This window comes from Antennarius striatus, chromosome 24 (genome assembly GCF_040054535.1).
Source record: "Antennarius striatus isolate MH-2024 chromosome 24, ASM4005453v1, whole genome shotgun sequence".
In the NCBI taxonomy this organism is placed as follows: Eukaryota; Metazoa; Chordata; class Actinopteri; order Lophiiformes; family Antennariidae; genus Antennarius; species Antennarius striatus.
Window position 1 is genome coordinate 8,260,139 of NC_090799.1, and position 279,136 is coordinate 8,539,274.

Here is a 279,136-nt window from a genome sequence, read left to right on the forward strand (position 1 = left end):
GCTGCTGAATAGATAACAACCACAAGTAAAAGTGAAACTGTGCGGGAAAATGTTTGCTTGTTTATTTGTTGCTCTCATTTAAAACCATTTTTCCAGAATCAATCCATTTAAGAACTTTTTGAGCAACCCTGCAAACAGACAGATGACCTCACAGGTAGAGGTAATGACAAATCCCTTCAGGCAATACTAAGTTTAAGAGCAAAGAGCATTTCAAAGAGTCATTTTAAAGTTAAATGTAATCATATAAAGTAAATTAATTTGAGGAGGAGGTCATCTGATGGTAAATCTAAGGCCACACTTGTGATGCTGGTTCCTGTAATTAGATTTTCCACTCAGTGAGATGTCAGCTGAGTCACCAGGCCTGTCCAGTTCAGCTGTGACATTTCATGAAGTCATAGCTGTCATGTGTTGGGGGGCTGATCTCTGGCCTTCAGATCCAGACTTGCGTTGGAAGCATCCAGTCTTTCTCAACACATTTCTGGAATTTGACAACAACCACTGTGAACTCATTGTTTACACATTGATTGTGCTAACATGGACTTTGAGTGTTTGTTTCACTGATGTGATAAACTCACATGCCCCAAGTGAGGGAAAACGATGTGACTTTACATCATTGGTTCGATTATCTGAATTTTTGCCATCGTGTCGAGCGTTACGGACGTCTTCACAACAGATAAAGGAGCCTCTGTTTACAGTAAGTGTCTCTGCTGAATTATTTTGTACAGAAATCCAGTTATTGACCTGAAAAACATTCTCCAGTCCTCACCTTTTGGGTTCAAATGTTATTTCATGTACAATCTCCTGAAAACAATGAGAGAGAGAAAAAGAAACACAACAACTTCTTGCATTTTTCAGAAATATATTTTATAGATGATGTCAGAGATGAAATGTCCAAAGCGTAGGTCCCAAAGAAAGAATTTTCATCAATAGAGACAAACAACAAACAAAAAATAACTTTTTTTATCCATTTACATGTAAACCAAGAATTGCTCTTGAGCCACAGTGGTTTATATATCTATACAGCCGGAGGAAAAGTGATTCATCTCCCTTTGTAGGTCGGGTTTAAAGACAAATTATATCATTTATCAGAAAAATGCTTTTAATTAACACAAAAAGCTACTTTTACTGGTTCTTACAGTCCTTAAAACGATTCCAAGCCACCATATAAGAGACTTATTTCATCTACAGGGTCCCAAAGGTTTTCTGTTCAAGCCAAAACTCAAATAAAATTAAAGGTTATATTTTGCAAATAAACACAATTTACAACTGGAGTTGAATCATTTTGCTTCCCACTACATACATATATGTGTAGAACTGGCCGAGGTGGGTGTGACAATCAAAACCGTGATCCGTCAATTCTCCTCCATCCTTGTGCTCGTTCGTAGATCAACTGAAAGAGGAACATTCTTTGGAGAGTCCGGTTAAGGTGTGAATATATCAGGTTTGGCAGAGCGTTTTTCTCCTTAGCACAGTCCATACATGTCGTTAAGTGCGGAATCATGTTAAAATCACTTATTGGAAACGATACTCAATAAGAACAATATCAAACGTTTCTCAGTGGAGTCATCTGGACAAAGTCTTTTGAATTGTTTGCACACCACAGAGGAAGAAACCCATCCTGCCTGGTGGACTTTAGAGTTGCCGTGGGAGGTTGAATCTTTTTTTTTTCTTAAGTCCTCCAGTGTTCTTCTTCTATTGTGCAAATACATTGTTGATACACAGACAAGCAGGCATGCGGACTCACAAACCATGCAAAGAGATAAAGTTGGCGCGAGCAGACGCGGAAAACAAAATACAGTATGTAGTTTCTTCCAAAAAAAAAAAAAAAAAGTAAAAAATAAAACTAATATTCACTTGGAAAAAAAAAAAAAAGCCAAATTACACAAGTAACAAGTGGAATGTTTGACTAGGCATGAAAAATAGAAACTTAAGCTCAAAATTTACAAGTTAATAAAAGGATATCAACTTAAAGTGAACACGATCGTCGCTTTTAATCAGGGTGTTTAACAAAGTTGACAAATGAGGGTTAATCTAGATGCATTTTATTTGAGCCATCCGATCGGTAGCAGGAGGAGGGGAGGAGGAGGCACTGATGTTAATCAAATATGTGCAACACAGGCTCAGAAAGAGATTTTTGTTTAAGAATATCAGCTGATGAGCGCTAATTTGAACGCTTCCACGTGTCTCCGATCCCTCTTCCCACCCGGTTTAGCTCAGCTGGCTACATTAAATGGCCTCCAAACCTCTTTTTTTTTTTGGATGTGTTGTCACAGTCGTAAGGTTAAGTGCATATCGCTCATGCACGAAAGGAAAAAGCGCATCAATTAGGCAACAGAGTGATTAGACATTGGTGTTCTCAGAAAGTCAATTCAGTGCCATGTAATGATTTCACTTGAGAGCAAAACAGTGCAGTCGATGACGAGTTAAATACGCTGCTTTTTTTTTTCTCTTTTCTTTAAAAGCACATGGAGTAATATCATACACCATACTGTTTGTCGCTCACAATATCATAGCTGTCATTAGTTAGAGTACATCTATAAATTTTCCATATACAAATCTCCTATAAACAGTCAATGTTATAAATACACAATTGATGAAAATGTGGAAATGGCTGAAAGAGAGCCGTCGAAAGAAAGAAAGAAAGAAAGAAAGAAAGTCTTGCTCCATATTTTTGATAAATACGAGAAAAAAAAAGTTTAAACAATGACAAGAGTACTAAGTGTGTGAATGGCAGCCCTATAACTATCCAGAAAACGGATAAGAACACAAAACTATGCATGAAAAAAAAAAAAAGTTAGAAAAATAATCTTATACAATAAAAAATAAAAAGTGGACACGCTGACCAGAAAAACACATTTTTCCCCCCGATATCGTAAAATCGACAACTGGATGTGGAAAATCATACATGTAGATACAAACGGGCCGGCGCTCGATTTTACTCGCCTCTCAAAATATATTCAATTCAATATACACGGCTAACGTTAGCTCACGCTAGCAAAACCAAGGTAGCTGCTAACCAAACCGGCGATGCGTGGGAGGCCGATCGGCGCACGTGAAGGGTTAAATCAGTAAACATTGATCTGAGTATCGAAGGCCTTTCCAGAAAGGACTGACACAAGGAGTGTTGTCGACTAGCCAGCTAAAGTGGAGTGAAACTACTACTGTAAATGCAAACTCATGCTTTGGCTTTTCTTTCTTGGCTTTCTCTTGAATAACATTCAAAAAATCTGGCGAATAACCTCTGACCTCTCTGCTCGAACGCATGCTCCGCGTGTTTTAAAAGCCCTGGCTTCAGTTAAAGGGAAGCTACATCAACGGCTAAAACCTTAATTAGAGAGTTCAAAAGTCTGATTCCGTCTCCATGTTTGCGGTTTTGTGTTTTATTTTTTCTACTGAAGCTGGCAACTACCTTTAGAAAGCGTCGTCTTTTTACAGAAAAATAGATCCATCCAAAAGTAAAGGAACTCTTCGAGAGAGAGAGAGAGAGGCTGTGACCGACGTAAATGTTTGTCTCCGTCACGTTCCAAGTAAACATGCTGAAAGATTGTTTTCTTTATTTTTATTATTCTCGCCCTTACCACCCTCCCCACCCAAAAAAAGGACTGGAAATGCTTTCTCCCCTTCTTGCCGATTCCTCAGCGAGAAACATCTTTTGGCTTAAGGCAATCTTTTCCTGAACGATCCTAAAATCCAGCCTCACCAAAGGCACTCCTCTCGCTCGCTCGTCCAACCTTCCTCCGACGTCAGGTGGCTCCAAGCGGGGGCGACGGTCTCCTCGACAAAAGGCCGACTCAAACTTCGGCCAAGCGAAGTCCACAGTGAACGCATCTCGTGAAATAGTTTTCTGATGTTCTTGTTCTGTCCGGGGAAAAATAGTTGAGAAAAGAGAAAAGAGTTTCCCGCGCCGTTTGACGGCGGGGAGCGTCTGCTGTCCCTGGCGTCCAGAAGGCAGCTGGGTAAAGCACCGTATGTTTCTGCACCTCGAGACCTGATCTCACCCCAAACTCCAAATACACTCGCCCGTTGCCACGGTTACTCGATTAGCCGCTGCCGGCTAACGGGCTAACGTAGGGGTGCCAAGACTGACAGCAAAAAATCAGAGTCTCTGAGCGAGCGTTGCCGAGCAACGCCGGTGTGTTTTAATTAACTTTTCCAATTCAGTCCTCCGTCTCCTGATTGGCTCCCTACTGATGAGGCAGAGCCCGCCCCCTCTCCCCCCCCCCGTTTATGGCCGAGGGGCCGCCAATCAAGGTGACTGACGTGGTGAGTGGGGTCAAGGGGACTAAATGAAGGGATCGGTCGAGACTCTTCGCAGCTCAAAGAGGCCTTCTCCGGAGAGGTCAAAGGTCACACAGTCGTCATTTCCCCCCCCCCCTCCGTTACAGTGGCTCCTCCTCCTCCATAGGCTCCTCCTCCGGCCTGGTGGAGAAAAACACCCACATGCATGCATTTTTAGGGTTCTGATTTATTAAAGAACAGCCCCCCTTGATGTAAATACAAGTAAAAAGCCTCAAAAACACCGAATTGACAACTTTGAAATAAAACAATGGTCTAGAAGGACAATATTTCTCGCAATATTTCTACTAGTTTTAAGTCGTGGCGGCAGGAGACGGTAATACTGGTTCCGCACCGTCCCCATGGCTTCAGAGGCGGGGTTGGACCTTTTACCTTTGATCCATGGCGTTGGTGTTCGCCACAGATAGAGACGCCATGGCGCTGACGGCTTCGGCCTCCTCCGAGTCTCCTCTCTTGGCCTCCAGAAGGGAGAGTCCCAACCGCGGCGAGTAGCGGTGCACCGAGCGCCAGTATTTACCTGATGAAGAGGACACAGATAGGTTATTGATTTTTTTCCATTTTAACTCTTTAGGTGACGCGTCTAAATCTGGGCCGACTCACTGTGGGTTTCTAAAACCTTCTCCAGCGAGCGAACGGCGTTGGCGTTGGGCCTCTGCTCCAGGACGGCCTTCGGGAGCGGATCAAGCTGCGAACGCCACAAAAGGAAAAAAACATCAATGCAACTAAGGAAAAGGCTCCACTTCCTGTCCGTGCTCATGGGATTAGCTTTTTTTTTTTAACCTCCTGTCCCAGCAGAGCAGCCACGCAGGCCTCAGATGCATCGCAGATGGCGGTGAGGTCGTGACCCCCCTCCAGAGCCAGCACCACCCGGCCCCCAGCGAGGGTCATCAGCTGCTTGGTCAGATAGCCAAAACCTGAGGAAAAGGGGTTTAAATAAACCTGGATTTAAAGGGGAAATCTGCTGATTTTAAATTTCAAACATCAAATATTTTCTACAACACACCATCGACCGCTGAACCGCTTGTCAGAACGACCGTTGGTTTATCCTCCTGGGGCACGAGATAAGAAACACACTCCTCATAATCTCGTACTCACACTTGGACGTCAGGTTGTAGCCCCCCAGAGGCGGGGGGTGTCCCTCCACGGCGTCGAAGCCAGACGAGACCAGAACGATGTCCGGAGCGAACTCGTTGGCGATGGGCATCACCACTGACCTGGAGGTCAGAGGGCGAGAGGGCGGAGCTTAGAGATGATCCAGGGCGGCAAACTTACAGGTGATGCTGGATCATCTTTGTCTGGTACCTGAAGGCAGCCAGGTACTCCACGTCCCCAATGGGGGGGTCGAGACCCCCGGTGAGGGCGACGTTGACATTGAATCCGACTCCAGGTCCGCTTCCCACCTGGGGAGACAATCATGTGACTCCCGTTTCTACGGAAACAAATATTCTCCTTTTAACATGTTGAATTTATCAACCTCATCCGGTGCTCCGCTTCCAGGAAAGAAGTTGCCGTCGTCATAGCGATGGATCGACAGATACATGACGTTGGGGTCGTCGTAGAAAGCTTGTTGAGTCCCGTTGCCATGGTGAACATCCTGCAGTTGGAGACAAGTTAGAACCACATCGTTTCTATCTATCACTACACGCATAATTTGTTGTGGGATGCGGTTGCCCCCGGACACCGACCCAGTCCACGATGAGGATCTTGTTGATGTTGAGTCGCTGCTGCAGCAGTTTGGCCGCGATGGCCACGGAGTTGAAGTAGCAGAAACCCCTAAAAGAGCAGCAAAAAGAGAGATGGTGGGGGTTGAGTTGGCACTGTTGAACCTCCCTGTCGTCCCTATTTATGTGTTTTTTATAGTTCATTTTAAACATGCTGTCTGGAGGATAATACGGCAGTTTGGAATCAGCTGGTAGTATAATCACACTTCTGTGCAAATAAATCCACTGACTTATGCAATTTCTACTCTGAGCATCCAGTTCCAGCTCTGGGATTTGTGTTTGTGTGGTTTGAGTGTCTCAAACAGAGTGGCGACGGCTGTGGCCTTACATGGGAGTGCTTTCCTCTGCGTGGTGTCCTGGGGGGCGGACCACGGCGAAGCCGTTCTGCAGGAGCGACAGGAATGACAAATTATGACGCCTCCGGTTTGTTCCTGGAGCTTCAAACCCCAGACGAATGCGAACACACTCACCTTCAGCTCTTGAGTGGCCACTTTGAACACCAGCTCCACCACCGAGCCCACGGCCAGGCGGGCAGCGCTGGAGGAGTGGACCTCGTTCCAAATGGTGTCGCTGTCCACCTGCGACCAGAAAACAAGCGTTAAAGTTAGAAACACAAGAACGAACTAAAGAGATTCATGACAACATCACCCGAGAGCTGTTCGTGGATGAGATTTTATCTTAAATATGAGTCACTTACCCCGACGCCTCCACATGGTAGCCGAACAAACATCGGAGTGATTGAACCTGGTGACCAGGAAGTAAACTTTAACACGCGTTCGTATCATCAGGTGAGTCCAGTATTTTCTGCACTATAAGGTGTACCTTCAATGAATGGCCTATTGCAAAACGTTTTTTCGGAGGCGTTTAGGTGTGCTTTATAGTGCAGAAAATACTGTAATACTCATGCTGTGTGTGTGAGCTTACAATCAAGTTTCTGTCGGAGAGGGTTGGTTCCGTACAGCAGGACGTGGGCTTCGGAATGAACCATCTGCAGCTCCTCCAGCGTGGCCTTCCTCCCACGGATGCACTAAAAAAGCAGACGCAGACATACACACACACACACACACACACACTCTCAGATACAGTTGACGCCTCGGCGTCTGTCGCTCCGGAGCGGAACACACACCTCGCACTGCGCCCTGAGGCCCGTCTCCTGCAGCCGGGACCAGATGCTCTGGATCCGTCCGGCGTGCTCCGGGTGGCTGTTGGTGTTTCCACACATGCACTGGTGCTTCTGCATCAAGGAGTCGTACACCAGGCCTAAAGGACGCAGGGAGGAAGCATCACGAGCGCTTAAAATAATCGGCAGCTGGATGTCATCATTTTTCTTCTGTTTTTTTGTGAGACTGAGAGTTTTTTGGACAAAACAAGTCCTTGAAAAACATTTTTGGATGGAGATGCACGAATAAGGAAGGAATTCAAAGTTAAAAACCTTCCTTAGCGACTCCTAGAGGCAGACCAGAGTCAGGATAAACAGCCGATAAATACATTAGAGCAACAACAGAAGACAAACTCAAAAATGTTTGCTGAGACGACGGCGGCGCCACCGAACCTGTGGTGAAGCGAGGTTTGGCGGGAGGATCGCTGGCGGGGACGCTGATGGGGAAGGAGGAGGCTGACGCCGGGGACGACTGGGCCCTGGAGAGGGGGCGATGTCCCGGGAAGGAGATGGACAGGCCGGCCGCCTCCATGGAGGCCTGGTAGTTCCTCAGCTGATGGATCCTCTGCTGCTCCAACAGCAGGGCCTGCTGCTCGGGGAGAAAACGCAGGGAAGGATGAATCTTACCGTTGCCATGGTGACTCAACATTTCAACGTTTTTTCTACACGTGCAAGTGCAACTTATGGCCAAAAGGTGGCAGCCGGAACAAACGATCCGCCTTCAATTTGGCTTCAGACATTAATTAAAGAAGACAAAGAGCAGCATTTCCATCGTCTCACATAAATCTGAATCAGTGCTGGTTGAGTTTTCACCTCTCAAGGACTCCCCCCCCCGGTTATCCCCACCATATATTAGTGCCAAGTGAAGCCGAATCGATCCCCATTGATTCCCTCTGCCTGTGTTTTCTCGCTCTACCTGTCTGAAGAGCAGCTCCTGCTCCGCCTGCCGGTGCTGCTGCAGCGCCTCCTCCTGCAGCTCCTGCGGGTCGGGCGGCTCCTGCTTGATGGTGACCCCCAGCGGCAGGCCCCCCCCATCCTGGTGCTCCCTCAACTCCTCCTCTGTCTCCTCCGGGTGGCTCTGGTGCTGACGGCCCACGGGGGAGTCGCTGGTTTTGGCCATCATCTGAAGGAAAAAAAAAAGGTTTTTAAATTTCACAATGAAACAGCAGGACGTGACGAATCTTTCCCCCCCCCGACGTGCGAGGCGCTCGCCTCTCAATCACATCCCTGTTGGATCAGCCCGTTTTTTTTCAGGGGAGCTTAATTTGAAATGATGACTCAGCCAGAACGTCGTCTCGCTCGTTTCAAACCTCTCCGTTTTTAAGTGAATGTGAGCGGCCGGCTCCTCCGAGGCAAAACGCGAGACATTCCGCGCTCCCCGCCGTGCCGCTTTTCATCGACTCGTTGTGGGGGCCCTGCTGCTCACAGAGTAGTGACTCAGATGTTTGTTCATTCACTTTTCAATAGCAGGAACCATTCAAAAGTGTCATTCAAGGTTGCAGACGACTCGCCTCCATCGTGAGTGTCGGAGAGCAAGATGATTGCTGGAAGCTTTAGGTGTGTGTGTGTTTCCCAGGAAGTGTCTGGAGCCCCTGACACACACACACACACACACACACACACACACACACGATTGACGTCAGAGCATTCACCCGCTCACCTTCCCCTCCTCCTCTACTGTTATTGTCTTGTCCTTCATATCTATAATGAACCTCCATCCCGCTCCATTTTTTTAGCACGTCCTTAACTCCCCACTCCCTCAACACCACCCCCTGCCACATTGCTCCACTTTCCCGGAAACTTCCTCTTTATCCAGCATGAATCAGAGACGTGGTTAAAACTCACACTAACGGCAAAGTAAAAGTTCAAATTCCCAAAAAAGAAAGAAAAACAGAATTTTCAGAATATTTGCTCCAAATAATCATCTCATCAATCGATTGAAGTAATCTGAGCTTCTTCACATTTATGGCCAAAAATTCTTACATTTTTTTTGGACTTATGGTAAACTCCTTATTTAATCTGAAATTGCAAGAAAACATGACAAACGTAGAGATTTTAAATGACAAAGAAAAACCTGAAGACGTGACAACTAAAAGTCACACGTCAGACAAATCAGAGACGCGTCATAGTTCCATCCGGTATCAGTGCATCACAAGTTCTTTATCTCGTCTGAACTTCATGTCAGATTTTGTCACGAACACGATTCCCCATTTCCAAACTTTACTCTTGAGCTAACCAGCGTTGAGCCGTTGAGCGTCATTCAAAACGCGAGAGAGAGAGGCGTTCATCTAAATCATCTAAATTATAAACGCATTCTGCAAAACAACGATCTGAAACCGGAGAATGTGTTTCGGCTTTCCTTGTTAAATGCATAAATAATGAATGACGTGAATTCACACACACTCATCACGTTATAGCGGCGCGAACATGACGCAGCTCTTTGCGAACTCGCGTTCTGATTAATTCGACAAAATCAAGTCATGTTCAAAGAGGGGACTTTTTTTATTTCAATCCTGATTGCGGCTGCTTCGCCCTGCCAGAGGCGGCGTCTAAATGTTTGTGTGAAAAGCCACCGCTGGAGAGCTTTGAAACACATGGAGGGAGGAAGAGCAGCAGCAGGAGGAGGAGGAGGAGGAGGAGGAGGAGGAGAGGAAATCCCTTGTTTCATCCACCCACCTCTCCTCCACTCTGCTCCAATAGGTAAAACCGTCCAGAGCGACGGCTGCTCGCTTCCTCCGTGACCAAATAAGGCAGAAGCTTCCTCTCTGTTGCCATGGCGGCGACGGATAGTTACCCGCGCAAACTGTGTAAACTGTCTCACCACAGTGAGGGATGCAAACATTTGCACACATATGTGCTCGCATGTACGTGCTGCTGCCGCCTACTCTCAAAAGAAAATACAACAGAGAGAGAAAAGGGCAGAAAAAAAAATCAAGGACTTCACGCACACCCAGAGCTAACGTGTGATTGGCTGCGTTACCGCCTACACAAACAAACTCCACTCCCGCTCCTGTTCCGGCCCACGCAGGCTCACGGTCCTCAGTGATTATCGGTGTATTTGAATGTGAGGTCAGATCTGGGGGGGGGTCAAACCTTGTTGAGGTGGAGCTGCTGCTGCTGGAATTGCTGCTTGTGCTTCTCCAGGAACTGCTGGTGCTGCTGCTGGACCACCAGCTGCTGCAGGGCCAGGGCCTGGGCGTGGGCCTGGGCGGCGCTGCCCTGGGGCAGCGGGGCCGACTGGGTGCGCCCCAGGGGCCGGTGCTGCCGCTGCAGCTTGGCCATGGACGCCGCCGCCGACGGCATGGACAGGCCGCTGACGCCTGAAAAAGGAGAGCGGACAAATGTCAGAGCTAATGCTAACGCTAAAGACGTGATAACTGGAGGTAAAGAAGAAGGATCATTAGGCCCCGTTGCACCGATGGACCGAAAACGAACTGGTTTTTGAAGTAACTTCAAAAGAAGGTTTTGTAATAACTAACTAACTGGGTTTTAAACTAAATAGTTTCTGAACTAACTGACTAACTCACCTATTAAGTTTGAAACAAATTAGGTTCAAAACGAAGTTTTTTTATAAACTAGTTTTGAATTATTATTTAACAGAAGCATTATTTTTTGCTTTTTAAATTATTTTAATTAAAAAAAATTAAACATTGCATTTATATTTATGTTATTATTTAATTATTACTTATTTTTATTGTTTATGTTTATACTGTTTACATTTACACTGTATGTTTTACACCTATCCTGCTTTGTGTGCTTTCAATTCCCCCTTGGGGACTAATAAAGTTTTTGGAATTTGAATTTGGATTACTCATCAGATCTATTTGAGATTCAAATAAAAGCGACTGCCATACTGCGATTCCTCTATAGTGACAATGTAAGGAGAGAAAAGTGAGCGTCGCAGTCAAAAAAAAAAATACTCGCTAGCCTGATCATTGTGAAAATAGTATTATTTACACACGCATGCAGAGAGGGTTTATCGAGTTTAATCCGGTTCCATCCTTTTATTCCCCCTCTCCTCTCTTGTGGCCTGTGTGGGCGTCAAAACGTCCTTGTCTGTATGTTTGCAGTGCATGGGCATACGTGGTTATGTGCGTCACGACCCATTCAGCGCCTTGTTTCAAATTTTTAAAAAAAATGTTGGTCAATGAATGAGCGGATGGGAAAGGGGCGCACAATGCCACCGTGTCACCCTGACACATATGAAAAGAGCTCATTAGTCGGAGCAAATGAATGGACGTCTGTCTCTTCACCACATGGGGAAGTTTTTTTCTTTTTTTCAGCATCCGCAGAGGCTTTAAACGTAACAATCTGTCCAATCGGAGCCCCCGTTGCTTCTATATTGGCTCCTTATTGTTACTAAACCTCCGTTAGTGCCTCTACCTGTCACCAGGGGGCTCTGCGCCGGACTCTGCTCCATCAGCACCATGTGTTGAAGGAGAGGACTGTGGGAGCCGTGCCCGCCTGATCCGGCTCCGGCCTCGGCCAGGTAAGGGGTCAGGTGGCCGCCGGACAGGAAGGGCGGGCTGAGGGACAGCGCCGGTTGGAGGCCGCCTTCCTGTGGGGTCGATGTCACCTGGGAAAAAACAAAAAGGTAGAGAGTGAAGTAAACCGACGTGAAGCGGGTCTGGAAGCGCTTCCCTCGGTTTCCCTCCTCACGTTGGAAGCAGCGGTGGCCGTGGCGGTGGCGGGCAGCCCCAGGGTGATGTTGGGCAAGGACGGCGACGTGTAGAGAGACAGCTGGTTAACGGAGCCCCGCTCGGTGCCGCTGCACATCCTCTGGGCCAGAGACGTCTGAGGAAGGACATTTAAGTGATTTATCTGTGTTTGCATCGTAGAAAAACGCCGCACATGTGAACGCATTCGAGCCCTAATGGCGATGTGAGATTGTCGCCGCCACAAGCCTCCTCCACGCCGCCTGAGTGCCCCTAATGGCCGCCGCAAATAGCAACTCTTGCAAACGCCTCGGTCATCCTCCTCCTCTGCAGACATCTCCTTCTCATCTGAACAGCCCACACTTGTACACGCTGTAGGCTGCTAATTTTACAAGATAGCGAGCATCCTGATAAAACCAGCAAAGATAGAAAATTTAGTTCAGATTGAAACGAGATTCAACCCTGAACTGTTTGACTTTCAAACGTGATACTTCATTTCTCTCAGGTGAGTTTATCTATAACCCAACGTTGAAAAAAGCTCTAAATCCTCTCACAATTAGAGGTTACAGAAGTGAAATGTACAAAAAACCCTCTGACAGTTATGCTAACATCAAATCAAGCAGTACTTGGCTGTGTGTTGGTGTGTGTGTTACCTCCATGTTGTTGGCGACTGACACCGTGATGCCGTTCTCGTTGGGGATGTTGTTGGAACTATTATTCGGGGAGCTGGGGCCTGAACCGGGGGCGCTGCTGCACGCAGAATCTGATTCACAAACGTAAGAAATCACAGCAGCTCAGAGTCAAACGTCCCAAACACCCCCCCCCCCCGGAAGCTTCTGTACGCGTCGGCGCCTCCTTCACCTGCCATGTCGAGCGAGCGCTTCTTGGCGGTGGTGATGGGGCTGTCCCGGCGGCGCAGGAGCGGACTGCTCCTCCGCTCGCTCACCTTCTGCTTCAGCCGGGAGCGCAGCTTTAGGTTGGGCTCCGAGGCTGAGAGGAAGACAAGGAGACAGACGGAGGAAGATTCAGGAATGAATCCTGACTGGTGATCATCTCCACTAAAGCTACACTTAGCCTTACGTAACGATGCAGGGGGGTCAAACTTATTTTAACAGAGGGCCACATCAGCATCATGGCTGTCCTCAAAGGGCCAGATGTAACTAATAAATGTAACTAAAATTAACTCATTGTAATGTGATATAAGTTTAACTATTCCTTTACGTTACATAACTATGAATTGATTACTTATTCAAGTTACAAACATTACAGTTACACGGAAAAATATGTTTGTTTGTTTCTCTTGTTTAAACCCACAGAAGTCCATCAATCAAAGATCAAACTATCAATAAAGAAAGAAAAATAACATCAAACACAAGTTAGGACGTTAACTTTGTTCAAAACGTTTTTATCAAAGTTAAAATGGGCTGAATTACTGCATTGTGGGAAATGTAGTTTTGATCAAAACACACTTTTAACCTATTTATTTCAGGGCTTTGAATCGGTTCATGGAACGAAAACGAAAACCGGAAACTTTTGGTATTTTGGCAGGAACAAAAACAAAACCAAAAATTTTATATTTTTTAAAGTTCCGGAACAGAATCGGAACAGAAAATAATTGTAAACCGGTTAATACCGGGGGTTTTTTCGTTCTTGAAAAAAAAATTTGACCTCATGTTTCACTTCCTGTCTTTCACTGGACGCGGGATGAGAGCGGAGAGAAGTAGCGGTGATCAGCAGCAGTTAAGAAAAGGGAGGTCTCCCAGTCACAATTTAATCAGAACAGGTAAACACTGCAGTATGTCAATCTTGTAAAATGTAAAATGTATGATTTAGACATGAACTCATTGGCTGCAGTCATTTTCAGAGCAGTGTGTCCCCATACTGCCAGCACTTTGTAGCAATATTGAGCTATGGGAGAAGAACAATGAAGATCTGTTGTTCAGCAATAAATGACATGGTGGAAGTTATTCTTGTCTGATTTCATGTAGTGTCTAAGTAGGAGGCATAAGCCTTAACTACAGTGATACAACTGTCATAAAGCAGAGGTGTGGTGCTGTGGTACTGTTTACTGTAGGGTAGGGGCATATCTATAATTATAGTCTATAGTATATAAACTAATTGCCTTAGTTGCCAATTTAAAAGTCCTTAAGTTACCGTATTTTGCGCACCATTCGGCTCATTGTACAAAGAGGCGCAGTTTAAATAACGGACATTATTCGGTGCATGGTTGCTAACGGAAGCAAAAAAGTGATTGTGGTTGAACTGTGTTGTACTAGATAGATAGATAGATAGATAGATAGATAGATAGATAGATAGATAGATAGATAGATAGATAGATAGATAGATAGATAGATAGATAGATAGATAGATAGATAGATAGATAGATAGATAGATAGATAGATAGATAGATAGATAGATAGATAGATAGATAGATAGATAGATAGATAGATAGATAGATAGATAGATAGATACTTTAATGATCCCAAGGGAAATTCAGGTTAGATAAGACAAGGACAAACGATAAAAAAAGAAGACATACAACGGAGCACATGACAACCTGCAGCTAGCTCGCGCATGCGCAGTTCATAAGCTACGTATTTAAATTTTAAAAAAATACACGGACATTATTTTTTAACTATGTTTTTATTTCTTTATTTTTTGATAAATCTGTGCTAAATCCTTTGAAGTCCTCATCTTCGGTCTGCATTGAATATCTCGGTAATGTCACTATCGCTGACCATCACGTTTCTTGGTGTCTGTCCGGTAATGATGCGAAACATTGGACAAAAGTCGAAGCAGACACGTTAGTCCAGGCATTCGTAATTCACGCACATATTGTGGGCGTGTAACTCGGCACTGCCTCCAGTCCTGGTAAATGTGTGTTTCCCGTCACTCCCACGGTGCACTCAGCTTAACTTTAAAAGTTTACACCAATGTCCATTGATTGGAGTTCTTTCGTTAATCCTCCAGGATGATCTCAAGCTCCGAATTCAGCCGCTTGACGTGGTTTTTGACAGAAGCGGTGGTGTGGGCGTGCATGGAGTCACAGATCAAGAGAGATGGCGAAGCGTGAAAATAGCCCCCTGGTCTCTTTACGTGAACCGGAACAACCGGAACTGATAACCTGGAGTTTATATGTTGCGTCAAAAGCATGTCTCTTCGCTGACGTCATTTTCGGGGGTCTTTAGCCAAACAAATGTGGTTGACAGCATACCTGCGGTACAGTACCGGCATATACCCTACACCAGTACCTACTGGAGGTGTGCCGGATGTAGCCTCGCGTCACGTTCTCTAATTGGTCACTCGCTGCCGGCGTATGTAGTGACGTAATAGGTCCTATGTCGGTGGACAATGGCCGATCTGCCGGATTGCTGACTAAAGTCACACAAAAACATTTTTACAAATTTTGGAACTCAGTGTACACATAAGACACTTAATGTTTAAAGGCGCAGCGTTGATTTTTGAGAAATTTTAAGGCTTCTAAGATGCATAAGTGCGTCTTATGGTGCGCAAAAAACGGCACATACATATTTATATTTACAAGGAACGTTATTAACCGGTTCAGGAACTTTATTTTTTTGTTCTAACTGGTTCAGAAACGTCAGTTTATGAGTGGAACTCGAAACCGGAAATGTTATAAATCCAATTCTGTTCGGAACAAACCGATGGGCAAAAAATTCTGGTTCAAAGCCCTGATTTATTTGTAGACACTCTGACCTTTAATGCGGGCCACATAAAATGAAGTGGCGGGCCACATTTGGCCCCCCGGGCCTTGGGTTTGACACATGTGGTGTAAGGCACCGCTGCTATTGTAACCGGGGTTGTCTCCGTTTCATGTTGCAGCTTGAGCGAGGTGTGCTGCATTGTTTGTTTGTGAATCAATACCTCAGAATTCACGAGTTTGTTGTTTGGCTGATTTAACCGCGACATTTAAAATCATAAGGAAACGACTTTGTAAAGGGTTGGAAAGCTACACGAGCGACGGATCCACAACGATCTACAACAGAACACAGCTGTTATTAAACCTGTTCAGGAGAAAAACTGTAAAAATCCATCCTCCTTTTGTAAAAGCGCCAAATTCTGCTGCTAAAAACCAATTAGCTCCAATTTGGGAGACGCGTCTGATCACCTTGAGTCCTTTTCGGTCTTTTGTGTGCACTGTCACAGACTTGTGAACAGAAACAGAGACGTGAATGGCGTGCCACCTTGGCTCCTGTCACGAAGGCTAACGCTCTGTTTACTCGGCCCTGCCAATCAACCACCTCCAATCATTCCATTGTTCATTATCCAATTTTTAATCATCAAACAAGGACTGAAGCAAACCTGCTCTAGCGGCTAAAGGCTGATTATGACATAACCAGATTAATCTGTTACTTTAAACAGAGTACAGATCAGTTTTGGTTGTGGAAAAACCCCCCGGGGAGGAAACTTTCATCAAAAATATAACTCATTCCACAGGTAAAAATAAACATGTGATAAAGAGAGAAGTGTGAACTCGGAAGCGTGAAAGCACGGTTGCACAAAGTGGGAGGGAAAACTCCGTCCAGATGGAGTCCAAACAGCTGAATGTTGGCGCTACAAATCAGGACTTTTGAGATCCGTCACTCAAAAGAGCTGAGGATGGATTTATTCTGCAAGATAAAATTGCAAACTGCAAATAAAAGTACTTTTCTATAGAAAACCACGTTAGATTTGCAGTACTTAGAGGACATGTAAAAATCAAACCACTCCCTACCTCACTTACGCTAAAACTAATCCATCAATATCCTCTGATGTTTCCTGTGATTGAAGAGTTTTTTGGAGGTCCGGATCCCAGGCAGGACGGCTCCTGCCGACCCATTCGTCTTTTGAATGTGGACATTACATTACGAGCCAAGATGCTCGGCACCCAACTGGAAAAAATGATCCCAATTGATCTGATCTCTGTTGGCTCCGGTGCTCGGCCCCCACGGCATCTGGAGGTTCATTTTTCTCCAGATGCAGAGTTGAATCTGACTTTATCTTGGCTGTTCCTGGAAAGTTTGGTCTTGGTGACAATTTAATGGTTTAGGTCAAGCCAGGTCAGCCCTGGATTCTGTGCAGACCAGAGCCTTCAGATCATCCTATTTCGAAGACTGCTGCACCAATATGATTTGGTTTTTTCCTTCAGCCGTTGACAAAAGGACGCTTCAGTATCTGAAGTTTATTACATGGCTTTAAAAAAGAAGCTGCTAAACTGAATCATAATGAGGTTATGAGGTTCTATATGAGTATATGTAAACGTAAATGACCAGAATGATATTAAAAATCTGAATCTGGATCTGCAACACAAATCAATGGGTTGTTCCCCGGTCCATATCCTGAAAGATGATGCTTTGGGGAATAATGAGCCCATAGGATCACACATGACATCACTGCACAGATGGTACATTGTTGCCATTAAAAAGGGCCTCATAATAGAGGTCAGACAGCCACAGGTTTGGGTTGCATTCATGAGCAAGCTGCTCAGACTGTCGACAAATGCTGCATACTGTACGGCTGCTATTGTGTCCATGTGAAGAATGGGGCCGCCCCAGTTAGGCTCCAAAAACACATTTGTGTCATGAGTGAAAAGACAGGAAAAGCATGTCTTGGTCTGACACGATGAGCACACAGAGAGACATGGGAAACAACCCCTGGCAAACAAATCATCCTTTCGGTGCGTCTATTATTTATCAGCTGTTCACTGACCAGATAAACCACAGATTTGGGAACGATTAGGAATGCTGTTCGGAATCGGGGATGCTTTGGTTCCTCGGTTAATGAACACCTGCAGCATGTAAATTAGAAGATGGAATCCATCAGGACTGTAAGAAAATATTCTTATCTGGAAGGAAGATGAAGCTCAGACCACATCGTTGGTCCGAAGCAGACCTGAAGAGCCTCTATGTGGGAGACCTGATTGTCTTTGCAGGTTGAATCCTTTTCAGATGGCAGAATTCAGAGTAAATTTGTAAAACGCAGAGATGGGAGATGCACAAGAGAGGGCTGTTGTCTCCTTTGACCGTTGCCGGGAGCTGCGGGTGCCAGTCTTCTACTTTACGGCCAGGCGGTCATATAAAAGAGCCTCTAACCTCTCCCTCGCTGGCATTACCATAAGTAAACCCCGCAAAGCACGTCATCGCTGTGGGCAAATATCAGGGTGGCACATGTTCGCTCCTCTCTCCGAGGCCGAGTACAATCCTCAGCCTTATGGGCATCAACAGACGAGCTGACACTCCAGGGACGATCATTCGTCTTCCCGCCTTTTCCCCTTTTCTCTACCAGGCAAATTTTTGCGGTATCGTCGTGCTGTTTGTTGGATGCCAGCGTGCTCTTCGGTTCCCATCTTCTATTGCTCTGTTTTTAGAAAGAAACCCTCCCTTCCTCCAATCCCCCACCTCAGATGTTTTTCTTGACGAGAAAAAAAAAGTGTCATGAGGTCTTTTAAATGGTCACCGAAGCCGCCGGGAGCCTCCCCACACATCTTCCTCATTACTTCTGTTCTTTCTCTACATCCACCATTTCTCCTCTTCGTCTTCTTCCTCGTCTTCTTCACTCCGGGGGAGGAATGTGCCCGGGTGGGCCAGTGTCAACTGTGGTCTCTCTGCTGTCGTAGTCAGAAGCCCCAGGGCTCAGACTCAACAGGGCCGGGCTGCAGCCGCCCGCCGCTGCACTAAGTGAATAATTGCCCCTGTAAGGGGACCGCCACGCTGCCGCACACACCGCTCACGCTTTGCACACACACACACACACACACATACACACACACACACACACAGCTATGCATGCACACACACCTGACAAAAACACATAGCAAACAGCTGGATTCACTCTGCGAAGGCTTCTTCACTCAGACGGAGTATAAGCCACAAAAAACTTTTTCCAGCCTTGCATTCTGCAGGGTTTTAGCAGGAGTAAGATTGTAATCCTTTTAAAATAGAACATGCTGCCCTCTGCAGTTGTAGAGTTACTGTTCTGGTGCACACTCGTGCATGTTTTCCATTACAAGATATGCAACATAAAATGACACTAACAGCAAAAGTAAAACTAATTTAGCACAAATTTATAATGAATTCTCAAAGCTAAAGGTTGAAATGTGTGGCTGTGTTTTTACTCGTAGAGCGTCTTCGATACAAGTTTGGCTTGGATTAGGTTTCAATCCTCTTAAAACCCCAAAACAACCTAAGATTTATGGCCTCATGCTCGACCATGAAAGGTTCAAAAAGTGTTTACTGTGCTTTTTAATATCTGAAAAAGGATGATAGGATGCTGGAAATAAGTCAAATGACAAGACACAAAGATGTAAATAAAGATTGTGCGCCACCGAACAACACCAAGGCAGAAGATCATAGCTTTAAACCCAAAGGCTTTCTGAGCATTTAAGATTAGAAACATGATGGTTTGAGTGTTTTGACATGGGAGATAAATGATAGGTTTATGTGTGGGTAAAGAAAACATAAATTACTGCAATCAAAGGTACCCGACAAGTTGAAACAATAAAGGTCCAACAATAGAGCCCTGGGGAACGCCAGAATAATTGTTAGTCCAATAACGGAGATGCTCCCAATGCTGAAACAAGATCTATCAGGACCGACTATTTTTACTTTCCAATTATGACATAAATTAAATGCAGCAGAAAAGCCAAGCAACTGAAAACTAAAGCGACAAGCATCAATGTTCTGCTGTATGATCACAAATGATCTGAAACAAGATCAAATCTGAATTGAGCTACTTATATACTCCCGAATAAGAAACTACAGGGAAATTTTGAGATATGTTTCTCATTATTATCAGAGCTAATGTCAACATCACGCAAAAAAACATCACATTTGAGGCCCAGAAAACATTGAATACTAATTAGGTCCTAAAGTAAGAAAATAATAAGAAAATCGATGCTTCAACACCACAATGGTCAAATATGTTGAGATTAATGGTGTAAAGCTCATATGTTATAAATTTTGCCTGGGTTGATTTGGCATTGCAACCATTGAGTGTGTGAGCTGCTGGTGTGTGCGTTAGTGATGCTTAATCCTCACTGAAAACGATCTAGTCTGGTTTTAGCTCTGCCGCATGTCAGCGTGCGAACATGTCTGAGTTGCGTACCGGTCTTTCGCAGAGGGAAGTCGTCCCGGGGGTTGTAGACGCCCAGCACCGGTTGGTTGTAGGTGGACACGCCGGTCTGCGGAGGGGAGCTCTGGTCTAGAGAAGTGTGCTGAGTTTTGCTAGGAAACAAGAACACAACGTTAAAGACGCTGTTTAAGATGAAAATCACACCAAATGATGACAAACGGCGAATACTCGAGGTACACAAAGGGACAAAATCAACAACTTGATGGCTGTCAAAGATCCATTTTGATTAACCCATCATGCAAATCCCTTGGAAAGTCGGGCAGACATTCACCGCCATCTGTTCGCTGCGAGAGAATAAGGGGGTGTTAGTAGGCAAATTTAAGCCGAGCTGGCGTCAGACCAAATGTGTGTTCCTGACCGAAGAGGATGTACGCGCTCATCTCTTCCAAAATTGATGGGGGAGGCGATGAGTTTCAAAGTTTACAGAGAGAGAGAAATAGAAACGGAGCAACGGATCCAGGAGAAAGTTTTTCATTAGGTCACAAATATAAATATCAACGGTTTGTATTTGGTTGTGTTTGTATTTTCTAGCATTAAATTAAATAATATTTGAAGTCGGCAGCAGTGAGATGCAAGATTTCTAGATTCTAAAAGTTATTTTTTGATATAAAGTGCATAAAATTAGACGATGCTGCATGATTTTTATTGAAATAATGACAGTGCCTCCATTTCTTTTTCACAAAGCAGACACTTCCTTTTTAAATTATTTTTATTTTGGAGCAACAGGTTTAAAGTTATTATAAAATTAATATACAATTTATCATTAAATAATAATTTGAATAAATAAAATTTTTTTGTTTTATTGCATAACAACAAAGTTTTAAAATCACCTCATCATATATGGAAACATTTGTGATAATAATCCTACAATAAATATATTCAGTGTGATGGCATCTATTGGAATCTAATACTCTTTTTTTATATCATCACGTTTAAACACATATTGTGGACATTAATAACAGTAGAAGTCCTTCTTTTCTCCACAAATTTGACTGGGGTGCTCATTTGCATATTAAATTGATTTGCATAACCTCGTTTCCAGTCATGCAAAGTTTGCACAGTTACTGTCGGAGAAAAAGGAATCGTGACAGAGAGGAAACAGTGAATACACCTGCAAAGGACTCTGGAGGTGATATAATAAATATTCAAGGCCGAACCTTCATCAGGTTAGCTTATCGTCACGTGTTCTTGTGTGAAGGTGTCTGTGTGTGTTTATGTGTGTGTGTGTGTGTGTGTGTGTGTGTGTGTGTGTGTGTTCTCATCCTTGTTTTATAACAGATCCGTCACTCAGTCAGTCTCACGCCGCCTGGCAGGTGAGGAAGCTCAGTGACAGTTTAAGACACGACCCGATGCATAATTCAGCTGCTGTCACAGAGGAAATTAGGATCCGAACATATAACGATCTGCAATTACCTTCAAGTAATAGTCCACTGCACACGTTGCAATAAATCGGAATTTTAAAAATATTCAAATTGTTCCCGGCGCTCAAACTGACTGGAGGAATGGTGACGAAGGTGAGGGAGGTGAAGAGAAAAGAAACGCCATTAAGACTTTATTTTACTGCATAATAAGTTTAAAACCGAGAAGCACGTCTGGATCGACTTTTATCTCTGTTTCTGGTGCATCCAAAGAATAACGGCTCCTCACCGGTACCAGTATGGAGCGTCATTCGTGGGCCCTCCTTGGTTGAGACTCCGCTGAGCCAGCGCCTTCTTCTTGTTCAGGACGAACTCCTGGAGACGCATCTTCACCTCGGTGCTGGCGACGGCGCCTAAACACGCAGAAATGATGAAGAAATGTTTTAAAAAAGAGTTACATTTTGCAGATTTAACCGTAGCTTTGCAGTTTGATACAAATAATTACGCAAATATGACCAGAATATTCAATTTGAAGATGATTTGAAATGAATATTTCTGTCTTCCAACCTTCACACAGCAGAAAAGGAAGTGATTAAATGATGCATTGATTTATCAATTCAAAGCACAAAGTATTTATAGACTATTTTTTTCAATAAAACAGATTTTTTTTCTTTATTTTGTAAAATTGCACTGTAGTGATCAAATAATACTAAATTTTAGTAGATCATTTTGGGATGCTGGTCATCCAAACCAGAGAAGGCGGATTCCTGAAACAGGAATGGGGGGCAAAAAGAAACGAAAACAATATTGACCACAAACCCCACACACGAGAGCAAACGCACCGACCCCCCACCCCCCTTGCTCGCACTCGACTCACACTGTCTCGATCTGTAACCACTTTCCATATAGAGTGCAAACTGCTCTCAAGGACTCCTGTCCACTTTCTTTCAATGAACTGTTGAGAGACATCCAGCAGGCAGCGGTAACAACTTGGCTTCACCCCCACCAAGGCCACCGGCTAATACAGCTCGTTTACCACAGTAAATACACCGGTCCTCCAAGTAAAATGGAAACGCGCAGATGTACAAAAACACAGATTCATGCAGAGAAACGCACTCTGTGAATACTCAACGGTCCTTTCAGCCCGAGCGCACGAGGATGAAGAGTTCTTTATTGTGATCGAGTGTCAGATTATGGATGTTTATCACTTTTAGCGTGAAAATATATGCGCCGAATTCTGATTGGCTTCTTCCAAAGGTAAACAATGCATCCATTCTATCCGAGTTCATCCACCAAATGGATTTGCTGTGACAGGATTTTTTTGTTTTGAGAAAATCGGATTAAATCTCAACTGTAAATGTTAATTTGTGTTATTTTTCTACTTTAGGAAACTGGTTTGACCTGTCGCTTAGCTCCTCTTCGCTAGTGACGCTCATCCTACTCCGACTTACTCTCTTGTCCTCTCTCCTTGTTCTTCAGCAGCTGCAGCTTCTGTTCCCTCTGCTGCTTCTCCAGCTCCTGCTCCAGACGGTGGTTCTCCATCTTCCTTTGGTGCTCCAGCAGCTCCTGCTGATGCTTCAGGGCCAGAAGCTCCTGTTGCTGCTGCGGGGGGGGAGGGGGGGGACACCACCAGGATTCATGTCAACGAAATAAAAAGCACACCATCCGACGGTTTACCTCATGTTTGAGAGAGTGCGTGGAAGGTAATTGAGTGATAATAGTTGTAATTACGTGTTCCCAGCAGGGTTTACTAACACACCGAGTGATTCCCTTTTTTTTTTTTAAAGTTAGTGTTTCTACGTCGATTGAGTCTGCATAGGATGACATTCAAATTAATTAGTTCTAACAGATGTTAGAGGCAATTTAAGACAAACTCTTGGAAAATCTAAAAGAAAAAGCCTTTAAATAAAGTCAACACAAGTTGACCTACTCGCTTCCTTATCATGCCAAAAAAAGTAGGACATGTGCATTTTAAATGTCTGGAATGTGAATATTTGTCCTGCTCAGGGGTTTATACGGAAGTGTTTGAAGTTTTGTCCTGTCATCAAAAGGTCAAAACTAGACGCCAGGCTGTGCTTCCGCTCCTCTTCGTCCCTGTGAAGTGTCCTTGAACGAGACCAAGAACTCACTGTGGATAAGAGTATCAATCAAACGCCACAAACGCACGCTGAAGACAGCTTTCACCACCTTCGTTTTGCCGGTCCTTCTACCCGAGGCACCAAATCAAGTGTCCCAATTACTCTTTAATGCGTCAGTAATACGCGATGAAGAGCTGCTGTCTGTGCTCACGCTCAGCCAGCTCCATAATCACCTCTCTGTGACGTGCCAAGGAGTCAACACTCCTCTTCCCCCCTTATCGTCAAGCCCAACAGCAATATTTGATCAGTTTACTGTAACTGCAGGTAATCAAGTTCTGATGAGCTAAATCGACGCTCTGCAGCCGGGACGTGCTCTTCAGTTTACCGCCAGGGCAAATAAAAAGTCCGAGACGAGTGTTTGAATAAATTAGTGGCTAAAGGTGAGGCAAAGGTCAGAAAAGGAGCCGGCTGATTGGCCCTCGTCCAGCCCGGAGCCTCCATTCGTTTTTCTTCTAATCAACATTGGCGATAGGGATTGAGTGGGTGGGAAGGCTCAAAGTAACCTCCCCACCCACATGCACACACACCCCAAACCCTTGTGGCTCCACAGACCAGAGATGTGCACACACACTTTCCCTTATTTTTTTTTTTTTTAAACCGACAGCTCTGAGCGCCACTGTCGTCCGCCTGCAGGAACGAACGAAAGCGCCGCTGCCTCCAACGCGGATGCAAACTGGGCTTATGCGCCTGTGTGTTTGCTGACATTTGAGAGGATGTGTATGTTTTAATGTCTGTGTGTGTGTGTGTGTGTGTGTGTGTGTGTGTGTGTGTGTGTGTGTGTGTGTGTGTGTGTGTGTGTGTGTGTACTCAGGAGCCTGTGAATGGAGCTGATTGAGGCCGGGCCTCCCTGCTCAGGTTGTGCGTCACTAGGATCCACCTGAGTGGTCCTGTAGCCCCACCACAGGGGCTAGACAGAATGGAGCAGTACCACCAGAAAACACGGGGGGCAGTGTAGCCATAACTCAATCCCAACTTGAAAAATGTCTACCAACAAGACAAAGATTTCTTCTAAAAAAAAAAAAAAAATCCGGACACACACAGAGATGTATTTAACAATCTCACACACAACCGCCAAAAACGCTGCTGCCTCCGCTTTTGGCTCTTTTTCTATTCATCTTCTTTCATCAACACCATCGGGCAACTTTTGACTCTTAACTGCCCTCTTGTGGACGTTCCATTGCCAATGTCAGGAATGAATAGAAGTACGTGGGTAGCTGAGCGATTTATTTCTGCAGGCAGAGTGAGGATAAGGTGCGACCGGACCCCCTGCCGTCTCACAAATTTGCAGACATGTTCAGTTGATTTTCAAAGGGAGAAAACGACGACAATTATGGAGACAAGATGAAATCGAAGAAGATCGGATGCAGGGGAAGATGGAAAAAAGACAGGAAAAGAAGAAGAAGGAATAAAGAAAAACTGTTCAGACAGACGTGAGGAAACAAAGATGGAATAAACAGTAAAAGACAAAAAAGAGAGGAGATGAAAGAACAAAACAGGAAGAGAAGTAAAGGACAGACATGCAGGAGGAAGGAAAGACTTTCCTTCACACATTTCCTGAATCTCTTTTAATGCTTCCTGTCCCTGAAGTTGAAACTAATGAAGCCAAAGTGTCTCCTAGTTTTTTTGGCTCCGTCTTTAAACCGAATGGAGATTTAAAAATGACAGACTCGCTGTCTGTTGATGAGTTTCGCGTCTTAATGAAGAAAACTGTGGCAGACTGGATGAAGAGCTGCTTCTGCTGCTTCTATAGTTAAAAATAGGGCCTGGGTTATAACTCTGCCTGAATCTCTGTGTCTTGGGGTTATTAAACCAAAAGTTAGCCTGATTATTTCAAGCAGGTTTGATTGTACTTGTTATTTAGATAACATACCCGACATCGGTGGAGCTCTATAACCGCAGGGTGATGTGAGTGAACTGAGAAAGGAAAAAACGGTTTAAAAACAGAGTTTAAAACCAACTCTCCATCGTTCAGAAGCTGAAATGGACGCATTTTAAGCTCCTGACAAAAAAAAGATTTTGTTTCACCCGGAGTGTTTGAGGAAAGAAACACAATATGGAGAACAAAATGTTTCACAATGGTTCAACCAGTCTGGCAACTCAAATAGCAGAAAGAGACAAAGATACCTCTGAACAGGAATTGCATCAGACTCTGAGAAATAAGAATTTGAGAGGGGAACTGAGGTGAGCTCAGTTTTGAAAATCGTGGCCCATAGAGAAGCGGTTTCCGATATAAAGAGCGGTGAGTGATCTACCTTGATGTGCTCCTGCAGCTGGGCCTCATGCTGGCGGGACAGCTGCTCGTGTTGCCGCTGGAACTCTGCGATGAGGATCTGCCGCTGGATCTGCTGCTTCTGTTTCAGGGTCAGCAGCTCCTGCTGCAGCTGCTGCTCGCGCACTGAGGCCGCCACCACGCCGCCCCCGCCGGACTGGCCCGTCCCGCCCAGGGACGCCGGGCCGGTCGGCTGCCCACCGGGCGGAGAGTGCGTGGACACCTGCTGCTGCTGCTGTTGCTGGTGATGGTCCACGCGCAGGTCCATGGGGATGGCGGCCGGAGGCAGACGCAGGGGCAGCGCCGAGTTGATGTCCACTGCAGGGACGAGCAGACACAGAAACGCTCAGATGACGTTGATGACACAACGATCTCGCTCCTTGTCAGCTGATCATGGATAAAAGGTTGATGGAATCTCACCAGAACCACAAACAAGAGCAGGAAGTGGTGACTGTGTGACACGAAAGCCATTGTGATTTGGAGATTTTTAGCATAATTCTATTGTTTTTAGTGAACAGAGCGGAATCACTTGGATATTTTACAGAGAAAGAGACTTAAGCCTTCAATATCAATCAAAACTAATCCATCTGGACTCCCCATGTTAGTCAATTTTCCCATTGAGGACCACTTCAACGCGAGGAAGAGGAGGAGGAGGAGCTCACCCTGACATTTGACCTCCTTGTGATAGAAGAGATAACAGAAACTTCTCAAGAGAATCATAAAGCTTCATGCTGCAATTAGGAAAGCTGTAGCAATCAAACACACACACACACACACACACACACACACACACACACACACACACACACACACCTATGACTGATGATGCAGTTACACACCAAGCCCCGGCGACATCCGACAAAGATTGCATTGACCCGGCGAGGTGCAGACCTTGAGCCGGCGCAGCCACCCACAAATCATTGCACAGGAAGCCCTCCAATCACTCAGCTTCCTCCCATCAAATCTGAATAAATAAAGAGTTGATTAGCTGATTATTTGCCTACATGTTTGCAGACTTTGCCTGAAACATTGCGTTAATAAAGAGGCAAACACTTAATAGCACGGATTCCCGCACCACAGGAGGAAAAGCTGTGTAGACTTAGCGTTAGCTGGTGGCTAATTTACATTTGAAGCATGTATATCTAAAACCTGCAGAGATTATTCACGCTTATTGTTAGGAAGTGACAAGAAGGCTCAATCTAAACGTCAAATATCTTTAAAATGACCAACCAGCAGCCACTCAGGTACGATATGACAAATGAACACGAGGGATTGGATGCATCGCTTTAAAAAAAACCATACAGCCCTAAAGCAGTCGCAGAATATCCCTTAAATGGATCCGAGAGAGTCTGAACATCATCTTCAGTGCAGACAAACAAGCTTAACTTCACATTAAAGTCATAAAGGGACTTTACGAACTTCCTCTTTTGTGCTTTAATGCAGCAGCAGAAGCACACACACACATACACACACATACCCCTGGCTATTGTCAGCCACAGGAGAGCAGAGCAACAACACGAAACGGATCCTTAAGGACCGGTGTCACGTGAGGGGAGACAACAGCGTTCAAGTCTATTTGTTTCCAGGACATGAGGTTTGACATTTTCCAGTCAGATGATGTCAGTCAGAAGACCCCTTCTTCTCTCCTCCGCCGCCATTCAATCCCTTCCAAGAAAAGGAGCTCCAAGGAAACGGAGCTGCAAAGAAACGGAGCTTTGCGAATTTCCCAACTTTTTCAGGGAGAAGAGAAACGTGTGAATAAATAACAAGCAGCGTGACGTCAAAGTTGATTTTGCATCTTTTCTTTTTTGCACATGCACAGGCAAATAAAAAGCAAAAAAAACAGATGACCAGTCGTCACAAGTCTTCTGCAGACAGTGACGTCTGTCACTTGATTAATTCAACGCAGCGATGCTCCTGGTTTTGGCTCTTTTTTTGATTCTTGTTCTGGAATCCGAAAAACACAGAAAACTCGTTGCATCCGGATCATGGATGAGTCACTTCTCATTTTTGAGCTCCGGGTGTCCCGATGAGGAGCAGCGTAATAAACCTCCAGCTGACGTCAAAGGCAAACATGCACTGTGACCGGTGACGTCTGGGTGCTGCCAGCAACATATTCCATAAATAAATACGCCATTCTTGAGGTAGGAGTCGAGCAAATATGGTCGTCTTCTGCAGGAGTTCTCCTTCAGCCATAGATGTAATTTATTAGCTGTAAAGTCTGCGTCACATGCGCAGGAATATCTCCTGCTGATTTGAATTATTTTCAACGGCGCGGTTTGTATAGCCTGTTGAGGGATGGAGGGTTCCACTTGACGTCGCATCAGCTTAGCTTTTAGCACAGCTAATAACACAGCTAATAATCTTTAGGGCCAGTTTACTCCATCCCCTCCTTTTCTTTGGATTACTGCACATTTTTTAAGCTCACTTGACATCTTTCAATCTTGCAATCCTGACATTCTGTTGATCTCAGATTCATTTCTTAAGGCAGGAATTAGCTTTGATTTTCAAACCTTTTTGTTCATGTTGTGTCTTTTTCAAGCTCATCCCGTATCGTGATGCTACTCGCTTCTAACTTCTGCCGGTGGGCTGAGCTTCAGTTTCACCTCTCCTGCTCCGGTATGCTGTTTGTTGATGTTGATGATGCTGTTTCCATCTCTTTTACCTCATCATTACACAACTTGATCGTTAATTTTTTTGCTGATCTATCAGTTTCAGAGCCCATCAAGTCGGAAACGTTCGAAAAGGAAAGAAGCTGCATGTGTCCCGGCGCCGATCTCAACTAACGTAAATCCAAACACTCTCCCCTGGACAAAATGTTCCTATATGGATATTTATTGCACCCCCACCACCACACACACACACCCCCCACACTGGAGCCCAGCGCTCTTATTAACGGTGACGCACACAGACACACAAACACACCTCATAAGGCATCTCTTGTCACGCCAACCTGGATCATTGTCGCCGCACAGAAGATGCAGAAATAAAAGGAAGGTGTGAATCGGCAGCGTTGTTCAACGTACCCATCAGTGCTCTCCTCCTCTCCTCCTCCTCAGCAGCCTCCTCTCTCGCTCCTCTCCTCCTTATCTCTGCTCCTCCTCTTCCTCCCTTCCTCTTCCTCTCTATTAAAGGGAATGACGAGCGATCCCGGCCCAGCTCGACTGACTTCTCCTCTCGCTCGCCACCTCTGTCACTTTTTGCTCTTCGCTCATCTCCGCTCCAGTTTAACCTGATGGGCGTCTCTCCCTCCCTCTCCCTCTCTCCCCCTCCCTCTCTCTCTCTCTCCTCCCCTCGTCCTTCATTTGCCCAGTGGTGACATCACAGGGCAGTCTCAGGCATGCAGCCTGTTTATTCTGCAGCCCTCTGCTTTTCCAGGAACCAGCGTCACACACACACACACACACACACACACACACACACACACACACAGGGTACACTCTCTCACTCCTCACCGTCTCTACTCGCTCGACCCGCTTTCCTCCACGCTAAGGCCAAGGAAAACCCTCCACGCCGGTCGGAGCGCATCAAATATCTCCCACACACTCGCAGACATCCCAGTCGGCTGCATGTCGCTTTTACCCTCCCCTCCCTCCCTTCCCTTTAATTATAATACCCCCCCCATCTCTCTCTCTCTCTCTCTCTCTCTCCCCCGTGTGGTTTTTATACTATGTGCTCAAATTCCTGGTATGGAATTTGCCTGCATTTCCCAAACAAATGAAACCACAAAATGGTTTCAGGTGAAGCCAAGTAAGAACCCCCCCACCCACAGACACACACACAGACACACACAGACACACAGACACACACACACACACACACACACACACACACGGTAGATCCCGCAGCATTTAAATAATCATCAGCAGATAGTAAAATTATTGACTAGTATTAAACAGCTGTTGGATATTGATTCGCTACTGCAGCTTTTTATTCCAATATTTTTGTGTGTTTTGTGTGTGTGTGTGTGTGTCTGATTTGATTTTTTAAACATTTATAAGTCCTTCTTATAACTTCTGTCACGTCTGCCTCGTCTCTTCTGCCTTCCTTCACAACTGAAACTGATTGAAAAGACGATTTGCAGCTACTTTGATCAGAAAAAAAACAACAACTGTTGTTTGGACAAAAGATGCCCTTTTGGGCATTTAGCATTTTATCACTGGACGATGAATCGATAATGACAAATACCATCTCCTGCAGCCGAACCGATGACAGCCGAGCTCAATAAAACAAAGCATAATTCATTAAAAAAAAAACCTTAAACACTGTTAAGAAACCGGTTCTCAAATGTCAGACGTGACATGGAACGCATCGTTTACAGGAAACATCCGACTCCATCAAAGATCAGCTCCGATAAATCTTTGTGTGACGGTTCCTGACGTCAGACGCTCACCTCGGTTTACTGATGTGTGACAAGAGACGTGATGTGGGGGGGGGGGGCACTCAGAGAACAACCAAAACAAAGAGGAACATCTTGTCTCGGGGGAGCCCTGCGAGCGTTACACAACTGATAAAACCAGCTGGAACAGCAGGGGGGGGGCGGGAGGTTTGACAGGAGCAAAGACTTCAGCTCAATTCCAGTTTCCTCTTGAATCTGAAGCCTGAGGGAAAACAGGAAGACCTCACGTTTCACATCCTCCTTGTTCCTTTTGAGTCTGATGTGGAAATTATTTGAGGCATCAGAGGGAATCTCTGACATCATGACATCACAGCAGGTAACCTTACCTGTTGGGAATTTCTGCTCCATCCCTGAATCGTCTTCGCCACCTCGCCTCCGCATCCTCCTCCAGGAGCATCCCCCGCTCCTCCGTCCAGTCGCCTTCTTACCTTTCTCGCCTCAATCTCCCCCCACAAACAAATCACAATCTGTTTACAACCCCTCAGGCGCACTCCACAACTCTTCTGGCTCCAATTGCAGATCTATTTATACCAGACAAATACAGGAGGGCTGGCGTCTGTTTCGACGAGCGACGATCCCACGGTCTGCCTGCCTGAGCTCGACTCTGGTCGGGCTTAATAGACGAGTGGAGCTGTTAAATGATCTTCTTTTTTAAAATGTGCAAAGAGATGACAACTGCAGCACATCCGGGGATTCACAGCAAACCAGGCAACAAGTAGAGTATCTGTTGATGGGGGGGGAAACAGTGGTTCCACTTACTGATTGGTTTCTGGCTGGTGAGTCAGGCGACCATCAAGCCTCTGCTACTTTCTCCTAGCTCCCATGAAAGCGTGAGATCTTTTTCCTGGTCAGAAACATGCAGCGACGAACCAAAAGCAGCTCTGTGACCGCTGGAAAAACAAGAACCCAACTCTGACAGGGTGAGAAAAAAGAAACCCGGGGGAGGGCGTGACGGGAGGGATGAGTCGATGGTTGCAGCAGCAAGCCAAGTCCCGCAGAGGAGCGGAGCGAGCTCCGACTTGTCGCCGTCTCCGTGACGTCTTCCAATGGTCGGCAGCGCCACGGCTCAACAGAGATGCAACACGTGAGTCTGGAGGGACCCAACGTGTGAAGGGGAAGGTGCGCTACGTGCAGGAACGTGTCCTGCGCTCGAGACGCTGGAGCCCAGCCCAGCAGCCGAGAACTGGTTGCACCGATTCCAAACCAAAATCTTCTGCAGACAGATGAAGGATTAAGATCAAACCTCCGTCCGAGTGATTCATTTTTTTGATTTCAGGCCAAAAACATTCCCTTGTCCCAGCTTGTCATCTGTGAGGATTTGTGTCCTCACATTGTGTCGATCAGAAACTACAATTTTTGTCAAGCAAAAGAACCAATTTGAAGTATTTTTACAAATGTTTCAGGACTTTTTTTCTTCACATGCATCTGACAAGAACAGATTCATTTATTTAATCTGACGCTACCCAAAATATCTGTGCCAATAAAATGCATCCATCCAAAAGGTGACGCCATCAAGATTGTTTGGTTCGACTGACAGCTGAAAATTCAATTATTCAAGACAGAAAAGAGAAAATCTTTGCAAAAAGAGATTTATAAATTAATTAAATGCTTAAACGGACTGCTGGCTAAGAGATTAGCAAAATTTACGCCGACTGACGCTTCAGAACTCGCTGAAAAGGGGATTTTGAAATCTTTTTTCCTCACATTAAACTGACAAATCACAACAAGAGTGGACAAAGTAGAAGAAATGAAAACACTGGCACAACTCAGGTGTCCACTTTGAGTCATGATGCCCCCCCCCCCCCGTGTGTGGAGCCGCGTCGCATCCCAAAGGAAGTGACGACGCATTCTGAAGAGGCGCCGGGCGAACGGTTTCGAACCATCGCACCGATGCGAGGAAGAAGAAGAAGAAGAAGAAAAAGCTCTCTGCATCCAAGATGACAGATTTCGAGAATATCTGATGAAGTCACTCCAGTGAATTTCAATATTTTATCAGCGTGGTTGGAGGCGCCGGAAAATAACAACAACACAAGAGCAGCAGCGAGAGAGAGAGAGTAAAGAGGAAGTTGTTATTTATTGTCTCTTTCCAAAGCAACCAAAGAGTGCGCCGCTGCTCTAACGTGAAATCACAGGACACCAAATGCATGGGGAGCAAATTCTGCATTATTATTATTATTTTCATTATAATTTAAGAAGAAAATCCAAATTGTACTTCGTGGCGTGAAATGAGAGGCAAAACATTTCCAGCTTCTTCATTATGGACTTAGATAATGCATTATGCATATATTACCTCACGCTCCTCTCCGCTTCACATTACCTCATCTCCATCTGTGCCTCTCTTACTACTGTACTCGCACCTCCGTCTAAATGGCTTCACCTCTGCTACTCAGCTATTGTAAACACGGTACATAACACTTTGTGGTGTTTTTTTCTAATGTTCCAGGTGAAAAAAATGTAAATAAATAAATAAAAATAAGCTCAAACTGTTTCAAGAACTTGCAGCACAAACAAAAAATCAACTGAGATGCAGTTTTTTGTTGGAGACAATTTCACATAAGAAGACAAACACAGATTTGTTGAAGGGGGGGCTGCATTGCATTTAACCCAAACGGCATTGTGGGATAACTGCATCAGTCAAACGCAAACCCGTCCATTTCAGATGGAACGCATTCGCGAATTAAAACGTGACAGAACAGTTCAGAAATCACTTTTGCATGCAAAATAACACAGGATGTGGTTAATAGTGAAATTACGTAGATGCACACACACGCACACACACACACACATCCGCACCTGCACACACACACATGCACAAACACACACACACAGAGTGTCCAACCTGTTGGGATGTGGTTGAGCGCTGATGTCTTCAGAACCTCCAGCGGCTGATCCTTGGCCAGGATCCCCTCTGCGGGAGAGAGAGCACACTCCGCTTCAAAAATGGTCCGCAACATTGACACGAGCTCTCAGCGACAAACCTACTAATCAGGCGGTTAAGACCACAGGCTGGCGAGCGCACGCACGCCGCTGAGCGGCTCCTGCCACCTGAGCGACGGCCCGATTCATAACTGGAAAGAAAAGAAGCCGGAGCGGCAAATTTTTTTTTGCAGAGAATCTCGGCCGCCGCTCTAAAAATAAAGAAATCTGAGGGGACGGGTTTTCATCGGCTCGTGTGTGTGTTGGTGTGTGAGTTCAGTGTGCGAGAGGAGAGAGGATGTTGGGGCTCGACTGATCCCGCCTGTGCTCAGCATAGCAAATGTGGCTGGCAAGCAGCAGCAGAGAGGGATGGGGGGGTGGGTGATGGAGAGGAGGAGGGAGTGAGGTAAAAATAGCTCACCCTTTTGTGTATGACAGCACATGCAGAGCACGCACACATATGCAGACACAAAGACACCGTGCCGTTGCTCTTCTCCGGCGTCGGTGCATGTATGCATGCGTGTCCGTGGGTGTGTGCTTAAGTGTGCAGGCTGTAATTATAGTGGCAACATGAAAAGGCTTTTGTAGCTGCGGAGCCCTGGGAAGACATGGCTATAAAAAGCAGAGGGGGTGGAGGAGGAGGAGGAGCAGGAGGAGGAAGAGGAGGTGGTGGAGAGGGGGTAGACAGAGGTAAGGAGGAGAGAGAGGAGTGGGAGGCGAAAGAGGAAAAACAAAAACGGCAGAGAGAAAAGGATGGAGCTGACATCCATCGGCGCTGCACAAAAATCTGTGACTATTTCAACACTTTCTCTAAACATACGCGTATTTATAGCCGCCATAAGCACCTGATCCACATGTGTACACACACACACACACAGACACACACACGGTAAAGACATCTGAAGCGTGAAAACATGAAATTACTCCTTTTGGATGGGAGATGAAAAGCCGTGTAAAACCCCCTTTGGAGGAATAAAAGAGAGGAGCCGCTGTGCGTGATCTATTTCTGGATTTCTCTTTGGAACCGGGATCGCACGCACGCACGCACCCACACACGCACACACACACACACACACACACTTAATTAGCCGAGAAACTGGAGGATGTGTTGCGCGCTGATTACGTGTATTCGTCTCGCACCACGTTGCATGAATGGCTGCAACGTCGGATGCGCCAAAGCCAGCGAGGACTTGGGTGTGGACCGGGAGCGCCACGTTTGGTCCTGTTCAAGCATACCCCCCCCCTCCCACACACACACACACACACACACACGGATTTATTTACCTAAATCCTCTCAATGGGGAGGATGATGATGAAAAAAAACACCCCTCAAAACAGGTGCGATTCAAATTCAAATTCAAACTTTTACCAGACATGGGTCAAATCTGTGGTCTGGGGGGGGGGGTTCATTACTGCTCCAAAACAAACAGATCCACATCAATGATTGGCTGATTCCCTCTGATGAATCCATTCAAATCGCACGCACGCCGCCGGATTTTGCATTGGAAATGAGGCGCATCCGTGCGCGCCTGACACCTGTGGCTCCGAGTAACTCTACGCCTTCTTTAGCACAAAACGTGGGGGACAGTGAATGTATCAGTTTGGCCGGATGACGCTTGTGATGTTTAGATGGAGCAACCGCCACACACACACACACACACACACACACACACACGCGCCAGAGGAGAGCTGCCCTACACCTTGGCAACATGGTCCATCAATCTTGAACGTAGCCTAGTTACCCAGCAGCCCCTGCTCCCTCCTTCCCTTTCTCTCTCTCTCTTCCTGTCTTCTTCATCCCGCTGGGAAAGCGTTGGGAGACGAGGAGCTAAAAATAGCTCCGGCTCGCCCGAGGCGGAGAATCAGTCGACTCAAGCTTCTGCAGCTCCGCTCACTGAAAACACGCGTGTTATGATCTGTGCTGCGAATAGAAGTCAGCTATTGAGTCCCCCCCCCTGCCCCCCTCCCTCCATGCATGTAGTTGCATGTAAGGGCCAGCTTGACCCCGGTCTTCCTCATGCCTGTCGACAAAGGCCCTTTGTTTGGTGAGAGGAATGAGATGTCACAAAGAGAGAGCAGCGGATCCTCGGGCCTCATTACATTCAGCGCACTTCCGTTCTGGCGGCTTCATCCAGGGTGACTCCAGTGAACAAGGTGAACCCGACGGGAACAATACGATTAATCAAGCGCCGCCTCTCCTTGAAGACCCTTTCCCTCCAGGTTTTTGCAGATTTTGCTTCCCGAGGGCGCCGGTATGACGTCACCACAGCTGATTAAAAAAAAAAAAAAAAAGAAAGAACGGGTGACCCCTAAGTGAGCAGCGATTAGTTCATCCGATATTTCTGACTGGAATAGTGTGGAAAAAACACGACAGGAACTGAGCGCCAGTCGAGGAACACTGTTGTTTGTCATCAAATCGTAAAATGAGTCCAAAATATCAAAAAGATCTTTAAGTTTTGAGGTTAGTAGACCAGTAAACAGATTTAAAAAACTAGAAGTGCGTTCAGATTTATACATTTAATAAAGCTGTGCTCGTAAAAGCATGTGATTTACGTACTCATTCATAATTTAAGGAGCATCTCGCGAAGAGCCAACGTTCTAAAAGTTCAACTTCAAGCAAAACCAGGGGAAAGAATTCCTTTTCCTGTGTTTTAACATCCTGGCATCTGATGTTATCTACGCTGGTAGGGATTATGCAACATCATTCAACAATCCCACAATAACATGTAGGTGTTGCACCACCAAGGAGCCGCCATGGAGCCCCAAAGCATCGAACTTCAGCTGCACGGATGACTTTGGGGGGTTTTCTCTGCAGAAGCATCGCCTGCTGCCCTCGCAGTGACCCGGTGCAGGAACCAGAAGACGGATGCATGAATTATTGAGCCGGCCTTCGTTACAAAGCATCTCTCTTCATCTGGACTGGGTTTTTTTAGACGTGTTTAGGGATTATTTGCACACAAGACATCCGTGATGGTGTCGTGCACGTTGCTAGGCGACTTGTGATGCAACTGTAGAGCAGCTACGAATGCAAACACCTACAACGGCGTTGTTTAGTATTCACCGTAGCCCATGGCTTTGTCGTTTCAAGTCCCGACGGCGGCCATTAGTCTGATCCACTCGGGTTAAAAAAAAAAAAAAAGGAGTATCCCCTCGACGCCCCGGGTCAGACATCCGAGCGTTGCTGTGGTGTGAAATGTCAAAAGGCACAAGGATGGAGCCGAGGCAGCGGTGTAAAATGTAATTGGCGCTGACAGCTCTTTGGCAGAAAACAGCGCGTCACGTTTCTCCGGCGGGTGAAGGGGACAAAAGCGCGCCATGTTCTTTTCAGTCGCTCTTGTTTCATCTGCCATTTTCTTCCCGACGCAATTAAAAGCTTTTCTGAATCATCAAGGCCAGGATGAAGTGTTTGATTTTAGAGTTGAGGGTTGGACCGAGTCTGGCTGCTGGGGAATATCCTTTCCGTTTGCCGGGGTCAGCAGAGGAGGGAGGGGGCAAGGCATTGTGGGAGCACACTCCGCCACAATTTCATCATTTGGTTCGGACGGATAGAAATAACACGTTAGCACGAGTGCACGGCGGAGAAACGTGACAATGAGGCTCGAAAATTACCCCTGATAAGGCTCATGCTCGGATCACACTGACCGGGGCACAAAGGAGGCGGCTCTGTTTTTAGCCGACCACAAACTGCACACTCGTGAACGAGGGCATCGACACGGGGAACCAAAAATAACCATTGTTTTTTTTTTTACCATGCATGCACGTGCGCATATATGTGTGTGTGTGTGTGTGTGTGTGTGTGTGTGTGTGTGTGTGTGTGTGTGTGTGTGTGTGTGTGTGTGTGTGTGTGTGTGTGCGCATCTAAAAATAGACTCCGGGATAAGCCGGGCCCTCTTCTTTGCAGTGAAAACTTTTAACCCCTTCACCCCCACCCCAGATCCAGGCGGCGTGATGAGTGATTGCATGCATGGGGATAAGAGGATGAAAGCAGGTCACTGCATGGAGGATGAAAGGGATGTAAATTTTAATGCACGCTTCGGCTTTTGCGTGCGCGTCTCCATCGGCAACCGCATGCTGAGGGGTTTTTGTTTTTTTAAGGCTAACAAAGACAATTGATGAGGAAAGTTCCTCACAGGGGCGCCTCGGCGTATATAAAGCACCTCTCATTCACTTTTTCTAGTGTGAGGCAGAAATCATCCAGTCCCAAGGCTGTTCCTTAAATCTCTACACCATTGCTGTCCTATTAATAGTATTTGGCAGGTGTAATAGAACGCAAATCCATAATATGGACTTGCAGTCATCCAGCGATCTGTCTGATGGTAGAACTGCAGACTGGAACGAGACCAAAGGTTCGCATGACACAAAAACAGACAAAAACACATGAAATAAAAGCCAAATTTCTGCTGTTGCTGTCGTGTGCAATTAGGTGAAATACAGTTTTATTTGAGCGTGGCCTTATATTAAAGCCACTAGATTATTTTTTTGAGCACAAGAACAGCTACCTTGATCTGACTCAACACGACTTTCAGGATTTTTTTTAAAAAATCGCTTCAGCTGGGATTGGAAGGATGAACAACTCCATTTGTGAGTTTTTTCAAATTAGGAGTTGGAATAAAACACAGGCTAAAGGGGTATTTCAGCATTTTTTACGTCCAAAGAATTAGACGAGATGATTGATGCCACCATCATGTCTGCATGCTAAATAGTTTTAAAAGTCACATTTGCTACACTGAGCACGACGAGAGCTCGGAGAACAAGTTGCTGCACTTTTGAAAGCTAAAATAGCCACCAAGCATCCGGCGACGCATCCGGGGTGTACCCTCCCTGAGACAGGCTCCAGCGTCACCCGTCAGCCGCAAAGTGAATAGACGACCGAAGACGAGGAAGATTAGGATCGTCTCGTCTTCCGGGTGATGGATGGATGGAAAATGAAACAGGAAGTTGGGTGAATGTGTGTGTTTGGGTGTCATATGATCAATCTGTGGGAAAACACTGCAGCTGAAGACTTGTCAGCACAAGACATGAATCTGTATATGCAAAGCAGCAGAGCGATCGGAGCCCGAGGCCTGAAAAGATATTATCTAATCTTGGGAATCGGCCCAAACGGTGCGATCTCCTGACCCCACTCCATAGTGTTTATTTTATTTAATCTTCTTTGCCGCTTTCGCTCCGTTGCGAGGCTGTGCGAGCTGCTATGGCGCTTCGTAGCCTGGATACCGCTGAGCCGTCGAGGAAAGGAGCAGGATGTCAAGTTCACCGGTTCAGAGCCATAAAAGGCGCTCGACGCCCACGCGGATCCTGCAAAGTAAATCAGCGTAACTGTAATCTGCGCGGTTTACTTTACTGCATCCTGTACAAAAAATGTAAAGTTCAAACTTCTCATTCACAAATATTAATTTCCCGTACCTGCCGCCTATTTAACAATCACATTTTTGGTTTCTTTTTGCACACGGTGTTTCACTTCAGAGCAAGACTTCTGAGTAAGACGCGGCGCACCTGAGGACGCCGACAGCGCCTTTTTAACGCGCTTTCATTTTCGCTTACTGCTCACGCAACCCTGCACCGTTTCCAAGAGCAGAAGAAGCAGAGCGGGTTTATAGAGGTGGTAAAAGGCAGATATGAGGGATTTGTGAATCTGACCCCGATCCCGACTGGGAGACAATAAAAAAAATACGATTTAATACCATCTATTGGATGTATATGAGCCATCAATCAGTTTCAGAGTACATAAAGTTATTCTGCTGGGTTTTGTTAGATTAAGGGAAAAATACTGTTATTATTGAAGGAAACAAAAATATTTTCCTCTCATTTATTCAGTGAATTCATTTGTGGTTTCGGTCTCCTGCTTTATCAGGACAGAGACGACCCAGGATGTCAGCAGGAAGTGATAAGGGCGGTTGGAAAGTGACCACAACCACAGGGGGGCCCCAGAGAATCATGGGAAAAAGGGTCAAATTTGAAAAAAATCGAAAAAGGAATTAGTTGGAAAAAAAGACGTTGAATGTAAGGTGAAACAGCCGGGTAACGAACCGATCGTGTTCCACCCGAAAACGCCCTGTTCACCAGAACATGCTAGCTCATTGCTAAGCACAAGTGCAAAACATGTGTCGCTTGCTAGTATGCTAAAGCTCTCTGCACATGGGGTAATGACTCCTGCAGAAACACACCAGCATGTTTGCTGATTAAAAAAAAAATCGTCCTTATCAGCCTGAATATAAACCCAATGAAGGGGTTTTTTGCATTCTACTTTTCTAGGAAGAGATTTGTGTTAAATGATATTTAATCTAAAAATCCCACTGCTGCTGCTGTAATAAAGAAAATGAGCAAGTCCTGGATCAAAAAAAAACATGCGTGCTGGTAAGCTCATTTACAGATTACCCAATGGCACACAAGTGGGCAAGCACGCACACACACAAACACACACACACACACACACACACACACACACACACACACACACACACACACGTTGCTTTACTTAGCAGGCTGGTGCAGGATGGGAAATCAGTGAGACAAAGAGAAATGTCGGCCGCTTCAGATCGCTCTGCAAACACGTGAACCCGAAGGTCTCATTGTTCACCAGTGTTGTTTGATTTCACTTAAAATAAATCGATCAGTTCAACACTTTGAGGACAACCCAGAAGATTCCGTTCCCTTGGATCCTTCTCGAGGTGACAAGCGAGAAATCAAACCGACGCTTTCCTTAAAAACACTTCTGTAAATATCGCCACCATGACAAGCACCGCAAGGCTAATTTATCACATTTCATGTCTTTAAATGCTTTTTGGCTGCTTGTTCCTGTCTCGCTCTGCAGCACCAGCATCCAACAAGTGGGTCTCAGAGCTGTCATTCAAAGTGGAGAAGCAACACCTCAAAATTGACGCCCACACTTGGCAGCTCTCTGAGGACCCAGATCGTCTCCTCCGAAGGCTCTTCAGAGGAAAACAAGACAGTGAGTAACGGCGAGAGCAGGTATGAGTCGCCTCCCGCGCTCGTAAGGCTATTTCTGATTTTGGCAAACAAGAGCGTCCCATGTTCGTCTTTCCCAGGAGCAGCAAATTAAAACCAAAAAAGGAAATTAAAATCAGCTAAATCTTATTATATTTGACAGGAGCTTGTTCGCTTATCTGGTCCATCAGCTGCCGCAGCCCATCGCCAGGAAAACAGCCACGTTTCCTGTTGTGTCCAGAGCTTGGCGTCGATTCAATATCACTGTTTTTCTTCCTCCAACAGAATAGAAGCATCATTGAGGGAAGAGTTTTAGACAATAAAAGCAGTTACTCATCAGTAAAAAGACTCTTCCAGTCCATATGACTGCCCTGATTCCATTTTCGATCAAGAGAAAATGAGGATAATTAATCATTGTAGTCATTTTTAAAGCAACACTTTTACTTGTTCCGGTAAGAATTTGCTCTTTTTTACTCATCAAGAATAATTTTGGGGGTTTTCAGACAGTTTTTGACTGAAAAAAGAAGGAATTGGTCTCCAATTTGATTACAAAGCCAAAAAAAAAAACTAGCTAAAACATAAACTTTTTTTTTTTTGTAAACAGAGAACAGGGGCGATGTGCTGCTTACCAAACAGCTAATTTAGCCTTAAATGTCATTATGCTGTTACGCAACAAGCAGTCTTCCATGAAACAGTCTTTTTTTTGTAAAAATAAGAAAGTAATCTCATTAAACAATTTGCATGTCTGTTAGAAATTACGCAATTACTCCGAAATCGTGGCAAATTGACCGTCTTAATCAGCACTAATTATTTATTCCATTTTTTTCCTATGAAGTTTGTGCACAGCTTCAGCTGACGTCTTTGACCTTTCACCTTGAGCAGGAAGAGGGAAGAAACCAAGGACTGTCCGGGTTTAAAAAGAAGTGGGTTTTTTTCCTGTCACAAGACTGGAGAAAAAGAAGGATTGATGGAGCAGGACTACAGGAAGAAACGTCCACGTTGTGAGTTACTCGTACATCAGATGAGGAGGAAGAAGAATCGTTGATCTGAACTTAAACAGCAGCCAAATGTGCAGCAGACTGAGAGATTACCTCCGCGATGCGTTCACTGGTGTTGGCGATGGAGACGTTGGAAGCCTCAGGGCGGCTCATCCACATCTCTGGAGGGCCGGCGGTTACCACAGCTGTGGTATTTATAGTGCACACACTCCCAGGTGTACAAAGCAAACACAGCCGACACCAGGTACCGCACCGGGCAGGAAGCGAGCCTCCTCATCCGCCAGCTGCTCGCAGAAAATCCAAATGAAGCTACTAGACTCGGCTCGATCGGGTGTCAAAGAAAAAAAAAGTCGACCCCTAACGACTTTCTCGGCTCATTCATATTGAATAACGCCAATTAAGAGCAGCGAGACAGGATTAAAATGTTTTGCTATGTTTGAGCACTCCGAGATCTGTCTTGCGCTCAATATGTTCACGTACATCACCGCGGCAGAGAGGAGCTGGATCCTCATTAATCCACACAACACTTAAACATCTCGCTAAAGATTCCCGAAGTGTTTCGGCAGCGGTGATGGATGGGAGCGTCGTCCTCCGGCTGCTCCGCTGTCACTTTCAAAACTACAGTCCTAACAAGGAATCTGAAGGCGAACATTAACTTCAGTCTTTGGATTTTTTTCAGATTTGCACCACTTTGGGATAAAAAATCAAAAATTTAAATGTCAGCAACCGATATTCAAGGCATTTAAATGCAGCAATAATTTGAAAATGCTGCATTTAAGTAAAAGAACGCACTACCTGTTCTGTTCCAACCCCTCCCCTCAGGCAGGAGACTACGGAGCATTCGGAGCAGGACCACCAGGCTGAGGAACAGCTTCTTCCCAGAGGCTGTTAGACAGCTGAACTCCTGTGGTGCTCTGTAGTCACCCTCATGACGCCCCGAGTGTCACCACAGATACACGGGGATCTGGTGCAATATGGTGCTTCAATCAAGTGCAATAGATGGAGCACCCACATACTTAGCTGCTACACTGCTATTCAGACACTTTTCAATTTACACTTTACAATTATTTTCTCTGTTCTCCAATTTACCTTACATTTTAACTTACATCAACCGGGCTTACTGGGACCTTCAGAGACGTATTTCGTACTGTCATATGTAAACGTGTGTCAGTATGACAAATAAAGACTCTGATTCTCTGATTCTGATTCTCTGATTCTGATTCTACCTGTGGTCAAATGAGACGTGACGCGTCAGAGGTGCGTCATAGCAGCGACATAGAGCTTACCTTGATGGCTGTGTGATGATGTCATCACTGACAGGTCGGCTGGGTGTGGCTGGTGACCGCCCAAACAGACGAGCGTTTTCTTTGATTTAAAAAGCACCAATCAGGACGCTTGTTCCCTTGCCTGGATGTCTTGGAGTGTTTGTGTGTGTGTGTTTGTGTGTGACTGGGTGTGTGTTTTAAGGCTGATCAAACAATCAGGACGGTCCTCAAGAATCCCTCAAGGATGGAAACAGGAAGCAGATGTCCAGCAAGCAGCAACCAATCCCCATGAAGCTTCAGATTTGGCTGCACCAATCAGAATGGCAGCTCACTGTCTAGCACCGGCACCAACCTATCAGAGAGAAGAGGATTGTGTGACTGCTTTCCTTCAGATTAATAACATCTGCAGCTTTAAATTAGACAGTTTGTAATTGAAATCTATCAAATTTAATGATTTTAACAATCCGAGCCTGCATTAAGATTAGTCTGGACAATATTAAATTATCGATAATCATTTAGCAGTCCAAAGATATTTAGAGATTTCCATTTAAAATGTTATAACTGAGTAATGTCACATGATTTATAAATTAATCAACTAATAGAATAAAGATATTCCCATTTATTTGAATTCATTTCTTCTTTTTTAAACTGGTAAATCCAAAGAATGTTGACATTCATCCCAGGTTGTTTTAAAGGTATAGACACGCAGCTGCCAAGAACATCAAAATACTAGATTTAACCTTAAGCCCCCCCCTCCCCTTTTGAGCTTACGCTGCAAGAAACCAATCGGGTAATAAATTTCCTGTCCGAGGCGAAGACGAATTTTCCAAGATGAAGGAAAACAGTGGAAAATGATGCTGAATAAACGAGTCGGACGGGCGAGGAGTCGCCTTGGAAATAAATTCTTTGTTTTTGGGAGGCGGCCTGGAGAGATCCCGCCTGGGGCAGACGTGTCAGATGCAATCACGACTGCACCACCACAAATAGATGGGGTAATAGTGCCCGGGGTCAAGGTGGGGGTATGGGGGTACAGGGAGTGTATGTGTGCGTGTGTGTGTGTGTGTGTGTGTAGTGGGATGGATGCACGCCAGTCTGTTGCTCAAGGGTGGGGTGGGGTATCAAGACAAGAGAGGCCGACTGTGGAAGCCCCAGGACAAATTGCCCACCCCCTAAAAAAAAAGTCGGTCACTGCACAGAGTACACACACTTGTGCTTTGTGGTGGAAAAAGTAAGGCGAAGCAAAGTGGGATGGGGGGGGGGTGTCATGAGGAGTAGCTGACACTCCGGGGGGGGGGTTCGTTCAACTCCATTCTCCCGGGGGGCATCTCGTCTCGTCTGTCTTGGGAGGGGTATCCAGGCCATTGTCCCCAAAGAGAGGCAGCTTGATGTGGGGCGACAGATCTGGGCAGGCGAGCCCTAAATCCGTGAAATGGGTTCAAACCTGCACTACTTTTCAAGAACTCGCTTTAAGAAGGGGGGTGGGGGTGGGTTGACCCCCCCCCCCCATCCACCCCTCACGTATCTGAAGACGGTCTAAGGATCAACAGCTCCTGCTACAAACCGCTCGATGCTCCCAAACATCGGGCGTAACGCGCTGCTTTGGTGTCGCTTCCACCGCTCCGTGCGCCCCCCATTCACAAAAAAAAAAAGAGATTGACGCATGCAGAGAATCACCACCGCCCATCCCGTGCCATTCACTCGCACACTTACGCAGGCCTGCGCTTTCATTTTTTACGCATTTTCCCCCCACCTTCACCTCTAACTCGAGAATAAAGCCACAGAAAGCGCGTCGGGGACGCGTCCGTCGCCTCCGACGCTCGAGGTTCGGTTCGGCCGCGCACTAAAAATAGTCCGGTAACAATCGGCGGAATAAAGCTCGCCAGGTCCTTTATGATCCACACACTTCCCGCCCGCCACCGCGCGGGGAGCCGCGTGTTTCTCATGCCTTCAACCCGCCGTTTAAAGTGGAACCTTCACCGCGACGCGGAGGAAACTCCCGACAACAGCCGCGCAAAATAACCGGGAAGCCGAAGCGCGGAGTGGAAACTTCAGCCGGACATTGTTTTGATGAAGCCCGTCCGTGCATCATCATCATCATCATCATCATTATCCTCATCCTCATCATCCTCCAACATCATGCTCGGCTTTACATTGAACAAACACCCCGGCAGCTCACCTCCACGGCCCCGCTCCATGCGTCCCGCAAGATCTTTTATTTCCCTCCCATGTTTGTCTCGGCGAAGGAAAGGAGGGGGGGGGGAGGCACGAAGAAATTCATCTCCTGACAGATTCCGCCATACTGGATTTTTTTTTTTTTTTTTTTTTGTAACAGCTCTAGCGTCACATGGAGCGCCCCAACTCCGACCAGGGGCGGTCTCAGCGCGATGGGAATGTGATTATGTCAGACGGAACGCGATTTGTGCAGGAGGGAGGTGGGGGGGGGTGCTGTGATGGGGATGGAAGGTTACTACGAAGAGAAAAGTCTCAGGGCGTGTCCTACGTTATAAAAGGAATCACAACATAAAACTTTAATGAATAAATTTTTTTCCCCAGATTCTGAGAAATTCTATTCAAGTGGTTTTGACTTATGCTCCGCCACCATCACCACCCCTCATGGATGATATTAAATTAAATGAAATATTAGCAGAAATAGAAACAAGACGTTACGTTATGCTAAAAACTAAAAAAAATATGGTGGACGGGTGACTTAAACAGATTACTAGAATACTTATATAATATTTAGATATACAAAAGCATTTACGTACCATTTAAGAACGTACTTAAATTATCGCTTGGTAACTTAATCCATAATAATATATTATGTATATTAATCTCAATCCACAAAGTGACTTTGAATTATTAATCCAGACCACACAAACCGCACCGATCATTTGATGTGTGGTAGATCTCATGAAGTCGGAAGCAAATATCTTGTAATTGCCCCTTTAATTGATCCTTGGAAACGACTGTGGATCCGACGGGGGATCTGACGGGAGCCTTCATGTCTGCTATTGGCTGTAATGACTTTTAACATTCACCAGTCGTAGAAGGCAATCGATCGATACCCCCACTGCTAAACTTTCCTCCATTATTCATCCGTTTCCATAACCAGTGGTGGCAAAATTCTTGCTCGATACGACATGGAATGCCTTCCCTGCCTCCTCTGAGCCAATCCGCTCTGATTGTTTTGTCTTTTGGACCAGGGATTTATTGAGGGGGAGGTCTCACAGCGATCTCATGGAGTAGTCCAAACCTGAAACATGACCAAAGCGTGAAAATCAGCATCAGCATCATCTCTAACTTTGTCCCGTCCCAGCACTCCTGGGGTTCAACTCCCATTAATCAATGTTAATGAAGGTCGCTCCTGGTTCAGAGCACCAGGAGGCCCGTCGGGAACGCCTGATCCATGGCAACGGAGGATTATTATTTATGTGGATGAGTTATGAAGCCTCGGTTATGTAAGGTCTTAGAGGCATCCCTGATGTTGTTTGGTATGCTTGAGTAAGCTCTTTAGGCATAAACACATTACGTCTGTCTTCCTCTGCGTGCACCGGAGGTGAACACACAACTTCATGTATACACAGGAGAGACTTGTGTTTACATGTGTGTGTTGGTTACAACCTGCAAAAACTGCATAAACTCTAGATTTTATGTATATTTTAACATTTATTACATCAGAAGTAACTAAGAAGGTGAACAAACAAATGTTTGTCAGGCTGAATTTAGCAATCTCTCGCTTAAAGCTAAATGCTAATGACATGCTAACATCCTAATTTACTGATTTTCACAGAATAATGTTTGTGAAAGTCGTTTATTACTTTAGCACATTTTTGTGTGAGTCTTTCGTTGAAAATGAATGCATGTTTCCTGCACGAATTGGTCTTGCACATACACAGGTGTATTGTTTGTCTGCTAACACGCTCAGATATGTGTGTGTATGTGCCGGTGTGTGTGTGTGTGTGTGTGTGTGTGTGTGTGCGTGCGTGCGTGCGTTCGTGCGTGCGTGCGTGCGTGCGTGTGTGTGTGTGTGAGCATGTCCAGAGCAGTGATGTCAAAGGAGGGATTAGATTCGTTTATACTGCCACCAGAGCGCCGCATTCGCAATTCAAAGAACATCACAGTTGCCAAAATCGCTGATTATGTTAGTTTAACTATTTTGCATCCATCTCTTATTCGCAGCGCCTTTAAAGCATCTGTACCAAAAGCACCTTACATGGCCCTGGCTAAAAAATTCTGAGTTATGACGTTCCAAATACACACCACGTTTTGAGCCGGCGGCTGGAAAAGCAGCAAACTGGGCTAGAAAGTCAACAGGCAAGCGCAAAACTACCGCCCTGCTACCACAGCACACACATCACACACAGACTGTGGACCAGACCTCTTGCAGTACACACACAACCGGCTGTTAGTGGTTTGAGAAAGGCAGCTGTCATCTCACCCAACAGGATCCCACATGAGTCAGACGCAGCGTTCAGACAAAGCGGGCCGACCTCAGCATCATAAAGAGGCTTTTTTCTTTACCGGGGAGAAAGAAAACACTTCTAAATATCACAGCGCCTTGGACGGTGTAGCTACGGCACGGTGCAATATTAATCAGCGTTATCGCGCCATTTCAGAGGCCCGGGCTTTCAGATCAGATGTGGAAATCTTTCCAGGAAGCCATGAAAGTGGAGCGTTTACACAGGAAAAAGAGAGCAAACGAATGCCATAAAGGGTTCTAGTTAAAAAGGAAGGCGAGTCGAGGCTTCTTACAGTCGAGCCAGTTGGTCTAAAACTTTCCATCAAAGCCTCGCTGAGCTTCATGGAGTAATTACCTCTCACACAGTAACAGCTCCCAGGCCTTATTAATGATACTGTGTGTAAAGGTGCATGCAGTGCACACACACCGAGCGCGCACGCACACACACACACACACACACAAAAGAGCCGAATATGCCTCCTTGTCTCGGTCAGGCAGTGTACGAGTTTCCATATGTGTGTGTGTGTGCCTATAAAGCAGCAGCATCCCTGTTTCGCAGACATAAACCAGCTTGCCGAAGTGATAAACCGAGAAATGTTGTTATGACGGGTCGCTCTCGGTTTCTGGTGTCCTGATGGCGGCAAAGAGGAGCCCACCCAAAGTGTTGCTCCAGAGCGTCTGGGGGAAAAATAATGCACATTCGAAGGAAAACTGAAAAAGGAGAAGGAGAAAACCTCCAGTCTGCCACTGTACCTGAAGGCATCATACTTACTGTATTACCTCTAGATTTAGGTAAAAATGATGTTTTGTCATTTAAAAATGAGTAACTGAGAGGTAGCAGAAGCAAACAACACAGGAAAAGACCAATTAAATGAGTAATAGAAGTGACATAACTTCTCTTTATGCATCAACGGATGTCCTGATGGCTCAGGGGACTGAATCACATGTTTTCTAAGGTAAAAACCAGCTCATAATCCTGATGTTATGTCCCATTACTCCTAAATAGAAACTGTACAAACACTCTGAGCTCCTTGCTAGACATAAACCTGAATCAGACAGACTTCATCCACTCACATTGTCGACCTTTGATATGACCAGTCAGGATTTATTTAAATTTTTGTGGATAGTTATTTTTATGAACCACACTGCCTCAAGAAGCTGCTAAGCCCCAAAGAATTCTCTAAGTCTCGGCTTTAGTGTCTCATGATGGGCTGTCTGACTTTTTCTTGGAAAGCAGTGACTTTACTTTACCACAGTTTGGTATGAAAATAAGCTAATATTATTCTAACAAAAATTATCAGCTTTTGGACTGGTATTTGTATCAACCTTCCAAATCAATCTGCACCCACTGTAGTAAAAGTGTCCAAACACATGATTAATAATCCCAAATTAATCCGACAATGTTGTTTTAAGTCATGCGAACAGGAGCTGAATGAATCCTTTTGCCTGCTAAGCAGCCAGAAAAACTGCAGGAACAAATTAATGAAATAAAGCATTTATAACCAGCTAATGTCATCTGACTTTCCAACGTGAAACTTCGACGGCCTCTTCCATCGTTGTTCATGACTGAATGGAGAGTTTATGAATCTCTTACCGACTGCAAATTGAAAATGTCTCAGTAACATACACCGCGATGTTTCCACATCTCACCACATCATGACATGCTTGTATTTTTCCAGAGAAAGCTTGAAATGGAAGGCTTGGACAGCCAGTAAAAGTTATTTGGGCATGTACTCCCCAAACCCTGCCAGCAGCATATAGCAAGACATAAAACCCAAAAAACCTGAAGTAGACAAACTGTGTTAAGTGTTCATAAAATAAAATCTCTGGCTAGAGAATGTTTGATGGAGAGATTAAGGAAGAGAGGAGGCCTACTTTTCAAACTGAGCTTCTAGTGTTATTCCTGTGGTTTACTACAACTCACAAATAACCCTAAATAAGAGCATAATCACACTGAGAGAGAGAGGAGGAGGAAATAAATCACCAACAGACAGAAAGAGGACATATTACTGCAATCACACAACGAGGAACTCCTTGGCGATATTTTAGTAGTGAGTGACTGAGCAAGAAATTTTGCACATGCAAAGACTTGCTTTCCGGGCTAAAAACAGCAACAACAAAAAAAAAAAGTAGGACCTAAAGCACATTGCAAGATCCTGTTAGCAATTGTGAGGACAGATTTGTCTACAACAAGTACTACAACAAGTACAACTTGTTCGTCTACAACAAGTACAGTATTTTCCGCACTATAAGGCGCACTGTTGCAGGTTTTGCAGGTCAGGTTTTGAGAAAAGGATTTAAGGTGCGCCTTATATAGCACACAATGCTGTAATGGTATCTCAAAGATGTCAAAACATAGTAATACGTGTACAACTAAACAGAAATAACGTAATTGAAGTGTGACTTTGGAGAAAATCATTTGTTGACTAAATAAACGCACAGAAAAAGTAGCTAATGCTAAAAAAGGGACATATTTTAGCTAAAGTCAGGTAAATAGCATAATTTAGATTGGTTTATTATGATTGCTGTGCATAAATTGGGATATTAACTTTAGAACACAAATACAAAATAAATTTTGATAAACACAAAATTAGGTTAGTATGATTGTTAGAAAACTATAACCTCGACTGAAATGTTATTGTAGCATGAAAGTGATCAAAGGTACTACTAGTGGGCTTCAAGTCGAGTTACAGACATTTTTTTACATTAGTTAAAAACGTTTCCGTGGTAATGGTAGTTTTTAATAATGTTAATAAATAACATAACAGATAATAAAACATGTTACTAAAGCAGCTCCAGCTGCAAGAAGTGGAATTTGGAAAATACTCACGAATTCGTTTTGAACAACGCCGCCATCTTGCGGTCGCGTAAATAAACAGCATCGTTACGTCATCATCCTGCGTCTGCCTCGTCAGGCAGTGCAGCATGAGGAAAACACGGGGAGGCAGAAGGCGTCACTTTCAGCGTTTAATTTAAATATACTTAACAGTTAATTTAGAGCCAAACTGTACTTTTTAAACAACACCAGACTCAAGAAAGAGCTAAAAGTGAGTTAGCTTTACATCGGGCCAGCTAGCTTCACCCGCAGCGGTAGTTTTCGGTTGTTTTAGTAGCTTCTAGCCTGCTAACTTCATGGATAACACGGGGGAAAATGCGATCGAGCTCCATGGAGATGAGGAAATCATTGAAGTCATCGACCTAAACGATGCTGAGCCTTGTCCAGGTGGGATGGAAGTTATGTTTAACTCTTAGCTATTCCAGTGACATTTGTTTTGCCCTTGGGAATTAGACGAGCTGAACTATTTTATTTACCTTCCTCTCTGTCTCCTCGTCAGATGATTTGGCTGATGACTTGGGGGACGTCGATTTTGAAGATCCTGGAAACGCAGATGACGAAGGCTGGGAGACCGAGGACGAGATGGAGGCTGAGGCAGAGCAAGATGACAGCGAGCTCACCTTCTCCAAACACACCGGTAGAGTCCTGTCATGAACGGTCCCTCCTAACACCAGGAAGATTCAGCCTCTTTGATTTCTAAATTCCACTTCCTTGCATTTCTCCAGGCTCTGTGTTTTGTGTGAGTTTGGATCCTGTCTCTAACAGCATGGCGGTAACTGGTGGGGAGGATGACAAGGCCTATGTTTGGAGGGTGAGCGATGGAGAAGTTCTGTTCGAGTGCACAGGTGAGTATTAGTGATCGACAACAAAAAAATAGAGGCTGATGGTGCAATCATTTCTCCTTTTGTGCTGGCAGGTCACAAAGACTCTGTGACGTGTGCCGTGTTCAGCCATGACTCCTCCCTGGTGGCCACAGGCGACATGAGCGGCTTAATCAAAGCCTGGAAAGTGGAAACCAAAGAAGAGATCTGGTCCTTCGAAGTCGGAGATCTGGAGGTAAGCATTTTAACACGGAGGATGTGTGTGTTTCAAAGTTGTGCTGCGTCAGCTTGAATGTTTACGTACTGTTTGGCTTGTGTATCCATAAAGTGCTGGTGTAAAGTCTTTTATTGGGAGTGGAGGAATTTATGACAACAGAGCAGGATGACCTCTCAGGTTGAGAATTTATGGTCTTTTGGAAGAAGTAAATGATCACACATTCTCCCCCTTTCCTTAACCACGACTGCTGAGTTGATAATTATATCTGCTGTTAGAAAACCGTAATGTGTAATTGGCGGTTGTCTGCCCTTCTTCCTCCGCAGTGGTTGGAGTGGCATCCCCGCGCTCCAGTGCTGCTGGCAGGAACAGACGATGGCAACGTGTGGATGTGGAAGATCCCTTCAGGAGACTGTAAAACCTTCCAGGGTTCTGCACACCAGGCCACCAATGGCAAAATCCTCCCTGATGGTGAGCGAGGGGAAAACTCCCAGGCTTTTAATGCACAACTTAAGGTCAAGGAGTCACTTTTAAAGGGTCATAAACTACAATCTGGGTTTGATTTCTTTCTTCAGGAAAACGGGCTGTGGTGGGTTATGACGACGGAACTGTGCGTTTGTGGGATCTGAAACAGGGAAACGCCATCCACGTCATTAAAGGTCAGGACGGACACCAGGGGGCGCTCACCTGCCTGGCGTGCAACAAGGACGGCTCCCTGGTGCTGACGGGTTCGGTGGACGGTTCCGCCAAACTCATCAACACCAACACGGGCAAGGTGAGTGTGGTAGAAGACTAGAGAATATTCTTCGTCATAGTGAGGTGTTCATCTGATTCCGACGCGTCTCCAAAGGTTTTGGGGTCGTTCTCCGTGGAGGGGGGCAAAGCTAAAGGAGCAGAAGAAGAAGAATCCAACTCAGTGGAATCTGTTGGATTCTGCAACATGTGAGAGAATAGTTTTGAAATCCATCATCTAGATGCCATTGGAATTTACCCAAAAGTTTTTTTTTATTCTATACATTCCATTAACATTCGAGTGTCTCGTCTTCCATAGTCTGCCGCTCATCGCTGTGGCCTACCTGGACGGGATGCTCGCCATATACGACCTGTCTACGCAGGTCTTGAGGCACCGCTGCCGACACGAGGTGAGGAGCGGAAGGAGACGGGAACTATTTGTGAGGAATGGCATTACGAATCGCCTGGCGAGGGAAGATTTTACACCTGTAATGTCTGATTCTGTGTTCCTCCAGGCCGGCATCGTTCACCTGCAGTGGGAGGAGTCTTCTTCTGTGGTGTCCACCTGCTGCTTAGACGGAGCGCTGCGTCTGTGGGACGCCCGATCTGGCAGCATGGTGTCCGAGTACAACGGCCACACCGCAGAGATCCTGGACTTCACCCTCAACAGGTAGGAGTTTGGCTCGCGTCGCCTCGGATGGAAGCGTTGGATCCATAATTGTTTTAACCACGTCTCCTTATCCCCTTCCAGGGAAGCATCTCTGGCGGTGACTGCCTCCGGGGACAACCAGGTGAAGGTGTTCTGCCTCCAAAGACCCGATCGGTAAAATGAAGCAGGAGGAAGAGGAGGGGAAATTATTCAGGAGAAACGACAGACTTTTTAACACCAGGGGAAGACGTTCCCCTTCTCAGGATTTTAATTATCAAATGAGCTTCACATTGGATTCTTTAAAACAAGCTGTTCCTCATCAGGTTCTCCTGAGTGTGTTTTAGTCCTGGAATCTGAGTGTAAACAGAGAAATATTCAAACTTTACAGTCCCTGTGACATCACTTTTAAAAATCTGTCCAAAGCATTTTTAGCAAAGTTGCTTAAGACGGAACAGAAGTATTTCCTTTTTCTGTTTAGAGATTTTTGGTGGCCTAAAAAAAAGTGTCAGTTTGTGTGCGTGTGGTCTTCCAGCTCCCAAACAGATTGTTCACTCTTGAATTATGTTGTCAGATGTGTTCCAAACTCAAGTGTAAATACAAAATAATAAATAATATACTTTCTTCTGGGTAAACGCGACCAATAGTTTTGTGGCTAATGTCCATCCTCACCTCTTGAAACACTTCAAGCTCTGCTGCATTAGAGGAAAACATTTAGTAGAACATCTGATTTTGTTTGTAGGGCGGTTTTGATAAGATGAAGGCTTTTAGGATAAAAATTTAAAAAAAAGTCATTTATGGGTCAGTGACGTTAGAGATAAAGATGCGCCTCACTGTAAAAATTTATGACTTGAAGTTGTTTAGCCTTCATTTTGAAAGCAGCAGGAAGGCAGTTTTAAAAAATGAGATAAAAATGTTTTACGTTTAGATCTGATGGTTCTTTTGGAACTGGAATAAAATAAGAGGATAAATAACTTCCTCTAGTGGATAAGGAATAACATTCCAACACAGCAATTTGAAAACCAAAACTAGCTTCTTCTCCTTGAACCTCGTTATTGTTCTCTCCCTCGGATCCCCCCTTTCCTCCTCGGTTCGTCGCTGTGAGAAAACACCGGTATCCTGTGCACAAGTGCTTCTTCCTCGCTCCTGGATTCTCATCTCATGGAGTCATGTCTTCATTCGTTTACATGCATGTAAACTCATCCTGACAGGAAGGAGGTGCAGCGAGTCAGGAGACGGACACCAAACATAGAACACATGTATATATTGTTGCACGAAACTAATCAATCAATGTTTCGGCTGCAAAGCCTGGGTGGAAGGATATTTTCCTCGTCTGTCACAGGGGGAGTGTTTGGCCTCAAAGGTCATGCTGCGTGAAGACAAAAGCTCGGAAAGGCCTGGAGGATTATCACCTTTAGAGCCGAGGCCCGGTCCATTAAATCACAGCTCGTATTCTCTGCGATGACAACAGCAAATGGTTTGAGCAGAGGGACAGGTGCTGCTGCCAAGGTAAATACAATGATGGAAGAGGAGAAAATAAAACACACTTTGCAGCTTCAGCAGAGGGATGAATACACGTTAACGTATTTTAAACATCTTTATTCCCACAATATAGTGTGAATGCCTGTTTTCTGCTTCTTATAATTTAATACTCAGGGGTATTCAGTGGCCTTTTACTGCATAAATGTTCATGTTTTTGTTCTTCAGATTTAATGGGAACACTGGGTGTACTGTACTATTTTTAATCCACTTTTTTGGCACAGTTTATAAACCAGTGAGAGACCTGGCAATGATATCAGTCTAACTTGTCCCATTTTGTATTAAAAAAAAAAAAAATCCAGATTATATCTGGATTTTTTTCTTTTGCTTGTTTGTTTTTGTTTTTACTTTTTTTCACTTGTTTTTATTATTAGTTTATTTTTCATTAAAAAAAATAATTAAATTTTTTACATTTTTTTTTTTTTTGCTAGTTTCCAGGAAAGCCGGGATGCTCCTTCCGGGACTTGGGGGATGTTGTGGTTTCGTGTCCAGCTCGTTCTGCCCTGCGTTGTGTCTCGCAGGCGCAGGAACGTTTGTGTTTAAAGCCATTATCTGACCGGAGCTCGTCCATCTCCAGCAGCTCCGGCTCTGTCGCGCGCTATCAGCGAAGGAGTCTTCCGTGTTTGGCCACCCGCGCGCCCTTCCATCAGCCGCGCGTGACAGTTGTTATGAGCTGTGACGTCAGCGTCGGTACATGGATATGTTCAGGCCAAATAGAAAAGAACAAATACGCTTTGGAATTTGTTTTAACCTACTTAAAGGATGGTAAACCTTTACAGTATTGACGTCAGTCATTTATTATATTAATGTCTTACAGTAAAATGGTGGCAACGTCAATGTAAAAATGAGATAGAAGTTATATATTATGATTACAGTAGATTTATTATAGTGAATGTGTACATTCCTAAAGAATGTGCCTTTGCAGCTTCAATATAATACTAAAATTATCATTTTTAATTTAAAATATACAAATCTATTTATAAACCCCTTGGAGGAAAGAGGACATTTATTCCTTATAGGGTAGCTCTTTTTTACTGAATTTTAAATGTTTTTTCTCCTCATGCATTCACCTCTGACTTGTATTTATGGTGTGTTTCATAAAAGGTGTTTCTGGAGACCATCATGGAGCGTGTTGGAAATTCCACAGCATTACAGCTGATTCTGCAGCTGGAATATTATCATCTGAGAATGCAGAGATAACGGTTTTCCATCCTCTTCCATTCATAGAAGACAAATCCACAGAGGACGGAGTGCATGTGAGTGGAAATCATCCTCAGCTCGCCTCTCAGGAAAGGGCAAACATTCAATTCAGCTGCCACCTCCTCCTCCTCCTCCTCTTCCTCCTCCAGTGTACACCTCCCCCTCAGAGCGTCTGAGAGGAGCAGCCTTGCATTTGGCTTCTCTCTCGTTCTCCTGAGGATTTGAAAAGGTGGCTGCAGCCAAATTGGATCCTAACAGTTAAGATAAGGAGCTGCTTTTCATCTGGTGGACGTGCCATGCAGGTGATGGACTTTATTTATCAGGACATGTGGGATAAGTAACTATTTATTTATTTACATCTCCTATGTTACCGGGAACGGACTGTTAGTTAAAAGTTTTTATTTAGGTGATAAAATATAGCTTCCAGTATAACTGATGCTTGTTTTGATGCATGAAAAAGCTTCTATTTTCACCCATAAATCACACACAACCAGATAGAATGCATTAAATCAAGCCTGAGTGTTGAAACACCAATTACCTGTTTTTAAAGACCCTCAAAGGCAGTACTTTGTGAGACAGTAGCAGCACTTTGATCCCATTAAGTCCCCTTTATTGAGCTTGTATGCTCGCTAATTGTATATAATGTATGCAGACGACCTCAGTAATGGCGTGCAGCAATGTTTATAAGGTTGTTGTCACATATAACACTCAGTTCAACAGATTAATGATTGTTGCATGTCTGCAAATGATGCAAAAATATTAAAAATCTTACGCTAGACATCTATTATGAAGCACTTATAGAAACAATATGAAATATACAAGTGTGTTGATTGTGTTTTAAGTCTCCAGGATATGCATAACTTTTAAAAACACCACATATAAAGCGAGGTGTAACAGGTGATGAATTGTTGAATGGCAGAAGCCTCACATCCATTAACATGCGCTCTTATCTCGGCTGTGAGCTAACAAAAGGTTTGTTTCCACGGTCAAGAGGTGACAGAAAGAAACACCGCAGCTGTTCTGTCTGTTCTGTTGTTCGAGAAAATTTAGGCTGATAAAAGGTTTATTTCAAGTAAAGAATGCAATGGAGTTACAGCAGCTGATACAAAAAGACCAAATAGGCATTGAAAGCAGTTTTGTGGAATCAATTCACTAGTTTTTGCATAATTAAGGAAACAAAAAATTATCTGAAAATAAAAAATTAAGTTGTAGAAATCCCAAAAATAATGGTTTCTGTTTGTCCACATCCTTCAACCTAGTTTTAAAGTTATTTTAGGTGTTTCTTTTTTCTTTTTTTTTTGAGTGTAATTCCAACCAAACCAAAGAGCAGACACACACACACACACACACACACACACACACACACACACACACACACACACACACACACAATTCTATTTGTTAATGTGTCTCTCCTTCCCTTCAGGACAGTCGTGCCTTCATGGAAGTGAAATCCCGCCGCTCACGCTACACATGATGGAAGACAACGACTCCCAGCAAGCTTTGCTGTCTGGGGAGCAGCTCATCTACTCCATCACCATCCCTCTGTCCACCTCCATCATCCTGGCCAACCTCATCATCATCCTGGGCATCGCCTGGAATCGCCAGCTCCACAACACCCCCAACTACTTCTTCCTCAGCCTGCTGGTGGCGGACCTGTGCACGGGTGTGGCGCTGCCCTTCATCCCGCTCATGGGCCTGAACCGCGAGTTGACCTTTGACTCCTGCATGGTCGCTCACATCTTCCCCAACTTCCTCTTCCTGGCGTTCCTCTTCAATCTGGTCATGGTCCACTACGAGCGCTACATTTGCATCGTGGACCCTTTGCATTACAATAACTTATGGATGCATCGCAGCTTCCCTCTGGCGTTGCTGGCCGTGTGGGCGCCGCCACTTTTGTTCGCATCGCTTCCTGGTTTTGGTTGGAATAACTGGACGGCGTCTGATTGGAACAGCTGCTGCGCGAGTAGCCAATTGACAAACTGTTCCACAAATGAAACCTGCTGCTCGTACAGGCGAGTCTTCCCTAACGCGTTCATCTACCTGGAGGTGTACGGACTGGTTTTGCCTGCTATTCTGATCATTGCCGGCATGACGGGACGTGTTTTATGGATCACCAGAGGTCAGCTGAAGGACATCTGTCGCCTCCATCGTTCGGTAGAGCGTGGAAGTCAGGCGTCAGACCGGGAGCAGAGGTTAAATCTGCGCTACACCCGCTGCGTGGTGGCGGTGTCGCTGACCTTTCTGGCCTGCTGGGTCCCCTACCTCATCTACATGCACGTCTGCATTGCCTTCCTGCTGAGGGATGCCAGGTGGAGCTCCAACACTCACATCGTGCTGTCGTGCACCGGCATCGGAAGCATGGCTGTAGTGCCGCTGGTGCTCGGCCTGGCCAACAGGCAGTACACGGATCCTGCAAGCAAACTCCTCCGTAAACTCAGATACAGATGGAGGCAAAGGACGCAGCCGTCAGAGGAGGTGGAAGTTTAATGAGGAATCTGTAAGGAATGACGTTGCTGCTACTGATGAGACTTCATGCAGCAGAACAAATTTATCATATTTGCAGAAAAGCATAAACTGATATTGTTTTTTTCCTTTAGCAATTTGTTCTTAATTTGCCTCTTAAGGAAGCACTCGCTTCCGCAACAACAGCTTTGTAAATATCTGTATTTCGCTGTGCACCCTGGAGGATTACAATCATATTAAAATTCGCTGCTGCGTGAGGTAAGAGAATAAAATAAAAGCCCAACTGTTTTTTATTATATTGAGAAAATGTAAAAAAAAAAAAAAACAACCTTAAATAAAGAGGAAAATAAATGATCCAGAATCTCCAGCAGAAAATCTGTCAGGAAAAAACAAACATTTGCATTTCGTTGAAAGCAACTGTGACTCACCTGGAGATACTGATTCTCACGCACACACGTACACACACACACACACACACACACACACACACACAGACAGACACACACACATATACAAGCTCACAGTATTAACAATATTAACGTGGAAAAATACACTGGTGACTGAGAATGAAGTCATAGGGACAAGAAAAGGCTCAATTGATGACGTCAGCAGATTCATGTCAATTTGACCCGTTTAGGTATAATACAAACACAGCCTTAATTTATAGAAAATGTAATTTTTAAAGTATTTAATTAACTTAATTAACCTCTAAGAACCTTTAAGCCTTTATTAAGAACATTACATCTATTGGTTGTGTAGCGTTAGCTTTTAGCTACTTACTACGGCTGTAGTGATTTAACAGAGTCACAGCTCCTGGTGTTGAATCTTTATTTCATTTTTTAAAAAAAGCTAGATTGAATTTTGTTTTTCAAAATTTCATACATTCAAACGAATTAGTTCATGTTCACAACATTCATTCATTCATTCATCTGGAATCATATTCATTGTGTCATTCTACTGTTTTCTACGCCACTCGACCCCACAGCGACACAACTGGTGAGGAGGTGTAACAACAGCTGCTAACTAAGGGAAAGATTCCATTAAATGATCACTTTATAGATGTTGCTCATCCTCCAGGTCAGAAAAATGTGGTTTTAAATTTGCAGTATAGTGTGTGAGTGGGAAAGAAATAGTCAACAAAGGTGAGCCGAAGAGAAATAAAAAAGATTTTAATCAAATGAAAGAACAAACCATGTCTGAGATGCGGTGCGACCGCAGAAGAGATCAGTGCAAGGTGTGTGTGTGTGTGTGTGTGTGTGTGTGTGTGTGTGTGTTGCTTTGTTCTGGGATGTTTTCCACATCAGGACATCATGTACACATGTGTCCAGAAGACGGAGGAGAACCGGGAAAGGAGGAGGAGGAGGGAAAAATAAAGACAGGAGAAGATTGTTCGGCTCTAGCTCTTAATGACATGGAACAAGTAGGAAGCCTCTGACATGTAAACTGTCATGATTCTTGTTAATGATCAAGCTGTTGTGAAATTAAAAAAAACATCTGTCCATTCTCATGATTTTAAAGCAGACAGCGTAGCCTTTTATTTTATTCCTCGAAAACCAGAAAATATTCTTATTCTACATTTTTAGGAAGCTGTTTCTAACCCACGTCCATGTTTTTTCAGAAAGATTCAGATATACAGAGCAGGAAAAACCTCTTAATTTATGGCACAAATCATTCAGGAAACTTTGACTGTTTGATTAGTCATATTTCTCTTTTAAAAAGACAAAATCTTAGTTCACAAAAGTTTGCAAGAAAACTGAAAAATAGATTAATGGCTCCAAGATACAAAGATAGAAACACACCGCATAATGTCTACAAGCAAATCCAGAATGTTCACATCACCTAAAAAAAAGCACACAAACACCGTTTGGCAACGTTTAAATGAAATGAATTTCTTATGACCAGAGTGGAATATTTCTAATTCATATTTTGTGAAGCCGGTCAGTCCTCCACGTATTGGGAGCTTTCGGACACGACCCGGCCCGACGCCACCTCCACTCGGATCAGCACTCGTTTCTTGGAAGGGGGGTTCGCCAGCGGGGTGACGGCAGCTGTGGGAGTGATGCTGGTTGCTGTGGCGACGGCAGCTTCCTGGGCTTGCGGCCTCTCTGGTGGGTGAACGTCTGCGTGCAAGTAAGGACTGGGATTGGTTGGTTTGTTTTTTTAGAAATCTGAGCAAAAGAGAAGTTTGATTTTAGTCAGAAGCAAAACGATGCAATAAGGATTAAAAAAATGTTTACACTTTCTACACGCTCACCTGGGTGGCGCATCAGGTGGTTCATTCTTCAGATGAAGCAGAGAAAGTTGTGTCAGCATTAATGCATCACTTACAACATGCAGAATAGTGATGACCTCTGACCCCCAACGCTCACCTCTCCTCCTCGCCCTCCAACAGCTTGCGGTAGGTGGCGATCTCGATGTCCAACGCCAGTTTGAGGTTCATCAGCTCTTGGTATTCGCGGATCTGCGCTGTCAAGTCACGCCTGGTGCGCCTCAGGGCGTCCTCCAGCCGGGCGATGGCCTCCCGCGCCTCCTGCAGGTTGTTCTCACCCTCCTCTCTCGTGTCGTTGAGTTCCTTCTTCAGGGAATCTTCCTGGATGAAACATTTCAGATCAGATGCCTGTGAGATGATGGAACTAAGCCTGAACACTTTGAGAGCCGCACCTTCCTCTTGAGAGCATCCAGGTCCGAGTTCAGCCTCTGGATGTGGCGCATGTTATCAGAGATGTCCCTCTTTAAGTCACGCACTTCCTGCTCGCGCTGTCCCGCGTTGAGGACCATGGCGTCCATCTAACAGGAGGTGGAGGGCAGAAAAGGTTTGAGAATGTACACTGTTCCATTAAATCTACCTTGTTTGCTCCTCCTCTTCCTCACTTTTGTCTGGTTCCACTGCTCGGCCTCCACCCTGCTGCGGGTGGCCATGTTGGCGTATTGATTCTTAACGCTTTCGACGATCTGGTCCATGTCCAGAGAGCGCTGGCTGTCGTCACGGAGGACCACAGTCTCATTCTGGACCTGGGACTCCAGCTCCTTTATCTCCTGTAGGGGGCAGAGGAGATGTTTCTATCGGCAGCTTAGAAATAAATAAGTAAATAAAGCAGAAAATAAAGCAAATAATGAAATAAAAACATTACCTCATCATACCCGACCCGGATGAAGTCCAGTTTCCCCATGAGGTCCTCCAGCTCCAGAGCCAGATCCACAGCCTCCAGGTGACCTGCATCTACATCCTGTTGAACAGACATATTATTTTTTGTCATATTTTATTTCAAACTTGCTAAAGCGGCACTGATTGGAGCTTCTTTTACCTTTTTGAGCACAATAAACTCGTTCTCTAGTTCTGCTCTCTTTTGAAACTCATCCTCGTACCTGAAACCGAAAGAAATTCCAGGGTGAATGTTTTTGTGGCAGCTATTTTTGTGCAGCGATGTGAGAATATGTACTCACTCTTTCTTGATGTCCTCCACCTCATCCTGGTTCCTGAGCAGCTCGGCCTTCAGTTTGTCCTGATCGTAGATCAGGTTCTCGATCTGCTCCTCCATCTCCTCCCCCAGATGCTTGACGATGTCGTCGATCTTCCCTTCGTAGTTCTCCTGCGCCTTCAGGATCTTCAGCTTTGTGTCCAGCTTCTTGTTCTCGTCCTCCAGGTGTTTTACCTGTGATGACGGATGGAAACGCGTAAAAACTGTATGTAGCTACTGCAGAAAGGTGTTATTATTACATCACCCGTGTTGATAATGACAGAGATCGCAGGAGAAATATGTGTGTAGCTTGTTATTACAGGAAAAGACGGAGTGTTTTATTTATCTAGGCTCTGGATATGTCTCGTTGTTTTCGCATTATTCACTAAAAACAAGACTGTTTCAGCTTGAGAAATGACCCTGTTTGTCCACCAGGTGGCGCTATTCTTCAAGCTAAACTTAAACTTCATCAACAAGATACTAGAAACCGGTTTTTACAGCCGGGTTTAACCTTAACAGAATAACAAAAATAAAAATAAACTATTCATTTAAAAAACACGGGAACTCATTAAATTATAGATCATTAAATTATAAAATATAATAGAATATTTTACACTGTTCTTAGAAATTTCGTTTAGTTTTTTCTGTCATTTAATACATTACTTGAAATATTTCAGCTAGTAATAATATAATAATAATAAACACAATAATGAATATTAGTCCATTTATAGAAGAAGAAGAAGAAGAAGAAGAAGAAGAAGAAGAAATAAGAAAGATTCTAAATAAATACAATAATATATATTCATTCATTAATTTATTTATAATAAATGTCATTAATATAAATAAATAATAAATAAATTTCAAGTAAGGAAAAAATCATTGTTATGGCAAATTACTATTTCTATACTACAATTATCGGAACATTACTGCTATTATTATAACTAGTTATAATAATAATGACACTAACGATAATTTTCAAGTAATTTAGAAGCAAATTTAACAGTTAGCAAATACACATACTCAAAATATATTATTCCTCTTAATGTGACAACGAATAAGAACTAACAATACTAATAAAACTATAAAAGCTGAACAGAGAAGAGGACTTTTTGAATATTATTCTAATTATTTCGGACCTTTTCGATCAGCTGGACGAACTTGTCGTTCAGTCCCACCATGTCGTCCTTCTCCCGCGCTTTGCCCGACGGGTCCACGTTGGTAGGGTAGCTCTTGACGGGTCGTGTGCTGCTGGGGGAGTAGGTCTGGCTGCTGTAGGTTCGAAGAGAAGTCATGTTGACTCTGGGATGTATAAACCTGAAAGCTGGACAGGTGAGCGTTGAAGGTAGGCGCAGCCCGGTGGATCACCTGCTTTTAAGGTGGATAAGGACCACCCGTCCCCTCCCAAAAAACCTTCATGAGTCCAATCAGGTGAGAACAATAAAAAAAATCAACTTGAATTTCGACTTCGCACCAGTTTATCCAGAAATGATGAGCCAATGGCGTCGCTGGGGGCGGACTGGTGTGTGAAAGCGGGTATAAAACCTACCTGTGTGGCTCCATCTCAGCATCCCCAGCCTGAATCAGTCAGTTTCTCAGCATCTCCGCCACATCCCGCTGCAACATGCCTTCAAACACCTCTAAAAGCATGTTTGGTGGATACACAGGAAGGGGCAACAAGCTGTCCGTGTCGAGTCTCCACGGATTACGCAGCGTCCTGCGCAACGACACGGAGAGAGACTCCGCGCCCGCCGCTCCGATCAGACCCGTCGTGGCTCCGACTCAGGCCGCCGGTGTGGCTCCTGTCGCCCCCACGGACGACAAGCAGACACTCCGGGGTCTGAATGACCGACTGTCCGGCTACCTGGGGAGGGTGAAACAACTGGAGGCTGAAAACAAGGATCTGGAGAAGCAGATCGATGAGATTATGTCCGAGAGGAAATCACCTGAGGTGCGCAACTGGGCTGAGGTTGAGAAACCACTGGAGGACCAGAAGAAGAAGGTTGGTCATCAGGTTTATTTCTATTTATTTGACAGTTTTACTAGATGTGAAAATAACTTTAATATACTTCATTCTTGTCTTCAGATTAAAGAAATCACCATGGAGAACGCCAGGCTGCTGCTCCAGATCGACAACTCCAAACTGGCCAACAATGACTTCAAGAACAAGTGAGTTTTATCCCAAATGAAGTGAATTTCTGTCTGATTTAATTAAATTTGGATCAGATTGAGGTACTGATCCAATTGCTGTTTGGATGTGAAGGCTGGCAGATGAGAAAAAGGGGAGGCGCATGTTGGAGAAGGAGATCGAAGATCTGAAGAAGACCAACGAGGACTCCAGGCTGAGATGCAATCAGACGCTGAAGGAGATCGATCTGGTGAAGGAGGAGCTCGATCGGCTGAAGTATGAACACGACTACGTGAGTGCAGAGAAAAAGTCGGCGAACAATGAACGAATTGTGAGAATTCTGAGACGATCCTTTGCTTTGCCGCTCCTGCAGGAGGTCGACGTTCTGCGGGACAAGATCAAGAACTCTTCGGTGAACGTGGACATCGAGTCCCCCAACACTAACCTGGCCGAGACCCTGAACAGGATCCGAGACCAGTACGACAAACTGGCCAAGAAGAACCAAATGGATGCTGACGACTGGTACCAGACCAAGGTGCTTTAGCCTCTTGATCCTTCTGTGTGTTCTCTCTCCATTCCATTTCATTTCCATCTTTTTTTTACCTCTCCAGTTTCAAGAAATCAAGTCGGTCGAGGCCCAAAATTCTGAGGCCCTGAACTCCGGAAAATCAGAGATCCAGGATCTTAACAAGCAGAGACAAGTTCTGGAAATTAATATCCAGACTATGCACAAGATGGTAAATACACTCAAGTCTATACAAACAGGAAAACACACATTTTTAAACAGGAAGTTGGTTATTTGGAAATGTTTTAGTTTACATCCCATTGTAACTTTTGGAAAAACACAATCAGTTCGTGATGACGAAATTCTTTCTGAGGATTATAGAGCAAAATATTGACCAATTTATTTGTTTTATTGTGTCAGAGATAATTAAAAAAGAAAAACGCCCATCATGGGAGTGTTGGCTGTTATGACGCCGTTCCTCCACGGGTTTAGCAATCAGAGTGAAGACAGACTTTGTGGTTCCGTTTGGAGGTAGGAGAGTCGAAGGCCGTAACAGTGTGTTGTGTTTTTACAAGAATTCCTGGGTACCCTATCAGTACACGGTAGAGACTTTAAGCCTTCATCAGGAACATGAAGATGTACAAATTGCCTGAGCAGAATCTTTTGTCTTATTTAAACACAGAACTGATTCGCAATCCAAATACAAAATCTGAGTTCAAAGATACGATGGGTTTCTATCCTCCTTTCAGATCAACAATCTGGAAGAAAACCTGATGAACGCCCAATTGGAGAACGGTCAACGCCTGGCGCCGCTCAACCAGATTATCCGGGAGCTGGAGGCCGAGCTGAAGGAGACCAGGTCCAAGCTGGAGCGCCAGGCGGACGTCAACAACGACCTGGTGTGCGTCAAGATGAAGCTGGAGGCCGAGATCGCCAACTACCAACGCCTGATCCACGGGACGGTTCCCGACGGAGACAGGTGAAGATGATGTCACGTGATGTCACAGTAGCCCAACGTTCCTTGAACCTGATTGGTTACAGATAGGACCAATTACCAAATTTCCCGCCATCCTGAACGCTAACTGCTAACCATATGTTCTCATCCGATTCCGATTCGTTAGCCAATTCTTTAAAAAAAATGTCAAACTGATTTTTAGCAGGTGTGAATTGAATGACAACACAGCAAACTTGTTTACTTGTTGTTGGTAAAAAAGCAAACGTTTCCTCTTTTCCTGACAGCTTCGAGTTTTCTATAGATGATGCGCTGGACAGCGGTAAGCTAAAAAAAGAAACCTTTATGACTCCAGCATGTTTGAGTCGTGACCTGCTTTTAAAGGTTTATCTCTACTGTCAACCAATCAAATCAGTTGGTGATCGATTGATTTTAAGGTGGTATTGTTATCCAGAAGATTTTATTTAGACCTTGATGGTTGGATTGACGATACTACAGAATATTCTGAAAAAGCTTCTTTCTTCTTCCTCTCACCTAAATCTTTTTATTTCAATCACTTTGTGCAAATTTTCAAATTTTGCTCATCTTTTTACACTGAAAATGACAGAAATACGATTTAAACCTGAAATCCGTCTCGTTTGCAGGCGGGCGACAGCAGAACTTTAAGGTCCCAAACCACCAGGAGGTTCTGGAAGAAGCCCTGCTGATGCAAGAAAGTGCCCTCCCCATCTCCGCCACCCCCAACGACCCTGAAACGCTGCAGGGAGACCCCGGAAAGGCCGAGGAGAACAGCGCCCCGACAAAGAAAAAGAAACCCAAAACCAAAACTAAGGATTCCTCCTCTTCCTCCACCTCTTCATCATCTTCCTCCTCCTCCTCCTCCTCCTCTGAGGATGAAGATAAAAAGCCCAAGATTGACGTTGAGTTCGCCATCGCCTGATTGTCTGTCGATGCTTCTATTTCTGCCACTATTAAATCAAATTAATGCTAAACCTCTAACACTAAAATAATCTGAAGGCGATTGATTTCTGCCAATAAATACATTTAAATCTTAAATAAAGTTTCTCAGTTGTTTTGTTTATATTGAAACTTTGTCTTATATTGAGTTCATATACTGCCTGTGTCAGTAAAATAAGTGGAAATAAGTGGGATTCTAAATCTTTGGACACGAGTGGATAAAATCACAATAACAACAAAAATATAATAAAAATTGAAAATAACCCGGCTTGAACAAAGTCAGACTTTCTGCATCTATGAACACTATGATCCAAATTATAATCTGGATCAAGGGGTGTGTTAGATTTATACACAACATAACCACCACAGAGAAGATTAGTCTTTTTCTGTAAGAGTGATTTATTTTTTTAAATGATGGAACAGACAAACATGACAGCACAGGGAGGAGGACGGGGCATCCAACTCATCCAACATGTGGGAGCCTCACGGGCAAGCAAGAGTACCAAATGGAGTAAAAGATATCGTATCAAAAATTTCCATTTTTTCATATATATATTTATATAGGACTAATAATTCTCTTTAACTACGCAAAGCAAGGAATCCTCTCGTTCCATTTATTTTGAGCCTCGGCTCTCCATAAGTAGAGGCGCCGTTGTTTTTCCATTTAAAAGAAGAAAAAAAAAAGGACACGTTTCTGGGGTTGGTCTGTGGGAGGGGCTTTCATCTGCATCCTTGAGTTCTTGTCCAATCAGGTGTTGAGTCTCAGCGTGGTGCATTTTGGTGTTTCCAGACGGGTTGGAATCTCTGGTGGCGGCGGGGGGGCCCTCAGCGTTGGAAAGTCTTTCCACTGGAAAAACAAAATAAAGTCAAATTTTTTTCCAACAGAGATTAAAAAGCAGCTGTGTCGTTGTCTGAAGCATTTATTTAATTTGATCGTATGCACATAAATACAAGTGTGAAACCTCCTACAAAGGCTGAACAAACAAAATCAAAGAACAACAACAAAGCACTCTCAGGGCCCGTCCACATGATACTGGAACTTTTTGAAAACGCAACTTTTTTGTTGCCTTCCGTCCACACGACAACGCAGATATCCAGAACGAAAACGCTACTTTTTGAAAACGCTGGCCAAGGTGGATTTTTTTGAAAACGCTGGGTCTGTGTTGTCGTGTAGACACTGTATCCGCAACTTTTTTTATCCTGGGGCCTGTCCCTGCGAGGAAAACCGCTGTGATGTCATGCATGTGACCGGTGTCTACATGTACAAACGGAGCTTTTCTGACGTATAACAGCTCCACGTTGAAGATGCATTGATAAACATGCTTTGCACTTACATATTTGTTCGTCTGTTTCTTTATTTATGTGTCATAAAGTTTATATATTTATTCATTCATTCATTCACATTTCTAGCCAAAAAAGCCAACGCCAGTTCTGTGTCAGACCGGGATGCGCTGTCTGCTGGTGGGAGTACTCTGATGGAGGTCGTCCTCCAGGAGGAACGGCGTGAATTTCCGCACATCCCGGTCCTCTCTCCTGTCGTTCTTGGAGTTGTTCTGCTTATACACGTGTTGATCAACGCACTGATGCATTTACGTGTGGACGGAGATTTTTTCAAATACACTGCCGTGTGGACGCGTATCGTTTTTGATGCCGGGTAAAAAAAGTTGCGTTTTCTAAAAGTTCTGGTATTGTGTGGACGGGGCCACAGACTGCAACATCCCGCGACACCCATGAATTCACAATTTTACCCTGACCTACTTTCTTTGATCAAAGATCAAAGCTAGTGCTCTGACCTACTTTCATAGATCAAAGCACTAGCTTTGATTAAAGCACTAGCTTTGATCTATTGTCTTACTCACACTGGCCTTCTCCCATGTCTTTCTATCTTTATCCGGATCCTTCTTCTTCTTCTTTTCCTTTCGGCTTTTCCCTTCAGGGGTCGCCACAGCGAATCAATTTCCTCCATCTAGCCCTGTCCTTTGAATCCTCTTCTCTCACACCAACTACCTTCATGTCTTCCCTCATTACATCCATAAACCTCCTCTTTGGTCTTCCTCTAGGCCTCCTGCCTGGCAGTTCAAAACTCAGCATCCTTCTACCAATATATTCACTATCTCTCCTCTGGACATGTCCAAACCATCTCAGTCTGGCCTCTCTGACTTTATCTCCAAAACCTCTAACATGTGCTGTCCCTCTGATGTACTCATTCCTGATCCTATCCTTCCTGGTCACTCACAGAGAGAACCTCAGCATCTTCATCTCTGCTACCTCCAGCTCTGTCTCCTGTCTTTTCCTCAGTGACACTGTCTCTAGACCAAACAACATCGCTGGTCTCACCACAGTTTTGTACACCTTTCCTTTCATTTTAGCTGAAACTCTTCTATCACACATCACACCTGACACTTTCCTCCACCCGTTCCATTCTGCCTGTACACGCTTCTTCACCACACTCCACACTCTCCATTGCTCTGGACTGTTGACCCTAAGTACTTAAAATCCTCCACCTTCTTGATCTCTTCTCCCTGTAACCTCACTCTTCCACGTGGGTCCCTCTCATTCACACACATGTACTCTGTCTTACTGCGGCTAACCTTCATTCCTCTCCTTTCCAGGACAAACCTCCACCTCTCTAGCTTCTCCTCCACCTGTTCCCTGCTCTCACTACAGATCACAATGTCATCTGCAAACATCATAGTCCATGGAGATTCCTGTCTAACCTCGTCTGTCAGCCTGTCCATCACCATAGCGAACAAGAAGGGGCTCAGAGCTGATCCCTGATGCAGTCCCACCTCCACCTTGAACTCCTCTGTCACACCTACAGCACACCTCACCACTGTCTTACAGTCCTCATACATGTCCTGCACCGCTCTAACATACTTCTCTGCCACTCCAGACTTCCTCATACAATACCACAGTTCCTCTCTGGGCACCCTGTCATAAGCTTTCTCCAGATCTACAAAAACACAATGCAACTCCCTCTGGCCTTCTCTGTACTTCTCTATCAACATCCTCAAAGCAAATACTGCATCTGTAGTACTCTTTTTTGGCATGAAACCATACTGCTGCTCACAAATGTTCACTTCTGCTCTTAGTCTAGCTTCCACTACTCTCTCCCATAACTTCATTGTATGGCTCATCAGCTTTATTCCTCTGTAGTTGCCACAACTCTGCATATCTCCCTTGTTCTTAAAAATGGGCACCAGCACACTTCTCCTCCATTCCTCAGGCATCTTCTCATTATCTAAGATCCTATCTTTATCCGGATTCTGAGTGTACAAAAGTTGAAATTTGACCTACTTTTCTCAAGGTCAAGGTCATCATCTCATTTTCATCCCCTTTGCCGCCTGAGTAATGTGCTTTTTGGTTCATCTTTCTAACTGCAACGGTTGCGAAGATATTTAGTGGACTAACAGACAAACGGACTAACAGACGAACACACAAACGCTGACAATTCCATCACCGCTTTGAAGCGGGATGTAACTATTGAGCTCATTTCTCACAGAGCGTTAGCGTGCTAGTCGTTTGAGTTTACTCCTTAGAAAAGGTGATTGTATTCGCTTTGCGAGTGACGAGTTTCGACTGTAAAATTCCCTCATGTGTAGACATACTTGTCAAATTAAGTCACTCGTGACACAGATAAGGAGCGAGATACATGTGCTGTGTTTTAATCCTCTTCATCACGTTGTAAAACACATGAAACAATACGTGACTGGCGCGTCTGTTTCTGAGGTCATCGCAGCCCAACCTAGGATTCATGTCAGGTGCTTAAGACTCACAAAAGATAACGGCGATGGAGGTTCCCTTCATTATACCGGTTACACAATAACCGCAGAACAAAGGCACTTTGTGCGCCACCGGAATAAGTTTTCCAGTTTTTCCGGACATATATATGTGTGCAGCTGCTTGGAGGTTTCGGCAGAGAGGAGATCTGTAAAAATTCCTTTCTGACTCAAGTCAAACACACACACACACAAAAAAAAACCAACAGCGGGGTCAAATATGGTCACACGCCTCAAAAACACACAAAGATAGGAGGCTGTCAATTCAAAGAGGATGAAAAGAACTTGAGAGCAGGATCATTCACTCTCACATCATCACATAGGATCAAACTGATCCGCTGGATCTGATTGGTGGAGCAGAAACAAGAACGGGCGAGCGCTACTACTTACGACATAGTCTTCATCTCTTTCTTCTCGGCGTCCGGGCGAGCGCGGTTCAGGACCTTAAGAAATTCCGACGTCTTAGCCCTCATGCGTGTGTGGATGTAGGCCTGTGGGCAGGAAAAATGCAGGATTAATAACAAGAAATAGAAAAATTCATGCAACCTAATTTCTACCTATTGATAATCGGAGATCACGTGACGCCGCTGGACCGTTTATAGCTCATCACAGCCGCCGCAGCTGGAACTGGGGAGGGTGTGGCGACCGCCGACTCGAACAAGCTGTGTTTACATTTCTGTATGAATCCTCAGATTGCTCCTCTGAGTCACAATTTTTCTCCGACTGTCTCGTCTGCATGTCACCCGCCGAGTTGTGTGGAGCCCTGAAGCCCCACCTCCTTTGCTACGCCATGTACCGCTCACGCTGTTGTTTACGGTTTGTGCAGAATCCTGGGTTTCACGCTTAAATCACAATGGAAGTTCTTTTAAGGATACTTTGAGTGTTTTTAGCCGTTACTTGAGAGTTGAAAGCTGCAGGCTGGGATCGAATCAGTGCTTTAGGTCACACATGGGGGCGTGAGCTAACGGCGCCAAAAGATAAGACATTTTATGTGCAGCGGAGACAGGGACAATCAGGAAATGCCTGTTTTAATGTTGTTCATACAGTTCTGCCGTCTATGATGATATATGATCCTCTACCTTCCCACAAGTCAATCAACAGCAGCGTCGCCCACGCCGACTCTCCACTGTGTGACACAGAAATATCCAACATACAGATCCATTACCTGCCGTCTGAACCCAGACGATTACGACATAACAAAGTGTGACGCATCCCTCTGAAATGTGTGCCACCCGCCAGGCTCTTTGAGTTGTGTTTACGGTCTAGATGAGGCTATAGAGGAGCTAATGGATGCATGTGTCATTCAATAAAATGTACAAACAAACGCCCAAATGTCACTCTAAAAAGATTGCCATCAACTGTTTTTTATGAACTAGGAGGTATCATAAGGTTACAAGACAGAGGATTCTTTGTTTACGGTGATTAAAGGGGTCTCGTGTTTGTTGAGATGGCGACAGAGAAAAGCCTCATTTATCACTCTTATAAGAAGCTGCTGCAGCGTTTTATAAACTTTACTAGATGAATTATATCAGAGGTCTAATCTGACTCATCTGAAATAATTCCTGCTGTTGTTGATCTCTATTTGTGCTCCAGAATCAGACATCAACAGAATTCCTTTAGACTTGTGACTAATACCAAGAAGACTTTGAGGAATTGCGCTTGAACAGACCTTGGAGCACTTTATGTGGTAGTGCAGGTAGTCCCTGAAGGTGTGGATGAGGTTGATGGTGTTGTCTCTGGCCCTGCCATTGGTGTGACGCGGGTCCAGAACTGAGAACACACAAAAACAGCGGCGTTAAATCAGTTTAATAAGTTTTAGTTGTAGATGGAGGCGTCCTGAAGTGTTCTATGGCTACCGACCAAAGGTGATGTAACCAATGTTGTCCCCAACAGCGGCGTCCGTAGCCTCCAGCTCCTTGGGGGGCTCTCTGTGGCTGAACAGGACCTGGGGGGCCGTGTGGCTGGCCCGCCGACCCTCTTTGAACTCCTGCAAACAGCATTGTACGGTTTGAATCATTTTCAGACGTTACGCTCACATTTCCCCCACTTCTGAAAACATGAGTAAGCGTTTTCCAAACCAGCTGACCTGCATGAAGACTTTGCCGATGATGACATCATCGTCATCTTTGAACACTGTGCTGAAGACCACAGTCACTCTGTCTTTCTTGGCCTCCACATACCTGCAAAAACAAATCGTGTCAGACATTTAGGCGCTCAGGATGACTTTGGATAATCCAGTCAGATTATAACCACACACATGGACTCGTCATCTCTGTAGTGGATCACGGCCCTCTCCTCGCCGTCTTTGCCCGCTTCCTGGAAACTGAAATACTTCTCAAACACCGAAGCGAAGCAGTTCCTCTTGAGCATCCCTGCCTGGTGGATGACCTCGTTTTTATCGTGTGGAAGATTATCCAGGTCGTACAGAAGGGACAAGTTGTACCCTGGGAGAAAACCAACCAGATGTGAAGCAAAAAGAATTTGAGAAAGTACACAATCTATTGCCGGTGGTGGCGCATTGTGACAACAGACAAAGCAAAAAATAAATAAAAGGCTCTGTAAATTTTTGAGAACTCACCAGGCTCTACTGAAGTCAGGAACTCTCCATAGATCTTTTTGAGCAACTGAAATAAAAAGAAAAGGTATTTATCTGACTTACTGTTGTACAGTTTCTCAAGAAAAGTACAATAAGACAAAACATAGAAAAAAAACCCTTAACGCTAAAATACAAACAGATAAGGAAACAAACTAGAGGGAGGTGTGCTTCTGGAGGTTAGGATCATGTCATGTGAGCCCCCTCTAATGAATACCTGCCACTGTGGAATGAGGTGAGTGGCAAAAAATACAGGTACGGCAATAATCGTACATATTCTAATTCTAATCTAAGCCACAGCGAGAATAAACAGAGCTATCAGCATAACACCCCCTGTCTGAATATCTGAAAGCCTTAATTCTTTCATCCCTCTGCTCTTTAATTTCAGGAAACATGGAGTGAAGTTGCTGGACAGCAGCCAAGACGTCCATGGCAGCGGCTGCTGCTTGCAGTCAGCACTTCCTCGCCCAGGGGTGAGTCACACAAACTGACTTCCTGTTTCTAGCAGAAGCCTCTGCAGCTCCTTTCTTCCTTACATGGCAACACAGCTGCAGTGTTAGAGGTGTGTGCGGTCACAATCCTAACATCATTTGCCTTTCGTTTTGACACAAAAGGAGTGTCAGAGCAGACAGGAAAAACACTGTTTTTACTATTTCTATAGCAGAAGATCAAATTTTTGACTTGTGTTGGAAACCTAACAGCCAGGTTGATTTCAGTTCTTGGAATTTAACGACAAAATTCAGATGTGGTTTTCTTCCAAAACTTGCACAGACACTCTGGAACGTTGTGCACTCAAATCCAGAGACATTCGGAGGTCCCCTCTGGGCAGGCACAGAGAAACATTTTCCACACTCGTACCTCATCGGCCCCATGCTCCTGGAGCTCCTTGTAGAACTTCAGGGAGATGCTGACCATGACTTTGGTCTTGTCCCCATTGGGGTTGGAGATGTGGTACAACACACCATCGAAATCTGTGGAAGTTCAAAACCCCGCTGGTGATCAATCAAAGACAAGTTAACACCTCACAACTGACATCTTGACACACTCACTTATTTATATTTAAATGAGTGAGCCTCTTCATTAGCTACCTCAAATTCAGGCTGTTCTATAAGTTTATCACCTAGCAGTGACTACTTTTAAGGCAATTTGGAGGACAATGACAGAAAGCACATCTTAAAATCAGTATAACCACCTGAAATGGCCTTTAAATGTTTTACAATTCACATCTCTACTAACTAATTCAGATTAACATCTGTAAACAAGCTGTTAAGCAATGGTAAGGTTGGATCTGTGTTGGGCGTTCAAAGGAAGTTGATACGGTTTACAGCAGGCTGTTAGATAAAGCGCGATATAATCTCTCACCTGCAAAAGTCACATCGACGGCCTCTGGCTTGGTTCTGCAGTGAGGACAAACTTGATAAATTCACGAGGTATACACACACAACATTGTAAGGCTTAGTAAAGACAAACTTCTGTCTTCATTTCTTAGGAGTTAATACCTAACTTACAGTAAATACGTGTTGTGGTTTTGTTCTGCTTTTCAAATAAAACATGCAAATTCAAGAGGACACCCGATGATTGAGGAAAGCAGGAGCGTTATTAGTCAACAAATAGTGAAAAGATATGCTAATAATCAATAATTAAAGGGATAGATCAAATAACCTTACAAAAACGTTCATCTTTAAAGTTTTACTGTTTTTTCCTCATCTCAGCACTGTTGACTTAAAGTGGGCTTCCACTTTTATGCACCACTTTGACACGTCGGTAAAGCACTGCATTCTTCTGCAGGTGGACGCTGCAGGAGCTTGTCCACACTGCTTTGCTGCTGGATCTCAGCACCGGGAACAGGCTTGACTCAGCTTGACTCAAGGAATGCGGAAGTTGAAGACGGCTAGCAGCTACCAGGTAGCCGCTAAGTAGCCCTGTTGTTGCAAATAATGGTTTTTATATGGTGTTTAAGCGGAAGCACCAAGTTGAACCTAATATAATCTGCAATATACTGTTAGAATGTGCGTAATAATTAAATGCGTTTCATAAAGAACATCATTTATTTTATGTGAGGATTTTGTTAACGTCTCCGACCTGCTTTCTTCTACATTGTTTCACCGTCTAATTCCTGCTCAATGCGGGTGAAACGTAAATAATAGAGCAAAAAATATGTTTGTAATGAACTGACATGGGAATAAACATGAGTAGATTACAGAAAACCAGAACTATGCAATCTGTAGCACAGCTAGCCAACTTGGTACGTGTGTTACAGAGCCCCGAAAAACGTTTAAAAAATATTTTATCAATATTATAGGTCAATTAGAGAAAGATAATATAAAATACTTTGTTGTTTTTCTTCCACTGACAGTGAGAGGACTGGAACGGTTGATCAAATTCAGTGAGGCTACATATTCTGCCATTACACGGGGGGTGTAGACACACCCCAGCTGTAGGGACAGCAGTAGCGGTGAACCACAAGCTAATTTCGTTTGCGTTTTACCTCGTTTTAATTTTAAATAGCCTAGCTAGCTAACTTTCACACGCTGCAAACGTTTAGCAGCTGCATCCGAACCCGTTCCCACTTGGTTAAAAGCGACCATTATCTCCAGTGAAACGTTCCAGGGGGAAGCTAGCTGACGTTAGCATTGCTAGCCAGGTGTAACAATGATTTCTCACCCGTTAGATGCGCCGTCGAACTTCAACGACAGCGTCTCTTCTATAATGCGGTTATTGATTTCTAACAGGATCATCGCAGCGGATGCTGGTGTCGATGAAAAGGGGGAATGGTGGATTTAACCTCTTTGTGTCAAATTTAGCAAAAAAATTTTCCTCCTCTGACAGACCTAAACGCTTCCGCCGAAGCTCCTTCCGCCTGTCACTTCCGCGTATTTTGCTCTCAGGACCCCAAATGATGAGCATGCCCGCGACGTTGCCTGTAATAAATTTGTAATAGCAAATATTTACAAAAAGGAACAACTTTGAATTACACGTTGTCACGTTGTGTCCAAATGTGAATTAGGTAACTCAATGAGTATTCAAATAACCAAATATTTTGATGGTCAAGGACACATGTTGATGTTCTTTGGCCTGTTTCCAGATTCTCAAGTTTAGACTTAATTTGTTGTTTATCATTTATTTATCTTGTATCTCTAGTTTTGGGACTGTTGGGTTAGACCTGATAAATAACTATAAAATAGATATACACATGACACTGCCACACTGCACAGGTGAATAAAAATTATATGAATTATGGCCTTACAATTAGCAAAAAAAAAAAATAATAATAATAAAAGTCCAGGTGACAAGATGACAATCTGACCCCTGAAAAGCAAAAGTTTCTTATTACTATAAGTAGAAACTTGTCTGATAACTGTCACAAAGCATTTGAAGAGAAAGGACACATGAGGCATCCGAAAAGAATCAGCAAATTTAGTTTATTCTAGTTTCATTGGATGCTTCCTCAGAAGAATGTGTAGTGGATCATTACCAAATAATTGCAACTATTATTGGGCATGGCTGACAGATTGGCGACTGGTATTGTAAAGTTTTGTGATGTTTTTAAGGTCTGACTTCAGTGCGTAAATGAAAGAAGTGAACTATCTTTCACTGGAAGTTGGGACAACAGGTTATGTGACATTCTGTAGCCCCATGTTGTCAGATGACAGAAAAGACAGACATCCCAACTCTGATAAATTAATATATATGAATACTGGAATAAGTAGAACCCCATACTGAACAAAACAGCAAATTATTAAAGATGAAACTCTAACAGTTTGAGAGGAGAGACATAGATGAATGTTAACTTTTGATTTTTGATAACTTCTTCCCTGTTTTTAATGTTTCCACAAACTGAAAACAAGTCATTCTTGTTGGAGGGCCTCTAACATGACTTGTTGATGTTGTTAAGTGGCGTGGAGCCATTATGTCTATGTTTGATCACGCATATGTGACAGCTGTAGGGCCGACAGCTGTTACAAAACGCCCTGCATCTTAACTGTCAGAACTTTAGTGATTTATTGAGACAAGGCGGAGGCGGAGGACATACTTTTATGTCTGGATGCACATTAACATCACTTTAAAATAAAGACGAGGAGGAGGGAGTCGGAGGACTGTCTATCTGCTCCATTCCACATCAGTCCTCACAATTTTTTCTCTGCCAGCTCATACCATTGCTACCACAAACCTTGACTTACCACAGAAATGATGATTGCAACACTAAATAGAAGCATGATGCTGGACTTTTGTAATAAAAGCACTGTGAACAAAGTATTTCATTTCCTATAAGCATCACAGCTGACCTAGGTCTTAAAACACCTTACCACACACCCTGGTTACCCAATGGCTTGCAACAAACCTGGTTAGAACTTGTTATTCCCAATTGTTCATTTACGACAGAGAGACATAACATCCTCAAGTATATTGAACTATTTACAGCCTCTAAAAGACAATGTAATCACTTTGGAGATATTTGGAAATGTTTGAGAGAGCCTCCTCTTAACATCAGAGGAACACGACTATTATGTGAAGGTGTTGGGAAGAATGTACAACACCAGGATCATCAAACTGAAGAAGCCAACTTGTGAATGCACCTTTACCATTCCTGCTGTCACATGTGGAAATTTCCCCTATCAGGCTATTGCAGCATGTTCAGTAATATTTTGGGGAAGGAAACTGAACGTTGAGTCACCTCTACAATAAAGAAAAAACACTTAAAGGGAAGCATCATTTAGGTAAGAAGCTGTTGATCTTTATAAGCCTATTCAAATCTGTGCAGAAGGTAAATATACAAAGAAGGCCATGGTGGCTAATATTAGCCGGCGATAGCAATGTTTTTGATAATTGTATGCATACTTTAAGCAATTTTTTCTCTTCATTTACATTTACAAAATAATTTTGAAATTTAATATGTTAGTATTAGATTAATTTTGCATTACAGTGAACTGATATTAATCTGTTTTCCTTCCTAGTCATGTCGATCATCATTGACTTTGATGGTGATTACTTTGACATCCTGAATGACACCAGTTACAACAATCACACGCCCTATGTTGTGGATCCAAAGACGTTATCATGTGAGATTGAACCGATGGCCTACCCTGCAGCTTTGATCACGTGTCTCATTCTCATCACCATCTTTTTACTGGCAATACCAGGGAACCTGTTGGTGGGTTGGGTGATCGGCACCTGCAAACACGCACTGACTCCGTCGGACGTGTACTTGTTTCATCTGACGATAGCAGACAGCCTGATGGCGCTAACCCTTCCATTTTTGGCTGCAGCACTCATAAGAGGATGGGTCTTTGGAGACTTCATGTGCAAGTTCCTCAACCTCATTATCGAAGCAAACTTCTACACCAGCATCCTCTTTCTGGCATGTATCAGCATCGACCGCTATCTCGTGATTGTGCGCTCCAGTCAGAGTTTCAAGAGGCGTCAGAGGATGTGCAGCTGGGTCCTGTGTGGAGCAGTGTGGGTCTATGGTGGGGCCCTCGCCCTGCCTTCACTTTTCAATGATGTTGCTAAGCTAGACTCTGACCCAAGTAGGGCAATTTGCTCTAAAAATTTCGATATTGGAAGCTCTACCACGTGGAGGCTAGCCACTCGTGTGTTCCTCCATGTTTTTGGGTTCTTTCTCCCTCTGGTTGTCATGGTAATCTGCTATGGCATCACCATCGAGAGGCTGCTTCGCACTCAAGGTTTCCAGAAGCATCGGGCCATGAAGGTGATCATAGCTGTGGTGATCGCATTTCTGCTGTGCTGGACACCGTACCACATAACTATGGTGGTAGACACAATGCTGAGGGCTGATTTGATCTCATTCGACTGCAATGTGAGGAGGTCAGTGACCTTAGCTTTGGATATCACCAACAGCCTGGCTCTGTTCCACAGCTGCATCAATCCTGTCCTCTACGCCTTTGTGGGAGAGAAGTTCCGAAGAAACATGATGCTGCTTTTTCACAGGAAAGTCAGACTGCAGAAAATTTCAGTGTCAAAATCCAGCAGGTCCACATCTCACACATCAGAAGCTAGCAGACCTGTTTTCTAAAATTTGATTTCTTTTAAATACACATAACATGTCTGTATTTATTGAGGCTTTTTGGTTGATTGTGGTTAAAAAAAATAGGACATTTGTAATAATTACAAAATATTAATCGCCCAACAAACTGTATATTCTGATAAATAAATTGAAATACGTAAAATGAAAAAATAGAATTAAAGTCTCAGCTTTTTCAAAACAGTCAGAATGCTTGCAGATTTCTATTCACAAACTATACCAGTGTTGTTTTAAATTTCACCTGTACAGAAAATGTCTGCTTGTCTATACACAAAATGATCGAATCCTCCTTGTTCCGACTTTTCACTGGTGTTACACACTGCTGCCATCTAGTGAATTTATTTTTGCCTACATCCACAGTTATTTAAAAACCTTTTTATTTTTGCATTCATTTTCATTAACCGCTTCTTCTTCTTCTGTTGTGAGTTGTGGTGTTCCTGGAGCCTATCCCAGCAAACACACAAACATTTAATTTAATTTAATTTAATTTAATTTAATTTAATTTTATTTTATTTTATTTTATTTTATTTTATTTTATTTTATTTTATTTTATTTTATTTTATTTTATTTTATTTTATTTTATTTTATTTTATTTTATTTTATTTTATTTTATTTTATTTGCAGCCGTAAAATACTGTTGACGGACTTTTAACGAGCATTTTAATGAATGGATCCTGGATCAGCAGCACGAGACAGGACCGCGAAGGGGCGGGGCAGTCCGGCAGCCACGTGAGCCTCATATAGGAAGTGACCTCTTGGCGAGCGTTCCCATTTGCGAATTGTCTGTGTAGCAGCTTCAAACAGCGCACGAGGTATGCGGAGCTAATTTACTTATGCGCATGACCAAAATAGTATTCAGAGTAAAACGTTCCTTCTGAACGAAAAGCCTTCTTACTTTTTTTTTTTACTTTTTTGGACTGAACTTTATAAATATAGTTTTGTTTTTTTGCTGCTATGTAAAGCTAAATTGATGTGTTGTATTTTTATACGTATGTACCGTTAGCTTGCTTGCTAGCTGCCGGCAGCATTTACTCTACATTCCGGGTGTTTCTCGCATGTCAAACTGCGGCGTTTTGTCACAAATAACGCAACAACAGCCAAGTTTAGCTAGTTAGCCTGTGCTAACAGGCTAACGAGGTTATCCAGTGACGAGCTTGTGCAACTTGTTTGCGTTCCCCCTGACACTGATCACGTATGACATCCAGTAGGGGAACGCTGTTTTCATCTGTGTACTGTAGTTTTTAGCCCCAGGTTTAACAAATATCTTTTAAATAAAGATATTTGATCGTTTTCATTCTTGACTAACCTAGTTTGAGTTTGGACATCTAATCAGAGCAAAAAGGCTATTTGAGGACGTTCTGAATGCTTGTGATGGCAATTTTTTGACATTTCACCTGAATTACTACTAAGTAATTACAAAATTTAGCAGATCCGTCAATATTGATCTTCCTTAATAAATATAACCCTTTTAATCGACCTAGATATTGTTTCCAAGGCAAGAGTAAAGCAATCATGCTCCACACTGTCAGAATAATGTGATCATCTCACAGCATTGTTATCTTTTCAGGTTAACAGTGTCACCAGACTCAGCTGCTGGATGGAAATGTGCTCACTGGATCGAAGGTCAACAGTTTCTCAAACATGCCAAAGGAAGCATGTTGCATTTTAACTACATGTTCATAACCTGATTAATGGTTTACTGTCATCATCTCAGTACTCTCTGGTGCAGAGAGGCGTATGAACTGAGATGAAACACCGATCTGCTTGAAGTGTTCATCCGAGGCCGTTTTTCCTCATTCAACCGTATTCTTTCAAGTCTGCAAATTCCCAGCCAAAACGTTTCACATGGTGATTTGACCAGGTGAAACGGTTGTGCTCTGAATCGCAGAGCGGCACGTCAACCGGCTGAGACAATGGTCATGGATGCAAATGCAGGAAATGGGGACGGTTCGGACGAAGAGAACGAGATCAATCTGAAGGAGTCCGCCTGTGAGGAAAGAACAGGTGAAGCTGGAGATGGAGACGTGGCTGCCTCTGCCCCCGATGCCCTGCCTTCGTCCGATGTGGCCCCAGAGGAAACCGGGGAGCCCAAGGACTGGAAGTGGGCCGTGATCTTCTTGTGTTTCTTTGGGTTTATGGCTTCTATAAAGCCAGGGGAACCTTTCATCACACCATACCTGCTCAGTCCAGAGAAGAACTTCACCAGGAAAGAGGTGAGTGGTGTTACTATCTTGGAAAATACCCCGAGTATAGCCGAAGTTGGAATTTTGACAGAGCCAGTAATGGGAGAATGAAGACATTCCAGTTGGATTTGAGGTTGACTGTCAGGTCTGCATGTTTAGCTCATGACTTCAATCCGTCATGTGCTTTCTTGTTCTGCAGGAACAGTCGAGTAGCACCACAGGGAGTTTGCTAATTCTGCTTACTGAGGTCAAAGTTCACATTCCTCCCGAATGGATGGATGAAATAGGCTTGAATTTGTTTTAAGGGAAATGATCAGGAATAGATTGAGGAGAACTTCATCTGGACATATTTAGTTTTTATCTTCATTAATCCCCAGGTGACCAATGAGATCACTCCTGTGCTGACCTACTCCTACATGGTGGTGCTGGTGCCGGCCTTCCTGCTGACGGATCTCATGCGCTACAAGCCGGTCCTTATCATCCAGGGAATGAGCCAGGTGGTCATCTGGCTCATCCTGCTCCTGGGCAGCTCCCTCCTGGAGATGCAGTTCATGGAGTTCTTCTACGGCATCACCATGGCCTGCCGCATGGCCTACTCCTCCTACATTTTCTCCCTGGTCAGTCCGGGCCTCTACCAGCGGGTCGCGGGATACTCGCGCTCCTCGGTCCTGTTAGGAGTTTTCACCAGCTCGGTCCTGGGCCAGCTGTGCTTGTCTGTGGGCAAAGTCAGCTACTACACCCTGAACGCCATCTCGTTGGGCTTCGTCAGTTTCGGTCTGCTGCTTGCCATGTGCCTCCCTTGGCCTAAGCGCTCCCTGTTTTTCAACCGGATAAATCAGGAGCAGAAGCAACAAGTGGAAGCAGCCACTCAGGCCGAGCTGGACCAAATGAACCCGAAGGACAACGCGACGTCCTCCAGGTCTGGCTGGAGGACTTCTGTCTTTGTGCAGATGTTGCTTGAGGTGAGGAATGTGGTGAAGGTGCCCAACCTGAGGCTGTGGTCCCTGTGGTGGGTCTTCAACTCCACAGGATACTACCTGGTGCTGTTCTACGTCCACATCCTGTGGAACAAAGTCCTGGACTACGTGGCTGTTGAGGACCGGCACGTCTACAACGGCGGCGTGGAGGCAGCTTCCACCTTACTAAGTGAGATATTTGTGTTTATGTTTAAAACTTTGATAGCAGACAGGTTCACTGTCCATGTTTTTATTCGCTTTGGCAAGCCGCGCTGGCTTGTCGTCTAAATTTAGAAGCAAGTGAACACAACTCGGCAAAGAATCTGAAGTTCATTTCGAAGCAGACCAGAAGGATTTCTCTCGACAGCAAAGCTTTTGCAGAATACAATGCTAAACAGTCAGTTTCAGCAAGAGATAACAAAAATAGGTCAGTGAGTTCAGAATTATGAACTCAAGGTTTGAGTGACCCTGAGGCAGACAGTGATGACATAATGTTTAATGATAGCCACGAGGCACAAACGTGACAGCTTGTGTATGAATAACCTGGTCGTCAGTTACTGTATTACGCTAACCCTGATAGCATCGGTTGAATCAAATAGAAATCGTGTGCAGGTACGGTGACATCCTTCATCGCCGGCTTCGTGAAGATCCGCTGGAACGTCTGGTCGGAGCTGGTCATCGGCGTGATCACGGCGCTGCAAACGGGTCTACTGCTCCTCATGATCAGCACCGACAACATCTGGGTCTGCTACGTCGCCTACATCCTGTTCAGGGGCATCTACCAGTTCCTGGTGCCCATCGCCACGTGAGCGACAAACACCATGCATGACTTACAGAGAGGAACATTTTTAGGTTCTGTTAAAGGCTTCCTTCCCGTCTGGTGATCCTCTCACCTCTCTGCAGATTCCAGATCGCTTCGTCTCTCACTAAGGAGCTCTGCGCCTTGGTGTTCGGCATCAACACCTTCTTGGGGACCATTCTGAAGACCATCATCAACCTGATCTTTGCCGACAAGAGAGGCCTGGGGTTAAAAGTTCACCAACAGGTAAAAACCGTTAAAACCTCAGGCGATTCGTCGACTTCACATCTGACATCTGACTCCGAAACGCCTGTTTTCTTTTTACAGTTCCTGGTGTACACCGTTTACTTCTTCATCCTCACCATCTTCTACTTCATCGGTGCCGCTTTTGTCATCATCCGTCACTATAGAAATCAGCCTGCCAGAGGAGGCGGAGCCAATGCTGCAGCGCCTGTGGAGCTGCGTCCTGTGACTTCAAATTCAGAGGCAGAAACTCTGTCCAACGGCACAAGTGCCAAAGTGTAGCGACCACAGGAGTGTTTTTTTTAATGAACAACCTCAGACTCGGCGGGGTGAGTCGTTCAAGCCGTCTGCTGCGCCTTAATCATTATAAAGTGCCTCATCTTCAACCAGCGGGATGGGCCGACAGGGTGGATTCCGACTACAAAAGTTTTGTACGAAACCTAAAAACGGTCTCTTGCCTTTTGTTTCACATCACGGCGAAAGATCTCCATTAGAGAGGGATCACATTTGTAGTGTTATACAAGGAAAGGAGTGTTTTTTCCCCCTTCCAATTGATTTTTAAATACTAACATCTTTTTATTTACTTACACTCCAACTGTATCCGAAGTTACAGTTCTGAAAAGACATCAGCAGCTTTTGTGGGGTTTTTTGATGCTCATTTGTAGCACGATGAAATTTTCTGAATTATTTTTAGCGTAACTGAAGATTTTCAAAGTCAGGCTCACGTGTTTTTGTTTTATTTAAGTTTTTACTGCTCTGGTATGATTTTCCAAACCAGCTTCCGGCCCCTTTGGGTTAATTGTAATGGCATTAGCACACAGGGGAGGTGAGACCTGGCATTTAATGGCTGCTAGCTTTTTTATTTTTGATTCACGACCTAAAGAGGGGGCAATGAAGGCCTGCCTGCTGCGTGAGACTATCAGAGTTGTTCTTAAACATGCACCAGCTGCAGAAATCATATTTGATCAAAACAGGTCACAGAATATGTTGCTTAAGTGGAAGTAATGATTATAGGAAAGAAATACATGTTTATTTGACGATTTAGTCGGAATTTTGTTGCTAGAATGTGATGTTTGATATACAGTATATTGTTGGACAATCAACCTCCTTATAGGGCTCCAGCAGCTAAAAGCTGGATGGCTGTATAGGCAGGGGTGAGGATGAGGATGTAGGAGCATCCAGAGTGTGATGGGATGCAGAGTGTCAACATGAATCTTTGTAAAAAAAAATTGTCATTAAATTCGGAATGTATAGATATCAGTACCAGCTGAGAAATAACTGTGAACAAGTCTGAATGCTGTAAAAGGACAATGATGCGATCAGATGCTTGTTTTTATTCAAAAATAAACGACTTGGTGGATTAAAAGCATTTGGTTTTACTTTTGAGCTCAACTCAAACGACTACAATGTCCAGGTGATCGCAACAAGAAGGCCTGTGTCGTTTTTGTTTGTGTGTGTCGGCTGGAGGTCCTTTTCTGTCTGTTTGTGCAGCTGATGTTCTTGACATGTTCCAGACCCAGTTCCTCCTCCAGGAAGGGAAACATGGACATGTTTGTTGTTGGAAGGTCACATTTGCTCTTTAGACCGGTGACTCAACGGTGACTCAGGAGCCCAATCAGATGTCCGAAAATTTCTTACTGCATTAGCACCTAATGCAACCTTTGCTTTTAACATCAATTGATAAAAGTGAAGATCTTAGTATTTGTATTATATAGTATTTTGTGCTATTAAGAGTCAAGGGACCAGCTGGGGAGCACCAAAGCTCTAATTTCAATGGCATGACAATAAAATTTGACGTTTCTTTAGAGACTTAATGAATGAAATGTTTCAAATTGCTGCCCTCTAGAGGCTAAAGTCAATTTTATTTTCTTACAGCTGAATAGGAAATAAATGAAGAGGTTCACTTCAAAGTTGAAGATTTTATTACACAACTCAAGTACACACAAACTTCATTCTGGCCTGAAACACAAACACTCCAGTTCAAGATCAAGACACAGCGCTGTTGGCCTTCAAATACAAAAAAGGGGCTTTTTAAAATCTCAAAATCAGTGTTGTAACATAATTGCTCCAATAACACTTGGCTTTTTAACAGCGTGGCTTAAATAGTGTACTAAAATATTTCAGGTAAGTGCTGAAATAAATTTTCACACATTAAAGGCAAACAGTAAACCTGCTGGATTATTGTCAGATACTGGAACGACCAGAATAAAGCTTGATTACTGGAACTGAAGCTCCATCCATCCATCCATCCACTTCCGCTTATCCAGGGTCGAGTCGCGGGGGCAGCAGCTTAAGCAGGGAAGCCCAGACTTCCCTCTCGCCAGCCACTTCATCCAGCTCCTCCGGGAGAATCCCAAGCGTTCCCAGGCCAGCCAGGACACATAGTCACTCCAGCGTGTCCCGGGTCGTCCCCGGGGCCTCCTCCCAGTAGGACGTGACCGGAACACCTCACCAGGGAGGCATCCAGGAGGCATCCTAACCAGATGCCCGAGCCACCTTATCTGGCTCCTCTAGATGCGGAGGAGCAGCGGCTCGACTCTCGAGTCATCGGAGGAAACTCATTTCGGCCGCTTGTATCCGGGATCTCGTTCTTTCGGTCACGACCCACAGCTTGTGGCCATAGGTGAGGGCAGGAAAGTAGATCGACCGGTAAATCGAGAGCTTTGCCTTTCGGCTCAGCTCCTGCTTCACCATGACGGACCGATACAGAGTCCACATCACTGCAGACGCTGCACCGATCCGCCTGTTGATCTCCCGTGTCATCATACCCTCACTCATGAACGGCACCCCGAGATACTTGAACTCCTCCACTTGGGGCAGCATCTCATCCCCAACCCGGAGAGGGCACTCCACCCTTGGCGGACCATGGCCTCAGATTTGGAGGTGCTGATTCTCATCCCAACCGCTTCACACTCGGCTGCGAACCGCTCCAGTGAGAGTTGGAGATCACGGCTTGATGAAGCTAACAGCACCACGTCATCTGCAAAAAGCAGAGACACAATACTGAGGCCACCAAACCAGACATCCTCAACGCCTTGGCTGCGCCTAGAAATTCTGTCCATAAAAGTTATGAACAGAATCGGTGACAAAGGGCAGCCTTGGCGGAGTCCAACCCTCACTGGGTTGGACTCCGCCAGACTCATCCGCAGAGCGGGCTCAGTGGTCGTGCCGAGCCTGGACTCTGAGGAGTTCTGGGGAGCAGGACCATGTCTAAAATCAGGGCCATCATGAACACCAGCCACCCCCTGAACACCACCTTCTCCCAGCAGAGGAGCACCTTCAGCGACAGACTGCTGTCACACGGCGCCTCCACAGAGAGGCTGAGTTCCTCCTTCGTGCCCCGTGCCATCAGGGGGTACAATGACTCTCTCAGGAGGAGCAGGGGGGAGGTGGCGAGGTCAGCACGCGGTTAAATGGATTTAATTTAATTTGATACTGTTTATATTTTAATTTTTTTAGTATATGTCCTGTTAATGCTACATGTGTCTGTTAGTGTAGTGTGTCTTGTGGTATGTCCTGTTTTGTTTTTTCCTGGTGTTTGGCTGAGCAGTGGATATGTGCAATTTTCTCCGGGATTATTAAGTATCTATCTATCTGGAAACGAATCCGACTTACTGCCGGCAATGGGGACCAAACTCTGACATCGGTCGTACAGGGACCGAACAGCCCTTATCAAGGGGTTTGGTACCTCACACTCCCGAAGCACCTCCCACAGAACCCCCCGAGGAACACGGTCGAACGCCTTCTCCAAGTCCACAAAACACATGTAGACTGGTTGGGCGAACTCCGATGCCCCCTCAAGGACTCTGCGGAGGGTGTAGAGCTGGTCCACTGTTCCACAGCCAGGACGAAAACCACACTGCTCCTCCTGAATCCGAGATTCGACTTCCCGACAGACCCTCCTCTCCAGAACCCCTGAATAGACCTTACCAGGAAGGCTGAGGAGTGTGATCCCCCTGTAGTTGGAACACACCACCCCAGTCTGCCAATCCAGAGGCACTGTCCCCGATGTCCATGCGATGTTGCAGAGGCATGTCAACCAGGACAGCCCTACAACATCCAGAGTCTTTAGGAACTCTGGGTGGATCTCATCCACCCCTGGGGCCCTGCCACCGAGGAGCTTTTTAACCACCTCGGTGACCTCAACCCCAGAGATAGGAGACCCCATCTCAGAGAACCCAGTCTCTGCTTACTCATGGGAAGGCGTGTCGCCGGATGTTGTGACTCCCCACCGAGTCACAACATCCCGAGTTGAGGTCAGCAGTGCCCCATCACCACTGTACACAGTGTTGATGCTGCACTGCTTCCCCCTCCTGAGACGTCTGATGGTGGACCAGAATTTCCTCAAAGCCGTCTGGAAGTCTTCCTCCAAGGCCTCACCGAACTTCTCCCACGCCCGAGTTTTTGCCTCAGCAACCACCAAAGCTGCATTCCGCTTGGCCAGCCGGTACCCATCAGCTGCCTCAGGAATCCCACAGGCCAAAAAGGCCTGATAGGATTCTGTCTTCAGCTTGACGGCATCCCTTACCGCCGATGTCCACCGGCGGGTTCTGGGGTTGCCGCCACGACAGGCACCGACCACCTTACGGCCACAGCTGTGGTCGGCCGCCTCGACAATGGAGGCGCGGAACATGGTCCACTCAGACTCGATGTCCCCCGCCTCCCCCGGAATGTGGGTGAAGTTCTGCCGGAGGTGGAAGTTGAAACTCCTTCTGACAGGGGATTCCGCCGAACTGAAGCACCAAACAAGATAAAGAAATTACATTCTTTGGAAGAGAATAAAAAGGACATTCTGAGCATAATGCAAACTGGTAACAGATGAAGTTACATTCTTTGGAAGAGAATAAAAAGGACATTCTGAGCATAATGCAAACTGGTAACAGATGAAATGTGTGGATGAGTTAAATACATTCAGCAAGAACCACAAAATAAGCACCATAAAAAATAAAAGCATGACTGTCGAAGCTTAAAATATCATAAATACTCCAGAATGACATCCTTGTTCGCCTGAACCACACGATCATTTCATGTTCCAACGATCCCTGAATCACAAGCCAATAAGTTCAATAAGTTCTGGATTCTCTGCGCCAACAGGAAGTCCTGGGTCTTAAGCTTCGAGGCTCCTCATTGGCTCTTTGGGAACAAAACCTCAGGCTGACTTGAGGCCCGCGTCGGTGTTTTAACTTCCTTGCCACTTTTTGAAAACAGCTTCACGATCATTCCACTCTTGCTTTCGAGTCAGTGCAGTTTTTTTTAATAACGTGTGTCGGCGTGAACACACGTTTAGTCTTCCTCCTATTTACACTTCAGCTCTGAAGCCCACCAGGTTGTCCTCTTTTACACCTTGTCTGCAGGTTGTTGGCCCGTCATCAGCTTGGCCTCTGAGAAATGATAAAAGAAGAGTAAGAAAATAATATGACACCTCAGCAGAAAGCTGTCGATGTGTGTTGAGTCGTTGTTACCCTCTGCTGGTGTAGCAGCAGCAGTAGTGGCAGGACTTTCAGGTTCCCTCGCTGGAGTCGCTGGATTAATGATATGCACACAGGCATCACCGTCAAGAATTTCAAATTAAGATAATTAAAATAATACAAACCGAAACCAGGCAGGGGCTCAGACTTACTCTGCCTCTCACTGTTGCTCCAGAAGCCTAACAGTGGAGAGAAACAGACACAAATGGGTGTTTTATTATAAACAGATTTGTTTCGTTTTCATACAAAACAGAAGTAACCAGACAAACACGTGACCAACCTGCTTCCCATGGCATCGACTCTGTAGGAAGAAGATAAGGAAGTGAAGACATTCATCAGGCTTTTATTTGAGATGTATGATTAAAAAAAAATGAAGAAATTTAAAACACTTCTAACCTTTTTGAAAGAACCACATTCCTAGAGGAAATTAAAGGAGTAAAAAAAGGAAATAAATCAACCTCAGAGTATCTGAAATGTCCATTCCAGCTGTTATTTCATTTAAAATTGTGATAAATTCTCTAACCTGCTTTCCATCTGTGAAAGAGAACCACTAGCAGCACAGCCCCCAGCAGGCAGGCCAAACACGTTATGCCCACAGAAATATTTCCACTCCCTGATGGTGCACTCTGAGTTCCTGTAAAATAAAAACATCAGAAGACATTTTAAAAGGTGACAAAAATCTATGATAAGATGCATTAAATAAAATATTGTGGAAGTCATATCTCACTTGAGACAAAAGGGTTGAGGATTGGTACGCTGATCGCCGAGCTGACTGGATTAACCAGCTCACAGCTGAACTCGCCAGTATTCAAATAGTCCTCCTTCAAAAAGAAGAGGACGATACGCAACACCATTTCTACTCATTTACCTTTAAACTGAAAAAAATTAATACATAAATTGCTTGTTTCTGTCTGAAGTAAGACAAACCATTGAGATGCTTTCTTGTTTAGCTGAAAATGGCAACTCCTGGTCACCAAACCTCCACTTGTAGGTGATCGGACCGGCGTCTGTCGTGGCTCCATTGCAGGTCAAAACACAGACGGTCATCTCACTGTCACAGGACTCAGAGAGAGTGGGAGTGGAAACTGGAGCTGTTGTTATCATGAGAGAACACCCACACACACACACACACAGAAATGTCACAGATTTCCTTGATTTTGGTGAAGACAATCCACAGAGAGTGAAATCAAGCCACTCACAGATGACGAAGAGACGAATGGGATCCTTGTAGATGTTGTTGACCTCTGGTGTGTATAATCCAGCATCCTCTAGAGTCAGTCCAATCAGTGTCAACGCTCCCACAGTGGTGTTCAAGCTTCCACGCTCTACACAAACACAGAAAGACAGTGTTAACTTCTCGACACACGCCTCGTAATGAATTAAAGTGTCAATCCATCAGTACAACTTGTGGATCAACGCTTTACACCTGGCTGGAATACCTCTGAACTGACGGAAACTTTCCACTTCTTGTCCAGCTCCACCCCAGGAGACGGCTATGTCGGTACCATGAGTCCATTCAATGGACCCGATTTTGCCGGTCACAGAAGAAGGGACTTTCAGGACGACTTCATCTCCCACTTTCTTGTACACCATAGTCCCTGAGGAACAAAAATGAGATAAGTGTGCAGGATTTCTACGGTTTGCATCCTCAGAAAGGGTTTTTAAAAAATTCACTATAATTTGCTGATCTTTAGCATGCAGCTATGAAGTTGCTGTGAAAACCGACACGTGATGATTTTTTAATGGTTGATCCCTGTAATTTTAGCATCATGGCCTTCAGCAAAGTTACAGGAAATTCACTTTTACTGTCAATTTGGTGCAAATGTCCTCATGTTTAGGTTAGTGTGTTCGTGTGTTCCTGTACACACACACACACACACACACACACACACACACACACACACACACACACACACACTGTATATATATATATGCATGATTCAAACTTAGTAGAGTGTGCCTCTAATTTCCCTGCGGGGATTTAAATCAGTATATAAAATTTTAAAAAACCCGTGAATTTAAAAAAATGCTAGCTAGCTAGCAATGTGAATGGGAAACTGGGTGCGACCGTGAATAAGGAAACCACGATAATGAAACACTGCGTACACAATGAAACCTTGAACAAAGAATAATGGTTTTATATACAGTAAAGGAACAAAACGAGTCGGGTAACATTCAGAACTCACCTGATGCTGCGCTAATAGCCGCCATAACGGCACACACCCAGCCGGCCAGGAGCATCGCAGATGTCATTTTATTCTTTCACGGTGAAAAAAAACAAGAGGTAATCCTAACTGTTTCTTTTCCAAACCTACGCGAACACGCCAAATAACCTTGTCGAAACACGTTATGTCTGGTGGCTCCAAAAACGAGTTGACGTTACTACTTCACAAGAGGAAGTTTCTACTGATACGACGGAAATGTTACTAGGGTCATGATTGGTTAAGATTCCAGGAAATATCAGTATAAACCAATCAGAGAAGGCGTGGGGCGGGCCATCGTGTCGTCAGAGCTTCAGGGTTCGTTGAGGACATAACCGTTCACAACCAGTTTATGCCGCTGTATGGAAACTTAGTAGGCATTAAATGTATAAAACAATTTATTCCAGAATATAACATGATGATTCCCTACATATTTCCATATCTAATATTTATTTAAAACAAAAACTTTGCATAACCCACATTTCAACAGTCAAGAATCCTGGAGTAACGTGAGATTCAACTCCCTCCTTTGAACATCACATTAAAGAGGTGTCAAAGGTCGCCTTTCATCTACGTAATATCTCCAAAATTAGATCCTCTCTATCTATGGCTGATGCAGAGATTCTGATTCATGCCTTTGTGTCCTCTAGACTTGACTATTGTAATGTTCTGCTATCGGGGTTGCCTCGGTCTGGTACTAGGGGCCTTCAGATGGTTCAGAACACAGCAGCAAGAATATTAACTAAAACTAGGAAATTTGACCACATCACCCCAGTATTAGCTGCATTACATTGGATCCCGATTCATGATGGATCTGACTTTAAGGTACTTCTATTGACCTGTAAAAGCATTAATAGGCTTGCTCCCACCTACTTGTCTGACCTGGTTAAACCTTATACTCCGATGAGGGCTCTCCGCTCTCAGAATACAGGTCTCTTGTGTGTTCCTAGAGTTAAAAAGAAGTCAGCTGGCCAGAGGGCCTTCTCCTATTGTGCCCCATTCCTATGGAATAATCTCCCTGTAGATATTAGAAGGTCTGAATCCATAGATATCTTTAAATCTAGACTCAAAATGTATCTGTTCTCTCTAACATATAACTAAGATTGGGTGGGATGCAGTCTCAATGTTTAGGTGTAGCCCCTGTCTCCCATTAATCCTCTGCCATTCTGGTCCCTCCATCACCACTCCCCCCCTGCTCTCTCTATCCCCCCCCCCCCTCCTGTTGTCTCTCTCAGGCCTTTGTGGATCATCGGTGGATCATCGGCAATCTGCTACCTCTGTCTGATTCCTTGGCTGGCAATAGCACAAGCTACACAATGGACCTGCTTCACCATCCACTAGGGGATTCTGGTTCCATCTCATTAGGTTCAGCTGTGGTTTTGGGTTTTGGCAGGAGTAATTATACACTGTCACTTTTTAAGAACAACGACTTAGGCATTATTTGGTCTGTCCTCAGAGTGGTGGATCCTCGACAATCGGTGACCTCTGTGTGCTTCATCGGCTGGTGGTGACTCGCTCTACTGGATGGATCAGCGTGCCTTTGTCATATATTTATTATTGTTATTGTTACTGTCATTGTTATTATTGTGTTGTTAATCTGTACATGCTATATCTATGACTTCATCTCTCCACTCCTGGAAGAGGGGTCCCTCCTCTGCAGTCTTCCTGAGGTTTCTCCCATCCATTTTTCCCCTGTTAAAAGGGTTTTGGGGGGAGTTGTTCCTTATCCGATGTGAGGGTCGTACTGCTCGCAGTACACAAAGGTTGGAGGGATATCGTCCATGTGCAGATTGTAAAGCCCTTTGAGACATTCTTTGTGAATCTGGGCTATATAAGAATAAATAAACTTGGAACTTGCATCTCCTTAACATTTTTGTTTCTTCTTTTACTAAATCTAACAGAGACATACACTTGATTCGATGCAAGGTGGTATTCTTGGGTTTATTTTTAAATTACAGTAATTTTAATGACAAACAACTGCATTAAGATGATTAAATTGACAATAAACAATCAATACAGTCTCACAATTTACTTCATTCGTTTATTGAACTCCAGATGTGAGGATTTGTACTTCAGAGGTCATCACATCTGATCATTTGTTTGGGGGTCAGAGGTTCCACCTGAAGCCACAAGCCCCCCTCCACACGCAGGACGAGTTGGGGGAGACGGCGAACTCCCCCAGAGCTGCTACCGAGTTTAGGGTTCACTCCAGGGGACAGATGAAACCGGAGCAGTGTCAATGCCACCACGACTCGAAGCTCTGCCAGGGCAAATTTTTGACCAATACAGTTCCTGTGAACAAAAAACAAATTCTGATTAGATCAAAGTTACACTTAACAGCGAAAGTGGGATAGAAATACCTCACCTGGGACCTGAGGAAAAGGGGATAAAGGCGTGCGAAGCCAGCCCTCCTTTATTTGCAGGGTCAAAACGCAGAGGATTATACTCCTAAAAGAGCGTAACACAAATCTATCAAACAGGATGTAACTGTGGTGAAGTAAAAGTAGAAAAAAAATCAGTTTAAATTTCTTACATTGGGGTTTGTCCAAACATCAGGATTGTGGTGTGTTCCATAAATGCTAACCAAACAGATGACACCTTGGGAAGAATAAAGGATTAGCCTAAAGTTCTTTGACTCTAAAAAAAAATCAGGGTCTTCCTCCCTCACCTTTGGGGACTGTCCGATTTCCTGGTAGCTCCATGTCCTGTGTGTACGTCCGGGTTACAGCCTGCACTGGGGCGTGGAGCCTGAGAGACTCTCTGATGCACATGGTGGTGAAGGGAAGGTTGGACAGATCCTCCCTGAGATAAATGCATATTTAACTGCTCTTATCACAGGATTTCTAAATATTTACGCACAATTTTTGTCACTTTTTAAGCAGCACTTTTACAGAATTACACAAGTCGTTTTGTGTGTTTACCAACCACTCGATTTCATGCGTCTCACGCCCTTGCATCAGCTCCATCACTTCCTCCCTGCATTTCTCCTGATAGTGGTTGTGGTAAGCTAGATTATACAGGGTCCAGCAGATGGCACTGGCTGTTGTGTCGTGACCTGAATGAAAGCGTCAAAGTGAGATGACCGGGCATCAAATCGTGATCAATGCTGAAGAGAGGCGTCAGAAGCTCACCTGCAAACATGAAGGTGTTCGCCTCAGCCTGGATCTCCTCATCTGTGAGGCCCTGCTCGTCCTCATCCTGAAGTAGGACATGAAGGGAATGATCATCATCAGCAGATCCTCCTCCCTATAGGCAGTGGCACAACTTCCACATGTCCCTACCTTTGACAGTAGTATGATATCCACAAAGTCTTTCTTCCTTTTAGGTGCCATGTCGGAATCTGTTTCTCGGCTGATCGAGGCGCGGCGTTTCTCCACCACGTCTCTAGTAAACCTGCAAACGCCGTTTAAATTATTTGTGTCATCAAACGTCATGGTTCCTGTAGTTTTTGCAGCACCTGTTCATGCGCCACACCTGTGCACAATGCTTAAAGCCTCTTTGAATCGTTTTCCCTGCGAGGTTTTCCAGTAAATCCAGTCCCAGTGGTGGAGCATCGTCATCCGGCGATCCATTATCAGGTCGCTCAGCTCCACTATGGCTGACACGTAGTCACTGGAGGACCTGGAGACAGGACGTCTGAAAGACACGGAGGTACGACGGAAGAAGAATCCATCCCAGGACAGCCAGAAATTGTGTACTCACTGCTGACAGTTGCTATCATAGCTGAAGGCGCATTTCAGCAGGCTGTCCAGGGTCATCAGGGTGATGTGGTGGAACATCTCCATATTAGTTGTGCCTTCTGCTGCCATGTTGTGCCACTTAACCTGAAACATTATCATCAACTTACAGTATGTCTAAACTAATCGAAAAATCAGAGACCATATTTTTGCTCATCTTATACGACTGACATATAAACTCTTTTAGAAATAGCGGTGTTGTCCTCTTACATGCAAGGTGTTGGTGGAGGAGTTGAACTTTGCAACGTAATTCCTCAGGATGTCAAAGTGAAAAGCTGGAGTCAGCAGCCGCCTCTTTCGTGACCACGTTTCCCCGTTGCTTAGCAACAGACTCTGCCCTATAAGACAGGAGAGGGAGAAAGCTTGGGGAGTGAGGATGACCTTCAGGTGGGAAAGGAAACTGATCCAGTGAGCGAAGAGTTGTGTGACTCACCGAGCCACGGGCGCAGGTGACCATAGATGAGCTCATCTTTAACTGTAATGTTGGCTGGATGGAGGGAAGGTGATGGGATGGCAAGAACAATCAGCATCACATCATTAATCAATGCATTAATGAGAAACAAATACACAATTGTAAAATATTACTCTACCAGAAGCCAGGAGCAGAGGTTTGACATAGTCGGGGTGGAAAACTCTGACCAGGTGATAAAAAGGGCCGAGGAACCAGCAGCAAGAGTGTTTGTACGTCTGCACCAGTTCATCCACCCGCAGGAGACCCTCTTCTGTGTTCTGCATCTGAGGCACAAGTTCAGATTTTACAACCCTGCACCTGCTCCTTCATAACTGTTCAATGGAACTGAATGACAAATAAGGTATGTCGCAATAATATTTTGTAATACTGGGCTTGTCATTTCCTGGTGTGTCAACGACCAAGGTGAACATTTTTACAATAAAACTGACAAATTAGACTAAGTGTGTGCCAGCAGCCTCATATGTGTATCTTACCTGGCCCAGGTGGCCTAGAAGCCAGGAGCTGGTGTGAGGCTTGCTGAAGCAGGACAACCTGTTTGTGTACCAGGCATGCTGCAACAACAGCCTCGTCGTTAAGACCGCCACCACAGCTCCGAGTCCAGCTCCTACTGCAAACAGGACCTGGAAGAGACCAGTCCAGCTGAGGACGTGAGGGAGGACAAGCATTCTGAATCAGAAATTATCTAGACGTTCAGGTTGGTCGATGCTCACTTGTGTTCTCGAGGAGCTGTTAGTGGTGGAACATGCAAAAGCAAACCTCCGCCCAGTTATTACAACACAACTGTTGACATCACGATCAAACACCACTTCCTCTGACTGTTATGACCCAATTTCTTACATCTTCACGTTTGTGTTAGCATCACATAAATTGATGTCTGCTTTAAAGTGGACTTCTTAAGCAACCTGCATTAAAATCTTTAATTTGCTGAATTAACTGTGCATTCACTTATTTATACATATCTTTATTTTGAGTCTTTGATTAATTGTTGATTGGATTATGTAGCTATATCTTATTTTTCTTTGAGAACCATGAAAAAAATCATTGATTCAGTGCTTTATTCATGTACTTCACTTTTGTCGTGGGCAGGTGCTTTTGTTTCCTACCCAACCCACCGAACTCGAACCTCTCTTTTTGAATTGACAAATTTACGAGGCGCTCCTGAACGCCACACTGATTGCTCTCTGATACACCTGCGTTAAACATCCCGGTACTTATCCCTGAAAACAACTAAAAGAGATATTAAAGTTCTTCAGACGGTCCGGAATGACAAACAAACAACTCTCCGTGTGTTTTCATGTGTGAATTTTGTTCCTGTTTGTTTCAGGTGAGTTTCAATCAAATAATTTCATCTCATTAATATGAGAGGGGCTAACTAGCGAACTTGGCTAGCCAATTTCAATTAGCTGCTAGCTAGCTTCATTCATACGTAAACCCTTATATGATTTAAAGTATAGAGTTATAATGGTGCAAGTTAATGTGCTTATGGATTATCAATTTCTAAAACATTTTATTGAATTAGAAATGCCAGAACAGCCCAACACCTGAGATATATTTATTAAATGCTATGGCTACTGTGTATTAATTTTGTGTCATTCGTGATGTAGTCCAGGAATATCCTGGTTGTTCTTCCTCCTCATCCTCCTCTGTGTTAGGTTTCCATCTTCAAATGGATGAAACTGCAGAAAGAAGCACCAGATGCCCTCAGACATGGTCGCCGGTCAGGACAGCCATTCCACTGTGGATGATCCATCACACAGGGCAGGATTCCAACGACCGTCGCGCCAAAACGCAGTCCAGTCCCCCATCTCGTTTCTTTGAGGAGCTGTTCTGCACCGGCCAGATTTCCAATGCCCTGATCCCTCTGGCCCTCATGACCTCCTCCTCAGGGCCGCAGACCGACGTGGTGAAAAGGGGCTACTTGGGAAAGCAGGATCGGAACCACAGAAGATATTTTGTCCTGAGAGCGGGGAGCCACACCGGGCCGAGTCGACTGGAGTGGTACAAGAACCAGGAGAAGTTCACAACAGGGCAATCTGCCGGGAAAGCTGCGCTGTTTGGCTCAAGCAAGCAAGGGTTGGTTAAAGTCGCTTAAATCAAGTACAAGTGTTTAAAGATGTCAACCAGATGTTGATGACAAAATGTAAAAATGTGAGAAAGATGCAGAAACTTCATTACGGTATTTGCTACAGTCTGAAATGAATTGGTTTCACTCTTCAGGGTGATTTACCTCAGATGCTGTCTTGGTGTGAGTCGGATTAGCAATACCAGGAAAGGCTACATGCTGGCGGTGTACGCCAGGGATCAGACCATGGTGCTGGTGGTAGAGGACCAGAGGGAGCAGGAGGAGTGGTATCAGGCCATGAAGAAGCTGATGGAGGAAGAGCAGACGGATGAAGAGCATGGAGAGGGTTTTGATGAAGAGGATGATGGGTACTGCACTTTGCCCCCTGCTGCTTTCTTCAAAGAGGTTGGATGGGTTTTTACATCCCGCAAATTGGTGATGTACAGTAATTGTCAGTGTTTGTGTATTTGTCCGTCCGTCTGTCTGTCCGTCCACCAAATATCTTCACAACAGTTGCAGATAGAAAGATGAAACAAAAAGCACATTACTCGGGCGGCAAAGGGGATGAAAATGAGATGATGACCTTGACCCTGAGAAAACTAGGTCAAAGTCAAATTTTCACTTTTATACCTTTTTAGGTACACATCTCTGAAACCTGATGAGATATAATCGCAAAACAAAAAGCAAAATTTTCAGGAAGCCAGAGGCACAAAAATGTGACGAACTTCACCTTTGGAAAAGTAGGTCAATGTCATACTCGAAAGTACAATATAGAATTCATTGCTGCAACCATTATGGAAGTAGGTCAGGAGAAAATTTTGACTTCAGGGGGTGTTGCAGTCTCTGACAGCCTTGTTCTTGCTTTTTTTTTTGGTCACATGAATGGAGATCTCCAACTTCATTCTCGCCCAGACAAATGTGAATCTTCTTTTCCTTTCGGCTTTTCCCTTCAGGGGTTGCCACAGTTGAATCAGTTGCCTCCATCTAACCCTGTCTTCTGCATCCTATTCTCTCACACCAACTACTTTCATGTCCTCTTTCACTACATCCATAAACCTCCTCTTTGGTCTTCCTCTCGGCCTCCTGCCTGGCAGTTCAAAAATCAGCATCCTTCTACCAATATATTAACTATCTCTCCTCTGGACATGTCCAAACCATCTCAGTCTGGCCTCTCTGACTTTATCTCCAGAACCTCTAACATGTGCTGTCCCTCGGATGTACTAGTTCCTGATCCTATCCATCACTATCACTCCCAGAAAGAACCTCAGCATCTTCATCTCTGCTACCTCCAGCTCTGTCTCCTGTCTTATCCTCAGTGACACTGTCTCTAGACCAAACAACATCGCTGGTCTCACCACAGTTTTGTACACCTTTCCTTTCATTTTAGCTGATACTCTTCTATCACACATCACACCTGACACTTTTCTCCACCCGTTCCATCCTGCCTGTACACGCTTCTTCACCTCTTTTCCACACTCTCCATTGCTCTGGACTGTTGACCCTAGGTACTTAAAATCCTCCACCTTCTTGATCTCTTCTCCCTGTAACCTCACTCTTCCACTTGGGTCCCTCTCATTCACACACATGTATTCTGTCGTACTGCGGCTAACCTTCGTTCCTCTCCTTTCCAGGATAAACCTCCACCTCTCTAGCTTCTCCTCCACCTGTTCCCTGCTCTTACTACAGATCACAATGTCATCTGCAAGCATCTTAGTCCATGGAGATTGCTGTCCAACCTCGTCTGTCAGCCTGTCCATCACCACAGCAAACAAGAAGGGGCTCAGAGCTGATCCCTGATGCAGTCCCACCGACCGCCTTGAACTCCTCTGTCACACCTACAGCACACCTCACCACTGTCATACATGTCCTGCACCGCTCTAACATACTTCTGACACTCCACACTTCCTCATACAATACCACAGTTCCTCTCTGGGCACCCTGTTATCAGCTTTCTCCAGATCTACAAAAACACAATGCAGCTCCGTCTGGCCTTCTCTGCACTTCCCTATCAACATTCTCAAAGCAAATACTGCATCTGTAGTACTCTTTTTTTTGGCATGAAACTGTACTGCTGCTCACAAATGCTCACTTCTGCCCTTAGTCTAGCTTCAGCTACTCTTTCCCATAACTTCATTGTATGGCTCATCAGCTTTATTCCTCTGTAGTTGCCACAACTCTGCACATCTCCCTTGTTCTTAAAAATGGGCACCAGCACACTTCTCCTCCATTCCTCAGGCATCTTCTCACTATCTAAGATCCTGTTGAACAACCCAGTCAGAAACTCTACTGCCACCTCTCCTAGACACTTCCAAACCTCTACAGGTATATCATCAGGACCAAGTGCCTTTCCACTCTTCATCCTCTTCCATGCCCTCCTCACTTCATCCTGACTAATCTTTGCTACTTCCTGGTCCACAGCAGTAACCTCTTCTAGTCTTTGTTCTCTCTCATTTTCCTCGTTCATCAACTCTTCAAAGTACTATTTCCATCTTCCCATCACACTACTGGCACCTGTCAATAGACTTCCATCCCTGTCCTTAATCACCCTAACCTGCTGCACGTCCTTCCCATCTCTGTCTTGCCAACCTGTATAGATCAGTCTCTCCCTCCTTACTGTCCAACCTAACATACAAGTCATCATAAGCCCCTTGTTTGGCCTTTGCCACCTCTACCTTCGCCTTACGCTGCATCTCCCTGTACTCCTTTCTACTCTCCTCAGTCCTGTGTCCCACTTCTTTTTAGCTAACCTCTTTCTCTGTATACACTCCTGTACCTCCTCATTCCACCACCAAGTCTCTTTATCTACTTCCTTCCAGATGACACACCAAGTACTCTCCTACCTGTCTCCCTGATCACATTAGCTGTAGTTGTCCAGTCATCTGGAAGCACCTCCTGACCACCCAGAGCCTGTCTTAACTCCTTCCCAAAAGTCATGCAACACTCTTCCTTTTTCAGCTTCCACCATTTCGTCCTATGCTCTGTCTTTGTCCTTTTCATCTTCCTCACCACCAGAGTCATCCTACACACCCCTATCTTACGCTGTTTGGCTACACTCTCACCACTACTTTGCAGTCACTGATCTCCTTCAGATTACACCATCTACACAAGATGTAGTCTACCTGTGTGCTCCTACCTCCACTCTTATAGGTCACCCTATGTTCCTGCCTCTTCTGGAAGAAAGTATTCACTATAGCCATTTCCATTCTTTTTGCAAAGTCAGCTACCATCTGCATTTTTCTCCTGGATACCAAACCTGTCCATCACCTCCTCATCACCTGTTTCCTGCACCAACATGTCCATTGAAGTCTGCACCAATGACAACTCTCTCACTTCTAGGTATGCTCTGCATCACTTCATCAAAGTCCAACCAGAATTCCTCCTTCTCCTCCAGCTCACATCCTACCTGTGGAGCATACCCACTAAAAACGTTGAACATCACACCTTCTATTTCTAGCTTCAGGCTCATCACTCTATCTGACATTCTTTTTACCTCCAGGACATTCCTAACAAACTCCTCCTTCAAGATAACTCCTCCTCTATTTCTTTTCCTATCTACACCATGATTGAACAACTTGAACCCTGCTCCTAAACTTCCAACCTTGCTACCTTTCCACGTGGTCTTCTGGACACACAGTATGTCGACCGATCCGGTATGGAAGTCATAGGTTTGATTTGCATGTTTGGTTTGGCAAAAGTTTTACTTCGGATGCCTTTCCTGACACAACCCTATGTATTTATACGGGCTTGGGACCGGCACGTTAAGACACTGGCTTGTGCACTCTTGCAGCTACAGGTAGACAAATTTCTCCCTGTGGCCCTCAAATGCCAAAGAGACAAATGTGAATAATCACATTATTTTTATATATTTTAAAGTTAAAAACTCAGGGTTTTCTAAAGCCATATTGTAATTTATGGTTTTCCTATTTTGTGAGGTTGTTTATCGTCCACAAAAGATTGACGACATCTAAATAGAAAGTGCGTCCAAAATAAGAGTGCAATATGATCCCTTGTTTTCAAACAGGAGTTGCATCATATAAAATACATCACTAAGTCACTCAAAAGGAAATTGATGGTACTAAAAAAATGATTATTGCCAAAATGATAGGAAAGAAACGACCTTGTGAAGAATTCACTGTAGCCTTAGATTCTGAAGTCATATGTACAACTTTTGCTTTAATTCCAAGTTGTCCCTCATCTTCTTCGAAGGTTTGGCCCGTTACGGTGAAGCCCAGAGATCTGGGCTCCTCTAAGTCCCTGGTGGGGGAGAGCCGTCTCTGCCTCACATCTTCATCACTCACCCTGGTCAGAATGAGCCCTGCTGATTTGCCTTCGGTTACGATACCGCTGCTGAGCATCCGTCGCTTCGGCCACTTAGATGGATTGTTCTTCTTGGAGCTCGGCAGGTCTGCACCCAATGGTCCAGGAGAGATCTGGATGGAAGCCAAGGACCAAGGTGATGAAGAGCAAGTCAGTCATTTTATTTTACTGCTTGCTCTTTGACCATCACAGCATGACTTCTCTTTTTTTTCTCTGGTCTGTGCAGGATGTCCAGCAGTAGCCCAGCGGATTCATGAAGAGGTCCGTGATGCTGTCAAAGCTCTACGGGCTCTTCCTGACTTCAGCCAGTCTCCGACTTCCACCCACCATCAGCCTCTAAACCTTCTGGCTTCAAAACGTTACAGACCCAAATACAGAGACAAGCTGGTGAACGTCAGACTGCTTGGTTCGCGTCTGACTTTGCCCCCCAGGAGCTCTGAAACCCAGACAAGTTCAACACAACAAGAGGGGCGACAACCAGAGTCTGCGTCAGACCTCCAGCGGTGCTCCATGTCTGAGACCACTGGCTACATGGACATGAAGATGGACTCTCTCCCAGTGACCAAAGGGCAGGAGAATGACTGCAGAGTTGCAGCTGGTGAGTTGGAGGGATGGGAGTCGGTAGAGGAGGAGGAGGAGAGGCTGGGGTACATGATGATGTCACCACAGGGGAGCCACAGTTCAAGGCTGCCTCAGGATGATTATGTGACCATGATGAGTCCAAGTAAACCAGACTGGCCGGCCGACTCTTCTCTTCAGACGTCACTCAGCATGTGAGCTAGCTGCCTGGGTTTCTGGAGTATTAGATGAATATTTCTATTAAATACAGGAGAAAAATTAAATTTGACCATTCTGTGTTTTGTAGCTCCACTTCTGACAGGTGTTCATTTCTGAACCTCTCCCATCATCAGCCACAATGGCATCTGGGCCCATACCGACCGGCAGAGGCGGTTGCTGGCCAATCACAGACAAGAATCAGCTGCTCCACCCGAACGCAGGATGATGCAGGGCAGGAGCAGAAATCTGCAGTACAGATCAAGACCTCTTCCTCCCCTCTGAGGACCGTTGAAGGTTCTGGTGTGACGTCTGTTATCACAAGAGGACCGGACTGGACCAGACCAATACAGACTGGTTTAAAATCTGGGGCCAGTCGGTCCAGTCGACTCCGAGCAGCATCAATCCAGTCTGTCAGAAGATGCCGCCTGTCATTGTGTCTGCCTTGTCTGCAGGCTGAGGATAGATCCTGAGAGTTTATAATAGGTCAATTTATATTTCACTGTTAAATACTTTAAACAGACTTTAAAACCCTGTTTTGATGTCTTGTCCTTTGGTGTCGGCTGAATCACGCCTTGTTTTGATAACAAACTACACACACAAGATACACGATAGTTATATATAAAATTAACTCACAAAAACACATTTTTCTTTAGCTTTACTTGGAGAACATTCTCACTTTCACACAAGTCACAAGCAAAGGAGAGAGCATGTGTTAAGAATGTTATAAATAAATGTTATAACTGCATCTGAAATGGTCAGTTACAAACGAGTCAAACATTTTGTGAAGTCATTTTTTTCTTTACATCTAGATTGTTTATAGCAAGACAAGTTCTTTTTCGAAGTTATCTTTTTGGGATGTGTTAAAATGTAGCTGCAAGAGGGCGCAAGCCAGTGTCTTGTGCCGGTCCCAAGCCCGGATAAATACAGAGGGTTGTGTCAGGAAGGGCATCTGACTTCTGCCAAATCAATACGCGTATTGAACATTTGACTTCCATACCTGATCGGTCGAGGCCTGGGTTAACAAATACCACCATCAGCACTGTTCACCTGAAGGGTGCCGGTAGAAATTGGATTACTGTTGGTTGAAGAAGGAGAGGAAGAAAGTGTCCGTAGCAAGAGAGAGGAGGGAGAGTAGACATGAGTACAGGGAGATGCAGCGTAAGGTAGAGGTAGCAAAGGCCAAACGGGCTTATGATGACTTGTATGCTAGGTTGGACAGTAAGGAGGGAGAGACTGATCTATACAGGTTGGCGAGACAGATGGGAAGGACGTGCAGCAGCTTAGGGTGATTAAGGATAGGGATGGAAGTGTATTGACGGGTGCCAATAATGTGATGGGAAGATGGAAAGAGTACTTTGAAGAGTTGATGAACGAGGAAAATGAGAACAAAGACTAGAAGAGGTGGCTGTTGTGGACCAGGATGTAGCAAAGATTAGTCAGGATGAAGAGTGGAAAGGCAGTCGGTCCTGATGATATACCTGTGGAGGTATGGAAGTGTCTAGGAGAGGTGGCAGTAGAGTTTCTGACTGGGTTGTTCAACAGGATCTTGGATAGTGAGAAGATGCCTGAGGAATGGAGGTGTGTGTGGAAGTGTGGTGGTGCCCTTTTTTAAGAACAAGGGAGATGTACAGAGTTGTGGCAAATACAGAGGAATAAAGCTGATGAGCCATACAATGAAGTTATGGGAGAGAGTAGTGGAAGCTAGACTCTGGGCAGAAGTGAGCATTTGTGAGCAGCAGTATGGTTTCGTGCCAAAAAAGAGTACTACAGATGCAGTATTTGCTTTGAGGATGTTGATAAGAGAAGTACAGAGAAGGCCAGAGGGAGCTGCATTGTGTTTTTGTAGTTCTGGAGAAAGCTTATGACAGGGTGCCCAGAGAGGAACTGTGGTATTGTATGAGGAAGTCTGGAGTATCAGAAGTATGTTAGAGCGGTGCAGGACATGTATGAGGACTGCAAGACTGTGGTTAGACAGGAATCTCCATGGATTATGATGTTTGCAGATGACATTGTAATCTGTAGTGAGAGCAGGGAACAGGTGGAGGAGAAGCTAGAGAGGTGGAGAGGAAGGGAGAGGAACGAAGGTTAGCCGCAGTAAGACAGAGTACATGTGTATGAATGAGGGACCCAAGTGGAAGAGTGAGGTTACAGGGAGAAGAGATCAAGAAGGTGGAGGATTTTAAGTACTTAGGGTCAACAGTCCAGAGCAATGGAGAATGTGGAGAAGAGGTGAAGCAGCGTGTCCAGGCAGGATGGAACGGGTGGAGAAAAGTGTCAGGTGTGATGTGTGATAGAAGAGTTTCAGCTAAAATGAAAGGAGAGGTGTACAAAACTGTGGTGAGACCGGCAATGTTGTTTGGTCTAGAGACAGTGTCACTGAGGAAAAGACGGGAGACAGAGCTGGAGGTAGCAGAGATGACGATGCTGACGTTCTCTTTGGGAATGTCCAGGAAGGATAGGATCAAGAATAAGTACTTAAGAGGGACAGCAAATGTTAGAGGTTTTGGAGATAAAGTCAGAGAGGCCAGACTGAGATGGTTTGGACATGTCCAGAGGAGAGATAGGGCATATATTATTGGTAGAAGGATGCTGAGTTTTGAACTGCCAGGCAGGAGGCCTAGAGGAAGACCAAAGAGGGGGTTTATGGATGTAGTGAAAGAGGACATGAAGGTGGTTGGTGTTAGAGAAGAGGATGCAGAAGACAGGGTTAGATGGAGGCAACTGATTCGCTGTGGCGACCCCTGAAGGGAAAAGCTGAAAGGAAAAGTAGAAGTTTCTCTGTTGATGACTTTTATTTGTAGCCAGCACTGGGCGCTGCTGTGGATTAATCAGACCTGTATCTGCTGAGGGAGCAGTTTGACTTCAGGAGGATTCAGTATCCAGTATTTTACTGACAGGTTTCTACAATAGCCTTTTATGCACAGACATTTTTACTTTTTAAAACATAGCTCTGGTGGAATGTAGCATCCATAACGCCTCAGCAGGCGTTGATGTGTTCCATGTAGCTAAAGAGAACATTAATATTGTCACGATGAGATACGAACCAGATCCGGTGGTCTACGTTCAGGCAATGTTCTTGAGTAAAATCATCACATTCACGCCTTTTCTAAAGAAGGGAACATCCTGTACCTGTAGGTCTCCTACCAGAAGTAGCCACCAGGTTCCGGTAGAGGCGCGCCGTTTCAGGTTTGTTTAGAAATGGAGGGCGTGGTGATAAGTTGTTAAGAAGTGAGCTCCACAAAAGAAAGCTCATGTGACAACTGAGCAGCCTCAGAGGATTCTCTACATGGTTCAAGTGCAAAAGAATTAAAACAGAAAATAAAATAAAGGAAAAACGGAAGTCTGGTCATAAGAAGTCACAATTATTTTGAAGTGAGGAAGAGGGCTGTAATGATTTATGTGGCACTCATGATGTTGTCATATATTACATTATCACCCTTTAATGGAAGCTGTTAAAGAAGTTTTATAGACCCTATATTTGGAACGGCTTCAAAATGAAGCAGACATTTTTTTTTCTTAATGACTGGATCTGATTAAAAACTGATAAAGCCACATCTGTAATAGTAACTGGAGATCAGTACTAGTGCTGATCTATTTTAGTGCATGTTTTTTCCTGTGCATAGCAGTTTTCGTTGCTCAAGAGAACATGTACAGTAACTATGTTTAAATTAGTTTTGGTTTGAAGTAGTGGGCGTACTGTGAACTGTCTAAACTCCTTGTGCGAGGAAGAAAAGACTCAATCAAGTTTTATTTATAAAGTGCTTAATCATGGCAACAGACATTTCAAAAAGCTTTAATGTTTACAGAAAGAATAATTTGTGTTTCATGTTCAGTGTGTGGTATATCAGCATTACTTAACCTTTGGAATCAGACTTCAGAGGAACTTTCCCACAGCAAGCCCTTGTCAATAGGTGTATATAATACGTCCATAATGGCTTGACATAATTCTGACATATGGAAAGTGTTCCAAAAGGAGTGTCTCATACCAGACCTTGCTATGCATAACATGTCACAAGTAATTATATTCCACTCTGACAAGAACCTTCTAGTACAGTATACGCTCAAAAAATTCAAGATGGTTGCTTCTGAGGAAAGTCGTAAAATTGTGTTTCATGAGTATCGGGGCCACGTTTAAAGTAACAATGACATGAGTCCATGTTTTGTTTACACAGCTCTCCATAGTAGCACTTCCCAATCCGGTGTCCAGAAAAAAACATAAAAACAACCCAGAGTCCAATGCCGCCTTCGGGTACATACGAAATATCGTAAATTATGAATTACTCTAAACGTTTGGTTCGAACGATAACATTTTTATTAACCATAGTCATTTACATAGTAATATACTAAAATAATGTGTTCAGCTAAAGAAATTCCGAATTTTTAGACTGAATAGTTTAATTTAATAGAAGACAGACACCCTGATTACATGGATCGGATTCATTCCGATCCAACAGTTGAACCTGAATACCTCACAAGTGTGACGACGTGAGTAGATAAGCGCAAGCGCAGTAGAGGTGTTTGCGTTCCTCCCTCCCTCGGCTGAGACTGACAGCCCGTTAGCTACTGCTGTTCACCGGCAATGAGACAGCAAACACACTCGGCGAGGCGAACAGAGATGGACTTGACAAGCACTTTCTTTCCAGAAGCAATAAGGATATCATTTTGACTCTGTGCCCCGTTGAAGACAGACGGAACTCAATCGTCTTGACGTTATTTTTCTTTTTCGGGAAAAGGGACGTTCGACGTCCGGTAAGGGAATGGAAGCAGAGGCTGATTTCCTGCGACACAGACCGGCCAGATAAGAAGCTTCTCCGCTCACTTTATGTGGACATTACCCCTTCAGCTCCAGACTGGTGGTTCTGCTCTTCTTTGTGACTCTATTAACCACAAAAATTGTTGTACTTTTTATTGAAAACGTATACGTAGTTGTAGTGGAGCGTAGCTAATCGCTGCTGGCTACACAGCTTTAAGCTAACCATTGGTTAGCTTATTTTCGCATTCTTTGTTTATTTTATTAAATTGAAGTCGGTGTTTTGTCTTCCTGGAGTTGGATTTAACTTTTATCAGGCTGTTCATCAGCTCCCGTTCCAGCCTAACTTACAGCCCAGAACGTCGAACTTGGTTTTTGAAAGGACATAAATCATCTGACTTCTCACTTATGGCTCGTTAGGATCTGCATCTGACCCAGCTAGCTAGCATCTGTGTTAGCTAGTCGGTAGCGCAGACAGCCGTCAGCCGCTTCTGGGCTTCTTTAGCTCCTCCACGGTCAAGATGCACCACCAGGACTTCTCTGGGGACCCCACCGGGACGGGGAGCAGGAAAGCCGGCTACCATTATAGGGGGGGAAGCAGCGGGGCGCCTGCATCCTCCGCAGCCGGCGGCGGCGGTGGAGTGAATCCGTGTGACGACAATCCAATCCCGGCTGGATCCTCCTCTCCGGCACTTCACCACCAGCCGCCGTCCCAGGCAGCTGGAGCTCAGGTGAAGAAGAAGAGCGGCTTCCAGATAACCAGCGTCACCTCGGCTCAGATCAACGTGAGCGGGAACAACAGTTTAGCAGATGACACAGAGAGCTATGATGACATGGATGAGTCCCATACTGAAGACCTCTCTTCTTCTGATATGCTGGATGTTTCCATGTCCAGAGCCACAGACACGGGCATCCCGCCCAGAAGCTCCTCCGATGAGACGCTGAACAGTCTCCACGGGGTCGACTCACCTGGGATTGTGTCTCCCAACGAGCCTCTTCACCCGCATTCCATCGCTCAGGGGTCTCAGCAGCACACTGCAATGGTCAACGGGACCATGCATCATCATTATTATCTCCAGCAACACAGCCAGACCCACCTTCATCACTCTGATAGCGCGGGAGGAGGTGAACTCTTATTGCCAACTATTCCCATTGCACCCTTGGTTAGTTCCACTCCAGCGATGGTTTCCAAAGCTGGGCCAAGCCAGTCCCAGAGGGCGCCGAAAATGGATAACATTAAAACTGCAGGCGGGACAAACCAGCCTTTAGCCACTGTTGCTGGGGGGCCAGCCATTGAACCACATCAACAAGGCAGTGTGAACATTTCTAACGTGTCTGCTGTCACAGCGACTGTAGTTCCTCCCTCTGGGCCTACAGGTTTTGACAACACGAGCTTTAGTGGGCAGGTTGCCTCTGTTGGAAGAGGAACAGGCCCTTCTGCTGCTCTCAACACTCAAACCCAGCACACCCATACTCAGACAGTCACTGGCTCTCGCTTTAGGGTGGTTAAATTAGACACTAACTCTGAGCCATTCCGTAAAGGACGATGGACTTGTACAGAGTATTACGAAAAAGAGATTCCTCCCCCAGCTACAGCCGAGGCGCCAAAGGGTGCAGAGGCGGCTGCAGAGCCTGAGGGGGTGACTGTCGGGACCGGGCAGGGCGCATCGGCTGTACAGCCGCCTCACACACTGCAGCCCTATCAGCAGCCGAGCCAAGACTTCACCAGTCCTAAAGCCATCCAAAGCCCACCGCAGGGATCGGCCCAAACCACCCCCCTGACTTATGTTTCTCCGCAGGAGGTCGTCGCTGGGGCTCACATGCAGAAACCAGTCGCTCCTGCGACACTTCCCACAGCAATACCACAGGCCGGTGTAGGTCAGCCTCCCTCTGTAATATCCCAGCAGTTGGCCTACGTCCTGGATCCCAACCAGGCCCCATCCCAGGGTAGCTACCCGGCACCTCAGCTCCATTCAGGGGTCATGGCCCCTGGAGGCATTAGACAGCCAGACTTCATCCAGCCAACTGCTCCCTTCCAGACCCAAGTCCAGCCCCCGCTGCCACATGCGTCAGTGGGGATTTCTGGGACAGCAGCACAGCCACCAGCTCAGCCGCTGCCCCATCAGGCTCAGGGAGGCCCACCTGCTCTGACATCGTTTGGACAACCTCAAACCCAGAGTCATCCGGCGCGACAAGTCCAGCCCCCGTCCACTGCCACAGTCCCCACAGCGCACACCTACGGGACCCCCTACATGCCCCTGACAGCTGTCCTCCAACCACTCCTCGCCCCAGGTGCAGCCTTTACCCATGTTCCAGGAGGCGGCGGCGCCGGTAAATCTTCCCAGCTGGAGGACGCGCAGAGGCTTCTTCTCCAACATCAAGGCCTGCTGGGTCTGCCTCGTCTGGGGGGAGGAGGCGACGGGGCCCCTGAGGGCCACATGGGCATGTCGGCCGAAGCCAGCGCCTTCATGGCCGCCGCTGCTGCTGGCCTCAGGACTCAGCACGCCGAAGGGGAGGAGGACAGGTGAGGATGGATGGCCCGCGCAACCGGATCTGTCAGTTCCGATGTTCATTCTGTTTTACTGCTGCAGTCGTTTTGAAAGACTTTGTTGGTTTGACCATAGATGAGGTATTTCATTTTGATTTCTCTTCCTGAGGTCACTGTCAGGCGTCAGACTGCGGCGCGTCTGGACATCGCTTGTTAGTGGCAGGAATAGAAGCGGTGAGGCTGCTGAGTCATTGAGGGCACTTGTGACTCAGCAGGCCTGACTGACCCTCTACCCACCTCCAGTTTTAAACTGTGAAAATGCTATTCGTATTTTACCGTCATAAATTGATAAATATATGTAAATCTAGATTGATTTTGCGTTTCTTTTGCACATGGTACATTTAAATGAAGAAGTTCTGACGGTTTCACTCGCTTCAAACACTTGTTTTTTAGTTTTGCCTGTCAGTATGTGGTTGTGGGTGTTTATTACAAGGCAATAAAATCTTATTTTTGATTACACTGCAGGCAGTTACACTAGAAACGACTGAATGCGAACAAGACATCTGGTTGTTCCTATCGACCCGTCAGCGATCTGCAGAGGTTTCTGGCTCTACATGGTGGAAAGCGAGTGTATTTATTTTATGCCGACATGTTTTTCTTGTTTGGTATTTGCCTGCCCCTCTCTTCCCTTGGGTTTAGTCTTTTTATAGGGACTGGATTTGTTGATTTGTATCACCCAGAGTGAACTTTACCATGGTTTATTTGTGTGTAGTTACTCCACCCTTCAATTAGGTTTTCTGTACAAAAGTGCTTACACCAGTGGAGATAGTTTTATAAAATGCAAAGCTGGTGTCAATCGAGTTGAGGGAGATTTATTGTAGGTTTTTTGGTGTGTTTTTGCTCTCATACATGTGATAAACTGCCTGCAAAGAAACGGCAAACTTTTGAGGCAACCGTTTATTGTTTCCACATTGCTGCCTTCCATTCTGGTTCAGCAGGAGATTCACGTTGTGAGTACACCAAGCGTGCCTGCAGGGTACGGAGGAAATCTTCTATCTCAACCCGTCACTCGTAACTGACAACCGACATCGCATTACAAATTGTGTCCTTGAATCTTGTGGGATTTCTCTAGCTGTTGGCAATACAATTTTGTTATTCACGACACCACAGATCCAGTATACGAGTGTGCTTTATTCACCCTGGTGCAGCCGAGGCCACAGTTCATGTATTGTCTGACGGTGAAGCTACCGGTTCCGTGTTGAGTCACATGCAGCTGCAGACACAGCTGGAGGTACGGCTGTGTGGAGGCTTTTGTCAGCTCCTCGTGGTGCCCCGTCACCACTGCATGTCTGTGTTTAGTGTGATCAGTGTGTGTCCGTTTGTCAGGACGGTTTTCCCCGTGCTGAATAGACCTCTTGTCTGATCGTGTCTGCTGGGTTTGTACTGACGGTCACGCTGCGATCCGGCCACTCGCCATCTCTGCTTTCTTTCTCCTGCTGTCTTCTTATCCACATGTGTCGCCCTGTTTTTCTTTATTCCTTTTACGGCTCTGAGGACATCACATCAGCTGTCCAGACTGTTCCTTTCTGCTCGATAATAACCCTCTCTTCTTTCCCAGCATGCACAGCACCTTGCCATAATGAAGTCCTTGGCCTTGTCTTCTAAACATCAGGCGCCTGTATTTATTATTTAGAGTGAGCAGGAACAGAGTGTGTATGAAAAGATAAATAGAGGCGCTACCTTGGGTTAACATCTCACATTGTCCATAAACAAGTCATGTATCAGTCAGGAGTGATGAAGAATCATTACATGAAACATGAACGCCATAAAGAGCTGCTTAAAGCTCTGCTTGTGTTCCTGTTGGAACTTATTGTTTAATTTAAATAAATATTCTTAGAATGGAGAAAACTAGAGACATCAGAAGAGATTTTTTAAATTTGAAAGAAATGTTTAATCGTCGCATTTGTCAGCTTTTTTTTCCACAGGGTGAGAAATGAACTCTGATTTTAAATCTAAAGCAGCAGACATGGTGGCCATTCAAGTATTTCTTGACATTGCGATCATTTATTGACATAAAAACTAACTGGTTGTCCAGGGCGACTGTTTAAGCAGCACAAACCAGCTGTACGTGTGATCAGCTTCAGGTGTGACTTCCTGTTGCACTCATGCTGCTCGTGAGGGCGTGTCTGCTCATTGCTTGCTCACTGTGTGTCTATCATTGACGATTATGCAGCACAGTGATAGTAATCAGGCGTTTCATCGGGTCATCGTGTCTCCAAAGGTGAAGTTTCATCCTCCAGGTCGGTGCTTAACTTTTGGATAGCCACCAGAATCCAATAAAGGGAAACACACCTACTTCCTGTGCACTTTACAACTGTTGTATCAGCACAAACGTCTCTCATCCACTACCAGCAAATGCCTGCAGATTATGTGCTTTTCAAACAGCGGCACACTGAATGGAATGCTTCTCTTTTCAACCAGAAATTGGTTTGTTGTCATTCATGCAAAGAAATGACAATTCAAGTTGTTTTGGTGCAGAAATAAGGCCTTTTTTCTGCAACAAAACAACTTGAATTGAAGGGAACAATGCGGCCAGTTTTCAGCCCTTCAGGACTGCATGCTTTGAGAATGAGTGAAGTCATTCCTCTGCAGGGAGTGTGTTGGTGAGTTTAAACAAAAAAAGCCTGAAGAACTTGAGGGTGCATAAATACTCTTTATGCTCTTTTTGGTCAGTCAGCACATGTTTGTTTTACCATCTGCCTGGGTGTTGGTAGCCTGAACACGTGAAACATTATACAGCTTTCACAGGTGCATCAAAACCAGTTAACTTCCAACTTATATGCAGTGCTGGTATATTTACGTCGTGTATACAAAAATTCAGCTGTGTGATCTCACCCTTAAAGTTAGCGGCATGATCATCAGAGGATTTGCCTGTAAAAATGACATGGTGCTTTTTTTTTTTTAATCAGTTTTTGCTCTTTTAATAAGCAGAAGTTGAGGTTTATTTCCAGACATGTGAGAAGTCATGACCATTAATCCATCAGCACGGCTGGCATAAAGCAGCTACAGGTGTGTTAACGGTGTCTGGAGGAGAGTTGTGTTATTGATTGTTAGAAGAGCCACATTTAATCCAGACGAATGGTGTTTTGTGGGATTCACAGGAAATAGTTCAATTACATCAACACGTGTCTTTATAAGAGGAAAATAAATTGTCTAGAGTGAAGATTAGAAACAGAATCGATGAGGGATCCACAGTTTACAGCGTTCTGATCCTAAAACATTCACATTTTTGCGATGGAGATCTCCAGCATGACTTAATCGCACATGAATGTTCATCATCCAACCTTCTGTTTTGGATTTTTTATAGCGTTGGTATTTTCACCGCTGTTGAATGCATATATGGTATCATTTTAAGTATGTGGCATCAGTACTCAGTTTTCACAACCTTGGACAAACATTTTGTGGTTTATATCGCGCCCACACACACACACACACACACACACACACCCAGAGATAAAGAATGCTGGTTGAACCAATGTTTAGTTTATACATAGCTAAATGACGAAGACATGATAACTTAGAGATGTTGTTATGGTAAATATCAGTATTTTCACAACATGAAATTATGTCCTTAATCATTGTGGATTTATTCAGTAGGGAGTTGATGTAATTTTTCTTCCCTTCCAACTCTACCTGTGCATTGCTTATTTTATAGTGTTATTCCCCTCTGGAAAGACCAGATTACCTATTGTCTGGATCGCTGTCTGCACAAAAGGAATGTCAGAAATTAAGATTGGAATAAATGAAGTTGGAATATTCTGGGTTTTTTTTTTAACACGTCACATGTGCGTTCAGCAGAACAAAAACATTTCGCGGTTAAATGATCTGATCATGGGATGTGACGTCACCCCTCGACACAGAGTTGACGTTCATTCTCACATGTCATTCCTCTGTTCGCACACTAGGTGTCAGTCTCGGCTCATAAACCGCTCAGCCGGCCGTGGAGCGTTTATATAATCTCACCGCGCTTTCAGACGCGTTGACCGCAAATGTGTTGGCAGCCAGGTGGAAACGTGCGTCCTGCACGAAAGGCTGAATCAGTCTTATCTGTGCAGAAACTCACCGACGATTCTGAAATGATTCATGCTTTTTGTCATCAATCTGCTTCTATGAACTAGTTTAAATCAATATGACTGATTTTTTCACTTGATTTTTGTTATAGTAGAAGATTCAGTGGGAAGCTGAGATCCTTTTATCAAAATTAATGAAACATTAATGCGTCCCACAGATGTACGCAAATGCGTCTCCATTATTTCTGCAGGCATCACGTGTTCAGAAACCACTGCATTTAAGCTTTAGTCAGGATAAAATTAGAACGCTGAGGCTTGCTGGTCTTAATTCAGCCAGATCAGAACATCAGCCGGCTCTGACGGGACCTGTTTTAGGCGAGCAAACAGACTGGCGTCACGTTTGCTTGCCGTGTGCCTCCACGAGGTCACAGCTCAGGGATTGAGTATGTCCATGCATGTTCTGTTTTCTTCAGAGTATGTGAAGAAGTTAAACCGTCAAATGTGAAATGGTGGAACTGATTCGTAAATCATGAGGATAGAGGAGGAGAGACCTGTCGTTTTCCTGTTTCCCTTTTGGATTAGGCTCCGGCCTTTCTCGCCAGAGAACTGATATTTCGGAAGATGGTCTTCATCTAGGAATCCCAGAGAATCCCAGTTGGTTTTCATTAAGCTATGCGTGGTGTTTAAGTCGAACTGCGTGCAGGTTTTCTTCATTTTTGCAAGGTTTAAACCCAGCTGCTCGCCACTGAAGGCGGCAGAATTAATCAAAATACTCATAGGTCTCGCCACAGCAGGGCAGAGATTTGTTCAACATGGAAAAAGTTTGTATGATCACAAACATAAACCTGATGTTTATATTTGCGTCGACTTTCCAGTTTGTTTCGGGAACATTTTAACCCCATCTGTAACATTTTACTCCCCCCTGAAAGCAACACTTTCTGGTGAAGAGAAATAATACTAATAATCGTGTGTTTGTTTTCATCCCAGCGCCTGCACCCTTCCTACTGTTCAAACACATTCACATCACAGTATGGAGGCTTCGCTCTGCAGCGCTTCGAGCAAAGTTTCTCAACCACCGCTGGGAAGATCCTCAGCATCGATACACAGCACACGGAGTTCTCGAGCTGTTTACTCTGACAGCGAGACCTGAAACCTTAAAATGTGCAGATCCATGTGACTGTAGGGAACTCTCGCTGTCAAGGTGCCAGCGTGGCGAAAGGGTCACACGTGTATTTTAAAGCACGGATCAGTGTGAACGCCAATAAATTGACGAAATTCTTCATCTTTCCATTGAGCTTGCTGGAAAACTGAACCTGTTATCTCTTTGTCTACCCGTGACAACAGGCGCGTGAAGGTGTTAAAAGTTAATGCCTCATCCATCACATGAACATAGCATGCCTGCGCGCCGTGTGTGAGCAGGGTGTCATGTCTGGCTCATACCGAGGCTGGTTGCATAAGACGTTTGCGTGCATGGCAGAAACGATTGGCGCTCGCTCTGCTGCCCCGTCACCATGAGATCTGTTTGAGTTTTCGGGCGTTCCTGCTCTTTGTTTGAGCGACGATCGTGGGAAATAACCCTCGTGGAGAAGGAAGCTGTTTTTGATTGCTACCTTATGTTGGTACACCTTTCAACCTGAGATGATTGCAGACTGTAGCGCCACACTAAATGTGCAAATTGGCCTTTTTGTGTGTGTGTGTGGGGGGGGGTTTGGAAGACAAAAACACTTCTTTTGCTCGAGTGAATTCCTGCTCATACGTCAGTGTGTGCGTGAGCAGCGAGGTTGATATTGCTGCCGGCCTTGATTCTCTTCTGTGTAAATGCCAGCGCTCACAAGCCTCCAAAACCGGATTCTGCCAGTTTTTGCGAGCATTGCCGCACACACCGGATGACACAAAAACACACAAACGGGATGCGCAAACACACACGCAAGAAAAGTCGAAGCAGGGAACTGCGATTGTGTTGGTAGCTGCGTTCCCAGTTGCCTTCTTGAATTGCTTGGCACTGTCGTCTTTTATCAAACGCTTTCCTGCTTCAGTGAAACTTGGCTGAAACCTCTGCAGGACCACACAACGGTCGCTCCTGAAAAACAGCTCTGCTTTCACTCAATGCACGATAAAAGCCAGGCGGAAGCCGTGCCTGCAGCCAGATGGTTGCTTTATAGAGACGTCTCATATGTACAGTTCAGTTTTAGCACTATTGATTTAACACTTTTCTGCAGTTAGCCTCTGGAGATGAGATGTAACCTGCTCATTATGACACTGTTTGCCTTTCACTTGAATTAATAATCTAACTGCTACTAAATGTTAGCTTTGGTATTAAATGTTGCTATATTTTCCATATTTAACGTGGCAGTTAGATAATATTTGGGTCACATCCCACACAGACTTTAGATGACCGGGGATGCATAATTAATGAAAGCATCTATCTGTGATGTCATAACAGAGGCCTTTTGCCATTGGCTGAGCTGATTTTCTCACCGCTGGTTATTGGCCACATTTCTGAGCGTTTTCCTTTTATACTCGGTTTCGAGCCTTTTGTTCGGGGTGGGCATGCGCGCAGCGTCCAAAGTACATCGTGTTCACGTTTATAGTAAACTAAGAGAATAACTTTAAAACATGATGACGTGACCTTTGCCTAATGAGGTTAATAATTTCCCAGCATGCTCGCATCCACCCTTTGTTCTCCATGGCTCCGCTCAACGGCCAATGCTAAATTTTGAGATCTGGTTTGTCTGATCTATCATCAATCTGGTGAAGTATCAAAAGGTTGTGTGCAGTTTTTTTTATTGTGTGGCACTACACGTGAGCCATTCTGCAGAGGAGACCCCCCCCCCCCCACTGTGTGAAGGCATGTCAGGAGATGAGGAGTGACAGGACTGCTGAAGGCCTGTGGGCTGAAATGTTCACATTGAATGGTAGTGGAGGCGTGAGGAGGTGGACGATCGGGGCTTTTAAGGGTACCGCTCCATCAGTCGCTTTAAAGATGTTGCAGGAAACGGATTAGCATTAGCAGGCGGCTGTAGGCTGTAGGGGCGGGGCTTGTGCAGCCTGCTAATGGGGTGTGTGGTCAAAAGTAGCTCATCCTATTGGAGGGATCACCGTAATCTCGGCTGACAATTTATATAACCAGGAGGAGGTGGTGACATCACATCCTGCCATCCTATCGTTTGAGACTCTTTTATGTGATTCAGGCTGGATGGGGGGCGGCTGGGGAGGGCTTGACACACTAACACACTCTCACACTCCATCTCTAACCTGGTCCTCATTGTTGGTCCCAGTCAGGAGCTGAAGGGTGAAGGTTAGGAGGATGGAGGAGGGGACGATGGTGGAGGAGTTTGTTTTGGGTTGCTTTTGAGCGTGTGTGTGTGTGTGTGTGTTGAGCATCAATGAGAGAGAGGGGGCAGGCTGAGGCTGGAGGAGTGCAGGGCAGGAACCCCATGGCTCTAAAGCTGCTCTTCTGGGAGCTGGAGAAGCATCTGAAGAGGTAACGACGGCTGTAGCGTTGTCCCATTGTTAACAGGCGGTTTTTTGACCGGGTTGTGGGGGGGGTTGTGTTGGTGCATCTTTACCATTGTTGTTGAGGCATTCAGTCGGTTTAACAACTTCACACCCGCAGGTTAGAAATGGAGGGCGCATCAGCGTGTAAATGTGGCGCGACCTCCACCTGCATCACAGCAGAATTGGAGTGTTCACACACACACACACACACACACGCACCCCTCAGGCGCCATGAAGGGTTAAACATGTATTTGGGGACGCCATGTTCCTGCATCTAGACACGCGTGTTGCAATGCCTGAGTGTGTGAGCCCATTACACTTGTGTTGTCCCACCCTCAGAGTTGAGATTTTATCTCTCGCTTGTTTTTAGTTCCTTTTTTTTCCCCGATCCAAACTGAATCGGAGGAGAAGTTTATGTTCCATCTATCGAGTCGCTCCTCGCCCCACAATCCACGTGTGTCCTCCCAAACACACCAACGGAAGGCAGGACAGGTGTCAGAAAAACGTTCAGAAGCTTCGTGCTGCAGGTAGTTGAAGGAAAACCACACCCTGATCCCAGACGACACGTTTCAGTTAACTTTTTGCTGCACTTTAATTTATTTGTGTCGTTTATCTAGACTGGATCCCTCCTCAACTTCATCTCATCTAATCAAAGGTAGTATAATTTTTAAGAATTGGGATGAAATCGGAAAATTGTGAGCTTAAACTATTCAGGTCTGCAAACTACAAATGATTTAAGTTGCTGACATATAATAGACTGGACAAGAAACACTTTTGATCAATGGATTGATCATTCAGGTCTTAAGTTCAACCGAAAGCAACACATCCTCTCCTGTGATTGGCTGAAACAAGTAACGTTTGCAATATTTGAAGTATTTCTAAATTTGATTGCTTTCAGCTGCAGTGAGGAAACACTCCGTAGAAATTTGAGGGGAACTGAGACGGTTTCCCAAATAATTCAGGAGCCAGTGATCCAGGGTGGTGGTGGGGTTACTGTAGAGAACAGGGTGTTCCCGTTTCAGCCGGTTCCTCTCTGAACACAAAGCAGCTTATCTTCCAGTTTGTGCCATCTGACCCCGCTTCCTCCCTTCAGCTCGGCCACCTTCACAGGGAGCGCTCCATAGAGACATCTGGACCGGTCGTTGTTGTTTTTTTATGACGGAAGGGGTCATCCTGAGGTCAATTGATACCCGTTCCTCACATTACAATCACCTCCTCTGTGTGATTCTTTGCGATCGATCGGAACCGGCAGGTGGAGACATTGCGTCATCTCTCACCTGCGGAGCGCCAAACCCAACATGACGTCAGATTATATCTCATTTAGAGACACATAATTTAAAAAAAAAACTTGTTTTGTTCAAACCCGAAACAGTCCCGTCTTCTATTTTCCGGGTCGAATGCGGGTTTTCTGAGGACTAGGCGAGAAAGACCTCTCCCGAATTCTGACATCGACCCAGCCTCTCCTCCAATGAGAGGAGAGCGCGACGTCATCTTCCGGCTCGCATTATGCTAATAAGCTCCCCGGGATCAGCCAATCACGGGGCTGCTGGCGCTGTGTTCCTGCATACATTATCCTGGGAGGCAGCCGCGGTCTGCGGAGCCGCAGCCCGCCGCTCCAGTCTTTGTGTGCTCCTCTCCGGCTGCAGCGCCGCGGTCGCCCGGGGAGCAGACGCAGCGTCCTGCCCTCAAGAATGCACTATTTTTCTACTTTTCTACCGCTGGATTTCCAGGTTTTACCGCCGAGGAATCGCCTCTGAGGGCTTTTTGAATGGACGGGTAGCATGAACTCCCAGTGTTACACAGTGGCTATGGATCTTGGTGTTTGTCAGCTGAGGAATTTCTCGATCTCGTTTCTGACCTCTGTGCTGGGGAAGGAGAGCGCGTCGGTCCGGCTTGATAACAGGTAACGTCAGCACGATGCTTTATTTTATTTTATTATTCTTCCTATCGCGTGAACATTCGATGGGAATGAAGCGTCATTCCCATCGAATGTCGCCTCATTGATTCTCCGCCATCAACGCCTCGACCTCCATTTGCTTCGTTGCAGACCGCATTTTAAATCCTCTCCCTGCTTTCTCTCTATGACATTATATATTTTTTATTATCTCGCTGCATGAGCCCTGAAACCCTCAGCCACATTCCCATCAGGTGCACCTTGCGGTGTTTCTCTCCGTGTTGCATCAGATCGACCAACAATCGTCTTGTTTTTGTGTCTTCCAGCTCGTCCGGTGCCAGCGTGGTGGCCATCGACAACAAGATCGAACAAGCGATGGTGAGCATTTCTTTGGAGTCATCATGTCTGTAAATAGGCGCGTGTAATGCTTTTACATGTATGCATGAGTGTTACATAACCCCCACCAAACACCCCCCCCCCCAGCTGCTGCTGCTGCAGCATCGCCCCGCGATGCTTTTACTCTGTCATGTATTAAAAAAGAGTGTTGGGAGAAATGAGTGAAAGGAAGGATTTTCTGAACCTAGGTTCAAACAATCCTGCGATTTTTAATCTTTTAATATGCAGATGCGCCAAAAGCAGAATTCCCCGCATATTTGCACCTGTTGATGTGCGACTATGGCGCTTTCCTGCGCTGTCACGATTTGGACAGATCACCTGGGGCTCGTTAAACTGATGTGGGCCAGACCAAAGTTCACACGCTATACCCCCCCCCCCATCTCTCTCTCATGCATATACATAGTCCCTCGCCCTCTCTCTCCCCCCTCCCTCTCCCGTGTTGCTAGGCAAGCAGCAGCCTCCCCATGGCTGGTATAAATAACTCGACTTGCGATAGGCTCCTCCTTCCCCAGGCAGGAACATTTTGTTCCCTGGATGTATGGGGCGAGGAGGAGGAGGAGGGTGAACCACCGAGGAGGGGATGTTGGCATTAAGAATTCCCCCTTTCGCTCCGGCATCATCATGAGGAATGCACATAAATCTATTTGTATAAAGAACCCCCCCCCCTCTCTCCAACCCCACTTTTGTTTGAAGAATTTACGTAGTGTCGTCTTCCTCCTCGATGAGTCAGTCCTCCTGCTCAGGTTATTTACAATGCAAAACGAGCTGCGGCGGTGTGCAGTTTCTCCCCTGAGTGGCTTTACTTGCCATGGAAACTGGTAGCATTTGATTTATGTGTGTGTGGGGGGACTATATAAACAGGAAGATAAACAGGAAGTTAAACAAAGGATATGCTATGTGATCGGGAACGCAACGGTTCGTGCGACCCCGGCTGAAAGCGTCACTTAGGCCCAGCATCGTCTGTGAAGCGTTATGCATGCTTTCAGAACCTTGAAGAGGTGTGTGTGTGTGTGTGTGCGCGCGTGCACACCCCCCGCCACCAATGCTACCATTATATTGCTCTTATGAGCGGTTATCGTCGGTCCACATCAGTGCAAATTGTTTTCCAGCAGTGAGAGCATCTGCGTCCTTGCACAGGAATTTTATAGTTGAATATTTGAATTTGGTGATGAGTCTGCAAAAATTCAGAAAACGGCAAAAACGTTTTTTGAAGTCTTTTGTCTGAGCAGCAGCGAAAGGGGCAAATCAAGTTTTAGAAAGAGAAAATCCAGAATTTGTAATTTAATTCTGTCAAATATGATTTTACACATTCAGTGCTGTACTTGTCTAACTTCAGGGCGTTGCGTGTGTGTGTGTGTGATGATGAGTGTGTTGTGAATGCAAACCCTTATCGAAGGAATCTTGAGTTACATAACCTGAAAGCGTCTCACTACATCTGCTCCTCCCCTGTCCTCAGGACCTGGTGAAGAGCCACCTGATGTACGCCGTCCGCGAGGAGGTGGAGGTGCTGAAGGAGCAGATTAAAGAGCTCATCGAGCGCAACACCCAACTGGAGCAGGAGAACAACCTCCTGAAGAACCTGGCCAGCCCTGAGCAGATGGCTCAGTTCCAGGCCCAGGTCCAGACCGGGGGCTCGCCCACTGGCGCTGCCCAGCCTCCCGTCGGGGCGCTGGCCGGCACGACACAAGCCCTCCCCTCCACACAGAACACGGGCCCCTCGGCGTAAAACTGGGGGCCGCATGCTGGAGCACCCTCTGATGGTCGAGGAGGAGGAGGAGGGAGTCTGGCGCTACTGTGAACTGACTCTGATGAGCACACTTCAACTTCACTAGATGACGAAAAACAACTTTTTTTGTTCTGTTGCACCTTTTCTTTTAACTGATTCTGTGGAGTCGCACCTGCTTCCTTTTCCGACTTTTGACAACCAGCATCAGACAATCCTCGTTGTCGTGACGATGAGGGGAAGAACAAAACCTGACAGGGAGCGAGATGTCGATCCTTACGACTCTCCTAGCTGCTGCCGCCATCACTCAGGGCGACCAGAGAGAGCGGAACCAGTGTCGGCCCATATAATCAGGGGGAGCGTGGCGGATGCTCCTGTCGGTGCTGTTGACCCCCCCCACCCCTCCACATCGTGACCTGTGCCATCGTCTTGTCCCTTTCCAGCACTGTCCACATTCTCTTTAGTTTTTCTCTCTCCTGCTGTGCAATGTTTCCCCTACAGTAATGACAACGGACGAACCCGGAACAATTTGAACCCCCCCCCCCCATCTGGAATGGGAGTCAGAGTCTGGCTAGCTTCGATTTTTTTTTTTCCCCTCCATCCTCTAAGCAGATGAATGCGACGAGGGTCTCGTTCACGATTGAGGATTGAAATATATATATTGGCTGTGCCTCATCGTTCACATTGCCGTTCCCACCCTGTCTGCGCTAACCCCCTTTTTTTCTTGGATGGAACATTTATGCAGGGAATCAAGGTTTTTTCTTTTCTTTTTTGTTAGGGAGGGTTTAGGATCTCGTTTTTGCTCTGGATGGTGTAATTAATGTCCTTGTGATATGTAAAAATTTTGAATTGAGAGAAAAATAAGTAGGACATGACTGTTTCTAGGTAGCTAACTTTGTACAGATTTAAGAATTTCCAATTAAACTCTGCCAAGTGCCTGGTTTCTAACCATAGATACATATATGTCTTTTTTAATTGTTTTAATGGTGTGTGTGTGTGTTTACGTATATATATCTATGGTTTTGCCAGGTTTTGACCTGTGATGTCATAACTCAGGGTGGGAACAGAAAAGGAATCTTTACTTCCACACTAAGATGCTGTCTCTCCTGCAGTGACACACGGACTCGTACTGTACATCCACCCCCCCATCAATGTCGCTTAAATCCACTCGCTCGAACTATCTGGACTGTTTTTTTGCCATTTTTGGAAATGTGTTTATTTTTTTTAAATAATAGCAATGGGGTTTTTTTTTTGTCTTTTTGTACAGCCAAGCGTGCGAGTTGCTCGTCGTGCAACTGGAGCGCTGAACTCAAAGGATGATACGCTTGGCGATTAACAAAAAAGGAAATTGCCAAACACGATTATGTGAATGTTTTGTGCATGTTCCCCAGCCCATCACAAATGTGACGTTACAATTGCACTAGACAGTTGCACCTCAATAAAGACGAAAACAAAAAATAACAGGAATGCTCATGTATTTATTTTTAAGATAAATGTCTGACTGGTAGAATGGGTGTTTTTTAAATTTTTTTATATAAATCATAAGAAAATATAACTTCTTCAAATACCTTTCCAGTACTTAATACCTTCCAGGAAGCGGTAAACCTCAGTTTAAAATGAACAAGTAAACAAAACCTCATCTGTAGACAAATACCAGCTCAGCCGCCCAGTTCACCCAGACATCCCAGTTCAAGGCAAATATAGCCGCTTCCTCACACGACCCCACCGCGCGTGCGCACAAGCGGACTGCGACCTAAATATTTATGTTTTATAGCTGACGTGTGATTGGCCGACAGGAACCATCCTGTGTTCGGCCCGCCCGCCCCCCCTCGGTCCCTCACGTGGGCCCACACGTCGGGCGCGAGCTCGTGCGAACGGGCGCGCGCCGAGACGTGGAGCAAAAACAGCGATTTGAAAACGATTCGATGAGAAGGAGACGAAATGTCGAATCAAAATCGATTTTAATAAACAGTTTAAATAAAACGGAACATTAAAACTTTCATAATACTATGAAATAATTTATTAGTTCGTTAAAGTCACGTTTTTATGACTTTATTTTAAGATAACAGCTGAGTGAATATTTTTAGCTTCTCTTTCTTGCAGTCAAACGAGGTCATTGTTCAGTTATTTTATTTTTACTACCTTCTAATGGATCCCTTTCAATTTCAAACGCCTTCCTGTCTTTTTTTTTACAACCCCAGTGTCATAAAAGTCACTGGAGAAGAACAAAAAACTTCTTTTTTTGGGGCATCCCATTATGAATCTAATTAATTGCAGTCTCTGATCTGATGTATTTCTATATAAAGCACTTCCACCTTCCTTGACCTCGGCGGCGGCCCGGCTCACCGGAGACGCGGATCCTGCGTTCTCGACCAGATGGCACTTTCACAAATCCTGTTTCATTGACAAAAGGTGTTTTCTTCAAGCCCGCCGCCCCCGGTACAGGATGTCCTCTGAGACCGAAGGATCACATGCGGATTAAGCTCATCTATTTGTGCCGCCGGCAACGTTTGGAGACCCAAAGTCTATGGAGGGCAATTATTTACATTAGGTGATGTGATCCCACCACAAAGTCCTTGGGCCTGATGGGAAATAACTTTGTTTGTAAAGGAAATTCTGTATGACAGGAAACAGATTTAACCTGACATACGTACTGGCTTCTGTTTCCAGACACAAACACACACCTACCCCTAAAAAAACCTGAAAACTACCCCTAAAATATCCTCTTTACACCTCTGACTCGGACCCCCCTCGGTGATGTCCTTAATGCTGAGAAAGCAGGTGGCCTGCTGGTTAAACCCCAAGTATCCAGACTGTCCCTATGGGCCCCCCAGAGGTGCGACACTGGGATTATCCCATCCGGGGTCCAGGAATCAGGGATGGATTTCATGTTTTCACAGACAAATTTAAGGATTCACTTAATTTAAGGCCAAAATAGGGATACGGAAGAGGGGAAAGTCAATTCTAAGTCATTCAGACACAAAAACATCAAGGATTTAGGGAACACCGAGTGACTGCAGCATCAGAACTGTTTAGTTTGGGTTCTGGGGAGTATCTTGAAACGCATTTGACAGATGAGGCGTGTGAAGGTCCGACCACTGGTCCCCTCTACTCCACTTTAGTGGATTTTTAACAAGACTCTGGCTGCTTGTAAATCAGCTGTAAAATGTTGGGGCAGTGGAGTCATGTGAGGATAAAAGCTCGGTTATGTTTTTCCAAATCCTTCTGTAATCTAACCCTGGATGCCGTCTGAAGGTGACAGCAGGCGGATGTTGAATCTGTCTGGTTGTAGGTCAGAGTCCATGACTACACCCAGATTTCTGACCTGGTTTGACTTCTAGTTAGAAACACGACTTCCCCGTTCCTCCATCCTGCAGCTTCGGTGACTCACTTGCTTTTCTGGGCATCATCTCTCGACGATGAACAACTCTGTCCTGACTGGTTGTGATTCACCCAAGAAACATAAAAGCAACACATGACGTGTGAACTTTAAGGCAACACAAGGAATCCGATTTGTCTCATATTTTACTCTACGAGTCGAGTTTTCTGTCGCACATGTGCTATGAATCAAGTCGAACTGGAGTCAGTTGGACTTGAGGACCAGAATACACACTGAGGAGGGGTCATTTGTTGAACCATGTGATCCTAATGGTAGACGGCCTCTAAATGTGTCCCTGTGGACATTCCTGCACAATTACCAGCTCTACTACTGGCCTCGGTTAATTGGATGAAGAGTAGCTGTCATGTTGTGCGTCGGCTGCTGCAGCTGGAGGCCCCAAAACACATAGCTGCACATAAATAGAATGCCAGCGACCAGGATGGCGTCGAGCTGGAACAAAATATGACATCTGTGTTTATTTCTATCCACCATAAATGAAAATATCTGCACAAATCAAACACTGATTCTTCAAATCGTCGAGGGGAGAAAAAAAGTCTGAATCATGGCTAGTGCACAACAAACTTCGAAGGTTCAGAGATGCTGAGGGCCTCCTTTGTCCTCCGGGAGAAAATCACATTTATCCGCGACACGTGCCGCCATCGCCGAACACTCCCCAAACTTCAAAACAAACTCAAGGGGAGAGAGGCAGGCGCGTAACTGGCACCCCACTGGGGAGGGAAGGGGATTATGGGGGATTACTGCCCTCTCTCATCTTGCAGTTTTCTTCCTCTCAGCACCTTCTCTCTCTCTCAATCCAAACAGGAAAAGTTGTCATCCTTAAACCTCTTTCTTTTCGTTTCAGCTGAACTTGCACCTCCTCAGGTTGCGTTTCCTCTCCGCTCTGCCGTCTGAACGTGAATCCAGTTCGACCGGTTGTCCGAAAGCACGGCGTCATTACCTTTTCAGCTATGCTAAAAAGCTCCTGCATTCCTGGTATGTGTTTGGTTCCTGCTAAACAATTTGTAATTGAAACGCCGAGAGGAGGGATGTCTCACGCTGCATTCTTTCCACCAGACACTCATTATTACGCCATTATTGAGATGACACAGCAGGGGAGGCCGCGAGGCAACAATGCTCTGATCACGTAAAGAGCTTTCCTCTCCTAATCGGGATGTTTGGGGCTCAGACTGTTCCACTTTATGAGAGCCACGCTTTGTGGGTCAAACTGGAGGCTAGAGGATGACACGCGTCTGTTTTTTGGTTGTTGTCGGCAGCCGTTTACACGGGACAGATGGCGATCAGGTGTCATGCAGAGTTTTAGTTTTAGCTTCTGCCAGAAATAGACGTCTGATAACCTGAAAACCAAGTCAAATTTTCCTTCTTCAAGGTTGCAATGCTATTAAAATAAGACGAGAATCAGAAAACACAAAATAATCGAAAACTGTTTGCGTGTCGAGCTAATTCTCAGTTGTAAATGAGATGCGGCGCCTTTTGTCAACTTGAAGCAGTTTGTTGAGTAAATTATGCTAAAAAGGTTCCTTTAGAGACAAACAATTACAATTACAATATTTTCCACACCGGACTACAAGGTGCACCTTTGATGAATGGCTGATGTTAAAAATTATAACATATATAAGGCGCACTGGATTATAAGGCGCACTGTCAGTTTTGGAGAAAATTAAAGGCTTTTAGGTGTGCCTTATAGTGCAGAAAAATACTTTAATGGACATCCTGTCCTCTACTGATGATGTGCTGATCAACAACAACGGAGGTGCTGACTCAGCACTAAGATCAGACTGGAGGAACCGAGTCTCAGCCTTCCATGACAGTAACGTGACCTAAAACCGCACTGATGTCAGACGCCGCTCGACCGCTGAATGCTACTGATTGATAAGGAAACGCCACGGTCATCTCCCAGCGTCGTGCTTGTGACCTACATGCTTTCCCTGGACTGTTTAAGCAGCTGCACGCCAAACGCTAACAGAAGACAGAGTTCCCTCAGCAAAACAGGAGCTGCAGGTTTGCAAAGCCACTCAGGCCTGACCTCAGATCAGCGCAGATACTGGAAGCTTTGAGGGAATCTTCTAGTTGGCATCTGGATCTGTTCCTCTGCAAGAAGGTGCAAAGCCCTTCACGAAAACTCACAAATCCGGCTTGTTGTTTGCAGGAATGGAAGGCAGGGTTGTGTTTTGTGTGCAGATAATCCAACACAGCAGAGTTAAACAAATGCTGACTTTCTCTGAGAATATTTGTCCTGACTACATCCACAACAAAGACCCTGTTTGGTTATAAAGTCAGTACTGATCCAGGTCCGTCAGATGTATGAAGATGGATGCACTCTCTTCTTTTACGTCATTTATTTGGATCGCTAATGAAGCAGTGCTTAAGCGTGCATTCTCCAGTGCACATTCAGTGTCTGTCTGGTACACAGTGTTCAGCTGCACATGTGCAAATAGAAACTCCGTCTGGGTTCAGCTTCTGTCACTGCAGCACTTCCTGTTTGCTCCCTGTTTCTCAGACAGTCCTTCACTTTCATTTCCACCAGCTGGTCTTTTTTCATGCAGCTGTGCGAAGGCATGCAGTCATCCGTCGCTACTTTTGTCATGTTTATCTAAGCTTCATGTTTTTTTTTTTTTAACTCATATAAAAAGCAGCAATCAACCAGGAGCACAAACAGTAATGTGACTCAGTTGTCTGTGCCTTTTACGCACAAGTTACAGCAGAATCATTTAATTTAACTGTTAGATCTTCTAACACAGAACACGTTACGATGTAAAATTACTGCTTTGTGTGTGTTGTTCTACTCAACTGTTAGTCCAGGTTCATAGAGTGAAATAGCTCAGATTAAAGCTCTGATGATTAATGAGGTGTCGGAGGAGACGCCATTTGACAAGCACACACCCTAACACCAGCTGCACCTTTTTCGTAATAAAGATTTAAAGCTGGATGATTTAATTTTCCATGTGCAGTCTTTGTAAAACTATGTCTGCCCCCCACCCCCCCATCAGGTAAATAGTTTCCCATCATTTACACAAAACATCTTGGTTTGTCTTTCAAACTTGTTCACATTGTCATTTATCACTTCAAGCACAACCTTCAGCAAATCTGTTCCAAACCTTCCCATAGATCTTATTACTGCTTTGTAACGTTAGCAATGTGGGAATCGAAGCCACGATGATTCACACTAACTCGGACTGATAAATGTACACAAAGAGACGCAAAAGCGTGGCCTCGGCGAAAGCTCGGAGAGAAGGCGAACAAAAGCAGAGGAGGTGTCGACATTTCAGCAGCAGTCACGATACAGCGCGTGGGCAGAAGCCGTGAAATTCTGTGGATCTCAAGTGCTTCTAGACAAAACGTAAAAAAGCACCTTTTGAGGTTTTATCCACTCGTTGTCAGGCGCTTTTGTAGCATTTATTTATTACAGCACCTTTGAATTTAAAGGGAGAACGCGCTGCACATGCAGAAAATAATTACAGCCTGGATTCCCTGGATTATACCCAATATAAAGTGTTTTTTTAAAGCTGTCAAATGATTCTGGAGGGCAACACCACAATCACCCGTGGTTTCCTAGAGGCATTTCTTTGAAATGCATGAAAAGGAGGCAGTTAGCGCCACGTAAGTGACAGTCGGCGCTTTGAAATCTTGCTTATAATAGATTGCTGCTATACAATCAACACAAAGACTGTCCAGAAGCTCAGGACTCTTCATGCTTTTGACCGGGTTGATACCTGAGCAGGTGAAAGCTGGTGGGACGTCTTTCCCACAAACCTGCAGACCACTGGTTTTCTATCTCGAAAGGACAACACTAGCAGGAAAAAAGGCAAATATTGGTGTCCAAACACCCACACCCACACCCAACACCCACAGCCTCTTCACCAGCAGGAGTTGGGTTTGTTAGCACGATGTGTTTGTGTCCATCTGGAAGCTTCCCTTTTGAGCTGAATGACAAGCGGCGTCTGCTTTTTATTGTCACAATCTAATGTTCATGTGTAGCGTCTAAATACTGAAGAATAAAGACTGACAGCAGCTCAGCTATAGAATGATAAGCAGCCAAGTCTGCTCAAAAGTCCAAAGTACTCAGTGGTTGTTTTTCTTGCTCTCAGTCATATAGGAACATTTCAGGAACATAAACAAGAACAGTAAAGGGGAAAATTTTCATGATCACCGCCCTCCTACAAAAAAAAAACTGTGCAGCTGTGGTTTGTGCATGAAGTGGATAACCAGGGAACAGCATGTTCAGGACAGTGCATTCGTTCCTTCCCTCTTGGTTTCATTCATAATTCACCGCCCAGTTCTTCGGGAGTCTACGACGAAACCGGCAGGAAAACAAGCCGAGACAAAGCCCATGCATCTTCAAAGTGTACACGCTTGATCTCAGGACACAATGGACGTCCCGGGCGCTCCACGCTGTTCCCATAGTTTCAGCCTCAACCAGGCTTTTCATCGCTTGTTCCCAAATCGAGCTCTTTATTCCGCCTGTGTTGCTATAAAACGTGAAGTAAAAGATTCGTCTTTACGACTCTAGACCGAAATGTAGCCTGGAGCCAAACGTCTATTCGTGCTCCCAAATTTAGGACTTGGATAATCTGCATCATCAATTTACTCCTCGGGTTGCTAAATAAGATTAGCCGCATAGCGGAGCAGCTGTGGAGCGTGGTTTTAAATGGGGATCACAAGCCTTCCTGTACATTTTACACACTAATAAACTTACACACATCCAAGTGACTCCCTTAAGCAGAAACACAGATGTTCACCTGAAGAAGAATCAAACCAGCCGGAGGAAAAGCTTAAAGCCTTATCTTCAGTCTTGTTGCTCAACTGGTTAGAACGAAATCCTCTGCTATTACTTTTTATTGCTTTCTAGTTAGGACCCGTCTAGTTAGTACCTGTTTTCATTCTGGTTAACCACAGACTAGAAGGGAACATTTAGTTCTCTTTACTTCTACAAAACCATTTTTGGATTCTGTGATGATCATAAACAAATGCGCATCAGGGGATACCAGGATGTGTGTTGTTTATTTGTGTTGCTCAGGTGCGTGGCAGCAGGGTGGGGTTTCCTGACAAGTGTGTCTGCGGGTTGAAGGTTTCCTTTTATTACTTCTGTTTTGGTTCCGTTTCTCACGTCATGACCTTTGAATTCTCTTATCCCACATTCCCAACAGAAGGCCACAATCTGCCACGGAACATTTAATGCTTGTGCAAATGGAAGCATTCCTTGGAATAACGCCTGACTGCACCTGGAATAGCCTAGAAAACCTTCACCTGGTTTCTGTGTTTATTATAAAGAAGCTATTCTCTGAACGCCCTGGTGTCCAACCCAACAGATCGCGTGTGCAGATGGCAAATGAGTCATCGGCGAATCACATTTTGACAAATATTATTGTGTGTGTAGGACAGGCAGGCGCTTAAAGTCGGAGGGGTTTGTTGATTCGCTGTATATCCCAACAAGGACAGGAAGAATATCCCATCGCTGATGACATCACAGACACAAACGTGGTTGGTTTGCCGCCTACGCCTCGCCAAGCGGGAGCGGTTTGTTACTGATAATGAGGCGTGACGTAAAGTGTGTGGTTTAACAGGGATCACAAATAGAAACCCATAAAAAAAATGGATGACTTTAGAAGTACACAGCAGAAGAAAACAGACATTGCTTTTCCAGATCACTCGTCCTCACAAACACATAAACACCGATTAAAAACTGCGATCCCACGCTGGTCCGGCCTGTAAGTCGTTCCACCTCCACAGTAAATAATTCAAAGCTTCAACACACAGTAGGAGTCGTTCACGTATTTATTACGTTACTCCAGCGTGGAAGCACGTAGGTAACGATTCCCCATCAGCTGTCTATAATGGTGGCGAGCCAGCAGAGGCAATCAGACATGTTTGATCACGCAAAAAACCCCAATCTAAACAGCAGCAATGCAGCGCTGCGAATGTGGAAAACACATAAAAATGTCAAAAAGATGCAAAAAAACCCCTGCAGGCCGTCACGTTTTTCTGCACGATGCGACCATTCAGGGATCAGACGAAAACATTCCTGCGAGTTCAGATGTGAATTCAGGTGTAATTCACTGTGTGGGATTTCAATTGCGAAGACATCTTCTTATGTAAGAAGATATCATCTTGTCCAACGAACACCAAATTATTTTGTCGATCACAAATGGGAATTAACGCAGGAATTCAGATAGACTGGAAGAAAAGTTTCTGTTGCTAATTCCGTAAACGGGAATTTCTCTCCTAATGAACGCAAACTTCATTAGCTTGGATTAGATGTGAATGGTTTTTAGTTTTTAGAGCTTCCTTCAAAGAGACTCCATTCGAGGGTCGTCTCCTTAGACTGGGAAAACTTTGTTATGCAACGCGGTGCAATAACAGATAGGCTAAAGTAGAGAAGTAAAAAAGGTCACACTGCAAAGAAGTGAAGCATAAATTCAGTCAGGAAGCAGAATTTTTCTAATTATACCAAACAGCTTGAGGTTGTTTGCTGTTCATTTGTTGAAAATTCAGCATCTAAAAGTCGTGAGAGGAGTATCGTATGTGTGTAAGAGGAAAGGAGAGGCTAGGAAAATGCTAAATGGTCAATCAGACAAAGTGTTCCCGCCGTTAGAGCTTAGTTTTGAAGAATGGCGGGCAAAATTTTAAAGGTACAAGAAATCCTTCAAATTACATGTGTGAATTTACATGCTCTTTATTCATTAGGTGTTACATTCCATGACGTGTCATAGTCTTAAATAATTGCTGGAGTCGTGCAAACAGACACACAGCCTGAAGGTAGTCGTATCTTCAGAATTCAGGCATGAAAACATGTGAAAAATAGGCTGCTTCGTAATTTGTTCGTTTAGATTGGAGTTCCGGCTGAAGCAGCACAGTCACGCCCTTGTTAGCCGGCGCTGGGAATGTCGCCCTGCAGGTCATCAGCTGACCCACTGAAGCGGAACCTGGAACACCATGTCCCAAAGCAACCACATCGACAGTTAGACGGGACACTTGGCGTTCCTTCACCACTCAACCTAAATATCTAATCCTGATGCCCCTGATCTGGTGAAATAGCCCACATGTCGGCCCACTAATTGATGAAAACAAGTGTTGTGATACAAAAACACATATTTAATATCTTTACGCATTAAATATTCAGAAATGACCGTTAGTGGAGACTAGTGCACATCAATCTAAGTGAAGGTTTAATGACAACTGAACACACAAGATAGTTTCTGAACTCTGCCGTCCCCTGCTGGTCAAATGTAGTAACGACAGCAACAAACAAACATCCTTAATAATAATAATAATAATAATAATAATAATAATAATAATAATAATAATAATAATAATAATAATAATAATAATAAATTCACTTTTAGTCCAAAAAACCTCCTTCATAAGACACGACTGCTTATTTTCCACTGTTCGCTGACTCGTGTGATGATTCCAGCTGCGTCTTGAGCTCTGCTAGCTGTCTCTCCATGTGGTAGATGTCTTCAGACATTTGTCTAAAAGAGATACAGACAGTATGCGGAGAGTCTAACCAGTTACAATAATAATAAATGATCCTATTTTACGTAAAGAAATACAACTGTATAAAAATCATTGCATCCCCACTGGACTTGTATTTACATGTGTCCCGCCTGGGCCCTGCTCAGCTGACAGTGGAGCCGTTTGACGATGGCTTCATAGCGTTTGTTCTGGATCTGGATGCACATATATCATGGATAGAATTTAAGTGTTACTAACTGTATTCACAATTTTAGATTTCAAAATTAAATATATAAAAAACCCACCATTTTTTAAAATTACGGTTTCTTTGTTCCGTTACTTTTTTATAATTTTATAGAAAAGCTGGCAGTTCAAGAAGATCCGCAGTTTAACCTCTGTTGAAAATAAGTCAGGATAGTTCAATCTTCTCTTTAACACACCTCTATGTCTTTCTTTAGGAGGTTCTGGGTCTCAAACTCTTTTTGCAGTTGCTCTCTCCTCTTAGCTGTGGTTCTCCTCATCACAGAGATCTCCTCCTTCAGAACCTCAATCTCTCTCTGCAGAAGTTTAAAGAAAATTCAAGAAATATGAATCACAGTTTTCCAACTAATTCAGGATCTTTCCGCTCATTTTAAACACCTTTGCCACCTGTGCTGTGTTTCCGTATGGATTCTTCAAATCCTCCTTCAGCTCCTCTTTCTTTTCCATCAGCTTCCGGACCTGCTCTCTTTTCTCCTCCAGCACTTGATGGGCCTCCGTCTGGCTAACCGAATGCAAAACAGCCTCTCTGTGATTCTTCATCTTTTTTCGGTAAGTGTCCCACTCTCCCAGCACTATCTGAAACTCCTCTTCTTCCTCTCTTATTGCTGTCTGGAGCTCTGTATTCTCCCTGGTCGTGGATGCACATCGGTCCTGGAGGATTTTATTCTGCTGTTGCAGGTTCTCCATCTCAGCCTCTAAAATCACGACTTCCCTCGTTTTGGATCTCAACTCCTGCTCTGCCGTCTCAGCTTTCTTCTCCACATCTGAAAGAGCAGCCTGTAAAAACAGGCATTCATATCATTCTCAATTTCTAAAATGTATTTTCAGAGATGCACAGACCTTTAATTGTAGGTTTTTTTGTCAAAAGAAACCAAATACAACATTTCCTGACCAATTTTTAATTGCAATGACATAAATGGATACAATTTTTATGTACTAAAATGAAAAATCAAGAAAAGAATAACCCTGTGAATATGGGTTAAGTGCCACCAAAGGATGAGCCTTTTATTGCTAGTAATTAATCATTTGTAAGAGCATAATTTTTTTTGTTAAAATTTTTTAAAATAAATGTAAAAAAATTAGTGCACTGGCGTCGTGCCCGGAGTGTCCCCCGCCTCACGCCCCGTGTCAGCTGAGTTAGGCTCCAGCTCCCCGTGACCCGTTACGGCGGATGAAAGCGGTAGTACAATTTCCTCCGTGATTGATAAAGTATCTATCTAGAGAATGAATGAATGAATGAATGAATGAATGAATGAATGAATGAATGAATGAATGAATGAATGAATGAATGAATGAATGAATGAGTTAAAGCAGACCTGCAGGCTGCGGAGCGTCTTCTGTTTCTCCTTCAGGGCCTCCGACTGGGCGAAGCCGTGTTGACTGACATCCTCCACCGCCTTGGTTAATGAAAACTCCGGCTTCTCCTGGGTCCCTGGGGGACAGTTAACAAGTGTATTAACAATTCTGTTAAACCAGCTGACTCTTAATGATATTTCATCTACATTTTTACTTATTAAATACATTTTTACAGCCTAGAATTTCACTTAGGCCTTCCTAGCTAAAGGGATTAGCATTATCCCGAGTTAGCTAACATTATTTAGTTACCCAGCAAATATTTAATTTTAGTGTAATTGCCTTTAATATATACGATTTATTACACAGTTATATTTATTAATTATTTAATCACTATTATTAATACACTCTTACCATCTTCACTTGCTCCACATTTGGACATTTTTCTCAGTCCAGCTTTGGTAACAAATACTAAACTACAGCACAATTAGGAACGATAGTTTCCGCTAGCTAAGTGCGTAGATAAACATTTTTTATATTAAAAAATATAAATCAATATATACATGTTTTATTTTTTTAATGAAATCAGCCTATAACACATAATTTGATAACAATAATTAAATAAAAGGCTAAATGGATCATTACTGTGCACAAATTGAAAAACAACAACAACGTTGATGTAAATTGAACTACATTACCCATAGTTCATCTTGCGAGTCTCCTCGCTCTCGTTCCCCAAACTACATCCGGTATCCTACAGTTAGCAGGAATATGGTTTTTGACAGCTTTTCTTAACGCTTTTAGATATTGTTTAGCCTTTTAACTTTACAAATATTTAATTAACTGTGATAAAATGTTTGTTAATGGGTGGTGTCGGATTTGGACTTCATGCAGACGTGTAATTTACAGCAGCAGAAAAAGAATAGGAGGAGGATGGAGGACGCTGACAGGACACACCGGTCCCAAGTATGCTAACACGTCAGGGGCGCAACCCTGGGTTTCAGGAGCACCGAGACGCTTCTGTCACAGTGATTTTGGGGACTTATACAAGAACGTATCGGTTCAGAAGTACATCCAGCAGCTCATGGAGGAGCACGGCCACGTTAGAAAGAAGCTACAGCATTTATACCTCAGCGAATCAGAGAGAAAAGTGTTGGAAATGAGGCACACGGAGCTGCTGCCGCTGGTAACTGTGTTTGACAGGATCCAGGAAGCCCAGAAAGACCTCGAAGAACTGTCACTTTTGTACAGTGGGTGATTTTTTTAATTGCGTTTTTGAGGGATTACATTGATGTCTTTAATGTTAATTGTAATGAAAAGAAAATCACATGTTTTTATCCGACTGCAGATTCAGATGGCAGCAAAGATGAAGATGAGCAACTGATGGAACTGTTGAAAGAGGAGGAGATGCAAATTTCCAGCAAAATTGTTGACTTAAGAAAAGACGTAAGAACACGGACATGTGATCAGATCTATGTAGGATTGTGCGATAAAACATTTTATCACAGTGATTATATCTCTTGTCTCTCCAGCTGATGGAAGCTCTCGTGCCATCGGACCCGCTGGACTCCAGCAATATCCTGCTAGAAGTGGTTTCAGGACGGACAACAGGAGGTATGAAAGAATTCAGATCTATGGAGGATATTTGGACTCCTAAATATTTGATCCTGATATTTCTTTCTGTGATTTCAGGTGACATCTGTCAGCAGTTCACCTCAGAAGTGTTTGAAATGTACCAGGGGTTTGCATCTTACATGAACTGGGACTTTGAGGTTCTGAGCTGCTCAGATGCTGAGTATGGTGGGTGTTTGTGAGGAATCTGTCCTCCTCCAATCAGGATCCAGTGTTTGCCTTTTGTCTCATGAATCTTCCATTGTTCTTATATCTCAGGTGGTTTGCACCATGCAGCAGTAAGAATCGCCGGGGAGAATGTGTACAGGTATCTAAAGCATGAAGGAGGAACACACCGGGTGCAAATCATTCCTGAGGTGGGGCTCTCTTCCAGGATGCAGCGTATCCACACGGGAACCATGACTGTCATTATCCTCCCTCAACCAGTGGAGGTTCTCTCTTCGGTTCTTTGTCATCGTCTTTTACGTTAATCCGGCGAGATTTAGAAGTAGCTCACTTTTATTTTCTTCTTTGTTCATAGTTGGATGTCCGCATTGATCCGAAGGATCTTCGAATTGATACTTTCAGATCACGAGGTGCTGGGGGCCAGAGTGTGAACACAACAGACAGCGCGGTGCGTGCAGTCCATATTCCCACAGGTGAAGCACAGCAGTTCTCTGTCTGCTTCAGACTGGTGAGACAGAAACATCATGGTCTTATCTCATGGTTATCTAACCAGGTATAACCGCTGAGTGTCAGCAGTCTCGCTCTCAGTTGAAGAACAGAGACACTGCCATGAAGGTGCTGAAGTTCAGGCTCTACGAGCACGTGATGGATAAGGAGAACAATCTGAGGCATAGAGCTCGAAAGCAGCAGGTTCGTCTAGTCGTCATGAGAACCATCAGTGATTTTAAACTGGTCTACTTTCTGTCATATTCAGCGAGTGTCTCTTGATAATCCACCTGCCTTTTGCTCTACTTCTCCTCACGTTCTGTCTCTTTGTGTCTTAACTCCAGGTGGGCATGCGTGCTCAGTCAGACAGGATCCGCACCTACAACTTCAGCCAGGATCGGGTCACAGACCACAGGACCGGATATGAAGCGAGAGACATCAAGGTTAGATTTGAAGGGACTGTTTAGTATCCATGAATGAGTTTTACAGCTTTTGCTGCTCTGTAAGTGGGTGAATGCACTCCAGATCTCTGGTTCTGGTTCTGTAGGCGTTCATGAGAGGAGGGGAACCGTTCTACCATCTGGTCTGTGACGTACTGAAACACTCAGAGATGGAGGCTCTTCTGGGAGCGGTGGAGAGCAGCAGCAGCCTGAAACCTCCAGAGTCAGAACAATCTGCAGACTGACAGCATCATTGTCTTTACAGTATATAGAAAATACACACTGTCACTTTGACATATTATAATGAAATATATCATTATTCAAAGATTCATGCTGTAGTTTATGTCAGTGATTCAAAGAAAATGAGCTGCAGCACACTTATTAAGAGGCTTTTATTTTGGTAATAAAATATGAAATGCATCTTTTGTATTTGTTCTTGGTTAATTTCCATAATGGTTTTTTGATGACGAGGTGATGAAGCCATTTATCACATTTAACAAACGCTCCTAGCTTTTCACACGGGTACCAGTTAAATTATAAATTTCTGCAGCTGAATTTCTGAATCTACTTATTTTTCAGTCTCCAGACGAGAGAAGATGATGAAATCCCATTTTTAATCACTTACATGTCTACAAAGGATAATATTTTAAGAGATGTCGCAGTGGTGTTTCCACAAAGATGCTGTTAGAAAACTAAAACATAAAATGTCTTCTTTGTTCTCATCAGACTCCATGTAGAAATTGATGACATCACCGCAATGATAACGTTGAATTCATAAGAATTTCACAACCTGTACAAAAAAAAATTACATCCAGTGGTTGACATTTTAGGTTTAGGCTAAAATGTTTTTTGAATTTAACACTTTTCAAAGTTCAACGTGGTTCCTGGATGTCTAAAAGTCTTAATCCTCTCCTTTCGGGACTGAAGTGTATTTTTCTGTGGTGTCAGTCGTCATCGTCTCTCTGTCGGAGGCTTCTGGATTTGCCGTTCTGCGTTTTGCTTTTCCTGAATGAAGTGGGTCCTCCTTCCTCTCCCAGCGAGGTGATGATGCGTTCCTTAAACTTGTGTTTTGGCTCTGGTGGCAGGTCAGCCGGAACGCTAGTGGAGCATCCTTCCATCTGCGGCAACTGTAAGTCCACTTTGGTACTGGACAGGGAGGAAAAGGAAACATTTAGGGTCGTTTTAATGGAGGCTCCTTATCTTTTTAAATTTTATTAGTGTCCTAGTTAAGCATTCATCAGTACTTACTATGGATCCACCTCTTCCTTGATCTTTTCCCAGGCTCCGTATGGATTTGCGCCTTTCCTCCTCTTGACTTGGGCTTGCTTTTGTTGCACAACTTCCTCCTTCTTCTCAGGTTCAGCCGGCGTGCTCGGGACCGCTTCCTCTTTTTTTGTCTGTTCAGCATCCTCTCTAGGAGTGTTTTGACCTTCTACATCTTTATCCTCCTTTCCTGAAGGCACAAATTCAGCTTTCCTTTTCTGAAAATGAAAAAACATGGCTTCAAAAATCATCAGGTCTGGATCTTTAAATGCTTCACTCACAGGCCTCCTCTTACCCTGAAGCTGATTTTTGGGACATTGCTTTGCTGGCTGGATTCTTCAGGGACTTCAACCATCTGTGATGCACAGGGCTTGAGCCCTGAAGCCCCATTAGAGGTGTCCTCTACTCCTGAAAGCTGCTCCGCCTGAGCCGTCGATGGCTGCTCCTGATTCTCTTCTTCTGGGTTTTCTCCAGACACCTCACTGGGAATATAGTCTGCTGATGCATCACAAGGAGTACAATCTGCTGGCTTTTCCCAGCTGGACTCTGAAAGGTGGAGGAGAGAAAGAATGTACTTACATTTTAGGATCAACTAAAACATGTATTCCAGAAATAAATAAACCCTGTACTAATTCTTCTACCTCCAGTCTCTGAGTTGTAGTAATATGTGTAACCATCAGGGCTGACAGCTTCCATCCAACGACGGCCTGAAGGAGTCTAAAGAGAAACACAGTATTGATGAAGAAATTACTTCAGCTTTGGTCAGCAACCAAAGCCTTGTTATATATTACATCAGTACACACAAATGCACAGAAACTACATTACTAACCTCGGTCTGGGCTGGCTGCTCGTAGACTGAAGTTTCTCCCTGGAAACCTCCAGAGCCTGGTTTCTCCCACTGAGATTCTATATATAAAAAACAAAGATGCCACAATATTTTTTTAGTGTACGGGACATTTTAAATAGTCATATCAAAGAGGCGTTGACCCTCACCTCCAGTTATTGTGTTGTAATAGTATTTGTTTCCGTCATCCGTCTGCCCTTCAACCCAAACCTGTGATACGTTTTGCGGTCTGGGCCTCTTATTTCCCTTAAAGTGCTTTTGATGTTTTTTTGACATGTTCTTCATATCCTTTTTCGCATGGCTCTTCACCTGGTTGTTCACCTGGGGTCCCACCAAAGGTTGAGGCTGACGTTTTGACTGTGGAGCTGGAGCTGGTGATTCTATTCCTAAACCAAAATCACAAGTTTAAAATGTTACAAAACAAAAACCTCTCCTTGGTTTTCCATGTCCTCCACATTAATGCAATAAATTGTCCAAATGTTACCTGCTGCCTCCCTTTCCATCCTCTTCAGGTCTTCCTCATATGCCTTCATTGCAGCCTCCTCCATGGCTGCAAAGTCTTTGGACATACGTTCCTCCTGCTTTGCCTTGTCAACGCTCTTCTTTTTAATCTGCAGAGCGAAAGATGGAATGAGACAAGTTGCCAGTAGCCAATAAGAAGCGTTCTTTTAGTCTTATCTCCCTCTGCCAGTTTTGACAGTGATGCCAAGTGGAGCATGTTTGCCATCGCTGTCAGTATTAATGTCTGTGAGCACTGTGACTCATCATAAATGCCTATTGATCATGTTTAATCTATCAAAAACAGTGTGAGTGTTTACAAAGCTGTATTTACATTTAACATATCAGCAGGATGACTTAAAAATATGAAGTTCTCATGACAACACTGAATTGAAATAAATATAAACTCGATAAAGTGCATATAACTGGTCAACCATTACACAATCCAATAACACAAAACAGCATTTATATGTTATAAATCATAATATTTATCTTTTTTTGTGGAGATGATATCATGTACTTCAGTGGAAGTTGGTATTATCTCACTCCTGGTAGGTGGATTGATTCGATCCTTATTTGAACACACACACACACACACACACACACACACACACACACACACACACACACACACACAAATATACAAATAACATATATATATATATATACGTTAATACCTCTGAGATTTTTGCAGCTACATTTTCCTTGTGGTTCTTCCCTCGTTCGTGGAACTCGATGCTCTGCAGAGCAAAATACACATGAGAAAGCGTATAAAGTGTAGAACCCGTCCCCAGAAACATGATCTATTACAGTACTCACAGGCTTATTGTCTGCAATCCAACATTTGCAGTACTGACAGAATTTTCTCGGTTGTGATTTCCAGTAATCAGCCCTGAAACAAAAACATTTTAATTCACAACACGACTGGATAAGATTACCTTTAACCTTGGTAGTTCACACATCGAACTGGCTAATTTGATACAAGCTAGTTGTTTTACGACTCCGAGTGTCTGTAATTACTTACATTTTAAGACCTGGTAGTAAATTAACGAAAGAGAACTAAAAAAACAAGCATAGACTCAACGGGTTCGCTCGATTCAAGAATGACAACACTGTCCATTAATGATTGCGTCATTCACAGTCGCCGTAACCCGGAAAAAGACGACGTTCTCTGTTTCTGATTGGCTGGATAACCCGGAACGTGATTACGTAGTTGAAGTTTTTCGGAAAGACATTATTGCTCGCTGACCAGTCACTGGGAAACAACGACACGACTGTCTGACAATGTCGTCGACATTATCTGTTTGGAGTCGTGTTGTTAGATGTCAGCACTGTCAGCCAAATGCGGGAGGAGAACTCCTGGAGGTAACAGCCATGTTTTTCTAGTTGTTTCTACACGATCAGATTTCTGTGCGCACCGCTAGAGTTAGCTAGGGAAAACAGCGACAGTCCTAATTTTATGCAAACACAATAAAGCTTCATGTAAAGACGGTGAATGCTCGTCCGTTCTGTTTGTACAAGTGAACGTGAGGCTTTAGCCAGTCTTAAACACTGACAATCACGGGATGTGATAATATAGGGTGAAGACTAGCTAGCAAACTAGCTTCCAGCGCCAACATTCAGATGCATAAAGCAGTGAAATAAGTTAATCAAAAATGATCAGAAGCCGATGTGAACTTATTTTTCTAAACGAAATATCTTTAAAGGAACTTCAGTAAAATTTGCTGTCCTTGAGAATGAATATGGCAAATATATAAAACTTTTAAACTACATGTTTTAACGTCAGTTTAGCAAGACATTTGTCTTGATGCGGCAGCCCACTGTGCTGTAGTTATACCGGTGTATTACACGTGATTATACACTGGTATAACTAGATGACTACTCATATTGACACTTTAAATGACAGAAATTTTTGCCATCTGGATACACCCATCTTCTGTGCCTAAATGAACCGAGTGACAGTAAGGAGGATTATTTTCGAGTTCATTTGAAAGTGAAACTCTCCACTGAGGAAGAGGTCGACAAATGGCTGCAGGATCTTCAGTATTCCTCCGCCTGGACATGGAGGATAGCGAGGACCTACCCCCAGTCAGGGCGGTACAATGCTTATAGAGTAAGTGTTGAATTGACTGTTCTGGAAACGGAAGGGTGGTGGTTTGTACCTTTATGTGCTTGTGTGAAGTGCAGTCTAGATGCATGTAATCTAATGAGCCGGCACATTCAACAGGTTGATCTCAGGTGCCAGTACAAAACCTATTCGACTGGCAAACTGTCTCGCAACACAAACTGCCCAGCGACCATGTTTCTTATCCTCAAAAGACACTTGGAAGACAGGAGGTCAAGGTAAAATGAAAATGAAATGTGCACAATAGATCTCCGAGGGATATTTCACATCACAAATGTGTAACTAACCTCTGTCTCTACTTTCCACAGATCGTCAGACCCTCATACAGCAGAGGGTTACTTCCTCCATGTGAACTGGAGGAATCAGCACAACCATCCGTTGGCATCAGACCATGCTTTGCACAAAAATAATGTGTCTGCTGCCACAATCATTAAATTGACAGGGCTGTACGAGAAAGGACATTCCCCATTATCCACACTTGAGACGATCAAGTATGACCTGCAGGAGGAACAAGTATACTACGTTATTAATGAATCATCAGGTAAGTTTAGCATCCTAAGCATCTGAAATATGTGTGAATGGACATATCCGCCACCCCCTTCTTCAATTACTGTATACATCATTAACTCTGTACTGTAAAGTAGTTTTCCTGACAAAAGTTAGTACGTCCTTCTCAAATTTTGTTGTAATAGAGACAGTTACAAGAAACATCAGTGACTATAGTTTACTTATTTACTTTGTTACCACAAATAGGTGATGACCACCAGGTCATTGAAGAAGAGGTAACTGCTCACACTACAGGAGTAGCAGATCAGGGTTGGTGTTCTTGTCTCAGCTTCTTACATTTGACTAATTATTTCCTTTGATCTTGCACTGGACAAGGTCAATTAAAATATAATAATCTGTTCAGGCATACCAGAAGACAGCCCAGAGTTTTTGGAGGGACAGCTTGATGACATCTTCGGGCTCTTCAAAAGCAAACTTCGTGAGGACCCAACTTTCACTGCACCACTTAAATCATTTGTGTCCAATTTTCAAAATATGAAAACCGACAGCGCTCTTAAGTCCGCACTGGTCTGCTTTGGCAAGACCACCCACATCGCTTCCAAGGTCCGTGTCCACGCCACACCGAGAGCTGTGGGAGGAAAAAAAGCCTCCAGAGCTGGTAGACCTCCAAAAAGTTCTAGAAGAGAACATCCATACACCAAACAAGGACGAGCAATAAGTTCACCACACAATTTGGCTTTTTTTGTGCAAGAAAAAAACCCTATAGAGACAAATAGTGATCAGTAGTGTCGTTCTGATCCCCCATTATGAATTATGAACTCCGTCGAGAACTGTTAAAGATAAGAGAATTGCATTGTGTGGTGAGCTTTAATATATGATTTTCGAGAGTTATGACTGAAGTAAAGTTTACTGTATTTTTTGTGCATAGTATTGTTTATATGAACATTGTCTCACTCAGATCATTAAAGACTTAATGATCATTGTTTCACGTCATTCATCTTTTACAAACGTATGTGATAGATTCATATCATGGGGATACCTCAAATGGTACTGTAGTTTAATTCTGTGTGCTTTCGTCTAACAGTGTTTCAACCTGTGACCAGACAGAAATGATATAAACAAGATATGGCCCGTTTTTATTTTTATTTATTTTTATTTTGTTTTATATGGTCTAATAGTGGTTAGGACCGCTGGTTTTTAGGCAGCTCGGGTAATAATTATTGGCATATTAATTTAAATGTCGCATTTTTAATTTCAAGTTACAATAACTCCTGGTGTAGCAACTGCCTTTTCTCTATATTGGTTAGTATTAATACAAACGCCGAAAACATTATACGGTACTGAAGAGTCGATCAATTCTTACAAACTTTAACATACTGTACAGTCTTAGTTATCGATACTTGATCTATCATATATCACGATATATACAACAAGCGAGAAGCGGTGTAGCATGTCCCATATGGTCTAGCGGTTAGGATTCCTGGTTTTCACCCAGGCGGCCCGGGTTCGACTCCCGGTATGGGAATGACGTTTTGTCTTTTTGCTAATGGATATGTAAATATATTCAAAAATGTACGTTAACATGTTGACTTTTCAAACGAAGAAGGAAAAAAAATGACAGTATTGGTAAGGCTCGTGAAAAATATTAGTACTGTATCAAACAATGCATTTCGTAGATGAATACGTCATCACTTAGGGACAGAGTGAATGACCTAGTAATTCCGCGACTGACTCTCCGTCGCTCGGTTTAGGTCGTGTGCTTTGCCGGGCAGTAGTAATCGGCTTCTTGTCCAGCTCGGCGCTGAAGCTTCGGGGCTGCCCATGAACGGCACCATGGCCGCGTCCTCACACCGGATAACGCTGGGGCCGTTGGTGGCCGCCATTGACCAGGGGACGAGCTCCACCCGCTTTTTGGTAGGACACACCGGCGCGCAACCACAAGGACTCCCGGGGGGGTCGTTAGCTGTGTTGTGTTCAGTGGCCGCACATGCCTGGATTTTCTGGGTTATGTATTTCACATTGAGCGATCAGCCACAGAACCGGGATATTTCCAGTGCTTTTCTTCATTATACGTTAAATTTCAACATTAAATGTTGAATCAACTACGTTTTGTTTTTTTTAATCATAATGATTGAGGGAAGATGTCGCTCTCTTCAGAGTCGCCCCTTGGTCGTAGCTGTCCGAATTAATTTAGATTTAGTCCGAATTAATTTAGATTAATCCTGTCATGCAGAATATATTTTGGAGTTTAAAAAACAATCTAACCTTTTTTTTTGTTAATTTTATTTACCCCATACTGGTTTGTAAAACTCTCCCTCCAAGCTAAAATGCATTAAAAAGGAGTCCAGAAAAACTGGTTATGTTTGAGAATTGTTTGAATGTTTGCAAATTCTAAAAACAATGGGAATTTAGAAAGCCCTTCTTGCATCAGGAATGATAAAGTAAATTTAAGTGAGATCTGGGTGTCTGAAGCGGCTCTTCTCCCCCCTCTCTCTGAAGGTGTTTAATTCCAAAACGGCGGAGCTCCTCAGCCATCATCAGGTGGTGATAAAACAGAGTTTCCCCAAAGAAGGGTGAGTGAAACGATTGTATCGGAAGGCCTGAAGCTGCAAGTTTGAAACTTATCAGTCTTTTTTGTTTTCAGATGGGTGGAGGAGGACCCCAGAGAGATTCTGCAGTCGGTGTATGAGTGTATGGAGCGGACATGTGAAAAACTCACCCAGCTCAATATAGACATCTCAAACATTAAAGGTACTCACACGTAACTCCCCCTCTGCATAGGTTCATTGCACAGATTGAAAACCTCTGGAACTTTTCTTGCAGCTATTGGAGTGACCAATCAAAGAGAGACCACGCTCGTCTGGGACAAAGAGACGGGGGAGCCCCTCTACAACGCAATCGGTAAAGCTTTTTGGTCTCTGTCCAGACAGTTTGTTTCCTTCCTGGTTAGTTGATTTAACCGCTGTGTCGCTCCTCAGTTTGGCTGGACTTGCGGACACAATCAACAGTCGAACGGCTGATCAACAAAACTCCAGGAAGGAATAAGAACCACCTGAAGGTGAGCTCCTTTCTTTGTTGTGCTTCAGCTTCATTTTTCCGACATGAGCTGTGCTTCCTATCAGCATTGATGGTTTCTTTCCTTCTGATAATGCAGCATAAAACTGGACTCCCGATCAGCACATACTTCAGCGCTGTAAAACTCCGCTGGCTGATGGACAATGTGGATGAGGTCCGTGACGCCGTGCTGTCTCGCCGTGCCATGTTTGGTACCGTGGACTCCTGGCTCATCTGGGTGAGAAAAGTCTTCCTGCCTTGGTTTTTGCACAGATGTCAGATGATGGCGTCTGAATGTGATGGATTTCTGACGTATGTCCAGTGTTTGACGGGGGGGAAGTCGGGCGGGGTCCACTGCACAGACGTGACCAACGCCAGCAGAACCATGCTGTTTAACATTCACACGATGGAATGGGACCCAGAACTTTGCAAGTATGATGTCTGTATTTCATTTCAAAATGCCTCTTATTTAATATTTTAATCAATATTTGGAATGTATTCTAGAATATTATACCACCACAGTATTTTCTGCACTATAAGGCGCACTGAATTACAAGGCGCATATAATAATAATTTAAAAAAAGATTAAAAAAACTAGCGGCTGTAGTTGCGCTAACGGTCCACTAGATGGAGCAGTCATGACTGTCTGAGTCTTCTTCTTTTCCTTTCGGCTTTTCCCTTCAGGGAAAAGCGAACCGATTGCCTCCATCAAACCCTGTCTTCTGCATCCTCTTCTCTCACACCAACTACCTTCATGTCCTCTTTCACTACATCCATAAACCTCCTCTTTGGTCTTCCTCTAGGCCTCCTGCCTGGCAGTTCAAAACTCAGCATCCATCTACCAATATATTTACTATCTCCTCTGGACATGTCCAAACCATCTCAGTCTGGCCTCTCTGACTTTATCTCCAAGACCTCTAACATGTGCTGTCCCTCTGATGTACTCATTCCTGATCCTATCCTTCCTGGTCACTCCCAGAGAGAACCTCAGTATCTTCATCTCTGCTACCTCCAGCTCTGTCTCCTGTCTTTTCCTCAGTGACACTGTCTCTAGACCAAACAACATCGCTGGTCTCACCACAGTTTTGTACACCTTTCCTTTCATTTTAGCTGAAACTCTTCTATCACACATCACACCTGACACTTTCCTCCACCCGTTCCATCCTGCCTGTACACGCTTCTTCACCTCTTTTCCACACTCTCCATTGCTCTGGACTGTTGACCCTAAGTACTTAAAATCCTCCACCTTCTTGATCTCTTCTCCCTGTAACCTCACTCTTCCACTTGGGTCCCTCTCATTCACACACATGTACTCTGTCTTGCTGCGGCTAACCTTCATTCCTCTCCTTTCCAGGACAAACCTCCACCTCTCTAGCTTCTCCTCCACCTGTTCCCTGCTCTCACTACAGATCACAATGTCATCTGCAAACATCATAGTCCATGGAGATTCCTGTCTAACCTCGTCTGTCAGCCTGTCCATCACCATAGCGAACAAGAAGGGGCTCAGAGCTGATCCCTGATGCAGTCCCACCTCCACCTTGAACTCCTCTGTCACACCTACAGCACACCTCACCACTGTCTTACAGTCCTCTAAAATACAGTACTACAGTATTACAAAATAATGTAGTAAAAAAAATGAACAAAATCTAAAAACAATCAAATTAGATTTTATTTATTTAATTTTATTTTATTTGGCAAATTATACCATATTAAAAAACCTCATATTAAAAACTGGTTAAATTCATTACGATAGGACCACTCAGTTCGCACAGGGCAGATTATTTTCTGATCTCAAGTTCGAAGCAGATATTTAAGCTCCGACGTTCATCTTTTGTTTATTAAATAAATCTTGTTTCGATCAATCAGTAGTCCAGTCGGAGGTGAGGTGCAGCTATTTGCTGCTGCATTGTGTGTTCTAAATCATTTTAACCAGTTTTTAATGTCAGGCTGCTAATTTACTGGCAAATGCGACTCTGTTTTACTCCTAGAACTGACTTTAACGTCTTTGTCTCACCGCTGTGAATCTCACAGCATGTCGCTGCCAGACAAAATTCACAAGCCTAAATGCCCCCCCCCCCCCCCACACACACACAGTAACGTGTTGTTTCAGGTATTAACTACATTTGCAAAGGCTGGGAGTTCAGCTTTGAGGGTCTTGCATTCACCTTTATGCCAGTTTCTCTGTGTGTTTCCTCAAACTAATAGAATGGACCGACACTAGATTCCAGATTCCAGACCAATTAAGTTTAAAGTGGGTTATTTCCAGCGCCACAGTGGTTGGGAAATACTGAGATCAGTCAGTCAGTCAAACTTTATTAATAGAATTGTTGAAAGTTCCCTATTTTGCTACGTTATGGTAGCTGGTCACTGGTGCTCTCTGCAGGCTGCTCTGTCGTCAGACGGCAGGTCAGTGAGAGCGTCACTTCTGCTAAGCCCGTTAAGCCCCCTGCTAAGCCCCCTAACCGTTGTTAGGGGGCGTAGTCCGCCCAGATTACCGGCCAGAGTGCCTTCTGAGGGTGCCCCCTGGTGGCGTTGTGCGGCATAACTGCCGGCTTTTTTTTCAGCGATCTTGTTTTTAACCAACGTTAATATTAATATTAATCCATATATAAGGCGCACTGCGGGTTTCTGAGAAAATTATAGGCTTTTAGGTGCGCCTTATAGTGCGGAAAATATTGTATTTGTCATAAAAATTCCTGCAACCGTGTTTTAATTTAACGTTTTATTTGTAATTGTATTCCTTATCAACCGTGAGCTTAAAGGAAGTGAAAGTTCTTCTGTTTATTTTATAAGTGCAGAATTAACCAGATTTTGATTTTGGAATAAAATTTTTATTTCAAAAAGATTTTTCAAAGTCTGTTTGTGAAATTGATTCCGGTGCTTTTGATCCCATCAGATATTTTGGTATTCCTATGGAAATCTTACCCAGAGTTCGGAGCTCCTCTGAGATCTACGGCCTCATGGTAAGATCACATGAATCAACTTGTCGCTGTCGTTCTGTCAACGTTTCATTCTGATGATTTCTAGTCTGACTCTTGAGCCTCCAGGATACTAATAAGATAACAAAGGAGTGTTTTCTGTGTGTTCTAAGTGCACAACGGTCAAAACCCTTTTAGGCATTTTTTTTGTGTTTGTTTGTGTGTGTGTGTGTGTGTGTGTGTGTGTGTGTGTGTGTGTGTGTGCCATTTTCTCTTTTCTCTTGCTGGTAGAAAATAAGTTCTAGTCGGGTGAGTAATACTTGCCATCGTTGTTTCCCCTCACTGCGCAAAGTTTACCCATCCTGCTTCTCTGGCCCGAACAAAAACTCCCATCATGCAGTGCATTTCCAAGATGTGGAAAAACGTTAAAATTCCAGTCACATTTTCTAACACACTGTTGCTGAATAACGATAACGGTTCATAATGTTTTTATAGCTTTGATGTTATCCATCAAATTACCATGAATCTAATTAAAACAACCATAATGTGACCCTGACTTGACTCTGCAGGCAACTTTTAGCAGCTTAAGCTAAGAAGCTACTGTAGCTCTCAATGCAGGGAAAGGCTGTCCAGGAAGTGCTTCCATCCAGAGCACAGGGTCAGCGGTGGGTCGTGAAAATAGCTGAGCATCTATCAGCTATGGAGACGGATGTTGGCAAAGTGGTGGAGACCAAACCTGGAGCATAAAAGAAATTCAATAGCTCGCAAAAAATGATGTAAAAACAGAAATGTGAGTTTTATCAAAGTGAAACTCTGTTGGAAATGTACTTGATGGTCCCTCACTGCTTCTGTTGTGGCATGTGATTCGATTGGTCTTTGACACACGCAGCTTTCAGGCCACCTCCCATCACGTCTCCTAAATCTCTTCACTCTTTGTTTTTTTTAAACGACCAACTTGATCCTCTTAAACCTCAAACCAGGACGATGTAGGAGTGAAGATATTTGAACCAATCTGGGGGGTGGGGTCACGACACCTCTTGGCTCCCTCACTGTGATAGAATTAAAGATGGTGTGTTGAATTATTTGACTCCATGCAGTCAAATAATTCCCTTTCGTTTCTAGGTTTGTCACGCAGATCAAACATTTTGCTCATGATAAACACATGCACCAATAAAAATAAGTGTCATCAGATTTTACCGTTAAACCAAGCTAATCTTCTCTTCTGACAGAAATCTGGAGCTCTTTCTGGTATTCCCATTTCAGGGGTGAGTCTATATCTTCATCTTTCCTTGTCTCGTTACGTGTTCGTACGGTTTTCTGATTGACTGGAGTGTTTTTTCTTTCCTAGTGTCTCGGAGATCAGTCGGCGGCGCTCGTTGGACAGATGTGTTTCCGGGACGGACAAGCTAAAAACACGTGAGTGATTTCATGATGCGTCCGTCTCTTCAGATTCCATTTTGTGTGACTGAGCGTTTCGCTTCTTTTCCCTGGAATAGGTATGGAACTGGCTGCTTTCTCCTGAGAAACACGGGACAAAAGGTCTGTGACCGAACATCTGTATTCAGGTCTTAGGCGGGACGCCGTTCCATCTTTCTTCTGTCTCTCCTTTTGCAGCCCGTCATGTCTGATCACGGCCTCCTGACCACCGTGGCGTACAAACTGGGCCGGGACAAGCCTGCCTGTTACGCATTAGAGGTACAGCTTTATCCTATATTTTCTTTTTTGTCAAACTCACCTCAGATTTAATTGTATTATTCCAACATTTCTCCACCAGGGCTCCGTGGCCATTGCAGGAGCTGTGGTTCGCTGGCTGCAGGACAACCTTGGGATCATTGGATCATTGGAAGAGCTCGGTAGGATTGAAAAGGAATCAGACGTGATGCCTTTATTTAACTATGTAAGTGTCTGAAGATGAGATCAATATTTAATCTTATCCACAGAGAAGCTGGCAGCGTCGGTCGGTACATCCTACGGCTGCTACTTTGTTCCTGCATTTTCGGGTCTTTATGCGCCTTATTGGGAGCCCAGTGCAAGAGGGTAGGACCAAGACCGACTCTGTAGGGTAATAAATACTTTAAAAATCACTGCTGAAATTGTCTTTCTGTCCCTGTCGCAGGATCATCTGTGGGTTGACGCAGTTCACCAATAAAAGCCACCTCGCATTTGCTGCTCTGGAGGCTGTTTGCTTCCAGACCCGGGAGGTAAGCATGTTCCCGTTCATCTGCGGAAAGTATTTAGGTCTGACATCCTGCAGAACCTGAGCAGAAAAAATACATTCAGTGCAAACATAAATAGTTCCCTCTCTTTAAGACGAATTTTATTGCAGTGAAAGTCACAAAACTTCTTTCAGAAGCAGACATGCGTGTAATTACTGAGGCGTTTGTGATGCAGATACTGGATGCGATGAATCAGGACAGCGGCATCCCGCTGACGCAGCTCCAGGTGGACGGAGGAATGACGTCCAACAGGTTGCTGATGCAGCTGCAGGCCGACATTCTCTGCATCCCCGTGGGTAAGATTCACCATGGAGGCTCATCGGGTGTCTGGTGATGCCACACGAAAGCGATAGAGATGCACATCAGAAAGAAATAAACAGGAAACTGTTGCACCAGCAGCCAAAATAATGTTGGCGGTCATGCTGTGGTGCTGCCACCTGCTGGCACATTGGCTGTATTACTCCATTGGACTGTTGTGACTGAACCAGAACTTCTAAATAATTTACATGTAATTATTCAACTATTCAACAATGATTTTCAGTGAGGCCGTCCATGCCTGAGACCACGGCCCTGGGGGCGGCGATGGCGGCGGGATCAGCGGAGGGGGTCAGCGTCTGGAGCCTGAGGTCGGAGGACCTGAGCGAAGTCACGTCTGAGAAGTTTGAGCCCCAGATCAACCCTGAAGGTAGCATCAGCGTCTACTTCTGTTTATTTGTCAAGTCTCCAAACAGCTAAAGTGAGGGGTGTTGTTGTGCACGTTTTGCAGAAAGCGAGTTTCGATTCGCTCGCTGGAAGAAGGCGGTGCAGAAGTCCATGAACTGGGAGACGACGGAACCTGCTGGAAATGGGAACGGTGTGTATTCAGACTTCACAGATGTTCTGTTTGTTAGACGTATGCGCCTTCTGGCTGTGCTCATCTCATTTTTCCGATCACCTAAAGGTGAAAGCAGCATCTTCAGCAGCGCCCCGCTGGGATTCTACATCGTTGGCAGCATGTTGATGTTAATCGGCGCGAAATACCTGGCAGGTTGGTGTTTACTTCGGTTTCTGCGTGAATCACAAGATCATTCCAACATCGTTTCCTCTCTCTGAATGAAACATTCTTTTGTTTTTACTCCTGTGACTTCAGGGCGCGACTAATCTTTTACCACTGGCAAATTGAGGAGGAGAGCGGGAGCAGATTCTCCTCCTGTTGGACCACCATCCGATTCCAAAGGGAATTCAAAGAGGAAGATACTCCGGATGATTTTTCACCCGGAAAACAAGAGACTAATGGGACAATTTTGTTTTAATTTGATGCATTTGTCCGCACAGCAGGTAGAATTCATTTAGCAGAGGGTGTATGCAGTATTTGGTTTTTTTTTTTAAGATTGTAAATGTCTGAGCTTAATTACGTAGAAGATGCTTCAGACTATCCTGATATTTCCACATGTTTTGGGAAGTTCTCCATTTAATTTGCATTACATATCCTTCATGTCATTTGAGACCCTTCACCATGAGCTACAGAGGAATATTTAGAGCACTTTATATTTTTTATTCACTCCTGCAGAGGCCGTGTGTTAACAGATTGTGATATATGCAGTTGGGATTCAGACACAGGAGCAGCAGCTGGAAGAGTCAAATGTGTTGCAAGGAGAAAATGTGATGAATTTAAGGAGAATAGTAAGAAAAGAAGGATCCCAAAGAGCTAGAAACCAGTGGAGTACGCAATGAAGGGACAAAAACTTCAACAGCTATGAAGTTATTTATTAAGTTGATTTCATCAGTCAGCAACTTGAAGCTTATTTTGAAATATTGTAGAACATTACGATTAAAACCACTGGGCTGTTACCATAACTTGTGGTATTTAAGTTAATTTAAGGCTGTGAAAACTTTTAAATCCACTGGAAACCAATTTTTATTGAATTCTCTCGCAGGTACAAGCCTGCAAATATGCCAGTTTATTTTTTTTATTTGAGTATATTTAGTTGAAAAATTGTGAGAAATTTCCGGGGGGAAAAAATCCCTGTCTCATAATGTGAAATCAATCCTAACAGAGGAGGCAGAAACCGGTAAAATAATGTCAGTATTCTGTTGTTCTGCATTTGCTGTATTTGTCTTTTTATTGTCTGTATAATCAATCTGAAATCACCTTCAAAAGCTGTAAGTTATGGGACACAAATTGTGAAGACTTCAGAATAAATGCAGAGTTTCTGATGTTGGACCGAAAACTGTGAAGAAGTGTTTTCACACAGAGCTTTGTGTCGTATTGACAAAGTGGGAGCGTCTCCAGGTTCCCGCCCTTTCACAGTAGAATTGATGTGTGTGAACATGTCTGAGTCTTTGTAGCATTGAAGAAACGTTCAACTGTAAAGGTAATGTGAAGGTTGATGGATCTGTGATGAGGAACTTCAGTTTGAAATGAGGAAGTATTCCCACGTTATGTATGACAACAGATTTCATAATAAATGTATTCACATTCACTGAATTTGAACTGTTGTCGGTTTGATTTGGTGTCGACTGCCTCAGTTTAATAGCTTTGAATAGCATTGATTGAAGAAACTAAGCATTTGTAACATTAATTTATAATTTGTATTTTATTTTGATAATATTAAACACCAAATGACCCCATAATGAAAAGATGACAATAAATAGAAATAGTATTCACAGTCCTGCTTTCAAGATTCCATCCGCTATTGTTATAAAATACATTTTCCTGCATTAAAATATAAACAACATTTATAATGATAAGGTTAAATATCAAAATGATAAATAAAACTGTTGTTGTCGTCCTCAGTCACACCCTTTTAGACTAAAGCCGAGCCCAACCACATTTCTAAAGAAACCTGAGGTGAAATAAGGAGTGGTTTCTATTTCCAAAGAACCCACGCAGCAGATTTCCTCAGAGTTGATCACACGCTTCTTCCGGCAGGTGCGCCACGCCAGGTGAGTGAAAATACTCAGTTTGTGTTAGATCAGTTCACATTATTGTGTTTTAATTCGGGGGATCTTGCTCTAACGGACAAAACAGGATTATAGCCGACCTGCTTTATAATAACAGGCAGAGAATTGTCTTTACTTTGTCGTATTCGCGTTCAAAGTTCACCACTGCGATACTCGTTCAGCATATTGACCTAATTTGCATATTAATTTACCGTCAATGTGTAGTTTTTATGTTTGGGGAACTTTCATTTAAAATTTTAGCAATCTTTAAATAAAAACCGATTTAAAATGATCCAACTTTTGCGGGTAAAATCCGCGATTAACGTGAAAAAAATTGATCAAATGCGTAATTGTGACGTCGTCGCAGAGGCCTGTCAACCAGGAAGTGGAGTCGTGTGTGGGCGCGGCGCTCGTGCGTTGTTTTGTTTCGTGGTGAGTTCAAGGTCGGTCAGTAGATTTGGGTTACCTTGAGGCTTGTGCCATTCAGCAGCTGGCTGACGGCCGCTTCACGTTACAGGTCGCCGAGCGAATGAAAGACATTCTGGAACTAAGAGGGAGTGAAAAGAGAAGAAACAACAGCCTAACAATGGGGAACAACTACATGTACAATAACAGTGAGTTTATTTTATTATTTTTTTCGTAATAGGATACTCTTATTCTGCTTTTTCAAGCGTAGGAAATTCTAAGGACCCACTTGAGCCGGTTTGTAGTATATTTTTCAGGAGGGACGGGAGAAAAAAAAGTCACGAATTTTCTCACTATGTCATATAAGAGCAAAAAAAACAAAAAACTAATACCACACGGAATAAATAATCTGTTGAAAATTAAAACCTTGCTTTCAACTTCTCCCTGCAGTGCTCCAGCAAAAGATGAACAGATTTGTTTTTAGATTAATTCACATTATGGTCACATTAATGTGTTTAGTTCATTTAGAGTTTAGACATTGTAACTATGTCATGTTAGTTTATTTATAGTTTCTATTAATACTGTCATAAAGTTTGTGTTATTATTTAACATATAAAAGGAATGGATAAAAATCACCAAATTTGGAGGCACATGGTTTTCACTGGACTAAAAGTTGACGCTTATTAGATTTATAATTTTTGCCTTTGAGATGTAATAGAGTAAAAAAAAAGAAAGTAGAAATAGTCAAATACAATAAATGTGTATTTTTCCTCCCATCAGGCTTCCTTTCAGCTGATCTCCAGCTGTCAGAGTTCATCGAGCCCATGCAGAAAAAGAACACTATTAAAGAGCTGCTAATGATGAAACGACAGGTTAGATGGCACAAGAATTTATTGTACACGAACTTCATCGGTCATATTTATATTATTGTATATTTTATATTTGATTCTCTTTCAGATGTGGGGCTGTTCGCAGGACAACAACATCTCAGGACATAAATTTAAATCTTCAAAATTAGAGGTTTATCCCATTTACACCAGTCCTCCTCTGTTGGAGCCTGTGTACTACGTTGAATGTCCTCCAGGAAACGGTCACGGTCCTTCACCACCGGGACAAAACGCAGCCATGCAAGGTCAAGCCTCTCCGACCGCTGAAATCCAACTCACTTTATTTCACTGGCAAACACAGCAAGAGGAGCAGAAAGTTGGAGGAGTTTCTCTCGAGCAGCTGAACATGCAAGACGCAGACGGCGACACGTAAGTATTTATCATGAGTAAACGTGCATGAGCATCGTTTTCAGATGGGTTTGCTGTTAAAATTTCCTTTTCGACTCCCAGGTTTCTCCACATAGCTGTGGCTCAAGGAAAACGGGCGCTATCTTACGTGCTCGCGGCAAAAATGGCTCGCTGTGGCTCCCTGGAGATAAAGGAGCACCACGGACAGGTAAGAAGGGCTGCAGGCATTCACTACTGAATGACTGGTGACTGCGGGCGTCTTCAGGTGGCTCTTATTTCTTTGGACGCAGACGGCTCTTCACTTGGCAGCCGCCACCAATCAGCACATGATCGTTCAGGACCTATTGCTGCACGGAGCCCAGATCAACGCCAGGGACCTCTGGGGCCGCTCCGCTCTGCATGTGTGCGCCGAGAAGGGCCACTTCCTCAGCCTGCAGGTGATAAGAACTGTTCACACATCGACACGCCGATAATGTGGCTGGCTGGGGACTTAACCTTTGAACTCAGAGTCCAAAGTCAGCTGCCGCTGCAGTCATTCCTTATCTGGACGTGATTAGATCACTCAAGACTGAAGGATTATTTCTCTTTAAAAAAAACCTTGTTCGAACTTGAATGTACGTCCTCACGCAGTGAGTCACAGCGTTTGACTTCTCATTGTGTTTTTGCAGATTCACAAATTCAAATACTCAGAATTCATTAGACTGTTTTGAGTAAGTGCCATCAGGTAAACGTTTGTAGGCGTGTATCCTTTGTCTCCGCTGCTGACTGTTAATCTGTAAATGTGTCATCAGGCTGTTAATGGAAAACGCCAAACCTGTTCTGCTGGTTTATCTCTCTTCCAGAGAAACGTTCTGCTTCATGTTGTGACGAGAAGGATAACAAATTCTAAATTGTGTCACATGCTGTACATATTTTCTCCTTTTCTTAACTCTCACTTTCCCCACAGAGCATCTGGAAGGCCTTCACGCAGAGCGGGCACGCCATTGACATGGAAGTGTTCAATTACGACGGTGAGTAGATTTAATTTAGCCGAAATCCTCCATCGCGCATATTTCACGTCGTTCGTGATGAGAAGCTCCTGTTTCCATCCGCCCGCAGGTCTGACGCCGCTGCACGCAGCCGTGGTGACGCACAACGCCGCCGTTAAAGAGCTGCAGATGAAAGAACACACGTGTCTGAGAGTCACGACGGAGCTGCTGCAGAGGAAACGCCAGTGTGTCGAATGCATCAAGATCCTGCTGCTCATGGGAGCCTCGTTTGGGACGAAGGTAACTCAAAATGACATTTGATAAAATTGCACAGTGACCTGAGGTGCGTTTACTGACTGTACGATTTAGGATGATGGATTTTCATGCTAATTTTATCACCCCAGGATTTAAAAAGTGGGAGAACCTGTCTCCATATGGCTGCTGAGGAGGCGAATGTGGAACTGTTTGCCGTGTTCTTTTCCCAGCAGTCTTCTCTGTCGATAGTAAACGCCAAGGTACGTTGTTGTCGTTGATCCTGTAGTGAAACGGGTGTGACCTGCATGGGTTTGTGGGTAATCCTGTGTGTTTCCACCAGACGTTCAGCGGAAACACGGCCCTGCACGTCGTCAGCTCTTTGCAAAACCACCAAACCCAAGTGGAGGCCATGAAGCAGCTGATGAAGAACGGGGCCGACCCCAGCGCCAGGAACATGGAAAACGAGCTGCCGTCTCAGCTGGTGCCCGAAGGACCCGTCGGCAAGAAGGTGAGCGCCGCCAAAATAAAAGACGTCTGTAAATGCGGTTGTGATGTTTCTTTTTAACCAAATGATCTGTTTTTCCAGGTGAAGCAGATCCTGAAAGGGAAATATTGTCATGCTTAATTGAAGCTCAGAACGCTGTCAGTCAGACAGCACAGTCTATAAACATTTGCCAGAAGGCAGATTCCAGTTGTTTCAGTGAAACATCCAAATTGTTCATTACTATGTAATGCCTAAAAGAACTCTTCTGCATTTTTAAAAAATTGTACTCTGTCACGATAGAAACACAATTGATCTGAATGAATGTGTAGATTTCAGACAAGATTATGGACAAATGTTCATCCACATTGTATTTTTTTCACTCAAATCAGCGTTCAATATGTAGCTCCCAAAAAAATGGGCTTTAGTTTTATTTTCATGAAACTAGATTTCACCATATTACATGTTAAAGAATTGAAATGTGATGCTGTAATCGTACTTTCATCATGTTGTGTGTTGCATGAACGTAATTGTAAAATATATACTTTTGTTGTGAAAAGCTTATAGTGAAAAGTTATAGCATACTTTTTTTCTCAACTCTAAGACTTTATCATTCCACATTTACTTTTAAAGTTTGTTTTCAGGAAGTCATCTGTGATTGAAACTTAAAAAATAAAGTCTTCGACATGTTTGAATGTTTCACGTAATTATTTCAGAAGCGAAACGACACACGAACGTGTTGGATAGTTCCTGGAGCGTTCTAATTCAGTGGGCGTGTCAGATATTATCCAATCAGCAGTGAGGGAGACTAAATAAGGAGTGCCTGAATGTAAAAGCAACAATTCCTTCTGTCAGTGTTTTGTTTCAGTAAACTTCCTACAGCCTCATCTTTTGCCGTAGATTAACTGAACCCTGGATGAATCAACTAAAATTAAATCTCTAATCTCTCAAAACATTTCTCTTCTGACCTCGACTTCACTTTTTTTGCCATTCCCACATCCGAGGAATGTTTTCACTGCCACCGACGGGCGAGGAAGCCAGACGGCTGACGTGTTAGATGATTGATTTGCCAAAGAATAATCCGACTGGATGAAGTTGTGAAGTGGTTTTGGCTCAGGTGCCTGATTTTTCTGGCACCTAAAAATATTAAACACTTAAAGGAAAATGGCTGAAAGGTTTAAATTTATTCTTGCATTTAACATCAGCTTACAGGTCGTGACAGCCGTCCTCAGGTTATCCCCATTTGTCCACTCCTGGGGTACAGACAGGACATTGAAAGTTATTTATAGATGATGAAATGCCACGAGGATTCATGTAGAGGATGATGTCAGCAGTCACAAGAAGTCCAGACACTGTCTACAAACAAATGCAACTGAAGAACAAAATCACTTTTGGAAGTCTCTGCTCCTGGTCTTGTCTGGTTCTCTAAGATCCTCATTTCTTCTTCTTGTCCTGCGTACTGGTGAACCACTGGTCCAGCAGCTTCTTGCTGTAGTAAATCTGCCAGCCATGCACCTGCACGGCGATGACGATGACCAGATACAACACCGACACCGCAGAGAAGCCAAAAATGAAGCGGTACGCTTTGCCGTGCCGGTAGAGCTGCTGCGCCACGGGGAACATCTCCATGCAGCCGTAGATCAGCGGGGCGATGCAGAAGAGCCCAGCGCTGATCATGGAGATGACCAGGTAGCTGATGTTGTTACGGGGCAAAGCCAAGAAGCAAAAGACTGTAGGGATTATGCTCAGGAGGTAGGGGTACTCCCACTGGTATGGAGAGGCTACTACCTTGTGGGACACCAGGCTCAGCTGGCTCACCGTCACCTGAGAGGCAAGAGACAACAGTCACACTCAGCTCCATCACCAGTGGAGATGAAGGTTCTGGTTTATAAAGACCGGTCCTTACCTGAGCTGCTACAAGCACCCACATCAGCACGTGGACGATGTTGAGTTTACGGATTTCAGACTTTAAGGCGACGCTGCTCCAAAAAAGACAAAGTTACAGTCAGACACAAATTAGTAATGTCTGCTTATAAATGTTTCCATATTCAGCTGCACTTCTTGACCGGCATTCGTGAAGAAAAAGTTGGGATCAATGGATCCATGTTTCCTACCATGTGTTACCATTACCCTCAACATGCCGATTCTCAATTATCTAAATGATTAAAGAGCCTACCTCATCTGGTAGTGTGAGGCAACTCGCTCCCGGTGCTGAAAGTCGCTGCCGTCTGTGCCTGCTGCTCTGGGACCTGCTCGAGACGCCATGGTGAGTGTCTGCAAAAAAAAAAAAAAAAAAAGGATATGATTTAATCATAAATCAATTTTTAAAATGAGATTGCTGCTCTGATTCCAGCAGTTTAAAATAATGTATACTTGTCGAATGAGAAGCTCATCAAATACATTAAATTAGTAGTTTAATCATATATGAGCTGCAAAAGAGTTGACAACTGTGTTTTACTCGTGCATGAACACAGCTTTGTTTCATTTAATTTTAAAAATGTTTTTTGTGCAAAAATCCGAGAAATGGTGAAATAACTACCAAAGCCGTCATAAAAATGTAAGTAACAGTACTTGTAAGTGGAGTATTTATATAAATGTACTTTATTACATTCCATCAGACACAGCTGCTTCCATTCATGTCTGGTTTGTGATCGATGCTAAGTTAGCATGGCTAGCGTTTACCGTTATTTTAATCATACACACATACAATCATGCATTCGATACGTGTATCTGCCTAACCCTCATTTCGCCGAGGCTTCATGTTGGAACGTTACCTCGAACGGTCTGGGAGCTGAGCTAGCATGCTAACTAGCCAGTTAACTGTTAAGCTAGTTTAAAGCATAGACACGGGAGACTTCCACTAAATTACTGCAGCTTCTGATTATGGGAAACTGTCACGAATCGTTCCTTTAAAAACAAATAAATGAATAAGATAGCACTTACTTTACTTACACGGTCATAAGAAGACTCACAGAGGCAGCCCTGTTAGCAAAGGTCCAGATGAGGAAGGAGGAAGATGAATGACACGGTAAGTATGACGTATTAATCTCTAATTGGCTGAACTTCTTCCGGCTCTCACTGATTGGCTGTTGTTTCCATCTCTCTGACTTTCACTTAGTCAAGTCCTAAACCGTGCTGATACTGTACTGTATTATGTTTTAGTACTGCAAATCCTATGCATCCGAATTTATTTTATAAAATATTTTAATATTTTAAGTCTAGGTTTCAACAGCAACTTGATTTAAATTTTTTGGATTTGAAAACAGTTCACGTTTTTGATTAAATAAAACAACAATTTATATCCATGTTGTTGTATGCAGAAAATAAATGAGGTAGAAAGAAAGAAAATGAAGTCAAGACATTTGTTTTATGTATTTATTAAACCATCATCAAATCAATCCGAGCAACAAATATCAATATTCACATATTTCCTGTACATCATTGACCAGTAAAACAATCAGGAAAAAATGCACATCTACAGTTTGCAGAAATCAGGTACAAGAATTTTATTCTGAATGGGTATGAACATTTTGGATATTTGTGTGCATTCTCAACATTCTGCATTTTCGACTGAATTCTATCATGTACTGTCAACACACAGCTATGTAAGCAATCCCACGTAATCAGTAGTCAAACAAATAAATTACAGAGAATACTGATAAACTGACAAAATTCCTTCAAAGAATTCATACTTACGACAAACAAAACAAAACAAATCGTGATATCAAATGGTTAAGAATCAAGCAATGGTTCAACTGCCAAATTACGGGAAATTTAGTAATATATTTTCTTTCCACGCTGGACTCAGATATGGTCTGACATGGTTTTTTCTTAAAACACAAGTAACATAAGAATAACGTAATAACTGATAATGACCCCCAAAATCATAACCAAACGTTGTGAACTGATAACTGTGGGTAAATGCAATGTAGAATGAAACAAAGACGTCCTTTATGTGCCCAGGATACAGTTTATGACTGTAAAGCAAAACAGAAAGAGTGAAAAATGAGTATATTTGTGCCTCATTAAAGCCTCATTGTTTCAGGAATTATTCATGTTGTGATATAGTGAGAATAAATGCACACTGTAAACAAACGAGAATCATGACAACTGAGATATTTGCTCCCACTTTTTTTAAAACCACTGCTCTCCTCTATTGAGAAACTTTGTTTCTTACAATTGTCTTGTGATGAAGCATGTCAGTTCTTTCAACAAAAACTAAGCAATTATTCCTTCACATGTCATTGAAAACTGTTAAACTTACATTGTACCTTAGATACTGCAGTAGTTTTACCATAAAAATGATAAACTTTACCAACAGCATGTCATTACAATCATCTTTTTATAGACATTTCTTACATTGGGTACAATAAGTATCCAGAAAATGTGGAGTGGACGTATTGACCAGCATAAAGTCCTGCCGCCTGGTCAGATGGTAGCTGTATATGCACAGTGTCTCCTGGTTGTAGAGGGAGTACCGCACTCCCTGATGCCTGATCCAGCAAACCCTTTTTGTATTCATCATATGTATACATCACAGGCTCATTGTTTTTCATTAGGGCCACCCACAAGTTACTTCCTTTGCAATGGACATGGTAGGAAAAGTAATAGATCCCTGGTACGGTACAGGTGAACAAGCCATTTTGGGGATTGTAGTCCTGATTGCCATTGTGAAGGAGTTTGTCAAAGATGACGGGAGAACCAACAAGAGGGAAAGGATTTGTGATCTTAGCGGTGAATGCAGGCATCTCCATGGCGTTTCCTCCAATGGCACCTCCATCCTTTACTTTCTTGTATCCCTGGGCACTGTATGGGCCAGTCATGGGAAGAATCTGGCCAAGGTCAGGATATATAGCGGGTAGTCCTGCAGGACCAGGGGGTCCTGGTGGTCCTGGCTGCCCTGGAAGTCCAGCAGGACCACTTGGACCAGGATTACCTGGAGGACCAATATGACCACGGAGTCCTTGCTTGCCCTCACCTGGATAGCCTGGGTTACCTGCCAGGCCTGTTTCACCTTTTCTCCCTGGCAGTCCAGGAGGTCCAAATGGTCCCCCTGGCCCTGGAAGCCCTGGTATACCCTGTGCCCCCTGGTGGCCTTTCTCTCCGGGTTGTCCAGCCTCTCCTCTTTGTCCTGGCAGTCCTGTACCACCAGGGAGACCAGATGAACCTCTCATACCAGGTTCTCCTTTGGGACCAATGGGCCCCTGAAACCCTCTTTGTCCTGGTTGTCCATCGACTCCTGACAAACCTGGCTGTCCTGGAAGACCCGGAAGCCCTAATCCCCCCTTCATTCCTGGATGTCCCTTTGTTCCCATGACACCATCCTCTCCCTTTTGCCCTGGGAAGCCAATACCACCGGGAGGTCCTATTGGACCTGGTGGACCAGGCATTCCACTATGTCCAGTGGGACCAATGACCCCTGGAAGACCTCCATGACCTTTATCACCTTTTAGACCAGGAGGTCCAGTGAGACCAGCATGTCCCTTGTGGCCCTTAGGCCCTGGAAACCCTGGTTTACCGTACCCGGGTAAGCCTGGACCTCCTGGTAAGCCATGAGGGCCTGGTTCCCCTTTCCCTCCAGAAACTCCTGGTTGACCTCTTAAACCATCTTTTCCTGGCTTCCCAATTCCTGGTAAACCTGGTGGTCCTGGTTGACCTCTTTCACCTGGTGGCCCTGCCAATCCTGGCTCCCCAGATGGGCCAAGCTTTCCTGGTATTCCTGGCTGTCCTGGGATACCATTCAGTCCAGGCTTACCAACCCCAGGGAGGCCAACATTGCCAGGTGGTCCAGGTGGTCCATTAGGTCCCTTTACACCTGGTAAACCAGGTAGAGCAAGTCCTTTGTCTCCTTTGGCACCTGGGGGACCACTTATCCCTGGTGAACCTTTTTGGCCAGGCTCCCCTCTGAGACCAGGTTGTCCAGGTAGCCCCTGAACTCCTGGTTTAAAATTCCCAGGGAGTCCTGGGGGACCTGGTCGCCCTGGAGGCCCATGAAGTCCAATTTGTCCATCACCACCAGCAGGACCAAGATCCCCTTTTGGTCCTGGTAATCCAAGTCCTCCAGGCTTCCCTGGCAATCCTGGCATTCCTGGTTTTCCAATTCCTGGATAGCCTTGTGGACCAGGAGGTCCAGGCTTCCCTGGCATCCCTTGCAGCCCCTGGCCCGGCGGCCCGGGAGGGCCTTGTGGTCCTGGTGGTCCAACTGGCCCTGTTGGTCCTGAGGGGCCCTGAATTCCTTGTACTGCTTCTCTGAGACCTTCTCCACCAGGACCAGGAGGCGGTGGCCCTTTGGCCCCTCTGGGGAATGTTTGCCCTAAAAAAAGTGGAATGTTTAATAGGTAAAGTTAAATATAAAATAAATCTAGAAGTACTTGAGCTCACCTTTGCCCTCAGTCAGCGGCCTCTCTTTACCCATTTGCAAGGGCAGGTGAGAAAGCCCCTTCCCAAATTGGGGCAGCAATGGGGCATCTTTTCCATAAGGCAGGTGGGGCATCTCGTTCCCCATGAACTGCTGCTGGGGAAACCCTTCGTTGTACTGAGGCAAAGGTTGGTGTTGTTGAGGCGGCTGTTTGTTGCCATGATACGTCCCCCCATGAACAAACTGCAGCGAACACAACAGGAACGCTGCGATGAGTAGACGGAGAGAATGGAAGTGTGCTGCCACCATCTTCTGCAGAGGACAAGCATAATTATTGGAAGGTTTTCTGAAAGACATTATTTTGGTGCAGCTCCAGACAAAGAGGTGAATCAGCCTCGTGTTCAGCCACAACCACCAGACTGTTCTTCATTATACTTCACGAGTCACAGAAAGATTCCCTTCTTTATTTATCTATTCAAACGTAATAGATTTGGGGACTCCAATCAGAACACGCTGATTAATTACGAGGCCCCACGTGAACACATGTCGGTGCTGAAGAGGCTGGTTAAGTGCCGCCAAGAGAGCGGTGTGAAAATAAACGCCGATGAGAGAATGTATGCTTTCCCTCGCTGCGGTATTTAGGTGTCCCGAGTAGAACAAAGCATTTTGGAGAGCTGGAATTATTGAAACAAGAACTTGCTTACATTGTTCTGAGCAATTATGTTTAAAAAAAAGCAATTTACAATAAGTAGTAGTCTGGATGTGATTTGTGTGGTTTAGATGTCTTCTGGGAATTCTTGAGATTGTAATTTAACCTGCAATTTAATTAGATTTCAAAGAATAGCCTGCTGCTGGATCATATTAACTATTATGTCAAACTTTGAAATAGTTTATATCCTGGTCGGTTTCATCTGTAAGTGTTTATTTCTCCAGAATTCAATGCATTTTACTTTTGTTAGTTTAAATACGGTGCAGCTTCCAGTGACAAATTGTCTTACTCTCAAATTTCCCCTCCACTCAGACCGAAGATTGTTGCTTCCCTCTGACCGGCACCTCCTTCCTCTGGTTTCTCCTCTACCTCCCTTTGCTTCACGTTAATTTTCTGAATCTTTTCCAAGTCATGAGTGGGATGATCGCCGAGCAGGGGATCCAGCCAGGTGTCGGTCCTGCTGGGCACTGTGGAAACACGAATGTCAGGTTGAATGGATGTCAGGTGCTGACCTTTCACAGAGGCCTGGGGCTTGTAGCACTCAGCTGTCATCTCCACTCGCTGGACATATTTTGGGTTGATGCCGTGATGTTGAGACACACCTATTTCCTTAAGAATGTCGGGACTGGGGTATTACAAAAATAAACCCAAATTAGCACAATTAGCACATCATTTCTGGCCTTCAGAGGACCTGTGAAGTAAAGATGTGTTCACGCTGGAGCTATAGGTCCAGCACCATGGACAGAGCCTGAACGCCACATCAGTTTTACGCTTCTTCAATGTCACAACAGTAGCAGGATAGCCCTGACGCTAAAGGAAGGGGGGATAAGTCTTCAAATACTCAAATGTATACAATATTTTATGCCGTATTTTGTTAATTTTGGATCTTAAATTGATTAATAAACTACATTTCTATTTTATTTCTGCCTGCATTAACATTTTTTTTGCAGATTTCCTGCAAAATATTTGATCTTTATCAAAATTTTTCAGCCTAAGATGCACTGATTGGTGCCTAAATGCTGCATTAAGTCCCTCGATTACCTCAAAACAAACACATTGCAGTAAAACACTTGGAAATAATGGAAAATTTTGAAAAGACAGCATGAAAACAAAATTCTTTCAGATAGAGAGAATTTAAAAATTAAAAACCACAATGGAAAACAACTTTTAATAAATGGACAGAAACGATGGTTTCAATGCAACGTGAGCAATTTTTATGGTTTACTTTTTTGTTAAATGTTTCCCCAAAACCAAAATTCTGGAGCTGATCTGCTCCACATCTTTTTCAGATATAGACAGTATTGATCTTCTAAATCAAACATGATGTGCTCTCACAGCGTAGCCTCCGCTGCTCAGACAAAAGGAGGAACACATGCTTGGCGAGGAAACCAGACGATCTGTAAAACAATAAGTGAAACAAGGACGGACCCGGATCTCTGAAACACATGTTCTCTCAGGTCTCCAAGGAAACGTTAGTCCTCATGGCTTAGAGAGAAAACACATAATTTACATGAAGGGTTCATTGAGGAAGATGGATGCAGCATTTCAGGTCATGGCGTACCTGACATTCAGTTCTACTTGTGTTTTTCTGCCCTGAGTCGTGTCTACAGGCTAATCATGAACTCCATTGCTTGTTTAAAGCTTAATAAATGCAGACATAATAAAATCTGTTCTGATTCAGCTAATTCCCAATTTTTTTCACCGTGGCCTGAAGCCTTGCTTCATCTAATTGGTTTTGAATCTTGAAATGAAAACGTGGGACAGTGAAGTATTAACAGCACCACAAACATGCTGCGTTTGAGCAACCCCAGCTTGGCTTCGCCATCAAACACACAACACGGTGTTTGTTTCTGAATAACAGTGGTTAAAACAACTGGAATTTTAATTTTTTTCCACTGGATTGTTATCCCTGAGTGCTTCTCACATGTGAAACCAAATATGCTATTTACTCCAACTCTGAAGAGGGGAGCTTTGATTGCAGAGAGTCCGTGTCATCAGTCATCTTTTGGGTTTCCAGACAATGTAATGGGAAGGAATCGGAGAAAGCGTGTCTGGACCACACATCACACCGTCTGTATATTTGCTTTAGGCTTCTCTGCACGGCAAACGTTTCAACACAACAAATAAAATCTCATCCTGCATCATCCTGTTCTGGTTTCTTTCTGTTCTCGTGCTCGGGGTCAGCTGGTTAGAGAGTTAGGGATTAGCAGGAAGTAGATTTTCCAACCACAAGCTTTCAATTATAACTTATTGATCGGCTCACATGCGGTGGTGGGACCTTTTTTAAGGTTTTTTTTTTACAGTTCACATCAGAAATCTCCAAGGGACTTACAATGTATTCACATACAGTTGGAAATCAAAGACTTTGTGACTAATCTGAGTCATGCATCAAACATGTTTGAGGCTCTCACACCTCTATTGCGTTTTTAACATTATTTATGGACTCATTAATATAATTTTCAGGCCTCTAGAGAAGATTTTAACACTCCAAACACAAGATCTTCTGTTGCCATCTGTCTATAACTGTAATAAAGTTTAAACTCAGAATTGTCACTGGTCTTTAATGACCTCCAGCTCCGGTTTGAAAGTAATCACATTTCCTTTTCTCCTTCTTGTTCCCGTCCTGATTGATTCCAGATGGGGGGGATCTACCCTCCCTAAACAAACAATGAGGAGCAGAGGTGTGTCGTTGCTCACAGATTTGGTCGCCGAGCTGAAATGCTTGTGGTCAGGCCTGATTTTTCTGTGTCGAACACATTTCAGAGGTTTGTTACACCGAAATATAAGTAGAATTACTGGAATTTGGAACAGACTGAAGAGATGAGGCATCATTCTCTCTGTGCTAATCAACCTTTCCTTCAATGCATATTGTCATAAGTGGTGCCTTTTTTAAAACAAACACCAATTGAACGTTTGTGCAAAGCAAAAAGGGACGTGCAGCAGCTCCGTTGGTGCAGGATGAAGAGCTCGACACAGGAATGCGCTGATCAGCTGACAGACGGCAGCGTCAGCGCCAGGGCAACATCTGGGGAAAGCACCTGTGTGTGAATATTCAACACATGCTTGTTTGAGTCGTCGCTCTTGTTGCGTAACATTTAGAAAAACGCCAGACCTTAGAACTCCTGAGGATCAGGGACTTAGCAGTGGCATATCTGGAATTAAAAGTCATATTGATGCTTTTTTTTGTGCATAAATTCCCAAGTTTTCTTCCTCTGGAGATGCAAAATAAAATAAATTTAGAGTTTGAACTGTTTTTAACAAATTTTAAACACTAACTCAGGTGAAACTTGCACTTTTATCCCGTCAAACACCATTTCCATATTTAAAGTCATATTTAAAGACTTTTCTACTATCACATGTGCTTTCTTTGTGCATTATTAATACCAGACATTGGCTTTGTCCATCATGCCTGACGTTTTCCATCTGCAGTACAAGCCACGCTGCAACAACATCCCCTCAGCGCCTCATTCTCCAAAACCACAAATCAAACTCTGAGCCTGTTCTGGAGCCACAGCTGTTCTTTTTTGAAGCTGCTGTCTGAACTGTCACCAAGCAGGTGATTTATCTTGCCTCAATCATCCAGGAGCTTTTTGACATTAGTCCTCACACACAAACGCTCCCAAACCTCCCCCCTTCATCCTCCCACTCCCCCATTTTTTCCATCTCTCACAACTCACCCCATGTCTGGCTGCAGTTTTTGGGCAGAGATCATTATTTTCCTGTCAAAACAGAGTATCTGGTGTCTGTATGGTTTTAATAGTGATGCAGAACTAAGGACCACTCTCCAGAAAAATTAATAGGAAGCTGATAATGTATGCTTTTTTTTTTTTTTTACATCGTGCTCGGCAGGAAGGATCTCAGGCTTTCAGATGCATCCTAGTTTTCCTTCCCTTGTTCTTGCTCATATTTTTTCTGGCTCTCTGCTGCTGATTGATTATTTTTACAGGCCTTAACAACGTTTGGCCTCAAATCACATCTGATCACTTGTACTGTACTTAAACCACAGACTCCAGCGGGGAATTCTGCACTTTTTTTTGTTTTGTTTTTTGTAAGGTAAAGAGAACAGAACACATTCTGACTGTTTCCGACATGATGCAAGGTAATAAAGTAGATTTATTCGAGTATTTCTGGTGAGATTCTGTACTCTCAACATTTAAGTCGACAGCTTAATTTCAGTGGTTTCAGTTTCCATGGCGATTTGCCCAGAGTGAACATTTTAATGTGTCGTTTCACCTTTTAAAGAGGAAACCTTAGCAGTTCCAATCCAATTCTTTTGAGATGTGAACATTTACAATGAGTCATTCCGTTAAATAAAGTATTCCCTTCTACCTAAATACATGTCTGAAGCCTGAAGTATTCAATGTTTCAAATGAGAAAGGACAGATCAGACTAAATCTAAAAAAAATAACTTCATTCAGATTTCAGTAATCAACTCAGGACCCTTCGGATGTATCTGGTGGCTGTTTTGTGGGACCCCGCCTCTAGGCTGTAACTGATCTAGTAATCACATTACTGCAGAAAAAGTACTTTTAATTCTGAGACAAGAGAAATAGGATTTGAAAACAGACCCTTGTACTTACAGTGAAGTATTTTTAGATCGTTGGTATTTCTGCTTGATTAAAGGATCTAAATGTTTCCTGCACCGCTGCTAAATAATCTGATGAAGGCAGAAAAACCAGCTGGATTGCAAATTGACCACAAATTGTAAGATGTCCAAACATGGAAGCGTTTGCTACAGACAGAAATCAGGGATTGAAACCATCCTGAGCAGCGATAATTAATGGAATTTGGAGGGCGAATGCAATCTAATGTTAAAAAATGAGAAGTTTATTGATGAAACTCTTTGGTTTCTCCACCTGTAAGGATAAATTATATAAAAGTGATCATTCACGGTTATTTTGATTGGTTGCATTCAATATTTTACACACACATTGATTTATCCAAGCCATAAAAAGGCCTGGGATCATTTGGGGTCGGCTGCAACATGTGTGCTCCGTGACAGCCATGAGATATGAGTATAATGCGCTAAACAGTCGTTCTATAAAAAAAACTATAATCCCCTGTTCCTCTACTGTCCAGATGTTTTTGCAGCGGACTATTTACAAGGGATAATAAGAATTTAGAATTTAAGAGTTTAGATAAGACACCTTGTTATAAATCTTCAAAATTTAAAGCCATAACACAGAGCGGTGAAACAAAGATGCCTTTTGTTGCACACAAAGACGGTAAAACCAACAGAAAACGGTCTGAAGTGCCACAGATCCAGTCTGAAAGTGATTCATATTTCATCTTCCTGAGGAGCCTGGTAGCAGGCGAGCGTCTCAGACTGCAGCTGTGGGATCAAGAGAAACTCTGGGCTACATAAACGCTTCCTGTTCAGTAGGTGTGAACTGTGCAGAGTCTGGGTGCCAGACGAGAGAAGGAAAATAAAGAGACGTTAAATGAAGCCGTAGCTGAGGCGTCTGATTCAGGCCCTGCGTGGATTTTCCAACGCTGTGAATAATCTTTGGCTGTTTTAACAGCTCAGTTCATTCGAGTTGAATTATTAGTGTTATTAAATTAAAACGTGTTATAACCCGAATACTGTTAGTCACACAAAGGAACTTTAAAACAATAAATTTACTTTATGACAGAAGATAAATGAGATTTGAAACGGTTTGAAAACAACAGAAAATTTACTTTAGATTATTTGAATTAAAAAAAACCTGTTTTATAGTAATTCGATAATATTATCCAATAAATTTTTATAAGGGATTTTTTACATTCTGGGAATTATAACTTTGCAACCACAGCAAACATTATGAGACATTTATATCCTCTATTATAACGTAGCTCCTTCTACAATCAAAGAGCTTGCACCTTGACATAGTAATTAGTTACTTTAACTATTTGTCACTTGATATTTGGCCAACAAATTAAAAAGCCTCCACAGCCAGGAGACTATCTATCTAAGCTTAGCTTAGATAGATAGATAGATACTTTATTAATCCCGGAGGAAATTGCATTGCTTAGCATAAAGGGACGCACAAAAGTGGGATCAGCTCGGCTGGTTCTGTCCAATGGAACCAGCCGGATAGATGCTGAACCCAAAGTTGGCAAATTTGGTTTAAATTTGGCATTTTTGGTGCAATAATCAAAACAATCCAAAGTTGAGCTGGTGTCAGAAAGAACAGCAAAAGTCCTGCTATTTGCACCAATTTCCTGCTTTGGCCTTAAAAATGAAGGGAGAAAAAAATGGATGTGGTGTTTCATCAAAGGGATCTGGCTAACGCACCGAATTCCTGATATACTGGTTTTGAAGGAACGCGTCCAACATTTTTACTTTACTGGAATTTGGCGAAGTGAAGCCGGTCTAGGGCCAAAACCCGGAGTTCACATAAGACGCTCCAGCTTGCATCGAGCCATTAAACATGTGCACAAATACGACACAACTGTATCTGTTTCCTAACCGACCATCGCAAATATTGGGAGAACTTAAGCCCGAAAATTAGGTGTTGAATTTGCGCTTCAAATGCTTTTTAAATCCAGAAAATAAACTGGTTCCAAGCAAAGCCGGCCCAAGCATCTCCCAGTATCATTTTCTCGATTTAAAGTTTCTTGTCACGCCTGGAGCGTGGTTGTTTTCTGTGTGTTTCCACGGCGCTGCTGCTCACCACTAATCCACAACAACATTCTGCTGATGGCAACGGCCCCTTTCGGATCACACTGTGAGAGTCGGGGCAATCAAAAGCTATCAGCAAGTTAATTGTACGACTGCTCTGACCTCAGTTATGTGAGGTCACCACATTTTCCCCAATTTGAGAGTTTCCTCTTAAAGAAAAAGCAAAACGGGACCACTGGATGCAGCATGGGAGAAAAATCTTTGCTTAAAAACCTCTCACCTCAGCAGATCGGGCCTGTGAAGCATATTCTTGCATGCATCTATTCGTACCAGGTTTCACGCTCTGGCAGCTGACAGTCATAGATATTACTAATTTAAATCATCTTGCAGCAGGAAACAGTTTTATCGATCCACATCAGGTGTGAAGTGGTGGTTCCTGTTTCCAGGCAGGTGCACACTCATTATAAAAGCCATTTGACTGGTGCAGAAACCTTTTTCATCAAAAAGTCTAACCAGGTTTGTAGACATTGCACTTTCTAGGTAGATTGACATAAAAAAAAACGTTGCCTAAAATATTTCCTGAAGCCCAAACTTTCCATCCCTCAGAGCCAACATGCTTGAAGAAATCCTTTTTCGTACTCTTAATTTTATCCTTATTTATGTGGGTTTTCTTTCTGGATGAAAAATGCCGACAATTATCCTCCTGTGTTCACAGACATGCAAATAAAATGTCTTAAATGTCAGGATATTCCATCATCCGGTGCTAAATTCAGTCAGAAAGCTGCTCTGTGCGTTTATTTGAACAAGTCGAAGCCTGCGTTATTCTTCCCAGGTGTCTGTTTTGGATTTTCTTTTCATTTGGAAAACTGCTGCACATTTTCTGCAGACACTTCTGTCAGCGGAGGCCTCTGGAGCTCCGAGAGTCCGGTTTTGTGAATCGCATACCATCCCTGAAGTTACACGTGCATTGTTCGGAAAAGGGTCGAAGTAAAAACACAATTTTATCCTCTTTTTTTTTTTTTTTAAAAGAAAATGGAAAATTACTCAGAGTGTCGCTGGAATCACGGAGAATGGAGAGAAAACACTTAAAAGATGAAACCATAAGCCTGGTTTGGAAGTTTAGAAGCAATGAGTGCACTCTGGATGTCCAGGGGAACCTAAACATGGCAGCTGTGCCAACCCAAACATCAAATCCTGCCGCTCTGGGGGTGATGCATCACCTACCTTAGGGTGCGCTGCTGCTGCTGCTGCGTGGAAGACTCCCAGAGCTGTGGGATGGACGCTGAACAGCGGCTCTGCTGAGGGTTTGGCTTATATCTGCAGGTGGGTGGAGCTGCACGAGTTGGATGTGTGCATGTATGTGAGAGAAGACAGGAAAGCGGATCTTTGAGAGAATCAGCGACCGCAACTGGAGCATTAGAAGTTAATAGAGTCGAACCGAGGCAGAGGAAGGGAGTCCGATCGGCTGCAGATCGAGAGGAGGAAGAGTCTCGTTTGACTTGGAGCCCTCGGTGCATTCTTTGCAGGCAGGCAGATTTGAGGGCAGGGTCTTCGCTTTTGGTTTTGGCTGAGGTCAAGATGGAGCTGAGAGCGGAGGCCACATTGCACACACAGTAGTTGACAAAACAACCGATTCATAATGATCATCTGGAGGCTGCTGGAGTGCTTCACAGTCTTCCTCATGGATGTATGGATGTTGAAACTTGAAAGAGCCAAAATGGAAATGGGAATTTGTGGGAATTGGTATTAAGTACCCCCCCAAAAAATAACGGGAACTTCAGGGAATCTGAGTTTATTTGCATTAAAGTTCAGTTCAGCAGTCAGATGAAATATTCTACATTCAAAAATGAGTAAAAGATAAATACATAGTTGGAAGTGTTCTAAGAAAACTGGCTGAGTTCTCTTTCAAAAGAAAATTGTTGCCACGGAAACACGGAGAACATGTGGCTAAAAAAGATGATATTAAATGGTTCCAGAGAGTTTACAGTGACATATACCCCCACATTATACCTTGAGGGGGGGGAGTAATAAATAGGTTTGCACGTCCTTAACCTTCCGTCCTGTCACATGACTCTCCTCCAGCGCTTTTAAACGCCGTCGCTTTCGTCCGGGTGCTTTTGGAGGGAAAAAGGAGCGTTCACAAACAGCTGGTTCACATTTGAGGAATGACGTGTGGTGTTTTTGTTTGCGTTGCTATTTCTGTCCGTGAGCGTAAAGGACATTACGTAAAGAAAAAACATTTTGTTTTCCACCCCCTGCCTGACAGCATCTTCACGCTGCAATTAAAGTAATCTGCGATGCAAACAGCGATGACTTCACTTCCTGTTCAGCGTCGTCAGTGATTCCCTTTAGTCACCTTTAACCTCCGCCGTTTGTTCTCCAACAGAAGAACCTATTCTTCCTTTTTCTTTGTCTGTTTTACACGGATGATTTTCCAGTTTTCCCACCAGTCAGCTGCGTGGAAACTCTGACCTCATACCTGCCTGCATGCAGGCTTCCTGTTCATGTAGCTCCAGTTATTAGCTTCTCCTGTTTCTCCATCTTTCATCAAGGATTTGGCAGCTTCATCACATGAGTCACACCAACAGGTGGATGCTTCACATGACTCCGATCATTCTGATGTGATATTAAGGATTTATAAGTTAGGAACATTCACATTCTTAAAAATCAAGCTCAGAATGTTGAGAATCCCTCCCCACCTAAATCATCCATAACTTTTTCCCATGTCTTCCCTGTGATCGGCTCAGATTTGACTAATTCAGCCATCGTGGGTGTAAGTTGTTGGTAGGCATGAATTTCACTCATTTCTGCTCCAAAACCAACAACACACTGAAATGAAGTGGACGCTGGAAAAAAATAACCAACTCTGTGGGCGCTTTCTTTCTCATTTCATTTCCTGGCACCACTTTGTGACATTAAAGCAACAGGAATTTAGTAACAGCTTATATATTCCTGACCTTTCACTTTTGGATCAAATGTGCAAAAATGCCACCATGAAATGAAAACCTACGCTATGAAAATGTAAAATCTGCTGCCGGGAATCACAAATCTACAGATTTTGGTCTCTTTTTTTATGATTTTCTGTCATGAAAATGTCGATAATTTAGAAATGACTCCAAAAAACATGACTTTAGTGCCTCAATCAGGCTTGTGTGTTTGACTTTTTCCATTCAGCAGATGCTGAATTTGGCATTGGATGCGACCCATCTGTTAGAGCATCTCATAAAGTCACCTAATGGCTCAGAAAAATACTCTTTCCCCCTTCCCTCGATGAAACTACGGGTTATTTTGTGGAGAAGCATTCGAGGAAAGAATTGGGCAAAGCAGCCAAAACGGAGTATCAGCGATATAAATTAAAGGTTAGTGTTTTCAGGCTGTGGTTTAAATTTTGAGTGCAGGAATTTTATTACTGAACAATGGGAAAGTGTGAGAATTCAGCCTGTAGCCAAAGACCTTTAACAAGCAGAGTCATTACAACCAAAACCAGACTAATGATGTGTCTCTCAGGAACTTTTTAAAATACATTTCAGAAGTCAAAGTTCCTTCAAGGTCCTCATTTCTCCTCTTCTCAATGCAAACTTTCATCTCTTGTTTTCATCCAGGATCTTTTAAGAGGATTTTCTTATAAAATCAATCAGTTTCAAATATAAAGAGGGAGGGGTTTGGTATTTTCAACCATCTCTTTGACATTAGCTTACATACGCTTCATGCTGAAACTATCTGTCTCCAGAAACGTATTTTTAATTGACTTACATTTTAAATACTAACCTCTGCTTCCTAAGAACAGCTGATACCCCAACTCTTCAGCACAGGGGTGGGCCATTATTTTTTACAACTCATGAAAAACCTGAATTGTGCCAACTAAAACCTCAACTTATTTCTGCTCCACTTTCTTACATTGTAAAATGCATCAAATTCAATATAATGAATGGCTGGCTCTGATAAACAGAAGACTAAAACACTGCAAATATTTTTATTAGAGTATTTAAAATTGTGGTGTTTGATTTATGTAATTTGTGTGAACTTAATTTTTAATTGCCCCCACACGGGCCGGAGAGGAACGTATAAAGGGCCGGATGTGGCCCGCGGGCCACAGTTTTTCCCGGTCTGTCTCAGCAGTGTGAATTCAGACTCTTGACGTCACACCAGAACCACGCGTACAGTTCAGATCCCGGCCCAGATGCATGATGTCATACATGAACCAGTCCCAGCTGTGGGGCAAGAAAGCTAATAGCCCCAACGTGATGAGGCAGAACTGTGCACACCACAACAAACGACAAATTCAGAGGCGGTTCTGCATCACCTCACGCTGATTCTCGCTGGAACCCGTTACTTAATGTGGTGACGAGCCGTTTTACTCTCACGCCACCTCTGCATGTTTCTGTCTCCACGGTAATCCGGTCGTCTCGGAGCAAAACCTTTGAACGAAACTCCTCGTTCCTCCGACCGAGGCCAGAATGAACCTGGCGGAGAACAACCGTCTCACTTTCTTCATGACGTGACTATTGTGATTGGCTCGTCGGCGAGACAATCTTTTTTGCGGACACTGAGGCTGAGATCTCTTGACTTGTATTTACGATGATCTCGCTCCAGAAGTCCATCTCCTACTTTTCCCATAATGCAAACCGATCCCATCTGTCTCATAACTCGTCTAAAGAAATGCTCAACTCTCACAAGGCCAACGCCAACACTCCGGTGTTGTCTTTCCTTCCTTTGTCCACAGGAGACCGTCCACACGTCCGTCCATCAATAGTGGCTTTGTGCTCCGTCTGTTTTTGTGGTAACCTTCAACAGGATCGGGGTAATTATCTTACGAAACGATGTTCATGATCCACAAATGTTTGCTTCAGTCTGTCAATCATTATCTGGACACGGCAAAAACCCTTCACAAACACACGTTAGAGACGACGCAAAATATATTTATTTGACTCATAAAATACTTTTAATTTGGACCTCGTTTCTCCGTGTCTCTGACTGTTTGGATTAAAAATTGGGCATTCGTGGACTTGAATAATCTCAGCTCACCCTCCATCGGCCTTGGGCGTGAAGGTTACCTCCATCCGTCAGGACTACTGCGTGTATCCGTGAGAATACTGCTGGTTTAGCAGGAACTCCATCTCAAATGTTTTATTTATTTGGCTGCACATTTGAGCCAAAAACCTCCGGCTGGCATTTTGATCCTGTTGCCTTCGGATTGGTGGAGGTCGGCGGTGGGGGGTGGGGGGACATGAAAACCGGACAGCCATCACTCATGTTTGCTGTGAGTCAGTTTTGGGTCATCTTTGCATATAGTTTGTCAGCCTGACATGTGGGGGGCGCATGCTGAGTTCCTCATACGAATGCTGTTTGACCAGGAGCAGAATGTCTCGATGCACCGAGATGATTCCCACCACACCCAACGGCCCCCCAACTGTAAATCCAACCTCGTGTTCTACTGATATTTACATTTTCTTCATATTTACGGAAAGCGTTTGGCTTTAACGGTCTCGATTCAAAGATTCTTTCGCTGTATTTTTTTAAAGGGATCCAGACGGAACGTAGAAGTCGCGTCCAGGGGATCGAACAAATGTTTGCTTTGAACGCCGGGTCGACTTAAACTCATTCCCACGTTTCATATAAAGGGAATATGGTTCCAAAATAGGACTCATAACATGTCAGGAGCGTGTTTGTCTCATTTTGGATTCGCTTTGTCACCTTCCAAAATGAAAAACTTCACGTCAATCAAATGAGACTCAAGACGAAACTCAACAAGTCAACTAAAAGCAAACACATGAATCATTCCAGCCTGAAAAAACTGGACAATGAGCCAGAAACCTTCTGTTGGAGCCATCCAGCCTAATTAAGGGATCGTTTTCACACAAATGATGGATTCCTTTCTTTCCACCTCTTCCGTAGGTGGGGGCAGAATCCACAACCTCCTCCGTCAAGGGTAATTTGCGGCTCACATCGCGGCCGTCGAACCGTGGTGGCCGCAGGTATTCCGGCCTCACGCTGTGAAACAGTTGAAAGCCTCATTAGAGGTGCTTGTCGTGCGTTTGAGGAGCGTTTGGCGAACGACATACAATCGACGCGAAGCTGCAAAGCCGTGTTCTGTTCCTGAACAGACTCACGTCTGCACCTCATCCAGGTCCGCCTTCATCCGAGACAGCATTCTTTTTTATATGCTTTTTTACAGGATGCAAAGTAAAACACACACGTGCACACAAAAAAACTGCTTATGCAGAGAGAAGGCCAGACGTCGAAGCAGACAGAGCAAATAATTCCCAGCATTCCTGTCAGAAAGCGCCAAGACGTGTGAATTATCTCCTCTTTTTTTTTTTTTTAAATGTTTTACAGCTTTATTTCTATTCTAAGTATTAAATTACTCTAAAATCACTTTTAAGCCTGGTAGGATGGCGTCATTCGTCACACAAGTAGTCTTTTTTCTTATTTGGAGGTCTGAATAGTTTTATCTACACTGAAATTAACTTTTTGCATTGTATCAATTAAATCTGACGTGTATTTGTGTGTCACTCATCAGGAGTCATTGGGTTCACTTGGATCACCTCCCTCAGCTGGAGGTGATCAGTTCAGAGGCTTTATAAGGAGTCAGTCGGTTGGTTTGACTCAGGAGAGTCTCTGTGTTTTGTGTGTGTGTCCGTCTGGGGTTGGATGTTTTATAAAAGGGGGTTTTCTTTGACACAGTTTTCAGTTTCCTCTGTCCTTTAACTTCAATGTGATTCCCATGCCAGTTTGGTTTTGGATCTTTTATCATGATAGAACAAGAGGGTGAAATCGTTTCTCCATTTTGGTATCCGTTAGTTTCCCTGACCTGTGACCCCAGATAGGGAGGTATGGTTATTTATACCAAACGTCCCCTGAACAGGCAGGAACATGAGTCAAGATGAGGTTCTGAGAACACGACTGAGTCTAAACATAGACGGAATGATAATAAAACCAAAGCCAGGGCAGGAAGAGAACGATGAAGACGACTCTTCGTCTGCCAGGACGACAAGTTTTTATTGGCTAAATCTGCTCAGACTGTCGATTAAAAACAAAACACGATGGTCTGAGGTTTTACAAAACACTTAAAATTGAGAAATAAAACAAGAGATCATCGGCGTTAACGGCTGCTACCCGATGTTCTCACTGTCACGGGAAATATTTAAGTTGATCTAATACTGATAATTACCTATAATTAAAAACCTCTAACTGGTCTGATGGCTCCTATTATGGGATGCATGTGATCTTATGGGTCTGTCCTGGTTGGTGGAGCAGATTGATGTCGTGGTATGCCGGAGCTAATGGGATGCAGGTGTGTATGGAAGCAGTCGACTTCCTCTTTACGGATTCTAGTATTTATAGCATCTTTAGCATGATGTGTTTCAAAATTAAAGCCCACTGTGGAGATAATGTGTCCCGTCAGTGTGACGCGCCTCAATCAGACCAGCTGCTCCGACCCTCTCATTGGGTAGCTTATGCTCCAAGTCACGATTTGCTTGTGCAGCATGGATTTCTTTTCTTTTTTTAATCCAGCATGCTTTGTTAGCAGTTATTTTAGCATAAGGATAAAAAAAGTAAAAATAGCCCTTCTAAAGCTATGTTTAACGTGACAAAGTATTTTCAAAAACAAAGCTTTTTTGCCATCTTTTCCAAATGTTTTGTTAGCATTTAGCTTAGCATAAGGATCTGGGAAAAGTAAAAACAGCATTTCTAAAGCTATGTTTTATATAATCAACTTCAATCAATAATCATCTTCAAAAACAAAGATTTTTTGCCATCTTTCACAAATGTTTAGTCTTCACTTCTCAAACATCTGCAAAACCCTTCCTTCCTCTGTTCCTTCCTATTTCCTGTTTGATTCAACATAACCGAGCAAAACAAATACCCCGTGTGATTCGATAAAAAGCCGCTGACGCCATGGGTATCTCTCCATCTCAGAATTGGCCGAGCGTTTCGCTGCAGTTGGAGTTCTTTGCCAACGCTCTTCCCTACAATCATGCGGCTTAGCCTCTTTGCTTTAATGATTAATCTGAAGCCGTTCTGTGTCTGTGGCCATCTTTTTTGGTTCAGAACCCACATTAAAGAGTGGTCTGTCGTGAAACGCTCGCTACCCAGTTAGGATTTTCATGCAAATGGTCCAAGAGCTGAGTTGTAGGGCTCACAGTTTGTCTCCATGCTGAGACGACATGCTAGGCTTGGCACGGCGACTCCGAAGTGTCGCAGACCTCACCTCTGCACCGAGCTGCTGCTCGCTCTCATCGACTTTTACAGGGTTTTGCTTGGCAGGAGAGTGGAAGCTGTCTGTCCTCAGTATCCAAACCAAACACAGAAGTGTTACAGAGCAGGGACGCTATTGCATGACTCAAAATTCAACCCTTGCAGGATTTGCTTCTACTAATGAACTCGGACTAACCAGAGATGCATGATTTTTTTTTCTTATATCTGCTATGTTGGTTTTAACTTTTTGGAAACATTCCATGCAGATTGGTTTTCAAATATTTGCATGTATGGCTGCAGACTTCATAAAATGCTGCTTGTATTATCATAAGTGGCAAAAAAAAAAATCATGACTAAGATGTTTTCTGTGTTACTGTCCTCCTAATTCAGATATTATCTAAATATTCTTAATAAATTACAGTATTTACAAGAGGAGAGCTGAGGGGACCTTCCCTCCTCTCCAATGCACATCTGTTGTACTGCCCCCTAGTGGCGACTATATTGAAACGCATGCAAAATCAAAGAATTGGGGTGAAATTGAAGATTTAGCACACTTTAAAAGTATCATCAATTACTAATTATATTGATACTAACTGTGGAACAACACAAAGAGGCGATTGTGATGTTTCAACGCTACGCATGTTTTCTATGTATGAAAAAATGTTGGGAAGTAATTTCATAAGTGCCTGAACACAGAGAGGGGTTTATCCAGCCACAAAGCGAAAGACTAGAGTGGTTTGCATGTAATCCACGACCCACAATTCCTTGGGACTTAATCCAGCTGTCTGCCTGGCCTCCTTAAGTAAATAAGATTTGATTTCTGAATTTGACGTATTTGAGGTAACGCTCCCGTGCCTCGGTTCTGAAAAACTGTTCCAGGTTTGGCAAACTCTGTTTGGAAGGCTGAGCCTCAGAGAGGAAAACGGAAATAATGCAGAGGAGGAGAGGTGGTGAACTCTGCAGCCAAAACCAAACTTTTTCTCGAATAAAAGGCGACTGTTGATATTAGACAGGGAAGATATTGGATCCACGACTCCTGCCTTGTATTTGCCCGATTACAGTCTAGGCCGGGTCATCTTACCTGACCATCAGCTCATTGTTTGCCCGATCAGGGGTGTGTGTCTAAAATATTTGAGCGAGAAAAGGGAAATCCCTCATCAGAATCTGGGTATTGCAGTTAGACTGAAAACGACCCTTGGAGATTGCAGGAAAAGTTGAGGATCAAAACCCAAAGTGGAAAAAAACAAGATAGAAGTTTCCCTGGTTTTCTATGAAGCAAATCCTCACAGCTGACGCATGAATCTGACCATCGCTTCAAACCTAATTTGTAACCTAAGAAGGTTTCTCCAAACGATCCAGCTGTCATCGGTTCCTTCTCCACTCCAGCCTCCAAACCACGGAGGTGTTTTTCTTCCTCTTTCCCCGCCGAGACCCATCGATCGGGAGTTGATGCTGAACTAGCAGCCGATGGCCGATCGCTCCTCAGTTGTCCAAGAATCACTAGTGGGAAATGTTCCCAACTGTGATGACCAAAGAGGGGAATGAGGTGCGAGAATTTCCCCGGATTCCAACAGAAAGTTGGTTTCAGGTCTCAGAAGTATTCCATAAGTACCAATCGGACCTGGATTACATTTATGCTCCTACCTTTCTATCAAGTTTCATGATAATCTGTGATGTGGAAGTTACAAATCAGCCCCAGAAGCCACGTCTAATATGACGGAGAAATAAGATTCCTCTACCATAATCTTTTTTATAGCGGATCGTCTCTTACCGCCGGGGTTCACAAGTGGTTCTGGTGTAGTCCGGGCCAACACCAGCGGTGTGAAAATGAGCGCAATAAAGAGCGAAGAGAACTCTGTAATCGTTCTTCTGGGATCAGAAATTCTCTCCAACTGTAGATTAAACACATTAAATTGCATTTTTCCAGAGACCTTCACCTTTAGCAGTCATTCTAGAGTCACTTCAGACGCCGACCTCTGACTTAGAGTTTGCTTCGACTCTAACAAAAGCAATTCTTTTTGACTTTGTGTTAATCTGCAGCCCAGCCCAGCGTTTCATCCACCGATGCAACAAACGTGAAAATTCCCATTTTATTTCTATATGAACAAAACATAGTTGTAAAATATTGAACAGAAGACATTAAAACCTTTAAAAAAAGAAAATCACATTCAAATGACACCAATCTACAGCCGTGCTCGAGGCTCTGTGCTGACCTCCAGCTATATGCCAACGGTAGCATGTCCTGCCCTTTCACCTCCTGCTGGCGATCCTCTTGGACCTCCTCAGGCCGGCCTCCTCTGCAGCAGGGGCAGCTTTCTGTTTGGGATCTGCCCCAGCTTTACCTTTATTTTTCTGCTGTGATGTGGTCTGTCCCGTCCCGGGGGGCTTTCTCTGCCCTGTCACATCGGACTCAGACCCTGGATTAGCTTCTCCTTCCTTGAACTTCTTCTGCGACCCTCGGGCTGCTTTCCATTCAGACTTCTGTGTTGTTGTCAGAGTTCTATTTGTGCTCTTATCTGTGCGATCTTTTATACTTGTATAATTGTCAACGAGTTTGTTCCTTGATTTACTTGGGTTTGTGGTATTTTGAAGCTTATCCATAGCTTTAATGGTCTTTTTCCTTTCCTTTGCTACATATTTCACTTCCACCGAGGCGTCCACATTTTCTATTTCTGTTCTAATCTGCGGCGCCTCTTGGCTGTTGATCTGCATTTCAAGAGTCTTAGATACCTCCTGTGGAACCAGAGTTTTATTTAAAAATCACCAAATTTATGCAATACTCTTTGATTACCAGAAATACAACACAAGGAAGAAAATCCCACCTCTTGTTGCGCAAGTTCAGATTTCAGGTTGGAGAGCTGGCTCATTAATCCTTGAATCTTTATCTGGAAGCAAATTAAAAGTTAAAAAAAACTGGATTGACAATTCCATCATGCAAAATCTGGAGCCTCCCTCACCTGCTCCCTGGCAATTTGTTTTTCAAGGCGTTCTTTCTCTTGTGCCTCTTTCTTCCGCCTATATTTTGACGGAATGTGTTAGTATTTAATCCTGGATTTTACCTCAATTGTCAAAACAAAATTTACAGAAACACCTAAAAGCACCTCAACTGCTTTCAGCTACCTCCTAGGGTCCCTTGGAACAAATACTAATGTTAATAAAATACATTGTTCATGACATGCTTACTTGTTTTCTACCATCTTCCTCATCTGAACGAGCTCCATCCTCTTCTCATCCACTACTTTTTGCACGTCTTCTTTCCTCACCAAGGCCAGCAGACACTTTGCATCCAGATCGGAGAACTCGGCCGAGGGCAATTTTGTTCCGAGGACCAGTTTTACCCACTGGATGAGCTCCTCACAAGATGGGAACTGATAAATGGCGGATTTAACAGGATAGAGGTTAAACAGGACAACTTATAACGTCAAGAAGGGGCAGCAGGTTTGATCAGGAAGAGGCTTTAAAGAATTAGCATGAAGAAGCTTCTGGATACCTTTTCCAGTTCAGCCTGTGCTTTCTCTCTGGAATCGTATAGCAGCTCCAACACCATCGTCTCCTTCTTCATCTCCTTCAGTATCTCCACCAGGGCTCCCTGAGGAGAATCAGGATAACCTCAGTAAAAAAAAAAAAATCAACACTCTGAGTCCAACAAAAGCACACGATCCGATCACCTCTAGTCTTTTGATGAGTCTTTCCTCCTTCATCTTTTGAATAAACTCCAAGTCGCTCGGTGTCACCTGATATCCCTTCATTCCTTTCAGCATGGAGATGTCATCTGGTTCTGAGCAGGATGGGAAATCCAACAAGGAAGAAGGAAATAAACACACGCTGCAATTGTCACAATCCCTTTGATCCAAACTCAAGTAGGTTTTATTTTTTAATAGATACCTGATTTTGTCTCGGCTGTGATAAAATCAAACGTCTTGTGTGGGAGGTTTTCATTTTGATCTCTGCTACCTGTCTGATTACCATCCACATCCTGATTCTCCCAATCCACGTTGGGATCATCATCACAGAAATCCAATCGTTTCTTCACCTCCGCAAAAGGAGGCGTCCTGGGAAGCTGGCGACCCAGTGGGATGTAGTTTCCAATCCTGTTTGACATGTCTGAGAGTCTGTTTATTGGAGGTGTAAAACAAGAATGAAAAAAGCTGCAGGTCGTCCACTCTGTTCCATTTGAGAGGTGGAGCTGCTGTGTTTATAAATCACTGCATCATTGTGTTCACCTGTGGCTCGAAGCTGGTCGGTTCCTCCAGCGTCCAGCAGATGGCGACAGATTCCTGTAGCTTTAAACAAAAATTGAAACAAGAAGGTATAAGTTTGTATTAAATTCAGGGCTCGAAATTGCGACCATTTCGGTTGCATATTCGGCCAAATTTTTATCAGTGCGACTATTAAATATATTTGGGAGCACCGGTACGACTAGGGAATAAAATCTGGTGCGCCTTTTTTCCCATCTTCTCTCTCGCTCCTTCTCTCTCTCCATAGAGCAGGAACTACGGTCCGGATCCGGACAGCGTGATGGTTCTGTCCGGACCCGTGACCACTCCATGATAAATTCACGAGAGTAGATTTTCTTGGCGCATTTTTACTTGCAGTTCGTGGCTACAGACGGGGGGCGCTTGCTCCTCCAGTTAATACGGTAATAGCGCCACTCAGTTCAGCCAATCAGATCGTTTGTCTACCCTGCGCTGTCAGCGTACCAGGAAGTGAGACAGCTCGCTGCCGCTGTGAGTTTACCGCTACAGCGGAGCACAGAAAAAGGGAGACAGCATAGCTCCAAACGAAGGGAGGTTGACGAGGAAAACCGCTGGTTAACAATGAGTGGACGAAATTTGTGTTTATTCCTCGGTCAGGCAGTTCAAAACCATTTTACCTCATATGGTCTGAACACGTAGCATGAATTAAAAGTGGTAACATGAAGCGCCACTATGAAACAAAGCACAGATCTTTTGCGCAGAATTATCCCCTAAGTCTGAGCTGAGGGCAAAATGACCGAGAAAAATGCAAACGAATGTTCACTAAAGGCATGGTGGGGTTTGGGGCAATATAAAACATCTTTTAGTGATGTTTTAAAATACAAAACAATCCAATAATAACCAAAATGGTTCAGTCCAGGTACTGGGCTGGCCTGACAGCACACCACAATGTGCTATTCAAGCCACACCCAGGTAGTGCCTCGGTTTGGCCCCTGACTCGGAGGCGGACCAACACAGCATCCTCAGGTGAGCGTCTCTCATACAGTTTTGTGTGGATGTGGGGAAAATGCGTAGGCGCCAAGTGTGCACCCTTGAACGCACTACCGCGACAGTTTGTTTGATGTGTACACATGAGTGTGGACCTGCCGGAGAATGTGCGCAAAACAGTCTGAGCGTGACTGCGCTCCTGCCAGGAAACAATGAAAGCGCAGCTGCGGCTGCTCTCCTGGGTGAGGGAGAGAGGCGCCCAGAACGGAGATGGACGGAGCGGTTCCTATCGCTCCGTCACTGCCTTGCTTTTGGGTAGGTGCTCATGAAGTCTTTGCTGGTGCTACTAACTTCTAAGTTTGGGAGCACCAGTGCTACCAAGAAAAAAAGTTAATTTCGAGCCCTGATTAAATTATGTTATAATAAACATAATCATTACCATTAAGTGACTTCTTCTGATTATGTTACTACCAAGTGAATTTAAATAAATCTTTAAAATGAAAAGTGATTATTTAATAAAGAAAAGTGGAAGCGACGTGACAAGACATGATCTTTGTCTTTTTGTCATGGAACTAAATAACAACATTTAACAACTTTCACGAAACTATTTAAATGACTCATTAGCAATAATTACATAAAGTTATTTCATAAAGTTATTTTTCTCAGCAATTCACATGAACTTTGTGATTTTATGAGGTTTCTCTGCTGATTTTGGAGGATTAACTGGGAAATGGATTGCAACAGAAGTTTTGTGCCTCAGGGGGATTGTGCTGTCTTCCAACGGATGCCCTTACAGGGAAATGATGGCATAGACTTTCCTGAGAATTTTAAAGATTTCATAATTAGCCTTTCTTTTTGTTTATTTATTTTACCAAGGATGGATGTGGCAAGAATTCTGAGCCTGATGTTACACAATACCAAACCGTTGTTTACAGACATTTTAGGTAAAGGTTGAGCAAGAGATGCCCTCAAGGTCAGAAAAAAGTTTTTGTCTTCTTTTTAGTTAAACTGATTCTTTTGTTTTATGACTAGACCTTTTCAGGAGGTCACTCACAATTCTACTTGTGTATAATATGGCACTAAATGAAATCCGACCAGGTTTGAAAGAATGAAAATAACAACTTTCACAAGAATGCTTCGGGGAGTTTTTGAGCAATCCTGCTAACGTCTTATAAAAAATGTTAGATGGATGGATACTTGATTAATCCCGGAGGAAATTGCACACATCCACTGCTCAAGTATTACACAATGAACAAACACTGGACAAACACCAGGAGAAAAAGAAACACTGACACCACAGGACATAACACAAAACATACACTACACTAACAGACACATGCAGCACCAACAGGACATATACTAAACTACAACTAAAATATAAACAGTATAAAATTAAGTAAAATAAAATAACAAAAAAATAAAAAGTGAAATTGCAAATTAGCAGGAGGCCCACATAGTGGGTAAGGTACTCCCTTCTTACAATGTAAGGCATGTCACTATCTAATATCACAACATTTTCACAACACCTTGGCCCCACTACACTGCAACACAGGCTGACATCCCATCTCCCCCCCCCAATCAACCGCGTGTTGACCTCGTCACCCTCCCCCCCACTCCTCCTGAGAGAGTCATTGTACCCCCTGACGGCACGGGGCATGAAGGAGGACCTCAGCCTCTCTGTGGAGGTGCTGCGTGACAGCAGTCTGCCGCTGAAGGTGGTTCTCTGCTGGGAGAAGGTGGTGTGTAGGGGGTGCCTGGTGTTGTTCATGATAGCCCTGAATTTAGACATGGTCCTGCTCCCCAGAACTGTCTCCACAGAGTCCAGGCTCAGCCAGACCACTGAGTCTGCTCTGCGTATGAGTCTTTTAAGACGGTCCGTATCTCTTTTCCTGGCCCCGCCATCCCAACACACAATGGCATATGACAGCACACTGGAGACTACGGACTGATAGAACATGAGAAGAAGGTTAGGACAGATGTTGAAGGAGGCCAGCCTCCTCAGGAAGATCCTCCTCTGCCCCTTCTTGTATACACAGTCCGAGTTGGGTGACCAGTACAGTCTGATGTCTAACTGCAGTCCCAGGTACTTATAGTTACCTACCATCTCCACCTCACTGCCCTCAATGGTCAATGGCTATGGAGAGGGGGGTGCCCGCCGGAAATCCAGCACCATCTCCTTCATCTTGGAGACGTTGAGCTGGAGCTGGTTCTGTTGGCACCACTCCACGAAGTCAGCCACCAATGCCCTGTACTCCTCTTCATCACCCGGATACATGCCACAATCGTAGTGTAGCAGAAGGGAGCAGAACAGTAGCAGAAGACAAAGGATGACGGAAGCAAAGAAGACAAAGGATGATGTCTGAGAGAAAAATGTCTTCTTCTCCTTTGGGCTTTTCCCTTCAGGGGTCGCCACAGCGAATCAATTGCCTCCATCTAACCCTGTCTTCTGCATCCTCTTCTCTCACATCAACTACCTTCATGTCCTCTTTCACTACATCCATAAACCTCCTCTTTGGTCTTCCTCTAGGCCTCCTGCCTGGCAGTTCAAAACTCAGCATCCTTCTACCAATATATTCACTATCTCTCCTCTGGACATGTCCAAGCCATCTCAGTCTAGCCTCTGACTTTATCTCCAAAACCTCTAACATGTGCTGTCCCTCTGATGTACTCATTCCTGATCCTATCTTTCCTGGTCACTCCCAAAGAGAACCTCAGCATCTTCATTTCTGCTACCTCCAGCTCTGTCTCCTGTCTTTTCCTCAGTGACACTGTCTCTAGACCAAACAACATTGCTGGTCTCATCACAGTTTTGTACACCTTTCTTTTCATTTTAGCTGAAACTCTTCTATCACACATCACACCTGACACTTTCCTCCACCCGTACTATCCTGCCTGTACACGCTTCTTCACTGTACACACATGTACTCTGTTTTACTGCGGCTAACCTTCATTCCTCTCCTTTCCAGGACAAACCTCCACCTCTCTAGCTTCTCCTCCACCTGTTCCCTGCTCTCACTACAGATCACAATGTCATCTGCAAACATCATAGTCCATAGAGCTTCCTGTCTGACCTCGTCTATCAGCCTGTCCGTCACCATAGCAAACAACAAGGGGCTCAGAGCTGATCCCTGATGCAGTCCCACCTCCACCTTGAACTCCTCTGTCACACCTACAGCACACCTCACCACTGTCTTACAGTCTTCATACATGTCCTGCACTGCTCTAACATACTTCTCTGCCACTCCAGACTTCCTCATACAATACCACAGTTCCTCTCTGGGCACCCTGTCATAAGCTTTCTCCAGATCTACAAAAACACAATGCAGCTCCCTCTGGCCTTCTCTGTACTTCTTTACCAACATCCTCAAAGCAAATACTGCATCTGTAGTACTCTATTTTGACATGAAACCATACTGCTGTTCACACATGCTAACTTCTGCCCTTCGTCTAGCTTCAACTACTCTTTCCCATAACTTCATTGTATGGCTCATCAGCTTTATTCCTCTGTAGTTGCCACAACTCTGCACATCTCCATTGTTCTTAAAAATGGGCACCAGCACATTTCTCCTCCATTCCTCAGGCCTCTTCTCGAAATCTAAGATCCTGTTGAACAACCCAGTCAGAAACGCTACTGCCACCTCTCCTAGACACTTCCAAACCTCCACAGGTATATCATCAGGACTGACTGCCTTTCCACTCTTCATCCTCTTCAATGCCCTCCTCACTTCATCCTGACTAATCTTTGCTACTTCCTGGTCCACAACAGTCACCTCTTCTAGTCTTTGTTCTCTCTCATTTTCCTCGTTCATCAATAGAATAGAAAGCCTTTATTGTCACTATACATGTTATAATGAGATTTGGGCATCTCCTTGCAGTGCAATAATTTAACAGTAGAAAAGAGTAAGAATAAAATACAAATACAAGTATATACAATCGTTACGCTAAAAATATCAGATTATTTACCAGTGTATATATCAAATTACAAGAAGCGCCATGCCCAGCACGGCGTATTGCATGTTCCCGATGAGGAATTGCACAGTATGTGTGTGTTTGTGTGTGTGTTGGGGGGGGGGGGTATCAGTGCGTGTTTGAGTTTAGCAGTGTAATGGCTTTCGGGAAGAAGCGGTTGTGGAACCTGTTCTTGTTTTGATGCACCTGTATCATCTGCCTGAGGGCAGCGGGTCATACAGTCCTGGGATTTGTCCTTTACTATGTTGTTTGCTCTGTTGAGGCAGAGGGAGGAGTAGATCTCTGACAGGGAGGGCAGAGAGGAGCCAATGATCTTCTCAGCCGCCTTCACGACTCTCTGGAGCCTCTTCCTGTCCGCCATGGTGCAGCTGCCGAACCATCCAAACCATACTGTGATGCAGTAAGTCAGCAGTCTTTGGATGGACGAACGGTAGAAGGCCAGCAGCAGGGAGGGGTTCAGGTTATATTTTTTAAGAACCCTCAGGAGGTGGAGCCGCTGCTGTGCCTTCTTGGTGGTGGCAGTGGTGTTATCCGACCAGGAGATATGTGAGGAGATGAGGACGCTGAGGAATCGGAAGGTTTGGATCCTCTCCACACACTCACCGTCGATGTAGAGCGGGGCTGGGTCAGTGCTGAGCCTCCTGAAGTCGATGATGAGCTCTTTGGTTTTGCTGGTGTTCAGAGCCAGGTTATGCTTTGAACACCAGGTTACCAACTTCCAGACCTCCTCTCTGTAGGCTGTCTCGTCACCTCCGGAGATGAGACCGACCACTGCGGTGTTGTCAGCAAACTTGACTATCAAGTTGCTGTCGTGGGTCGGGCGGCAGTCGTGGGTGTAGAGACAGTATCAGAGGGGCCTCAGCACTATGGGGAGCCGGTGCTCAGTGTCCGTGTGGTGGAGAGGTGGGGGCCGAGTCTCACAGTCTGGGGTTGGTTTGTGAGGAAGTCCTTTATCCAGGCACATGTGAGAGGGGGGAGACTGAGGGTGAAGAGTTTATTGTTCAGAATGTCCAGGATTATTGTGTTGAATGCAGAACTGTAATCCACTAACAGCAAACGGACATAGCTCGGCTGCTGCTCCAGGTGCCACAGAGCTGAATGGATTAATGAATTAAAAGTGGTAACATGAAGAGCCACTATGAAACAAAGCACAGATCTTTTGCGCAGAATTATCCCGTAAGTCCGAGCTGAGGGCAAAATGATCGATAAAAATGCAAAGAAATGTTCACTAAAGGCATGACGGAGTTTGGGGCAACATAAAACATCTTTTAGTGATGTTTTAAAATACAAAACAATCCTATAATAACCAAAATGGTTCAGTCCAGGTACCGGGCTGGCCTGACAGCGCGCCACAATGCGCTATTTAAGCCACACCCAGGTAGTGCCTCGGTTTGGCCCCTGACCCGGAGGCGGACCAATGCAGCAACCTCAGGTGAGCGTCTCTCATATAGTTTTGTGTGGATGTGGGGAAAACGCGTAGGCGCCGAGAGTGCACCCTTGAACGCACTACCGCGACAGTTTGTTTGATGCGGACACATGAGTTTCCTGCCAGGAAACAATGAAAGCGCAGCTGCGACTGCTCTCCTGGGCGAGGGAGAGAGGCGCGGAACAGAGATGGACGGAGCGATCTCTATCGCTCCGTCACTGCCTTGCTTTTGTATAGGTGCTCCTAAAGTCTTTGCTGGTGCTACTAACTTCTAAGTTTGGGAGCACCAGTGCTACCAAGAAAAAAAGTTAATTTCGAGCCCTGAGATGGTCCGATAACCCCAGGTGGGGGAAGGTTGTGGCTCTGTATGCGTACTTTATGTTGGAATAAACATGATCCAGTGTCTTGTCTCCTCTGGTGGCACACTTGACATGTTGATAGAATTTCGGGATTACAGTCTTCAGGTTGGCCTTATTAACGTTTCCTGCAATAATGTTGACACACTCTGGGTGAGCCCGCTGGTGTGCATTAATGGTGTTTAGCAGGAGGGAGAGCGCCATGTTTACATTGGCGTGAGGTGGGATGTACACAGCCGTGATGATATAACAGTTAGCTCTCTAGGTAAGAAGAAAGGCCGGCATCTGACAGACATGTACTCCAAGTCAGGGGAACTGTGCATGTCTATCACCGTCCCGTTGTTGCACCAGTTTTTATGCACGTACATACAGAGCCCCCCTCCTCTGCTCTTACCTGAGTCCTTTTGTTTTGTCCCTGCGTAGCAACGTGTGGCCTGCTAGCTGCATGCTAACGTCGAGTATGTCCGAGTGGAGCCAGGTTTCGATGAAAATCATCACACAGCAGTCGAGAAACATAGCGATTTCCAGTGAGTAGTAGTTGCAGGTCGTCCGTTTTATGCACCAGTGATCTGGCGTTGGAGAGGTACAGGCTCGGTAGAGGTGGCTTTTGTGTGGTCATTTCCTAAGCGTTAGCATAACTCCGAACCTGCAGCCTCATCTCTGCTTCCTCTCCCTCCTCCGCCTGCACCGTCTCTGGGACCTGACAACAATCCATGAAGAGCCCGCTGTCCTCGCTGTCCCGTCTGGGATGTTGTGCGTGTGATGATAGTCACTTGTAGCTGGTGTATGGTGCTGGTTCCCGATTATCAAAGGGATGTTCGCGTAACCCATGGTGCACAAAAAGCGAGAAAAGGATATTGAGTAGAAGTAAACGAAGCACTGGAAGGAAGAGCCGTGAGCCGCTGCACCTACGCACGACGCCACGAAAACCCCCCCAAAACTTTTCAAAGTACTCTTTCCATCTTCCCATCACACTGCTGGCACCTGTCAACAGACTTCCATCCCTATCCTTAATCACCCTAACCTGCTGCACGTCCTTCCCATCTCTGTCTCTCTGTCTTGCTAACCTGTATAGATCAGTCTCTCCCTCCTTACTATCCAACCTCGCATTCAAGTCACCATAAGCTTCTTGTTTGGCCTTTGCTACCTCTATCTTCACCTTACGCTGCATCTCCCTGTACTCCTGTCTACTCTCCTCAGTCCTCTCAGTGTCCCACTTCTTGTACACTCCTGTACCTCCTCATTCCACCACCAAGTCTCTTTATCTACTTTCCTTCCAGGTGACACACCAAGTACTCTCCTACCTGTCTCCCTGATCACGTTAGCTGTAGTTGTCCGGTCATCTGGAAGCACCTCTTGACCACCCAGAGCCTATCTTAACTCCTTTCTAAACGTCATGCAACACTCTTCCTTTTTTAGCTTCCACCATTTCGTCCTCTGCTCTGACTTTGTCCTCATCATCTTCCTCACCACCAGAGTCATATTACACACCACCATCCTATGCTGTTTGGCTACACTCTCACCTACCACTACTTTGCAGTCACTGATCTCCTTCAGATTACACCATCTACACAAGATGTAGTCTACCTGTGTGCTCCTACCTCCACTCTTATAGGTCACCCTATGTTCCTGCCTCTTCTGGAAGAAAGTATTCACTATAGCCATTTCCATCCTTTTTGCAAAGTCAACCACCATCTGCCCTTCTGCGTTCCTCTCCTGGATACCAAACCTTCCCATCACCTCTTCGTCACCTCTGTTTCCTGCACAAACATGTCCATTGAAGTCTGCACCAATGACAACTCTCTCACTTCTAGGAATGCTCTGCATCACTTCATTCAAGTCCAACCAGAATTTCTCCTTCTCCTCCAGCTCCTACCTGTGGAGCATACCCAGTAACAACGTTGAACCTCACACCATCGATTTCTAGCTTCAGACTCATCACTCATCATTTCGTGATCATTGTCATCTCACTGCCGAACAAGATGGACGAGCTGGCTGATTTAGAGAGCCAGCAGATCTACCGTGAGTACAGTATGCTTATACTAATGGAGACATGGCTAACTGACGCCATACCGGATGCTAACGTAGAACTGTGAGGTTTCACTGCAGTGAGAGTGGACAGAGACACAAAGGCATGTGGGAAAAGCAAAGGTAAGGGACTCATCATCTACACCAACAACTGCTGGTGTAACCCCGGCCATGTTTCAGTAAAGGCGGTTGTATGTTGCCCTAATCTGGAGCTGCTAGCCGTTAACATACGGCCATACTATTTACCACGGGAGTTCAGTCACGTGATCTCCCTCTGTGTTTACATCCCCAATACACCCCCCTGGTCCAAAGACAGGCAGTCTCTATACGCACCATCAGGAGAAGGACTCCTGAAGCAGAGGAGGCTCTCAGAGACTGCTACAACACCACTGACTGGGACGTACTGCTGTTCATACTACAGTTCGGTGCTATCCAAACAACAAGCCGTGGATAACACAGGACGTCAAGGATGTCCTCAACAGGAAAAAGAAGGCTTTCAGGACGAAGGATGAGGAGGAAATGAGAGAAGCACAGAGAGAGGTCAGACGCTGCATAAAGGAAGCCAAGGACTCATACAGGAGGAAGGTGGAGCAGCAGCTGAGCACCAACAGCATGAGGGATGTCTGGGAAGGTGTGAGAAACATCACTGGGCACAAAGCAAGGACCAGAACGAGGTGGGAGGGGTGCAGAGAGCCAACGACCTGAACCACTTCTTCAATAGGTTCAACCAGGCCCCCCCGCATTACCCCCTATCATTCTCCACCCTCACGACCTCAGCAGCAGCTCACCAGCCTCACCCCTGTCCCATGGCCTCCTTCCCCCCTCCACAGCAGCAAAGTGGCCCCTCTCCACCCCCTGCCCCTCTCCCTCCCCCCAGCCGCCCCTCCTCTGTGGGTATCCTTGGAAGAAGTTAGACACTGACAGAAGCAGCTAACCAGATCATTTCATACACTGTACCTGAAATTAGAATGTATGTTTCTGCACAGGGTCATCCAAAGAATGTCTGCAGCAGATCCTCACAGGGTTCACGTGACTGATTATGTTATGTCATCAAATAGTTTTGTAAAACTGTCGACTTGATATTTTTGGTAACAGGACATGACGTACCAACTGAAAGCCCGTAAAGAACTGGTTGAAAGCAGATGGGCCGAGGTGAATACCTCCCCCTAGTCACGCCTTTAGAGTATAAAAAGAGATGTGATCCATTTCCTAGTTTGTACTTGAAGTTTTTCCTGTACCCAGAATATTCTGCAACAACACACCGGAGGACTTTTTCATTGCCCCAGAGCTCTCATCATGCTTAGATAAGTATTTGTTGAACCTGTCTGTCTGTCAATATCATCAATGATATTATTGGAATCGTACTCAATCTGTGGATGATATTATTGTACTGCTACACAACCTATACATGATTTGAATTGACAAATAAATATCTTGTATTTTACACTGTCTCTTGTCCTTAAGAAAAACGAAACCCCACCACAAAGTGGCGTCACGAACAGCGATGGTTTCAAGACTCCACCCGCCGCCCATTTGCCGTTATGGATTCAAGTCTTTTCTGAAAAGAATTTGTATGTTCTACCTATGTCTGCATGTGTTCTAAATGTTCTGATAAATGTCATTTGTCATTCTCTCCTCTAGGCAGACAGACTGCACTGCGTGCAAACATAAGGCATGCTTTTTGGCTTAAATATTGCATTAGTGTCTGTCTGGAAGAGATGCTATGGTTTCTGGTGAGATCTGTTTGCTAAACATAATGTTAAAATACATTTGTTTAGTTAGTCTTCCCAAAACTACCTGTGTGGGTCATCATGGGTTGAGTATTTGTCTGAATATATGTTGTTTGCATGCTTAATATCTGTTTGCTTGGCATGAAAATATTTGTCTACTCTTTTCTCTTATTAAATGGGTGACTTTCAATAAACTTTTAGAAAACAAAAATAAAAAGGTTGAGGTTGAGGTATTAAAAGACAGTCTATTCGGCGAGAAAGTTTTGTGAAAATGTCAGATCCAATATTGAATCGGTAAATTATGGGTCTTTGGTTATTGACTGACAGTCCATTTGTACACATAAATTATTTGTTTGACTGTTAATGTCCGACGTTTTCCGTGGGACACAGCGGTAAAAGCCCACGGGTGGCCTTTGTTTGAATCGTTAAAGAACAAACAAAGCTTCGAAAGCCACAATAAAATTAGAGACTTGTTTGCTGTGGAGGACGGAAGTTCAGATCGGGTGCTGCACGGTTTTCTAACTTCAGGGTTGGTGGAATCGTGTGGAACTGCGCCTATGAGGTCATAACGTCTTGTCGAGCTGATGATTGATGAAGAGTTGTGACGCCGTTCAGGCCGGTTTCCATAGGTGATGGGGTGATAAACACATGGAGTGCGTCAATGATCGATTCATCTCCGGTCGTTGCGTAGAGCCTTGAGCTAGATTCCCATGTGGAATGTGAAAGTACGGCCGGTCCACCTGAGATCTCTAAATATTTGTTCGGACTGGGGTGGGATAATTTTTTTATTCCTGTTAGACTCTTTCTAGTGCCATGCAAATTTCTTAAGTGCTTGTGGAGATTGATAAATTGGTGATTTGCCTATAAATACCTGTCTATTTGTTCTTTGTCTGCTCTATTCTCTATTCTTCTCTCTCTCTCTCACCCCCTTCCCTTGGCCTCACATCCTACTTCACTGTTTATCTGAAAAGGAATTTGGTGTGTGTGTGTGTGTGTGTGTGTGTGTGTGTGTGTGTGTGTGTGTGTGTGTGTGTGTGTGTGTGTGTGTGTGTGTGTGTGTGTGTGTGTGTGTGTGTGTGTGTGTGTGTGTTAGAGAAAGCCAATGGTTGCCTTTCTCTCTTTGTTTGAGTTTGATTGCGTTAGACGCAGTTAAAGATTTATCCGAAAGACCCCAATAATTGATATTAACTGTTATGTCTAATATTTTCATTTGTTGCACTATTTATTTTTAAAATTTTTTTTACTGAATATTCAAAGTAAGTGTGGAATTAATTTATCTAATAGTGGGTAAGGCTTAGATGTTTGGGGTTGGAGGCTATCCAGCTTAAGAAAACTGTTTTGGTTCATGTTGGAGGCTATCCAGTTTACAAACACCATCTTGTGAAAAACATTAATGTGGAGTTAAAAGTCATTTTTGTCAGAAAATTGGGTTGATTGATAAGTGTGTCACTTCATAGATGCTCACTGAGACAATTCTGACTGAGCTGGACACAAATTAGCATAAACTAGCATATATTAGCATAGACTAGCATACATTGGCGTGTTAGCATATTAGCTTAGCATGTTAGCATATTATCTTAGCATATTAGCTTAGAATGTTAGCATGTTAGCTTAGCATGTTAGCTTAGAATAAAATAGCACATTTAAGTGAATATACTTTTAATCTAGTAGCTTTGGATAGCATAATAAGCTTAGCATTACTTAGCTTATCATTGCTAATTGTGAGCGGTTGGTTGTTTCGGTGTCTGGAGGAGCTGTGCTGGCGGCGTGTGTGCAAAGTTAGTACAGAAACATCCTAGATACGAGTAATTTGACGTTTTGTTCTTTGTCCGTGGTTGGCTTGGGATATCTGAATATACATTTTAAAAATTTTTTGTAGTTACTATCGTGCAGTTTATTTAGAGATTTGATAAAAATAAAAAAAATTTTAAAAAAAAGGGGGGGGTGGTAGATAGAGTCACATAACACAGAAATATACACCAAAATACACTATAATACTTATACATGAACATCATATAGACACATACATACAGTACATAATTCTACACATATAGAAATATTTCAATTGTAATTCAACTGCATTCAAGAAAAGGATCTTTTCACTGTTGGTCTGTGTTCATCATTTTACACACTGATCTAAAACATCTTTTAAATTGTGTGTTCTGTAATTGTGTGTCAGTATCATCTTACACTATTTTTCACATCACAAAATAACTGCTTATCTTCCATTCATTATCATACACATATACACATTTTACAACACTGTGAATCAGAACCACTCCAACCACTGTTCAAGAAATGATGACATTTCTTGGAATGATAGGGTACAGTTCAGAATGGGTTGATGGATATTCTGCTATTGTCCCGCCTCTGAGAAACATGATTAAAGAAAATGGAGCAGGAAATTTGCGGAGGAAATTTGTGTTAACCACACAATGGTTGACTGACTATCACCGACTTCTTGAATACCCGGATGTGACATTGCATGTCTGCAGGGTGAAAAACCTAGCAGACTCCATTCCACTCCTGTTTGAGGGAGAACCACATGACTGTGTGGCTGAGGCAGAGAGAGATGCTAGACTAAGGTCTGATCTGAGTGCTATCCCTTTGGAGTCAGCAGACATGACTCTGTTGGTGGACGGCTCCTGCTACAGAGATGGGGAAGCACTCAGAGCAGGTTGTGCAGTTATTAAGTTAAAACATGGCAAAACTGAGATTGTTCAAATGGAAGAGTGTGTGCAGCCGTGTTCCAGCCATTTGGCAGAACTAAAGGCTTTGACGTATGCATGTGAGTATGCAGAGGGTAAAAACGCTAACATCTATACTGATTCTGCCTATGCATATGGGGTGTGTCATTTGTTTGGTGCAGCGTGGAAGGGAAGAGGTTTCAGAAAAACTGACGGCTCTCCCATTCAGCACCGTGATCAGATCAGGAAATTATTAATGGCAATGATGAAACCAAGATCCTCAGCCATAATAAAGTGTGCTGCACATCAGAAAATGATTCATGGGTTGCCAAAGGAAATGCAGGAGCAGAAGAAGCAGCTAAAAGTGCAGCTTCAGTGAACAATAAAGCTATAAAGGTAACTCATGCTGTGAATTTTGAGGAACAAATAACTTGTAAAGATTTGATATTGATACAAGAAGAAGCTCCAGAAGCAGAATGCCATTTATGGCTTCAGAGAGGAGCTTCTAAAGATGCTAAAGGATTGTGGAGAAACCACGAGGGGCTATTTGTTGCTCCTAGTGGACTCCTACCTTTACTGATCGATGAGGCTCATGGGGTAGGCCATGAATCTAGAGGCGAAGTGATGAGAAAAATTTGAGAATGGAATTTTTGGGCTCCTAAACTACAACAACATGTTGATGAAGTGATTGGCCGATGTCAAACATGCTTAAAAAGTAGCATTGGAAAAGGAGAAACACCTCCTGCTGGACATATTCCAGCACCTGAAGGACCTTTTCTACACCTGGTCATGGACTATGTTGATATGGTGAGACCAGTGCAAGGGAAGAGGTATATGTTGGTGGTGATTGATAGATTCAGCAGGTGGGTTGAAGCAACACTATCCAAACACAAAAATGCAGAAACTGCTGCAAAGTTTCTGTGCCATGAAATCATTCCGAGGTTCGGGATTCCACTAAGAATAAGTTCAGACAATGGAAAGGAGTTTGTGGATAAAACCGTGAAACACATGTTGCTGTTGTTGTTAGGAATCAAGCAGAGATTTGGATGTGTGTACAATCCTCAAAGTCAAGGTATCTTGATATTTTGACAAATGACATGAAGTTGTATGTCAAACAGATGACTAACATCCACAGGAGCATCTTTGCATGTGTTATCCCATTACAGGCAAAAGCTGACCGTGAGGAGACTCCACCTTCAGTGACACCAGGAGACTTGGTGTACATAAAGGTGTTCAGACGGAAATGGAACATCCCCCGACGGGAGGGTCCGTACGAGGTGGTAAGAGCCACTTCCACTGTACTGACAGGCAGCAAGCCAGATCATTTCATATGCTATACCTTAAATTAGAATGTATGTTTCTGCACAGGGTCATCCAAACAATGTCTGCAGCAGATATGTCCTCACAGGGTTTGCGTGACTGATTATATTATGTCATCAAATAGTTTTGTAAAACTGTCGACTTGATATTTTTGGTAATGTCTGGAGGTCATGACGTACCAACTTAAAGCCCGTAAAGAACTGGTTGAAAGCAGATGGGCCGAGGTTAATACCTCCTCCTAGTCACGCCTTTAGAGTATAAAAAGATATGTGATCCATTTCCTGTTTGTACTTGCAGTTTTTTCCTGTACCCAGAATATTCTGTAACAACACACCGGAGGACTTTTTCATCGTCCCCAGAGCTCTCATCATGCTTAGATAAGTATTTGTTGAACTCGTCTGTTTGTTGAACCTGTCTGTCTGTCAATATCATCGATGATATTATTGGACTCATACTCAATCTGTGGATGATATTATTGTACTGCTACTCAACCTATACATGATTTGAATTGACAAATAAATATCTTGTATTTTACACTGTCTCCTGTCCTTAAGAATAACGAAACCCCACCACACCAGTTCCCAAAAAGAACCGGCCCAGCGAGCTGAACGACTTCCGACTGGTGGCGCTCACATCGCATCTGATGAAGACTCTGGAGTGGCTCTTCCTCAATCTCCTTAGGCCTCAGGTGAAATTGCTGAGGACTCTTTACAGTTTGCTTACCGGGAAATGGTCAGCGTGGAAGACGCCATCCTCCACGTGCTACACTGCGCCCACTCGCATCTGGACAAGGAAAGTGGCACTGTGAGGATCCTTTTTCTGAATTTTTCAAGTGCCTTTAACACCATCCAGCCCTGCATCCTACAGGACAAACTCTTAAAAATGTGAGTGGAACCCAGCCTGGTTGCTTGGATCCATGACTACCTCACCGACAGACCACAGCTCGTCAGGCTAAAGGACGCCACGTCTGATGCTGTGGTCAGCTGCATCAGTGCTCCACAGGGGAATCTCTTGTCCCCAATCCTCTTCTCCCTGTACATGGCAGACCTCTGCTACAACTCAGAACTGTGTCACATCCAGAAGTACGCAGATGACACAGCTATCGTGGGATGTATCAGGGACAATCAGGAGGAGAAGCACAGATGCTTGGTGGAGGACTTTGTTGACTGGTGTCACACTTCAGCCTGAAGCTCAACACCTTGAAAACTAAAGAGCTGGTCATTGGCTTCAGGAGGGACAGACCCCGACCTAGACCAGTTCTGATAGGAACGGAGGAAGCCTATAAATATCTTGGGCTGTGGCTGGACAACAAGCTGGACTGGACCAGCAACACGAGGCAGCTGTACGAGAAAGCACAGAGCAGGATGTACTTTCTGAGGAGGCTGAGGGCATTCAACATCTGCAGGAAGCTCCTGTGAATGTTCTATCAGTCTGTGGTCACCAGCGTCCTGTCGTTCGCTGTGGTGTGTTGGGGAGGGAGCGTGACCAAGGCGGATCTCTCCAGGATGGAGAAGCTGATCAGGCAGGCCAGCTCAGTGGTCGGGATGAAGCTGGACCCTCTGGCAACGGTGGCATAGAAGAGAACCTTGGACAAACTGCTGGACATCATGGACAATGACAGCCACCCTCTGCACACCGTTACCAACAACCAGAGAAGCCTGAGAAGCCTGACCAGTGATCATCTTAACGAACGCGCTGCGGAGCTAGTAGGTCGGACTTAGCTTCACCAGCCAGAGGCTGCGCCTCCCAACATGCAGGACAAACAGACTTAAGAACTCCTTCATCCCCCGAGCCATTAAACTGCTCAACTCCTCTCTGGGGGAGGTGAAGAAGAAGAAAGTCCACACGAGAGCTGAGGGATGCCACAAACAGTACAGCAAAAACGATACAAACAATATAGACATATCACTATACCCATACTTAACTGGCCTGTTTATTTTTTTTTTATTTCTATGCCTTTTTAATTCTTGATGGGTTATTTATTAATCATTCTATTTGGTCTTGTTCTACTTTCTATGTGCTGGTGCTTCCTGTGTGCTTTTTCTGTGTTTTGTGTACTGACTCTGCTGTGTGCGAAGGAGAAATTAATTTTCCTGATGGAACCTACTTAAGGGATAAATAAAGTTATACTCTACTCAACTCTATCTGACACTTTTTTTTTTTAACCTCCAGGACATTCCTAACAAACTCCTCCTTCAAGATAACTCCTACTCCATTTCTCTTCCCATCTATACCATGATAGAACAACTTGAACCCTGCTCCTAAACTTCTGGTCTTGCTACCTTTCCATCCGGTCTCCTGGACACAAAGTGTGTCTACTTTCCTCCTCTGCATCATGTCAACCAACTCTCTACCTTATCCTGTCATAGTTCCAACATTCACCTCTCCTTCTTCGACCAACAGTAGTCCAATTTCCACCGGTACCCTGTAGGTCAACAGAACTGATGGCAGTCGTTGTTAACCCGGGCCTCAACCGATCCGGTATGGAAGTCATAGGTTTGATTGGCATGTTTGATTTGGCTGTGAGCTTAAATAAATAGGTCAAACAGAGACAGGTATGTTTCTGACCAGTTATCTGCTCACATGAATAGGTTTTCAACAGACTTGTGATCTCAATAACAATTCGAGTACAGTTCCTCTTTCACTGTGTTGTGGCATTGGATTGAATTTTAACACGGATGGACACAACCCAGGGGGGAAAAAAAAATTGATCTGTAATATTCTCTGCCTGTCTGTTACGACGTGTGTCGAACCACATTGTCCCATACTGGTAGCTTTGAACAGCTAGAGCTAATATTATTACATGCTAGACATCACAAGGCATGTTAGGTTTAGTTTTATTGACCCGAGCAACAAATGAGAAACTGGAGATGCAATTTCACTCTACTTTTCTGGAACTTGAGGTTTTATGATTCAAAAGCAAACACTAAAGTTTCACAGTGACAACAATAAAAGCTTTACATTTAAATTATACATGATTACTGACAGTATTTATGATGACCTTTGATGTGGAACACTGGGAGCTCACTGGGTACAAAATGAGAAACTTTATTCATAATGAGATTTTTTTTATTCTGAAATAGCATAGAATGAACAAAACTCATTACAGTATAGGATTTTTATGCTCATATTACTCCATTAAACTTGACTGACAAGTTCAGAAAAAAAATATTAAAAGATGTACAGTCAGAAGAGCTTCTTCTGTCTTTTCCTATTTTGCATAAAGCATTTCTTTTCTTTTAGCATATATGGAGCTGGCAGAAAACATGCCGTCGGTGAGGGTGGTGGGGAAATAAGGGTAGAGCTGGAAGAAGAACCGATCCATGGCTGACACCAGCAGGTATCTGCGTCTGGGCTTGGCGGACATGATTGCGTGCAGCATGGCGTTGATGACCAGGTCGGCGTTCTTGAATCCCTTCTTTATGGTGGATATGAAATACTCGCTGGCCAGCTCGATGTACTGCCGGTTGAACACCTGCTGCTGGTTGTCGTTCAGCTTTTTCCAGATGTCAGCTCCTGTCTTCATCTTCACGATGTTGGTGGCTCGTCCGAAGTTACCTGGCTGGATGATGCTGACCTAAAAGCGGGTGTTGGGATGTAAATCATATTTATTAGCACTCAAAATCAAGAAGAAAAATCCACAAGCAGAGCCTTCATGATGTCACTTCTCTCACCTTCACACCAAAACTGGCCATTTCAACCCTCAGGCAATCCGCAAACGCCTCCAGCCCCCGCTTTGACACGCTGTAGGCCCCCATGTTCAGGCAGTTAAAGAAGGAAAAGATGCTGGAGGTGTAAACCATCCGACCTGCAGCCATCAGGAAACATCAAATATCATTTGTCACCTCCACTTGGGTAAGAATGTGAAATGTACATAACTATTTGGCTGACCTTTGGTGGCACGAACCAAAGGTAGGAAAGCAATGGAGGTCCTGATGGAGCCAAACAGGTTGATGTCCACCATGTTGCGGAAATCTTCAATGGTGCTCCATTCAATTTCTGCCCAGTCTGTGATGCCAGCGTTGTTCACAACCGCCCACAGGCCTGACAGAGCCGAAAAAACAAAGCACAAAGATTAGAAACGAGACGTGAATTTTCATGACGCTGATAATTTTGGCTTTGCAAGGAGTAAGCTTATTTTTTGTCATTTTAAAAAACTTTCCGAGACAAATACTAATTTTTCTTCACATAATTCTGACTTTATAAAAGAAAAAACTCTGATATATTCAGATGCACTAACTAAATCATGACTTTCTGTTTTATAAATTTAATAACAAAGACTTTTTTCTTCACTAAAAACCAATACATCCAATACCTTTCTCCGGCAGGTTGTCCTGGACGGTCTTCCTCGCCTGCTCCACCTCTTTATCATTGGTGACATCCAGCTTGAGGATCCTCAGATTGCTGGAGGTCTGTTCGGCCAGATTCTGGGCTCCGGGACCTTGTGGGAACAAACACCCGGCAAAGACCACAAAACCTTTGCTGTCCAAACAGTGAGCCAGTTGATGCCCGAAACCGCTGTCGCAGCCCGTTATCAGCACGGCGTAGCCAAATCCATTCTGCATATCTCTGCAACGGTGGCGGGAAACCAGCTTTGCAAAGAAGTAGAGCAACAAGCCCAAGACAGAAACAATGCCACTGATCTGGCCGATGAGTAAAGTGGTGTTCATGCTGGATGGATGCTGTGGACAGTCTGAGAAGTGTGCACAATATAACCCCCTCCAGAACATAGCGCCACTGTGAGGACCGTTATTTTTAAGAATTAAGTGATGACGACTTGCAATTTGTTCGGCTCTTCATGTGACCTTAAAGATGCTTCTGTTGCAGGAAGAAAAACAACAACCAGACTTTTGGATTTTCCATGGAGGTTACAAGAAATTGTTTGAACTTACTGATAATAACCAAAGCAACTGTAGTTAATGTTTTCCTCTGGAGAACTTTGAGTCTTTTCTGTAATTAGACAAGGATTTAGATTACACAAGAGTTCCTCCTGAACCTCAGAAAATTCAAGCTATTACAGCAGAAAAAAATCTCAGCTGGTTTCCATTGTATCAGTGTCAGAGAGCCAAAATTCACAATATTGGCATTATCATTATTGAATACAACAACAGTTATGGTGTCCAACTGTATACATGTGGAAATGTGTGAATAGGGTCAGGAAACAAACCTCTACCCTCAGTCCAGAACTGAGTTGTTGCCATGGAAATACAAAATTTTTAAATAGTAGTAGTATGTCTAAATAGTAAAAGACACCATTTCAGCACACAACTTCTGTGTACACATGATTATTTATTTATTTATTTAGTTAGTTAGTTAATTGTTTTCAGACATGTTAATATAACAGACTTCACACCTTTATCACATTTACAACATCAACAACAACATCTGAAAAAAAGGGGCTAAAGGGTAGAAGCCATTAGGCTTGTGAAACTCCCCGTCCCCCAGAATCAACAAACATCTCTCTCATTACAATATGCAGTCATCAAACTCAGACATTAAAAGTTTTTAACCAGTTCATACATTGAATTTTGACAAACGTTAATACTCTCATCCACTTCCAGATATTAGCCTTTTACCCTAGAGCATAACCATGTTTACATTCTTCCTAGTACCAACAAGGTTTGTTAACATCATGGATAGTTAAAACAAGAAGTTGACCTTGCCAGTGTTCTCCACAAGAATATAGCGATCATATTTACCTCTTTCAGCAGACAGTGTTTATACAAGAATTAACCAGTTTATTGCAGAAACTTTAACAGTTTTACATGGTATTATATTGTCAAAGATATCAACGGGGTGGCAGCGGCTCAGTGGTAGAGCAATCGTCTTGAAGACAGGATCGCCCAGCCATCGGGGATTTGAATCCCGCCAGAACATCCATCGCAGTGTGAGCTGACAGTGGGAGGTGTCCCAGCCACTGCCGAGGCGCCCTTGAGCTAGGCGCCCTTGAGCTAGGCGTCCTTGAGCTAGGCGCCCTTGAGCTAGGCGCCCTTGAGCAAGGCGCCGTCCCCCCTACAAGATGCTCATTAGGGCGCAACCCCCGTGCGAGACCCGTCACTCCGCCTCCCTTGTAACACTACACATGAAGGTCCCCTCTGTCTACTAATTGCATGCCTACAGGCCCCTAGTGTATGCTTCAGGGGCCTGTAACCTGTAACCACGTGTGTAATTAACACATATGCTGTATGTACATGTGGGAGTGTGAAGTGTAAAAAGAATTTCCCCAAGAGGGATAAATAAAGTACAGATTATTATATTATTATTATTATTATTATTATTATTATTATTATTATTATTATTATTATTATTATTATTATCATTATTATTATTATTATTACTATTATTATTATTATTATTATCATTATTATTATTATTATTACTATTATTATTATAACATGCTCTCGAATTTAATGTTATCCCATGTTATTAGAAATCCTTTTTTTTTTGTTCATTAATCCATGTTTCTGACATTATTATCAATCCATGAATCAACTTTTATTTATATAGCGCTTAATCACATCTGAAGACATTTCAAAGGGCTTTACAGATAGAAAGCCAACAATGCCCTCCAGAGCAAGCATAAGCGACGGCGGCGGGGAAAAACTCCCTCATTGAGGAAGAAACTCTTGGCAGGACCCAGGCTCTGGAGGGCGGTCATCCGCCTTGACCTGTTGGTTGGAAAACAGAAATACATTCGGGAGAGAGGTAGGTCAAGTAAAAGAGACAGAGGGAGGGAGAGAGAGAGAGAGAGAGAGAGAGAGAGAGAGAGAGAGAGAGAGAGAGAGAGAGAGAGAGAGAGAGAGAGAGAGAGAGAGAGAGAGAGAGAGAGAGAGAGAGAGAGAGAGAGAGAGAGAGAGAGAGAGAGAGAGAGAGAGAGAGAGAGTGGCAGATAGGCCAGTTTAATGTCCATAGTGAGCTATTGCTGAATTGGGGACGAGATTTCCAGGCCTTTGGATATCCTGTCTTCCAGCCGCGTTCTCCACCTGTGGAACAGATGCACAAAGACAGCAGCAGTATCGTGCAGAGAAGGTGTATGGTTTGACAGTAATAATAAATTCTAGGAGCATAGAAAGATAAAGAACGAAGTGACAGAAGCTCCAGAGTATCTCCCTTTAACGGGAGAGACGTAGAAAAATACCCTCAGCAGCCTAGGCCTATAGCAGCATATCTAGTGGAGTGTGTGTTATTTCAATTGTAGGCTCTATCAAAGAGGAGGGTTTTTAGTCTACTCTTAAATAAGCTAAGGGAGTCTGCCCCCCAGACCAAGGCTGGGAGATTGTTCCAGAGTAGAGGGGCAGATAGCTGAAGCTTCTGCCTCCTGTTCTACTCTTAAAAACCCGACAGGTCACCAGAAATCCTGCATCCTTGAATCGAAGGGCCCTGGGTGGGTGATACACTTCAATAAGATCTTCAATGTAAGATGGAGCCTTACAGTGGAGAGCTTTATATGTGATCATGAGGACTTTGAATTGTGTTCTACAATTAATCGGGAGCCAATGAAGTGACACTAGGACAGGAGAGATGTGTTCTCTCCTCCCAGTTCCAGTCAGTAGGCAGGCAGCTGCATTCTGAACTAACTGTAGAGTCCTAATAGAGGAGCTTGAACAGCCCATAATAAGGAACTGCAGTAATCTAATATAGAAGTAACAAAGGCATGAATAATTTTCTCTGCGTCTTTAAAGGATAAGAAATTTCTAACTTTAGCAATATTTCGCAGGTGAAAGAAGGCTTGATATGAGAATCAAAGGACAGATCTTGATCAAAAATCACTCCCAAGTTCCTGACTTTGTTGGTGGAGTGAATTGCCATGTTAGAGAAATCATCTCTAAGATGCTTCGGCCGTATAATAATAACTTCAGTTTTGTTACTGTTCAACATTAAGAAATTGTGAAGCATCCAGGATCTAAAACCCCTGAGGCAGGTTTCCAATTTAATTAGCTGATCAGATTCATTTATTTTAATTGATAAATATAATTGAGTATGGTCAGCATAACAATGAAAATTAATGTTATGTTTCCTTATAATATTTTCCAATGGTAACATATACAGATTAAACAGAATTGGCCCCAGAATGGATCCTTGAGGTACTCCACAGGTGAGAGTCCCTCGATCTGAAGATTTATTATTGATATAGACAAACTGAAATTGGTCAGATAGATATGACCTAAACCAGTCTAGTGCTGAGTTTTTAATCTCAACTTCCTCTTCCAATCCTGTTAAAAGAATATTGTGTTCAACATCATCGAATGCTGCACTCAGGTCTACTAATACTAGAACAGACAGAAGACCGTTATCTGACACTGTTAAAAGGTCATTTGTGACTTTTAGCAGTGCAGTCTCCGTACTGTAGTTTGTTCTAAAACCTGACTGAAAATCCTCTAACAGATTGTTCTCTAACAGGTAGTCATTTAGCTGTTTGGCCACTACGTTCTCTAGGATCTTAGATAAGAATGGCGGGTTAGAGATCGGCCGTAAATTTGAGAGGATGCCAGCATCTAAGTTTGGTTTTTTAAGGAGGGGCTTGATCACAGCTACTTTGAAAGATTGCGGTACATAACCTATTTTTAAGGATTGATTAATTATGGATAGTACAAGTTTATATATTTATTAATAGTAAAACCTCTTTGAGGAGCGTACTTGGAATTTTGTCTAGTTGGTTTAGCAGAGCAAATTAGGAAATTTAAATCGGAGAGTTCCATTTGCTGAAAACACTCCAGGGTATTGCCAGAATTAGTCAATTCCTCTGCTATCTTATTTGTGTTTGGCAATACATAATGGATCTCATCTCTAAGATTTGTAATTTTGCTTTGGAAAAACCTAAGAAAGTCATCACATTCCAGATTTAAAGGGATGGTAGGCTCAGTGCTGTTGTGTTTCTTAGTCAGCCTGGCTACAGTGCTGAAAAGAAACCGAGGGTGGTTTTTATTTTACTCTATTAAAGTAGAGTAGTAAGTATTTCTACTTCTACCGAGAGCCTTCTTATACAACATGAAGCTGTCTTTCCAGGTTGAATAGTCAGTTTTTGTCGATCACCAGATTCCCTCCAGCCTGGGGGGGGCGCTGTTTAAGGTAGCGGACTGACGAATTAAACCACGGGGCTGACCTTTCCTGTTTACTAATTTTTCTTTTTAACGGGGCTATGTCATCTAGAGTTGTTTTTAGGATGTTAGCCATACTGTCTGTGAGAAATTCAATATTCTGGCTAGTACTGGAATAGGGGTCAGGGGAGCATACGGTTGAGGGGATTTTTTCTTTAAATCTAATTATTACTGATCAGTGATTGATCTAGTCAAGATGGTTTTATTCTGTGTATTATTGTTAATTAGGGCAAAGTCAAAAGTAACTAGGGAGTGATCTGATAAGAAGTCATTTTGTGGGAAAATACCCTAATGCCCTATATCTACACCGTGGGTAAGGATAAGATTGAGTGTGTGATGGTGTTTATGGGTAGGACCATCCACCAACTGTGAGAAGCCTATAGAATCTAGCATGGACTAGTACCCAGTGCAGAAACTATCATTCACACTGTCGAAATGAACACTGAAATCTCCTATTACTATAACATTATCTTTGGTAGCAGCCAAATTAGATAGAAATTCAGAAAATTCTATCAAAAAAGACGAATACGGTCCAGGAGGACGATACTCAATTACAAATTCAATAGAATCAGTTAGTTTATTTGAGGACTGTAGCACATTCATGCTAAGGCTCTCAAAAGTACTGTAGCTAGACTTAGGTCATGTGTTAATTGCTAAGTTAGAGTTGTAAATGGCTCCACGCCACCTCCTCGTCCACTATCACGCGCTATGTAACAGTTGATGTGGTTGGGAGGAGAAGCTTCGTTAAGACTAATATATTCATCCTTATGTAGCCAGGTTTCTGTTAGTCCAAAAATATCAATACTGTGATCAGTTATTAGATCATTAACTAAAAGAGCCTTAGATGATAATGATCTAATATTTAAAAGACCACATTTAGTTCTCCTGTCTGGACTTTGTCTGGGCACACATTTAATGTGGATTAAGTTATTATGGTTAATTGAAGCAGTATTTTCTAGATTTTAGCAGTCTAACACATCTATAGGTCCGAGGGACAGACACAGTCTTAATGGGGTGTGTATTACTTAAATTAGAGTTAGCTATGGCCGGGGACTGTAGTAGGGGTAACTCAGAGAAGCGTGTAGGACTGCAACTCTGTTGGCTGATCTCCACTCTGGCATGTCAAGATATTATCTAAAGATATATTGTATGAAATATTTTTTATAAATAAAGAATCTATAATTTGACCCCATCTGTTCTTTAAACATGAAGAAAGATGCAAAAAATTTGATGCAACTATTTTTAATTAAAAGATTATACTGTATAACAAAAACTAGCAGCTGTGTCTTCGGCCATGATTCAGCACTCACTGTAAATGTTTAAATAATCAATTTGAACCAATTTTGTGGACATTCAAGAACTCAACAATGTTCTGCTTGATGGAATTAATTCCTCAAAGATAATTGTAATGTAAATTACAATTACATAATTGTAATTTACATTAATGTCTAATGTAAATTACAATTATGTATTGTGGATTTCTTTGTGGTATTTCACATCTCAGTGTGATCCAGAATTCCCATGGATGGAAAAGCATTGGAAAACTGGCCACTGTAGTTTTATTCGCCGGAAAAATGGTGTTAAAATGCTAATGTTCCACATTTACTTCAATGAGAAAACAACAACTTAGTCTATATTTATGTTGCCCCTTGGCCTTTTTTTGTAATTTAATTTGCTTTACTGATACCAAGTGTTTCTTTAAAGACTAAATATAAGATTTAAAGACTAAATATAGATGTCTCATGAGCAGTTAAATCGAATATTTAAAAATAATGTGTGAATTCCTCTCTATATTCTATTAATTTATTAAGAAACCACTTCTAAGATGAATGAAAAGACAAGAGCTGGTGTAAAGAGTGTCATAAAAAACAAGGTTAACGAAAAATCAGTTGCAAATTTCTTTATTAAATATTTTTTAAACAGAATCAATTTCAAATGTGATTTTGATGATTTGTCTCATGATTTCCATTGTAAAACATAAATATAACTGTCTGTGCGGTTAATGTTGACTATATCGGTGCTCGATCATGGGTGAGGCAGTGACGTTCAGGTGCATTTTTATAACACAACATAAAAAACTAAAATCCTAGATGTAACATATTAGGAATGAAACAGAACAAGCCACAAATATATGCATTTATAAACAATTTTATACTAAATTGGCAGAAATCTGCTAGTTTATGAATAAATCACTGAGTTTACCTCCAAATAAAACCAAACCTAAAACATGACGATAAAATCGAACACAGCATTTAGATTGCGCTACATAACAACCCGGAAGCCAAGCTGTCCAATAGCGTCCCTTCATTACTTGGCAGAGGCTGTGTGGACCAATCACGTCTCGACTTTCCCGTAGGTGCCATCAGGAGGTCGGTAGTGTTTGGGGAAGGCCTTAAGCTGCAGGGAGTTAAAGGCGTACTTCCGGCTTCCGACGTTCTTCACGGTGTTTTCTCTTCTGCAGCCCTCGCTGGGGAGACAAAACAGGGTGGGGTAGATTGTGTAGGGTGGGGTAGGTGTTCACAGACAGACATGAGTTGGGTGTGAGTGATGCTGACGTTGTTTTAATTTTATTTTTTTGTAACAGAAAACGATGCGCTGCTTTAAATTAATGTAGCCGCAACAGGGCACCATCCAGTGTCTTATTGTGCCGGTCCCAAGCCCTGATAAATGCAGAGGGTTGCGTCAGGAAGGGCATCCGGCGTAAAACTTTTGCCAAATCAAAGATGCGAATCAAACCTATGACTTCCATACCAGATCGGTCGAGGCCCGGGTTAACAACAACCGCCATCGGCGCTGTTGACCTACAGGGTGTCGGGGGAAATTGGATTACTGTTGGTCGAAGAAGGAGAGGAGGAAAGTGCGTTCGCACGAAGAAAGAGAAGAGGAGCGCCAAGAGTATAGGACTAAGAGTAGGGACGTTGAATGTTGGAACTATGACAGGAAAAGGTAGAGAGTTGGTTGACATGATGCAGAGAAGGAAGGTAGACATACTGTGTGTCCAGGGGACCAGGTGGAAAGGTAGCAAGGCTAGAAGTTTAGGAGCAGGGTTCAAGTTGTTCTATCATAGTGTAGATGGGAAGAGAAATGGAGTAGGAGTTATCTTGAAGGAGGAGTTTGTTAGAAATGTCCTGGAGGTAAAAAGTGTCGGATAGAGTCATGAGTCTGAAGCTAGAAAACGAAGGTGTGATGTTCAATGTTGTTAGTGGGTATGCTCCACAGGTAGGATGTCAGCTGGAGAAGTAGAAATTCTGGTCGGACTTTGATGAAGTGATGCAGAGCATGCCTAGAAGTGAGAGAGTTGTCATTGGAGCAGACTTCAATGGACATGTTGGTGCAGGAAACAGAGGTGATGAGGATGTGATGGGCAGGTTTGGTATCCAGGAGAGGAACGCAGAAGGACAGATGGTGGTTGACTTTGCAAAAAGGATGGAAATGGCTGTAGTGAATACTTTCTTCCAGAAGAGGCAGGAACATAGAGTGACCTATAAGAGTGGCGGTAGGAGCACACAGGTAGACTACATCTTGTGTAGACGGTGTAACCTGAAAGAGATCAGTGACTGCAAAGTAGTGGTAGGTGAGAGTGTAGCCAAACAGCATAGGATGGTGGTGTGTAGGATGACTCTGGTGGTGAGGAAGATCAAGAGGGCAAAGGCAGAGCAGAAGACGAAATGGTGGAAGCTGAAAAAGGAAGAGTGTTGCATGACTTTTAGGAAGGAGTTAAGACAGGCTCTGGGTGGTCAGGAGGTGCTTCCAGATGACTGGACAACTACAGCTAATGTGATCAGGGAGACAGGTAGGAGAGTACTTGGTGTGTCATCTGGAAGGAAAGTAGATAAGGAGACTTGGTGGTGGAATGAGGAGGTACAGGAGTGTATACAGAGAAAGAGGTTAGCTAAGAAGAAGTGGGACACCGAGAGAACTGAGGAGAGTAGACAGGAGTACAGGGAGATGCAGCGTAAGGTGAAGGTAGAGGTAGCATAGGCCAAACAAGGGGCTTATGATGACTTGTATGCTAGGTTGGACAGTAAGGAGGGAGAGACTGATCTATACCGGTTGGCAAGACAGAGAGATAGAGATGGGAAGGACGTGCAGCAGGTTAGGGTGATTAAGGATAGGGATGGAAGTCTGTTGACAGGTGCCAGTAATGTGATGGGAAGATGGAAAGAGTACTTTGAAGAGTTGATGAACGTGGAAAATGAGAGAGAACAAAGACTAGAAGAGGTGACTGTTGTGGACCAGGATGTAGCAAAGATTAGTCAGGATGAAGTGAGGAGGACATTGAAGAGGATGAAGAGTGGAAAGGCAGTCGGTCCTGATGATATACCTGTAGAGGTTTGGAAGTGTCTAGGAGAAGTGGCAGTAGAGTTTCTGACTCGGTTGTTCAACAGGATCTTAGATAGTGAGAAAATGTCTGAGGAATGGAGGAGAAGTGTGCTGGTGCCCATTTTTAAGAACAAGGGAGATGTGCAGAGTTGTGGCAACTACAGAGGAATAAAGCTGATGAGCCATATAATAAAGTTATGGGAAAGAGTAGTGGAAGCTAGACTAAGGGCAGAAGTGAACATTTGTGAGCAGCAGTATGTTTTCATGCCAAAAAAGAGTACTACAGATGCAGTATTTGCTTTGAGGATGTTGATAGAGAAGTACAGAGAAGGCCAGAGGGAGCTGCATTGTATTTTTGTAGACCTGGAGAAAGCTTATGACAGGGTGCCCAGAGAGGAACTGTGGTATTGTATGAAGAAGTCTGGAATGGCAGAGAAGTATGTTAGAGCAGTGCAGGACATGTATGAGGACTGTCAGACAGTGGTGAGGTGTGCTGTAGGTGTGACAGAGGAGTTAAAGGTGGAGGTGGGACTGCATCAGGGATCAGTTCTGAGCCCCTTCTTGTTGCTATGGTGATGGACAGGCTGACAGACGAGGTTAGACAGGAATCTCCATGGACTATGATGTCTGCAGATGACTGTGAGGCCTAGAGGAAGACCAAAGAGGAGGTTTATGGATGTAATGAGGGAGGACATGAAGGTAGTTGGTGTGAGAGAAGAGAATGCAAAGGACAGGGCTAGATGGAGGCAATTGATACGCTGTGGCGACCCCTGAAGGGAAAAGTCGAAAGGAAAAGAAGAGGAAGAAGCTGCGCTGATTTAAATTGTTGCAGTTCCAGGTAAAGCCACTAGAGGGCGGTAAAGGCTAAATGTAAAAACTTCAGTCTGAGTGAAGGAGAACCAACAAAAACATGCATCAGCATCCACACAGACTCAGACAGACATGGAGAAGAAGTGAGGGGAAAAGAAGAAAAAGCCACCACAGTCATTTTATGTTCTTCAGGTGGAGGAAGGAAATGTTTATTACTGCAGAGTTTTGTGTTCTGGAGGTTTGGGGTACATTTAGAACACGGGAAGCAGCAAGGCTAAAGCTTCTGGAAAGAAAACATTGAAAGACAGTTCAACATTTTCAGTGATTTCCTGGCCTGGGAGAATTTCATTCAACACAGGATCTCTCAAAACCAAAAATAACGAGTATAAGAATGAAATACCCCCGAAAAGAAGTTTTCCTAAATAATAGTGGTGAAAATCAAACCTAAAAAATGAGCTAAGATTGAACTCATTAGCATTAAAAACCAAAATAAATCCCAAATATGACCATTAAAAGATGAACAATAATTCATTTCATGAATTCATAGATTTTGAACTTGACATAAAGTGACAACAGTATGACAAGTACAGTATATGGCACAAACTTAATAATTACACGCACACACGCAATTTGCATTAACTACATAAAGTACATATTAATATTTAGGCAAGACAAGCATTTAAATATAATTTATGCAGACTGATATAAATATATTCTGAATTCTAATAAAAATGGCACACGGTTCTTTGTCTTTGAGTTAGTTTAATAAATAATTTAAGGAAGCACTTTAACAAAGGGGACAAAATGAATTCCCTCACATCCCTGCTGCTCAGTGATAATTTTCATTATAGATTTTAATTTTTGACCTATATTTATTTATATAGGTCTTTTTAAATTTCTTTGAACTAAATGGTACGTTTAACCCATTCGGCTTCACAGAGGTAGTCATAAGTAATAATAGTGTGATTCGTAACAGAAGGAAGAGAGAGACTCATACTGGGATGTTATACTGGAGAGTTTTGGGGTCATGAGAGCATCATAAACTCTCAAAGGAGGCTATTTCAGTCTGATCCATTTCCTTACTGGGTCGATCTTAATGGGACGCGCCTCAAAAACTCCACAGGGGTGACGGATGCTTTTGTTCCACCTCACCGGTCGAAGTATTGATTTCTTTTTTTCTGACGTGAGTTTCTGTCATCTGATCTGACAGCTCCTGGTTTCTTTTTAGCGTGATTAACACACATTATGAAGCCTTTGACTGCAGCATGGATGCATCTTTCATTTAAGCTACACTTATCGCATGTGCTCACATTACCGGACTCTATAAAGCTTCTAATACCTGTTATAACTGTGGTCGGCACTGGTCAGTTAGCTGGTGCACATAAATGCTCTAAAGGATAAAGAACCAACAGTTCTAGCTGCATAAGCAAACACTTTTCCCCTGAATTTCCTGACACACACATACATTCCAGGCCGGCATGCAAAGCTGGGAAGAGGATGTCGGTCAAAGAACTGAATGATTGTGATTGCACTAAACAAAATGTCATCGCTTTTAACGCGTAAATAAGAAATCAGTCATGTCAGGACAGCTGAGAGGCATACAGACTAAAACTGAAGTTTTTTTTAGTTAGAAATGACTTCACATGTGACCTGTAACCTCGGATCATATCAATAAAATGAATTATTTCTGAGGCCTTTGGAGGTGTTGCATGAATAATAAAAGCTACTAAATCAAAGCTTTCCGCCATCTCAGCTTGTAAAGTGCAAAAAGGAAGACAATGTAAGGAGACGGCTAGCTGCTTGTGCAAAAGCGTGAATTAGAAGTCACTTTATAACAGCGATTTTAAATGACAATCTAGATTTAAATATAATCTGTTCTTTTTTTATACATATTCACAGCGCAGGTTTGACGATGAGCTGATATTTGGTAAGTGATATGAAGAGTAGAACGAAAGGCTTCAGGGAGGACTCGGCGTTAGAGATTATAATTCATCTGAATTTAAAAACAACAAAACTTGTCTTTCCCCCCGTCAGTCTGTTGTTTTCTGCGATGAACGATTCCGTCAAAAGCCTGTTTTATTATGAAAGGAAGGTTCCTGTAAACCTTCGGATCCGCTGGCGGTTGAGGGTCGTCTGGCAGTGAAGATCATCGCCCTCATTTTAAAGGATTCACGAATTGCAAGAGAGTTGGAATCTTTTTTCTCTTTTTTTGCTTTGTTTAGTCGGGAGACATGAATCTTTAAACTTTAAACACGCGATCGTGTTTCCTCTGATTGGACCTGTAGTCCCACAGTGTGTGTCCACGCCCGTGAATATGCAGTCGGCTTTCGGTCTGCGCGGCCGCTCCTCGCCGCTCAGCTGCAGCGGAGTTTGGCGAGGACGTACGCCACGCTGAGGAAGATCCACACCAACAGCAGGTTGGGGCTGAGGGCCAGCAGGGGCAGAGAGTACAGGAGGCTGGGGTCCAGCTGGAAGTCGCGCACCGGCAGCAGGCCGCTCAGGTTCTTCTGGATCACCCCCTCCCTCGTGCCGATGCTGCCGAGTCACGGGAGGAGGAGGAGGTGGATGAAGGGGAGGAGTGGGGCGGCGTAAAAAGGATCAGAGGAAGAGAAAGCAAATAGAGGAGGTGGAAATAGATGAAGAGTATGAGGGCATTGGGGGGAAGAGGAAGAGAACGAGGAAGAGGAAGAGGAAGCATGTGGCAAACAGGGCCAACAAAGACAGATGGCGAGGGATGCCGGCGAGGAATCGCAATGACAGAGGGCCACAGCCGTGATGATGGGGAGGCGGTTTCCACGGTGACGAAAAAACAAAGTGGTCAAATGATGAAAATCACAGAGAATAAAAAATGATTCGATTAAAAAAAAACAACCAGTTTAAAAAATCAAACAAATGAGTCAAACGTACAGATCAGGAAAAAAAGACGCGGGGAAACGGATGAAGAGAAGAGAAGGAGGAAAAAGAGAAAATTAAGACTTTTAGAAAAAGAAAGTAGACAAGAAAATACAACAATGGCTCTCCATGTATATTACTCCGACATGGGGGGGGGGCAGATGGCTGTTATCCCTTCATTTAAATTGTTTATGGTAAATAAGGTGGAAAAAAAAGGTGAGATTTGAAGGATGGAGGTAAAATATCTTAAGGCTTTTTTCCCATCATGCATCGGTCAAACTGTTCATGCTCGCCGACTGATGAGGCAGTGGAGAGGGAAAGAGGGAAGGACATGAGGAGGGGGGAGAGAAGTGGGGGAGGAGAAGGTGAAGAGATCATGCGAGCGTCCGTGTGGAAGCGTAACTTTATTGAGTGAAAACACGTCTGTGCAACACGTTTAGAACAGAGTCACGTAAAAAACACACTTCGAACAAACGGCTGACATAAAAACATAGACCGAGGAAATAAAATCACCCCATAAATCCCACATTTAAACCTTTTTTTGAAAAAAAAATTTTTTCTCTTGGTTTGTCATTTTTTCCCCCCCGCAGATACTGCACTTTGCCTTTGTAGAGCTGACACGTCAAACAGGAAACGTTTCGATTCGTCCTCTGTTCTCATTTTTACTTTTGTTGATGCGTGTTATTCTTAATAAATAATAGTTCCTTTTATATCTTTCATTTGATTTGAAATTTAATTTTTAAAAATTTTAATTTTAAAGCATATTTAATGCATGGATATATTTTTGATTGTATGATTTTACCCTAAACAAAAACAAAAACAAAACAAAAACCAATGCAGTCAGACTGCAACATCCCGCGACACCCCTGAATTCAAAATTTTACCCTGACCTACTTTCACATGTCAAAGAACAAAGCTAGTGTTTTGACCTACTTTCATAGATCAAAGCACTAGCTTTGATCTATAGTCATACTCACACTGGCCTCCCTCGTCTACCTATCTTTCCTGAGTGTAGAAAAGTTGAAATTTGACCATGACCTACTTTTTTCAAGGTCAAGGTCATCATCTCATTTTCATCCCCTTTGCTGCCCGAGTAATGTGCTTTTTCATTCATCTTTCTATCTGCAACAGTTGAGAAGATATTTGGTGGACTAACTAACAGACGGACGGATGAACAGACGAACACTAAAAATGACAAAACATCACCGCTTTGAAGCGGGACGTAAAAAAATATGAAAAATGAAAGAATATGTCTGACGTCATATTTGAACCTAAATCTGGTCGACAGTAGAAATCGAAATGGAAAAGAGGAAAATAAACAAAAACAAGGGATGAAGGACGAGGCGGACGAACAGATGGACGGACAAACCAACAGGTACACACTCGCCACCTCATCCACGACACGCGGGTTCACCGAGCTTGGTTTGGTCGTACGGAGGTCGTACGTCTCTCCTTACCTGCGCATGCAGTCCAGCGCCTGCGTGAACACCTGCGGCGCCATGCCGTGTTCGTGTTGCAGGATCAGGCACTGCTCCAGGGTCACCGACATGGCCGTCCGGTCTTTGGCGCTTTTGCAGCTGGTGAATCGGACGCCGTTCAGCCGTCGGCAGATCTGAGGAGGAGCAGGGAGGAGGGAAAAGGTGATGTTTGTGGGTGTTTAGAGAACTCAGATCCTACATTCGGTGTGAAGCGAAGCGTCACCTCGGCCGCCTGCCACAGGACGTCCACGTTCTTGTTCTTCCTGGCGTGGACGTTCTGCCCCAGGAACCTCAGCAGCTCAGGAAGACACGTCTGGGAACGGGACCTCGGGAGGCCTGAGGCGGAGACACATGGATGATGGGAAGGAGCTGGAAAGAATGAAGGACGACAGGAAGACGGACGATACTTACAATCCTCAGGTAGGACCTCTTTGAACTGTTCGTAGTACGAATTGAGTCTGGAAAGACTCTCCAAGTTAATGATTTCCTGCAGGGACGTGTCTCCGAACCTGGGAAACACAAAGAAACAAACGTTCTCTCTTTAAAACCGAATTCTTAGCACAGAAATCCTCCTGAAGACGCGTCTCTGACGTCGTTTCGCTCACTTCTCCGCCAGCGTCTGCTGCTCGTTGATTCCCACGTTGAAGTGCACCGGCTGGACCCTCAGCAGCATCCCGCTCTGGATCTCCCGCGGCAACACGTCGAACATGGTTCCTGGCAGTGGGATGCGGACGTTGAAGCCATCGCGGTTCCCGGTGATGATCGGCAGCATGTCGGGCGCTGAGTTACCGGTGGCCTGGGTCACCTTCACAGGAAGTAATGAGTCAGTTTACAAATCTAAACTTAAATGTGATGAAACCACAGAAGAAGAAGCAGCAGCTCTTGTTCCTGACCTTAAAGGTGACGTTACGGAGATCCATGATTCCCACACTCATGTCCTCCAACATGGCCAGCTCCTCTCCTGCAAACACATGCATTGATAATCTGTAGGCAGATCCACGTTAACGCCCCGGCGCCGCGGCGTGAAGGTGCGTTCGTACCGTAGGTGCTGAGCAGAGACTCGAACTGGGCCAGCAGGCCGATGGTGTGGAGCTGCCGCAGGAAGCCGTCGTCCCGCAGGCGGTTCCTCAGCTTGATGATGAAGCCGCAGATGAGAGCGGTGAGCTGCGCCGACACAAAGATGAGCATCAGAAAACTAAAAAACAACCTCGATCCTGCAGTTTAACTCGAAATCCTGCAGAAATCCTCATCTATACCATCTAAGTTTAACTTCTTCTGCATCCGATTCGAAGTTGCAAAAACAAAAAGCTGTAAAAAGAGGAAAAGAGCCGCCGCTTTGGCCTCATCTGGGCTCGCATCCTCTTTTTAACTTCGCCCTGAAGACCTGAAACGTCTCTCAGGCGTTCAGACGACAGGAGCCACTTGGTCTCAAATTCTATTTTCTCATCCATCTGCTTTCTTCCCTCTCTGCTCTTTTTCCGCGCCTTCATAAACCCTAAGCCCTCGCGTTTGCGCTGACCGTCTGGCAGAAGACGACGTCGCGGCGGTACTGCAGAGACAGGTCCATCGCTATCGTCGGGGCGCTGTCCTGCATCAGGAGGAAGACCATGGACCTCTTGGCCGTGTCGCTCATCATGGCGACGCACTCAGTGAGCGTGGTGAGGAGAGGGTACAACGCCTCGCTCCACTCGCCTGTGGGGGGAAGACATGGATAGACGACGACATGTCAGTGAAAGGGACATTCGGCGCAAATATGACGTGAATTTTGAAGTTTCGGACAGAACAGACGACAAAAGCAAAAGCAAAGGAAGCGATTGTTCCCGGATGTTTTGAGGAGGCAACAGAAGCGTGGGTGGGACGGCGGCGCTTACCTGGATACGCCTCCTCAACGCCGGGGCTTCCATCTGGAAGAAGGGATGGAGGCGCAACATGCACGATTAGCGGGCGCCAGGCAACAGAGACACACACAGTAAACACAACAAACCCTGATCCAGGACAAAATGTCAGGAACGAGCGACAAAAATGGAGACAAAACGCTGTTTTCTAATAATCTGCATGAAGCTGCAACGCGACGGAATCGCAGACGGACCACAAAGACGACGACACAAAACAATGCAGAATAATGCCTGCTTTCTTTTATGTAAATGATGTTTAAGAGAGATTATAAAAAAAAAACTAAAAATGATAAAAGTAAAAAAAAAAAAAAGAGTTGAGATGAAGAGAAAGAAAAGGAGGAAATGAAATAAACCTACGGGAGTCTCGATCGGGGCTGGGGGGGCGTGCAGAAAGAGAGGATGGTGACGGTGATGATGGTCGTAGAGGGGATGATGATGATGATGATGATGATGGTGGTGGTGGTAATGATAGAGAATCCTGTGATACCCCTCTTGGGTTGATCCAGAAAGCTGCCCTTCCATCGCCTTTTCACAGCGGAGTTAAAATTACGTTATAATCTTGCTTGCAACTCAAAAGTTGCATGAATTATTTTTCCTGATGTTTAGTCCCCATTGGCTTGAAAACAGAATAAAACTAGGGTGAGAAATTAAAATTTTGGATTCACGTTTTGTTTGCTGTGAAACGTGACGGAGATGCTAATTCTACACTAATGAGTTTTCAGCCCAAACCAAACTGATATCAGCAGAAGGGAGTGAAAATTCTCAGTCCAAACACTAATTTTATGTCACATTTCTACACTAAAACCTAACAGAAACAAAAAAAAGGGGAATTTTGTTTTACCTTTTCTAGGAGCGCCGCCCTGCAGGTCTGTCTGGGTACTGCCTGGACTGCTGTCACTGGGGACTTGATCCTTTTGAAGCAGCTTGTCAACACGTTCAATGATGCACTCCAGAGATTTTTCCACATTCACCCAAACCTTCTCCTGAAAGCACACGAAGGCCAAGGATCACGTCTTCCTTTGGATGGAATGCTAACGCTAATGCTAACAGCTTCGAGCTAACTCATTTACGAACCCACTCCTCTTCATGCCAGTCGACTTGCAGCGAGGACCGGCTGTTGCTGCCGCTCCACTTGGCCAGCAGCGTGTCCTGGTCGTTACGGAGGACTACTTGCTCCGAGTCGGCGGAGGGAGACGCTTTGGAGGCGATGTACTCCGGTCGTGCTGCGTTCAGGGCCTGAATGGCCGAAGCTAGCAGCTTACAGTCGCAAACCGTCACCAGCTGACGAGTCTGAAAGAAAGAGGAGAGGCTTAAATGTATTTTACGTTTTTGTTCCCATTCAATAATAAATAGTTAAAATAAAATACCTTATCCGCCAGAATGGCGAGCGTCCTCTCCAGCCCGCAGGCCGACCGATCCTTAGCGGCTCGGGAAAGCCTCTCAGCGTAGTAGCTGACCTGAGTCTTCAGCGTATTGATGTGGGAGATGATCTCTTTGGCTCGTACGACGTCCTGGGGGATGTAGACGATGGACTGGGAGCTGGACAGAGCGCTGCTGCAGAAAGCAAAGCGGCACGGTCTTAGCATTTATCCCTGTACGCTGATGACACCCTGTTATATATTCAAAAAGGAAAAGGCTGGTTGACTCAATCTAATGCTAAATTCAAATTAATTCATTAAGGGGAATTAAATTTTAACAAAGTATTTGGGTGCACATGCTTGTTCTTCAAGGGTAAATTCAATTTTCTTTTATTTTCCCATCTTTCTGTACCGATGACTCACCGACAAAATGTTTCTGTAAATGGGTTAAAACTTTTTAAAAGATATCTCCTTTGTGGAATGCTCTCAGACAACTTGTATAACTATTCTAGTAAATCGGGATCGGAAACTTAGGACACTTTAGCTCAATTTACAAATTATATCGTGTCTCATTTTGCAACTAGAATGCTGCAGCATTCTTGCTCAAGGGCAGAAAACATTTAATTCTTTTTAATGAATAGATGCCATAGACACAAAAATGTGGGAAAATAAAGTCCAGGTTAAAAAAATACAGATTTAAAAAAAAAAAATCTTAGTCTGTGGATTAGAGACACAGTTTAACACAAAGACAACGTGAAACTGAAGTCAGTGACACCGTTCACTTTAAGATTTCAGCTAGACTTTTGTGAGAGATTTTCAATATGGTGTCAAAGCCTTTATGTTTAGCTCAAATGAAGATAGCAGCAACTGAATTTCTAAAATGAACGGAAGTTCAACAAATTGTGCACAAGGAAGACTTTTAGTTCCTTTGAAACATAACACTGTTGGTTCCAAAGGCATCACGCATCACTATATTTTACTATTTAGATCAGTTTAGTGACATGTAATGAGCTCATTGGCTCTAAATCTACTCAAATGTGGGGTTTTTTTTGTTGCTATGGGGAACAGAGATGCAAATGGTGCACAAACAAATGAAATTAAGCAAAGCGATGCAACAACTCACCATCCCTCCTCATACACGCTGATCGGAAAAAGTAAAAGAACATTAAATTAAGTTGAAGCTAAAGAAATGAACTGCAGAATCAATGCAAGTTGAAGAAACAATGCTTTATAAAATAACCGGTTCAGCCAAATCAAAACGAATTGAATCAAACTCATTTCAACTATTTCAAATATGCCAGAAGCAAAATGAGCAGAAGTCGTTGTAACTGAGATTTAAAACGCAACGACATGCAACTTGTCTCATTCCACAAATGTTTTTTTCAGCTTACTGTTTCTTCGCCTCCTCAAACTTCTGGATGAGTTTCCTCAAGCCGCTGTTTTTGAAGCCTTGGCAGTGAGCCGCCGGCGCTCCGACCGTCACCACGTCGTAGGTGTGTTCTGGGGACGGATTTGGAGTTAAATCTGCAGCAACCAGGAGATTAAAGGTGGTTTTTTTTTTTTTTTTTTTTTTTTAACGTATGACCTCAGGGCGTTCTCACCAAAGCCCAGCTCGTCGTGCACCCTCATCCTCTGAACGTGTAGGTTGGTCGGCATGAACTCCAGCTTCCTCTCCGCCTTCAGGGTGCTGGCTTTAAATGACGGGCCTGGAGGGAGGAATTAACGACAAGAAATCTTGTTGTAACTTGTTTTACGTTATGAAATCATCAAGATTAACTCCCATTTGCACCGACCTCTGTAGTCGTTGAGGTCCGACAGCGTCTCCTGGTATGTGAGTATTATGGTCTGGTACTGAGAGACAATCTGCCGCCTTAGATTCTCCCAGCAGGGGGATAGCTCTCCTAGCTCCTCCAGCTCACAAACCCTGGAGATACAGAAATAACCGAGATCAGGCATTAAAAGGGGAATAAAGGTGTGTGTTCGGCTCTCATTCATTTATTCAAGTCGCTTTGCACGATGACGACGGTTCTGATCGATTTGAAACGTGTGTGTCCGCACCTGGACGCGTCCTCCTCCAGCAGCAGCTTTATGAACTGGCGGGGAATGTTGAGCGACAGGACGCTTTCGGACATCTGCTCCAGAACCCGCAGGTGGTTCCCGTCGGTGGTGGGGAAGCGGTACATCCTGGACATGGTGCCGCCGAACACTGGAGCGGAGAAAAATTCAATCAGACGGATGCGTTGGCGATGCTGCTGTCACCTGTTTTTGGATCGGCATTGGTGATTGATCGATATACGTCTGCTTTGTAATCAGATTACAGTCTGATGCATCGGTGCAGACGGAGCCAGATGGTTAGAAGGTTGTGTGTGTGTGAAGCTGCACACCTGAGCGCAGCAGGGTGTCTTTGCACAGCGAGGCATACTTAATCCAGACGCCCATCGATTCAGCCAGGCTCTCGTCCACGGGCAGCATCGTCTGCAGGGGAAACACACGCCGACGTGACTCAGCACGCGTCAGCACCGCCGCGCGAATAGAACGAAATCTAATTTACTGCCCCTCCAGGACGTGTGAGAGAGTTTTATTGATCCGGGTCGGTCCCCACCCGCCTCTCACCCGCCTGTTGATGCCGTCGGGGTGGCGGCTGATCGACAGCCTCTGATCCGTCCTCTCCTCCATCTGCCAGGCGGCGATGGCGACACTCCCCACCCGCTGGTTCTCCGCCGACCTGTCCAGGGGGGAGAAATCAATGAGTTAGCGCTGAAGCTAATGAGTGTTTTAATGTATAAAATGTCAGAAAAGACAAGAATATTCCAATAAAATGGGATTTTTAAAGGTCTTTTCAAAGGAAAGAGTCTAAAATTAACGCCTTGTGGGTTTCACCTGAGTTCGAGCTCTAATTTGTGGCTCTTCTCTTGCAACAACTCCTTCACAGGAAACAGAGTGGATCCCAACATGTACATCTAAAGAGAGAGAGAAATCCCATCATGCACCGCTGATCTGGTTTTAGCTCCATCCTTTCCACTGTGAAACGAAAAGCGCCGTACCGTCCCCTGCGAGCGGTCCTTGACGTCATAGACAGCGAGCTTCACCTGCGTCTGCTGGTTGATGTTGGACTCCTGGAAAAATGCGATGCTGCTGAGGAAGATGGGGTTACTGGTGCCCTGTGGACGGAGGAAGACGGGGTTCATTCCACTCGTTCAGATTCTCTTTCCCCCCTGCTGATCGTAAAGAATCTGACCTCTATGATTTCTGTCTGGGCGTGTTTGGTCCAGAAAGGCTGCGGTGGCGTCGTGCAGCTCACGGCCACAAAGCTGTTGGGTTTGCGATCTAAAGACGGCGTCAGCAGGTCGGTGCAGGCTGGAGGAGAAACACACAGGTGGAATCAGACCCACCCGATCCTCTCACATCCACACACACATCATCAGAGGACAGTAAAAAGATGAAGAGATTAAAGGCAGCCCCATGAATTATTGATGACCGTTACTTACCCACGCTGAACTCCAGCACAGGCTCATCAGGGTCCTGGTTGTTTCCTGGAAACGGTTGTGGAAAACAGAAACATTAGACGTCGTGACAAACAACTACAGCGCGTTTCCCGGCCTTAATCGAATGAGGTACGTGAGCGGGAAAGCTTCCAGCAGCGACAGCGTCTGCTGCAGGGCTGACGGGGACGAATGAAACCCCACAGTCAGTCGGACAAACTCCAACGCCTCAAACAGCAGCGCCTACACGGCTTCACCACGCCGCCAGCAGCGAACTGTTCACACGTTTTGGCTAAATTCCCAAGTTCTCAAAATAACAAACTTATCCGTGTCACAGTGGATCGGATCCACCTGTACGACTTTACACACTTCACTGGATTCATATTAATTAACTTTAACTTCATGCATTTTTTAAATTTAGAAATGAGAAAAAAAAGTGTATTTAAAAATGACTTATTTTTAGCTTCATCTCTGTTATCTTATACGAAACACTCGGTCTTTCAGGATTTTGAGACTTCTACATCATAAGTTTGATTTTTGTTTTCCAAGTATATAAAATCAGATGCCTGCATCTGCATTTTACATGTGAAAAAATTCAGGATTTATCAAAAATTATACAAATTAAAGCTCAGATATACAAATTTATGTGAATTATTTTTGGATACTTTTCTTTGAAGAATCCAAAAAGACCTTCATTTCAAAAACATTTGATATTTCTGGCAATTATTTAATAGTTCAGGCTTTAAAGGGTTAATTTTTATGTCTTGAAATCCTTTTTCAGTATAAGTTAATAATAAGTTCATTATAATTAATAATAATAAACAATTTCCCAAAGAGCATCATTGCAGGAACTAAATTAAAACATTGTCTAAAAGAAGTTCACAAGTTTGCCGCCTAAACTTTTTCAGCTGCTTTCGATGTCTGTTAGCCCGCCCCTCACCTGCGAGAGCCAATCCAATCATCTCATTGGACAGCTCCAAGGTGCTGGCCCGGTACACCGACCACGGCCTCTGCATCCGGGGGCCGCACTCCCTCCCTCCCGCCATGCCTGTCCGGGGCGAGCGGGGCCTGAACACACGCCCTCACGCCAGCGGTCGGCCACGCCCATGTGACAGGGGCCTCCTTCGGCTCGGATCCACGGCTGCTCCGGGGTGGGGGTGGTGGGCAGATCACGGCTCTACGGGAAGGGGAACGGAGGAGAACACCGTCAGCTCGTGTCATTGGAGCATCCTCCTGTTTCCTGTGTGCATTTGCATCCGTGTGGCTCCGCCCACTGACAGATTTGCATTTTCTGCGTACGAGAGGAGCAAGAATCATCATCTCGTAGGCATTTCTTTCTGTCCTCCATATTTTCTGCATCCTTATTTCTTTATTTCTAGTAATATCCTCCATCTCTTACAATTTTTTCATCCTTCCCTCCTTCGCAGAATCTCTTTTCCCTCTTTTCTCTCCATTGGGTTCTGTTTCCCCGAGATGAACAATTTCAATCTTTTCTGATTTTCTTCCTTCTGTTCCACTTTCTTAAACGGCAATTAGCCTATTTGCAGCAAATGCAAGGTACAGCATGGGGTTGGGTTAGCCTAGCCTAGCCTAGCCTGGCCTACTTCCTGATGCATGGTCTCCTGGCAGGGGCCCGATGTGGCCCACTTTGGTCCGTTCCTGTACGTGTGACCTACATCTCTCAATGGAGATGGGAGGGAATCCACCGGATGTGGATTTATCTGTTTATCGGTTGTCCAGTGAAAGCCTTCTTGATTTTTAAAGGAAAATGGTGGATTTGTAAGATGAAGGTGAACAGAAATCAGTTTAAAATCAATCGACTGATTGTTGTATTTTCAAGAGACAACAGAGAACATGAAACCAATTGGGAATAAACTGAAATTATGGATATGAAAGAGTTTAAAATTAGTTTAATTTGTTGTACAAGTTTTAGGAAGTTCATCACTTTTTTTTAGAGCAAATGTAGCCGCAAGAAGATAAAAGCCAGTGTCTTATTGTCCCAAGCCCAGATAAATACAGAGGGTTGTGTCAGGAAGGGCATCCGATGTAAAACTTTTGCCAAATCAAACATGCAAATCAAACCTATGACTTCCATATCGGATCAGTCGAGGCCCGGGTTAACAACGACCGCAATCAGCGGTGTTCACCTAAAGGGTGCTGGTGGAAATTGGACTACTTTTGGTCGACGAAGGAGAGGATGAAAGTGTGTTCGTAGGAAGAGAGGGAAGAGGAACGCCAAGAGTATAGGACTGAGAGAAGGGACGTTGAATGTTGGAACTATGACAGGAAAAGGTAGAGAGTTGGTTGACATGATGCAGAGAAGGAAGGTAGACATACTGTGTGTCCAGGAGACCAGGTGGAAAGGTAGCAAGGCTATAAGTTTAGGAGCAGGGTTCAAGTTGTTCTATCATGGTGTAGATAGGAAGAGAAATGGAGTAGGAGTTATCTTGAAGGAGGAGTTTGTTAGGAATGTCCTGGAGGTAAAAAGAATGTCAGATAGAGTGATGAGTCTGAAGCTAGAAATCGAAGGTGTGATGTTCAATGTTGTTAGTGGGTATGCTCCACAGGTAGGATGTGAGCTGGAGGAGAAGGAGAAATTCTGGCTGGACTTTGATGACGTGATGTAGAGCATACCTAGACGTAAGAGAATTATCATTGGTGCAGACTTCAATGGGCATGTTGGTGCAGGTAACAGAGGTGATGAGGGGTTGATGGGAAGGTTTGGTATCCAGGAGAGGAACGCAGAAGGACAGATGGTGGTTGACTTTGCAAAAAAGATGGAAATGGCTATAGTGAATACTTTCTTCCAGAAGAAGCAGGAACATAGAGTGACCTATAAGAGTGGCGGTAGGAGCACACAGGTAGACTACATCTTGTGTAGACGGTGTAACCTGAAAGAGATCAGTGACTGCAAAGTAGTGGTAGGTGAGAGTGTAGCCAAACAGCATAGGATGGTGGTGTGTAGGATGACTCTGGTGGTGAGGAAGATCAAGAGGGCAAAGGCAGAGCAGAAGACAAAATGGTGGAAGCTGAAAAAGGAACAGTGTTGCATGACTTTTAGGAAGGAGTTGAGACAGGCTCTGGGTGGTTAGGAGGTGCTTCCAGATGAATGGACAACTACAGCTAATGTGATCAGGGACACAGGTAGGAGAGTACTTGGTGTGTCACCTGGAAGGAAAGTAGATAAGGAGACTTGGTGGTGGAATGAGGAGGTACAGGAGTGTATACAGAGAAAGAGGTTAGCTAAGAAGAAGTGGGATACTGAAAGGACTGAGGAGAGTAGACAGGAGTACAGGGAGATGCAGCGTAAGGTGAAGGTAGAGGTAGCAAAGGCCAAACAAGAAGCTTATGATGACTTGTGTGCTAGGTTGGACAGTAAGGAGGGAGAAACTGATCTATACCGGTTGGCAAGACAGAGAGACAGGAATAAGGAAAGTAGACAGGAGTACAGGGAGGTTTGGAAGTATCTAGGAGAGGTGGCAGTACAGTTTCTGACTGGGTTGTTCAACAGGATCTTAGATAGTGAGAAGATGCCTGAGGAATGGAGGAGAAGTGTGCTGGTGCCCATTTTTAAGAACAAGGGAGATGCGCAGAGTTGTGGCAACTACAGAGGAATAAAGATGATGAGCCATACAATGAAGTTATGGGAAAGAGTAGCTGAAACTAGACTAAGGGCAGAAGTGAGCATTTGTGAGCAGCAGTATGGTTTCATGCCAAAAAAAGAGTACTACAGATGCAGTATTTGCTTTGAGGATGTTGATGTTGAAGTACAGAGAAGGCCAGATGGAGCTGCATTGTGTTTTTGTAGATCTGGAGAAAGCTTATGACAGGGTGCCCAGAGAGGAACTGTGGTATTGTATGAGGAAGTCTGGAGTGACAGAGAAGTATGTTAGAGCGGTGCAGGACATGTATGAGGACTGTAAGACAGTGGTGAGGTGTGCTGTAGGTGTGACAGAGGAGTTCAAGGTGGAGGTGGGACTGCATCAGGGATCAGCTCTGAGCCCCTTCTTGTTCGCTATGGTGATGGACAGCCTGACAGACGAGGTTAGACAGGAATCTCCATGGACTATGATGTTTGCAGATGACATTGTGATCTGTAGTGAGAGCAGGGAACAGGTGGAGGAGAAGCTAGAGAGGTAGAGGTTTGTCCTGGAAAGGAGAGGAATGAAGGTTAGCCTCAGTAAGACAGAGTACATGTGTATGAATGAGAGGGACCCAAGTGGAAGAGTGAGGTTACAGGAAGAAGAGATCAAGAAGGTGGAGGATTTTAAGTACTTAGGGTCAACAGTCCAGAGCAATGGAGAGTGTGGAAAAGAGGTGAAGAAGCGTGTACAGGCAGGATGGAACGGGTGGAGGAAAGTGTCAGGTGTGATGTGTGATAGAAGAGTTTCAGCTAAAATGAAAGGAAAGGTGTACAAAACTGTGGTGAGACCAGCGATGTTGTTTGGTCTAGAGACAGTGTCACTGAGGAAAAGACAGGAGACAGAGCTGGAGGTAGCAGAGATGAAGATGCTGAGGTTCTCTTTGGGAGTGACCAGGATGGATATGATCAGGAATGAGTACATCAGAGGGACAGCACATGTTAGAGGTTCTGGAGATAAAGTCAGAGAGGCCAGACTGAGATGGTTTGGACATGTCCAGAGGAGAGATAGTGAATATATTGGTAGAAGGATGCTGAGTTTTGAACTGCCAGGCAGGAGGCCTAGAGGAAGACCAAAGAGGAGGTTTATGGATGTAGTGAAAGAGGACATGAAGGTGGTTGGTGTGAGAGAAGAGGATGCAGAAAACAGGGTTAGATGGAGGCAATTGATTCGCTGTGACGACCCCTGAAGGGTAAAGCCCAAAGGAAAAGAAGATCACTTTTTTTTAGCAGGCATACCAAAAAATAATTTTTTTTTCTGACATTATCTCATCCCCCTTTCAAAAACGAACATAAGCACAACATTCTGAAGTAAAATAATTAAACCACACTTGTGCTCTTTGTTTCTGAACCCAGAAGGAAACTTTGGGTCTCGGCGCCAGCTAGAGTCACATTTTCCACTCTCAAAGCCAAAAACACAACACAGTGTAAGACAAGCGCTGGGTTCCGACGATCCTTATCAAAAATAGGTTTTCTCCACATTTATACTTCTTCTAAACTTCTTCACTTTAACTTATTGCTTTAAATTTGTTTGATCCTGCAAGGAAGAGATTATAAATCCAATTATGTTTCTCACACACACTTGAATTTCCCTTGCAACCCTGAACGCCTCGCTCACCTGCAACACATCGAACACCTTTAAGCAGGTGATTTTTGATAATTCTACATACATTATCTTGCAAAGCAAATAAAAAAAGGTCACATGCGGCCATTCAGAGGTCGACCTCCTCTCTTCAGCCTCAGCAGCACAGAAGCTTCACAGTGGGGGGAAACACTGCCATATAAGGGCATTCCAAATTTAGAATGGCATGCTGGACGATGTGTGTGTTCAGGTTTGGGAGTCACATGGATGGGAGAACACACACACACACACACACACACACACACACACACACACACACACACACACACAAAATATCAGAGGAAAATCCCTTAAAAGATTGAATTTATCGTCTTTCATGCTCATCAACATAAAATTATTTTACATATTAATCAGAGTGATCAAACACGCAGGGGTCAGAGGTCAACATGACAGATAAGAGGATTTTGGCTTGGATTAGAATTCCACAACAGCGACAAACTGACTTCAAAAAGGTCAAAGGTCAGAGGACTGAACGCGTGTTGGCGTGGTTCAAACTTGCATCGTCAAGAAAAACGGATGCGTGAGAAACGAGACAATGACGACCATATATGGAGAACGCCTGTCTTCCTTTTTGCCTGCAGGCCTTCCACAGATTGATCTACTCACTCTCCCGATGGGGTAAGGCAGGAGGCGATCCACTGGGGGGGGGTCGGGGAGGAACGACCTTCCACTCGGAGCAGCGGGGGTTCAATCAGAATCTGAAAGTTTTTCACAATCAAATTTAGAATTTCGACAAAAAAAACGGGGAAATAAATCAGATTTGTCGATTTTTCCAAAAAGAAAAAAAAATCCACACGTTCTGCCAACGAAATCCCATCCAGTCAGCATTAGATGAGACACAGAGACATGATGACATCATCACACCTGCTGTTTGATCCACCCCCCCCAAAAGGCATTAGCATTGAAATTAGAATAAAGCCTGAATAACGTCCTTACAGAGGGACGGAGCAGCTGGAGCCCTTTTCACATTAAAATGAGCATCGCCTGAAACACACACACAGACACACACACACACACATACTCAGCATGTGTCCGCACTGCTAATTAACAAGCTATTCCAGCCACACAGCGAATGAGTCACCACGATCACCAACAGGACCTTAAAATAAACGGAATATTTGTGCAACATGACAGGAGGTGGAACACAAAAAACGAACTCCCTGTACTCATTGCTCAAGTTGTCATCACTTCCTTCTGTTGTTTCAGGAAGTGTCTCAAAAGTATTCCGCCTCAACTTCACCCCGACTCCATGGCAACCGGATCCAATGCACCGGAACAGAAGCAGGTGTTGCCCCGTGGTCGGACACGAGAGTCTGGAAGGTGCAACGAAAGCAGAAGTGAGTCGTCCCACCAAATTACGGGTCGGCTCTTGGGAAAAAAAAACGGCCAGGAAGTAATCGACGAAGAGATGCTGACGTGAATATGAAGGCTGAAAGTCACCGATGGCACACGTCAGGAGAACACGGCTGTCGGCGCCACGTTTGTGACACAGACCTGCAGGACGTTAAAAACAACAGACGCTGCTGACGAAGAAAGAAATGCTGCAGGACAGGGAGACGTGATCAGAAGGAATCCAGCTCCGTTTACCACCACACACACACACACACACACACACACACACACACGGTTTCCAAACGCTGGTGAACAGATGGAGTTCACTATCGTACCTGCTGCCCGTGGATGTAAACAAACTCACGCTGCGGGCGCCGTCACGAGGCAAAGAAACCGCAGCTCCACACCTCCCCTCTCCCTCTCCATCCTCCCTCACTCTTTACCCCCCCGCCCCAAGCATACCAGAAATTAACTCTTCCTCTGCCTTTTCTGCAGCAAAAAAAGCATTGATGCAAGACTGTTGGATGGCAAATCATGTTTTGTTCTCTGTGTGGCGTTACACACCCCCCCCCCCAAAAAAATACTCATCAATTATTAATCCCCCCAGTGCAAAAGCAGCAGCATCCACCACAGCAGCGTCTACTTTCAGTCCCATCATCCAGAAGTGCTGTTGCGTTCAGGGACTCTGGAGAAAACGGTTTCAAAACAATCTCTCAAAGTAAAATAACAAAAGAAGGCTTTGGACTGAATTTATCGAATTAAATCGCAAAAATCAACTTTTTTTTTTAAGTGTCCTTGACAAACAATGGGAATTTTCTTTAAACTGGATTTGAACTGTGGAGCATTCTTCCCTGTCCGGTGTAATCATGAGTTATAACTGCTTATAACTGTCCGTCATCGTATTCCGAGGGCAGACAGACGGATGAGGATGAATCAACAGCCCTCAGCTCCAGCCGCTCCGGTTTGATGAGTCACCACACAGAACCATGACCGGGCGGAAAACCTGCCCATGCGACCTCCAATCATATCCCCAATCCATATCTGGCAGGCCAACCTGCCCAAAGATCAGCTCGAACGGCGTGGGCCGAGGAGGACAATGATGGGAAACGAAGTAGAAAGATGAGAGGTTGCCATGGCGACGCAGCACACACAACAGATGCAGGACAAGAGGAGTGGACGACTGTGTCCACATGTGGGCCGCCATCCAGATGTCACAGAAGTGGATCTGGAGTGGAAGCTGAAGTCTGTCACACCCCTCATCCGTGTTCAAGACTCTGCTCTCCTCATCATTATCCTCATCCTCCATCTCTTCCTCTTCCTCCTCTTCGTCAGCTCTTCCCAAACCGGCGTCCGGGCCGTGACCTTGACTCCTGCACAGAGAAACTCAACACCAGGGCCGCCCGGCAGGATGCCTGCAGTGAAATGCGTGGACATGCTGGAAAGTCACGCACACTACAGCCAGCACACACACACACACACACACACACACACACACACACACACACACACACACACACACACACACACACACACAGATCTACTCTTGTGTGCGTGTGTGTGTGTACATACACCTTTCCAGGGGGAAATGCACCCATTCCTACATAAATTACGTAATACTAGCGGAGTTCAGTCCAGCAGCTGCTCCAACATCCAATCGGAGGGCATTCCGGATATTATGGGATACTTCACAATAAATTAAAAGCCATATTTAAATTCTGCCGAGTCGGTTTTCTCTTTTTATTTCTTTTTCCACGTCCGATCTCGTTCTGAAGTGTCTGTCTCGCTTCTCCACAACCTTTCGTCTGACATTGAGGGAATAAATCATGTGACGAAAATGACTTATGAACAAACAAACTACCACTTCCGTTCCGAACTTGACGCCGTCAGAGCCGCAGCGGTTCGACGTCAAGACGTCACGTGTGTTAAAATATAATCAACGGTAATAATCGATAACTTACCGATCAGTTTGGTGCTTTCTTTAAATATCCGATCGTGAATGAAGAGCATTATGAAGGAGTCTCCCCGGACCGCTGAGCCGCCTCTCCAGCCTTGTTGCTGGAGGCGACATCGCTGGCCACGCCCCCTGCTTGTGACGTCTGTGCGTCATTGCGCAGGCTCGTGCCCGTCTTTCAAAAATAAAATAAAAAAATAAAATTAATTACTATTTAATTAAAATTGTATTATTATTATTATTATGAATAATAATAATAATAATAATTAACGATTCTTCCATTGAGATCAGCGATAATTAAACTCACATTTAAAAAAAATATTTTTTCATGGTTTCATTTTATTTTCTTCACGAAAATAATATGAAACCAAATTCAAACAAATTAAATTTGTTTGAATTTTAATTTGTTTTAATATTATGTCAATCATTGTACTACAGATAAAATTAGAGGCTTTTTTTTACCAGACAAGTCATTTTCTTTCTTTCGTTTTTATTTGTTTCGGCCCTTCCTGCAAAACTATCCTCTTTAGATGAAAAATAAATAATTAACCTATCAATCAATGCTTCCGATAACGATTTATTACGGACAACTTTAAGCACCGAACACGATCAATTCTGACTTCCTCGGAGTTCACGGTGGTTTTGTTGTCCTCTACTGCCAACTTGTGGCAGTTTGGTGGTAGTGCGGGTTTCTATTCAGATTTTAAAAGTTTCTCTTCCAGCTGTGCAGAAAAGCTGCAGCCTCGTTACTTATTATTGAAAAACTGATTTACATTAGCTCAAAGGAGGATTTTGAATCGACCTGGGGCTTCAACTACTCAGGTTGAATCGTTTGTCATGACACTGAGGACATGTTTTCCATTCAGCTCCACCCAACGGGCAGGGCACATCACTATTGTGACAAAAGCAGGTTCAGCAACAAACAAAGTTGAAACCAGGAATGAGTTACACCTCTTTTCAAGACGCTGAAGAGGAAGGACTTTATTTTACAGATCCGTGAAGGAAGTGTTTACTTGTTCGTTTTATTTTATATTGTGAAACTAATTGATTTAAAGATGGCCTGGAAGAAAGGAAACAAGATTTCCAGACCTAAATGACAGATTTATCATTGATATGCTGGCTCTCGCCTTCTGAAGCCACACAACAGGATTTTCTTCAATGTCTTGGGACTTATCTTTTCACTTTTCAATGACTTCTGTTGGAATTACTTTAGATCTGAGTTAACAGGTGGAAATGGGACCCGCAGTTTTGTCTGAAGGCAGGACTCAGACAGGAGTCCTCTGCATGCTGCTGCTCCTTTTGCTCTGCTGCACAGGAGGAAGATGTGAGCCTGAAGAACCCAAACCAGCAGAGCCAACCAACCTCAACACTGTCAAACCTTTCCAAAATGAACCCCAGGCTTTCGACGATGAGGAGAACGTGCACCTTCCTGTGTTCACCATGGACTACCCTCGGATTCAAATTCCGTTTGAGTTCACGCTGTGGGTCCTGCTGGCGTCTTTTGCCAAAATCGGTAAGACTGGAGGCTCCTGGTTGTGCTTAAAGATGTAGGATTGGTGTGATAGATGCTTAAGGCCTTTTCTTCTCTCCAGCTTTCCATATCTACCATAAAATTACAATCTGGATCCCGGAGTCCTGCCTCCTCATCGCCATTGGCCTCATCGTTGGTGCCATCATGCACTCGGTCAAAGAGGAGCCCCCCGCCGTGCTCAGCTCGGACGTCTTCTTCCTCTACATGCTCCCGCTCATCGTCCTGGACAACGGCTACTTCATGCCCACCAGGCCGTTCTTCGAGAACATCGGGACGGTGCTGTGGTACGCCGTGGTGGGAACACTGTGGAACAGCGTGGGCATCGGGCTCTCACTCTACGCCATCTGTCAGTTTGAGGTGTTCGGGGTTCAAGACATCAACCTGCAGGTGGAGCAGTAGAGGGGAAAGGTCAAAGGTGACGGATCCTGGTATGTCCTACATCCTGATATCTCTTTCTTCTCGTTGAAGGAGAACTTGCTGTTCGCCGCCATCATCTCGGCCGTGGACCCGGTGGCGGCGCTGAACGTGTTCGAGGACATCGGCGTCAACGAGCAGATTTATATCGTCATCTTCGGAGAGGGGCTGTTCAACGACGCCGTCACCGTGGTGCGTGGGGAGATCATGTGATCTCATGTTAATAGCAACAAGTTAAAATGTAGTGTGTAATGTTGTGAAACCTATTTGCCCCGGGGGAGAGTGGAGGTGGGGGTGGGGGGGCAGTTTGGTGAGTTCCTTATTGTTGAATGGAATCATGAAACCTACCTGGGTTTCGCTCGAGGAGCAGGTTTTAGAGAATATTAGGAATGAAAATGCATCTATACCCCACCACCACCACCACCACCACCACACATACACATTTGTGTTCTGATCCCCCCCCTCCAGGTCCTCTACAACATGTTTTCCTTCCTGGCCGATTTGCCCATGGTGGATTCCATCGACGTCTTCCTGGGGGTGGCCCGGTTCTTTGTGGTGGGGGTAGGGGGCATCCTCTTCGGCCTGGTGTTTGGTTTCGTGGCCGCCTTCACCACCCGCTTCACCCATAACGTGCGTCAGATCGAGCCGCTCTTCGTCTTCATGTACAGCTACCTGGCCTACCTGCTGGCCGAGTGCTTCGCCATCTCCAGCGTCCTGGCGTAAGTGAAGGCCATCGGTTTGAATCCAACAGGAAGTGGCGGGAGATGTTTCCTTTAACAGAATATATCTGAAAAATTTTAAAGGAGGTGAAATTTCAACCTGAAATGTCTTTTTTTATGGAGAAATTTGCAGAAATGATGCTTAAAATCTCAAAGAAGATGAGAAGCAGCTGACAAATCATCTGATTTCTGTTCATCTTCACTAAAATATTGAATTTGATTTGATTTACAAGCAAACCTTGGTTTTCAAACGCTTTAGACATCGAACAATCGGAATTCGACCAAAAAATTGGGAAATTTTTTTGTCTTAGAAGTCAAACAAATTTTGGAAGTCGAACGCGAAACGAACTTTTTGGAGCGACCGTGGCTCAGTGGTATCGTGGGTCATCCAATGATTCAAGATCGGCGGTTCAATTCCTGCTCCCACCGAGTCATTTATCGTTGTGTCCTTGGGCAAGACACTTTACCCTCCTTACCTTCAGTGGGGCACTCGCTGGTGTGTGAATGTGTGTGGTTGTTCTGCTGATAGTCGGAGGGGCAGATTGGCAGCAACTCCTCCGTCAGTCTGCCCCAGGGCAGCTGTGGCTACACATGTAGTCTACCATCACCAAGTATGAATGAGGAGTGAATGAATAATGGATCCAATGTAAAGCATCTTTGAGTGTCCAGAAAAGCGCTATATAAATCTAATCCATTAATTGTTAATAATTATTATTTCTCGCTGCCAAGCGCGAGTGAAAGCGAGAAAAGTCGAGAGAAAACGTGACTGAAATGTGCTTTTTATTTCAGTTTACTGTATTCAATAATTTCTCACTTAATTTGCGTTCCATTGCCCATGGTACGAGTTACGGTACTGTAAACTTCTGTCCAAAAGACGACGGTAACTCGTACCTTAGGCTAACCTGATTACGTTGATGTTTTTCTTTTTTCTTCTTTCTTTCTTTCTTTCTTGATTTTTAAAAAATACATTTATTCATAAAAGCCAAATTACAAGAAAATCACAAATCAAATCTTTCTTTCTTTCTTTCTCGTGTTTGCTTCTTTCTTTTACATTTCTTTGATATGTTTCATTACTATACAATTTGATATATAAATGACATCATGAAATAACATATTATGTTGAAAAAAAGGTAGTTTTCTAGTGTCTTGGAACGGATTATGATCCATTTACATTATTTGTAATGGGAAAAATGTATTTGGAATTCGAACAAATCGGTATTCGAACAGCCTTCCGGAACAAATTGTGGTCGGAAACCGAGGTTTGCCTGTATTTCTTTTTGATGTGAGGTAATGACACCTTTCCAATAATATCAGACGGATCAGAAGCTGGTCTGATCTTCTGAAAGTTTCGGTGCTCTTGTAAAACTCACTTTCGTCAAACTCGTTTGTCTGCATAGTTGGAGTCGTGGAACCGACGGGGTGACATCATGTGATTCACTTTCACTTGGAGAGCCCTGGATAGGCCCATGTGTATACTTTAAATATACAACATAGATAATCTGCGTTAATAAACATTCCCCCCTCCCTCCAGCATCATCACCTGCGCCATCACTATGAAGTACTACGTTGAGGAGAACGTCTCCCAGAGATCCTGCACCACAATCCGCCACGTGATCAAGATGCTGGCCACCGTCTCCGAAACCCTTATCTTCTTCTTCCTCGGCGTGGTGACCATTACCACCGACCACGAGTGGAACTGGGCCTACATCCTGTTCACGCTGGTGTTCGCCTTTGTCTGGAGAGGACTGGGTCAGCCCTCACTTCGCACTGAAAGCACTGCAGGTGATTCAATTGGATTATTTCACCCCAACGCTTTGTCTTGCAGGCATTCTGGTGCTGACCCAGATCATCAACCCCTTCCGCACCATCCAGTTCAATCTCAAGGATCAGTTTGGCCTCGCCTACGGCGGCCTGCGGGGGGCGATCTGCTTCGCCCTGGTCTTCACCTTGCCTGACACCATCAACAGGAGGGAGCTTTTCGTCACGGCGTCAATCGCCATCATCTTATTCACAGTTTTCATACAGGCAAGAGTTTTAGAAAGGAATCCAAAGCACGACGACGACTGAACTGAGACGCACAAAACAACCCAATGCTGTTTTTGTCCCCTCAGGGCATCAGCATTCGCCCCATCGTGGAATATATGAACATCAGGAGAACCAACAAAGACCTGAACACCATCAACGTGGAGATCCACACCAGGGCAAGGATCAGCTGTCGCTGTAAAGAATGGATTCTGCCGCGTGGATTGTTTTGTGAGGCATGTGTGTGTTTTCCCTCCAGATGATGGAGCACGTCATCTGTGGGATCGAGGACCTGTGTGGACAGTGGAGCCACTACTACTGGAAAGACAAGTAGGGTGGACACGTGGATTCCATGACACGACAGAGTTGAGAAGACTTCAAATAATTTGTCAATTCTGATTTTAAAAAAAATCCTCATCAGGTTTAAGAAGTTCAACGATCGGATTTTGAGGCGCATCCTGGTCCGAGACAACCGGGCGGAGTCCAGCATCGTGGCTCTCTATAAGAAACTGGAGCTGCAGAATGCCATGGAGCTCCTGGACACCCCGATGGGGGACATCAGCGCAGCACCATCAATTGTTTCTTTGAAGTATGTCCCTGTTTCTTCATGTGATTGGTTGCCTTTGCTACAAAAAGGCTGAAATTGTCTCAATATCTCTGTTTTGTCTCAGCGATGAGAGGAAGGACGCGGCTCGGCCGAAGAAGAAGTTCCTGGCCGGCGACGTGAGGAAGATGCACGACATCCTGTCAAAGAACATGTACAAGATAAGACAGAAGGTAACTGTAGGCGACAATAATGTTGTTCAGAGGTGTTTAATGGATGCAGAATGTGAAAGAAATGAGATTATCTATAAGATCTAAAGGTTGTCTTCAGTGCTGTTGCCTCTCATTGGCCTGCAGACGCTGGCTTACACCAACAAATACAATCTGCCCGACGACAGCCGAACCAGGGAGATCCTAATTCGCCGCCACGCGAGCATCAGGAACAGCATCCGGCCCGGAAGCTTCCGTGAGCAGGTTCGTATCTATTTTGGAGGATATTAAAAATCCGTCTTTTTATTTATTTTTCGCCCCGCATCCGCCTGACCTCCTCTCTTCTCTCCGTCCTAGAGGGAACGCAACATCCCCAGGGCTCAGAAATACTTCTCCCTCCAGCCTGGAAGCAGCCTGGAGAACGATTTTGTCCTCAGAAGACGGAGTCATGGTGAGCCTGAGCAAAAACAATCCATAAATGTAGAGATTTATCCACCTCCATTAAAATTAACGCTCTGCCTGTCAGGCGGCGGCAACGATGACTTGGACAACCTCTCGGCTCGTCTTCGGCTCTCCGGAGTGCCGTCACGGTCCTCATCGCGCTCCTTAGCCGCCATGAGGAGGTTAAACACCATCAGGGAGTCTGGAAGACCAGGGGAGCAGCCTGCTGCCCCCGACCCCCCACCTGAGGTTGACATGTTGGATGAGGAGGCTCCAAGAAGACCAGCAGCTTCCAGGAAGCCAGCAGTCGCTGCACCAAGGAGGAGAAGCTCAGGGCATCCGGATGAAGATGCAGATCCCACCGACCCCCCCCAGCAGCCACCTCCCCCCGGGTGGGTGCCTGAGAACCAGGATCCGGGAGCAAACGGGGCAACAAGCTCCCTGCTGAGGCACCCATCAACAGGGGGCGGGGGCTCCAGGAGGTCGTGATGGAGGGAGAGGACGGTGGATGAACTGAACAAACCAAAGAGCCAAATAAAGACGTCATATTTTTACTGTATTTTTAAAAAAAAATTGTGTTCTGAATTTAGTATAAAATGTGGAGTGAGAACTTCCTGTTGTCGTCTTTGCATCAAGGAATCTTTGGAAAAAATAAAATAAATAAAATCATCTCATTCCAAACAGTTAAATTTTCCTGCAATAAAAAGAAGGTGGGATTCTTTTTAAAATACCGTGAAATGGTTCAGATCAGCAACCGAGGAGCAAACATTATTTTCACATGAACCACCCGTCTGCTTTGAAGAAGGGTTTGTCTTCATTACCCTCGTCTTCCTCTCCTCCTGAATCGGAATTAAAGATGCTCCACAGAGACGTTTCTTTATTTACTGCAAATCACCACAGGCTAAAACGAACAATTCAATTAAAAAACATCCATGATGAATACTGAAATGAAGAATAACAGGTGAAAACATGATGATGAAATTATCCAGGAGGACAGCAGTGGCCTCTTCTTTCAAAATGACACACTTCTGCTCTTTATTGTCTTCTTCTTTTCCTTTTGGCTTTTCTCTTCAGGGGTCGCCACAGCGAATCAATTGTCTCCATCTAACCCTGTCTTCTGCATCCTCTTCTCTCACACCAAGAACCTTCATGTCCTCTTTCACTACATCCATAAGCCTCCTCTTTGGTCTTCCTCTAGGCCTCCTGCCTGGCAGTTCAAAACTCAGCATCCTTCTACCAATATATTCACTATCTCTCCTCTGGACAAGTCCAAACCCTCTCAGTCTGGCCTCTCTGACTTTATCTCCAAAACCTCTAACCTCTGCTGTCCCTCTGATGTACTCATTCCTGATCACATCCTTCCTGGTCACTCCCAGGATCACACACAACCTCAGCATCTTCATCTCTGCTACCTCCAGCTCTGCCTCCTGTCTTTTCCTCAGTGACACTGTCTCTAGACCAAACAACATCGCTGGTCTCACCACATTTTGTACACCTTTCCTTTCATTTTAGCTGAACTCTTCTATCACACATCACACCTGACACTTTCCTCCACCTGTTCCATCATACATGTCCTGCACCGCTCTAACATACTTCTCTGCCACTCCAGACTTCCTCATACAATACCACAGTTCCTCTCTGGGCACCCTGTCATAAGTCAGTCATTTTCATATTACCACCGCTACATCCGCCACAGCGGGTCACGGGGAGCTGGAGCCTATCCCAGTGGCATAGGGCGCGAGGCGGGGGGGACACTTCGGGCACGACGCCAGTGCACCGTGGAGCCACACACAAAGACATACAACCACTCACACACACACTCATTCCTACAGGCAATTTGGGACCGGCCAATCAACCTTAAGTGCATGCTTTTGGAGGTGGGAGAAAGCCAGAGAACCCGGAGAGAACCCACACAGACACGGAGAGAGCAAGCAAACTCCGCACAGAGCGGGACTCGAACCCGGGTCCGCCGTGTTGTGAGGCAACAGCGTTAACCACTGCGCCACCGTGCCGCCCACCCTGTCATAAGCTTTCTCCAAATCTACAAAAACACAATGCAGCTCCATCTGGCCTTTTCTGTACTTCTCTATCAACATCCTCAAAGCAAATACTGCATCTGTAGTACTCTTTATTGGAAAGAAACCATACTGCTGCTCACACATGCTCACTTCTGCCCCTAGTCTAGCTTCCACTACTCTTTCCCATAACTTCATTGTATGGGTCATCAGCTTTATTCCTCTGTAGTTGCCATAACTCTGCACGTCTCCCTTGTTCTTAAAAATGGGCACCAGCACACTTCTCCTCCATTCCTCGGGCATCTTCTCACTATCAAAGATCATGTTGAACAACCCAGTCAGAAACTCTACTGCCACCTCTCCTAGACACTTCCAAACCTCCACAGGTATATCATCAGGACCGACTGTCTTTCCAGTCTTCATCCTCTTCAATTTCCTCCTCACTTCATACTGACTAATCTTTGCTACATCCTGGTCCACAACAGTCACCTCTTCTAGTCTTTGTTCTCTCTCATTTTCCATGTTCATCAACTCTTTTCATCTTCCCATCACACTACTGGCACCTGTCAATAGACTTCCGTCCCTATCCTTAATCACCCTAACCTGCTGCACGTCCTTCCCATCTCTATCTCTCTGTCTTGCCAACCTGTATAGATCAGTCTCTCCCTCCTTACTGTCCAACCTAGTATACAAGTCATCATATGCCCCTTGTTTGGCCTTTGCTACCTCTACCTTCACCTTATGCTGCATCTCCCTGTAGTCCTGTCTACTCTCCTCAGTCCTCTCAGTGTCTCACTTCTTCTTTGCTAACCTCTTTCTCTGTATACACTCCTGTACCTCCTCATTCCACCACCAACTCTCCTTATCTACTTTCCTTCCAGGTGACACACCAAGTACTCTCCTACCTGTCTCCCTGATCACATTAGCTGTAGTTGTCCAGTCATCTGGAAGCACCGCCTGACCACCAGAGCCTGTCTTAACTCCTTCCCAAAAGTCATACAACACTCTTCCTTTTTCAGCTTCCACCATTTTGTCTTCTGCTCTGTCTTTGTCCTCTTCATCTTCCTCACCACCAGAGTCATCCTACAGACCACCATCCTATGCTGTTTGGCTACACTATCATCTACCACTATTTTGCAGTCACTGATCTCCTTCAGGTTACACCGTCTACACAAGATGTAGTCTACCTGTGTGCTCCTACTTCCACTCTTATAAGTCACCCTATGTTCCTGCCTCTTCTGGAAGAAAGTATTCATTATAGCCATTTTCATCTTTTTTGCAAAGTCAACTACCATCTGTCCTTCTGCGTTCCTCTCCTGGATACCAAACCTGCCCATCACCTTCTCATCACCTCTGTTTCCTGCACCAACATGTCCATTGAAGTCTGCACCAATGATAATTCTCTCACTTCTAGGTATGCTCTGCATCACTTCATCAAAGTCCAACCAGAATTTCTCCTTCTCCTCCAGCTCACATCCTACCTGTGGAGCATACCCACTAACAACGTTGAACATCACACCTTCGTTTTCTAGCTTCAGACTCATCACTCTATCCGACACTCTTTTTACCTCCAGGACATTCCTAACAAACTCCTCCTTCAAGATAACTCCTACTCCATTTCTCTTCCCATCTACACCATGATAGAGCAACTTGAACCCTGCTCCTAAATTTCTAGCCTTGCTAACTTTCCACCTGGTCTCCTGGACACACCTTCCTTCTCTGCATCATGTCAACCAACTCTCTACCTTTTCCTGTCATAGTTCCAACATTCAACGTCCCTACTCTCAGTCCTATACTCTCCTTTACAGTAGTCCAATTTCCACCGGCACCCTGTAGGTCAACAGCACCGATGGTGGTCGTTGTTAACCCGGACCTCGACCGATCCGGTATGGAAGTCATAGGTTTGATTCGCATGTTTGATTTGGCAAAAGTTTTACGCCAGATGCCCTTCCTGACGCAACCCTCTGTATTTATCCGGGCTTGGGACCGGCACAATAAGACACTGGCTTCTGTCCTCTTGTGGCTACATTTCTTTATTTTCTTTAATTTCTACTTCATAGCGTTCAAGTTTTTAAAGCCGCCCCTTTCTGCAGCTTTCACGCTTCCATCTTTTTAGGTTTAATTCGACTTTAATTAGACTTTCTGTCTAATGTGCCTGAAGTGATTGCAGCAGCACAGATGTGTTTTTACAGGCAGAGGGATTAAAATATGACACGTAAAGTTTTCTCATGGAGAAAAAAACCAACACATAAACTGGATTAAAATTTAAAGACGACATCTGATCGAGACCCTGAGCTGGAAATTGACCTCTTCCTTTATGACGTCTGACATTTACGAGATTGAAAACCCAATAGAAGCCGGACGGGTGAGAATTTAGAGATGAAGAGCGATCATCTTCAGACTGAAGACGCCTCATTAAAAATGGATTACGCTCAAACCCATGTGAGATATTCTGTGGGATGATGATTTACTGCAAATCAGAGAGCAGGGGAGATTAACCCACGTGGAAATGAGGCCGAATCCCAACAAAGTTGACAAATCCTTCACATCCCCTGTGGATGTAGGACATTTTTATTTATAACAGTGCAGCCAAATTTTCTCCTCAACATATAGGAGATGTTTGAGTTCATGGATTCATTGATTATTGATGAGCGAAGCTCAGCTATTGACTGACAGGTTTCTTAATCTCCAGAAATCTCCTCCTCCTCCTGTACAAACATCCTACCTGTCTGCTTCCTGACTGCTTTCTAAGCGCTCCTCATCTTTTGTGCAACAGACAGCAGCAGGTTCTCCGGAGCTCCAACTTTGAGCTCAGCATCCATCCACCAGCAGGAGTCCTGTCAAGATGCCTTTCATCCGAACACTGCACCCGAGCTGTAAGCTGCCTGGAATAAGAGCATCAGAGCAATGCTTTGGATGTAAAAAAGCTCAAACCAAACGCCTGCAATATCTTTGCCTGGAGCAAATTTGCATCCTGATCAAGAAACGTCCTCGCATGTGGGAGGCTCTGGCAAACATCCTGGTGTAGGAACCGTCAGCTGCACATACAGACGAAGGGAAGAGAGCAGAAGAGGAGAGAGGAGACGGAGAAGGAGGGATCCAAATGTGGCTTTGAGATCATTTGCTGAGAGGGAGACAAAACAGATTGTGTATTTTACATGTGTCACCTCTGGTGGAGCTTCAGCAGCAACAAGGAGGAGCAGCAAAGAGGTCCGCGGGCTTCAGTTGTTATCAGCTCCATTCTGCTGTAGTCAGCTTGGAGCCGGGAAACAACCGGGGGGGGGGAGTCGCAAGGAAACTTTAAGATAGAGACGCTTGCGAGTCCTGGTGAGGTGTTAGGGAATTTATTCAAGCAGGAAAAAGGAGGATTGGGTGAAACCGAGGAAGAAAGATGAACCAAACTGCATCCGTCTCGCATCAGATCGACTGTCAGACCGTCAAGGATACAAAGGTAGGATGGTTTCATCTTCGCATGTAAAATCAGATGGTGCTAATCCTGACTTTGCAAGAAGTGTTCATTTACTTAATTGAAGTAAAACTATTCAGACTTGACCTGAAGTAATCTAATTTAATCTAATTATTCCTCATGTGTTCATGTTAGATAGGTTTTACCTCTGATCAGATGATCTTAAGGTGATCTTTACGTTCATCATACTGAAATTCTCAAATTTACGAATATTTTGGAAGCTGAAAAAAAATCATTTCCTGTCACTCACCTGAAATGCAAAGTAGGAAAGCGTTGGTTTAAATACCAACAATTTCTACTTAAATACATGATTCCTCTTCTTCTCCTACGTTGGAGCCGACAGCCTTCAAGCAAAGTCACAAGCTGCACCTTTTTAAACGCTTGAGTTGTCAAAACAGATGGACGCTTCTCTGCTCAAACACACCACACACTCTTGAGTGCATTTTTTTTTCGGGGGGGGGGGGTATTTTCGTCAGCGGATTAATCTACATTTGGTGCCTTGGTGAGGATTTTTGGCAGAAGCATGTTGTATGTGGGACTGAGTCAAAATAGCAAACAGTGTATGTGTTCATGGGTAATTAAGGAAAATGTCACACGGAGCAACAGTGTGACTCATTGATGTGTTTGGTATCATTTTTTGGACGCCGTGCGACACAGAGGGACGCGATAAATCAATGCTGGGCATAAACTACTTGTTAGAATCATCACTTTATTGCATCATTTCTTTGTTGGCAGGAAGTGAAATGTGAGTTATGTAACAATGTTGGCGACGGCTGCGTGTGGAAATGGGTGTTCTGGACGTGTGTGGCAAATGCTTTCAATAAACACAACTTTTATTGCATTGAAGAGAAACAAAAAACACGCCAAGAGAGATTTAAAGCTCTTTCTTTTTTGCACTGTTTTGTACAAAATCATGATCGATGTCATCAATTTCAGCCTGAATATAATGATTGGCTGTCTGACTCATATTGATTATTGCATAGGATGACGTCAGGAAGTCGAGGATCAGACTCCGCAGGGAGGCTCTGTCATTATGGGATGTCTAGCCTGAGCTGTAGGAAGACGAATCCCCAAAAGAATCCCAATACTAGAAGTTGGGGGTGGCGGCGACGGCTGATGACTCTGCTGAGACCGATGGGGCTGTCATAAATTGAGCTGGAGTGAAACCACATGTCTGATATTACGCAACGCGTGCTAGCTTATATCTAGGTAGCATTACGCGTGTTTACTAAAGCTAAAAATAGGCTCAGGGAGTTGTTGAAACGACAGTGCAGCCGAACAGAAATCGAAGTTCAGTTTTATGACCTCTTCATATATTAATGCCTGATATCCACAGTGAAATATGACACAGAGACACGTTGATGTGTGTGAGAATAAATAAAGGCCCAAACATTCAGGAGATTCATTATTGCTTATGGTTTATGCTAAGCGGTCCTTAGCTGCGAGCAGAATCCGAACCGTAATCCTGCATGAAGCTGCACCGCCGTACAGCCGGGTGGGAATAATCTAGCAGCTTCATAAATTATGCAAAGAAATTATGGCTTGTTAAGGATGTTTCTCTTTTTTTTCTGTTGAGCCAGACAAGTTTTTTTTTTTTTCCCCCCATCTGACCAGCTAACCATTACCGTTGGTAGAAAAACAATTCCCAGTCTGCAGTGCGTACTTTAAATGAGCAGAAATGCATTGCTGGTTTTCATTTGCATTATTTAGCCTCAGTGGTTTTAATCGCGTCATAAATCACTGCTCGGTAATCCACCGCCACGCTTCATAAATAAGCCGGCTCCTCTGGAGGTATGGTCGCTGTGTATGAGAAATTTACCCACCACAAAGCTGCTAAAGCAAACACAGCTAATAAAGAGGTACAGATTTCCCTCCTTATGTAGATTTGCTGGTGTGAATTTGGGTCTACACTGATGATGAGATATTCTTCTCCCCAAACAGAAATCCCCATCATAATGGTTGCTACTCCAGCAGCTTGAGAATTGAGCCGAGGCACCTCAGTTCCTTAGAAAAAGGGATTAGATTTCTATTTCTATTGCTATTGCTTTACTTTACATAGCTTTACTGCTATTATCACTACAGCTGCACGGCTCCGACTATTCCTGAACCCAACCAACTCATTTAACAGTGTGTCCTCGATAACACAGTTAAAAGATGCAGCCTGGAAGGGAATGGATACACAACTGAATTAAACAGAACAAAACAAAACAAAATACCCACACACACACACACACATACACACAAACACGCACATGCACACACATATAAATTTTAGTCCACCAAATGAAATCTGCTTTAAAGTGACCTGCAGCCTGAATAAAAGCTTTGTAATGTGTAAATTCGTACATAGTCGTAAATACAGGAATATGTAGGAAGTGTTTTATTGTGTAATAACACACTAGTGTCATCGTGGCTTCTTTCTGAGATTGACGTATTACAACTATCTTAAAATTTACAGTGCTGTTATTTTGAAGGTTTTTTTTAATGTGTTTGTGGTATAACTAAATAAACTAAATCATCCTCTCCTGCAGGATTCTGCTCCAACGTATCCTGGAAAATGGTTTAACTTGAGGTTTTAAATTTGTTGAAAGTCTATTTTGAGTCTCCTTCTTCATCTCTGTTTTCCTAAATCTAATTGTGGCTAAAATATGTGAAGGATAAGCGGTGGGCTTCAGGGTTGATTACTTATTTATGCGAGGCTTTTTCATGAAATATGAGGCTGTAAATGCAACCTTGATTAACTGCGACGTCCAAATGATGGTTTTGGGATGTAAATATTTACCTTCGTGCCGGCTTATGAAACTGATTACATGGATATGTTTTACATCCATAGTGGATGTCTAAATGTGTTTATTAAAACATCTCATTTTTATATTAAATATCACTGGAAGCAGAGGATCTTTTTCCCTTTTTTACATCCGAACATCAACCCTGTGTTTTCTCATGTTCAGCTTTTGCTATGTTCATGCTGGTTGTTGCCAAGATACTTGCTATTCTGGGGAATTTTAATCATATATATTCAGTGTGTATATATACATCAGTCAAATCCCATCTGTATGAGGTCGGGAGAGTGGGAGTGTAGTTTGCAGTGAGTCAGCTGTGAAAGTGCTAATTGTCCCTTTAATATGTTATCTTCTGGAACTTTTTCTCTCATTTGTGGAGCTTCCGTTGCCATGGCAATGCTCCGCTAATAATTCTGTACATTTTTTTTGCATGTCAGTCCACCGAGAGCATCATTGACATCGTCTAAAACTGTCATGTCCGACCTTGAACTCAAATATGAATCACAACTGTGAGGAGGAAGTAAATTTTATGTGCAGGAATTCGCAGCTAAAAGCCTAGAAATATTGACCTGTTGAAGTGCTCTTAAACAAAATAATAATGGCAGCTAACTCAGGCTTTTTTAAATAAGAATTTTGTTTTAAATTTAAAAAGAAATTTATTCATGAATATACTTTATTAGAATATTTAGCAGCCGCAGCAGATGACCTGCATTACGGGATTTATTGTGCTTCCTGGCTTCATATAACCCTGGAAAAAAGTCATTAAGAATATTTAATGTGCAAATCTGCCAATGTTGGCATACTTTACATCAATTTAAATCAGAACACACGACTGTGAATAGATGCGCTATTACACCTCACCACCAGGGGGCGACGTCACATAAGATTTATCGTCACCACTGTCAGGATGTCAACAGTTATGATGTCATTTAATATAAATATATAGAGACAATTCATTTCACAGAATGATATCTTTGTTTGGATTGCCTTCACGTAACTTAAACCCAAATTATAAAAATTTGTATTGGTTTGTGGAAAAGCCAAAATGCAGCTCCATAAATCCAAAAAATAAATGATGTCATGCTCACTAACCACTGGTATTCATCACTGCGACTCTACCTGAGGATATCTCTGAAACACACAGATTGTTTTCCTCTCGACGTTTATTTAAACCACTTCTGGTCCTTGTTGCTTCCTCTTTGGTTTTATCCTTGCTTAGTGATTCAGATGATGAAAACTCATCTCAGGTTAGATTGCTCTGCAATATAACTTTCCATACTGAGGTCACTGCTTTGAAGGCAGGAGCCCAGAAGCAGAAGGATAAATTCCTACTATTTCTCAGGCTCCTGGTTCTCACACAATGTGCTGCCAGTGAACTATTTCTACTTTAAGCTGACTTTCCGAGGGGTTTTAGCATGTAGATATTAGCCAATCACATGAAAATGGGAGAATGAGGGAAAAAGGGTCCTCTTGCAAAATCCTGGCACAAAATGATCTCAAACATTCATTGTGAAAAGTTTGCTTTTGATAAAATTCACATTCAATAACTCACAAAAAAGCCCGGAGGTGGTTCTGTTATTAAAAAAAAAAGCTCAAGCAGCTTTGAGAGCAGCGTTCAAAGTCAAGGTTACTTTAATTGTCTCCCGAAAGAAAAGCCTAATTGGTGCTCAAAAGGAGAATTTCCTAATCTCAGTGAAAACACGCGACATGCTTGAGGTCATGATTGTTCAAAGAGTCCTCAATAAAGCCTTGGAAAAGCATGTTGGGTAAAAAAAAGTACGAACGCGAGGCTGCCTGTGCAATCTACTGATCAAATGGAATTAACAGAAGAAAGCAACGTGACTTCTTTGACTCGTGCAGAAATTACGATGAATATCTTTAACTCCTCTACAAACCTCTACAGAAATTAGAGGTGCAGCACAAGAAAACCAAAAAAAACTAGCACTTCCAACAAAAACATCTTTTTAATATATAATACAAAGGAAAACCATGACCTACATGTTTTTAATTTAAGCCAGGTGTTAGCCTGCTTCACCGCAGGTCATTGAATTGATAGAAAAAAAATGAAATTGTATTAGCATTTTGATCCTTTTTCCTCAAATTAGCTTGTTTTGTTACTAATTTTGCTGCCGGTAAGTGTGAGGGAAAATAACGTTATAAAAAAAAAAGATGAGCAGATGTTCAGGTAATTGCTCGGCCACTGGTGGTCACAGCTGATCCAGCTATTAGGCTAAATGAGAGAGACAGAGTCAGAGATAGAGAGTCAGAGAAAGAGTCAGAGAGAGAGGGAACAAATGGCTGAACAGGTCTGTAACACCTCTGACTAATGAAAGCTTTTCTGCTAAGCAAGACTGAACTCTCTGATCCGTGGCGTCTCTCCAGGTGGTAATACGGGAGAGTTGAAGGGGAAGAGTGTGTGTGTGTGTGTTCGTAGAAATGTAAAGTTACGTTTTAAATCCATCCTGCCTATTTCACCCTTGCTACAGAGAGTACGATGATATTTAAAGGACGTCTACTGTATGTTTGGTAAATCAGTCCAGAAGGGTTCACGGTTATTCCTAAATTTCACCACAAAATCACACAGGCACATAAAATGCCAGCTATGCTTCCAGCTTCACCACATAGTCTGCAAATAAATGGGCCTACATTTGTCTTTTGGTGATTTAATTCAGCCTGAGCCAAATTTTTCACTGCATCATCGCCAGAACGCCGGCTCTTATTTGAATTTTTATTATCTCCCTAAGCAGGTTTAGTCGCCAAAGAATTCCTGCTGTGCAATGGAGATGTTTTGAATGAATGAAACACCCTCTGGGATTTCTTCCTGTTCCTTCGCTGATACCTTGATTTACGGATGTCGGAAATTTGCTGATTTAAATCATCTTACAGGAAAATGTATGATCTCGAAACAGTGGGATTGTTGTTGGTAGATTTTGTCTCCTATATCTTCTAATTTATCATTATGCATTCTTGTTTGTTTTGTCTTTGTGGAATAAAAGCCTTATTTTCTTTTATCATTGCTTGTGAAATAATGAAACGCTCAAACAATTCATGAATGGCACGACAAGACTTGAGCACAAATGTTCTGAGCCAAAGTTCTGAGCCAAACAGGCTTGCAATATTTTATAGACCTCAATATAAAGTCACTCAGCTGTCGAAAAGTTTTCAAACTTCCAATATTTAATGATGGTTAGAATAAAAAATGTCAGCAGTGTCAGGTTTTAATGACACGTAAACTTGGGTGTCGTCTGCGTATCGGCGAATGTCCATGCTGTGACGATGCAGGATTCGCCTCAGAGGCAGCGCACACAGAGCAAAACTACAAAAACTTATTTGGAAGGCAAACTTGAAACTACTTATCCAACATCCAAAGATTGTTTTAATTGGCAATTAAACGCGTTGAATGGAAAAACGATATATTTTCTTACATCTTCTTTTAAACCCTTTTCAGTCTAAAGGAACTCGAAGTCGCCACAAAGGAAATTCCCCCTTTGCAGAATTAAGAGAGTCAGACTAATGATGCCAAGAGAAACTAGGCTGATGGATTTTACTTAAGAATGGCTCCATTTTTAAGTCGTAAAATCAGAGCGGGGGGCTTTTTGTGAGTTTGTGCATGTGTGCCAGACGTCTGTTTACTCTGAATGGGAAATCCAGACAGACTGACACGCTGGTGGCAACAGCAGCAGAGAGGGCTTTTACTGGCTTATTGTAGTTTTCTACTTCATTGCTCTGCAGAACGACTGTGTTTCTTGTAGTTTTTGGTCGACATTTGAAATTGAAACTCATTGGTGAGTTTGAATCTTAACATCTCCGTTTGGACTGACAGGATGTCATCATGATGGACCCGGAGCTCAGGTTCCTGGAGGTAAGGTGTCAATGTGCTGTTATTTATAGAAACCACAACTTGTAGGAGATATTTGTGTGTGAGAGTGTGTGTTTTAGTGAACTCCCACGAGTGTTGCGTCGCCTCCCAGGAGAGTCGAGGCTCAGAGAAACAGAAACGCATCCAGTGGGACTCAAAGTGTGTCAGGACTCAGACTGTTGTTGTGACTGAGCGGGTGATGAATGAGCTGCAGGGAGTCTGAGATTTAAACGAGGATGCTGCCGCTTCGTGATTCGCTGATAGACCAATGGCAAAACAGGAAACAATGACTCATCTCAGCCAGGTTTTGTTTTACGACTAGAAGCATGTTTTATTCAGAAGGTGTTGTAGTCACACTTGAAATACCAGAAGAAAATAATAGATGGTGGTTTTGCTGTAACTGGAAATTATTTATTTTATTAACATTTCTCAAGGAATTCATTTCTGGACATTTCCTACCTTTTCTTGACCCATTTCTGACTGGGCTCCACCTGAAACTAAGAGAAATACAGTCGCAGCCCTCAAGTGATGCGACTCACGAGTCCCTTCAGGTCGAGACACCAACCCTAGAACCCCCACCGGCCATATTTACAACCCTGCTGTCAGTCATTAAAACTGGAACCCCTTTTTTCAAGGTCGAGGTATTGGCTCATCCATCATGTCTCCACTCCATTGCTCCTACATGTACCATATTACCTTTAAGCTTGTCATCCATATTGTTCAGTTTTGGGCGACACCAATCTTCATCTACAAAGCTTACTTTGTCTTCGTTCTGTGATCCTAATAGATCACCACGGACATGACTAATACGCTCTGCAGGCTTTCATCTACCTTTTCATGAGCGCGCTCTCCCACACGCCGTATTGTCTTTGTGCCTTTGCTGGTTGCAGTTTTGCATTTCTATTAATGGACATGCAGGCCTTGAGGAGATTGAGAGCATTTGGACTCTTCTGTATTTAAGGCTCCTCCTGCTGCGGGGCACTTTGAAATATAATTTTGAAGGAGTAGATGGCTTATTGCGCTTTCTTATGTCACGGTTGTGTATTTGAGGATGCTCTTAGAAGATGAAAGACAGGAAAGAGAAGATGTACTTTTCTGCTTGTGCATTTTTGTTAGCTTATTTATTTCAATTGGTCTATAGCTTTGTGAAATATGCATGAGAAAACTACTTATTTTCCTATTTTTTATGATTTTGTTTGGAAAAAATAAATTACCACACAGATATTTTCCATAAAAATGACAGTCAAAGCGTCTAATTAAAGCTGTCACGGTGTTTTATACACTGTTTGTGCTTCAAGTGGTTCTTATTAAAATGCACAGTCTGTTGATTCCCTCCTTATTTTTATTTATTTGTATATTGCGTAGCTTCTGGGCTAAACTATTTCACTAAAGCTTGTATTGAGAGACGAATAATGACCTAATTATGAGGACATTCTATATCTATGCAAACCAAAATCGTATATCCAGAAAATAACCTTTGCATCGTGAGCATCATCAGCATTAAGGCTTCCATTGAGAGACATGAAGAGGTCAGAATGTGATGAGCATTGGTTAAATTCAATTTTTTAAGACATCAATCATACAAAAAAAAAAAAAATTCAACAGAAAAAGTCATTTTTATGGGCTCGATTTGGAAAAATTGTTGTTGTTGTGCATTCTCGTGTGGAAGGTGTGAAAGTCTCCACATATTTTATCACGCCTGGTTGAATTTTCAGACACAGAAATCAGTAATTAGAGAAATAGCCGGGATTCCTCTTTCCATTTAGTCCCTAATGAGCGCTCCCTTGCTAGCTAACCCACTTCTATAAAAAGGAAAAACGGCTGGAGGAGGAAAGGACATCTGTGCAAATGCCACGGCTGGGACGACGAGTCCGGGGTCGCAGTATTGGCACGCTGGAGACGGGACATTCCTCACAAGTTGCCAGAGTGGGAAATGTAGGGAATGTTTAAAATGTTGTACCCTCAAAGACTCACAAGGAGAAGCAAATGACTTAATGAGGAACAAAAATTCAAGTCCCACCGGATTTTAACCTGCTCTTATCGGGATCTCACCTCCGATGATTCCGGGTCAATTAACCCAGTTAGGAAACTGTTCTTATCTACAAAAGTCTTTTTTTTGACTGAACCTGATGTCGAGTCCCACCGGTTTCCAACCTGGCTGCAGGTTAATTACATTCACCTGAAGTCTCTGGAGTAAATCACTCCATGATTAGCTGGCAGGAGAGCAATGCAGAAGGGTTAGGAGGCGTAGGAGGAGCTGTTTTGTCTAATGACCCATTAAAACAGTCTTTAAGTGTTTGGTTAACACCATCACTTTAAAAAGTTGTGTCTTTTTTAAAAATTGTTGCTGTAGTGTTGCATCACCACAACTTTTTCGATTGCAATTTTCTTGGTGGTGAAACCTTTTGGCCGTTCGCTGCCCCCCTGTGGACGCATTGACGTCAACGGAAAACACGCATGGAAGTACGTTGCTGTACGATACCTAGAAGCTGACGTTTATTTGAATAATGATGCTTTAAAATAGTAATAACATGAAATAGGTGAAGGCCGTGAAAAAAATAGTTGCATACGTTACAATTTAATAAATCAAACCAAGCCATTCTTCTGAAGATTAGTACAGAAAATGCCCATTCATAGCTCTGACAGACAAAAGCATGAAGGCCAATGCACAAATATGTGCATGCAAGTGAAGCAGACATGAATCCATGATGCGCTAAAGCCGAAGCGTGCATGTACGCTCACACACACACACACACACACACACTCACACACACACACACACACACACACACACACATACACACACCAGCACAAATGGGTTTGTGGTGTGTGGACGCTGTGGAGGAGATCTCTGCCTTGGGGACATTAGTGAACTTCCCAAACACCAGCAGAGGTCAGAGAGAGATATAATTTCCATGTGGTCTCTGATTCTGACTGTTAAATATTTAATGGTGACGGGGAACCTCAGACCAAGCGTTGAGGATCTCTCCCTCCCTCTACTCCACTTTTTTCTCTCTCCTCCTCTCCATTCTCTCCCCGTCAAACCCTACATTTGCTTGTTACTACCTCTCTCGCCTCTCCTCAGACTTTTCAATCTGCTGCCATTTTCTTCTGCCGCTGGCTGCCTGTTGACCCCGAGCCTTCTCATTCTGTCTTCATTTGAGCACAAGCAGAGCTTATTTTGTTCTCATCACGCACACAGAACTTGCGTTACTGATGATTTTTCTCTCATTGGTCCTTTTTCCTCGCTGCTAAACTCTGGAAATCTCAATTTGGAGATGCATTTTGATAATTACAGATAACTGTTTTGCAGGAGATGAAGTCATTAACCCGATGCAGCAAACTCATCGATGCAGGTTGAGATTTTAATACGTGCACACGTTCATTGAGCGAGGATGAAGCGACTCAATTATGGGCGCCACTTTTGAATCGTTAGAGCTATTTGATGGCAGTGTTTTGGTGCAAAATAGAAATCAATTAATACAAGATTTTACAAAAGGTCATTTCTAGTGGCTGTGTTAGTGAGTTAGCAATAGTAGATCATCCAGCGCTCACAAAAAATTCATCTGAATGCACATCAGTCAATAAAATGGAGAGCCTCTACAGGGGATAAAAGATGATGAGAGGTATTGCTGGTGTTTATAGCATAAATTAATCTCGTCAAGAGGACAACCATTTATATACCAGATTTAGTGTGTGCTGCAATGAGATCATCAGGCTGGAACGTCCTTTTCAATGTTCCGTGCTTCATCATCTGACTCTGTTTGTTTTCTTCTGTTGCTCATTTGGAGTCAGACCAACATTATTATAAGGTTGATGTAACGCCATTAAAGACGGTCCTGACCTTCTTGGAGCTCGAGCCAAAATTCTGCTCGGTGGCCCTCCTACCTGATCCAGGGGCCACACGAAGCATTTGTTGTTGCCAAGAGTCACACCTGACACCCTGACCCATGCAAATTACAGTATCAGTGAATTTGTCTATATAAAATGTATATAAAATTTTACTGAAGTGCAGTAGTCCTGTTGTAGCCAAAATTATTCCAATAATGTTGGAGCTGTCTTTTTCTCACTGCTCCTCCATCTTCATTTCCTCACCTCCTGTTATTGACGTTATTTTTGGAATGATGGTGGATGCAGTGAGTGAACGGGTTCGCCGGGGTTTATGTCTTCAGGGCTTTCTCTGTGACACCTATCAGTTTGCATCCAGTCTCTGAGCAGCTGCTGGTTACCGATCTGCCCGATTGTCTTGCTCCATTCCCCTCTGAAAGGATTTTAGATCACGCCTCGGCCCGCTTGATTCTACGATGACACGCTGAGCTATAATCCTGTAATTTTTTTTCTAGGGATATTCTAATACTTGATATTACAGAGGAGCTTTATAGTCCCTGAACTGACACTGTAGGAGTAGCATGACATCATCAGAGGTAAAAATACCACAAAGGGTATGCACTGCAGGTCTCTAAGGGAATATTATACAGCTATAAAATCTGTTTAACAGAAAAACTCTAATTATTGCATGTTTAACAATCTGATAAAATAATGTGATGAAATTATTTTAAAAAAGCGTAAGTATAAAAGCAAGAGTACTTAGAAGAGATGTGTTGTAATGAAAGTGGGAAAATGATTAATTAATTGATTATGCTATTATAATGCGATACAAATTTAATTTTTAAGAACTACGGGGAGACGTTAAGTTCATTAAACAGGATGTTTGCATTATTTTAGAAAATCAGACCTAATCACATGAAGAGTGTCAAGTGGGGGAAGATAAAAAGGGGAGTGCTGACCTCCATGTATTGATAGTTAAAGTATTCCTAATACTAGACTTGTATTATTATATTTTTGTTCTTTCTTTTAATTAATTGACGACATGTTCATAGATCATGCTATTCCTTTAAATAGTAAAAATGTCTTTATTGTAGAGTACAGTGGTACCTCTACTTAAGAAATTAATTGGTTCTGGAAGAAATTTCGTATGTAGAAAATTTCGTAAGTAGGGATGTGTTTTCAATGCAAATGCCCTAATCCGTTCCAAGACCCCAAAATTCAGACATAAATGTTTTATAAAGCATAAAAATGCATCAAAACATGTAACAAATATACAGTATTTTATATTAGATTATTACACAGTAAAGTTGTAGAGAGTTGTGCATAATGTAAGAAACAAAGAATAGAGTAAAGAATAATAATGATGGTCATTTACCTTTTAACTACTATCCTCATTGTTTTTTACCCTCTTTGGTTCATGCCCTCTGGCCCCCCCATGAACAACAGAGTGAATTCCAGTCCTCCTTTTGAACTTCTCCAACCACCCACACGATGCCTTAAGCTCTTTAAACTTCCTTTTGTTTTAATAATGTGGTGATTGTAGATGCATTACAGCCATATTCTTTGGTGAGATCAACCAAACGCATCCCTTTTTTCATGCTTTTCTATTATTATTATTACTATTCTTCGTCTTTTCTTTTCCTCTTTTCTCCGTCACTTTCTTGGGGTCCAGAGCGAATACTCAAAAAGTTAATATATTTGCGTAAAACTATCAGAACACGTCATGGGTCGAGGGCCGAATGACAAGGAGCTGCATAGACACCTATCTAGCTACACACAGAGGTCCCTCTTAGCCAATGGGATGCCAGGATGCTAGGTAATAGCCAATGGCAGAACAGCTATAAGAATGTTGCGTTCAGGAACCTGCGAGTAGCAGCACATACTGTATTTTTACCTTTAGTAACTTGAAATTTCTTTTGTAACTACAGGCAATATTTTCCTACTGAGGCGTTTCGTGAGTAGAAAATTTCATTCGTAAGTAGAGGCACCATTGTACAGTATATGAAATCACACATCATCTTATCATTTTCTTTTCATTCATGTTTGTAATTTTATAAAACTTCTCAAAGGACCTTTACTAATATTTTATATTCGAACTGTGTCATGTAATGTATAATTTATACAGGAATAATCTAATAAATCTCTCAAATTGATATGTCTACAAACTTTATTTGTAAAGTATAGCATATTTCTAAAAATAAATTAAAGACCAAACAAAATCAACTAAATGTTGGGACAGTAAATAGACACACAAAGTTAATGTGTAATCAAATTAATATTGTTCTCATTTAATTCACACAAATTCTTCCACCAACATAAACGCCCGTAAATGTACTTTTATTTTGAAGTAAGAATAGGAAGTAGCTCGGGCTGTATTTCCGGTTAGCTTGATACTCTTGCTGCTAAATTGACGCTCCGACAGGTTCGGATCTTATAACTGGGAGAGTCGCTGGATTCAGGCTGAGCGGACGGACTCCGGCTGCGGCACAATGACAGCGTCTAAAGACCCGACCAAGAAGAAACCGAAAGAGGCTTCAGGGGATGAGGTAAAACAAGAAGAGGCATTTTTATTCAGTCAGCTGCGAGGAGCTCATTCCATGCAGTCGGGGTCATGATTTTGGACGGACACTATCGAAAGTGTGCTAGTACTCGCATAAAAAAGGACCGGAATATTAAAATACTAAATAATATATTACAACTGAGGAAATTTTCAATTAACATAAAAAATTCTCTATGTTTTTTTTTATTAGGTTTGACTGCCACTCACGAAAAAAGATCTCAATATGTTTTAGTAAAGTAAAAGTAGCGATACCACAGAAGAAGAAATTATTTGATTGATGTTGACATTAAAATACACTTAAAGCGCGTCATTATTCGTGACGCAGTAATGTTTTAGTGGTAAAAGCGGTAACTTTAAGTGTTTCTACTTTTTCTTATGTTCTGTTCTGTTCTGTTGTCATGGTTCTGCCCTGAGGAGGTCAAACGTTTGGTGATGACTTTGTTGAATCTTTTTAATCTCATATTGGGTGATGTGAGTTGCATAAGAGTCAGATTATCCACCACAGAAGAAGAACTGTGTCTGTTCTAGATGGAGTGAAGCCCTGGTGTGATGTAGGCACCACAGACCACCTTAAAGACACCATAACAGAATTATATTCCAATAAAAGGAAATTCAATTATGCAAAGCGCAGAATATTTGCATGTAATGTGATATGGTGTGAAAAAATTAGTTTAGTTGCGGGGGAATCATATAGGAAATGGAAATGAAGGTACAGAGTGGCTGTCCACTTAGTGGAGGGTCGATAATTCGCCGCTTCCTGCAGTCTTCATGCATCCTCGGGAATGATGCTGAACCCCAAATTGGTCCCAGTGTGTGTGTTTTAGTGTGAACGCTCCTGATGTGTGGATGTGTGAAGGGTTTGTGTTGTGATGCAGTTGGAGTGATGGGTCAAAGTCAGGTTTCATATAGGAGGAATTGTGTTGTTCTGTGTGCTTTGGTGCATGCAGCTCTGCAGCTTCCATAGATTTAAGATGAGTAAAATAGTGGTAAATAAGATTTTTTTACTACCTCCTTTTGGCCCCGAAGTTTGTCAAGTTGAATAATCTGATCGGAAATGATAACATTTAGATGTAGTACAATTTCCTCTGGGATTAATAAAGTATATATCTATCTAGATATCTGAATGTGACCCACATCACAAAGATTGTCATTTTTGTTGCCTTTCTCGATTCTTTTGGTCTGTTTTTAGATTTGACTACACAACTTTTCAGAAGGAAGTTGTGTAGCCTTTCTCATTAATTCTCTTTGATTGCCTGATTGTTCTCGCCGCCTCGCTCCACAGGTTGCACCTCGCTGAAGCCGCTGCACCTGTAGAAACGATTGTCTGTGTGATCCGGCCTGACGCCTCTCAGTAGAAGCATTAGAAGTAGAACAAAATGGAAACAAGAGGAAAGCAAATCCTGGAGTCGATGCAAGGTTTTACCCTGAAGCGCTATATTTATATCTGTTCGAAAACCCCGTCTGGATATCAGTGATATCTGAGCTTTTTATGGAAAATCAACATGTTTGTCTTCTCCGGCTTCAGGTTCTCTATCTATTTCTGTGTCTACCTCCTCTTAACACCCCCCCACCCTCTATCTCGCTGCCTCCTCTCAAACTCATGAACACACACTCGTAAACACAAACACAGACGCTCATCCTCGGTTTTCCCGCTTGTTTTAGTTTCCCATGAAGTGGATTTGATCAACAGACCGTTGCGGCGGACTGTGTCTGCTACAGCTTACAGCACACATACACACACACACACACACACACACACACAGCTCAGAGATGTTGAACTAATACTCAGGGATCAGTTGATGTCCAGCGATGTTCACAGAGCGAGTTTCCTCCTCACTGACTTTACTGTACATGTGACTCAGATTACTTCAGACACATTTGTTCTCATTATCTCAGCGACTGTAGCTCTTCACTTACACTAAACTCAGTGTTACATTTGAACAGCAATGACTCTTCAAGACCTTTAATGCATCACAGTCAGTGGATACTAACAGACTTATAAGAGAAAATGAGGCAGATCTCTAAACTGACCATCGGACAGTTTCCAATGTGTTTTTCTCACTCCTGGCCGACTTTAATGGAGATAAATACCAGTAAAAAACTAATCATAGTATTTTCTCCCCCTGGATATATATATATATATATATATATATATAGAGTGTTGCTATACATCGCTTGTTTAATCTGGAATTTGGTACAAAGCAATCAAATCAGCCAGGTTTACTCACATAAATTCAACATCCATCCTGGAGTACTTGATGTGCGAAAGAGGCTTCACACTGTCTTCCTTGATGTATCTCTCTGTAGTTCTGTGAAGCTTTGAAGAATGGTGAATAAAACACCACATGACAGCTACCTATTACAGTTCCCTGCAGTGTCGCTGCTGGAAACCTCCGAGCACACGTCCACAGCTTTTCCGGCCGAAACTAAACCCGAACAGAAAACCTCCTTGCATCATCTCCTCCTTTTCTCGCTCTTGTTTTAAAGTCCTGGCTGCAGGTATCTTTCATCAATGATGGACTGGAGACCGGGGTGAGGGGATCGACCTGAAGGAGTGATGTAACCAGTTAGATTCTCAGCTGCCGGCTCTGATATGCCATCATGCTAAAAGTTTTAGATGTTCACGAGTCTTCAAACAGATGGTTCAGGGTCTGTCTCTGCAGCAGATAAGAGCATTATCTGAAAGGCCTCCAATGTAAAAAGCTCGGATTACATTTTTTGTGTCAGGCCCGAGTGTTTTTGTTTGTTTCTGAGCAGAAATCTTCAGACTGATAATCACCGCTACGTCTAGACAGGAGAAGATGACAGCTTTTCACCGTTCAGTCGCAAACAACAAAAATATCTTATGTTGATGAAGATGATTTCTAAAAGTAGCTTGAAGCATTGACAGAATCAATATTTTTCTCTTATTTTGATAAATGTAAGAAAATTTGTCTCATTTGTCTTTTTCTTCCTGCTAATATTTCTGTCCAGACCTTAAATACACATTTGGATCTCTGTAGCTTTTGACATTTATTGGTTTTTCTTACATTTTGCTTCTTTTTTCTGATGCTAACATGCTCACAATCACTGCTATATGATCATATTCACTTTCTTGGTGTATGATGTTAACAGTCCAGAGTCTGTCAGGTAGCATTAAACACAACATTCTGCAGAGAGTCTTTGGTTTTTCTAGTATGGACTCATAAATTATAGAGCATATTCTCACAGTCAGTGAGTGTGAAGCTGAAATAATGGGACAACTTCAGTGAAAAATGACCCTGGTGTGAATGCGTGTATAATAACATGTGATTTTCGATGCTAACTTGCTTATTTTTGTGCGGCTTGCAGGAGTTTGTGGACGTCAGCCCCCAGCAGAGGAACTGGAAGGGCATCGCCATCTCTCTGCTGGTGATCGTGGCGGTCTGCTCGCTGATCACCATGTCTGTGGTGGTCCTCACGCCTGGTATGTTAATGTGGAAACCTTACTGTTTGCTATTCGATCGGGATTATAGAACGGATTTACTGTTTCCCCCAGCGGAGCTCCCCGGCAGCAGCAGGTCCAGAATGACGGTGGCGGATCTATACAAACCAGAGTTCAGCGTTCACGACCCTGAGGCCACGTGGATCAGCGGTGAGTCCCGTCTGAGGGGATGTTTGCTTACCTTTAATTCACATCCGCTCACATCAGATCGAGCTGTACCTGTAAAAGCCTCGACGGCAAACTGTGATAAAGGAAAGTGTTTTATCTACTATAAATAAAATGACCGTGCTTTCATTCGTGTAGCTCGGACGCTACAGCTGGTAACGTTATTGGCTACATAAATTAGCATTAGCACCTGCCGACCTGCATATCAGAACACAGATGGCCCCTACGGTGATGAACCATATTCAGACAACAATAATAGGCTTCATTTTAATAATTAAAACATTAACTGTATGTAAAACATGTGCATATTTAACTAGATCCTGCAACTATTACATCACAGCCGCGCAGAAATACAGTATCGCTGCTGCAATGTAATTAAGTGGATTTTTGCACGAACCACTCTGCCCACCAGGAATAACTAATCAGTTAACTTTTGTAGGCAGCAATTAAATCTCACCATTATATAAATGTAATTGTTAGAGATGTTTCCTTTCCTGCTGTTTGCTCTGAGAAAATAAAAACTCACTCCGCCGTATGTGTGAAGCTGGAAACGTTGGAATCCATCACGATATAATAAAGTTTTAAAAAACGAAATAATAAAATAGCACGCTGGCAAATGTTGAGCAGTAGCTCAGGGTAATTTTTAGCAGCAAATTCAGGAGATGCGTTGCCTCCATCTCAGTTCAATGACCTTTCTCCTCCCCAGGTCATATCCCCAACACCTCCTTATTACATTTCCCTCCCGTGTTACATAAGATGCAGGAGGTGTCAGCACAGCCTTGATCTGAGGCGGTCGGTGGGTTTTTATCATGTCACACAGCGCTCAGGCAGAAAAATTCCTCCACATGTTCCCCGCTGGCAAGCGGGTCAAAAAATGTGACAAATCTGCATTGTTTAACCGGCGTCTTGACAGCGAGACGGATCGTGTTTGCATTGAACCTCAGAGAAATACAGGAAAGGAGATTAAAGAGGAAGGAGATGGGAAATCGCGTCTGTAGCTGGAGGAGCTGAGAAAAAAAATAAAAATCACAGCGGTTGGTGGACGCCGTGACGGATAGCTTACAGCTTAATGGTAAATTGAGGAAAGCAGATGACTAAATATCTCCATTACACCTTTCTAGAGACTTGCTGGGAGTGACAGACGGAGAGACACAAGGACAGAGGTAGAGGGCGGCGGGGAGAGATGGATAAGATCCTGCTGTGCCACCCCCCCCCCTCCCTCAGGGAGATAATACTAATGACTGGTCCTGTGGCCTGTGGCTTCTCATTATGGGCTCTGGTTTTGCTTTTAATGCACACACGTTTAAGCAGGGACACATTTGTGTTTTGTTTTAATCAGTATTTTTCTCAGAGGAGTCATTCATGGAATCATTACTTCACAGTTCTTTGTCTGTAAAGTCATTGTTTTTGGGTTCTAGCTGGTGAAATAAGTGTGAAGCCCTTTTCACACCCCCAGTGGTTCCCTCTTTACACATGACTTGGGTGTGAACGGATCGATATTCATGGGTAATCTGTTCTTGCACTTTCCCCATTTCAAGGTTGTGTTGTGTTCCAGGTCTGACAAAAGAGAAGTAAAACATAAAATTCTTCTGAATGTAATGGGAAGAGTGTAAAACTCCAGCCAGATTTTTACCTGCGCCAAAGGTTTTTCATAGTCAAGGTCAATCAAATCTGATTGATTGTGAGTGCCAAAGCTGGAGATTGTAGTTAAATGTTAAATTCGGACAGTTTGAGGACTTGTTTTGCTGTGAATCAGGTGTTCCATTAGCTGTTTTGTTGAGGTGGATGACGAAATCACAAGGTGACGTGTTGGGTGGTGTAAATAACCCAGCCCAGGTTTTGATGAGAGGTAGGAACTGACGGAGACAAATACAGTCTGGGCCTTAAGTTCCTGCCGGTGTCCTGGAGGTGTTAAGCGTCTAATTCAAACACGTCTGTAATGGAAATTGCTTCCTTGAACAACCTCCAACTCATTTCCTTTGTCTCTTCTTCATTCAAGTCAGGCTTCAGTAGCTGCTCACTCTAATTTAATAGCAAATAGACGCTTACATCATGTCTTTTATAATAGTACTTCATAAAGTTCTGGACTGAAACAAAGCAAGAGGCTGGGAATTCATATTGCCTTAAAATGTCAAAGTCGTGCAAACACGTCGAAAAAAAAGACATAATATAATGCAATAAGTAGTGAAATTGCATGTCCTTGACTTTAGCTTTGTTCTCAGAAGGAGCTGGATGGCATCAGAATGTTATTCTCCAACCCAGGAGGAAACCAAATCAAAACAACAAAACACATCAGTGGCCATGTCTTCTTCCTGGCCGCACAGGTCACATTTCTTCAGGAGTTAAAATCAACACGTAAATAATGTCGTCGAGCACATGCTGAATTAGTCCGATTCGATGGTCAGATTACAGTGGTATGAAAAAGTTTGGGCACCCCTGATCATTTTCCAGATTTTCCTTTTTAATCACTGGTTGTTCAGATCAACAATTTCAGTTAAACATATCAAATAGCAGACAAACAGTGATTTGAGAAGTGAAATGAAGTTTATAGGATTTACAGAAAGTGTGCATTGATTATTTAAGCAAATGTAGGCAGGTGCATAAATTTGGGCACCCTTGTTGTTTTATTGATTTGAATACCCTTAGCACAAATTATTGGAACACAAAATTTGTTTATTAAGCTCATTGACCCTTGACCTCCATACAAAGGTCAAGCCAATCACGAGAAAGGGTATTTAAGGTGGCCAATTTGAAGTTGATGTCCTCTTTGCATTTTCTATGAAGAGTGGCAACAGAGGAGGGTAAATACAACTATCAAATGACCTGAAAACAAAGACTGGTCAACATCATGTTTTAGGGAAAAGATGCAAAAAGCTATCTCAGAGATTTCAGCTTTCAGTTTCCACTGTAAGGAACATAGTGAGGAAATGGAAGAGCACAGTTATAGTCAAGGCCTGGAGTGACAAGTCAAGAAAAATGTCAGATAAGCAGAGGCGACGGATGGTGGGAACAGTCAAAGACATCCCACAGATCAGCTCCAAAGACCTACACCATCATCAGGCTGCAGATGGTGTCACTGTGCATCGTTCAACACAAAACGGGAGAAGCCCTGTCTGTACACATGCCACAAACAGTCCCTTAGGGTACGCTCCAGCACATTTGGACACGCCAGCTTCATTTTGGAATGATGTCCTCGGGATTGTTGAAACTAAAATTGAGTCATTTGGACATAACAAGTGGTGGTCCACATGGCAGATGAAGTAAACAATGTTCCAAAACAAACACTCGCTACCCACAGTCAAATTTGGTGGTGGTTCCATCTTGCTGTGGGGATGTGTGTCCAGTGCAGGTACTGGTAATCTTATTAAAGTTGAAGGCTGCATGGTTTTCAGTCCATATCAGCAGATTCTTACAAACAATTTTTAAGAATCAGTGACAAAGTTCAAGTTACGCCGGGGGTTGGATACGTCGCAGGACAGCGACCCTAAACATCGTTCAAATTCTAGTAAGGCATTCATGCAGAGGAACAACTACAATGTTCTGCAGTGGCAATCTTACTCCTGGATTCGAATGTTGTCAAAAATTTGTGGTGTGATTTAAAGCGGGCTGACCATGCTGGCAACCGTCAAACCAACCGAACTTGAGAAGCGTTGTTTGTTTAGAGGCTGTTATTTCTGCAAAAACAGGCTCTCCTAAATACTGATGTCATTTTTTGTGTTGGGGTGCCCAGATTTATGCACCTGCCTACTTTTGTTTAAATAATTATTGCACAGTTTTTGTAAATCCTATAAACTTCATTTCACTTCTTAAACACTACTGTGTTCATCTGCTATATGATACATTTAACTGAAATTGTTTATCCAAACTACCAGTGATTTATAAAGGAACATCTGGAAAAGTATCAGGAAGGAATAGATGCCCAAACTTTTTCATCCCACTGCATGTGCAGGATTTGTTGTTTATTGCAGGATATGGGGTGCAAATGCAGCTGGCTAACTTATTTTAGCAAAAAGATTGGAAATACTGTAGGCATAAACGGGTAATAGAATCCATCCAACTGTGAGACTAAACCATCCTCTGTATAACCCTGGAATTTTAGATAGGTGTTGGTGTGGAAGCAGATAGAGTTGTTAAATACAACAGAGTATCATCAGCGTACAGAGTGACATCTTTGAAAGCAAATAAAGATTGTGGCTAAAATAACTTACCTTCCCTTTTGCATGATGAATGAGCTTGTCCTCTGCTGTGTTCACATTTTATATTTTCATTTTATTTTGTTCGTCTTTGACATAGCGGCTAATTGCTAAAAAGTCTTGTCGTTGTGGTTCGGACGCGCATTGACTCAAACTGACGGAGCACCAAATTCACCCTCAACCGACTATAAAGACGTTTAAAAATGCACCGTAATAAAGTAGTTTGTCCTAGAAATTCAACATTAGAATGATAAACAAGTCGGATTGCAGTTTTTTGAGGACAAACATCAACAAAAGAAAATCGATTCTGCAGGCTGTAAGCTGGAACAGTGTTATCAGTGTGGTGCACCGTCCTGCCTGCGCTTATTAATGATTTTCTTGCATCATTGTCACAATTATGGATGCTTCACTGACTGCTGCTATCTCAGTGGAAGCATGTTATGTACATATGGCTTCACTTTTCATATCTATTTTCAGATAGTCGGCATTATTAATATATACGAGTACAATTATTAATTGAGAGGTTGTTTTGTGTGTGTATTCAGAATGCATTGTGAAGCAGAGCTCGTTCATGTGGGATTCAACATCCAGGTGTTTACATAAGACGGAAACACTTCATGCTGCCTGGCTTGTCATACATGATTTCTCATGGGCTTTGTGGAAGGAATAGACTTCATCTTTAGCATTGACCCGTATGAATTATGCAGGATATTATGAGGATATTATGTAAAATAACCTGGCCTTAATCACTCAGACAAGCAAGGATCCCTACTTGTCTGAAACGGACAATAAATTCCCCTCGAATGTCGCCACAATTAGATGAACCAATGTATCATCAAATTCTCTACCAGTATAATTTATTCATTTACAACAACAGAGAAGTGAAAACTTCAAGGAAGGTGTTGCAAACTTGCTAAAAGAGCTTGAAACTAAAGGAGATGCAGTGCACGCCATAAAAAGAATCTTTTTCAGCAGGACGCCTCCGGGGGCCGGCTCAGCAGCACCATCCATTAGTTGTACCGTTTATTTTAATGATGAAAGAGCAATTAAAAAACACTATGGAAACAGGCAGAGGTTGGGATATTTTTCTGGGTAAACAAGCGATTAAAAGTCAGGATCTTATTCTATAAGGAGAAGATATTCATGTCAACATCTATTTGAAAAATAACCGACTGAACGGACGTGCATGAAGAATTCTTGATCATTCAAGCATATGAGGTGTTAACTTGACAGCGGGTTTGGAAGGTGCTGCCACGATCTACGTAATAATACCAGAAACCAGGTTAGCGCGAGTGTGTGTGTGTGCAGTATGTGAATTGGAAATGTTCCCACTGGACAAGACGTTCAGAGAAATGGGAAATGAACGGACGCTCTGAGCCTCCGGTGTAATGGAAATCAGTCGTCTTTTCTTCCTCTGCAAAAGGTGCAGCTCTCAGTTTAGAAAAAAAAATTATATATATATATATATATATATGGAGTCCCCACAAGAATAGCATTCATTGTCATAGGTCTGACCTCTCTTGCTGCTGTCAATTTTCATTTTCGGCGTCGCACAGTAGATGGTCAATCAAATGTGACGCGCAGAGGCCACGGCGAGACGAGGCTATTTAAAACCAGGACGAAGCTGCGATGCATCAGTCACTGAAACACAATGAATCCATCTTCAGTCCAGCTCTGGCTTCCTGAGCGAACGACTATCAGACAACTCATCAACACACACTGATTCAGTAGAGCATACTCGGCGTATTCATCATTAACAAGGCGTAAATAGCAGGAAATGGTTGTTTTGGTCACTGAACTTTATTCTGAAGCCGCAGCTGCTAATCACAGGATCACTTAAAGATCTGACTGCAGCTTGAAGGATCATTATTCTTCAGTGTTTATGGTTAAATCCTCTGATGCCACAATTATGGGGAGGTTTTCGTGGTCAAGGACTCAAATTATGAGAGTCAGAACTATTATGGTATTTAATGAATTAGAGAAACTAAGCTTCCTAAGCTCCCGCCCATGGTCATGGATTTATCAAAGAGAATGTGAACATGTATATTTAGGAGGAAAATGAGCGTCCTCGTTTAAAACATTGTTTAATCTTGGTTTTCCATCGAATTCTATCTGCTGCAGCTTTAAGGACGTCTGAACCTGCATCTGATTTTGGTTAAAAAAAAAAAAATCTAGACAGTAACCTTTCTGTTGTTTTGCAAGGTCCACAGCCTCAAGGGTCAATTGCTTTTTTTATTTGCGGTGCTTTTTTTTCCCCACCAAGCTCCTGAGGTTGTGTTTATCCAAAGCGGTTGTTATTATTTTTTTCTGCTTTTCCTTTCTCAGATTCAGAGGTGGTGTACAGGAACCGTGACGGTCACGTCATCAAGTTCGACTACGCCTTGAACGAGACAGAGGTCATTCTGAGCAACAGCACGTTTGTAAGTTTTTCTTTCTTGGTCTATTTTACAGATTCAGGCATCATCCTGTTAGCACGTATGCTAAAATATACGGTACATAATAAAAGAGATGATATTCATATCACAATGCAACTTCTGGAAGACTTTTCAGGATTTTAAAGTTACCCGTGTCTATAAATACAATCATCAGACACACATAAAAATATATCCAACACTTATAGGTTTCTAAAGTGCCAAAAGGTGATATTTTTTACTTTAATCTGGGACTCGATGGATCATCAGCAGTCCTTGGAGCAGCTCATCCTCCCGGTGTAGCTGCCGGCCAATCCTCATCACCGTCCTTTAAAGCAAGAGAGCGAGCAGCTTCCTCCTCGACTCACTGGTTGTGATTGGATCCCCAGAGGCTGCTGGGAAACGTGTCAAAAGCTGCTGGCAGCAGCGTCTCATCAGAATCAGAATATGATAATACGCCGCCGAGGAAGGGGTGGTTGTGTACCCAGGCGTCTGCGCCGTGGAGCGTTTGCTCTGAGGTCGCCGAGTCCTCTCACCTCAACATGCCTCTCCTCGTGATCACCAGGAAGAGAGGCCGAATTGCTTTACGACGATGTTTGCCTCCTTGTCACCCAGGCAACCAAACATCAGCTGAATGAAAAGTGCCTGAATTTATATTTTTAATTTCAGTCTAATTAAACCAGGAATATTTCTCAACCTCTTTGCTCTCCTTCCTCTGGCTTGTACTTGACTTTCTAGCGGCGGCGTGAGGGAGATGTGATGATGATTCGAGACCCTGCTGTTCACTTGTTCCACTGTGAAACCAAAATCAAAGAGCAGATTTGTCTCAGCGGGAGGAAGTCGATGATTTGACTTCTCAAAATTATAACCGTCAGCCGGGGCGGCCCAAGCCAAACACGCTTCCCGCCCGGCTGCATGGCTTTCATCAGTGAGATACAGAGAGCATCTGATTACCGCATCTTTTTCTTTTCTTCTTCTTCTGTGGGATTAAGACGTGTCCCGACTAATTTACTCCTTCCTCATCAGGTGGCGTTCAAAGTCGTGAAGTACTCGCTCTCTGCAGATCTGAAGTACGTCCTCTTCGCTTACGACGTCAAGCAGGTGAGTTCTGGATTCACACGGCATCCCTCGCTGGCAAGATGACGAATCAAACGCACCCGAATTTCAAGCACAAACACATTTTTCATTTGCGACCCTTCTCACGACCAGGCAAGCTGTGATTGGAGGCGTTGTTTCGTTTACTTTCTGGCAGGCTGTCATTTACACTGTTCCTGTACAATACTCAGGGGGTGCGGTTGCTTATCTGCATCCACTGCCCCCCCCCCCTTTTTTTTTTTTTTACTGTGTCGCTTCTTTTTCCTGCTTTAATAGAAATTGCTTTGAGTTGGAAAAAAACAAACCGATGCTTTGCATAATTTCGGGATGGGAGGCAGTGCAGAATGGCGTCGACTGCTTACACACACACACACACACCGCCTCCCTCTGAAAACAAATTGCACCACCTGTGATGAGCAGGTGTCGACTTATTTGTCGTGTTTCCGTTTCGTTAGCCCTTCCCGTGCGCTGTTTTGCATTTTGTCCCCGCGTTTTCCTTGTGTTTTTCGTTTCTCACTCCGCGTTAACACCCAGCGGTCCACAATGAGACTTTCCTCTCTCTCTCTCTTTCTCTCTCTCTCCCTGAAGTCAAGGGTTTTGCATTGATTTTCAGATTTGTTTGCAAATAGGCTCGAGTTTCGAAAACGCAGTGGAGCTGGAAAAAGACCAGAGGACGTTATGTGTGTCCTGCTGTCATAACTGACAAATCAAAAACCAGCTCTTGTCGCTGAGATGGTTGCATGTTGCATATTTACAGTTAATAACCCACCATGCATAAAATAAAACGCAGCTCCCGAGGATGCATCCTGCATATTTGCCCAAACCTTGAAGGATTAGGGGGGATGTTTCGTAGATTTTGGCGCAAATGAGTGTTGATACCGAAGTTCCCACAAATCTGTCATGCATGAAAACATGTATAAGACATTTGGTTAAATATTTAATCCAGTGTACACAACAAGCAGCTTTCATGCAGAGCTGGAACAAGCTGGTAAACAATGTCGATCCCGGTAGACAGCATGGAGGACGTCTTCCATCTCAAAGCTTCCTTTGGGGAAAAATATATTCTATTCTGACCTGCATAAGTCATTATTCCTGTGAGGAATAAACACAATTTCACATAACCGTAAGCAGGACTGCCTCGCATGAGAATATCTGCAGATGCATCTGAGATAAAGAATCTCTTGACTGAATAGAGATGGATGATGAAAGTTGGGTAGAGGGGCTCTCTAAGCCGTTAGCCGTTAGCTTCTCCGACGCCACCTGAGTGATGAGTTGAACCTTTGTTGCAGGTTTACAGGTATTCCTACACGGCGTCTTACATCGTCTACAACATCTACACCAGGTGAGGGAGCTGAAACGTTCTATTGCATACGATGTGCATAAGCAATGTGTTGATACATAAATATATGTATGCGTCTGCATCAGGGAGGTTTGGGAGCTGAACCCTCCGGAGGTCCACAACGCCGTTCTGCAGCACGCAGCCTGGGGGAGACAAGGACAACAGCTGGTGAGGCCGATCTCCTCCACTGCTTCTCCACCTTCACTTCCTTTTTTTTGTGAATCCACGCCGCCGTCGTCTCTCAGCAGGGAGGTGATCGACGCAGGATGTGGTTTTTATTTAGAATCTTTGTGATTTACACTGAGCTGCGTCTGCCTGTTTTCCCATTTGATTTCAGGTCGCTGCGCTACTGACCCAATTTATTTTGCATCACCAAAATCTACAATCTTATTTGCACCCACTGTGGATCCCTCTCACCGAAAACACAAGAACACTTTTTAGTTCTATTTTTAATGCCAGAGTGAAGGAGACACTTAGTTTTTGCTGCGGCACGTCTGACCTACAGAATAACTTGAATTTGCTGCAGCTTAGGTGCAGGAATCTGTTTTTTTGCTAAATTTAATGGGTCATCATTCTAAAATTAATTCCTAGGAAACCTCTGATGGCGTTGGTAAGAAGAAAATAACGGATCCAGAACCAATTTGGCGTAGTTTGTTTGGGGTGACCTGGGTTCAGCTTTCCTCTGGAGAAAAAAAAATGCTGCACAGCGGTCAGATATCATCGTTAAGAAAAAAACAGTCTTTGTGAATGTCACATTTTGCACTTATTTCCAAGATATTTCCACAGAAATGGAAGACACAGGAGAACAAAAATAAAGTCAGGAGGACTCCGGATATTGGTGAGAACACGTAGGACGTGTCGGGCCGATCAAATGCAAATATTAAAACACTGATGGAAGAGGAAGAGTAAACATACACGTTTGGTGCGAGGCGAGATAAACCCGAAGCTTTAATATAGAAAATGATCAGAGAGGAAATCAAAAAGAAAAACAGACAAAACTAACGTTGGAGAAGCAAAGAGAGGGAAGTAAACAAGGCAAAGTCCGCTGTAGCAACACCTTCATCTCCTCTTCCTCACCAGATCTACATATTTGAGAACAACATCTATTACCAGGCAGATGTGAGGAGCAACTCCCTAAGAATCACCTCCTCTGGGATGGAGGGAGTCGTCTTCAACGGGTTGTCGGACTGGTTGTATGAAGGTGTGTTTCCTCTTGTTTTTACTTTATTTATCCATCCATGAATATTTAGAAAGTATAAAATCTGTTTTTGTTTTTTTTAACTACAAGGAGTTTTGGTCCACAAACATATTTCTCAAAAGCGTCTGTATTTACAACACAATCATGGGTAATGGGATCCCCGCGACTCTTCATCATCCATTTGCAAATGATCATTTGTGCTGCTTGTGAGCGTTGCAACAACACAACTCCGAACACACACAATTTATGGTGATAACTGCCGAGCGAGTTTATAAATTCTGGCTGAGCGCTCCGAGCTCCAGTTGGGAGATGTTTGGAAATGTCATCCGCCAGAAGGCACGTAGGGAAACGCTATGATTAGTGGCTGAGGGTGCAGCGGTGAAGGTGCGCCGCGCAGCCTCGCTCCAGCTGTTTAAAGAGTTTCCAAAGATTTGTCTTTTGCATTAAAACCTGCAGCAGAGCGGACGAGGCGAACGGAGCAGAATGGCGATGAAAAATCAACAACACGCCTCCACGATCCATTAAGTCCTGTGTAAACAAATTCAGTAATGCGGTGATGGCGGGTGCAGTTTGCACAGAGCGCAGCGCAAACACACCGAGGCAGATGGGGAACGTTATGAAATCATTTCTGTTTGTAGATTAACTGCAAACTGCGTGTTTTCTCCTACTGATTTGAATTTTACATTAACTTTGGATGTTTTATGGTGAAGGAAAAAGTTGGATAAATGATAATAATTCTTATTTCACTTTGCAGGGTAAATAGGAGAACTCATAAGGATGAAATAACGTTTTTTTTTAAGGGTAGCTGAACCATTTTTTTAACAGATTTAACATCATATAGGGCATCGGATTGAAAATATATCATCAAAAAAACATTGAAAGGTGCAAAATAATACAGAAAAGAAAGAAATGAGTGTCCCTGATTTGTCTGATTAGCCTGTTAGCATCACGCTAAGGTTATTGTTTGTGCGTGTTTCTTCTCAGAGGAGATTCTGCGCTCACATTTGGCTCACTGGTGGTCGCCCGATGGGGAGAAACTGGCGTTCCTCACCATCAACGACTCCCTGGTGCCCAACATGGTTCTGCCCCAGTTTACAGGCAAAACCTACCCCAGAGGCCTCCAGTACCCCTATCCCATGGTACGTCTGAACCAGCTGGATTGCAGGAAGTAATCTCCAATCACCAAGGGGAAAGTTCACAAGTAAAAACAAAATCCTCACGGCGTTAATCCGTTTGGCTTTTTGAACTGTAGATTAGGGAAAAACGCTGTAAAGTTAAAGCTGCGAGCGCCGCCGATCCGGCTGTAAGATTGACACGTTAAGTCGATAAATTATTCATCACTGACTGAATATGAAGCTAATTAAAGGTCTGAAGATGAAATGAAAAAGGCATTTTAAAACAAGCCGTTCAAGAGTTACTCAGCCAATTGACATTTAAATTGGCAAATAGCACTTAATTATCTTTATTGGATATACGAAATGTCTTGTTTGGCAAGATTTGTATGAATAAAAGGTTTAAAAAGCCTTATTTATTACCATTCTGGGGGAGTTGCATCCTGAAATACCCTCAAGGTCGTTTCAGTAACGCTCATATATGCGGAGCAGACTCTATTCACCGCGGTGCCGTGTGGTTTTTCAGCTCCACTAATGGATGGCAGGTCGGGCTTAGTTTCAAAGAGAAGCTAAACCGTCATCCTCCTTCAGCTGAAGAAGAGGAGCGACACTCGTAATGAAGCATCGTTTGTTTGGCTCCATTATCAACATCCTGAAAGTGCGTTTGTTTTGTTTCAGTCTCCTGTCATGTAGTTACAGTTACATCCCCAGATGAGTCACTTCATCCGTGGCTAAATTAAAAGGACAAATGAAATCTAGAGGCCAGTGTTTTTAATTAATATTAATTATCAGTTAATGTTCAAGCAAAATAATCTAACATTTGCTCGTTTTCCCTCCTTACATGTCAGGATTTTCTTTTTTTCCTTTTCGTTTGTGGCAATAAACACACAAAACCAGCATGAAGTGACCCTCCGCACCAGCAGGGGGCGGTGGAAACTGTATCGCTCATGTATATCCAACGATAAAGTAATCTGATTACACTCTTCTCCCCTTCAGGCCGGGCAATCAAACCCTGTCGTCAGGTTGTCTGTGGTCAACCTGTTCGGGGCGACACACACTCAGGAGCTGCAGCCTCCCGATCAACTCCGCCTCAGGTAACACACACCATTAATACACACACACACACACACACACACACACACACACACACACACACACACACACACACACACACACACACACACACACACACACACACACACACACACACACACACACACACACACACATAATCCTCAGTGTGATCCTCCTCTCTGCAGGGAGTTCTACATCACCATGGTGAAATGGATCAGTAATACTCACCTGGCTGTGAGGTGGCTCAATCGCCCCCAGAATGCATCGCTGCTGACAGTGTGCGACTCCACTATAGGGGTCTGTCTACAGGTGTGTGTGTGTGTGTGTGTGTGTGTGTGGAAGGTGTAGAAGTTAATACACTAATTTTTATTGATTTGTTTATTGAACAGGAGCATCGGTAAACATTTCACGGAACTGAGGGAAATGTTTTAAATTTTTCAGATAAAAATTGATTTATTTTGCAGCATTTGAAGACAAGACAAAACCGTCTATAACTATGTATATAACTTTTTTTCATTTTTATTCAGAGACACAAGGACACCTCAGAAACATGTCTCTCCAGACAGGTAACACTGACGTCTGTTTACAATGAATGTGACCGCCATCTCTGCTGCACACTGCGTCGTCCTCAAAGCGCACTATTGTGTGTTTTCCATTATTGAGGGAGGGTTGCAGCAGAACTATTTTATGTATAAAGTGTGTTTGCATCTGCAGAGACAGGAGCCGCTGTTCTCCAAGGACAAGAGCAAGTTTTTCCTCACTGTGCCGGTGAAACAAGGAGGTCAAGGAGATTTCCACCACATCATGATGTTCACCAGAAAGGTAGCCTCTCTCTTCATCCTCCAAACTCCTCTTCTTCTTCCTCTTATCCTCTCAGTGAAAAACGTTTCCAAACTGATCCTCTTTCAGCCGCACAGCGACCAGGACGAGGTTCGACATTTGACGTCAGGAGACTGGGAGGTGACTAAGATGGTGGCTTACGATGAAAGCAATCACATCATGTGAGTTTTCCTCTCAGGCCAAAACATAAAGCTTTTGAAGAAGCTATTATTGTGCTACTTCCTCTTTTCTACAGCTTTAATGCTGTCATTTTTGAAAAAAATAAAAGACTAGAGGAGCCGCAGAGGAGCCAGAGACATTTCAATTATGACACCTTCATGAAAATACACCTTTATTTTGAACTTACGCAAGACGGTAAAACACCTTCTTTGTCAAAAGCGTAATTTTCACCTGGATAAAAGCTTCTTTCCCTGTAAAAACATCGAGTTTTGTCTTTGAGGCGGCTTCATTGTGCGGTGTCTTAAATCATCTAGCATTACGTTAAATTTAGCTCCATTCTCTGGAAGGAGAAAAGAGGAAAACAACGCCACATGTGGGACGACATCGCTTCCTTAGCAGGCTTTGTGAGCTGCAGGGCTCATAACTGAATGGATCTGACTTCATGGATGATCGACCATAATAAGCAGCGACTACTGAAGGTAGATCTATAATGGATACCTGACCTTGTCCTACTTTTGCTGCTCTCCTCCACAGATATTTTCTGAGCACAGAAATCTCTGCACAGCACAGACATCTATACAGGTAAAACACACTTTTCGAAATTATTTACACCGCATCCTCATCCAGCGTTAACACACCGTCTCCTTCCTCTTACAGCGTGTCCACACTCGGCCTGTTTCCACGACGATGTCTCACCTGTGGACTGAAGGAAGAGTGTTCATTTTATGACGCCGACGTCAGCCCTGATGCACAGAACGCCATCCTGCATTGTAAAGGTGAAAGAAAGGATGGGAGAAATGTCTAGTGAAATGAAGTAATGATGTGAGTTTAACAAAAAGCACTTAACATCTTTGAAAGTGCAACTGTATGGAAAATCTGCTGCTGATTGATCTGAATAGGTTGATTTAAAATGTCTTGCGACCAGCACAGTAACAATACTTCCTTTGAAAATGAGTTAAATTGCCTTGAATGACACACTTTAGCTGCTTTGTTCATCATTTTCTGACACCTATTTCATAAAAGCACCAAGGTGGAAATATGTGACATTTCAGAGAAGCTTCCCAGTCAAACAGTCACTAATTAGAACACGACTTTAATGTTATTTACAAGATTCACCAAACATCTGAAGCTCTTTGAATGGATTACTGTCAATACAAATGCTTTTGCTCTTGTGCTGCTTCTGTTCCCAGATTTTACTTTTATTTCCCTGGACAATACCCAGTAAAAATGATCTTTCTCCTTTTTCCTGAAATATAGACTTGTTGTTGTTTTTGTATTGTATAGCTCTGAACCCTCAGAACCAACCTTTTGAGGGTTAAGCAACAAGTTTAGCTTTAAAACATCGTCTCGACTTGTAAAAATGAAAACTTTACTTCCCATGTCAGGTCCCGGAGTTCCGGCTGTGTTCCTTCTCAGTTTAGACGACGTGGACTGTGAGTATCTTTAATTTATCTTTTTCTTCACATAAGGCCGTTTCTTGTATCCGTGATGTTTGTGTGGGCTGACAGACGTTCTTCTCTTCCTTTTCTCTGCTTTGAAAAGGATCATATTCTCTCTTTGGTGTGAAAACGTCAGCAGCTGCTGTCCAAATATATGCATTTCAACAGGTTTTATGTTTTTTTAATTCTTTTTTTACAACTTAAATAGCTGACATTTACTTCCACTATTATCAGATAGGGAATAATCCAGTGTTTGCTCAAAAGACTGGTTATCGACAAGGTCATGGTGCAACCACAGAATTAGAAGCCGTCATCCGTATGGATTAGAGGTTATAAAATAAAAATGCAGTGGTGTTGTTCCATCTCTGTGGATGAACTGCTGAATATTTTATGTGAAGTCTTGTCTTTATGTCTGCGCGACCTGATGGTTCACCTTTAATTCGAAGCCGGCAGGAAACGGAAGAATGAGGTGAAGAAGAAGAAGAAGAGCACAGACATTTAGATGAAGTCATTTCCTTCTCGCTGCAGCGGGACATGCAAAGGCTAAATGAGAAATAAGGATTTATGCTTAAATTTCAAAGTACAGTACGTTTGATTTATTTGTCAACTTAAAGTTCCCGACGCCCCAAAAACTGTCTCTCTGGTGTTTTCATCTCACCCACCAGCGTGGAAAATTAATGGAGGTCATTTGGAGATTCTCCACGAAGCTCCAACAATAAAACTGCTTGCCTGCATCCTTCACTAACTTAAATGTTTGGAAGGTCACTTTATTTTACGCTTCACGGCATAAAAATCGATGCAACAATTTTGTGGAGTTTTCTCACTAATGGTCCCTCCAGTATTTTCGAAATTTTCACCAAGCTGGCAACTCACCTAATGAAACTAATAACTAAGTGCTATTGAGTGTAAATAAATAACGGATGTATTCTGCTTGGATGAACCAGATATTTTTCATTTCACAGCGTATTTCATCCTGGAGAACAACCTCCCCTTGCGGTCTGCGCTGGAGACCAAGAAGACGATACAGACGGAAATCCAGATGATCACTAACGACAACTTTGGTACAAATTATCTTCACCTAACAGCTGTGTGTGTGTGTGTGTGTGTGTGTGTGTGTGTGTGTGTGTGTGTGTGTGTGTGTTTGCGCAGATGATTTGATTCTGATTTAATAAAGTGAGATAATGATCCAGTCAGAAGCTGAATGAGGGGCGCGCTAACTGGTGTCTTCCTGCCTGTCCTTCGGCTAATGCTTCTCTCCTGCTAACAGAGCTGCCTCTGAAGCTCATCTATCCTCCTGACTTCTCTGAGTCCTACCTCTATGGCCTGCTCCTCATCGTGTAAGACTTTTTCCACCTAATTAAATTTCACAGTTTTTTTTTTTTTTTTTCATTTCCAGCAGGAGCGCTGCGAACTCAGCAAGGACAGTCTCGCTTTTTGAGACCTGCAGGCTGTTAAATATGTTTGAAAAATCAGCAGCAGGACAACATAGAAGGGACAAGAACCCACAAACCACAGCGTTTCCTCAGCATTTCACCTCAAGTGTAAATTGTGTCGAGACAAGGGAATGCTTTAAAGATAACTGAAACCCTCCGTGAAGTCTGGTGGTGGCGGCGGCGGCTGATGACTCTGCTGAGACAGATGGCACTGATAGATAGATAGATAGATAGATAGATAGATAGATAGATAGATAGATAGATAGGCAGTTTGTGAATCTCTAAGACAGTGACGCAGTTTTATTTTGAATGTGGTCCATGTTTAATAGAAAGAGTAAAGAATCATCAACATATAAGATATAAGAAGAACCTGAGGGAAGTGGAAGTTTTGTTTCTGGCTCAGGGAAATTCATTTGAGCTTGAGAAGATGTATATCTTAAGCTCCTTTCAAACAATTTGAGGATGAAATATATTTTTAAATGTGGAAAAAAAATCATTCAAAAAATGAAATAAACCTGGAGAAGAAGGAATGAATAGGTGTTAGTAATGGAACCCTGTTTCTCTCCCCACAGCGGCAGTTACCCCGGCGACCAGGCAGTGACTGAAGAGTTCAACCTGGGGTGGGATTGGGTTCTAGTGGGATCAGAGCAGGTCATCGTAGCTCGGCTCGACGGCAGAGGGTCGGGGTTCAGAGGTCAAAGGTATTTCCTGTTAATAGTCCACAGGCTGCTATTCATCGACTCGCATATAGAATGTTCCCTTTTAGTATTCCTCATCTTCATCCTTATCCTCCTCACTTGGCAGGGTTCTGCAGAACACGCTTGGCACAGTGGACGTGGAGGACCAGATAGCGGCTCTGCAGTACGCAACTCATTTTGGTTCAGGGTTGATAACAAGTTGGAAATATCAGCGTGTTATACAATTTGAAAATTGCACGTGGGATGCAGTTTCAAGCTGAATGACAATCTCCTCACGGGTTCTTTGACCGTCTGTGAATCAGTCATTTCCAATCTGAGCTTCAACTCGAAAAGTCAAATCGTTCTGATTTCTCACATTCAAAAACCCACTTATTTGATTCAACTCAAACGTTTCTCGTTTTTACGTCCCAGGTACTTGATGAAGCTGCCGTTTGTCGATCACACTCGAGTCGGAGTCTTCGGCGAGGTCCGACATTGACAACTTTTTGGGCCGCATCCTTACGTCACCTCGATGAAACTTTAGACCTAAGTTTTATTTCATATCGACTTTCCTGCTGCAGGACTACGGAGGCTACCTCACGCTGATGATGCTGAAGTCGACGGAGAAGCTGATCCGATGCGCTGCGGCTCAGGCTCCTGTCATCGACTGGTCCATGTATGGTGAGCAGAGACTCTTCATATATCACCCGCTCTTATATCCACACTGGAGGGGATGGAATTATTTATTACTTCTGCTGCTGCAGCGCCGGCTCTCATCATTTCTTCAGCCACAACGTTTTTCATCCTACATGGGGTATTGTCTGAGCAATGTAACTTTAATTATCCTCGTGTTCTGCTTTAGGGAATTTGATCTTATTGAATTTTGGAACGAACAGCTTCCTTTGTTTCTGGGAGCGAGTGTTAAAGCTACTTATAGCCATACGTGATTGTAGTTTAAGAGACTGAAGGGCTCTTCTGGTTCCTGTGGAGGCAGGGCAGAGGAAGGATTTGTTAGTCAAAGATCATAAAACACACTCGCCTGTTTCCTTTCCTCTTATCTCCGCCAGCTTCCGCGTTCTCCGAGAGATTCTTCGGCTCACCATCGACGGAGGAGAACAGATACCAAGTGAGTTGTCGCCACCCATCGCTTGTTGTGCGCTGCTTATTTTAATTTATTTTTTATGTCCCAAATTGCATCTTTTCAACCACTCAGATGCACTGAATTAGAAAATAAATAAAGTCAGACTCGTGAGGCAGCAATAAAACCCCTAATCTGACACAACTACAAATGAACAAAGACGCTGTTTAAAAAAGAAGTGGAAAAAGTTATTCCACCGAGGTCAAAGGTTAAAAGTTCACTGATGCGTTTTGATTAATAAGGAACAAGGTGTCCATCAGGGAGAGGAATGAATACACCAGCAGGGGGCGCCAGGCCCAGTAGGGGGGTAAGCTCCGTTACAGATTTGTAGAAAAGGAAGGTGTGCCACAGGGAGAGTGAAGTTACATAAAGAAGGGAGCTTTACAATCAAGATGCGTGGAATCCAGGAAGTGTTTCCAACATGATTGTTTAAAAAAAAAAAAAAAACAACCCACATGAGCTCTTGTCTTTGTCTCGGTAGAGGTCACATCTGTCAGGATAAATAGCTTCGCTCCGGTTTGCTTCAGAAACCAAATAATTGCCTTAAAAGAAAAAAGAAAAAGAAAAATGTGGCCACAAGCATTTCAGCCAAAGCTCTGAATTTTCAATCTCGCCCAAAAGCATCAAGGAAAAAAAACCCCACAAACGCACACAAACATGAAAAATAGGAGAATGCCAGAGGCTTCAGAATGAAATTACACAATTGTCCTCCAAGTGAAGGTTGCAGTCAAAGTGTATTTTTCCTCTTAAGTGGGTTGCCTACATGTGGGCCAGAGGACGCTATTTTTGTGACTCCGCCAGCAGGAGGTGGGCGGAGGGAGGGGGCCAGAGAGAGGAGGGGGGGTGTCTGTCAGCGATATCCAAAAAAGAGAAAACGTGGCACGATGTGATCAGACCTTATCAGCAGGACTTCATCGCTCATCCTCCTCTCTGAGACTGAAAGAGAAGGAAATTGGTGAGGAAATATCCGTCTGTTGATGGGCGGCGACGGGGAAAATCTTCCTGGATAAAACAGATGAGATATTCCCACTAACATACGGCCCCTGAAGGATCTAAATATCGTATCTAATTTATAGCATTTATGCTGAACCATTTAATGATGAGACACTTAATGAATATTTCATCTTATTTACGTTCTTCAAGAGAGAGATGAGAAGATTTACACAACCCCTCGTCTGTTTGGTAAATCTAATGCAGCAGCCGATTAGCTTAGTTTAAAACGAAGACAAAGAATTGGTGACTTTCAGTGATGCTGATAGGTTGGTTTTTGACTTGTTTCCTATGCTAGGACTTTGAGAATCAGTCTTCTCATCTGCCTCAATGGAAGAACAATAATGGCAGCAGTAACGTGTCTTTTGCTGTGCATCAGGTGTCCAAAGTCCTGTCCAACATGAGAGGTCTGCAGGGAGGAACTCTGTTTCTGGCTCACGGCACCGCCGACGGTACCAACATTACCTTTCTTCTCCCCTTCCCGTTTAGTTTAACATGTGATGTTTGAGTACCTGTAATGTGAGTCTCTTCATCAGGTAGCGCCGCCCTTTTTGAAATGAGCTTGCTAACGACGCAGAGCATTAAAAGCTCGACCTTGACGACAGACGAAGCTTTTATGTCCGGGAGTGGAATCGACCCCGTGACACTAATTTGCACGTCTTGTTTCTCTCTGCAGCAAACATTCACTTTCAGCACTCGGCGGAGCTCATCAAACACTTAATTAAGATCGGAGCCAATTATACGATGCAGGTAAATATTCATCTTACATTTGACTCACGAGTAAAGCAGCATAAATATTCAGATTTCATAATTACATACTGGTCAGTATAATTAAATCTCCTGCTGTCATATATGTCAGTTTTCCAAAAACAATGTGGAGATGACGAGTGACGCATTTGAATTTCCTGTAATAATGAGAGGCAGCACAGACTAAAATTCATTATATTTAATTTAATCTATTTAATCTAATTCTATTAAATATGCTATTTCTGTTACTTACTTTCAACAAATGTCTCGCCTTTGAAATAAGTTCATCAAATTTTGCTTAATCCTGCTAACATATTCAGAGGTAATAAATTCCTGTCATGTATAAGAAGTATGTTTCTACACCTCGCAGATCTTTTTTTCCACCTGTTTCCCAGCTGAAGCTCAAAGCACGACGTTAGTGTCTAGGAGAAAGCAATAAATATTGAAGAGAAAATAATATAGCTCAGACAAAAGAGATCTGTGGACTCTCCGTTCGACGTGAGAACCAGACAAAACTCTGTGTTCCATGTTGACTGGTTTTAAGATGACTAAAGTACGAGGAGTCTGTTGAGGTTTGAGAGATTTAAATGATGCAAAAAGTATTGCAAACAAAGCTTGAAATGAAGAATAGATCTCAGTGTTTGAGCATCCATTGTGTTCTTTTTTTTTTTTTTTCAAGAAATGATTGTCTTCCACGGCGTCTGAAGGAAAAAGATTGCATCGAAAATATTCCTTTATCACCCCCCAAACAATACCTGTTCGAAAACATCTCAGATATTTGGGACGGAGCTTCGGCTTTAAGCAACATTGATGCGCTGGATTGGTTTTCCCTTGGGCTCATAAATCCTTATTCCACCACTGAATGAACTCAAACACTCGTCCTCGCGGTATTACAAAGGATTTGTCTCTACGAGGGAAAAAGTTGACATGTAGAAACTTTTCTTTCTTTTCTTGTACATCTCTCATCTTCATCGGCTCAGATCTACCCAGACGAGGGACACTTCCTGTCAAGGCGCAGTCGGATTCAGCTCACTCACTCTCTGATTGGCTACTTTCGCGGATGCCTGCTCGACACATCATCATTACTCGACCACCAGCGGGACGACGAGTGAGACGGGAACGGCGTGCGGTGCGTTTTCTACCTGTAGTACAACATTTGACAGACAAAATTAGCTTCTGGTCGACATTTCGGATATCATTTCTATCGGTCATCACCTCAGAAAAATTAAGAAAGGAAGTTCTTCTGCTGTTGGTTAAATCCATAAAGTGTTGAAAATAGAGTAAGTTCGATTCTTGGGCTCAATCCAGTGAGGTTATTTGAAGCCGGTTTTGCCGTCCATCGTGCATCAGAGACAGTGTTTGATTCGATGTCAGTCGGCGACATTATTTTTGAGATGAACGCCTCCCAGAGGCCTGACATCGAGGATAGTTTAATGGCGTTTTGTGGCACCTTCCCATAGCTGTTGTATTCATTGCCTTTTCGACACATTCGTCATCTCTCTTCTAAGCGGTTAACTCGCACAAAGAAGCACAATCTATGTTCACGAGGAGGAAGGGAGTCGTGTATGTTCATGTGAAGTGACGGCGATAGAGCTAAACAGACGTACTTTTGATTTGTTGCAGTGTCAGTGTTTAACTAATATTTATTTATTTGTTAAAGTACTTTAAAATGTGATAAATCTGTATTAAAAAAAAAAAAAAAGAAGAGAGAGGAAGGAAAGGGGGAGGGTCTTAAAGGAACAATTCCCCTAAAAATGACATTTTTAATGACCCACTTCCAAGTTCCAAGAAGTTTAGGGTTTTCCAGAACTTCCCGGCAGAAGGATTCTCCCAAACAACTGAAGGAGATGAGGACTTGTTTCCAGAGAATCCTCATTAGAGCTGTTAACATAGACGCTGCAGTGGAGCTTTAATCTTTAAAAAAAGAAAACCTGTAAATAACTTTTTTTTCCTAATGAAACTGGGACTTGGGGTGATTCTCTACGACCTCTTTCAGTTATTTCACATTTTCAATTTGTTGGCTTGCCTCAGAAGGTGATGAGATCGTTCACATTTTTGGCTGAGAAGCTCTTTTAAATGAGTGATTAGGGTTATTTTGTTGTGCTTTATTACAAAATGGTCACTATTAATCTACAGTAGCTTAAAGGTATTGTAGACGGATTTAGAATCTGAATCTTGTCATAAATCAAATCTGAAATATTTCAATGTGATGTGATCGGAAGCTGCAAGTTGCCTTTTCATTTTCTACATTTTATATTTTCAAAAACTTTTACTTCATTTTGGAAACTTGCATTAAAAAATCTGTTTTTAATTAATAATCAACTGCAGTGTCAGACAAACTATTTCAATCATTATTTACTTTGCAGTCGATTTTGTG

General features: G+C 43.8%; 23 protein-coding genes and 1 non-coding gene across 48 annotated transcripts in view; 13 read left to right on the forward strand and 11 right to left on the reverse strand.

Moving 5' to 3' along the window:
• Positions 1-848: 848 nt before the first annotated feature.
• Positions 849-44,917, reverse strand: LOC137591173 (histone deacetylase 4-like). 7 transcript variants are annotated; one of them, XM_068308990.1, is made up of 27 exons: positions 44,426-44,917; positions 42,271-42,601; positions 32,965-33,033; positions 25,710-26,044; positions 22,771-22,921; positions 21,609-21,732; positions 19,935-20,053; positions 12,693-12,821; positions 12,485-12,594; positions 11,836-11,970; positions 11,560-11,752; positions 10,270-10,496; positions 8,093-8,299; positions 7,570-7,765; positions 7,144-7,277; positions 6,942-7,044; positions 6,715-6,761; positions 6,488-6,595; positions 6,346-6,401; positions 5,982-6,069; positions 5,771-5,890; positions 5,599-5,696; positions 5,392-5,510; positions 5,077-5,210; positions 4,897-4,981; positions 4,669-4,813; positions 849-4,419 (listed from the first exon to the last, which is right to left on the reverse strand). In XM_068308990.1, exons 2-27 carry the CDS (start codon positions 42,293-42,295, stop codon positions 4,380-4,382), a joined length of 3,297 nt encoding a protein of 1,098 aa, XP_068165091.1. In that variant the 5' UTR covers positions 42,296-42,601; positions 44,426-44,917; the 3' UTR covers positions 849-4,379. The 7 variants fall into 7 exon arrangements, with proteins under 7 accessions (XP_068165091.1, XP_068165090.1, XP_068165095.1 ...); XM_068308989.1 differs by lacking the exons at positions 42,271-42,601; positions 44,426-44,917 and having other exon boundaries at positions 32,965-33,079; XM_068308994.1 differs by lacking the exons at positions 32,965-33,033; positions 42,271-42,601; positions 44,426-44,917 and adding an exon at positions 30,885-31,425.
• Positions 44,918-49,621: 4,704 nt separating this feature from the next.
• Positions 49,622-52,590, forward strand: aamp (angio-associated, migratory cell protein). The gene is made up of 10 exons (XM_068309494.1): positions 49,622-49,931; positions 50,044-50,181; positions 50,270-50,389; positions 50,461-50,600; positions 50,906-51,050; positions 51,155-51,354; positions 51,430-51,521; positions 51,631-51,721; positions 51,827-51,981; positions 52,063-52,590. Exons 1-10 carry the CDS (start codon positions 49,841-49,843, stop codon positions 52,136-52,138), a joined length of 1,248 nt encoding a protein of 415 aa, XP_068165595.1. The 5' UTR covers positions 49,622-49,840; the 3' UTR covers positions 52,139-52,590.
• A 2,100-nt stretch (positions 52,591-54,690) lies between these two features.
• Positions 54,691-57,417, forward strand: LOC137591596 (G-protein coupled bile acid receptor 1). The gene is made up of 3 exons (XM_068309692.1): positions 54,691-54,752; positions 54,846-54,998; positions 56,123-57,417. The coding sequence occupies exon 3, from the start codon at positions 56,170-56,172 to the stop codon at positions 57,184-57,186; it is 1,017 nt and encodes a 338-aa protein (XP_068165793.1). The 5' UTR covers positions 54,691-54,752; positions 54,846-54,998; positions 56,123-56,169; the 3' UTR covers positions 57,187-57,417.
• A 921-nt stretch (positions 57,418-58,338) lies between these two features.
• LOC137591613 (intermediate filament protein ON3-like) lies at positions 58,339-62,301 on the reverse strand. Of its 4 annotated transcripts, XM_068309729.1 has the most exons (11): positions 62,167-62,283; positions 61,986-62,030; positions 61,757-61,889; positions 60,607-60,815; positions 60,468-60,528; positions 60,294-60,389; positions 60,034-60,198; positions 59,824-59,949; positions 59,532-59,752; positions 59,417-59,442; positions 58,339-59,330 (listed from the first exon to the last, which is right to left on the reverse strand). In XM_068309729.1, exons 1-11 carry the CDS (start codon positions 62,178-62,180, stop codon positions 59,323-59,325), a joined length of 1,104 nt encoding a protein of 367 aa, XP_068165830.1. In that variant the 5' UTR covers positions 62,181-62,283; the 3' UTR covers positions 58,339-59,322. The 4 variants fall into 4 exon arrangements, with proteins under 4 accessions (XP_068165830.1, XP_068165833.1, XP_068165832.1 ...); XM_068309732.1 differs by lacking the exon at positions 61,986-62,030 and having other exon boundaries at positions 58,340-59,330; positions 62,167-62,301; XM_068309731.1 differs by lacking the exon at positions 62,167-62,283 and having other exon boundaries at positions 58,340-59,330; positions 61,757-62,091.
• LOC137591612 (keratin, type I cytoskeletal 18-like) lies at positions 62,242-65,245 on the forward strand. Of its 2 annotated transcripts, XM_068309726.1 has the most exons (8): positions 62,242-62,619; positions 62,704-62,786; positions 62,881-63,037; positions 63,119-63,280; positions 63,357-63,482; positions 64,000-64,229; positions 64,490-64,524; positions 64,847-65,245. In XM_068309726.1, the coding sequence occupies exons 1-8, from the start codon at positions 62,242-62,244 to the stop codon at positions 65,140-65,142; spliced, it is 1,467 nt and encodes a 488-aa protein (XP_068165827.1). In that variant the 3' UTR covers positions 65,143-65,245. The 2 variants fall into 2 exon arrangements, with proteins under 2 accessions (XP_068165827.1, XP_068165828.1); XM_068309727.1 differs by lacking the exon at positions 64,490-64,524 and having other exon boundaries at positions 64,847-65,011.
• Positions 65,246-65,538: 293 nt separating this feature from the next.
• Positions 65,539-74,403, reverse strand: arpc2 (actin related protein 2/3 complex, subunit 2). The gene is made up of 10 exons (XM_068309734.1): positions 74,196-74,403; positions 72,894-72,928; positions 72,390-72,502; positions 71,517-71,562; positions 71,196-71,382; positions 71,025-71,118; positions 70,799-70,925; positions 70,608-70,708; positions 69,329-69,429; positions 65,539-66,006 (listed from the first exon to the last, which is right to left on the reverse strand). The coding sequence occupies exons 1-10, from the start codon at positions 74,267-74,269 to the stop codon at positions 65,985-65,987; spliced, it is 900 nt and encodes a 299-aa protein (XP_068165835.1). The 5' UTR covers positions 74,270-74,403; the 3' UTR covers positions 65,539-65,984.
• A 1,773-nt stretch (positions 74,404-76,176) lies between these two features.
• On the forward strand, positions 76,177-77,917 carry LOC137591258 (C-X-C chemokine receptor type 2-like). 2 transcript variants are annotated; one of them, XM_068309145.1, is made up of 2 exons: positions 76,177-76,249; positions 76,487-77,917. In XM_068309145.1, exon 2 carries the CDS (start codon positions 76,489-76,491, stop codon positions 77,563-77,565), a length of 1,077 nt encoding a protein of 358 aa, XP_068165246.1. In that variant the 5' UTR covers positions 76,177-76,249; positions 76,487-76,488; the 3' UTR covers positions 77,566-77,917. The 2 variants fall into 2 exon arrangements, with proteins under 2 accessions (XP_068165246.1, XP_068165245.1); XM_068309144.1 differs by lacking the exon at positions 76,177-76,249 and adding an exon at positions 76,266-76,296.
• Positions 77,918-78,252: 335 nt separating this feature from the next.
• On the forward strand, positions 78,253-83,336 carry slc19a1 (solute carrier family 19 member 1). The gene is made up of 6 exons (XM_068309143.1): positions 78,253-78,386; positions 79,142-79,787; positions 80,135-80,903; positions 81,326-81,518; positions 81,617-81,758; positions 81,840-83,336. Exons 2-6 carry the CDS (start codon positions 79,488-79,490, stop codon positions 82,035-82,037), a joined length of 1,602 nt encoding a protein of 533 aa, XP_068165244.1. The 5' UTR covers positions 78,253-78,386; positions 79,142-79,487; the 3' UTR covers positions 82,038-83,336.
• Positions 83,337-83,678: 342 nt separating this feature from the next.
• On the reverse strand, positions 83,679-89,624 carry LOC137591260 (carcinoembryonic antigen-related cell adhesion molecule 1-like). Its single transcript, XM_068309147.1, has 11 exons — positions 89,410-89,624; positions 88,663-88,821; positions 88,423-88,548; positions 88,151-88,314; positions 87,951-88,044; positions 87,747-87,857; positions 87,620-87,640; positions 87,504-87,524; positions 87,376-87,402; positions 87,218-87,277; positions 83,679-87,136 (listed from the first exon to the last, which is right to left on the reverse strand). Exons 1-11 carry the CDS (start codon positions 89,474-89,476, stop codon positions 87,093-87,095), a joined length of 894 nt encoding a protein of 297 aa, XP_068165248.1. The 5' UTR covers positions 89,477-89,624; the 3' UTR covers positions 83,679-87,092.
• A 1,732-nt stretch (positions 89,625-91,356) lies between these two features.
• Positions 91,357-94,367, reverse strand: cyp4f3 (cytochrome P450, family 4, subfamily F, polypeptide 3). Its single transcript, XM_068309416.1, has 13 exons — positions 94,107-94,367; positions 93,752-93,896; positions 93,595-93,648; positions 93,372-93,499; positions 93,127-93,248; positions 92,899-93,045; positions 92,706-92,817; positions 92,556-92,622; positions 92,350-92,479; positions 92,093-92,226; positions 91,958-92,022; positions 91,790-91,872; positions 91,357-91,716 (listed from the first exon to the last, which is right to left on the reverse strand). Exons 1-13 carry the CDS (start codon positions 94,296-94,298, stop codon positions 91,497-91,499), a joined length of 1,599 nt encoding a protein of 532 aa, XP_068165517.1. The 5' UTR covers positions 94,299-94,367; the 3' UTR covers positions 91,357-91,496.
• Positions 94,368-105,317: 10,950 nt separating this feature from the next.
• On the forward strand, positions 105,318-121,069 carry LOC137591230 (TSC22 domain family protein 1-like). Its single transcript, XM_068309105.1, has 3 exons — positions 105,318-108,063; positions 117,816-117,867; positions 119,342-121,069. The coding sequence occupies exons 1-3, from the start codon at positions 106,061-106,063 to the stop codon at positions 119,609-119,611; spliced, it is 2,325 nt and encodes a 774-aa protein (XP_068165206.1). The 5' UTR covers positions 105,318-106,060; the 3' UTR covers positions 119,612-121,069.
• Positions 121,070-129,870: 8,801 nt separating this feature from the next.
• On the reverse strand, positions 129,871-132,456 carry LOC137591687 (coiled-coil domain-containing protein 122). The gene is made up of 7 exons (XM_068309822.1): positions 132,429-132,456; positions 132,038-132,153; positions 131,100-131,498; positions 130,901-131,017; positions 130,602-130,675; positions 130,403-130,477; positions 129,871-129,928 (listed from the first exon to the last, which is right to left on the reverse strand). The coding sequence occupies exons 1-7, from the start codon at positions 132,454-132,456 to the stop codon at positions 129,871-129,873; spliced, it is 867 nt and encodes a 288-aa protein (XP_068165923.1).
• A 301-nt stretch (positions 132,457-132,757) lies between these two features.
• mtrf1 (mitochondrial translational release factor 1) lies at positions 132,758-134,982 on the forward strand. The gene is made up of 9 exons (XM_068309286.1): positions 132,758-133,264; positions 133,363-133,460; positions 133,547-133,628; positions 133,707-133,814; positions 133,905-134,077; positions 134,167-134,284; positions 134,365-134,501; positions 134,642-134,740; positions 134,845-134,982. Exons 1-9 carry the CDS (start codon positions 132,868-132,870, stop codon positions 134,980-134,982), a joined length of 1,350 nt encoding a protein of 449 aa, XP_068165387.1. The 5' UTR covers positions 132,758-132,867.
• A 128-nt stretch (positions 134,983-135,110) lies between these two features.
• Positions 135,111-138,475, reverse strand: wbp4 (WW domain binding protein 4). Its single transcript, XM_068309287.1, has 10 exons — positions 138,367-138,475; positions 138,162-138,234; positions 138,020-138,082; positions 137,329-137,455; positions 136,994-137,230; positions 136,830-136,906; positions 136,642-136,717; positions 136,296-136,546; positions 135,986-136,218; positions 135,111-135,883 (listed from the first exon to the last, which is right to left on the reverse strand). Coding segments are annotated over exons 1-10 (1,341 nt in total). The 5' UTR covers positions 138,369-138,475; the 3' UTR covers positions 135,111-135,681.
• A 91-nt stretch (positions 138,476-138,566) lies between these two features.
• Positions 138,567-140,941, forward strand: si:dkey-75a21.2 (uncharacterized protein LOC794385 homolog). 2 transcript variants are annotated; one of them, XM_068309597.1, is made up of 6 exons: positions 138,567-138,707; positions 139,249-139,455; positions 139,570-139,685; positions 139,776-140,008; positions 140,221-140,283; positions 140,378-140,941. In XM_068309597.1, exons 1-6 carry the CDS (start codon positions 138,627-138,629, stop codon positions 140,758-140,760), a joined length of 1,083 nt encoding a protein of 360 aa, XP_068165698.1. In that variant the 5' UTR covers positions 138,567-138,626; the 3' UTR covers positions 140,761-140,941. The 2 variants fall into 2 exon arrangements, with proteins under 2 accessions (XP_068165698.1, XP_068165699.1); XM_068309598.1 differs by lacking the exon at positions 140,221-140,283 and having other exon boundaries at positions 140,350-140,559.
• A 486-nt stretch (positions 140,942-141,427) lies between these two features.
• Positions 141,428-141,499, forward strand: trnae-uuc (transfer RNA glutamic acid (anticodon UUC)). Its single transcript has one exon. It is a non-coding gene; the product is annotated as a tRNA-Glu (tRNA).
• Positions 141,500-141,710: 211 nt separating this feature from the next.
• zgc:172295 (glycerol kinase) lies at positions 141,711-150,613 on the forward strand. Of its 2 annotated transcripts, XM_068309242.1 has the most exons (21): positions 141,711-141,888; positions 142,474-142,547; positions 142,619-142,725; positions 142,798-142,875; positions 142,953-143,032; positions 143,129-143,266; positions 143,351-143,460; positions 145,925-145,991; positions 146,238-146,255; positions 147,176-147,211; positions 147,295-147,362; positions 147,443-147,485; positions 147,561-147,641; positions 147,721-147,799; positions 147,887-147,983; positions 148,063-148,147; positions 148,338-148,458; positions 148,704-148,847; positions 148,929-149,015; positions 149,103-149,189; positions 149,292-150,613. In XM_068309242.1, the coding sequence occupies exons 1-21, from the start codon at positions 141,796-141,798 to the stop codon at positions 149,300-149,302; spliced, it is 1,704 nt and encodes a 567-aa protein (XP_068165343.1). In that variant the 5' UTR covers positions 141,711-141,795; the 3' UTR covers positions 149,303-150,613. The 2 variants fall into 2 exon arrangements, with proteins under 2 accessions (XP_068165343.1, XP_068165344.1); XM_068309243.1 differs by lacking the exon at positions 146,238-146,255.
• Positions 150,614-150,972: 359 nt separating this feature from the next.
• On the forward strand, positions 150,973-155,119 carry nfkbiz (nuclear factor of kappa light polypeptide gene enhancer in B-cells inhibitor, zeta). Of its 3 annotated transcripts, XM_068309185.1 has the most exons (11): positions 151,109-151,516; positions 151,602-151,698; positions 152,270-152,361; positions 152,447-152,745; positions 152,827-152,932; positions 153,015-153,161; positions 153,671-153,734; positions 153,823-153,992; positions 154,097-154,207; positions 154,288-154,455; positions 154,534-155,119. In XM_068309185.1, exons 1-11 carry the CDS (start codon positions 151,373-151,375, stop codon positions 154,570-154,572), a joined length of 1,437 nt encoding a protein of 478 aa, XP_068165286.1. In that variant the 5' UTR covers positions 151,109-151,372; the 3' UTR covers positions 154,573-155,119. The 3 variants fall into 3 exon arrangements, with proteins under 3 accessions (XP_068165287.1, XP_068165286.1, XP_068165285.1); XM_068309186.1 differs by lacking the exon at positions 151,109-151,516 and adding an exon at positions 150,973-151,087 and having other exon boundaries at positions 154,288-155,119; XM_068309184.1 differs by having other exon boundaries at positions 154,288-155,119.
• Positions 155,120-155,597: 478 nt separating this feature from the next.
• On the reverse strand, positions 155,598-157,491 carry LOC137591287 (protein jagunal homolog 1-B). The gene is made up of 4 exons (XM_068309187.1): positions 157,372-157,491; positions 156,605-156,702; positions 156,335-156,407; positions 155,598-156,252 (listed from the first exon to the last, which is right to left on the reverse strand). The coding sequence occupies exons 2-4, from the start codon at positions 156,691-156,693 to the stop codon at positions 155,863-155,865; spliced, it is 552 nt and encodes a 183-aa protein (XP_068165288.1). The 5' UTR covers positions 156,694-156,702; positions 157,372-157,491; the 3' UTR covers positions 155,598-155,862.
• Positions 157,492-157,789: 298 nt separating this feature from the next.
• Positions 157,790-169,552, reverse strand: LOC137591284 (collagen alpha-1(VIII) chain-like). Its single transcript, XM_068309183.1, has 4 exons — positions 169,321-169,552; positions 161,785-161,962; positions 160,810-161,098; positions 157,790-160,741 (listed from the first exon to the last, which is right to left on the reverse strand). The coding sequence occupies exons 3-4, from the start codon at positions 161,093-161,095 to the stop codon at positions 158,784-158,786; spliced, it is 2,244 nt and encodes a 747-aa protein (XP_068165284.1). The 5' UTR covers positions 161,096-161,098; positions 161,785-161,962; positions 169,321-169,552; the 3' UTR covers positions 157,790-158,783.
• A 27,626-nt stretch (positions 169,553-197,178) lies between these two features.
• Positions 197,179-199,689, reverse strand: zgc:113142 (uncharacterized protein LOC503524 homolog). Its single transcript, XM_068309643.1, has 4 exons — positions 199,310-199,689; positions 198,886-199,038; positions 198,669-198,802; positions 197,179-198,571 (listed from the first exon to the last, which is right to left on the reverse strand). The coding sequence occupies exons 1-4, from the start codon at positions 199,662-199,664 to the stop codon at positions 198,206-198,208; spliced, it is 1,008 nt and encodes a 335-aa protein (XP_068165744.1). The 5' UTR covers positions 199,665-199,689; the 3' UTR covers positions 197,179-198,205.
• Positions 199,690-205,983: 6,294 nt separating this feature from the next.
• Positions 205,984-229,036, reverse strand: LOC137591606 (inositol polyphosphate-4-phosphatase type I A-like). 9 transcript variants are annotated; one of them, XM_068309711.1, is made up of 27 exons: positions 228,903-229,024; positions 226,219-226,310; positions 221,271-221,507; positions 220,337-220,381; positions 220,087-220,205; positions 219,893-220,009; positions 219,729-219,808; positions 219,462-219,573; positions 219,233-219,323; positions 218,907-219,054; positions 218,642-218,772; positions 218,450-218,554; positions 218,240-218,348; positions 217,972-217,989; positions 216,858-217,044; positions 216,565-216,780; positions 216,332-216,473; positions 215,848-216,015; positions 215,467-215,499; positions 215,115-215,287; positions 214,636-214,759; positions 214,489-214,556; positions 214,201-214,400; positions 214,007-214,104; positions 213,819-213,931; positions 213,575-213,729; positions 205,984-206,559 (listed from the first exon to the last, which is right to left on the reverse strand). In XM_068309711.1, the coding sequence occupies exons 3-27, from the start codon at positions 221,374-221,376 to the stop codon at positions 206,427-206,429; spliced, it is 2,991 nt and encodes a 996-aa protein (XP_068165812.1). In that variant the 5' UTR covers positions 221,377-221,507; positions 226,219-226,310; positions 228,903-229,024; the 3' UTR covers positions 205,984-206,426. The 9 variants fall into 9 exon arrangements, with proteins under 9 accessions (XP_068165812.1, XP_068165808.1, XP_068165809.1 ...); XM_068309707.1 differs by having other exon boundaries at positions 218,240-218,372; XM_068309708.1 differs by lacking the exon at positions 226,219-226,310 and having other exon boundaries at positions 218,240-218,372; positions 228,903-229,036.
• Positions 229,037-229,835: 799 nt separating this feature from the next.
• On the forward strand, positions 229,836-235,633 carry LOC137591357 (sodium/hydrogen exchanger 2-like). The gene is made up of 13 exons (XM_068309288.1): positions 229,836-230,408; positions 230,488-230,813; positions 230,895-231,032; positions 231,309-231,559; positions 233,091-233,308; positions 233,385-233,584; positions 233,671-233,760; positions 233,841-233,911; positions 234,003-234,170; positions 234,253-234,358; positions 234,482-234,598; positions 234,692-234,785; positions 234,861-235,633. The coding sequence occupies exons 1-13, from the start codon at positions 230,129-230,131 to the stop codon at positions 235,262-235,264; spliced, it is 2,463 nt and encodes an 820-aa protein (XP_068165389.1). The 5' UTR covers positions 229,836-230,128; the 3' UTR covers positions 235,265-235,633.
• Positions 235,634-240,131: 4,498 nt separating this feature from the next.
• LOC137591231 (inactive dipeptidyl peptidase 10-like) overlaps positions 240,132-279,136 on the forward strand; it is a 39,601-nt gene continuing 596 nt past the window's right edge. The window contains exons 1-27 of one of the 2 annotated variants that reach the window (XM_068309106.1): positions 240,132-240,241; positions 256,617-256,731; positions 256,804-256,899; positions 263,433-263,527; positions 264,545-264,619; positions 265,903-265,955; positions 266,039-266,120; positions 267,033-267,153; positions 268,135-268,289; positions 269,259-269,356; positions 269,522-269,645; positions 269,864-269,902; positions 270,051-270,158; positions 270,246-270,337; positions 270,870-270,917; positions 270,993-271,111; positions 271,721-271,768; positions 272,737-272,835; positions 273,042-273,111; positions 273,780-273,908; positions 274,012-274,068; positions 274,317-274,371; positions 274,466-274,565; positions 274,952-275,010; positions 276,392-276,464; positions 276,689-276,762; positions 277,740-279,136. The exon at positions 277,740-279,136 is cut by the window's right edge and continues 596 nt beyond it. In XM_068309106.1, the coding sequence (XP_068165207.1) occupies positions 240,182-240,241; positions 256,617-256,731; positions 256,804-256,899; positions 263,433-263,527; positions 264,545-264,619; positions 265,903-265,955; positions 266,039-266,120; positions 267,033-267,153; positions 268,135-268,289; positions 269,259-269,356; positions 269,522-269,645; positions 269,864-269,902; positions 270,051-270,158; positions 270,246-270,337; positions 270,870-270,917; positions 270,993-271,111; positions 271,721-271,768; positions 272,737-272,835; positions 273,042-273,111; positions 273,780-273,908; positions 274,012-274,068; positions 274,317-274,371; positions 274,466-274,565; positions 274,952-275,010; positions 276,392-276,464; positions 276,689-276,762; positions 277,740-277,871 (2,376 nt within the window). In that variant the 5' untranslated portion in view covers positions 240,132-240,181 and the 3' untranslated portion in view covers positions 277,872-279,136. Of the gene's footprint in view, positions 240,242-253,154; positions 253,273-256,616; positions 256,732-256,803; positions 256,900-263,432; positions 263,528-264,544; positions 264,620-265,902; positions 265,956-266,038; positions 266,121-267,032; positions 267,154-268,134; positions 268,290-269,258; positions 269,357-269,521; positions 269,646-269,863; positions 269,903-270,050; positions 270,159-270,245; positions 270,338-270,869; positions 270,918-270,992; positions 271,112-271,720; positions 271,769-272,736; positions 272,836-273,041; positions 273,112-273,779; positions 273,909-274,011; positions 274,069-274,316; positions 274,372-274,465; positions 274,566-274,951; positions 275,011-276,391; positions 276,465-276,688; positions 276,763-277,739 lie in introns of those variants that run through there. The other variant, XM_068309107.1, reaches the window with a different exon arrangement.

Coding starts and splice junctions, on each gene's coding strand:
- mtrf1 (XM_068309286.1), top strand. CDS start 132,868: ATGTTTGTTAATGGGTGGTGTCGGATTTGGACTTCATGCAGACGTGTA. Junction 133,265..133,362: donor AGAACTGTCACTTTTGTACA/GTGGGTGATTTT, acceptor ATCCGACTGCAG/ATTCAGATGGCAGCAAAGAT. Junction 134,285..134,364: donor TGCAGTCCATATTCCCACAG/GTGAAGCACAGC, acceptor TTATCTAACCAG/GTATAACCGCTGAGTGTCAG.
- LOC137591287 (XM_068309187.1), bottom strand. CDS start 156,693: ATGGCGTCTCGAGCAGGTCCCAGAGCAGCAGGCACAGACGGCAGCGAC. Junction 156,408..156,604: donor GCCTCACACTACCAGATGAG/GTAGGCTCTTTA, acceptor TTTTTGGAGCAG/CGTCGCCTTAAAGTCTGAAA. Junction 156,253..156,334: donor GGGTGCTTGTAGCAGCTCAG/GTAAGGACCGGT, acceptor CTTGCCTCTCAG/GTGACGGTGAGCCAGCTGAG.
- slc19a1 (XM_068309143.1), top strand. CDS start 79,488: ATGGTCATGGATGCAAATGCAGGAAATGGGGACGGTTCGGACGAAGAG. Junction 79,788..80,134: donor AGAACTTCACCAGGAAAGAG/GTGAGTGGTGTT, acceptor ATTAATCCCCAG/GTGACCAATGAGATCACTCC. Junction 81,519..81,616: donor TTCCTGGTGCCCATCGCCAC/GTGAGCGACAAA, acceptor ACCTCTCTGCAG/ATTCCAGATCGCTTCGTCTC.
- LOC137591230 (XM_068309105.1), top strand. CDS start 106,061: ATGCACCACCAGGACTTCTCTGGGGACCCCACCGGGACGGGGAGCAGG. Junction 108,064..117,815: donor GCCGAAGGGGAGGAGGACAG/GTGAGGATGGAT, acceptor TGTGTCTTCCAG/CTCGTCCGGTGCCAGCGTGG. Junction 117,868..119,341: donor ACAAGATCGAACAAGCGATG/GTGAGCATTTCT, acceptor CCCTGTCCTCAG/GACCTGGTGAAGAGCCACCT.
- cyp4f3 (XM_068309416.1), bottom strand. CDS start 94,298: ATGCTTGTCCTCCCTCACGTCCTCAGCTGGACTGGTCTCTTCCAGGTC. Junction 93,649..93,751: donor ACCTCTGCTCCTGGCTTCTG/GTAGAGTAATAT, acceptor CCCTCCATCCAG/CCAACATTACAGTTAAAGAT. Junction 92,227..92,349: donor GAGACGCATGAAATCGAGTG/GTTGGTAAACAC, acceptor CATTTATCTCAG/GGAGGATCTGTCCAACCTTC.
- LOC137591687 (XM_068309822.1), bottom strand. CDS start 132,456: ATGTCCAAATGTGGAGCAAGTGAAGATG. Junction 131,018..131,099: donor ACACAGCACAGGTGGCAAAG/GTGTTTAAAATG, acceptor AAACTTCTGCAG/AGAGAGATTGAGGTTCTGAA. Junction 130,676..130,900: donor TCCTAAAGAAAGACATAGAG/GTGTGTTAAAGA, acceptor ATGTGCATCCAG/ATCCAGAACAAACGCTATGA.
- LOC137591606 (XM_068309708.1), bottom strand. CDS start 221,376: ATGGCGGGAGGGAGGGAGTGCGGCCCCCGGATGCAGAGGCCGTGGTCG. Junction 214,105..214,200: donor CAGCAGACGCTGGCGGAGAA/GTGAGCGAAACG, acceptor TGTGTTTCCCAG/GTTCGGAGACACGTCCCTGC. Junction 213,932..214,006: donor AGAGGTCCTACCTGAGGATT/GTAAGTATCGTC, acceptor TCTCCGCCTCAG/GCCTCCCGAGGTCCCGTTCC.
- nfkbiz (XM_068309184.1), top strand. CDS start 151,373: ATGATCCAACTTTTGCGGGTAAAATCCGCGATTAACGTGAAAAAAATT. Junction 152,362..152,446: donor TGCTAATGATGAAACGACAG/GTTAGATGGCAC, acceptor ATTCTCTTTCAG/ATGTGGGGCTGTTCGCAGGA. Junction 152,933..153,014: donor TAAAGGAGCACCACGGACAG/GTAAGAAGGGCT, acceptor CTTTGGACGCAG/ACGGCTCTTCACTTGGCAGC.
- LOC137591612 (XM_068309726.1), top strand. CDS start 62,242: ATGCCTTCAAACACCTCTAAAAGCATGTTTGGTGGATACACAGGAAGG. Junction 63,038..63,118: donor TGAAGTATGAACACGACTAC/GTGAGTGCAGAG, acceptor CCGCTCCTGCAG/GAGGTCGACGTTCTGCGGGA. Junction 64,230..64,489: donor ACGGTTCCCGACGGAGACAG/GTGAAGATGATG, acceptor TTTTCCTGACAG/CTTCGAGTTTTCTATAGATG.
- LOC137591357 (XM_068309288.1), top strand. CDS start 230,129: ATGGGACCCGCAGTTTTGTCTGAAGGCAGGACTCAGACAGGAGTCCTC. Junction 233,761..233,840: donor ACGTGGAGATCCACACCAGG/GCAAGGATCAGC, acceptor TTTTCCCTCCAG/ATGATGGAGCACGTCATCTG. Junction 234,171..234,252: donor CCATCAATTGTTTCTTTGAA/GTATGTCCCTGT, acceptor GTTTTGTCTCAG/CGATGAGAGGAAGGACGCGG.
- LOC137591284 (XM_068309183.1), bottom strand. CDS start 161,095: ATGGTGGCAGCACACTTCCATTCTCTCCGTCTACTCATCGCAGCGTTC. Junction 160,742..160,809: donor GCCGCTGACTGAGGGCAAAG/GTGAGCTCAAGT, acceptor CACTTTTTTTAG/GGCAAACATTCCCCAGAGGG.
- wbp4 (XM_068309287.1), bottom strand. Junction 136,907..136,993: donor TTACAACACAATAACTGGAG/GTGAGGGTCAAC, acceptor TTTTATATATAG/AATCTCAGTGGGAGAAACCA. Junction 136,547..136,641: donor CTACAACTCAGAGACTGGAG/GTAGAAGAATTA, acceptor TCCACCTTTCAG/AGTCCAGCTGGGAAAAGCCA.
- LOC137591258 (XM_068309145.1), top strand. CDS start 76,489: ATGTCGATCATCATTGACTTTGATGGTGATTACTTTGACATCCTGAAT.
- aamp (XM_068309494.1), top strand. CDS start 49,841: ATGGATAACACGGGGGAAAATGCGATCGAGCTCCATGGAGATGAGGAA. Junction 50,390..50,460: donor AGTTCTGTTCGAGTGCACAG/GTGAGTATTAGT, acceptor TTGTGCTGGCAG/GTCACAAAGACTCTGTGACG. Junction 51,355..51,429: donor TCAACACCAACACGGGCAAG/GTGAGTGTGGTA, acceptor GCGTCTCCAAAG/GTTTTGGGGTCGTTCTCCGT.
- arpc2 (XM_068309734.1), bottom strand. CDS start 74,269: ATGATCCTGTTAGAAATCAATAACCGCATTATAGAAGAGACGCTGTCG. Junction 71,383..71,516: donor CCTGACTTCAGTAGAGCCTG/GTGAGTTCTCAA, acceptor GTTTTCTCCCAG/GGTACAACTTGTCCCTTCTG. Junction 70,709..70,798: donor CATTGGTTACATCACCTTTG/GTCGGTAGCCAT, acceptor GTGTGTTCTCAG/TTCTGGACCCGCGTCACACC.
- LOC137591613 (XM_068309729.1), bottom strand. Junction 59,753..59,823: donor TGGATGCTCTCAAGAGGAAG/GTGCGGCTCTCA, acceptor TGTTTCATCCAG/GAAGATTCCCTGAAGAAGGA. Junction 59,443..59,531: donor TTGGAGGGCGAGGAGGAGAG/GTGAGCGTTGGG, acceptor CTTCATCTGAAG/AATGAACCACCTGATGCGCC.
- si:dkey-75a21.2 (XM_068309597.1), top strand. CDS start 138,627: ATGTCGTCGACATTATCTGTTTGGAGTCGTGTTGTTAGATGTCAGCAC. Junction 139,686..139,775: donor TTGGAAGACAGGAGGTCAAG/GTAAAATGAAAA, acceptor TACTTTCCACAG/ATCGTCAGACCCTCATACAG. Junction 140,284..140,377: donor TACAGGAGTAGCAGATCAGG/GTTGGTGTTCTT, acceptor TAATCTGTTCAG/GCATACCAGAAGACAGCCCA.
- LOC137591173 (XM_068308989.1), bottom strand. CDS start 33,079: ATGTTGCGGACCATTTTTGAAGCGGAGTGTGCTCTCTCTCCCGCAGAG. Junction 5,697..5,770: donor GAAGCGGAGCACCGGATGAG/GTTGATAAATTC, acceptor TTGTCTCCCCAG/GTGGGAAGCGGACCTGGAGT. Junction 5,211..5,391: donor CTACAACCTGACGTCCAAGT/GTGAGTACGAGA, acceptor CCTTTTCCTCAG/GTTTTGGCTATCTGACCAAG.
- zgc:172295 (XM_068309242.1), top strand. CDS start 141,796: ATGAACGGCACCATGGCCGCGTCCTCACACCGGATAACGCTGGGGCCG. Junction 142,726..142,797: donor AGACATCTCAAACATTAAAG/GTACTCACACGT, acceptor CTTTTCTTGCAG/CTATTGGAGTGACCAATCAA. Junction 147,800..147,886: donor TGGATCATTGGAAGAGCTCG/GTAGGATTGAAA, acceptor TCTTATCCACAG/AGAAGCTGGCAGCGTCGGTC.
- zgc:113142 (XM_068309643.1), bottom strand. CDS start 199,664: ATGAACACCACTTTACTCATCGGCCAGATCAGTGGCATTGTTTCTGTC. Junction 199,039..199,309: donor GGACAACCTGCCGGAGAAAG/GTATTGGATGTA, acceptor CGGCTCTGTCAG/GCCTGTGGGCGGTTGTGAAC. Junction 198,803..198,885: donor TTTGGTTCGTGCCACCAAAG/GTCAGCCAAATA, acceptor TGATGGCTGCAG/GTCGGATGGTTTACACCTCC.
- LOC137591596 (XM_068309692.1), top strand. CDS start 56,170: ATGATGGAAGACAACGACTCCCAGCAAGCTTTGCTGTCTGGGGAGCAG.
- LOC137591260 (XM_068309147.1), bottom strand. CDS start 89,476: ATGACATCTGCGATGCTCCTGGCCGGCTGGGTGTGTGCCGTTATGGCG. Junction 88,549..88,662: donor AAGTTTCCGTCAGTTCAGAG/GTATTCCAGCCA, acceptor GTGTTTGTGTAG/AGCGTGGAAGCTTGAACACC. Junction 87,858..87,950: donor CCTCAACCCTTTTGTCTCAA/GTGAGATATGAC, acceptor TTTATTTTACAG/GAACTCAGAGTGCACCATCA.